At 44.6% G+C, this 288,358-nt stretch overlaps 1 protein-coding gene and 1 long non-coding RNA gene across 5 annotated transcripts; one reads left to right on the top strand and one right to left on the bottom strand.

Moving 5' to 3' along the window:
* The first annotated feature begins 71,540 nt into the window (after nt 1-71,540).
* LOC130297035 (vasoactive intestinal polypeptide receptor 1-like) lies at nt 71,541-244,575 on the top strand. Of its 4 annotated transcripts, none has more exons than XM_056549209.1 (13): nt 71,541-71,702; nt 115,201-115,315; nt 118,490-118,597; nt 136,938-137,047; nt 162,292-162,389; nt 180,559-180,691; nt 183,410-183,563; nt 191,105-191,165; nt 196,526-196,592; nt 206,691-206,782; nt 230,226-230,355; nt 239,233-239,274; nt 244,241-244,575. In XM_056549209.1, the coding sequence occupies exons 1-13, from the start codon at nt 71,700-71,702 to the stop codon at nt 244,331-244,333; spliced, it is 1,206 nt and encodes a 401-aa protein (XP_056405184.1). In that variant the 5' UTR covers nt 71,541-71,699; the 3' UTR covers nt 244,334-244,575. The 4 variants fall into 4 exon arrangements, with proteins under 4 accessions (XP_056405184.1, XP_056405185.1, XP_056405181.1 ...); XM_056549210.1 differs by lacking the exon at nt 71,541-71,702 and adding an exon at nt 80,023-80,215; XM_056549206.1 differs by lacking the exon at nt 71,541-71,702 and adding an exon at nt 93,496-93,969.
* On the bottom strand, nt 74,343-118,591 carry LOC130297036 (uncharacterized). Its single transcript, XR_008849372.1, has 3 exons — nt 118,060-118,591; nt 115,188-115,255; nt 74,343-74,504 (listed from the first exon to the last, which is right to left on the bottom strand). It is a non-coding gene; the product is annotated as an uncharacterized LOC130297036 (long non-coding RNA).
* Nucleotides 244,576-288,358: the final 43,783 nt, after the last annotated feature.

Raw genomic sequence — 288,358 nt, 5'->3', positions numbered from 1 at the left:
CCCTATCAAGTCGTACAAACTTAGTAAATTCCGGCACCACCCTGCTCCATACCATCCCCCTCTGACCCAACCACCTTATCACCGCCACCTCCCTAGAAAACCCCAGTCGCCTACCGTTCAGGCGAACGGAAGCCCGCACTGCCCCCCAATGTACATAAGAATGGCCCATTATCCTGGTTAAGCAGGGACGATCTGAAAAACAAAAGAAAGAAAAACACATAACAGATTAAAAAGAAAAACCAACACCCCCATACCCAATTACACTCTCAATCCAACCTAATATATGACCTAAAACGAACCGACTCCCACAGCCCAATATGGCGAATTAAATCATCCCCCAAACTCCAACGAGCCGCCTCCGTGGCCGCACCAATCCTAAAAGAATGCCCACTAAAACACTCACTGTCCACACCCCCGCCTCTAAACACCTCCCAAACACCTCCACAAACTGAAATCTGGACAAAAAGGACCCATCCAAATGCCTCAGCAACGGGCCGTTCCATGGCACATATCGTACCCTGTAACAACGGAGACAGCAAACTGGGCACACCGCACTGCCCGTCACCTCAAACAAAACCACAGGCTTCCCCCTCCCAAACTGATCCGTCTTTGAGATCCACAAGCAAAAATCAACCCTATCAGAATACAACTGAACGTCGTCATCTAACAATCCCCCCGCCCTGCGCGTGGAAGGACTAAGCAATTCCCCTAAACGCAAGGCCCCAAAAAAGGCTAAGGAAAAAGCTAATCTAAAAAGTAGCACCTCCCCCTCCGAGGAACATAGGCCACCCAACTGGGAACTCAACAGATGCAATGTGGCGAAAGATACCGGCCTACACCTATCATGCGTCCTCCAACCTTTCCTGTAACCCCGTATGGCCTGTAAAACTAAAATAGACTTTGTAACATCAACTAATTCCCTAAGCTTAGACCCGAAAGCAATGCCAGCCACCAACTTAATAACCTTAGGCCCTGACCATCCCTCCTCCCTACAATGCCCCAATAACAACAACAGTTGAACGTCTACCCCAACTTCACCCCAGTCCCCACCAACTCCATCCCTCAATAAACGCTTCCACTGCTTCCATTGCTGCCAGGGTGCTGTGAGCCTAGCAGCCGAAGATCCGGATCCCCGGCGATCTTCCACTCCGGCCTGGTCGTCTCTGCGATGGGCGACTCGGCCTCGTCCCTCAAGCCGGCCGGCACTGAGACCCGCAGCAGCGAGTAACGGGGCCTCGGGAACCAAGAAAGGGCCTCCGGGCATCTCATCCTGCGTCCGTCCGGTAGGAAGCGACACTTCCGTTCGCGCACCGTCGACGTCACGCCCACTTCCGGCGCTCCTGGACGGCGCGCCACTGACGTCATTATCGCCTCCCGGGCCAGCCGACTGCCACCTGCTCACCTCCGACAGCACTCCTGGGCCAGCCGACTGCTGCCCGATCCCAAAACAAGCACCATTCCCAGTCAGTCCACGAGGGCCAGCCGACCGCTGCCCGCTCCATCCACACCGCCGCGCTCCACTCCGCTGCTCCGAGCACCATCATGCGACTCGTGAGATACCGCACCCGGTCCGGATCCACCGCCAAACCACCGCATTCAGGGGAGACGACCCCTCCCCCGGATGCAGGCCACGCCCATCAACCGGATTCCTCCCAGGCCTGGATGAATGGGAGGCAGCAGACCTCGCTGCAACAGCACCCGGAAGGTCCCTGGAGGGGCTCCGTACTCAGCGCCTGGCCCGGGGGGTCTCTTCAGGACTATGGCACGCGGGAGCCCTTCTCCTCCCCGACCGGCGAACAGCGGGGGCTGCCACAGCAGTAGCAGCCCCCGACCCCCCTGCCTCAGAGCCAGACAACAGACTCTGAAGCTGGTCCTGTAGCCACCCTGGACCTCTATCTGCCGCCTCCCTCCTCAACTGGGCCATCAACAGTTCCACAGTCTCCATAACAGGCAAGGTAAGTCATGACAGGCAACAAAATGGGTGATGTGAGCAGCTTTCTACTTCTGTCCCTCAGTCACACTGAATCTTCCCACCCCCTACTTCTTCTATATATCCCTCCCCCCCCTTTTCCCCTTAGATCTAACCCCCTTCTCCACCAATCCTCTAACCCCTCCATCCCCTACTCCTCCCCCTGTCCTTTCCTTGACCCCCCATTTTACCCCATGTATCCTTTTCCCTCCACTTAACCCTTCCACTCCCTGGCAAACCCTCCCCCTAGCTGCGCCCAAGTCCGGCCTAACTATCCAGCATGAGCTGTGTATAGGCTTATTGAACAAGAACTATTCTCATAGATTATAGCTAATGGAACCTGCTCGGCAGATCTAATACAGCCCTTAAATACTGTACCCCAGGTAAGCCTGCCCAAAGTTGATTGTGTACAGACCCGGCAATACCAGTACTTGTTATAGCTAAGACTTTGGGTCCAAGGTATCATAACGGGCCACAGTAACTAATGGAGACAGTTGTACTGTTGTACAGCCTTTAATGGTAACATCTTATGTTCCATTTTACAGAGTCCATGACTTGGATAAAACCAAAACCAGCACTATACATGTGTGATGTCAAGAAGAGTCTGTTCTTTTTTTTTATTGGTTGGATTGTGATACCACTTGATGCAAGCAGTGAAGATATCACGTATATATATATATATATATATATATATATATATATATATATATATATAAGTTTAAATATATATAAAGTTTTGCTTTATATATGCTCAAATTCCCAGAAAAATGTTTGTCAAACAGGTATTTTGTGCATTTCTTACATTAATACTCATGTTTATTTTAAAACATAGAATCAGACACCTACGGCAATAACTTTTGTCAATTAAAGGGGTACTCCGCCCCTAGACATCTTATCCCCTATCCAAAGGATAGGGGATAAGAGGTCTGATCGTGGGCGTCCTGTGGCTGGGGATCCCCGCAATGTCGGCTGTGGCACCCCAGACATCCAGTGCACGAAGTAAAGATGACTGGCGATGCAGGGCGAAGGCTCGTGACGTCATTGCCACGCCCGCTTGAGACATGCCCCTTCAATGCAAGTCTATGGGAGGGGGCCGTAACAGCCGTCATGCCCCCTCCCATAGATTTACAGTGAGAGTGGCCGTGATGTCAAGAGCGGGCATGGCCATGACGTCACAAGCCTTCGGTGCTGCACCTGACACAGTGGCGGGACCCCCGCGATCAGTCGTCTTATCCGAATAGGGGATAAGATATCTCGGGGTGGAGTACCCCTTTAACAACAAATGTTAAAATTTGACACATCTAATCATGTTAACATCTGCCATTGAGGAGAGTCAGGAGCCCCCGATATAGATTAAGTTGGGGGTCATATCTGTCGAAATTGTTGGGTTTGGCACCTTTTGTTTACTGTATATACACTGCTCAAAAAAATAAAAGGAACACTAAGATAACACTTCCTAGATCTGAATGATGAACTAATTATATGAAATACTTTCGTCTTTACATAGTTGAATGCGCGGACAACAAAATCACACAAAAATTATCAATGGAAATCAAATTTATCAACCCATGGAGGTCTGGATATGGAGTCACACTCAAAATCACAGTGGAAAACCCCACTACAGGCTGATCCAACTTTATGTAATGTCCTTAAAACAAGTCACAATGAGGCTCAGTAGTGTGTGTGGCCTCCACGTGCCCGTATGACCTCCTTACAATGCCTGGGCATGCTCCTGATGAGGTGGCGGATGGTCTCCTGAGGGATGTCCTCCCAGACCTGGACTAAATAATCCACCAACTCCTGGACAGTGTGTGGTGCAACGTGGTGTTGGTGGATGGAACAAGACATGATGTCCCAGATGTGCTCAATCGGATTCAGGTCTGGGAAACGGGCGGGCCAGTCCATAGCATCAATACCTTCCTCTCGCAGGAACTGCTGACACACTCCAGCCACATGAGGTTTAGCATTGTCTTGCATTAGGAGGAACCCAGGGCCAACCGCACCAGCATACGGTCTCACAAGGGGTCTGAGGATCACATCTCGGTAGCTAATGGCAGTCAGGCTACCTTTGGCAAGCACATGGAGGGCTGTACGGCCCCCAAAAGAAATGCCACCCCACACCATTACTGACCCACCGCCAAAGCGGTCATGCTGGAGGATGTTGCAGGCAGCAGAATGTTCTCCACGGCGTCTCCAGACTCTGTCACGTCTGTCACATGTGCTCAGTGTGAACCTGCTTTCATCTGTGAAGAGCACAGGGCACCATTGGCGAATTTGCCAGTCTTAGTGTTCTCTGGCAAATGGCAAACATCATTGACGGTGTTGGGCTGTAAGCACAACCCCTACCTGTGGATGTCGGGCCCTCATGGAGTCTGTTTCTCACCGTAGGAGTGGACACATGCACATTTGTGGCCAGCTGGAGGTCATTTTGCATGGCTATGGCTTTGGTCCTCCTTGCACAAAGGCGGAGGTAGCGGTCCTACTGCTGAGTTGTTGCCCTCCTACGGCCTCCTCCACGTCTCCTGGTGTACTGGCCTGTCTCCTGGTAGCACCTCCATGCTCTGGACACTATGCTGACAGACGCAGCAAACCTTCTTGTCACAGCTTGCATTGATGTTCCATCCTAGATGAGCTGCACTACCTGAGCCACTTGTGTTGGTTGTAAACGCCGTCTCATGCTACCACTAGAGTGAAAGCACAGCCAGCATTCGAAAGTGATCAAAACATCAGCCAGGAAGCCAAGGAACTGAGAAGTGGTCTGTGGTCACCACCTGAAGAACCACTCCTTTATTGGTGGTGTCTTGCTAATTGCCTATAATTTCCACCTGTTGTCTGTTCCATTTGCACAACAGCATGTGAAATTGATTGTCAATCAGTGTTGCTTCCTGAGTGGACAGTGTGATTTCACAGAAGTGTCATTGACTTGGAGTTACATTGTGTTATATTAAAGGGGTATTCCAGGCAAAAACTTTTTTTTATATATATATCAACTGGCTGCGGAAAGTTAAACAGATTTGTAAATGACTTCTATTAAAAAATCTTAATCCTTCCAATAGTTATTAGCTTCTGAAGTTTTCTGTCTAACTGCTCAATGATAATGTCACGTCCCGGGAGCTGTGCATGATGGGAGAATATCCCCATAGGAACTGCACAGCTCCCGGGACGTGAGTCATCAGAGAGCAGTTAGACAGAAAACAGCAACTCAACTTCAGACGCTAATAACTATTGGTAGGATTAAGATTTTTTAATAGAAGTAATTTACAAATCTGTTTAACTTTCCGCAGCCAGTTGATATATAAAAAAAAGTTTTGGCCTGGAATACCCCGTTAAGTGTTCCCTTTATTTTTTTGAGCAGTGTAGTTACCCTAAAGGGGCTATCCTAAAATAACTAGGTGATTAACTAGGTGACTAGCTTCTGGCACCTTTCTTATCCTAAGAAAGGAGGACAATGTTCCCCAAATTAAGTAGGGGGATGCAGAATAGAAAAAAACAGAGCTGATTTATTCCGAAAACAGCGCCACTTTGGTCTTCTGGTCATGTGTGGCATTGCAGCTCAGTTCCATTGAAGTGAATGGAGCCAAGTTGTAGCACTATAGGCAACCTAAGGACAGATGTAGTGCTGTTTTTCGAAGAAATTAGCTATGTTTTTCTATTTCTTGTTAACCCCTTTAATGAGTACCATGTCTGGCCTATTCATTCTCTATGAAGTTTCCAAGCATTGCTGAGTTAATGGCTGCTCCATTCATTTGTAGGACTGTTTGTCCTCAGTTCTCTGGATCGGTGGGAGCCCTGTTGGTCGGAGCCCCAATGTTAAGATATTTAGTTTTTGATTTCCGAATAACCCCTCCGGTACTGGACAACTTATCCCTTATCCACAGAATAGGGCATAAGTGTCTGATCGCGATGGTTGACACAACTACGTCTGGTGCTTATTTCGTGAATGAGGCGAGCCAGGATGTCCAGCAGGAGATTGAGAGGTGTCCCAGTGAATGGACCCCCCTGTGATCAGACACTTATCCCCTATCCTCTGGAAAGCTGAATAGTTGTTCAGTACCAGAGTCCGCTTTAAAGTAGATTGAACCCTCAAGATCTGGGACGTGCACGGGTTGACTAGAAAGGGGGCTTGAGTCCCTGGCCTTTTTTATGTTACGGATACAACAGGGGTAGAACTCCAAGGTGTGGACGGGATAAAAGGGCGCTCGACAACCAGGTAGCTAGACCAAACGTTTATTCACCCATAATGCAACGCGTTTCACAGCACAGCTGCTTCATCAGGCATCTTTGATGCCTGATGAAGCAGCTGTGCTGTGAAACGCGTTGCATTATGGGTGAATAAACGTTTGGTCTAGCTACCTGGTTGTCGAGCGCCCTTTTATCCCGTCCACACCTTGGAGTTCTACCCCTGTTGTATCTGTATTTAGCGAGACGTGGAGTGGCTGCGGACACCTTATCTTCTTTGATTTCTACACCTTCATCCATTGTTGCACTTGGTGGAGTGTAACCCATTTTGGTAAGCGTGACATCCACCTGAGCTACTTTTGCGCAACAACGGTATCACACTACGGAGCGCCGTCTGCCTTTTGTTTCAGTAACGGGAAGTGCCCTTTTTTTTTTTCAGTTCAGCCCCTGCCCCCCAAAATGTCTGTGCACATCCCTACTCAAGATCACGAGGCAGCCAATGAATATAGAGTATTGCCAATAAATATAGAGTATCGCCAATAAATATAGAGTATTGCCAATGACTGACTAAATTTACAGGTTTCCCCAGATTATGTTTGGATAAAATCTTTTTAAACTTCGTTCAGAAGTCAAAAATATTTAATATATGTAAGATTTTGATTACGTGCCCCCCAAAAAATGGAATACATGAATATTCGGTAACATTTTCTGGATTAAAAATAAACACAAATTTATTTATGAAGCACTCATACCCCTTACTGTGAGAACGCCTGATGCCAGATGACACTTTAAATTACAGCGCATATTTTCACCACAGGTTCACTTTTCTGCTTTTGTTTCAATACATGTTTAGTATTGTAGGACACATTAAAGAGGCCTCGATGACGTCTACCTCTGCCGATTGTACGAATGCTAAAAAAAAAACTTCCTGGCATTGCGAGAAGGACCGTGCACCCTTTATTACCATCGTTGTATGCACACTGCAACAACAGGAACTACGAAAAAAAAGTGGATATGATAATATTAACCATCAATTCCATTGATAGTCAAGACTTTATTCTACTATCAAGATGGCAGCACACAGCCGCAATACAGGTGCAATTCAACCTCAGCACCCGGGCCACATTTGTAGCAGTAAATGTGGTCACCAAACTGTGTCTGTATTACCTTTTCATGATGAAATAAAGTTGGAACTGGATAAGTACTGTTTGTCTTCTTTAAAGGGGTACTCCGCAACCTAAACATCTTAGCCCCTATCCAAAGGATAGGGGATAAGATGTCTGACTTTTTCTTACGAACGCTTGGTTTTTGGCCGTGGTCGTGACGTCATGCCATGCTAGTCATGCCTCCTCTCCTAGACATGAATGGAGGGGGCGTGAAGTGACATCACAACCCCTGCCGCGGGAACCCAGCATAGTAAACAGATTGTTTAGAACACCGGATGTTGCACGGAGATCATGGGGGGTCCCAGCGGCAGACCCTCTGCGATCAGACATCTTTTCCCCTATCCTTTGGATAGAGGATAAGATGTCTAGGGGCAAAGTACCCCTTTAAAGGAAAACTGTCAGCTTTCTCCCCCTGCACTAACCAGCGGTACTGGCTGGTAGTGCGGGGGATGCTGATCAGTTTCATGCTTACCGTGCCCGGATCCGCTGCACCGTTCTGCCGTAATCTTCTATATTCGGTATATGCTAGTGAGTTGCTAACTGGCACTGGCCGGGCTAACTGCCACTCTGACGTCATTGCCGCTGGCCGGAGTGCCGCCCAGCTCATCAATATTCCTCCCCTCCCTCTTCTCCCCGCTCTGTAATGAAGAGAGAGGGGAGGAATATTGATGAGCTGGACGGCGCCACGACCAGCGACACTGACGTCAGAGTGCCAGTTAGCCCGGCCGGTGCCAGTTAGCAACTCATTAGCATATACCGAAAATAGAAGATTACGGCAGAAAGGCGCGGCGGATCTGGGCACGGTAAGCATGAAACTGATCAGCGTCCCCTGCACTACCAGCCAGTACCGCTGGTTAGTGCGGGGGGGGGAGAAATCTGACAGTTTTCCTTTAACTTCAACTATAGTAGGGCTAGATGGATATTCTGACCCTAGAGATTAACTTAAAGAGTACCTGTCACCAAATAAACTGTTCTAAACTAACTAAGGCTATGTTCCCTAACTACTTCTAAGACCCCTCCCACCCTTAAAAGCTTTAAAAAGCTCTGTATCTTACCATTATTATGCAATTTCCCAGCAAGAGAAAGTGTGCGTATCATGTGAGGGCGGAAGTTGTCCCCCAGCAGGCCTTAGTGATGTCATGCCTGCTGGGGACAACTTCCGCCCTCACATGATTGCAGAGCTGTGATGAATAGAAGACCTCAGGCTCTGTGCATGTTTCAGTCTGTGTTGCTATCAGAGAGGCTCTCCTGCAGGTTTCCGTCTGTGCAGCTTTCTGTGAGAATCTGTGGAGCTTTCACTATTTGTGCAGCTGTCAAACTCAGTGCACAGAAACACTTCCTGAGGCCGGGAGGAGACCAAACTCACTGTATTAAATGGGCACTGTCACCAACTTTTTTTTTTGATATGTTGTAGTACATATGTACTACAACATATCTCTAATATAGTTTCATTATTTTTTTTTATTATTATAAGGGTGTAATTTACATTTGAAAACCGGCCACTAGGGGTCTCCCTCCTAGTGGCCGGCTGCAGCCTGGCATGACGTCATGCCTGAAAAAGGACTGATTTTGGCCTGGCAATCAGTCCTTTTTCATTTAGGTTGCTCTCGCTCCCTGCCTGTCAATCAGACAGGTGGGAGCGAGCGCTTTAGCTCCCCGGCCACTCCTCCCGCACATCGCCGCCACCTCGTCGCCGCAGCTGTCCCTGCACGCCTGCTGCCGGTAAGTATAACGGAGGGAACGGGGTATGTGGGCAGGGGGTTTGTGATGGAGGGAATGGGGTATGCGGGCGGGGGGAGGGAAGGGGGTTTGTGATGGAGGGAACGGGGTATGGCGGGGAGGGGGTTTGACGGAGGGAAGGGGCTAGCGCCGTAGCGCCACATGGCACTAACTTATAGTTTATCTACACAGGGTGCCTCCAGTTGTTTCACTACTACAACTCCCAGCATGCCCTGACAGCCAATAGATGTCAGGGCAAGCTGGGAGTTGTAGTGGTGAAACAGCTGTAGGCACCCTGCGTAGATAAACTAAGGGCGGAAGTCCCCCCCCCAGCAGGCATCAGTGACGTGGTGCCTGCTGGGGAAGTCTGCCTGGTAGTGAGCACGCTACCAGGCAGACAAAAAGTTATTTTTAATATAGTAAAAATTAAAATTCAACAATCATCTCTTATCATAAATATGTAATAGGAGAGGGCCCTATCACTGGGCTCTCCATTTATGGGGATACTAGGGGGTTCAGTAAACCACTTTAGAAAATCCAGGATGGCTGCCAGCAGCTGACAAAGGGAATTGTTGAGAAAGAGATGAAGTTAAAGTTGCACGCTTTACAATAAAGTGTATGGGAGTTACAGAAACAGCCAAGGCTCATGCCTTAGACCCCTGGGGGACATGCTATGTACAGTAGTGTTGAGCGGCATAGGCCATATTCGAATTCGCGAATATTCGCGAATATATGGACGAATATTCGTCATATTCGCATATTCGTAATAGTCTCGTTTTATTTTCGCATATGCGAATATTCGCACATGCGAAAATTAACATATGCGAAATTTTGTATTTACAAAATTAACATATGCGAAGATTCGCACACCAGTCTCACACAGTAGTATTAGAGCCTTCTTACACCACATAAGCTGGAAGCAGAGAGGGATGATCACTGTGATGTGTACTGTGAAAAAAAAAAAAAAAAAAAACGAATATTCGTAATTACGAATATATAGCGCTATATTCGCGAATATTCGCGAATTCGCGAATAGGCGATATTCGCAAATAAAATTCGAATTGCAAATATTCGCGAGCAACACTAATGTACAGTACAGTAAGACTATGAAGTGAGCAGGAGCTTAAATTTCCCCCCACAAAAATATATATATTTTTTGTTTTACTTGTAAAATGAAAGATGTCATTGCAAAAGTACAATTGTTCGCACAACAAACAAGCTGCCATATGGCTCTGTAGATGGGGGGGGGGGGGGGGGGGAGTTATATCTCCTAAAAGGCGAGAACGAGAAAAGGAAAATGCAAAAATAAATGACCAAAGCCAGCTGTCTTTTTAAGGGGTTAACATACTCAGTACACATTTCCCAGTAAAGTGAATGGGGGAGATTTATGAAAACCTGTGCAGAGGGAAAGCTGCCCAGTTGTCCATAGCAACCAATCAGATCGCTTCTGTCATTTTTAACAAGGCCTCTGCAAAATGAAAGAAGCGATCTGATTGGTTGCTATGGGCAACTGGCAACTTTTCCTCTTCACAGGTTTTTATAAATCTCCCCAATAACATTAAATAATAACCTCATTTGGATTTATTTAAAAAAACAAACTAAAGTGTGTTGCTTGTGTAAAATTACAAAACCAATCATACTCACTTCGCCTGGTCCTGTACTTTCCCTGTTCTGCTGATAATTTTCCATGATAAAACAAAAGAATCTGGAGGGATCGGGTGTGGGGAGTTTGAGTTTTTTTTTGTTAGTTTACACAAGCAGCACACACACTTAAATTCTTCCAAATCCAATTTATATAAAAAAAATTAAGTCATCTCTTGTCGGAACACCTTCGAAGACGTCATTTCTACTAAAATAAAAGGAAATGTGTCATCAGTGTCACCTGCACTATCCTGTCGGTACAGACAGGTAGTGCAAGTGACACTGATGACAACTATACTTACCAGGCCCTGTTCCGTGCTCCTGTTCTCCTGCTATCTTCCTCTGTATCTTCCGTTCTGGGGCCGACTTGGTGCGTGGGTGGAGCTTCCTGATGTCACCGCTGCTGCTTCTCTAATGGGTCCTATTTCTAGCAAACAGCAGAGGTGAACTGAGGAAACTCTGCCCATGCTCCAAAATGTCCCTGGAATGGAAGATTTAGAGGAAGATAATGGGAGAACTGGAGCACGGAACAAGATCAGGTAAGTATGGTTGTCATCAGTGTCACCTGCACTACCTTCTTTTTCATCCTCTTCTTTCTCTATGCTGCTCAGTATTGTTACACAATGCACCCATGCCTTTGTCTGCAGTTCTTTCTCGGGATAACAACTTCATAACTTACTATGCAAACTGCTCCATCCATAGTTTCTAGTCATTCCTATGTGAGACAGGACCAGTTTACTTTAAATTCATTTCTATTGTTCGGCCTAGAACACAAAACAAAAAACTACTCCAAAGACTGAGAGTTGTACTTTTATTTATCATGCCCATCTAACCAATGGGCACCATTGAAGCATGCCTAGAAAAAGTTTTTTGCACTATCATTGTAAACATTAGCATATAGCCTACATATTAATAGATGCAAATGTGCAGAAGAACAAGGTTCGTGGCACGACATAATCAAGTGTGGTGGACCAGGACGGGAGGTGTTACCCCGTACCCTTGCTGTCCTGTCAGGCAGCCTCCCTACAGTCTCCCCTGGGCCCTCTTGCATTTGTCCCCCCATGTAAATATGTTTCTAATGTAGTATACCATGTGATGTGTTCAGGAAGCGTTGTCACTTTAAGACTGTTTACCATGTGACTTGTCATGTGATTGTTACCCAGGAGGTACAAGTGACCAGGTGATCCCAGGGGTGACCTATGGGCTCCCTGCTCGTTTCCTCCATATAAGCCCTGGATGGAGCTAGCTTTCCTTCCTTACAAGTCTTTGCTGAGGTAAATTCGAGTCCTAGAGAGTCCAGAGTCATAGGAGTCCAGTCTGAAGCCACAAGCTACAAATAACCACAGTCTCAGTATTGTCAGTCATCAGTCAAGTCAGTCACAGTCACCATTTGTCAAGTCAACGTGGCCTGCATTAAATTGACCCCATCTACTACCAGTCCTAGCAAGCCCTTAAGGTCTCTGAGTCACTGGTCACCTCCTTGGGCCCTGGCTGAACTGTATAGACTTTACCATCTGTCTGCCCTCAGTAAAGCTACCGTTATCCGTAACTTGGCGTTGGAGTCATTATTGCCCCCCGTGCCTAGCCCAGGATCTAGCGGTATACCTTCGGGTGGTATCGAGGATAAACCTCGCCCTGGCGTCACGAATACAAGGGGTTAATGCCATCTGCCCCTAGGGTAATTCCATCTGCCCTTTGCATCACACCCTCTACCACACAACGTTTCAGCACTTCAATGAATCTTTAGTGAAAAGATTATAAATCTCTTACATACAGCAACAACATTACAGAACTTCTACCACCTCAATTCGCATAATATTAAAAATACTTTATGCCTAAATTTAGTTTGAGAAAAATGGGAATAATAACACAGGGTGAGAAAGGGAATGGCACGGGGTCAATGGGACCCGTAGTCATTATAAGTAATGACATATAAATACACAATTCATGTTTATAAATATCTATAAAAGGTGCTTTAAAAGGTTTAACCATAAGATGTTAAAATTGTAATTGTACTACAGAATCTCTACAATGCCTTTTATCATTTAACTTTTAACACTATACAGTGACCCTCCGACCTACGATGGCCCCGACATATGATAAAATCGACATACGATGCTTTTATATGTCGGGGCCATCGCATTAACTGCTATCTGACAGCGCAAAATGCTTAAGCTGCTGTCGGATAGCAGTGTAATGTGCCCCAGCAGGTTCACTTACCTATCCCCGCTGCTCCGGGTCCACTTCGCGATCCTCCGGTGTCTTGCGCATCTTCTCCAGGGTCCGGGCCTCGCTTTCCGGCGTCGTTATTACGTCACTACACACGCCGCACCGGCGCAGCAGCGTAATAACGTCACCAGAAAGCGAGGCCCGGACCCTGCAGAAGATGCGCAAGACACTGGAGGATCGCGAAGAAGACACCGGAGCAGCGGGACAGCATCGGGAGCCCCTGGAACAGCAGCGGGAGCGGTGAGGACCTGGTCCGGAGCGATGGGGACAGGTAAGTACAGATGCCTATACTTTACATTGCACGGATCCCTCAACATACGATGGATTCGACAAACGATGGGTCGTTTGGAACGAATTACCATCGTATGTTGAGGGACCACTGTAGTTATTTATGTACCTTTAGTCTAAGGTCTATGTACCGTATATACTCGAGTATAAGCCGAGTTTTTCAGCACGATTTTTCGTGCTGAAAACGCCCCCCTCGGCTCATACTCGAGTGAACAAAAAAATGTTTCTGGCTTTAGGTGTGAGGGGATGGTCCCGGCCGTCCATCTCCACCTGTCAATCCCTTCTCAGTGGTCTTCAACCTGCGAACCTCCAGATGTTGCAAAACTACCACTCCCAACATGCCCGGACAGCCATCGGCTGTCCGGGCATGCTGGGAGTGGTAGTTTTGAAACATCTGGAGGTCCGCAGGTTGAAGACCACTGTGGCCTTCGTTATCATCCAGACCCCCTTTTGTTTTCTACTCACCTCCCCTCGGTGGGAAGGAAGGGTGAGCTGGTTCGGGCCATCTATGCTGCAGGGACCGTCCGGTGGGGAGGGTTAATCGTTCCGGGCTGTCCATCTTCAACAGGAGGCCCTCTTCTCCGGCCGGCCCTGGACTAGTGACGTTGCCTTGACGACGACGTGCAGTCGGGGCCGACCCGGAGCGGAGAAGAGGGCCTCCCGGGGAAGATGGACAGCCCGGAACGACTAACCCTCCCCACCGGATGGTCCCTGCAGCATAGGAGGTCGAATATGAACGGCCTGGACCAGCTCACCCTTCCTTCCCACCGAGGGGAGGTGAGTAGAAAACAAAAGGGGCGTCTGGATGATGACGAAGGCCGCAGTGGTCTTCAACCTACTGACCTCCAGATGTTTCAAAACTACAACTCCCAGCTTGCCCGGACAGCCGATGGCTGACAGGCAGTGATGATGAGGGGGGGGGGGGGATGATGACGAGGGGGATGATGACGGTGGTGATGATGACGGGGGTGATGATGATGGGGGCAACAATGATGGGGGTGATGACGGGGGTCTGGATGATGACAGGGGGGGATGATTACATGGGGGGGGGGGGTGATGTATTTCCCACCCTAGGCTTATATTCAAGTCAATAACTTTTCCTGGGTTTCTGGGGTGAAATTAGGGGCCTCGGCTTATATTGGGGACGGCTTATACTCGAGTATATACGGTACCTTTAGGTGACGCAAGTAAAACTGAGTTGAATGATGGAAATGTGAACATGGTAATATTGAAAACTGACGTGTTATTCAGATTAAAGAGTTATTTCAGCATTATACTTTTTTTTCATATTATGCAGTGAATGCAGTAAAAAAAAAAAAAGAGTCATAGTTACCTACCTTGATCTCACACAGCTCCTGTTCTACCGACTTCCAGTCCCCTGCTGGTCATTGTTTGTTGCTACTTATGAGTTCAGCTGCCTGAGCAGGACCTGCCTGTGCAGACGGGACTACTTTGCGGACAGGGTTTGGTGGGCATATTCTGCCGATCGGCGGAATCAAAAGTCGATGAAATGGGAATTTTGGGGGGATTCCAGTGTAGGTAAGTATGACTCATTTTTGATTTTTACTGCTGTGTTCTATATAAAATGTTATGATGCTTGAATACCCCATTAGGGTCTATTCACACGTACAGTATCCTACGCAGGATGCGCAGGATTTGAAGCCGCAGATTTTATGTAAACTAAATGACTGACCACAGCTTCAAATCCTGTGCATAAAACATACACAAGATACGGTTCATGTGAATTAAACCTTAAAGTTAACTTTAACCCCTTAAGGATTAGTGATGAGCGGCAGAGGCCATATTCGAATTCGCAATATTTCACGAATATATGGAAGAATATTCGTACTATGTTCGCAATATTCGCATATTCGCTATGTTCGTTCACTTTTTTTTTTCCATGTGAAAATTTGCATGAAATTCGTATAGTGCACATGTGTGATTATATCTTTCACCTAAAAGAAAGGAGGGATCAGTGTCTTCTGACTGGAAGTGCTAATATTTGCATATTTGCATATATTTGCAAAAAAAATCAACATAAAAAAATTTATATTCGTCATTACGAATATATATCACTATATTCTAAATATTCGCAAAATCGTGAAGTGGCGATATTCATTAAAAAAATTAGCATTTTGAATATTTGCACTCAACACTATTAAAGGGGTACTCCGGTGAAAACCTTTTTTCTTTTAAATCAACTGGTGCCAGAAAGTTAAACAGATTTGTAAATTACTTCTATAAAAAAAAGTCTTAATCCTTCCTGTACTTATTAGCTGCTGAATACTACAGAGGAAATTCGTTTCTTTTTGGAATTCTCTCTGATGACATCACGAGCACAGTGCTCCTTGCTGACGTCATAATAATAATAATAATAATAACTCTTTATTTATTGTTGTTCTTAGTGGGATTTGAACCCAAGTCCCCAGCACTGCAAGGCAGCAGTACTAACCACTGAGCCGCCATGCTGTCCTTAGCATACATCTGTTATGCACGGTTGCTAAAATGGACAGAGATGTCAGCAGAGAGCACTGTGCTCGTGATGTCATCAGTGTTCCAAAAAGAAAGGAATTTCCACTGTAGCATTCAGCAGCTAATAAGTACTGGAAAAATTAAGATTTTTTAATAGAAGTAAGTTACAAATATGTTTAACTTTCTGGCACCAGTTGATTTAAAAGAAAAAAGGTTTTCACCAGAGTACCCCTTTAAGGACTCATAGCACTTTCAGTTTTCCATCTACAGGCCTTTATTAGGGCTTGTTTTATGCGCTACCAAAAAATAACCAAAAAATTATTATTATTATTTGTGGTACAAATTTAAAAATTTCCTCTTCTGGCCCCTATAACTTTTTTATTTTTCCCTATACGGGAATGTATAGGGAAAATGTATAATGTAACTTTTTTTGCACCATGATCTGTAGTTTTTATCGGCACCATTTTTGTTTTGATGGGACTTTTTGATTGCTTTTTATACATTTTTTAGGGTTTACAAAGTGCCTTTTTACTTTTTTTTGGATAGGAGATTAGATGTATAAAGCCGGAGTACCCCTTTAAGAAAAATCCCTGTAGAACATACATGCAAGGAAGAGGATTACCTCTGTAGATAGGCAACATCAGTGTCAGGGTTATTGAGCTGGAATGCTCCATTACGACAATGATCTAAACAACCCTCCGGGCTTCCTTTCATCTTCAGCAGTTTGAGGCCATATGTTATTTTCTCTTATTACTCATAGGACTTCATATGGTGTTATATAAGAAATGCCATTAGGCACCCCCTGCCTGCTAGACAAGAGGCTGTATATAAAACAAGATTTATATTATGTGCATAGATTCTGGTAAATAATGATCAGCTCGAACCGACAGCAAGTGCATATGGATCAATCATATAGAGAATAACTGAATAAAATATCATGTTGGCATTCTTCTGTTAATACATAGATGAGAAAGGATAGATTAAACCTGGCTTTTATTATTGTAAATTATTGTTGAAGAGCAGTTAACCCCTTGAGGGCCCAGAAAATTTTTATTTTCGTTTTTTTATATTTTTTCCTCCACCACTTCCAAGGGCCATGATGACTCTTTTATTTTCTTTTTCATTTACAGGGCCATATGAGGATTTTCTTTGCAATGACACCTTTCATTTTACCAGTTAATGTTCTGTAAAATAAAATATTTGTGGCGTGAAATTAAAGACCCCCCCCCCCCCTATTTTATTTTTTTATTTTTTTCATTAAAGGGTACCTCTCATCAAAAAAACTTTTGATATATTATAGATTAATGTTTGCAGAATAACTTTACAATTGCATGTTATTAAAAATATGCTTCTTTCTTTACTTTGAAGAAATGACCACTAGGGGTCTCCCTACCAGTCCTGGCAGCAAGCATTTCAGACTCATGCTGGAGTCCTAAACACTACGAGCTGCCAGTCTGCTTTGTTCACAAAGGAGAACACTCAGAGCTGCCAGCCTGCTTTGTTCACAGCCTGTTTGGCTGTGAACAAAGCAGGCTGGCAGCTCTGAGTGTTTAGGACTCCAGCATGAGTCAGAAATGCTTGCTGACAGGACTGATCGGGAAAAATACAATAGAAAGAAGCATATTTTTCATTAACATGCTATTGGAAAGTTATTTAATTATTCATTAATCTAAAATATATCAAAAAAGTTTATTTGATGAGAGGTACCTTTTAAATGTTTTTTTTTATTTATTTATTTATTTTTTTATCGTATGCCATTTACCAAGTAAGATCAGTAAAGTTATATTTTTTAAGTTTGGACACAGCAATACCAAATGTGTTGGGTGATTAGAATTTTTGTTAGGCTGCATTCACACCACGATTTTGCAATACAGTTCCCGTATCAGGTTTTTGATGAAAAACGGATTCCTCAAAACCGGACTAAACAAATCAAAACATGTGTACAAATAACTTTTCATTCCATTATGAATAAAGTTTCAATTGTTTGATTGAAATTCCAAGAAAAAAAACTTTGCAAAGTCAAAAACCGTATGGTGCAAACCACATGGAACCGTATGCACATACAGTTCTGTACGGCTCCTATTGACTCCCATGTTAAAAAAAAAAACGTATCCGGTTTTTCACCTGGACCAAAAACCGTGGTAGGCTATTGTTCTGGGTACAGGGAAAAAAACAGACAAAACCTGTACGCAAAAGACGCGAAATGGATGCAACCGGATGCATTGTTTGGCATACGGTTTTCAATGAGAGTCAATGCATATGGTTTTCAATACGGTTCACATTGAAAATGTATACGGGAACTGTATTGCAAAAACATGGTGTGAATGCGCTCTTAGAGGTAGGACTTTTTTTTATATTTTTGAAACCTTTTTTTTTCAAAATTTTTCTTACACAAGGATCTTTCATAAGCAATCGTTAGATTGCTTATACTGATCAGTTGCATTGATCAGTTGAATCAGTGCTTTTCCAGTAAAGACTATCAGAGTCTGACAGTACTCTGTAATCTACCATGGCAGGTATGGTAACTGATTGGCACCCAACAAATGCATTGCGGGGGTGCCAATCATACACCCAACACCCATGGCACATGTTATTTAGACTTTTAAATGCCACAATTAAGATTCAGATCCATGTTTTTTTCAGCATTATACATCTTTTAATTATATTATAGAGTCTTAAGATTTTCGTGTGCCCTTCTGCTTAGGTATGCAGGTAGGGGTTTAGCTATAGAGATTGCAGAGCTAGTAGTTGACTCTGGGCCTTGGTGCCTGAGGGGACCCTGTCTGAAACATGGAAAGACACATGGTAGGTGGGGGCCTATAAAAGGATAGGGGATATGTGTCTGATCTTAGGTCCAATATCTGTGACCACCCACGATGTCTCGAACAGGACCCCGTCTCTCACCTCTGGATACTGCTTCTCCTTGCTGAGTGCTCTACAACAATGGCCCCACCTTCCAAGACGGCTTCTACGTGCCGAACAGTGATGGCCTGCTCAACCGGTTGAACCCAGGATAGGGGATAAGTTTAAAGGGGTACTCCGGCCCCAAGACATCTTATCCCCTATCCAAAGGATAGGGGATAAGATGTCTGATCGTGGGGGGATCCGCCGCTGGGGACCCCCTCAATCTAGCATGCAGCACCCACCTGTAAGCACTGCAGGAAGCGCTGGAGGCTCTGTGTTATGCCTCCCGTCCATGGGAACGGAGTATCGTGAGGTCACGACTCTGCCCCCATTTGATGTCACGCCCCACCCCCTCAATGCAAGTCTATGGGAGGGGACGGGACAGCCGTCACTCCCCCTTCCATAGACTTGCATTGAGGGGGCGTAACATCACGACTACGCCCCATGTGACATCACGCCCCGCCCCCTCAATGCAAGTCTATGGGAGGGGGCGTGACGGCCGTCACGCCCCCTCCCATAGACTTGCATTGAGGGGGTGGGGCGTGATTTCACGACTTCACCCCCGTGTGAGGTCACGCATCACCTCCTCAATGCAAGTCTATGGGAGGGGAGGTGACGGCTGTCATGTCCCCTCCCATAGACTTGCATTGAGGGGGCGGGAGGCATAACATTGAGACCCTCCAGCGCTTCCTGCAGTGCTTACAGGCGGGTGCTGCATGCTAGATTGCGGGGGTCCCCAGCGGTGGAATCCCCGCGATCAGACATCTTATCCCCTATCCTTAGGATAAGATGTCTTGGGGCCAGAGTACCCCTTTAAAATCCCCTAAAAAAGCTCTCAGTTACATTTCTGCACAAGGGCACATATTCATTCACCTCTCTTGTTGTAGAAAACAATACAGTGAAGGTCCCTCGGCATTAGTTTGGGATTGTGCGCAGAGGATCTGAAGCGTGTCTGCAATCTCAACAGTAGAAAAATGATCAGACAGCTGCTCGGCACAAATGTGTTTGCCACAATTTTCTTTTTGGCAGCAATAAAAAATATCAAAGACTTTATGTGTTGGTTTGTGATTGTATTTTTTATGCTGTGAAACCGAAGCGTGCAATCTCTGCAACACAGCTTTCTTCTTAAATTAATGATGACCCTCTACGGAATAAATCTTTACTACAATAATATGAGGCATATACTACTTGAATATATTTACAAAGTTATGTGTCTTATTGGATGTGATTGTATATTGCTAGGACGTGCCATCACTTCTATATAGGGTGGTTTCCTTTATAATCTGACACCATTGGTACTATAGGTCCCTATAAACATTAGACTTGTATTGGTTGACTCCGGCATCTGATGCGTATGGTGGCCTCCTTACTCTCCCACACAATGACATAGTTTTAGGGGTTGCAGTGGTCACAGTTGTGACCAGTCCCCTAATCCAGGGAGCTCACAGGACCCCTTGCCACCAAACTGTAGTGCGTCTGTGGTGTCCCAAATCTATTTTTCAGTGTCTCGAAATATTTTTGGCATGCACTGCGCCTCACATATAGTGTGGAGGTTTAACATTTTCCTACCCAATTTCTGTTCTCACTGTAAGAGCTTTGATAATATGTCACATGTCCAAACCCTTCAGCCAATTAGGGCTAAGGTCCATCCACGTCCACCCCAATCCCCATGGATAGGGGGAGGATCCAAACAGCACATGTTCAGTCTAGCTCTGGCCTTTGGTTTTGGAGCATGTGTACCTGCAGCTCTCTCTCCTTTAGAGGGAGTTTGTCTCTAGCTTTAAAGGGGTATGTGGTGTCCCAGTACCGCATTCTATACGGTACCTATTTATTTATGGGTCCCCATAGCCAGAGTCCCTAGGAAGTAGGGATCCCTGTCATTTAGTCTACTCCTAGTCGCCTCTATTCTAGTGTATAAATCACTAATTTATTCAAAGGTTAATATAAATAAGATAACATATGTAAATAAATGGTTAATTACTTGTTTCCATAGCGTTGCAGGACCTGCGGGTCATGTGACTAGGTGAACTCTATGGTATTTAGCTTAAGGACCTTTGGAGGCCCTGTGACGTAAGCAATCCCATTACACCATGTAATGGTGAATGACAGGTGTTCGGACCAATCAGATTCGCCACGCCACCTGCCCATATAAGGGAGCGGCGGCCATCTTCTCGCTCTCTTTTTCCTGGGCAAGCAAGACCTGCGCAGCAAATTATCGCAGTGAGTTAGGCCCGAGCCTTGCGGCAACGGCTGAACAATTATAACTATAGAGTGTATCAATTCCCAGACACTCTGCAGCATCACCGGACCTAATAACTCCCCTAAATCCGGACGGATCTGCAAATCTCTTCCTAAACTCAGAAACTGTATGATTAGCTCAAGGTCCGCAACAACTGTCAGGCCGGAACATTGATTCAGCATACCAGCCCTCAGCCTGGTGTCACAAACTCTAGGGTTAACATTAACCCCTTATATACCTATACATACCACCACTACCATACACCCCCCCCCAAGGGCTACCACAGGTACTCCGGTGGAAACTTTTTCTTTTTAAATCAACTGGTGCCAGAAATTTAAACAGATTTGTTAATTACTTCTATTAAAAAATCTTAATCCTTCCAGCACTTATTAGCTTCTGCTGTATACTACAGAGGAAATTCTTTTCTTTTTGAAATTCAGTGCGGGCCTTTCAAGTGTGTGAGTGGTTTGAAAAAAAAAACACTCACCAAGTGTAAGTGCTTTTCTTTATGTAACAAAGTAAATAGTGCAAATTTTTTGAAGAATTCCGGGACCGCTCCCAAAAAAGTTTTTTCTATGTACTTTTCAATATAGGCAAAATTCCACACCCGGATAGGAACCGCATTGCATGGTGAAGGTGTGGATCCAGTGGTGTGTAGCAGTTAAAGAATCTTCACGTGTTATTTAACCCCTTAAGGACCGAGGGTTTTTCCGTTTTTGCATTTTCGTTTTTTCCTCTCTGCCTTTAAAAAATTATAACTCTTTCAATTTTGCACCTAAAAATCCATATGATGGCTTATTGTTTGCGCCACCAATTCTACTTTGTAATGACGTCAGTCATTTTGCCCAAAAATCTACGGCGAAACGGAAAAAAAAATCATTGTGAGACAAAATTGAAAAAAACCCCGCTGTTTTGTAATTTTGGGGGGCTTCCGTTTCTACGTAGTACATTTTTCGGTAAAAATGACACCTTATCTTTATTCTGTAGGTCCATACGATTAAAATGATCCCCTACTTATATAGGTTTGATTTTGTCGTACTTCTGGAAAAAATCTACATGCACGAAAATGTATACGTTTAAAATTGTCATCTTCTGACCCCTATAACTTTTTTTATTTTTGCGCATATGGGGCGGTATGAGGGCTCACTTTTTGCGCCGTGATCTGAAGTTTTTAGCGGTACCATTTTTGCATTGATAGGACTTATTGATCGCTTTTTATTCATTTTTCATGACATAAAAAATGACCAAAAACGCACTATTTTGGACTTTGGAATTTTTTTGCGCGTACGCCATTGACCGTGGGGTTTAATTAACAATATATTTTTATAATTCGGACATTTACGCACGCGGTGATACCATATATGTTTATTTTTATTTACACTGTTTTTTTTTTAATGGGAAAAAATAGGGAAGGGGTTAAATGATCTTTATTCACTTTTTTTTTACTTTTTTTTTTTTTTTTTGCAGTGTTATAGCTCCCATAGGGACCTACAACACTGCACACACTGATCTTTTACATTCATCACTGGTTTCTCATAGGAAACCAGTGATCGATGATTCTGCCGCTTGACTGCTCATGCCTGGATCTCAGGCACTGAGCAGTCATTCGGCTATAGGACAGCGAGGAGGAAGGTAGAGACCCTCCTGCTGTCCTGTAAGCTGTTCCGGATGCCACGATTTCACCACGGCTATCCCGAACAGCCCACTGAGCTAACCAGCATACTTTCACTTTAGACGCGGCGTTCAACTTTGAACGCCGCGTCTAAAGGGTTAATAGCGCGCGGCACCGCGATCAATGCCGCACGCTATTAGCCACGGGTCCCGGCCGTTGTTAGAGGCCGGGCCCGACCCGCTATGACGCCGTGGCCCCGCGTTATAGATCGGGAGCGGATACATGACGTTCCAATACGTCATGTGTCCTTAAGGGGTTAAAGGGGTTATCCAGGAAAAAAACTTTTTTTTTATATATATCAACTGGCTCCAGAAAGTTAAACAGATTTGTAAATTGCTTCTATTTAAAAATCTTAATCCTTTCAGTACTTGAGCTGCTGAAGTTGAGTTGTTCTTTTCTGTCTAAGTGCTCTCTGATGACACATGTCTCGGGAACTGCCCAGTTTAGAAGTAAATCCCCATAGCAAACCTCTTCTACTCTGTGCAGTTCCCGAGACAAACAGAGATGTCCACAGAGAGCACTGTTGCCAGACAGAAAACAACAACTCAACTTCAGCAGCTGATAATTACTGAAAGGATTAAGATTGTTTAATAGAAGTAATTTACAAATCTGTTTCACTTTCTGGAGCCAGTTGATATAAAAAAAAAGTTTTTTTTCCTGGAATACCCCTTTAAGTAATTGGATGTTCTAAGCTTGCACAACATAGGACTATAAGAAAGAATGGAATCCTTTAGAGTCTGCCTGGGTACAGGGGCTTGTTTTCGAGAATTCCTGAACTGTGAGGGGTTCTGAATGTATTATACCTAGTGTATAAACCTTAAGTTTAAATTGTATTGAATGTATCATTAAGATTACTCCGGAAGGTATAGAACACAGTGAGGAGAAAGAATTACAGCTAATTAGAAATATGGAATATTATATGTGATAAGATATAGATGTGGAATACCTTAAATATTGTTTACAACATAACAAAATTCCTAAAGGTCTAAAATTAAAACAGAAACCCAGCTTTGCCAATGATGAGCTTTTTGTCAGCAACTGGAAAAAAAAAAAAAGTTGTCCAATGGCCATGATTAAGCGCATGTGAGCGAGAAACGGCCAGTCGGCCATTTTTTGTATCCGAAACCTGAGGAATAAAGTACCAAGTAACTGGAATCCAGTGCCTCCTCTATTTTTTCTTCAACGTGGATTTTTTATGAAATGGTATTCAGTGACTTAAGAAAGTTGGATTTAGAAAATGAAAAGTCCCTTATGACAAATAAATGGGGAGGGGAAAATAATAACAAAATGTTGGAAAGAGAGAAGAAAATATATAAAAATATTGAAAGATAATCATTATATAGTGATAAAAAAGACAGATAAGGGGGGGGGGGGGGGGGTGGATAGTCTTAATGGATAAAATGTATTACCTAGAAGAATCCTTGCAAATGATTGAAGACAAAACCTACTAAAAAAAATTATCTGTTGATCCTTTGCCATTGTTTAAAAAAGAATTGGAAATATTAATTCAAGAAGGATCTGAAAAGGGAGTACTAAATAAAAATGAAAAAGAATATCTACTAATTTAAAACCCAGCCACCCCCTATTTTTATTTTCTCCTTAAGCTACAAAAAATAAAAAAAACCTTACTTCCCCCAGGAAGGCCAATTATGGCAGGTGTAGACTCACTGACAAGCCGACTGGGAGAATATGTAGATAGCATTTTACAAAATGATGTCATCGCTCTACCGTCATACCTGAGAGATTCAGGACAAATATTGGGACTCTTACAAGATTGTGACTGGAATGAAAATTTGTGGATGTGGTATCCCTATATTCAAACATTCCACAGGAACAAGGAATGGGAGCCATTAGAGATATCGTATATAAAGATATTTTAATGCCAGACCATGAAAAGGATTTTATTGTAAAAAGTTTGAGCTTCATTTTAAGTCATAATTATTTTATACTCGAGGACCAGTTTTATATTCAACATCAAGGGACTGCGATGGGCACGAAATGCACACCAGTTTTTGCAAATCTTTATATGGGTATGGTAGAAAAAATGTGTATAGTGGATAGTCGCTATTATAAACAGGTAAAATTTTAAGCCGAGTACTCGAGTATAAGCCGACCCGAATATAAGCCGAGGCCCCTAATTTTACCCCCAAAAACCCAGGAAAAGTTATTGACTCGACTATAAGCCTATGGTGGGAAATACATCATCCCCCATGTCATCATCCCCCCTGTCATCATCCAGACCCCCTTCATCATCCCACCCCTTCATCATCACCGCCTGTCAAGGCATGCTGGGTGTTGTAGTTTTAAAACCTCTGGAGGTTCGCAAGTTGAAGACCACTGCGGCCTTCGTCATCATCCAGCTCCCCCTTTTTGTTTTGTACTCAGCTCCCCTCGGCGGGAAGTTAAGGTGAGCTGGTCCGGGCCATCTATGCTGCAGGGACTGTCCGGTGGGGAGGATTAGTCGTTGCGGGCTGTCCATTTTCACCAGGGGGGACCTCTTCTCCACGCTCGGTCCCGGACTAGTGCGCATCAACGTCCCTGTGCGTCGTCGTCAAGGCAACGTCACTAGGAGAGATGAGCTAACTTACAGTAAATTCGATTCGTCACGAACTTCTCGGCTCGGCAGTTGATGACTTATCCTGCATATATTAGTTCAGATTTCAGGTGCTCCCGTGGGCTGGAAAAGGTGGATATAGTCCTAGGAGGCTCTTTCCTAGGACTGTATCCACCTTTTCCAGCCCACCGGAGCACCTGAAAGCGGAACAAATTTATGCAGGATAAGTCATCAACTGCCGAGCCGAGAAGTTTGTGACGAATCAAATTTACTGTAAGTTCGCTCATCTCTAGTCACTAGCCCGGGGCAGGCCTGGAGCGCGGAGAAGAGGGCCTCCCAGGGAAAATGGACAGCCCGGAACGCCTAATCCTCCCCACAGGACAGTCCCTGCAGCATAGATGACCCGGATCAGCTCACCCTAACTTCCCGCCGAGGGGAGGTGAGTACAAAACAAAAGGGGGGGGGGAGCTGGATGATGACGAAGGCCGCAGTAGTCTGAAACCTGCGGACCTCCAGAGGTTTCAAAACTACAAGACCCAGCATGCCCGGACAGCCGATGGTTGTCCGGGCATGCTGGGAGTTGTAGTTTTGCAACATCTGGAGGTCCGCAGGTTGAAGACCACTGATGAAGGGATTGACAGGCGGAGAGTTCACTCGAGTATAAGCCGAGGGGGGCGTTTTCAGCACGAAAAATCGTGCTGAAAAACTCGGCTTATACTCGAGTATATATGGTAGATGACTTGATTTTAATCTGGGAAGGTAGTAAAAATTGTTTTTACTAATTTTTTTATGAGCTTAATCATAACCAATGGGGTCTTAAATTTACGGAACATTAGAAAAAAAAATGATTTTTCTGGATTTGGAAGAGAACAAAATTAACACTCAAACGCTCTTTAAATCAATTGATGCAAATGGATATCTGCACTTTAAGAGTTGTCACGAAAAAAAACTGGAAGGATAATATTCCTTTCGGACATTTAAATACAATAAAAAGAAATTGCTCTGAAAATAAATGTTATGAAGACCAGGCAATGATAATAGAAAAAAGATTCCTAGAAAAAGGTTATCCACCTCCAGTGGTAGAAGGCGCCAAGAAAAAAGGAAATCTTATTGTGAGGAATGAACAAATAAAAAAAAGCAAGTCAAAATTATAAGAAAAAAGATAAAAATAATAAAAATAGGATTATTGTACAGCATTTGTCTCCAGTTATTCAGAAGATGCAAAAAAAAGTAGAACATATTTTCAAAAACAAATTGGGGTATATTGACACAGGACCCGTTTTTAAATGAAGCTTTAGGAGCTAATAGTTTTAACCCGATAACGACCACCGACGAGTATAGACGTCCAGGTTGGCGGGCGTTCCCGCACCTGGACGTCTATACTCGTCCATTCTTCTCGTGGGTGCTGCCCAGTGCACCCACGAGATCGCGGCAGGGACTCGGCTGTATCACACAGCCGGGACCCTGCTGCACTGCCAGGACCGAAGTAAACTTCGGTCCCGGCAGTTTTAACCCTTACAGCTGCGGTCGGAAGTGACCGCGGGCTGTAAGTGTTATGACAGAGGGAGGGAGCTCCCTCTGTCACTCCTGCAGCACCCCGCATCGCGATCGCGGGGTGCTGTGTGTGGCCGCAGCTGGCCGGGACCTGCCGCACTGCCGGGAGTGAAGTTCACTTCACTCCCGGCATTTTAACCCTTACAGCCGCGGTCAGAAGTGACCGCGCGCTGTAAGGAGTTCTGACAGAGGGAGGGGGCTCCCTCTGTCTCCTCTGCAGCACCCCGCAGCGCGATCGCGGGGTGCTGCTGCATACCTGGGCAGCCGGGGGTCCTACAAAGACCCCCAGGTCTGCCCTGGGTATTGCCTGAAAGGACGTGCCAGAGGCATGTCCTAATATGCTGCCTGCTAGTGAAAACTGGCAGGCAGCATATAACTGCAATGCTTTGGAATACTAAGTATTCCAAAGCATTAAAAAGTGTAAAAATAAATAAATAAATAAATAAAATAAAAGTGTAAAAAAAAAATATATATATATATATATATATATATATATATATTAAAAATACATTTATTAAATTAATCTAATTTAAAAAAATGCATAATGTGTAGGATCGCATTGGCGGACATCCCCAGCATGTAATATGCTGCGGATGTCCACCATGTGATCCTACACATTATGCAGCAGTCACGGTAATGAGCTCCCTGCTGCGGCTGGGTAGCTTTGTGTGTCCACTCATAGCGGCGGATTTCCCGCCAGCAGTCATGAGCGGAGACACTGAGCTACCCAGCCGCAGCGGTGATATATTCGCCATGAGCGGGTGCTTATTCCCACAACATGGCGGATATATCCATCAGGAGAGTTAACTGTCACAGACAGACGCGTTATACTGCCAGCCGACCAAGGACCAATCAGAGTGGTCCCTGGTCCAGCCAATAACTAGTAGAGGGGTGCGGTATATAAATGGGGTCACTTGTAGGGGTGCGGTATATAAATGGGGTCACTTGTGGGGGTGGGGGTACTGTTCTGCCCTGAAAGCCAAATGGCGCTCCTCTCCTTCTGAGTCCTTCCACGCGGCCAAGGAACCATATATGGCCAAAGCGGGGGTATTTCCGAACATGGGACAAGCAGATAAATAAAATATAGGGTGCATTTCTTTCAATATCAGAAGTGATGTACAAAAAATATGCCCCCCAAATGATGCATTTGTGAAAAATTGCAAATTTCGAATTTTTAACACTGACTTTGTAATAATTCCTGCCAAAAAACTATGGTGTTAAAATACTCACTGTACCCCCTAGCGAATACCTTGAGGGGTCTAGTTTTTAAAATGGGGTCATTTGGGGGGGTGTTCCTATGTTCTACTACCTTTTAATTTCTGCAAACCTTGCATAGCACACAAAAAAAGATGTACTTTTCAAATTTTCAAAATTTTCAAAATTTCAAGTTAAATTATTAGGCTTCTAACGAATTTAAAATGTTAATTAAAAACAAAAAAATGATGTCAAAATAAAGTAGACATCTGAAAGTATAAGTTTCATAAACTATTTGGTCAGTATGTATAAATATATGCAACCTATTAGTGTTAAAATAGCAAAAAATCTTAATTTTTTGTAAAAATTTCATGATTTTTTGCATTGTAAAATAAAACTACAAATGATATCGGCTTACTTTTACTATGTACATGAAGGACAACTTGTGACAAAAAAACAATGTCAGAATTATCGTGATTTGCAAAACGTTACCAGAGTTATTCTCTAATAAAGACAGACATCCCCGATTTGAAAAAAACAGGCCTGGTCTTTCAGGGGCGTACAGGTTTATTTGTATTGGTCCTTAAGGGGTTAAACCAAATTTTATTTACAGGCGAGCAAGAACAGTAGCCCAAGAAATAGCACCTTCATACCCTAAATTAAGTAGAACGAAGAAAGAACTAATAAAACAAAAAGGTTCATTTAAATGTAATGAAAAAAGATGTGGTACCCAGTGGCGTTGCGACTGGGGTGCGGGGGGTGCGGCCCACACCGGGTGACACCATCCGGATGGGGTGACACCAGGTACGCCGCCGGTCCTCAGTTGCGCTGCCTGCCTCCGTACTAGCAGCACCCCCCCCGGCCCCCACTTGCGCTGTCTCTGTAATAGCATCAAATCCTCCCCCCCCCTGATCCTCACTTGTTGCGCCTCCGTACTAGCACCCCCCCCCCCGTCACCTGCACAGTGAACCGGCCTGCGCCCCCACATCTTCTGTTGCGCCGGTCCGAAGTCCCTCCGCAGGGCCGGCGCAGGAGGACGTGACGTCACTCCCAGAGCGCCCAGAGAGAAGGAGCGCTGCGCTGGATGGGTGAGTAAGTGAGTGTGTGTCTGTCTCACTCTCTCTGTTTGTGTGTCTCGGTTTGTATGTGACTGTGTGTGTGTGTCTGTGAGTGTGTGTCTCTATGTGTGTGTTTGTGTGTGTGTCTGTTGCTATCTCTGTCTGTGTGTGGCTCTCTGTCTTTGTGTGACTTTGTGTGTGTGACTGTGTGCATGTGTCTCTCTGTGAGTGTGTGTCTCTCTGACTGTGTGTGTCTCTCTCTATCTGTGTGTGTCTCTGTGTTGTGTGTGTGTGGTTTTTTTTTGTGTGGGGGGAGGGGGGGGGTTTGTTTGAACCAGCGATCTAATGTGGGGAGACTTTGACCTATTGTGGGGAACCTGCGGCCTAATGGGGGGAAACTACTACCAAATGTGGGGAATCTATGCTACCTAATGTGGGGAAACTGCTACCTAATGTGCGAAGGCTGCTACATAATGTGGGAAAACTGCTACCTAATGTGCGGAATCTGTGCTACCTAATGTGGGGAAACTGCTACCTAATGTGTGGAATCTATGCTACCTAATGTGTGGAATCTGTGCTACCTAATGTGGGGAATCTGTGCTACCTAATGTGGGGAAATTACTACCAAATGTGGGGAATCTATGCTACCTAATGTGGGGAAACTGCTACCAACCTAATGTGGGGGAACTGCTACCTACCTAATGTGGGGAACTGCTACCTACCTAATGTGGGGGAACTGCTACCTACCTTAAGTGGGGGAACTGCTGCCTACCTAATGTTCCCCCCTGGCAGTAGCACCCTCATCATCCACCAGCAAATCCCCCCAGCAGCAGCACCTCCATCAGCAGATCCTGATGGTGGATGATGGGTGGTGCTCCTGCCAGGAGGATGATCCTGCTGATGGATGATGGGGGTGATACTGCCAGGGGGGATGGCCAGTAGCACCCTCATCATCCTCCAGCAACACCTCCCCAGTACTAGCACCCCCATCATCCACTAGCAACACCACCAGATTTATATTCAGAGGGTACAGTGTGTGGCAGATTTATATTCAGAGGGTACAGTATGTGGCAGATTTATATTCAGAGGGTACAGTGTGTGGCGGTATATTCAGAGGGTACCGTATGTGGCAGATTTATATTCAGAGGGTACAGTATGTGTTGGTATTATATTCAGAATGTACAGTGTGTGGTAGTATTATATTCAGTGGGTACAGTGTGTGGCGGTATTATATTCAGAGGGTACAGTATGTGGCGGTATTATATTCAGGGGTACAGTATGTGGCAGATTTATATTCAGAGTGTACAGTATGTGTTGGTATTATATTCAGAATGTACAGTGTGTGGTAGTATTATATTCAGTGGGTATGGTGTATGGAAGGTTTATAATCAAAGAGTATAGTGTATAGTAGTATTATATTTAGAGTATACAGTGTCTGTCAGGTTTATAATAATAATTGTTTTCATATAGAGGATGAGAATGCGCTGACATAGTGAGGAGACGTCTGGGCGTCACATTCTACAGACAGAAGTTTTAGCTGGAACAAGTCCTTGTGGTATGTACCATCTGAATTAGATAAGGAAAGACTATAGAGAAGACGTCCCCTGTAGTCACTGATATCATTGTGTATTCTCCTCACTATAGAGAAGACGTCACCTGTAGTTACATATATCATTGTACATTCTCCTCACTATAGAGAAGACATCCCCTGTAGTCACTGATATCATTGTGTATTCTCCTCACTATAGAGAGGACGTCACCTGTAATCACTGATATCATTGTGTATTCTCCTCACTGTAGAGAAGACGTCACCTGTAGTCACTGATATCATTGTGTATTCTCCTCTCTGTGTCCTATCAGACCTGTAGTCACTTGTCAGTTCTACAGTTATGATGAGTGAAACTACAACTCCCAGAATAACCTTACCACTGCATAAAGGGGTACTCTACTGGAAAAAAAAAATTTAATCAACTGGTGCTACAAAGTTAAACAGATTTATAAATTACTTCTACTTAAAAATCGTAATCCTTCCAGTACTTATTAGCTGCTGTATAAGTGATTCACAGGAAGTTCTTTTCTTTTTTAATTTATTTTCTGTCTGACCACAGTGCTCTGTGCCGACACCTCTGTCCATGTCAGGAACTGTCCATAGTAGAAGCAAATCCCCATAGCAAACCAATCCTGCTCTGGACAGTTCCTAACATGGACAGACAGAGCACTGTGGACAGACTGGAAAGAACTACACAACTTCCTGTGGAGAATACAACAGCTTATTGTTACGCCGAGCGCTCCGGGTCCCCGCTCCTCCCCGGAGCGCTCGCTTCTCTCTCGCTACCGCAGCGCTCCGGGCAGCTCCACTGACCCGGTGCGCTGCGATACCGTCTCCAGCCGGGATGCGATTCGCGATGCGGGTAGCGCCCGCTCGCGATGCGCATCCCGGCTCCCGTACCTGACTCGCTCTCCGTCTGTCCTGTCCCGGCGCGCGCGGCCCCGCTCCCTAGGGCGCGCGCGCGCCGGGTCTCTGCGATTTAAAGGGCCACTGCGCCGCTGATTGGCGCAGTGGTTCCAATTAGTGTGTTCACCTGTGCACTCCCTATTTATACCTCACTTCCCCTTCACTCCCTCGCCGGATCTTGTTGCCATTGTGCCAGTGAAAGCGTTTCCTTGTGTGTTCCTAGCCTGTGTTCCAGACCTCCTGCCGTTGCCCCCGACTACAATCCTTGCTGCCTGCCCTGACCTTCTGCTACGTCCGACCTTGCTTCTGTCTACTCCCTTGTACCGCGCCTATCTTCAGCAGTCAGAGAGGTTGAGCCGTTGCTAGTGGATACGACCTGGTCACTACCGCCGCAGCAAGACCATCCCGCTTTGCGGCGGGCTCTGGTGAAAACCAGTAGTGACTTAGAACCGATCCACTAGCACGGTCCACGCCAATCCCTCTCTGGCACAGAGGATCCACTACCTGCCAGCCGGCATCGTGACAGTAGATCCGGCCATGGATCCCGCTGAAATTCCTCTGCCAGTTGTCGCCGACCTCACCACGGTGGTCGCCCAGCAGTCACAACAGATAGCGCAACAAGGCCAACAGCTGTCTCAACTGACCGTGATGCTACAGCAGCTACTACCACAGCTTCAGCAATCATCTCCTCCGCCAGCTCCTGCACCTCCTCCGCAGCGAGTGGCCGCTTCTGGTCTACGACTATCCTTGCCGGATAAATTTGATGGGGACTCTAAATTCTGCCGTGGCTTTCTTTCCCAATGTTCCCTGCACTTGGAGATGATGTCGGACCAGTTCCCTACTGAAAGGTCTAAGGTGGCTTTCGTAGTCAGCCTTCTGTCTGGAAAAGCTCTGTCATGGGCCACACCGCTCTGGGACCGCAATGACCCCGTCACTGCCTCTGTACACTCCTTTTTCTCGGAAATTCGAAGTGTCTTTGAGGAACCTGCCCGAGCCTCTTCTGCTGAGACTGCCCTGTTGAACCTGGTCCAGGGTAATTCTTCCGTTGGCGAGTACGCCGTACTATTCCGTACTCTTGCTTCAGAATTATCCTGGAATAATGAGGCCCTCTGCGCGACCTTTAAAAAAGGCCTATCCAGCAACATTAAAGATGTTCTGGCCGCACGAGAAATCCCTGCTAACCTACATGAACTCATCCATCTTGCCACTCGCATTGACATGCGTTTTTCCGAAAGGCGTCAGGAGCTCCGCCAGGATATGGACTTTGTTCGCACAAGGCGTTTTTTCTCCCCGGCTCCTCTCTCCTCTGGTCCCCTGCAATCCGTTCCTGTGCCTCCCGCCGTGGAGGCTATGCAGGTCGACCGGTCTCGCCTGACACCTCAAGAGAGGACACGACGCCGCATGGAGAATCTCTGCTTGTACTGTGCCAGTACCGAACACTTCCTGAAGGATTGTCCTATCCGTCCTCCCCGCCTGGAAAGACGTACGCTGATTCCGCACAAAGGTGAGACAGTCCTTGATGTCTACTCTGCTTCTCCACGTCTTACTGTGCCTGTGCGGATATCTGCCTCTGCCTTCTCCTTCTCTACTATGGCCTTCTTGGATTCCGGATCTGCAGGAAATTTTATTTTGGCCTCTCTCGTCAACAGGTTCAACATCCCAGTGACCAGTCTCGCAAGACCCCTCTACATCAATTGTGTAAACAATGAAAGATTGGACTGTACCATACGTTACCGCACGGAGCCCCTTCTAATGTGCATCGGACCTCATCACGAGAGGATTGAATTTTTGGTCCTCCCCAATTGCACTTCCGAAATCCTCCTTGGACTACCCTGGCTTCAACTCCATTCCCCAACCCTGGATTGGTCCTCTGGGGAGATCAAGAGTTGGGGGCCCTCTTGTTTCAAGGACTGCCTAAAACCGGTTCCCAGTACCCCTTGCCGTGACTCTGTGGTTCCCCCTGTAACCGGTCTTCCTAAGGCCTATATGGACTTTGCGGATGTTTTTTGCAAAAAACAAGCTGAGACTCTACCTCCTCACAGGCCTTATGATTGTCCTATTGACCTCCTCCCGGGCACTACTCCACCCCGGGGCAGAATCTATCCTCTGTCCGCCCCAGAGACTCTTGCTATGTCGGAGTACATCCAGGAAAATTTAAAAAAAGGCTTTATCCGTAAATCCTCCTCTCCTGCCGGAGCCGGATTTTTCTTTGTGTCCAAAAAAGATGGCTCTCTACGTCCTTGCATTGACTACCGCGGTCTTAATAAAATCACGGTAAAGAACCGCTACCCCCTACCTCTTATCTCTGAACTCTTTGATCGCCTCCAAGGTGCCCACATCTTTACCAAACTGGACTTAAGAGGTGCTTATAATCTCATCCGCATCAGAGAGGGGGATGAATGGAAAACGGCATTTAACACTAGAGATGGACACTTTGAGTATCTGGTCATGCCCTTTGGCCTATGCAACGCCCCTGCCGTCTTCCAAGACTTTGTTAATGAAATTTTTCGTGATCTCTTATACTCCTGTGTTGTTGTATATCTGGACGATATCCTGATTTTTTCTGCCAATCTAGAAGAACACCGCCAGCATGTCCGTATGGTTCTTCAGAGACTTCGTGACAATCAACTTTATGCCAAGATAGAGAAATGTCTGTTTGAATGCCAATCTCTTCCTTTCCTAGGATACTTGGTCTCTGGCCAGGGACTACAAATGGATCCAGACAAACTCTCTGCCGTCTTAGATTGGCCACGCCCCTCCGGACTCCGTGCTATCCAACGTTTTTTGGGGTTCGCCAATTATTACAGGCAATTTATTCCACATTTTTCTACCGTTGTGGCCCCTATCGTGGCTTTAACCAAAAAAAAATGCCAATCCCAAGTCTTGGCCTCCTCAAGCGGAAGACGCCTTCAAACGGCTCAAGTCTGCCTTTTCTTCGGCTCCCGTGCTCTCCAGACCTGACCCATCTAAACCCTTCCTATTGGAGGTTGATGCCTCCTCTGTAGGAGCTGGAGCGGTCCTTCTACAAAAAAATTCTTCCGGGCATGCTGTTACTTGTGGTTTTTTTTCTAGGACCTTCTCTCCGGCGGAGAGGAACTACTCCATCGGGGATCGAGAGCTTCTAGCCATTAAATTAGCACTTGAGGAATGGAGGCATCTGCTGGAGGGATCAAGATTTCCAGTTATTATTTACACCGATCACAAGAATCTCTCCTATCTCCAGTCTGCCCAACGACTGAATCCTCGCCAGGCCAGGTGGTCTCTGTTCTTTGCCCGATTTAATTTTGAAATTCACTTTCGGCCTGCCGATAAGAACATTAGGGCCGATGCTCTCTCTCGTTCCTCGGATGCCTCGGAAGTTGAACTCTCTCCGCAACACATCATTCCTCCTGACTGCCTGATTTCCACTTCTCCAGCCTCCATCAGGCAAACTCCTCCAGGAAAGACCTTCGTCTCTCCACGCCAACGCCTCGGAATCCTCAAATGGGGTCACTCCTCCCATCTCGCAGGTCATGCAGGCATCAAGAAATCTGTGCAACTCATCTCTCGCTTCTATTGGTGGCTGACTCTGGAGACGGATGTCGTGGACTTTGTGCGAGCCTGCACTGTCTGTGCCCGGGATAAGACTCCTCGCCAGAAGCCCGCTGGTTTTCTTCATCCTCTGCCTGTCCCCGAACAGCCTTGGTCTCTGATTGGTATGGATTTTATTACAGACCTACCCCCATCCCGTGGCAACACTGTTGTTTGGGTGGTCGTTGATCGATTCTCCAAGATGGCACATTTCATCCCTCTTCCTGGTCTTCCTTCAGCGCCTCAGTTGGCTAAACAATTTTTTGTACACATTTTTCGTCTTCACGGGTTGCCCACACAGATAGTCTCGGATAGAGGCGTCCAATTCGTGTCAAAATTCTGGAGGGCTCTCTGTAAACAACTCAAGATTAAATTAAACTTTTCTTCTGCATATCATCCTCAATCCAATGGACAAGTAGAAAGAATTAACCAGGTCTTGGGTGATTATTTACGACATTTTGTTTCCTCCCGCCAGGATGATTGGGCAGATCTTCTACCATGGGCCGATTTCTCGTATAACTTTAGAGTCTCTGAATCTTCCTCCAAATCCCCATTTTTCGTGGTGTACGGCCGTCACCCTCTTCCCCCCCTCCCTACTCCCTTGCCCTCTGGTTTGCCCGCTGTAGATGAAGTGACTCGTGATCTTTCCACCATATGGAAAGAGACCCAAGATTCTCTTTTACAGGCTTCATCTCGCATGAAAAAGTTTGCCGATAAGAAAATAAGAGCTCCCCCCATTTTTGCTCCAGGAGACAAGGTATGGCTCTCCGCTAAATATGTCCGCTTTCGTGTCCCCAGTTACAAACTGGGTCCACGCTATCTTGGTCCTTTCAAAGTCTTGTGCCAAATTAATCCTGTCTCTTACAAACTTCTTCTTCCTCCTTCTCTCCGTATTCCTAATGCCTTTCATGTCTCTCTTCTTAAACCACTCATCATCAACCGTTTCTCTCCCAAATTAGTTTCTCCCACTCCTGTCTCCGGTTCTTCTGACGTCTTCTCAGTGAAAGAGATACTGGCCTCCAAGACGGTCAGAGGAAAAAGGTTCTTTTTGGTGGATTGGGAGGGCTGTGGACCTGAAGAGAGATCCTGGGAACCTGAGGACAACATCCTAGACAAAAGTCTGCTCCTCAGGTTCTCAGGCTCTAAGAAGAGGGGGAGACCCAAGGGGGGGGGGGGTACTGTTACGCCGAGCGCTCCGGGTCCCCGCTCCTCCCCGGAGCGCTCGCTTCTCTCTCGCTAACGCAGCGCTCCGGGCAGCTCCACTGACCCGGTGCGCTGCGATACCGTCTCCAGCCGGGATGCGATTCGCGATGCGGGTAGCGCCCGCTCGCGATGCGCATCCCGGCTCCCGTACCTGACTCGCTCTCCGTCTGTCCTGTCCCGGCGCGCGCGGCCCCGCTCCCTAGGGCGCGCGCGCGCCGGGTCTCTGCGATTTAAAGGGCCACTGCGCCGCTGATTGGCGCAGTGGTTCCAATTAGTGTGTTCACCTGTGCACTCCCTATTTATACCTCACTTCCCCTTCACTCCCTCGCCGGATCTTGTTGCCATTGTGCCAGTGAAAGCGTTTCCTTGTGTGTTCCTAGCCTGTGTTCCAGACCTCCTGCCGTTGCCCCCGACTACGATCCTTGCTGCCTGCCCTGACCTTCTGCTACGTCCGACCTTGCTTCTGTCTACTCCCTTGTACCGCGCCTATCTTCAGCAGTCAGAGAGGTTGAGCCGTTGCTAGTGGATACGACCTGGTCACTACCGCCGCAGCAAGACCATCCCGCTTTGCGGCGGGCTCTGGTGAAAACCAGTAGTGACTTAGAACCGATCCACTAGCACGGTCCACGCCAATCCCTCTCTGGCACAGAGGATCCACTACCTGCCAGCCGGCATCGTGACACTTATAAGTACTGTAAGGATTAAGATTTTAAATAGAAGTAATTTAAAAATCTGTTTAACTTTCTGGCACCATTTGATATAAAAGAAAATGTTTTCCAGTGGAGCACCCCTTTAAGTAATTCTGGGAGCTGTATATTTAAATGGTGAAAAATTCTTTAACACTTTCCTATTCTGTGGCAGCTGGTATATCTGATTATTATACTGGAATTTCTCACAATGCGCTACACCAGTGGTGTCTGTCACAACAGGCTAAAAACTTACTGGGGGGAGGGGGGAGGTATGGGGGTGACACCATTTTCTACCGCACCGGGTGGCACCAACCCTAGCAACGCCACTGGTGGTACCTGTTCACACATAGAGGACGGGAAACAGAGCATAACGTGTGCGTCAACAGGTGAAATAATTTCGATTAAATCAAAATTAAATTGTGCTAGTAATTATGTAATTTATGTGCTGGAATGTCCATGCGGGACCCAGTATGTGGGCCGGACATCCCAAACTCTCCGAGAAATAATAAATTTGTTCCCGGGTGAAAATGGGGTCAAGGAGTTATATAAGAGGAGTATTTTGTTAGGAATATGTATCCCTGAGGAAGGTGAACCATCCCCGCAACGCGTTAGATCTAGCTGTATCGGTACATTTTAAAGGGGTACTCCGGTGAAAACCTTTTTTCTTTTAAATCAACTGGTGGCAGAAAGTTAAACATATTTGTAAATTACTTCTATTAAAAAATCTTAGTCCTTCCAGTACTTATTAGCAGCTGAATGCTACAGAGGAAATTCCTTTCTTTTGGAACACTGATGACATCACGAGCACAGTGCTCTCTGCTGACATCTCTGTCCATTTTAGCAACCATGCATAGCAGATGTATGCAAAGGGCAGCATGGTGGCTCAGTGGTTAGCACCGCTACCTTGCAGTGCTGGGGACTTGGGGTCAAATCCCACTAAGGACAACAATAAATAAAGTGTTATCATTATTATAATAACGTCAGCAGAGAGAACTGTGCTCGTGATGTCATCAGAGAGCATTCCAAAAAGAAAATAATTTCCTCTGTAGTATTCAGCAGCTAATAAGTACAGGAAGGATTAAGATTTTTTAATAGAAGTAATTTACAAATATGTTTAACTTTCTGCCACCAGTTGATTTAAAAGAAAAAAAGGTTTTCACCGAAGTACCCCTTTAATGTATGTTTTAACAGAATAAATTGTTACCTTGAACAAAAGAATCTGTGGACTGCGGTATTTCCTTGGAAAGACTTCGGTTGATCCCAAAGAGAGAAGTTCATGTGTGTGAAGCACCGGGCTTGGCGTGTCCATGGTGTTTGTTTAAAGGCTTGCTGGATTGAGGGGGGTTTAAGGACGGAGAAACCCCTCTCGCTGAAGCAAGTGGGAATTTATATCACTGCATGCACTGGTTGCACTTTATCATGGATCCTGTCCGCTCTCCAATTTTAGTTTTTTTCTATTTCCCCTATCCTAAGAATATCCCTAAGGGGATACATTTCAGATCGCGGGGGATCCGACCGCTGGGGCTTCCCGCGATCTCCTGTACGGGGCCCCGACAGCCCGTGGGAAGGGGGCGTGTTGACCACCGCACAAAGCGGCGGCTGACACGCCCCCCTTAATACATCTTTATGGCAGAGCCAGAGAGTGACCTTCGGCAATCTCTGGCTCGGCCATAGCAGTGTATTTTGGAGGTGTGTCAGCTGCCGCTTCGTGTGATGGTTGACACTGACTATCTGGCAAGCGAGTCGGGGCCCCGTACAGGAGATACCGACGGGGGTCCTGGGGCTACCCCTTTAAAGGAGAACTCCGGAATATAAAAATTGTTCCCCATATTGCCGGCAGTAAAAAAAATAAAGATGTACATACCTTCCTCCGCTCCCCCGGGGCCTCCGGTAACCGGCTTCGGTCTCCGCTGCGATCCACTTCCTGGTTGCCGGTGGTCGGGGAATCATACTGCGCTCAGCCAATCACCGGCCGCAGCGAAGTCCTGACTCGGCCGGTGATAGGCTGAGCGACAGTGTGAGAACGCTTCAGGACACAAAATTCTTCACTACACCGGCACCTGCTGCCGGGGCCGAAAACATCACACTGCCACTCAGCCTATCGCCGGCAGAGTCAGGACTTTGCTGCGGCTGGTGATTGGCTGAGCGCAGTAAGACTCTTCGACCACCGGCAACCAGGAAGAGGATCACGGCGGAGAATGGAGCCGGTTACCGGAGGCACTGGGGGAGCAGAGGAAGGTATGTACATCTTTATTTTTTTTTTACTGCTGGCAGTATGGGGGACAATTTTTATATTCTGCAGTTCTCCTTTAAGTCTTTTGGGACTTTTGGGAATTTAACACTATCCGCTAAGGGAGATTTTACTTTAATAGTAGTAAAATGAAATAAAAAATATAAAAATCAGAACAAAGATAACGTGTCATGTAAACTGTAAAGTGCACTGCCTAGAAATTAAAACCCCTAAAAGTTACAAATTTGCATTTTTTATGTCACTACAAAATACAATTGGTCCCACATAAAACAAGCCCCCATATGGGTATGAAGGTGGAAAATTGAATGACTTATGGTTCTTAAAAGGGGAGTCAGTTTCAATATAGATTTATGGTTATTTATGAGGAGATAAGGTTTTCAATTGAGTATTTGATAGCTCAGGGTATAGCTTTTTGTCTGAAAAATTCTATTAGACTGAATATAATTCATTCCTACAGCAATTCTACAGTAGATCTCCACCATATGCTGTAACCTAATTGCGTATTCTGTAGGTGTGTAACACTGTTTGCTACCGTTATACAACATGCTTTTTGGATTCGATTTCTTGAGTGTTAATTTCCTCGGCTCATGCTGTACACACAGAATGACATTCTTCGCACTTTCCCTATTATTATCTTCATCTTTAAAGCCATAAAAACAGAGCAATAAACAATGTGCAGAAGTGATGGCGTAATCTGTAAGATGTCGGAAAACGGCCCTTATTGTATATGCAGGTCGTAGGCAGATCTTTAGGTTTCTCATTGTACAGCCTTTATAATGAAGATTTATGCTATGAAATCAATGTTCTGCTGTTTTATTTTTTCCACATAAAGAGGAGAACAAATCATTTATCATTATAGGGGATTGACTGCCCACTTCAGAGCCGAAGAGCGTAAGTGATGGGATTCTTCTGTAATAGAGCGGGCCGTAGTAATGAGAGCAATTCATGGCAGGAGTCTCATTCACAACATTCACAATCAATGTAGAAAAGGCAAAATTTAAAGCGCAGCTGCCATGAAATCTGGGAGCAATAACCTGCAGCCTTTGTACTGTGTGCAGGTGGTGGGTATAGCAATGTTTTTACCTAATATTTGGCGGCTTTTTTGATCAAAGCCACTGACGGTCGGATAGGCGTGGCGCGAGGTACGCGATGCCCCGCCGCCACGCCCACCCCCTGTATGTCAGCGCTGGGACCGCTGTGTGATTGACACATAGGTCCCAGCGCATGCGCCCTTCAGCTAATCTAATGTGATAGCCTGGGGGAGTTGGGTGTAGGGAGTGTAGCTGTGTGGTTACTAAAGGGTACTTTTTAACCCTTGCTATTTGTGATGCCAGGGTGAGGGCTCCTCTGTAATGCTTGTCCTTCCAAGAGCAATAGGGAGGTATTAAATAATTGAATGTCCACAACCGGAGAGTTTTGCAGAAACTTGTCGGAACTTTACTGAAGATTTTATGCAAGCTTTACAACCGGAACAGTCTCTATATATGCAAAGTCTCTTAGAGATTGACAGTGGTCGCAGACTGATATGCGCTGTTCTGCTGGATTTAGGGGATTTAGTTGAGGTCCAGCAGTCACGCTAACTTTAGCGGGGATTGAGATGTTAACTCACGGTTAGGTTTTATGCTGAAGCCGGCAGGCTTCTGGCCTAGCTTGTCATTGAAAGTTGCGCAGATCCGTCCGGGTAGTCTGGGATCCATGAGAGCAGCAACCCAAGAGAGCGATAATTGGCTATAGCTCCCTTATATGGGCAGGGGCTGGACTAAAGCTGATTGGTCCAATACTTCTGTCAATCATCTTTACACAGAGTTATAGGTAAACATGTGACCCAAGGACCTCCAAAGGTCCTCCAACATACCATAGAGGAATTAACACAGTCACATGACCGAAGGTCCTGCGACGCCAACAAGGCAAGTACACCAATATACCTTATATTAGATATTTACATTATTAAATAAACACTTATAAACATTATAGAATTAGAATAGAAGGAGGTGACTAGGGGCTGTCCCATCTGGGGGACCCTACCTGAATGTAGGAACTCTGACTTTGGGGACCACTACACAAGGTAAGGTGTGCAATATGGTACCGGGACACCACACTAACGTGCGGGCCGCTGCGTGTCATCCAGCTAGCACTGAGCAGGCGCACTGAGGAGGAAGACGGCAACGGGAGCGAGTGGGAGCTGGGGGAACGAGCGCATGCTGGATTACACGCAGCGGCGCGCATGTTAGATTAGCTGAAGGGAGCACGCGCTGGGACCTGTGGGTCAAGCACACAACGGTCCCAGCACTGACATACAGGAGGTGGGCGTGGCGGCGGGTACCTCGCACGACACCTATCTGACTGTCAGTGGCTTTGATCAAAAGCATTTTTTGGGGTCATGAAAGCCGCCAAATATTTGCTATGCTATACCCACCACCTGCACACAGTACAAAGGCTGCAGGTTATTGCACCCAGATTTCATGACAGTTGCGCCTTAAAGGACAGATCTAGTCACCATTTAGATGAACATCAATGATACCATACAATACATTTTTCTAGCAATGTCACAAAAACATGTTTTGCTTAAAGGGGTACTCCGTCCCTAGACATCTTATCCCAGTCATCGCTCGTGACGTCATGACCATGTCTCCTCAATGCAAGTCTATGGGAGGGGGTGTGACGGCCCCCTCCTATAGACTTTTAAATGGTATTTTTCAGCAGATTTTTGCTATGCAGGCTTCATCTATAATTTGCACTTCTCACATAGCTGGTGGGCGGAGCTCACTCCTCCCCATCTCCATAGAATTCTATTGTTTGTGTGGTGGCCGGGTACAGGAGTTATACCCCTGTACAATTGCTGCCCTGTCAGGCAGCCTCCCTGCAGTGTCCCCTCCCTGCAGGGGGCCGAGAGCGGGGTTCGGGATAGCGCCATGGCCATAAAGATTTTGTTTTCAACACAGGGTGTTTCCAGTTGTTTCACCACTACAACTCCCAGCATGCCCTGACAGCCAATAGATGTCAGGGCAAGCTTGGAGTTGTAGTGGGGAAACAGCTGGAGGCACCCTGTATAGATGAGCTAGGGGCGGGAGTCAGCCCCCCCAGCAGGCATCAGTGATGTCGCGACCGGTTGGGGAAGTCTGCCTGGTAAGTGAGCACACTACCAGGTAGATAAAAAAGCATTTCTCAGATAGTAAAAAAAATGTAAAGGCAGGGAGGGGGTTAGGGATAGATGGGCAATAGGCAGGGACAGAAAAAAAATAGGATGGTGGGAGCTACTCTTTAAGAAATGATCACCAGTCATGTGTGTAACCCAGTGAGGTATCAGTGACCATGTGACATAAGGGTGACCTATGTGACCCCACCTAGTCTCCCCCATATAAGCCCTGGGTGGAGCTAGCTCCCTCTCTTATGCTCTTGATTTCCAGTTAAAGGGGGTACTCCGGTAGTTAAGATTTTTGGCTATATTGCATCTTCTTTTAATGTTCATGTTTTTTGCAATTGACATGTATTATATGTTTGTGTAGCATGTGTCTTTTTTTTCTTACCTGTTTGTGGGCCAGGAAGTTGTGTAGTTCTGTGTTGGATCTCTGACTGTTGTCCACAGGTTAGGATTAGGCTGTGGACAACATGTCATGGCTTTTTTTTTTCTCTGTTCTTTCAGAACTGCACGAGAGAGATAAACCACGCCCCCTCATCTCCCCCTCCTGGAGGTCTGCATGAGAGAAAGAAGCCAGAGCAGGGGAGAGAAGACATACACAGATCCTCGTCTCCCCTCCCCCTGCTCTGTCTTCTGAGGACGCAGGTCTGCACTGAAAGAAGACAGTGAAGATAAGAGTGTTATCTGAAGGGGAGGATAACAAGGTGCACGGCCGGGGATGTATAGACTGCAGGGAAATAAATCTCTGACTGGGGATGATTTCTATGTGTGAAGGAGGGGGGGGGGGGGGGGGGACTCCTGAATGACACATGCTGGGAGTTGTACTCTCTGTTATGTGTGTGTGTGTGTGTATGCTAGTGTTTTTACAAACCAGTGTGCCTACCAGCTGTTGCAAAACTACAACTCCCAGCATGCCTGGACAGACTTTGGGCATGCTGGGAGTTGTAGTTTTGCAACAGTTGGAGGCACACTGGTTGGGAAACACATCATGTTGCACCAGTGTTTTCAAACCAGTGTGCCTCCAGCTGTTGTAAAACTAAAACTCCCAGCATTCCCTGACAGTCTTTGGGCATGCTGGGAGTTGTAGCTTTGCAACTGCTGGAGGCACACTGGTTGGGAAACACTGGCCTAGCCTATTCAGTATATTACAAACAAGGTGCATTGTTTCGCAACCAGGGTGTCTTCAGCTGTATCAAAACTACAACTCCCAGCATGCCCTGTCAGCTTTTGGCTGTCCGGGCATGCTAGTAGTAGTAGTTTTGCAACACCTGGAGGCACCCTGGTTGGGAAACACTGGTGTATGCCCTACAGAGGTGTGGTGAACTACAACCCCCAGGAGACTACAGAGGCAGCATGCTGATATTATACCACAGACTGAAGACTCCTGAATGACACATGCTGGGAGTTGTAGTCCCTTTTGTGTGTGTATGCCAGTGTATCCCAACCAAGGCTGATTATATTAATGTGCTGTGTATAAGGGGGCCGACCCGGGAAAATAGTAGGGTGGGTAAAGGGCGGAACAAAAAAAAAGGAGCCTCCCCAAACCAGCTAGGCATGTGGCATGCTGGGATTTGTAGTTTTCAGCACAGCAAGAAACAGGAATTAGAAGCAAAGATAGGAAAACAAAGTGGGGGATAAAAAGACAACAAAGAACAGAAATAGAGTCGGCTAAACAACAAGAATAGAAATGAAAGAAAACTAATAGGGTAAGTCAAAAACGGAAAAACACGCTGACCACCGGAGTACCCCTTTAAGTCTTTGCTGAGGTCCAGTGCAGTTAAGTCCTAGAGTGTGTCTGGAGTCCATAGGAGGCCTCAAGTCCGTCCTGCAGCCACAAGCCGTCAAGTAAGCTACAGTCACAGCTTAGTCAGTCTCAAGTCAAGTCAGTCACAGTCATCTATTGTCAAGTTAGAGCGGCCTGCACTAAAATTGTCCAAATCTACTGCAAGTCCCAGTGTGGTACACCTTGGGGGGGTGTATGGTAGTTGGGGTGTTGTGGTAGATGAGGGGTTAATGTTAACCCTATAGTTCGTGACGCCAGGCTGAGGGCTAGTATGCTGAGATGATTCTCCGGCCTATCGCCGCCATTCCCAGTAACGATAGGTGCATGTATAAATGACTGAAGGTCCACAAGGTACTTGAACTTGAACAAACTTTACTGAAAGGCTTGTGGTACATCCAATGCACAATAACAGTCTCAGGAATACAGTCTCTATATAGTGCAATGACTGACAGTTGTTGCGGACCTTGACTTTAGATATAGTCTCTGAATCAGGGATTATTTGTGCAGATCCATCTGGATTTAGGGGATAGATAAGGTCCGGTGATCTTGCAGAGTGCGTGGGGAATTGATACACTCATAAATTAGAAGGCATCAGCCGTCGCCGCAAGGCTCAGGCCTAGACTCACGGATCACAGCAGCGCAGATGCTTCTTGCTTGATTGCGCAGGAACAAGAGAGTGAGAACATGGTCACCGCTCCCTTATATGGGCAGGGGCGGGGCTGTTTTTACTGGTCCAATAAACTGTCACTCACTGTTACAATGAGTGATGGGAGATAAACATCATAGGAACCTCCAAAGGTCCTGAAGCACAATACCATAGAGTTGACCTGATCACATGACCCGCAGGTCCTGCCACGCCATGGACAGGTAATTAACTAGCTATTTACATTTATACAATCCTACACATACAAATCCTAAATGGCTACAGGAAAACTACTATAGGGATGAGAGGTGACTAGGGATGAATAAGACAATAGGGACCACGACGTCCTAGGGACTCTGGCTAAGGGGACCTATATACACAGGTACCGGATAGGATACGGTACCGGGACACCACACCAGCAAGCCCTTAACCCCTTAAGGACTCAGGGTTTTTCCGTTTTTGCACTTTCGTTTTTTCCTCCTTACCTTTTAAAAATCATAACCCTTTCAATTTTCCACCTAAAAATCCATATTATGGCTTATTTTTTGCGTCGCCAATTCTACTTTGCAGTGACATTAGTCATTTTACCGAAAAATGCACGGCGAAACGGAAAAAAAAATCATTGTGCGACAAAATCGAAAAAAAAACGCCATTTTGTAACTTTTGGGGGCTTCCGTTTCTACGGAGTGCATATTTCGGTAAAAATTACACCTTATCATTATTCTGTAGGTCCATACGATTAAAATGATCCCCTACTTATATAGGTTTGATTTTGTCGTTCTTCTGGAAAAAATCATAACTACATGCAGGAAAATGTATACGTTTAAAAATGTCATCTTCTGACCCCTATAACTTTTTTATTTTTCCACGTACGGGGCGGTATGAGGACTCATTTTTTGCGCCGTGATCTGAAGTTTTTATTGGTATGATTTTTGTTTTGATCTGACATTTTGATCACTTTTTTTTCATTTTTTAATGTTATAAAAAGTTACCAAAATACGCTTTTTTGGACTTTGGAATTTTTTTGCGCGTACGCCATTGACCGTACGGCTTAATTAATGATATATTTTTATAGTTCGGACATTTACGCACGCGGCGATACCACATATGTTTATTTTTATTTTTTTTTACACAGTTTTATTTTTTTTATGGGAAAAGGGGGGTGATTCAAACTTTTATTAGGGAAGGGGTTAAATGACCTTTATTAACACTTTTTTTAAACTTTTTTTTTGCAGTGTTATAGGTCCCATAGGTACCTATAACACTGCACACACTGATCTCTCATCCTGATCACAGGCGTGTATTAACACGCCTGTGATCAGCATTATCGGCGCTTGACTGCTCCTGCCTGGATCTCAGGCACGGAGCAGTCATTTGTCGATCGGACACCGAGGAGGCAGGTAAGAGCCCTCCTGGTGTCCGATCAGCTGTTTGGGACGCCACGATTTCACCGCGGCGGTCCCGAACAGCCCGACTGAGCAGCCGGGATACTTTCAGTTTCACTTTAGAAGCGGCGGTCAGCTTTGACCGCCGCTTCTAAAGGGTTAATACCGCACATCGCCGCGATCGGCGATGTGTGGTATTAGCCGCGGGTCCCGGCCGTTGATTAGCGCCGGGACCCACGCGATATGATGCGGGATCGCGGCGCGATCCCGCTTCATATCGCGGGAGCCGGCGCAGGACGTAAATATACGTCCTGCGTCGTTAAGGGGTTAAGGTCTCTGAATTCACTGGTCACCTCTGTGGTAGTAGGGTGTGATGAGGGCAGTTGTTGTTGACCTAGGGACAGATGGCATTAACCCCTTGTATTCGTGACGCCAGGGCGTGGTTCAGCCTAAAACCACCCAAAAGTATACCGCTGGATCCTGGGCAAGGCATGAGGACAATAAAGACTCCGACGCCAAGTTACGGATAACGGTAGCTTTACTGAGGGTAGACAGATGGTAAAGTCTATACAGTTCAGCCAGTGCCCAAGGAGGTGACCAGTGACTCAGAGACCTTAAGGGCTTGCTGGGACTTGTAGTAGGACTGGACAATTGGATGCAGACCAAGCTGACTTGACAGATTACAGGGACTGACTTGACTTGACTCATAAAGCTGTGACTTTATCTTACTTGACTTGATGGTGGCTGCAGGAATGGACTTTGAGGTCTCCAACACTCTGGACACACACACTAGACAAGACTGCACTGGACCTCAGCAGAAGAGAGAGAAGCTCCACCCAGGGCTTATATGGGGGAGACCAGCAGGGAGCCCATAGGTCTTGGGATCTTCAGGTCACTGGTACCTCCTGGGTAACAATCACATGACATATCACATGGTATATCTCTTAAAGCAACATTACATTTTATAACACTACATGGTAAAACATATATACAATGGGAAACAAGTGCAGGGGCCTTGGTGACACTGAAGGAGGCTGCCTGACAGGACAGCAGGAGCACGCGGTAACACCTCCCGTACTGGGCCACCACATACCTTTGTCCGTAACTTGGTGTCAGGAGTCCTTATGGCCCTGTGCCTAGCCCAGGATCCAGCAGTATACCTTCAGGTGGTATTGAGGATAAACCACGCCCTGGCGTCCCGAATACAAGGGGTTAATGCCATCTGCCTCTAGGGTAATTCCTTCTGCCCTGCATCACACCCTCTACCACACTTGTTTTGCAGACACAGGACAAAGCTGAGATGATTTTCAGAACGGAAATAGGAAAAGGGGAGAGGAAAAAAGTTTGATAACAGGAGAAAAAAAGCATTTTTGTCCACTAAGATATATTACCAACTTTCTTATATTTGCTTGGACTATTGATTAGAGATGAGCGAACTTACAGTAAATTCGATTCGTCACGAACTTCTCGGCTCGGCAGTTGATGACTTTTCCTGCATAAATTAGTTCAGCTTTCAGGTGCTCCCGTGGGCCGGAAAAGGTGGATACAGTCCTATGAGACTCTTTCCTAGGAATGTATCCACCTTTTCCAGCCCACCGGAGCCCCGGAAAGCTGAACTAATTTACGCAGGAAAAGTCATCAACTGCCGAGCCGAGAAGTTCGTGACGAACCAAATTTACTGTAAGTTCGCTCATCTCTACTATTGATCTATGCAAAGGTTGCTCAAATAATAGTGGCCACTTAGTGGCCCTTGCAGCATTATCAGCTCCTCCGGCCTATTTTCAGCAGGAAAACAGAAAGCAGCCAAAGCGGGGAAGCTATTCAATTTCCCTAACTCTCATTGACTTTAATACACTCGTTAATTGACTCGTTACACAAAGGGCATAGCATTTGTATAGGGGATAAGATGTCTAGGGGCAGAGTACCCCTGAAAAAGGGGTTTTTCGGTGGAAAACTTTTTTTTTCCATCTGGTGCCAGAAAGTTAAACAGATTTGTAAATTACTATTAAAAAAAAATCTTACTCCTTCCAGTACTTATTAGCTGCTCGATACTACAGAGGAAATTTTTTTCTTTTTGGAACACAGAGCTCTCTGCTGACATCATGACCACAGTGCTCTCTGCTGACATCTCTGTCCATTTTAGGAACTGTCCAGAGCAGCATATGTTTTCTATGGGGATTTTCTCCTACTCTGTACAGTTCTTGAAATGGACAGAGATGTCAGCAGAGAGCACTGGGCTCGGGATGTCAGCAGAGAGCTCTGTGTTCCAAAAAGAAAATAATTTACTCTTTAGTATTCAGCAGCTAATAAGTACTGGAAGGATTAAGATTTTTTTTTTATAGAAGTCATTTACAAATCTGTTTAACTTTCTGGCACCAGTTGATTCAAAAAAAAATATTTTTCCCCTTTAAAGGGGTACTCCGCCCCTACACATCTTATCCCCTATTGAAAGGATAGGGGATAAGATGTCAGATCGCAGGGGTCGCGCCGCTGGGGACCCCCGGCATCTGTTGTGGCTTCCGGAAATGCTGGAGGCTTCGGGCTCCCGACCACGGTGACGGGAGATTGTGACGTCACTAATCCACCCCCGTGTGACGTCGCATCCCGCCCCTCAATGCAAGTCTATAGATTTGCATTGAGGGGGTTGGGCGTGACGTCACATGGGGGCGGAGTCATGACATCATGATCTCCCGTCACGTGGTCGGGAGGCGTTAGGATGAGAGCCTCCAGCGCTGCCGGAAGCCGCAACAGGTGGGTGTTGCAGCCTAGATCCTGGGGGTCCCCAGTGGTGGGACCCCCGCGATCTGACATCTTATCCCCTATCCTTTTGATAGGGGATAAGATGTCTAGGGGCGGAGTTCCCCTTTAAGCACAGACACAGATATATGAAACTCTACTAGTATGGAGTTTTAATGCCATGCTTGGGGTTTTATTGGGATGGAACAATAATAGGGCACCATTGCAGTTGGATGGGACCAATTATATTTGTATGGGACCATAAGATATGTGCGGCCCTACTAGTATGGAGCCTTGATAGTCCAGCTATTGAGATGTTGAGCTATTGAGATGTATGGTCATTATATGGCACCTATATAGATGTACGTTCATTATATGGCACCTATATAGATGTATGGTCATTATATGGCACCCATATAGATGTACGGTCATTATATGGCACCTATACAGATGTACGGTCATTATATGGCACCTATATAGATGTATGGTCATTGTATGGCACCTATATAGATGTACGGTTATTATATGGCACCTATATAGATGTATGGTCATTGTATGGCACCTATATAGATGTACGGTCATTATATGGCACCTATATATATGTACGGTCATTATATGGCACCTATATAGATGTACGGTCATTGTATGGCACCTATATAGATGTACGGTATTCTATGGCACCTATATAGATGTACAGTCATTATATGGCACCTATATAGATGTACGGTCATTATATGGCACCTATATAGATGTACGGTTATTATATGGCACCTATATAGATGTACGGTCATTATATGGCACCTATATGGATGTACGGTTATTATATGGCACCTATATAGATGTACGGTCATTATATGGCACCTATATAGATGTATGGTCATTATATGGCACCTATATAGATGTACGGTCATTATATGGCACCTATATAGATGTACGGCCATTATATGGCACCTATATAGATGTACGGTCATTATATGGCACCTATATAGATGTACGGTCATTATATGGCACCTATATGGATGTACGGTCATTATATGGCACCTATATAGATGTACGGTCATTATATGGCACCTATATAGATGTACGGTCATTATATGGCACCTATATAGATGTACGGTCATTATATGGCACCTATATAGATGTACGGTCATTATATGGCACCCATATAGATGTACGGTCATTATATGGCACCTATATAGATGTATGGTCATTATATGGCACCTATATAGATGTACGGTCATTATATGGCACCTATATAGATGTATGGTCATTATATGGCACCTATATAGATGTATGGTCATTATATGGCACCTATATAGATGTATGGTCATTATATGGCACCTATATAGATGTATGGTCATTATATGGCACCTATATAGATGTATGGTCATTATATGGCACCTATATAGATGTACGGTCATTATATGGCACCTATATAGATGTACGGTCATTATATGGCACCTATATAGATGTACGGTCATTATATGGCACCTATATAGATGTACGGCCATTATATGGCACCTATATAGATGTACGGTCATTATATGGCACCTATATAGATGTACGGTCATTATATGGCACCTATATGGATGTACGGTCATTATATGGCACCTATATAGATGTACGGTCATTATATGGCACCTATATAGATGTACGGTCATTATATGGCACCTATATAGATGTACGGTCATTATATGGCACCTATATAGATGTACGGTCATTATATGGCACCCATATAGATGTACGGTCATTATATGGCACCTATATAGATGTATGGTCATTATATGGCACCTATATAGATGTACGGTCATTATATGGCACCTATATAGATGTATGGTCATTATATGGCACCTATATAGATGTATGGTCATTATATGGCACCTATATAGATGTATGGTCATTATATGGCACCTATATAGATGTACGGTCATTATATGGCACCTATATAGATGTACGGTCATTATATGGCACCTATATAGATGTACGGTCATTATATGGCACCTATATAGATGTACGGTCATTATATGGCACCTATATAGATGTACGGCCATTATATGGCACCTATATAGATGTACGGCCATTATATGGCACCTATATGGATGTACGGTCATTATATGGCACCTATATAGATGTACGGTCATTATATGGCACCTATATAGATGTACGGCCATTATATGGCACCTATATAGATGTACGGTCATTATATGGCACCTATATAGATGTACGGTCATTATATGGCACCTATATAGATGTACGGCCATTATATGGCACCTATATAGATGTACGGTCATTATATGGCACCTATATAGATGTACGGTCATTATATGGCACCTATATAGATGTACGGTCATTATATGGCACCTATATAGATGTACGGCCATTATATGGCACCTATATAGATGTACGGTCATTATATGGCACCTATATAGATGTACGGTCATTATATGGCACCTATATAGATGTACGGCCATTATATGGCACCTATATAGATGTACGGTCATTATATGGCACCTATATAGATGTACGGTCATTATATGGCACCTATATAGATGTACGGCCATTATATGGCACCTATATAGATTACGGTCATTATATGGCACCTATATAGATGTACGGTCATTATATGGCACCTATATAGATGTACGGTCATTATATGGCACCTATATAGATGTACGGCCATTATATGGCACCTATATAGATGTACGGTCATTATATGGCACCTATATAGATGTACGGTCATTATATGGCACCTATATGGATGTACGGTCATTATATGGCACCTATATAGATGTACGGTCATTATATGGCACCTATATAGATGTACGGTCATTATATGGCACCTATATAGATGTACGGCCATTATATGGCACCTATATAGATGTACGGTCATTATATGGCACCTATATAGATGTACGGTCATTATATGGCACCTATATAGATGTACGGCCATTATATGGCACCTATGTAGATGTACGGCAATTATATGGCACCTATATAGATGTACGGTCATTATATGGCACCTATATAGATGTACGGCCATTATATGGCACCTATATAGATGTACGGTCATTATATGGCACCTATATGGATGTACGGTCATTATATGGCACCTATATAGATGTACGGTCATTATATGGCACCTATATAGATGTACGGCCATTATATGGCACCTATATAGATGTACGGTCATTATATGGCACCTATATAGATGTACGGTCATTATATGGCACCTATATAGATGTACGGTCATTATATGGCACCTATATAGATGTACGGCCATTATATGGCACCTATATAGATGTACGGTCATTATATGGCACCTATATAGATGTACGGTCATTATATGGCACCTATATAGATGTACGGCCATTATATGGCACCTATATAGATGTACGGTCATTATATGGCACCTATATAGATGTACGGTCATTATATGGCACCTATATAGATGTACGGCCATTATATGGCACCTATATAGATGTACGGTCATTATATGGCACCTATATGGATGTACGGTCATTATATGGCACCTATATAGATGTATGGTCATTATATGGCACCTATATAGATGTACGGTCATTATATGGCACCTATATAGATGTACGGTCATTATATGGCACCTATATAGATGTATGGTCATTATATGGCACCTATATAGATGTACGGTCATTATATGGCACCTATATAGATGTACGGTCATTATATGGCACCTATATAGATGTACGGTCATTATATGGCACCTATATAGATGTACGGCCATTATATGGCACCTATATAGATGTACGGTCATTATATGGCACCTATATGGATGTATGGTCATTATATGGCACCTATATAGATGTATGGTCATTATATGGCACCTATATAGATGTACGGTCATTATATGGCACCTATATAGATGTACGGCCATTATATGGCACCTATATAGATGTACGGTCATTATATGGCACCTATATAGATGTACGGTCATTATATGGCACCTATATAGATGTACGGTCATTATATGGCACCTATATAGATGTACGGTCATTATATGGCACCTATATGGATGTACGGTCATTATATGGCACCTATATAGATGTACGGTCATTATATGGCACCTATATAGATGTGAGGATTAGAATACTCTACAGCAATGGTCTTCAACCTGCGGACCTCCAGATGTTGCAAAACTACAATTCCCAGCATGCCCGGACAGCCGTTGGCTGTCCGGGCATGCTGGGAGTTGTAGTTTTGCAACATCTGGAGGTCCGCAGGTTGAAGACCACTGCTCTACAAAGTAACCATTGAGCAGCAGGGTTGAGGACATTACGCAGCCTGAGGACTAAATATCTACTGTGTTATTAGTTGCAGATTGCATTACATGTCATTCTTTGTTTTATTTCCAAACACATGGTGCCTGCTCTGTGATATGATTTCTTCCTATAAGTTATGAATTTTCCTGTGTCAAATGTTCCTTTTTTCATCATAAAGCGCCAAATCTACACACGCAGCACAGCTGGTTCCTATTACCCAGCAGGTACATTGCATTTTCTTGTTATCCTGCTGGAACCCCTTTTTATAAGGGAGTTAATATTCGTATGCTCGATGGATGCAATGTTCTGGTGTATTTGTATGGTATACACACATCTTAAAGGGGTACTCCGGTGGAAAACAATATTTTTTAAATCAACTGGTGCCAGAAAGTTAAACAGATTTGTAAATTATGTAAACCCGCCTCGGCCGGTGATAGGCTGAGTCATGTAAGGAGCCTGGGCCCTGCCTTCTCCCTGCTGCCCAGACTCCTTACATGACAGTGCCTATCACCGGCCGAGGCGGGACATTGCTGCTCCCAGCAATACGCTGAGCGCAGTATGATTCACCGTCCCCAGGAAGCAGGAAGAAGACTGGCACTGGAGGACCGGGACACTGATATCGGTGCAACGGTGGGAACGTAGGAAGGTGAGTTAAAGTTTGTTTTTTAAGTTTTTGCAGCCCGGGCACAGAGGTAATGAAAAACATTTCCTTTAAAGTGTAGCTCCCACCATCCTTTTTTTAAATTTTTTTTTCCCCCTATCCCTGCCTATTACACATCTATCCCTAACCCCCTCCCTGCTTTTATTTTTTATTTTTTTACTATGTTTAAAATTACTTTTTGTCTGCCTGGTAGTGTGCTCACTACCAGGCAGACTTCCCCAGAAGGCACCACATCACTGATGCCTGCTGGGGAAGGCGACTTTCGCCCTTAGTTCATCTATATAGGGTGCCTCCAGTTGTTTCACCACTACAACTCCTAGCTTGCCCTGACATCTATTGGCTGTCAGGGCAAGCTGGGAGTTGTAGTGTTGAAACAGCTGGAGGCACCCTGTGCAGAAAACAATTAGTTAGGGCCATGGGCGCGGCGCTACCCCGTTCCCTCAGTCTGTTTCCCGAGTGCCCCCCCGTGTTAAAATGCCGAACCCCGCTCTCCCCCAAACCCCACTCTCCCACAACCCCCGCTCTCCCCTAAAACAGATCCATACATACTGCCAGACAGTCCAGCGCGCAGAGACAGTAGCAGCGGCGGCATCATGTGCAGGAGGAGTGGCTGGCCGGCCAGGGAGCCAATGCACTCGCTCCCTGCCTGTCTGATTGACAGCATCAGTCCAAATTCAGGCGTGATGTCACGCCAGCCTGCAGCCGGCCACTAGGAGGGAAACCCCCTAGTGGCCGGTTTTCAAACGTTAATTAAAGCATTTTAATAAAATAAAAAAAAATAATGAAAATGTATTAGAGATATGTTCATGACAGTGCCCATTTAAGATATTTTTTCCTTAAAGGGGTACTCCACTGGAAAACATTTTCTTTTAAATCAACTTGTGCCAGAAAGCTTAACAGATTTGTAAATTACTTCTATTAAAAAATCAGGAACTGTCCGGAGCAAGATAGGTTTGCTATGGGGATTTTCTCCCTCACTGGACAGTTCCTAAAATGGACAGAGGTGTCAGCAGAGAGCAGTGTGGTCAGACAGAAAGGAAATTCAAAAAGGAAAGAACTTCCTGTGGAGCATACAGCAGCTGATAAGTACTGGAAGGATTAAGATTTTTAACCCATTAAAGATCATGGACGTATATACATGTGCCGTTAAGCAGGTATGGCGCGGGCTCCTGACTCGAGCCCGCACCATACCGGCGGCCTCCAGCTGATTCCTGTTGCTGGGGTCGGCGTTAATAGCCGACATGCGGCGATTGCCGCGGATGGCTATTAACCCATTAGATCGCAGCTGTCAAAGCTGACAGCGGCGTATAAAGGTTACTTTGTATTCCCTAAATTATTTTATAAAAACCGATCAAAAAGTCAGATTAAAACAAAAATGGTACCGATGAAAACTTCAGATCATGGTGCAAAAAATTTGCCCTCACACATTCCCGTATACGGAAAAATAAAAAAGTTATAGGGGTCAGAAGAGGACAATTTTAAACCTACTAATTTTCATGCATAAAGTTATACATTTTTAACAGAAGTAAAACAAAATCAAACTACCCCAAAATGCACTGTGTAGAAACGGAAGCCCCCAAAATGTACAAAATGCTGTTTTTATTTAATTTTAGCCCCACAAATATTTTTTTTCTGGTTTCACCGTAGATTTTGTGGTGAAATTATTGATGTCATTACAAAGTAAAATGTGTGGTGCAAAAAAACAAGTCCTCATATGGGTCTGTAGGTGGAAAATTTAAAGCGTTATGATTTTTTGAAGGTGAGGAGGAGGAAAAACGAAAGTGCAAAAACAAAAAAACCTGTGGTCCTTAAACAGCAAGTTAAATAGATTTGTAAATCCCTTCTATTAAAAAATCTTAATCCTTCCAGTACTTTTTAGGGGCTGTATACTAAAGAGAAATCCAAAAAAGAAATGCATTTCCTGTGATGTCCTGACCACAGTGCTCTCTGCTGACCTCTGCTGTCCATTTTAGGAACTGAAGAAAATTCCCATAGCAAACGTATGCTTCTCTGGACAGTTCCTGAAATGGACAGCAGAGGTCAGCAGAGAGCACTGTGGTCATGACATCATAGGAAATGCATTTCTTTTTGGATTTCTCTTTAGTATACAGCCCCTAAAAAGTACTGGAAGGATTAAGATGTTTTAATAAAAGTGATTTACAAATCTGTTTAACTTTCTGGCAACAGTTGATTTAAAAAAATAAAGTTTTCCAATGTAGTACCCCTTTAAAGGGGTACTCCGGCCCTGACACATCTCATCCCCTATCCAAAGGATAGGGGATAAGATGTCTCACCACCCACGTCACCCACGGTTTGAGCTGCACACTGCGGTGCCAGCTCACAAACAGCCGGTGGTGACCACGGGCCGGAGTATTGTGGCCGTCACTGGGGCGGAGTATTGTGGCAGAGTCGTTACATCATGATACATCATGATGGTCGCCACCCGGCTGTTTGTGAGCTGGCACCGCGGTGTGCAGCTCAAACAGGTGGGTGGCGAATACAAGATTGCGGGCGTCCCAGCGGCGGGACCCCCGCGGTGAGACATCTTATCCCCTATCCTTTGGATAGGGGATGAGATGTCTCAGGGCCGGAGTAACCCTTTAAGAGGTTAAATAGAAGTAATTTACAAATCTGTTTAACTTTCTAGCACCAGTTGATTTTAAAAAAAAAATTCCAGCAGAGTACCCCTTTAAATAAGACTAAAATGGCATTATAAACCAAACATAACATCCATAGTAGCTGGTAAATTAAAAGGAATAGGTTTAGAATACCGAACATTGACTACACATGAGCATTTACATGTAAAGTAGATCTAATCATGGACGAATGAAAAAAATACTGTCTTAAATTATAAATAAAGATGAAATATTTTACATTATATTGTCTTGGGAATGAGAAATTTGTATCATAAATATACATGATTTTCCGTTGCAATGAAAATGTATTTAACCCCGGGCAAAACGGTGACAATAAATCTTAGCAGCTAGAGTTGCGCAATTTTGCTTTGTACCCTGAAGGCTCGACATAGGATGCAAAACATGTGTAAGCTAATGCAGCGTTTACTCCTAATGAAATGCATCTTAAATGTTTTCTTCCAGAAGCAGCTTCTCACTGTCACTATGTGCTGCTGCCAGGGACGCTGTATATGGCCAGGTAAGGCTGAGAGTACAGAAAGCAGGAGTGCTGACATGCTGGGAGTTGTTGTACCTGCTTTAAAGGGGTACTCCGGCGCTTTGATATCTTATCCCCTATCCAAAGGATAGGGGATGAGATGCCTGATCGCGGGGGTCCCGCCGCTGGGGACCCCCGTGATCTTGCACGCCGCATCCCATTAAAATCAGTCCCCGGAGCATGTTTGCTCCGGGTCTGATTACTGGCGATCACGGGGGCCGGAGTATTGTGATGTCATGGCCCCGCCCCATGTGAAATCACGCTCCACACCCTCAGTGCAAACCTATGGGAGGGGGCGAGACAGCTGTCATGCCCCCTCCTATAGGCTTGCATTGAGGGGGTGGAGCGTGACATCACACAGGGGCGGAGCTGTGGCGTCACAATACTCCGGCCCCCGTGATCGACAGTAATCAGACCCGGTGCAAACATGCTCTGGGGACTGATTATAACGGGGTGCGGCATGCAAGATCACGGGGGTCCCCAGCGGCGGAACCCCCACGATCAGGCATCTTATCCCCTATCCTTTGGATAGGGGATAAGATGTCTAAGCGCCGGAGTACCCCTTTAATAGATAGATCACAGCGGGCGTCACTCCTGACACCCCTTGTGATGGGCGTCACTCCTGACACCTGCTGCGATCCTCCTGTCTAATCTATAGAAGCCGGTGGCACGGCCGCACTTCTCCGCTCCCCTGCCTGGCACTGCACTCTGTGATGCGAAGTTCACTTCACATCACAGATTCATATATGCCGCTGAGAGTTGTGATTGGCCAGAATTATTCGGCCAATCACAGCTCTGAGCAGCAAATATGAATCTGTAATGTGAAGAAAACTTCACATCATAGAAGAATGCAGTGCTGGGCAGGGGAGCGGAGAAGTGCGGCCGTGCTGCTGGTTTCTATAGATTATATCTGGAGTGAAGTCTGTTCGACGCTGGGAGTACTAGTAGTACCTAGAAATGAATAAAAGAAAGTGAATAAAGTAAAAAAAACACACACACTTTATTAACCCTTTAAGGACCCAGCCATTTTACACCTTAGGACCCGGCCATTTTTTGCACATCTGACCACTGTCACTTTAAACATTAATAACTCTGGAATGCTTTTAGTTATCATTCTGATTCCGAGATTGTTTTTTCGTGACATATTCTACTTTAACCCCTTAAGGACCGGAGGTTTTTCCGTTTTTGCATTTTCGTTTTTTGCTCCTTGCCTTTAAAAAATCATAACTCTTTCAAATTTACACCTAAAAATCCATATGATGGCTTATTTTTTGCGCCACCAATTCTACTTTGTAATGACGTCAGTCATTTTGCCCAAAAATCTATGGTGAAGCGGGAAAAAAAATCATTGTGCGACAAAATTGAAAAAAAAACGCTGTTTTGTAACTTTTGGGGGCTTCCGTTTCTACGTAGTACATTTTTCGGTAAAAATGACACCTGATATGTATTCTGTAGGTCCATACAATTAAAATGATACCCTACTTATGTAGGTTTGATTTTGTCGGACTTTTGGAAAAAATCATAACTACATGCAGGAAAATTAATACGTTTAAAATTGTCATCTTCTGACCCCTATAACTTTTTTATTTTTCAGTGTATGGGGCGGTATGAGGGCTCATTTTTTGCGCCGTGATCTGAAGTTTTTAACGGTACCATTTTTGCATTGATAGGACTTATTGATCACTTTTTATTCATTTTTAAATGATATAAAAAGTGACCAAAAATGCACTATTTTGGACTTTGGAATTTTTTTGCGCGCACGCCATTGACCGAGCGGTTTAATTAATGATATATTTTTATAATTCGGACATTTCCGCACGCGGTGATACCACATATGTTTATTTTTATTTTTATTTACACTGTGTTTTTTTTTTTATTGGAAAAGGGGGGTGATTCAAACTTTTAATAGGGGAGGAGTTAAATGATCTTTATTCACTTTTTTTTTTCACTTTTTTTTGCAGTGTTATAGGTCCCATAGGGACCTATAACACTGCACACACTGATCTTCTATGTTGATCAATGGTTTCTCATAAGAAACCAGTGATCAACGTTTCTGCCGGATGACTGCTCATGCCTGGATCTCAGGCACTGAGCAGTCATTCGGCGATCGGACAGCGAGGAGGCAGGAAGGGGCCCTCCCGCTGTCCTGTCAGCTGTTCGGGATGCCGCGATTAGCCGCGGCTATCCCGAACAGCCCGACTGAGCTAGCCGGGAACTTTCACTTTCACTTTTAGCCGCGCGGCTCAGCTTTGAGCGCGCGGCTAAAGGGTTAATAGCGCGCGGCGCCGCGATCGGCGCTGCGCGCTATTAGAGGCGGGTCCCGGCTTCACTATGACGCCGGGCCCGCCATGATATCACGTTATATCAGAAGAGAAGGACCAATGACGTACCGGTACGTCCTTGGTCCTTAAGGGGTTAACATAGCGGTAAAATTTTGTGGTATCTTGCATCCTTTCTTGGTGAAAAATCCCCAAATTTGATGAAAAATTTGAAAATTTAGCATTTTTCTAACTTTGAAGCTCTCTGCTTGTAAGGAAAATGGATATTCCAAATAATTTTTTTTTATTCACATATACAATATATCTACTTTATGTTTGCATCATAAAATTGACATGTTTTTACTTTTGGAAGACACCAGAGGGCTTCAAAGTTCAGCAGCAATTTTCCAATTTTTCTCAAAATTTCCAAACTCACATTTTTTCAGGGACCAGTTCAGGTTTGAAGTGGATTTGAAGGGTCTTCATATTAGAAATACCCCACAAGTGACCCCATTATAAAAACTGCACACCCAAAGTATTCAAAATGACATTCAGTCAGTGTTTTAACCCTTTAGGTGTTTCACAGGAATAGCAGCAAAGTGAAGGAGAAAATTCACAATCTCCATTTTTTACATTTGCATGTTCTTGTAGACCCAATTTTTGAATTTTTACAAGGGGTGAAAGGAGAAAATTTACACTTATATTTGTAGCCCAATTTCTCTCGAGTAAGCACATACCTCATATGTCTATGTAAAGTGTTCGGCGGGCGCAGTAGAGGGCTTAAAACCGAAGGAGCGACAAAGGGATTTTGGAGAGTACGTTTTTTTTAAATGTTTTTTGGGGGGCATGTTGCATTTAGGAAGCCCCTATGGTGCCAGAACAGCAAAAAAAAAACACATGGCATACCATTTTGGAAACTAGACCCCTTCAGGCACGTAACAAGGAATAAAGTGAGCCTTAATACCCCACAGGTGTTTCACGACTTTTGCATATGTAAAAAAATAAAAATAAAATGTCACTAAAATGTGTTTCCCCCCAAATTTCACATTTTTGCAAGGGTTAGTAGCAGAAAATACCCCCAAAAAATTGTAACCCCATCTCTTCTGAGTATGGCAGTACCCCATAAGTGGAGCTGAAGTGTACTGTGGGCGAACTACAATGCTCAGAAGAGAAGGAGTCACATTTGGCTTTTTGAGAGCAAATTTTGCTCGGGGGCATGTCGCATTTAGGAAGCCCCTATGGTGCCAGGACAGCAAAAAAAAAAACACATGGCATACCATTTTGGAAACTAGACCCCTTGAGGAACGTAACAAGAAATAAAGTGAGCCTTAATACCCCACAGGGGTTTCACGACTTTTGCATACGTAAAAAAAAATAATAATAAAAAAAAACACTAAAAGGTGTGTTTCCCCCCCAAATTTCAAATTTTTGCAAGGGTTAATAGCAGTAAATACCCTCAAAATGTGTAACCCCATCTCCTCTGAGTATGGAGGTACCCCATAAGTTTACCTGAAGTGCACTACGGGCGAACTACAATGCTCAGAATAGAAGGAGTCATATTTGGCTTTTTGAGAGCAAATTTTGCTCGGGGGGCATGTCGCATTTAGGAAGTCCCTATGGTGCCAGAACAGCAAAATAACCCCCACACGGCATACCATTTTGGAAACTACACCCCTTGAGGAACGTAAAAAGGCGTAAAGTGAGCATTTACCCTCCCCCACTGGTGTCTGTCAGATCTTTGGAACAGTGGGCTGTACAAAATTTTTAATTTGCACAGCCCACTGTTCCAAAGATCTGACAGACACCAGTGGGGGAGGGTAAATGCTCACTTTACGCCTTTTTACGTTCCTCAAGGGGTGTAGTTTCCGAAATGGGGTCACATGTGTTTTTTTTTTTTTTTTGCGTTTGTCAAAACCGCTGTAACAATCAGCCACCCCTGTGCAAATCACCTCAAATGTACATGGTGCACTCTCCCTTCTGGGCCTTGTTGTGCGCCCCCAGAGCACTTTGCGCCCACATATGGGGTATCTCCGTAGTCGGGAGAAATTGCATTACAAATTTTAGGGGTCTTTTTTCCCCTTTACCTCTTGTCAAAATGAAAAGTATGGGGCAACACCAGCAAGTTAGTGTAAAAAAATTATTTTTTTACACTAACATGCTGGTGTAGACCCCAACTTCACCTTTTCATAAGGGGTGAAAGGAGACCCCCATAATTTGTTAGGCAATTTCTCCCGAGTACGGCGATACCCCATATGTGACCCTGAACTGTTGCCTTGAAATACGACAGGGCTCCAAAGTGAGAGCGCCATGTGCATTTGAGGCCTGAATTAGGGATTTGCATAGGGGTGGACATAGGGGTATTCTACGCCAGTGATTCCCAAACAGGGTGCCACCAGCTGTTGCAAAACTCCCAGCATGCTTGGACAGTTAACGGCTGTCCGGCAATACTGGGAGTTGTTGTTTTGCAACAGCTGGAGGCTCCATTTTGGAAAGAGTGGCGTACCAGACGTTTTTTCATTTTTATTGGGGAGGGGGGCTGTGTAGGGGTATGTGTATATGTAGTGTTTTTTACTTTTTATTTTATTTTGTGTTAGTGTAGTGTAGTGTTTTTAGGTTACAATCACACGGGCCGGGGATTACAGCGAGTTTCCCGCTGCGAGTTTGAGCTGCCACGCAAAATTTGCTGCATTGCAAACTTGCAGCCTGATACTCACTGTAAGCCCCTGCCCATGTGAATGTACCCTGTACATTCACAGGTGGGGGACCTCCAGCTGTTGCAAAACTACAACTCCCAGAATGCACAGTCTATCAGTGCATGCTGGTAGTTATAGTTTTGCAACAGCTGGAGGCACACAGGTTGGGAAACACTGAGTTAGGAAACAGACAATGTTTCCCAACCAGTGTGCCTCCAGCTGTTGCAAAACCACAACTCCCAAACATTCTCAGGCATGCTGTGAGTAGTAGTTCGGCAACATCTTTAGAGCCAGATGTTGCCGAACTACAACTCCCAGCATGCTTGGAGTTGTAGTTTTGCAACATCTGGAGGACTACAGTTTGCAGACCACTAATACAGTGGTTCCTAATCTGTGCCCTTCCAGATGTTGCAAAACTACAACTCCCAGTATGACAAAACTGTCCAGGCATGCTGGGAGTTGTAGTTCTGCAACATCTGAGGGGCCAGATGTTACAGAACTACAACTCCCAGCATGCCTGGACAGTAAGGGCATGCTGAGGATGTGTAGTTTTGCAACATCTGGAAGGGCACAGTGGTTCCAAAACTGTGGACCTCCAGATGTTGCAAAACTGCAACTCCCAGCATACCCAGACGCCAAGGGCTGTCTGGGCATGCTGGGAGTTGAAGTATACAGGGTCCCATTACAGCAATGCATGTCGCTTTACAGCGACGTGCATTGCTCTAAAGGGCCCGACCGCGGCTGAAGATCAACTCACCTGTCGCCGCCGCCGTCTTCATCGCAGGGATCCGGGTCTTCAGGGACGAGGTAAGTACCGGGGCCGGTCCCCAGCACTCCCCCGTCCCCCGCCGCGTCCTCCGGTCTTCCTCACGTCCTCTCCGGACTTCAAGGGGCCGGGCAGGGTGGGGGGAAGTAACCGCCCCCCCCCTGCGATTGGTCGGTTAACTAACAGACGGATCGCAGGGAATAGGAGGAGGTGGCAGGCTTGCCACCTCGCTCCTAGTCTTCAGCATGGTCCTGGCTGTCTGTGACAGCCGGGATCATGCAAAATTACCGGGCGATCGGGTCCCAGAGACCCGATCAGCCCGGTATCGCCGCAGATCGCAAGGGCGATTTCCCTTGCGATTTGCGGCGATCGCCGACATGGGGGGCCTACATGGCCCCCCTCGGCGTTTGCGCTGGATGCCTGCTAAAGGATTTCAGCAGGCATCCGGTTCCGATCCCTGCCCGGCGAGCGGCAGGGACCGGAAAACGCCAGGACGTACGGGGATGTCCTGGGTCCTTAAAGCCCAGGGTGCGGGGATGTCCCCGTACGTCCTGGGTCCTTAAGAGGTTAAACATATAATTAAAGGGGTACTCCCGTGGAAAACTTTTCTTTTTAAATCAACTGGTGCCAGAAAGTTAAACAGATTTGTAAATCACTTCTATTAAAAAATCTTAATCCTTCCAGTACTTTTTATGGGCTGTATACTAAAGAGAAATCCAAAAAAGAAATGCATTTCCTCTGATGTCATGACCACAGTGCTCTCTGCTGACCTCTGCTGTCCATTTTAGGAACTGTCCAGAGCAGCATATGTTTGCTATGGAGATTTTCTCCTGCACTGGACAGTTCCTGAAATGGATAGCAGAGGTCAGCAGAGAGCACTGTGGTCATGACATCAGAGGAAATGCATTTCTTTTTGGATTTCTCTTTAGTATACAGCCCCTAAAAATTACTGGAAGGATTAAGATTTTTTTAATAGAAGTGATTTACAAATCTGTTTAACTTTCTGGAGCCAGTTGATTAAAAAAAAAAAAAAGTTTTCCACAGGAGTACCCCTTTAAAATAACTTATTAATAAAAAGTTTCACAAAATTAATATTAAAAAAATATATATAAATATATTATTTTTACAATTACATGGCCCCTTAATACATTTTTTATATTGTTGGCTAAATTTTTAGGTCCCTGTCTGCTCACATAAATTGGTCCCTGTTTGAAAAAATCTAAATTTCATTAGCTACAAATTTTTCCATCTCTACTGTATCTTTTTTTATTTATTTTTTTTAATGGTCACCTACAAAATGTAATTAGAAAAAGCTAACTCCAACCCTTTTCTGGATTGCTAAAGTCCCAAAAAGAATTTAAAAAGGTCCGAAAAAACGCCAAAGTTGAAGCCCACATGGGTGAGCCCGTGCATGTAACAGAGCCCTGTTTGTCCTCAGTGTACAGAGCCCTGCTTGTCCTCAGTGTACAGAGCCCTGCTTGTCCATCCTCACTTCCTGTATTTGGACTCCTCATAGAGACACACAGGCGTTAGCTGCCGGGACAAAAATATACACATTTTTTTTTAACCAATGTATATTACAAATATACATATAATGGTATTATCTACATTATATAAAAGGTTTTTGTTGACGACAGGTACACTTTAAGACTTGGGCGTCCTGATGCAGTTACCTGTGTGGCAACATCATCAGGAAACCACATCAGAAGTCTTAACTCCTTGTGGACCTGAGGAAGGCGCCAGTTAGCACCAAAACGTGTTGTCCAGTAACTGTTTGTGAATAAATTGTCCTGTACACCTGTGGCATTTTGATTATACTTGTATAAACAGTAGCACTCTATCAATATCCCATTTTTTCTTCTTTCGTTTGCCTCCATTCTATATTCCGTACCCCCAGGGACACGGATAGCTGTCGTTGAGCAGCAGACTGTACTAACTTCCTTTACCCCAAGCCCACCATAGTGTTATACCTGTCCTATTGCACAACCAAAAAAGGTTAGTATGACACCACCTCAAAATACTACACTAGGGAGTGTCCCTTTTTTTTAGCTTTTCTAAATTTTCAGAGTTCATATGGGTATTGTGTGAGAAATGGAGGGGAAAGCTGTAGTATCAGGCAAAAATCGATTGTGTCTCTCTAAACAGGGAAGGGGAGTCCTGGAGGTCAGAGCCCTACCAAATAATCCCTCCAGAGGATAGAGGTGATTGTTTGCTCGGTATCTTCATCTCATGGTCACAGTAGAAAGAAGTTACAAAGAGTACCACCTCCTCAAACATCACATTGATGGGAAAGAGCATTGTGCAATGCTTTATTTCTCCTGTGGTGGCGCTGTGGGGAAATTAAAAAGAAATGTGTCATCAGAAAATGACCTAATGTTTAAAGCAAGTTTTTTGGTTAAACATATTTTGAAAGGATTCTTGGTGATGTTTTTATTTTATTTTACTATATATATTATGCAATGTGGAAGAAACACAGCACTAAGGCACACAGATCCCAGTCTGAAGATTTATTGCAGGTGAAAATGAATGAAAAGGCAACAATTGTTTCGCTACTCCACCATTTGTATTTTGATCTAATTGCTACTCAGCATAATTTCAAAAACTAACAGGTTGTTAGTAGACATTTTGATCAAAAAGTACAAAGCCCACTCGCCAAGTCAAGGCCACCTAGTCAGAGTGGGTCCCTAACCTGACACTGGTTTAGTGCTGAGGGGCGACCACTGCCAATGACCCAGAGGCGAGGCAGCCCCACTGCTGCCCGACCAAGCAGGAGACCGAATATGGGTTTCCTCCAACCATTCTCCCTCTGGTAGGGAGCACAAGGTAGGTTTCACACCGGTGGGTGTTCTGTGACGGCCATTGTTGCTGTGATGCTTTGTCTGTGGAGTGATGTGGCCCAGAGCCGGGGGCTTGGTCGGGCAGCAGTGGGGCTGCATGGCCACTGGGTCGTTCCCCCTGTGGCCTTGGTGTCACAGAGGCAGTGGTAAACGCCCTGTGCTATGCCAGTGTTAGGTAAGGGACCCACTCTGACTAGGCGGCCTTGACGTGGTGTGTGGGCTTGTACTTTTTGATCAAAATGTATAATAACAACCTGTTAGTTATTGAAATTATGCTTAGAAACAAGTAGATCAAAATACAAATGGTGGATGTGCGGCTGTGTTTCTGTTTATCTATTTTTGTTTTACATAAGGGGTTCATTTCTGTTCACATAGTACCTTGCAAAAATCCAGAGCATCAGTAACCTCTTATCGCTTGGATGCCATCTATAGTAGTGTACGGCTTAAATAATTATCATCCCAGCTCAGTGCAAACCTGTTCAGTGCTCTTTTACCAGCACAATTGTAATGTCCCACAACGAGTAAAACTTTGGGTAGCACATAAACACAACAATTGCCATATATATATATATATATATATATATATATATATATATATATATATCTCATATATTTTTCCAGTTAAGCTGACCCTACAAGGCAACAAAAAGGTTAATGCACAACACACTCACTGCACTTTACACAGGAAGAAAAGTGTTAGTTCCCCTTTAGGGGCCAAAGCACATGTGAGTCAGGGTCTGCAAAAGCCCTGGTCCTGCAGTAAAGAATGCATAGAGAACAAGCAGTTGAGTTGAAAGAGAGAGAGATCTAGCTGTTTGTCTAGGTAGCCTACTCCATGCTGACATGGTGTCCACTACAGTCAAGGGAGCATTCAGGAGAAGTTTTCATTGGCCTGATTGCATACAAAGGAAACCGGACGTCGTTTGTCTTAAGGTCCTGGACCGGTTGAGCAGACCGATTACAAGTCAGGGGATACCCACCTGGATGCAGCAGCAGGAATACATCTCAGCAGGGCCAAATTAAAGGGGTTATCCAGGAATATAAAAACAGAGCTAATTTATTCCAAAAACAGCTCCACGTCTGTCCCCAGGTTGTGTGTGGTATTACAACTTAACTTTATTCACTTCAATGAAACTGAGCTGCAGAACCACACCCAACCTGGAGACAGACATGGAGCATTTTCTGAAAGAAATTATCTCTGGCTTCTATTCCTGGATAACCCCTTTCAGTTGGTGTGAGATCCTGTACTGGAGTCTTTAACCCCTTAAGGACCAGGCCATTTTATACCTTAAGGACCGGAGCGTTTTTTGCAATTCTGACCACTGTCACTTTAAACATTAATAACTCTGGAATGCTTTTAGTTATCATTCTGATTCCGAGATTGTTTTTTCGTGACATATTCTACTTTAACTTAGTGGTAAAATTTTATGGTAACTTGCATCCTTTCTTGGTGAAAAATCCCAAAATTTGATGAAAAAAATGAAAATTTTGCATTTTTCTAACTTTGAAGCTCTCTGCTTGTAAGGAAAATGGATATTCAAAATATATTTTTTTTGGGTTCACATATACAATATGTCTACTTTATGTTTGCATCATAAAATGTATGAGTTTTTACTTTTGGAAGACACCAGAGGGCTTAAAAGTTCAGCAGCAATTTTGAAATTTTTCACAAAATTTTCAAACTCACTATTTTTCAGGGACCAGTTCAGTTTTGAAGTGGATTTGAAGGGTCTTCATATTAGAAATACCCCATAAAAGACCCCATTATAAAAACTACACCCCCTAAAGTATTAACAAAAAACATTCAGTAAGTGTATTAACCCTTTAGGTGTTTCACAGGAATAGTAGCAAAGTGAAGGAGAAAATTCAAAATCTTCATTTTTTACACTCGCATGTTCTTGTAGACCCAATTTTTGAATTTTTGCAAGGGCTAAAAAGGAGAAAATTTTTACTTGTATTTGAAACCCAATTTCTCTCGAGTAAGCACATACCTCATATGTCTATGTTAATTGTTCGGCGGGCGCAGTAGAGGGCTCAGAAGGGAAGGAGCGACAAATGGTTTTTGGGGGGCATGCCGCATTTAGGAAGCCCCTATGGTGCCAGGACAGCAAAAAAAAAACACATGGCATACCATTTTGGAAACTAGACCCCTTGGGGAACGTAACAAGGGGTAAAGTGAACCTTAATACCCTACAGGTGATTCACGACTTTTGCATATGTAAAAAAAATATATATTTTTTTTACCTAAAATGCTTGGTTTCCCAAAAATGTAACATTTTTAAAAAGGTTAATAGCAGAAAATACCCCCCAAAATTTGAAGCCCAATTTCTCCCGATACAGAAAACACCTCGCATGGGGGTGAAAAATGCTCTGCTGGTGCACTACAGGTCTCAGAAGAGAAGGAGTCACATTTGGCTTTTTGAAAGCAAATTTTGCTCTGGGGGCATGCCGCATTTAGGAAGCCCCTATGGTGCCAGAACAGCAAAAAAAAAACCCACATGGCATACCATTTTGGAAACTAGACCCCTCGGGGAACGTAACAAGGGGGTAACGTGAACCTTAATGCCCTACAGGTGTTTCAAGACTTTTGCATATGTAAAAAAAAAAAATTTTTTTAACCTAAAATGCTTGTTTTCCCAAAATGTTTACATTTTTAAAAAAGGTAATAGCGGAAAATACCCCCCAAAATTTGAAGCCCAATTTCTCCCGATTCAGAAAACACCCCATATGGGGGTGAAAAGTGCTCTGCTGGCGCACTACAGGTCTCAGAATAGAAGGAGTAACATTTGGCTTTTTGAAAGCAAATTTTGCTCTGGGGGCATGCCGCATTTAGGAAGCCCCTATGGTGCCAGAACAGCAAAAAAAAAACACATGGCATACCATTTTGGAAACTAGACCCCTTGGGGAACGTAACAAGGGGTAATGTGAACCTTAATACCCTACAGGTGTTTCACGACTTTTGCATATGTAAATGCAATTTGAGGCCTAAATTAGGGACTTGCATAGGGGTGGACATAGGGGTATTCTACGCCAGTGATTCCCAAACAGGGTGCCTCCAGCTGTTGTAAAACTTCCAGCATGCCTGGACAGTCAACGGCTATCTGGCAATACTGGGAGTAGTTGTTTTGCAACAGCTGGAGGCTCCGTTTTGGAAACAGTGGCGTACCAGACGTTTTTCATTTTTATTGGGTAGGGGGGTTGTATAGGGGTATGTGTATATGTAGTGTTTTTTACTTTTTATTTTATTGTGTGTTAGTGTAGTGTAGTGTAGTGTTTTTTACTTTTTATTTTATTTTGTGTTAGTGTAGTGTAGTGTTTTTAGGGTACAGTCGCATGGGCGGGGGTTCACAGTAGTTTCTCGCTGGCAGTTTGAGCTACAGCAGAAAATTTGACGCAGCTCAAACTTGCAGCCGGATACTTACTGTAATCCTCCGCCCATGTGAGTGTACCCTGTACGTTTACATTGGGGGGGGGGAGTCCAGCTGTTGCAAAACTACAACTCCCAGCATGTACGGTCTATCAGTGCATGCTGGGAGTTGTAGTTTTGCAACAGCTGGAGGCACACTGGTTGTGAAACACCGAGTTTGGTAACAAACTCAGTGTTTTGCAACCAGTGTGCCTTCAGCTGTTGCAAAAGCTACAACCCCCAGCATGTACGGGCAGCGGAAGGGCATACTGGGTGTTGTAGTTATGCAACAGCTGGAGGCATACTACTTTGGCTGGGGATGCTGGGGATTGTAGTTATGCAACAGCTGGAGACACACTGGTTTGCTACTTAACTCAGTGTGCCTTCAGCTGTTGCAAAACTACAACTCTCAGCAGTCACCGACAGCCAACGGGCATGCTGGGAGTTGTAGTTATGCAACCACCAGATGCACCACTACAACTCCCAGCATGCACTTTAGCTGATTGTGCAAGCTGGGAGTTGTAGTTACACAACAGCTGAAGGTACACTTTTCCATAGAAAGAATGTGCCTCCAGCTGTTGCAAAACTACAAGTCTGGTCTGCCTCCTGCTGTTGCATAACTACAGCTCCCAGCATGCCCTTTTTGCATGCTGGGAGCTGTTGCTAAGCAACAGCAGGAGGCTGTCACTCACCTCCAACGATCCTCGCCGCACAGGTCAATCCCTCGTCGTCTCCGCCGCCGCCGCCGCTGCTCCTGGGGCCCCGATCCCAACAGGGGCGCCGAGGATCGGGGTCCCCAGCACCCGGGGTGCACGTCCCGCACCCGCTCACGTCCTCCGGAAGAGGGGCGGAGCGGGTTGCGGGAGTGACACCCGCAGCAGGCGCCCTGATTGGTCGGCCGGTAATCCGGCCGACGAATCAGGGCAATTGTGAGGTGGCACCAGTGCCACCTCACCCCTGCTGGCTCTGGCTGTTCGGGGCCGTCTCTGACGATTTCAGCAGGCATCGGGGACCGGCTCCGCTTCAGATGGTTGCGGGGGGCCGGTAAAACACATGACGTTCTCATACGTCATGTGTCCTTAAGGACTCGGAAATGGAGACGTATGAGAATGTCATGAGTCCTTAAGGGGTTAAAAGTTACCTCAGCTACACGCCTAAGAAGATCCTGCCTCAGTGAGTACAATATTGGGTTGCACTAGAGAGTTCCCAAAAGTCATAGTCACGTTTCCAGAGTCAAGAAACAAGTTAGGCTATCACCCTAGGTACCTATCAGGAGTCCAGGGAAAGACTGTACCACTGCGTCCAGAACTCCTAAACCAAGAAAGTCAATTCTTACGTTTATTCTGTCACTGAATTCAACGGGATTCTGCTGCGCTGTTGTGGTATCCCGGTACAGGACCCGGTCCTGTCCCTTTGTCTAAAGTCCCCTCAGCCAGAGTCCCTCCATGTCAATAGGGCTCTCCTGTAGGGCTAACCCCTAGTTGCCTCATATAAATGGTATTTAATGTATATATATATATATATATTTTTTATTTTTTTTATATGTTATATAGGAATACCTCTGTATAGGACCTTAGAGGTCACGTGCCTTTAATTAAATTGTACTATGGTTTAAGGACCTTTAGGTCATGTGATACCCAGAGTCCACTAGGTCAGGACTGGCAGGTTCTGCTGACCAATGAGCTTTGTCCCACCCCCTCATATATAAGGGGCTGAAGCCACTAAATTTGCTCTCTTGGCTCTTCCTTCTGGACATTAAAGAAGCACATCTCAGCACAAATCTCAAATCAAGCGCTAGGCCTCAAGCCTAAAGTCCAGCAGCCACAAAACCGTGAGTTACCAAAGCTCAAACTACTGAATTCTGTGTGACTACTAGAAACTCAAATCTCCTAAAAATAGTAGCACAGTGGCTAGCACCAAAGCTCATTGATCCGGAGTCCCAGCAAACCTGCGAGGAACCTGAACCACGGTTCTCTCTTGCAAAGACTGTTATGTTCCATTCTGTTGCATAAAATATACAGTAAAGTTACTTCAAGTTTACTTCATAAAATCTGCTGTGGACATTCCGTTATTTCTCCCTGCCGCTTGTGGGACGGTTGGCGGTAGGACTATAACATTGAGGAAACCTCACCCTGGCGTCACAACATTTAAGACCCATCCTTGTGGTTCTTGCCCCCCCTGCATACACATGATCACGGGGAAATATATCCAGATAGGGGGCGTTGCACATTTTGTCAAAGACCTCATTACCTGTAGGACGCCATACGTAGTATATGCTTTGGTTTGCCCGTGTGGCAGGTTCTATGTGGGGAAGACCATTAGGCAGCTCCAGGTTCAGTTTCGAAAGCATGTCCGCTCTGTCCGAACCGGATCTGATGCTCCCAGGCTCATCTCCCACATGAACGAGGCACACGCGGGCAATTGCAGTAATCTCCAATTCTGTGGGTTGGAGAGAGTACCCCCACTCAAATTTGGAGGTGATCGAGCACATAAACTGCTACAACGTGAGGCACTCTGGATCGCTAAACTAGATGCCCTTAATAATTTGGGACTTAATGACCGCAATGAATATAGCGCTTTTTTATGAGCACTTCATTTGTTACCATATTTATGACTGAGATAGTTTTTAACTGTTTAGTTTTAGTATTGGATTTTTTCACTTACCTGCACTTGTTGTTATAATCATGTGTTATTCTGAAGGTCACATGATAGTCACGTGACCTCAATTGCATTCCAGGTTTCCTAGCAACCCACCGCGTCAGCCTTAAATATTGGGTGATGACGCGCTAGGACGTAGTTCTGGCGTGAGGATGTGCGCGCAGGCGCACGAAACACTGTGTTCCGGTCACCCCTCCTCCTCTGTATCTTCCCTGCCTGTCTACACCGATATGCCGCTCTAAGATAATAAAGACTTCCCTGCATGGTGAGTGCCGTCTTCTCGTCTCTGTTTCACGTGCACCTGTCTTTATGGACTGAGCACCACCGCAATGAGTTTTATATAAGCTGTGAGTGTGTGACGAACGTACTCCCGTACATCAAAGTTTACAGTTAAAGTGCCGCAGTGCCGGAAGCACCCCTTCTGGATTCCAGACCCTATACTATCATCACAACACCCCAGTCACCTTTACTCTTCCTCCTGCTCACCACACTGTGCACTCAGCGGAATTTCCATGCCAGATGTTTCCAGCATGGAAATTCCGTTTTCAGTGTCCGCAGAAAGAATGAACCTGTTCATTCTTTCTGCAGACACCACACGGAATGCATAGCCATCTATGAGACATCTAATTCCTGTGCGGTCATAGCACCGGCATATATTGCCGGCACCCGTAGACTCCGGAATGTCAACACGGAGATTTTCCATGCCTTACCGCTTTGTACCATCTAAAGTTTCCCTTTGTCTGGTTATCACCTACCAACACCAAGGACATCCCAATTACCATCACCATCACAGAGTACACTGGGGCGCACCCCGAGGATCCTGCCATATGTGGTGGCCCAGTACAGGAGTTGCACCCCTGTTCCCTTCCTGTCCTGTGTGGCGGACTCTATCTCAGTGTCCTCTGAGTCCAACCTTATTGTGTATATCTCAAATGGTTAATAAGTGCCTTATGTTATGTATGAGTTTGTCTTTATAATGTTCATATGCCTCAAAATGTTGTTACCAAGTCATGTAACCAGGGAAGGTGTCAGTGACCAGGTGACTTGTAAGGTGACCTATGGGAGTCCTCCAAATTTCTCCCTTATAAACCCAGGGAGGAGCTAGCTAGCTCTCTTGAGTTCCAGTCTTTGCTTAGTACAGAAAAGTCAAGACCCGAGAGTGTCTGGTGTCCTGAAGAGACCCAAGGCCTAACCATGCAGCCACGTTTCCATCACCAAGTGCCCAACAGGTGAACAACAGAGCCTGGTAAGCTACGCAAGGGGTGAAGTCTAGTCAGTCCTAGTCAATCCTAGTCAATCCTAGTCAAGTCAGTCAAGCCAGTCAAGTCTGTCTAAATTCAGCGTGGGTCTGCATTCTGTCCAAGTCCACTACAAGTCCCAGTGAGCCCGCAAGTTTCTAAAGTCACCGGTCACCTCCTTGGGCCTAACTGAGCTGTAAAGACTATTCCATCTGTCTGCCTCAGTAAAGCTGCGGTTGTTCTGTAACTTTGCATCAGAGTCATTATTTGCCCCATGCCTAGCCCAGGATCCAGCGGCCATACCTCGGGTGGTGCAGAGGTTAACCACGCCCTGGCGTCACAAATACAAGGAGTTAATGCCATCTGCCCCTAAGGTAATTAGATCTGCCCTCATCACTCCCTCACCACATTACCATCAAGTGCAGCCCTCCATTGACAAGGTTTGTGAGTGTGTTGGGGGTTTACGTGGGACTGCAACACCACTCGTAGCACTGTTGATAACCATAACAGCAGTACCACATTTCCCAGCCAGCCTAGAGCCATAACATCATTCCCTAGCTCGCCACACTATGTCAAAGCATAGCAGAGAAGAGTATGTAATGCATTGTGCTGTGATTGGCTAGAGGAGAAAAGGAAGAAGTAACTATGCATGTACTACTGGCAAAAGGTCCAGTACTGGTCCCACTCCCTGAAATGGAGAAAATGATAAATAACTGTGCACCATGGAGAGGACGTCATAAGTCACCATCCGTCCCGGGATCTTGACTGCGGCACCCCAGACATCCGGTGCACGGAGCGAACTTCTCTCTGTACCGGATGACTGGCGATGTGGGGTGGAGGCTCGTGACGTCGCGGCTGCACCCACTCGTGATGTCACGGCCACACACCCTCAATGCAAGTCTATGGGAGGAGGCGTGACGGCCGTCACGCCCCCTCCCATAGACTTGCATTGAGGGGACATGGCCATGACATCACGAGCGGGCACGGCTGTGATGTCACGAGCCTCCGGCGCTGCAGCCTGTGCTCTAAACAAACACTGTGGGGCAGCAGGATGATCGCGGTGGTCCCCAGCGGTGGGACCCTGAGATCAGACACTTTATCCCCTATCTTTTGCATAGGGGATAAGATGTCTAGGGGTGGAGTACCTCTTTAAAGGGTTTATCCGCTCACCAGCATCCGGAACTCCGGTATGTTCCGAACGACGCTGGGTGCGGGTTTCCGTGTTCACGCCCCGCCCCATGATGTCACCATCAATGAAAGTCTATGGGAAGGGTGTGACGTCGCGTTGGGGCAGGCGTGAACATGGAAGCCCGCAACCAGCGTTCGGAGCATTGAGTTCCGGACGCTTGGGAGCGGAGTAACCCTTAAAGCCTTTGAATTTTCCAGTCAGTAAATGCTGGTGGTTCAAATCAACCATTGGATGACTGACCCCAATGTGTTTAAAAAAATAAATGATTGTTTAATGGGGGAGACATGGGCTGATGCAAGCGATGGAAATTTCCGTACAGTGCTGCAGAGTATGTTGCTGCTATCTAAGCATTAGGAAATATAATAACGAAGTAACGTCTAGTCTATGCCATAAAGTTGTCGCGGCACGCAGCGTTCACATCCTACCTCCAACACGCAGCTTTACAGTAATGAAGCGATTCACTCAGTTAAATTCTTTGGCACAGACTGTAATGTTTTAATATATATGTATTCAATTCCTGGTGTTGTAAGTCTCCTGCGTAATTCAGTCTTCGGTGTCTTCGGTGAATTGATAGTGTTCCTTTGGTCGTTGTGCATGCACGGCATTATCCTCGGTATCTGTCGCTTGTTACATTTTGTCCCTGGGGAGGACGAAGCGTTGGAGATTATTTAAATGAAAGCTTTAACCTGAAATAGATCCAGTGCCTTTATCAGGTGCGCCGGCTGCAGCTTCTTAATAAGCACTGAATGAGACGTTAGCTCAAACCTCATTAGAGACTGTCAAATGCGAATGACAGATGGAGACTTCACCGGCTTCAAAAAGTTTTGCTGTTTTAAAAAGGTTGTTAAAGGGGTACTCCGCTGCTCAGCGCTTGGAACAAACTGTTCCGATCGCTGGAGCCGGGAGCTTGTGACATCATAGCCCTGCCCCCTCGTGATGTCACGCCCCGCTCCCTCAATTCAAGTCTATGGGAGGGGGCGTAACGGCAGTCACTCCCCCTCCCATAGACTTGCATTGAGGGAGCGGGGCTTGACATCACGAGGGGGCGGGACTATGACATCACAAGCTCCCAGCTCCAGCTTTTGGAACAGTTTGTTCCAAATGCTGAGCAGCGGAGTACCCCTTTAAGAACAAAGCTGGCCCAAAGAATGCTTTGTATAATTGAACGTCTCCCCCCCCCCCCCCCATCAATCAAAACAACAACTCCCTATCATTGAAGTGTTTAGTTAAAGGAGTACTTCCCTGGAAAACATTTTTTTTTTTTTTTTTTATCAACTGGTGCCAGAAAGTTGAACAGATTTGTAAATTACTTCAATTTAAAAATGTTAATCCTTCCAGTACTTATCAGCTGCTGTATACTCCAGAGGAAGTTGAATTGTTTTATGTCTGAACACAGTGCTCTCTGCTGACACCTCTGTCCATGTCAGGAACTGTCCAGAGCAGGAGAGGTTTGCTATGGGGATTTGCTCCTACTCTGGACAGTTCCTGACATGCACAGAGGTGTCAGCAGAGAGCACTGCGGTCAGACAGAAAGGAACTTCCTCTGGTTACATACAGCAGCTGATAAGTAGCAGAAGGATTAAGATTTTTCAATCAAAGTCATTTACAAATCTGTTAAACTTTCTGGCACCAGTTGATTAAAAAAAAAAAAAAAATTCCCAGTGGAGTACCCCTTTAAGGGTACATACACATCTCTGATTGTGAATACAGCGTTAGAATTTCAAAACCACCTCTTGCCGTATTGCTGCTGGATCTGTGCCGTACCCCATTGATTTCAATGAATGGATGAAGTACCCCGCTGTAGCAGCATTTTGTTAGGTTGAATAGATTTGGACATACAGCAGCCATTTTTTGGCAGGAGAATATAAAAACTGGCTGCTGCTGTATCCCTGCCGATCCCGCACTCTACCCATTCATTTCAGTGAGCCCATTTTTGGACTGTATCAGTTTTTGTTGCCGGACCCATAGACTGTGATTGACAAACCGTATGAAAAAGTCTATCCAGTTTTGTACAGTTTGGCACGATTCAGTCCAGTTGTGTGTCCAAACCATATATTCATCATATACGTTTTTTTTTTTTTTTTACATTTTCTTTAGTATTGTAGTCAATGAGAATCATATACAACTGCCTGTGTATGCAGTTTCAAATGTTTTTTTTTTTCTCATACAATTTTAATATTCCTAAACTGTATGCACAAATCGTGGTGTGAATGCACCCTTGATGGTAAATTTGTCCAACTAAAAAAAGTAGCACCAACTGGCATACTGTCTGCCCCAGCACTCACCGCCAGCATGTCTCTGCTGCTCCCTACTACCAGGCCCAGGATCCTTCCTCCTGTCCCGTTTCTGTGGTTTCAGTTTCTGGACTGGCCCATAGGGGGCATGCACATGCTCTTTCAGCAATTTAAAAGGCTAACGTGCACACTCTTATTCTCCAGCTATTTAAGGCTGCCTTATCTGACCCTGTGCTTGTTCTCCTGACATTGCCTCTGCTAGATCCTTGTGTACTACGCTGACTCTCCTGCACTTGACCCAGACCACTTTCTCAGAATCTGCCTGGACATGACTCCATTACTTTATGCACTAAGCCAACATAGGCAGGTTTGGCAAAACCTGGTTTTGTGAGTAGGGGGCATATTTTGATATCTGCTTAGGGTCCCCTCTCCTCTATGTACATTTTTGGGAGCAATATGTAGCAATATAAGCCTTGCAATCCTTTCCAGACCCTTCTCCCACAATTACTTAGTTTGGTGGTGTGGCCAGCTCTAGGAAGAGTTCTGGCTTTTCCCAAACTTCCTCTGTGTATTGTCACTGTGCTCTTGGGAACTTTACGTGCATCAGAAATGTTATTGCACCCTTCTCCAGATCTGTGCCTCCACACAATCATGTCTTTGAGCTCTACAGGCAGCTCCTTCCCCCCCATGACTTAGTTAGCTTAGCTGTGAGACCATTTATAGACAGGGCTGTGTCACCTGAATGGTGACTCCAATCAAGGTGTAGATACATCTCAGAGATGATCAAGAGAAATTGGCACCCCCGGAGCTATTTGAAAGAAAAATTTTTACTAAATCACACTGAGGCCTCATACTTGATCTGTGCGCACCGAGTCCATTTGGAGTCCCTTTGATTCCATATGACACTATTACAGGGATATTTTCCTTAGTTTTTCAGACAATTCCTTCATATAAAATTTAAGGCATATGAAGGTTCAGTAGGGCACCCAGATTGCTGTGGACACTACATTATGGCACATTAAGTCTTAGAATATTTGGATTGAAAAAAGTTACCTTTTGCACTAAGCATCAAGGCTTAAAGGGGAACTCCACCTCTAGACATCTTATTCCCTATCTAAAGGATAGGGGATAAGATGTCTGATCGTGGGGGTCCTGTCGCTGAGGACCCCCGCGATCTCGGCTGCAACACTCCAGACATCCGATGCAGGGAGCAAACTTCTCTCCATGCTGGATGACTGACGATGCAGGGCGGAGGCTCGGGACATCGCGGTCACGCCCCGCTCGTGACATCACGGCCATGCCCCCTCAATGCAAGTCTATGGGAGGGGGTGTGAGGAATTCTTGAAATGGGTTTTCCTTTGAATAAACCTTTTTTTAATTGTCTAAAACTTTTACGTATCTTGATAAATAAAGCAATTTCACTACCTTTTATGCTTTCCTTCTGCTCCTGCAAATTGACTGCTTTGTTGTCTTTATTGCTTTTGAATTTTCATCCTGTAATGGACCTCCTGTTTCTACTGTACACTCTAGCTGGGATTTCAGCCAGCTCACTTCCTCCCACGACACCACCTTGACTATAACCCCACACTACTATACCTACACAGCAGGAGGGCGATATATTTGGCTAAAAGCCCAGCTAGAGTGTGCCACAGAAACAAGACGTTTATTGCAGGATCTTCACTTAATAAGTGAGGCAATGAAGACAAAAAAAGACAGTTTGTATGAAGAGCAGAAAGGAGCCTGTTCTGCTTCAATGGGTGGAGCAACCACAGGGAATTTGCAACAGCACTCTGGTTAGAAAGCACTGGACTTTTCCATGGAATTCTGCTCATTTGGGGTTCAATGGGTGGGGTGGCTGATGTGTGGGAGGGAGAAAAGTGGAATTATGGGATTTGTATTAAAAGAGAACTCCAACAAGAAATACCCAGTTCACAAAAAGAGAGCCATTCTAGCCATTTAACCCCAAGACAAGCAGGATCCTTCCTAAGCATGTCCTTACAGGTAAGTGCTAAAATCACATTATGGTGGATAACCCCTTTAAATTTGCCAAAAAGGACTCCTTACCCCAGAGAAAACTGCTCTAAATTCTTGACCACTAGATGTCTCCCTTCTCTGCAATCTGGCGTTTGCGGCTGTGGAATTCTGTCTCTAGTAACAACTAGATCAGGACAGAATACAGGAAGTGGGGGCGGAGCTTAGCATGTGTTCTGTGCAGTAGACAGGGAGAGAGTCTGAGAAAGCCTGGGCTGTGTACCTGCAATCTGTAGGCCAGCCTGCCTATTGAAGATGATTCATACTGTTCTTGAATAAAGTTTTATTGCTTTTTATATTCCCCCCCCTCCCCCACCTTTCTCTTTATTTTCTTGTCTATTTCAAAATATTAGGTTCTGGGATGGCTATTGTCCCTTTGCCTTCATATGATTACTATAAGGTGCCCAGTGATGTTTATTGGTTATGTGACATCTGCGTCTTTTTATTAAACATGACTCCGTGTCGGGAAGGAGATGTGATTGTTATTTTATTCCTCTTTATCCATCCCTTATTGTACCGGTTTTCTTCCTTTGCAAAGTCTCCGGCATTAACAAGCAAATGTCAGACCTTAAAGCAGCACTGACATCTTGTTCCATAGTGGATTTACCGCATAGAATTACATGTCAGCTAGAATGGCCATTATATCAGGAAAAGAGAAGTTCTACATTTGGAGGTAGTTTAAAGGGGTACTCAGCCCCTAGACATCTTATCCCCTATCTGTCAGGGATGGCCCGAGGGGAGGCTTTCAAATATGATTGACTGTGCTGTTATATACTGCTAAGTGTCGACATAAGAAAATATACACCAGACAGAATGTTGGTATAAACTCTCTCTCAGCATACTCGCAGCTGCCCCAAAAGAGTTCTGTTTAATCCAGGAAGTAGATTTAGTTTTTACATTTGACAAAGAAGGAGGTTTAGTTATGACATCAGAATCATGTTACATTTTGATTGGTTGTTTGACTATTGTGTCCGTATATATTAGCATATCTAGTGTCCATTAATTTCTTGGCAGAAGTTCCTCTACAGGGAAATTCCAGAGTTCTCTGTCCACCAGATATTTTGTCTTTCTACTCCTGCATGGAGTCATCCCAAGGCCTCCATCGTAGTCACGAGCAGATAGCAAGCTGATGTACATGGGTTAAGGGGTAGGTAACAGATATATTTTTTCAGCAGCAATGGCATATTAATATTAGTATATTGATCAGTCATCAGAAACATAAGGGTCATCCCTATCATATCTAAAGGATAGAAGATAAGATGTCTGACTGCGGGGGTCCCGCTGCTGCGGTCCCCCGCGATCGCGGCTACAGCACCCCAGACATCCGGTGCACGGAGCACACTTCGCTCAGTGCTGGATGACTGGCGGGGCGAAGGCTTGTGACGCCACAGCTACGCTCTGCTCGTGAAGTTAAGGCCATGCCCCTCAATGCAAGTCTATGGGAGGGGGCGTGATGGCCGTCACGCCCCCTCCCATAGACTTGCACTGTGGGGGTGTGGCCGTGATGTCACGAGCCTCCGCCACTGGACCCAACGCTTTAAATAAACGCCAGGTGCAGCAGGGAGGGACCCAATGGTGGGACCCCCGCAATCAGACATCTTATGCCCTATCCTTTGGATAGGGGATAAGATGTCTAGGGGCGGAGTATCCCTTTAAATATAATTTAAAAAAAAGTATTTCTTCACTCTGCCGTCATTCGAGAATTCTAATATCTAGTAATGGAAACAAGCATAATATTCATAGGTCCCAGAAGATTAGAAGCAGAACACTATGCAGAGATGATGTTCCCACAATGCTTTATGGCATTCCCACAGCTTTTACACTGGCACTGCTCAACAGAAATCCTAGCCTGCCCCTGAGTGGGCACAGATAAGATGCAGATACAATTGAAGATGTTTGTGGCTCTGCAAGTTACAAGAAAAATCGTCTTGAATCCCTGTCCTGTTGCATGGCATCTTCTTTGTGATGCAGTGGGTGTGATGATGTCATAGCGCCACCTGCATGTCCTGCAGGAGCCTTGTCTGAAGAGACTGAGGTTTCACTGTGTGGCAGTGGCCAGGTGGTGGTGGCATCGGAGGGTTGGTAGGTGAGTATTGTCTTACATACTGTATGTATTGAATGTATGTATTGTATTGAACATTGACCTATACTATATAGTCCAACAAGCTGGGAGTTGTATTTTTTGCAACAGCTGGAGGCACCCTTGGTTGGGAAACACTGTCCTATACCAGTGGTCTTCAACCTGCGGACCTCCAGATGATGCAAAACTACAACTCCCAGCATTCCCGGACAGCCAACGGCTGTCCAGGCATGCTGGGAGTTGTAGTTTTGCAACATCTGGAGGTCCACAGGTTGAAGCCCAATGACCTATACTATATACTACTATGCAGTACAACATGCTGGGAGTTGTAGTTTTTGCAACAGCTGAAGGCACCCCTGGTTGGGAAACATTGACCTATACCAGTGGTCTTCAACCTGCGGACCTCCAGATGATGCAAAACTACAACTCCCAGCATTCCCGGACAGCCAACGGCTGTCCAGGCATGCTGGGAGTTGTAGTTTTGCAACATCTGGAGGTCCGCAGGTTGAAGACCACTGACCTATACTATATACTACCATATAGTACAACATGCTGGGAGTTGTAGTTTTTGCAACAGCTGGAGGCACCCCTGGTTGTGAAACATTGACCTATACCAGTGGTCTTCAACCTGCGGACCTCCAGATGATGCAAAACTACAACTCCCAGCATTCCCGGACAGCCAACGGCTGTCCAGGCATGCTAGGAGTTGTATTTTTGCAACATCTGGAGGTCCGCAGGTTGAAGACCACTGACCTATAATTTATACTACTATATAGTCCAACATGCTGGGAGTTGTAGTTTTGCATCAGCTGGAGGCACCCTGGTTGGGAAACACTGACCTATACTATATACTACTATATAGTCCAACTTGCTGGGAGTTGTAGTTTTGCAACAGCAGGAGGCACCCCTGGTTGGAAAAATACTGACCTATACTATATACTACTATATAGTCCAACATGCTGGGAGTTGTAGTTTTGCAACAGCTGAAGGCACCCCTGGTTGGGAAACACTGACCTATACTATATACTACTATATAGTCCAACATGCTGGGAATTGTAGTTTTGCAACAGCTGGAGGCACCCCTTGTTGGGAAACACTGACCTATACTATATACTATATATAGTCCAACATGCTGGGAGTTGTAGTTTTCATTTGGGGCAGCTGTTGAGCCACAGGCTGTATCAGGGCATGCTGGGAGTTGTAGTGAGTAACTAACTGCAACGCCCAAATTTAATAAAGAGATCAAAAAGTCCCATCAAAACAAAAATGGTCCTGTTAAAAACTGAAGATCGGGGCACAAAAAATGGCCCTCATGGCCGTATAAGGAGAAATAAAAAAGGTATAGGGGTCAGAATAGGACAAAATTTCCCCCACATATGTGTATCCTGGGATGTCACGCATATATAATTAATTATGCAAATTAGCATGGCCGGAATTTTTTTGCAAGAAAGGTGGTAACCCTAATATAATGTGAGTTACTGTGATCAGTGTGAGAGTTACAAGCCTCAGCCACAAACCTCCTTTCTTACTATTTTTCCATGTACAGAGCGATACCAAACAACATATCAAAACAGTCTCCGAAATGGAACACACAGCACCATAAATCCCAAGGGGCTAAACACAACACCCGCCCCTTCTGATCAATATAAAAAGTAATAAATAGCACGAGTCCCCCTGATAATAATGTTTGTAATGTTTATGTAGATGAGGTGTAAAATGATACCTTGGGCAATATAAAATTCATGAGCTGTTTTATGAAATGTCTGGAAATAACAAATAATTGCCATAGAGATTTCCGATGTTTCACTAAGTTTTAATTATACATTTTAATATTCTTTATGTGTTTTGTAAGGCGAGACGCAAAATGGTCTAAGACACGTAACGAATGAAGTGGAAACATGTATGGCCTTTTCTTGGTACAAATTGAGCCAGGATTCTGGTGCATTTAGCATAGAAAATCTTCCTCTATATCGTTGCAGGGGCTTTAAAGGGTTACTCCGGTGGAAAACCTTTTTTTTTTTTTAAATCAACTGGTGCCAGAAAGTTTTGAAAAGATTTGTAAATGACTTCTATTAAACAATCTTAATCATTCCAGTACTTATTAGCTGCTGAATACCACAGAGGAAATTCTTTCCTTTTTGGAACACAGAGCTCTCTGCTGACATCACGAGCACAGTGCTCTCTGCTGACATCTCTGTCCATTTTAGGAACTGTCCAGAGCAGCATATGTTTTCTATGGGGATTTTCTCCTACTCTGGACAGTTCTTAAAATGGACAGAGATGTCAGCAGAGAGCACTGTGCTCATGATGTCAACAGAAAGCTCTGTGTTCCAAAAAGAAAAGAATTTCCTCTGTAGTATTCAGCAGCTAATAAGTACTGGAAGGATTAATATTTTTTAAATAGAAGTAATTTACAAATCTGTTTAACATTCTGGCACCAGTTGATTAAAAATAGATAAAAAAAAAAGTTTTCCACCGGAGTACCCCTTTAAAGCTCTATATAGGAAAAACTAAAAAAATTTACTTAGATATATGAAAACGAAATAAAACTAATGATAAACTAAGATATCAGGTAGTGCAGAATGTTGGACATGGTGCCATAACGTGTTTAACACCTTTAAATGGGCACTCTCGTTAAAACAAATTTTTGCATTATTGTAAATAAAACATATTTCTAAAATACTTTGGTTAAAAAAAATAATTATGTTTTCTATGTTTTATTTGTGCTTAACCCCTTAAGGACCGAGCCCTTTTTCACCTTAAGGACCGGAGCGTTTTTTGCAATTCTGACCACTGTCACTTTAAACATTTATAACTCTGGAATGCTTTTAGTTATCATTCTGATTCCGAGATTGTTTTTTCGTGACATATTCTACTGTAACTTAGTGGTAAAATTTTATGGTAACTTGCATCCTTTCTTGGTGAAAAATCCCCAAATTTGATGAAAAAAATGAAAATTTAGCATTTTTCTAACTTTGAAGCTCTCTGCTTCTAAGGAAAATGGATATTTAAAATATTTTTTTTTTTTGGGTTCACATATACAATATGTCTACTTTATGTTTGCATCATAAAATTTTAGAGTTTTTACTTTTGGAAGACACCAGAGGGCTTCAAAATTCAGCAGCAATTTTGAAATTTTTCACAAAATTTTTAAACTCGCTATTTTTCATGGACCAGTTCAGGTTTGAAGTGGATTTAAAGGGTCTTCATATTAGAAATACCCCATAAAAGACCCCATTATAAAAACTACACCCCCCAAAGTATTCAAAATGACATTCAGTAAGTGTTTTAACCCTTTAGGTGTTTCACAGGAATAGCAGCAAAGTGAAGGAGAAAATTCAAAATCTTCATTTTTTACACTCGCATGTTCTTGTAGACCCAATTTTTGAATTTTTGCAAGGGGTAAAAAGGAGAAAATTTTTACTTTTATTTGTAACCCAATTTCTCTCGAGTAAGGACATACCTCATATGTCTATGTTAATTGTTCGGCGGGCGCAGTAGAGGGCTCAGAAGGGAAGGAGCGACAAATGGTTTTTGGGGGGCATGTCACCTTTAGGAAGCCCCTATGGTGCCAGGACAGCAAAAAAACACACATGGCATACTATTTTGGAAACTAGACCCCTCAGGGAACGTAAAAAGGGGTAAAGTGAACCTTAATACCCCACAGGTGTTTCACGACTTTTGCATATGTAAAAAAAATATTTATTTTTTTTACCTAAAATGCTTGGTTTCCCAAAAATTTTAATTTTTAAAAAGTGTAATAGAAGAAAATACCCCCTAAAATTTGAAACCCAATTTCTCCAGATTCAGAAAACACCCCATATGGGGGTGAAAATTGCTCTGCTGGCGCACTACAGGTCTCAGAAAAGAAAGAGTCACATTTGGCTTTTTGAAAGCAAATTTTGCTCTGGGGGCATGCCGCATTTAGGAAGCCCCTATGGTGCCAGGACAGCAAAAAAACACACATGGCATACCATTTTGGAAACTAGACCCCTCTGGGAACGTAACAAGGGGTAAAGTGAACCTTTATACCCCACAGGTGTTTCACGACTTTTGCATATGTAAAAAAAATAATTTTTTTTTTACCTAAAATGCTTGGTTTCCCAAAAAATTTACATTTTTAAAAAGTGTAATAGCAGAAAATACCCCCCAAAATTTGAAACCCAATTTCTCCCGATTCAGAAAACACCCCATATGGGGGTGAAAAGTGCTCTGCTGGCGCACTACAGGTCTCAGAAGAGAAGGAGTCACATTTGGCTTTTTGAAAGCAAATTTTGCTCTGGGGGCATGCCGCATTTAGGAAGCCCCTATGGTGCCAGAACCGCAAAAAAAAAAACACATGGCATACCATTTTGGAAACTAGACCCCTTGGGGAACGTAACAAGGGGTTAAGTGAACCTTTATACTCCACAGGTGTTTCATGACTTTTGTATATGTAAAAAAATGTTAATTTTTTTTACCTAAAATGCTTGTTTTCCCAAAAATTCTACATTTTTAAAAAAGGTAATAGCAGAAAATACCCCCCAAAATTTGAAGCCCAATTTCTCCCGAGTACGGCGATACCCCATATGTGGCCCTAAACTGTTGCCTTGCAATACGACAGGGCTCCAAAGTGAGAGCGCCATGCGCATTTGAGGCCTAAATTAGGGATTGCATAGGGGTGGACATAGGGGAATTCTACGCCAGTGATTCCCAAACAGGGGGCCTCCAGCTGTTGTAAAACTCCCAGCATGCCTAGACAGTCAGTGGCTATCTGGCAATACTGGGAGTAGTTGTTTTGCAACAGCTGGAGGCTCCGTTCTGGAAACAGTGGCGTACCAGACGTTTGTCATTTTTATTGGGGAGGGGGGCTGTGTAGGGGTATGTGTATATGTAGTGTTTTTTACTTTTTATTTTATTTTGTGTTAGTGTAGTGTTTTTAGGGTACAGTCGCACGGGCGGGGGTTCACAGTAGTTTCTCGCTGGCAGTTTGAGCTGCAGCAGAAAATTTGCCGCAGCTCAAACTTGCAGCCGGATACTTACTGTAATCCTCCGCCCATGTGAGTGTACCCTGTACGTTCACATTGGGGGGGGGGGGGAACATCCAGCTGTTGCAAAACTACAACTCCCAGCATGGACGGTCTATCAGTGCATGCTGGGAGTTGTAGTTTTGCAACCGCTGGAGGCTCCGTTTTGGAAACAGTGACGTACCAGACGTTTTTCATTTTTATTGGGGAGGGGAGGGGGGCTGTGTAGGGGTATGTGTATATGTAGTGTTTTTTACTTTTTATTTTATTTTGTGTTAGTGTAGTGTAGTGTTTTAAGGGTACAGTCACACGGGCGGGGGGTTCACAGTAGTTTCTCGCTGGCAGTTTGAGCAGCGGCAGAAAATTTGCCGCACCTCAAACTTGCAGCCGGATACTTACTGTAATCCTCCGCCCATGTGAGTGTACCCTCTACATTCACATTGGGGGGGGGGGGAAACATCCAGCTGTTGCAAAACTACAACTCCCAGCATGTACGGTCTATCAGTGCATGCTGGGAGTTGTAGTTTTGCAACAGCTGGAGACACACAGGTTGTGAAACACCGAGTTTGGGTCTTGTAGTTATGCAACAGCCGGAGGCATACTACATTGGCTGGGGATGCTAGGGATTGTAGTTATGCAACAGCTGAAGACACACTGGTTTACTACTTAACTCAGTGTGCCTTCAGCTGTTGCAAAACTACAACTCTCAGCAGTTACCGACAGCCAACGGGCATGCTGGGAGTTGTAATTATGCAACCACCAGATGCACCACTACAACTCCCAGCATGCACTTTAGCTGATTGTGCAAGCTGGGAGTTGTAGTTACACAACAGCTGAAGGTACACTTTTCCATAGAAAGAATGTGCCTCCAGCTGTTGCAAAACTACAAGTCCCAGCATGCCCATAAGGGCATGCTGGGAGTTGTGGTGATCTGCCTCCTGCTGTTGCATAACTACAGCTCCCAGCATGCCCTTGTTGCATGCTGGGAGCTGTTGCTAAGCAACAGCAGGAGGCTGTCACTCACCTCCAACGATCCACACTGCAGGACTGTCCCTCGCCGCCGCCGTCGCTCCTGGGGCCCCAATCCCAACAGGGACGCTGGGGATCGGGGTCCCCACCACCGGGGGTCGTCTTCCCGCACCTGCTCACGTCCTCCGGAAGAGGGGCGGAGCGGGTTGCGGGAGTGACACCCGCAGCAGGCTCCCTGATTGGTCGGCCGGTAATCCGGCCGACGAATCAGGGCGATCGTGAGGTGGCACCAGTGCCACCTCACTCCTGCAGGCTCTGGCTGTTCGAGGCTGTCTCTGACGGCCCCGATCAGCCAGTAATTCCGGGTCACCGGGTCACTGGAGACCCGATTGACCTGGAATCGCCGCAGATCGCTGGACTGAATTGTCCAGCGATCTGCGGCAATCGCCGACAAGGGGGGACATAATGACCCCCCTGGGCGATATGCCGGGATGCCTGCTGAACGATTTCAGCAGGCATCCGGCCCCGGCTCCCCTCCGGCTAGCGGTGGGGGCCGGAAATGCTCAGGGCGTATGGATACGCCCTATGTCCTTAAGGGGTTAAAAAAGCTCAAGAGCACATTTTCACCCATCTTCTACACAGACTTAGGACCGAAGCCCAAACACAGGAAGTGCAACCTGGAGTGCTGAGGGGGGGGGGGGGGGGGGTCCAGCCAACAGCATATGGCAGTTAAGTGTGAGAGGAGCTATGATTGGATGAGGCTGGACACACCAGGCTGCACTTCCTGTGTTTGGACCTCGGTCCTAAGTCTGTGTATGAGATGGGGGGAAATGTGCTCTTGAGCTTTTATTAAGCCCAAATAAAACATAGAAAACTTCATTTTTTTAAACAAACTATATTAGAAATATTTTTTATTTACCTTAAGGAGTGCAATAGCAAAAATTAGTTTTAATGAGAGCGACCCTTTAAATGTAAAAAAAATTTTTTTTTTAACTTATTATGGTCGTTGCTTTGATTCTAAGTGTCTACAGAATTTTTTTCAGAGGGGAGCATCATGTTAAAGATGATCATGAAGGGGAGGGGCATAGTCAGTTTCACATAACATGCAGGCATGCAAAGGGTTGAGAAACCTGGTGCATAAGCTTAAAGGAAGAAGCAAGATGATTTAAAGGGGTACTTTGCCCCTAGACATCTTATCCTCCTATCCAAAAGATAGGGGATAAGAGGTCTGATCGTGGGGTCCTGCCGCTGGGGACCCCCGTGATCTCCCTGCTGCACTCAGCAGCATCAAGTGCAGTGCCGGAAGCTCGTGACATCACGGTCACGTTCCGCTTGTGATGTCACGGCCACGCCCCCTCAATGCACGTCTATGGGAGGGGGCGTGACATCCGTCACGCCCCCTCCCATAGACTTGCATTGAGGGGCATGGTCGTGACGTCACAAGCGGGCGTGACCGTGATGTCACGAGCCTCCGTCCGCATTGAAGTCCTCCACTACTTTGTGGAAGATAGGGAGTATGGAAGGCCTGAGTCACTCCTAGGTCAGACATTATGTTTTTCATAACTTCTCCTGTGAAATGAGACCCTCTGTCTGACTCAATTACTTCTGGGACCCCGTACCTACAGATGAAGGGCATGTTGGGAGTTGTAGTTAGGCAACATCTGAAACACCAGATGTTACCGAACATCTGCAAAGCTAGCTGCACCCATGGTTTATATGGGGGTATCTCTGGGGGTCAGCTGGTCACTGGTACCTCCTGGGTAACAATCACATGGTACATTTTAATAAAGGCATAACACATCTTTTAATATACAACATATATACAAATGGGGAAACAACTACAGGGGGCCCTGGGGACACTGAGGGACACTGCCTGACAGGGCAGGAAAGGTATGGGGCAACACCATCCCGTACTGGGCCACCACACCTGGACTGTCTGGGCATGCTGAGAGTTGTAGTTTTTGCAACATCTGGAAGGGCACAGTTTGGTGGTCTCCAAACTGTGGCCCTCCAGATGCTGCCATATTACAACTCCCAGCATGTCCAAACAGCCAAAGGCTGTCTGAGCATGCTGGGAGTTGTAGTTTGGCAACTCCATGAAGGCAGCAGTGAAGATCACTTACCACTGATCTTCACTGCTGCGTCCACCTCTGCCTCCGCCGCCTCTTTTCTGCCGCCGTTCCCACTGCGATTGCTGGTCCCAGTGTCCCCGCACATTCTGGCCCCCGCCATCATCCTCCCCCCACTCTGCCCGGAATTTGAGGGGCGGGCAGAGTGTGGATTTCAACTTTAACCCCCCCGCCCCCCAACTGCCATTGGTCGGTCAGTCCTGACTGAGCAATGGCAGGGGATAGGAGGAGATGGCACCCCTGCCACTTCACTCTATCCTTTAGGATGATCGTGATTCGCCAGTCAGAATTTAACGGCGAATCACAGCGATCGCCAACAAGGTGGGTCTCAGGACCCCCCAGGGGTTTGCATGGGGTGACTGCTAAATGATTTCAGCAGGCATCCTGGTTCAGTCCCCGCCTGGCGAGTGTCGGGGACTCGGAATTCCCACGGGCGTACAGGGTCCTTTTTGGGTCCTTAAGTACCAAGATGTCAGGGCATACCTGTACGCTCTTGGTCCTTAAGGGGTTAAACTCCTTCACTGTATTTGCAGCGACCACTTCTGCAGGAAGGCTATTCCATGCATCCACTACTCTCTCAGTAAAATAATACTTCCTGATATTACTGCAGAAACCTTTGCCCCTCTAATTTAAATCTATGTCCTCTTGTGGTAGTTTTTCTTCTATATAAATCTCCTCTCCTCCTTTATCGTGTTGATTCCCTTTATGTATATAAAGTCTCTATCATATCCCTCTGTCTCTTCTTTCTTCTATACGTGTTAAGGTCCTTTAACCTTTCCTGGTAGGTTTTATCCTGCAATCCATGTACTAGTTTAGTATCTTCTCTGGCCTCTCTAGAGTATCTATATCCTTCTGGATGCAGGAAAAAGAAGTATCGTCCAGCGCTTGACTCAGGGAACAGGTACTTTATTAGGATATCATGACTAAGGCTCAGTGACTTGAGCCGAAACGCGTCACATGTCTTCGTGTACCTGTTTGTTCTCCATGATATCCTAATAAAGTACCTGTTCCCTGAGTCAAGCGCTGGACGATCCTTCTTTTTACTGCATACTGTTCAGGCGGAGTCCACATCTGGTCCGTGAGCCTGCATTTGAGGGTGAGCTGTTATGAACTCTGCTCTATATATCCTTCTGGAGATACGGCATCCAGTACTGCGCACAATACTCCAAGTGAGGTCTCACCAGTGTTCTGTACAGCGGCATGAGCACTTCTCTCTTTCTACTGCTTATACCTCTCGCTATACACCCATGAGCACTTCTTTCTTCTGCTTATACCTCTACCTATACATCCAAGCATTCTGCTAGTGTTTCCTGCTGCTCTATTACATTGTCTTCCTACCTTTTAAGTCTTCTGAAATAATTACTCCTAAATCCCTCTCCTCAGATACTGAGGTCAGGACTGTGTCAAATATTCTATATTCTGCCCGAGGGTTTTTACGCCCCAGGTGCATTATCTTGCACTTATCCACATTAAATTTCAGTTGTCAGAGTTCTGATCATTCTTCTAGTTTTCCTAAACCCTTTACCATTTGGCAGATCCCTCCAGGAACATCAACCCTGTTTGTGTCATCAGCAAAAAGACATACCGTATATACTCGAGTATAAGCCGACCTGAATGAAATGTCCCAGTACAGGACATGGTCCTGCACTACACTTAGGCCCTGTCAGGTTGAGTCCCTTAGTGACCTGGGGGCTCTCCAGCAGGGTCTCCCCTGCTGTTACTATAGTGTAATTTATTGTCATTGGATTATAGCCAGTATATTAATCTCTAGTTAGTATAAAGGACCTTTGGTGGGCTCCAGTAAATGTCTAAAGGACCTGTGAGAGGTCATATGTTATGTTATCACATGATGTTACCCAAAGGGCACCAGTTTAACACATGACCCGTAGCTTGACCAATTGGCTTTGGCTCAGCCAACCCCATATATATGAGGGGTCAGCCATTACAATTCTCTTTTCTTCCATCACTTTACTGAGACCAGTAAACACCAAAGATCTCAGTGCTAGTGTCCAGTACCTGGAAGGCCTCAAATCTACAGTCATTCCAGTAAGTCAAGTCTATGTCTGCTGTCACTACTACCTATAGTCAAGACTAAAGTCAAGATTCTAAAGTCTATTACAAGTATAATTGGTCCCAGCAAGCTGCGAGGTTCTTCTGGGTTCCTGGCCACCTCTCTGGGAATCTGGCCTAACTGTGAAGATAATAACATCTGTCTTAACTCAGTAAAGCCTCCGTTAAACCATAACTTGGAATAGCGGAGATACCGTTCATGTTGTTATGGTACCCAAAAAACACTTTGGCGTCATGAACATTAGGGGTTAATAACACCTTGCCCCTGGGGTTAATATCATCTTGCCCAATCCACCTACACTGCTACACCCCTTGGTCCCGCCATCACCGTGGGTCACCACACGAATATAAGCCAAGGAACCTAATTTTACCACAAAAAAATTGAAAAAAACTTATTGACTCAAGTATAAGCCTAGGGTGGGAAATGCAGCAGCTACTGGTAAATTTCACAAATACACAGCCCCCATATATACACAGCCCCCATATACACACATATACAGCCCCCATATGCACACATACACAGCCCCCATATACACACATATACAGACCCCATATACACACATACACAGACCCCATATACACACATACACAGCCCCCATATACACACATACACAGCCCCCATATACAAACATATACAGCCCCCATATACACACATATACAGCCCCAATATACACACATATACAGCCCCCATATACACACATATACAGCCCCAATATACACACATATACAGCCCCCATATGCACGCATATACAGCCCCCATATACACACATATACAACTCCCATATGCACACATATACAGCCCCCATATACAGTCCCTATATATACACATACACAACCCTCATATATACACAGCCCCCATATATTCACAGCCCCCATATGCACACATATACAGCCCCCATATGCACACATATACAGCCCCATATACAGCCCCTATATATGCACATACACAGCCCCCATATATACACAGTCCCCATATACACACATATACAGCCCTCATATACACACATATACAGCCCCCATGTACACACATATACAGCCCTCATATACACACATACACAGCCCCCATGTACACACATATATAGCCCTCATATACACACATATACAGCCCTCATATACACACATATACAGCCCTCATATACACACATACACAGCCCCAATGTACACACATATACAGCTCCCATATACGCACATATACAGCCCTCACATACACACATATACAGCCCTCATATATACACAGCCCCCATGTATACATAGCCCCCATACACACATATACAGCCCTCATATACACACATATACAGTCCTCATATATACACAGCCCCCATGTATACATAGCCCCCATATACACACATATACAGCCCTCATATACACACATATACAGCCCCCATATGCACACATATACAGCCCCCATAAGGAAATACCATTAAAGCATAACTTCCTATGTAACTAAAAAAAGATATACCAACAACAACCCTCGGGCCTCAGTCCGGGGCAAAAAAAACCCCTCTTAATAAGTTCCCTCCCCTAAAACATCACTTTTATTATGTATGTTGTAACACACTGTGATATATATTAAAAGAAATGCTGCTGGTTTTGACCTATATTATGTAACTGGGAGAGCTCTCCCTAGTGTTATGAGCCGGCAGTGCTCATTTCTAAGGGCCAATAAACCAGCTTGTTAAAATCTCAAACACTATACCTTCTGTTGTTGTTGATTCATCGTGGGCCCCAAACCCTAAATCCCCAGGGGTATTTAGCAAAAAAATATATACTGCATGGGCTGCCATAAAATAAAACAAGGAAGGGGACTCACCTGTCTCCGCTCCCCCGGTGTTCCATAAATGGCTCCGTTCCTCTGCCGCCATCTTCTCCCTGCTTCTGTCATAGCTCAGTGCATCGCGCTGCCTATCTGCATCAAAGGCGGGACATATATCTTTTATTCACTCGAGTATAAGCAGAGGGGGACGTTTTCAGCAAGAAAAAATGTGCTGAAAAACTTGGCTTATACTTGAGTATATAAGGTACCTTACCATCGAGACCTTTTGCAATATCACTATTGAAGATATTAAACAAAATTGGTCCCAGTACAGATCCCTGAGGTCCCCACTGGTAACAAGACCTTGCTCTGAATATTCTCCATTGACTACAATCCTCTGTTGTCTCTCATTCAGCCACTGCCTAATCCACTCAACAATTTGGGTGTCCAAGCTCAATGACTGCAGTTTATTGATAAGTCTTCTATGTGGGACAGTTTCAGAAACCTTACTAAAATCTAGATATGCGATGTCTACTGGCCCTCCGCCATCTATTATTTTAGTCACCCAATCAAAAAAATCAATAAGATTTGTTTGACATGATCTCCCTGAAGTAAACCCATGTTGTTTTTCATCTTGCAATCCATGGGATTTTAGATGTTCCACAATCCTATCCTTTAGTAGGGTGTCCATTAATTTCCCCACTATTGATGTCATACTTACTGGCCTATAGTTACTTGATTCCTCACCATTACCTTTCTTGTGAATGGGCACGACATTTGCTAATTTCCAATCTTCCGGGACGACTCCTGTTACCAGTGATTGGTTAAATAAATCTAACAGTTTTGCTAGTTCACTGCTAAGCTCTTTTAATAATTTTGGGTGTTTCCCATGAGGCACCTGATAGTTTTGCAACAGCTCATGGCGCTCTGGTTAGGAAACACTGGTAGAGAATATGGTGCAACATTCCGCTAGTTTGAGGATTGGTCGAATAAATTGCCCGTATTTTTAATATAATACTGACAGGGTGGCCAAAATGTCGGCTGTGCCGGTAAAATACCAGCCAGGTGGCAACACTAGTCTCCACTGTAGATACCACATTGTAGTCATGAACTGGAAACTATGCACATGTCATTTTCCAATCTACATAGTTCCCTTAGTTCCTTACCCTGTCATTCATAGTCTGACCAGCAGCACTCACCAAATGTATCCACATGTAGGTCAAGTAAATGAAAGCATTGGATTACATTGTGTAACCTGACATGGTTATTAGGATGCAGCCTCCACTCCACGAGGTGCACAGGGTGATATCACTGTGAATTCTCACATCCTCTTAGCTCTTCAGGTCCTAGAAGCATTGTGCGGAGATAAGAAGCCAGATGGGGACTGAGATGCCGGGACCAGAGAACTGAGAGATGTATTAGAGAAGGATTAGGAAAGGAGGGGAAAACACTGCATCCAGGGAGGAGGAGATAACACTACCTGGGCTCACCAGAAGACAGCTCCAGCATTCCAAGGAAGGACCAGGCACAGGAGAGATGCACCTGGAGAAGTACCTGAAACCTTCGTGAACTGGGTTTACACTCTAACAAGCAAGAATGACATGATCTTTACATCCTACTTTATGTAGAACGTTCCGTCTTCACTTTGAGCTTTTATATCGAGAGCTATATTTACTAGAGTTAAACGTCAGCTCTGCTACTCTAAGGACTTAAAGAAACATTGACTGTAGAGGATCGTTCTGTCCTGACATGTCTCATTCTCTACCATCAATCTCCTTCAGAGGAATCCATGGAAATATCTATTATCTTCTTCTACTGCTCTTCCCTGGGGTGGTAAGTGTGTGATACATTTGTGTCTTTTCATGCATCAGTGTATTCTATGAGTGGGTGTTCTGCATCTTTTAAGCCTTTCATACACAAATTGGATACTTCGTGAATAGATGGGGAAGGGGGCTTCAATGAATTCTGGAGATTAGTCTACTATCGGTTAAACCATGACGCAGAGGTAATGGAAATAACACATTCTTGACTCCTTGATGTGACGAATAACTTACTAAAAGTGCCTAAAAGTGGAACACCAGTATGTGTATAAAATATTTGTTACAGTGTGCCTGCCTTTAACCTATCAGATGCCATGATCAAAACTGATCATGGCATCTGAAGTATAAGGAGGCTTTATAGGAGATATCCAGTGGTGAAAAACGTATCCCCTATCCTAAGGATAGGGGATAAGTTTCAGATCGCGGGGGGTCCCAACTGCTGGGGACCCCCGCGATCTCCTGTATGGTACGACAGCCTGCGGGTAGGGGGCGTGTTGACCATTGCACTAAGCGGCAGCCAACACGCCCCCTCAATACAACTCTATGGCAGAGCCAGAGCGCTGCCTTTGGCAATCTCTGGCTCTGCCATAGAGTTGTATTGAGGGGGCGTGTTGGCTGCCGCTTCATGCGGTGGTCAACACGCGCTATCTGGCCAGCGAGCCTGGCCCCCGTACAGAAAGATCGCGGGGGGCCCCAGTGGTCAGACCCCCCCGCGGTCTGAAACTTATCCCCTATCCTTAGGATAGGGGATACGTTTTTCTCCACTGGACTACCCCCTTAAGAGACAAATCGGACCAACTGCATCGTGATTGCGGGGGTCCGATGAGTCAAGGTGGCAGCCAGAGCTCCGCATACCTGCTTCAGAGCTGGCTCATGTGACATTCTACTGCTTTGTGGCAGACCATACAAGCAGATTGACGATATCACTGATCAGTGCTATGACAATGCACAGCATTAAACAGTATTAGCAGTCATAAAATATATATGCAAAAAATGGTCCCTCATACAGCCTCGTATATAAAAAAAAATTAGATAGTTATAGGGTTCAGAATAGGAAAATTTTAAACATAATTATTTTGTTAAAAAAGTTTGACTTTGTTTTAAAAAGTAGTACAGTAATAGTAAAGCGTGTAACATGGGTAAGGTTTTAACCCTATTGACCCACAGAATAAAGAAAACCTGTCAGTTTAACTGTAAAGTGCACTGTGCAAAAACAAAACCCACCAGAATTTGCGAAGTTGCAGTTTTCTTTTCAATTTCCTGCCACAAATAATATATATTTTTTTTATTGTGCCGTACGTTATGGTAAAATGAATCCTGTCGTTACAAAGTACAATTGGTTGTGCAAAAAACAAGCCCCCATATGGGTCTGTGGATGGAAATATAAAAGAGTTACGACTCTTAAAAGATGAGGAGGAAAGAATAAAAAAACAAAAATTAAAATTGGCTGTGCACTCAAGGCCAAAATGGGGGCGGGGTCTGACATCATGAGGGGCCAGGGCTATGACATCACGAGCTCCCGGCGCTGGCTCCAGCGTGCGGAACAGTTTGTTCCAAACGCTGAGCAGTGGAGTACCCATTTAAGGGGTCAAACAATATATATGTATATATATATATATATATATATATATATATATAATATATATATATATATATATATATATATATATATATCTTTACTGATTTATAGAACATTTGGAGGGCACTGCTTATTATTTCTTATTGTGGATGTATTGCTGGATGTTGGAGCGTTAGATGCGGTGTCAGTGGCCGCAGCTGCTATAATTTAATTTCCCTGCCGGGGTGAAACAGAGTACTAGTATTGTTTCATATAGACAAAGGAGAAATTTCACTTGCACTCACCAGTTTAGTGGTAGTCAGTGGTCCGGATTATCCGTTGTGCTGGGAGACGAATGGATGAGGGTGTTCAGAGGCTAACAGCCGTTTTCGCGCACAGCTGTGCGCGAAAACGGCTGTTAGGCTCTGAGCACCCTCATCCATTCGTCTCCCAGCACAACGGATAATCCGGACCACTGACTTCCACTAAACTGGTGAGTGCAAGGGAAATTTCTCCTTTATATATATATATATATATATATATATATATATATATATATATGTGTGTGTTATTTTTCAATTGACATAGCTGTGTGAAGGCTCGTTCTTTGTGGGGCAAACTTTTATTTATTTTCTTTTGTATCATTTTGGGGGATAAGAAAAAACCTCTTTGACCACTTTATATTGTTTTTTAGGAAGACCGGATAAACAAAAAGGCAGTTCTGGCATTGTGTTTTGCTTTCTATCTAGAACGCTGTCTTTTTAATGTATGTTTAGTATGTTTGTAGATATGTAGATAAATTAAAGGGGTACTCTGGTGAAAAACTTTTTTTGTTTTGTTTTTTAAATCAACTGGTGCCAGAAAGTTAAACAGATTTGTAAATGGTTTTAAATGTCTTTTTAATTTTTGTATTACACGTGATCACAGAAACACCCGCCCACTGGTGGAGCCTCTCAGGTATTTACCTGAGTGGATCCCTGTGGATGGGACAGTCTGAGGAAGTGCAGTAAGCACGATACGGCTGTGACCTGTTAGCCGGACTCCCTGGCGTCCCTGTCTCCCCCGCACTTGTAACTTCCCTGCCTTGCATGGAATAAAAAGTTTTGCCTGTCACCTTGGACTTGGTGAGTGCTGCTCTATTCACATATTCTCCTCAAGAGATTTGTAAATTACTTCTATTAAATTCCTGTACTAATTAGCTGCTGAATACTACAGCGGAAATTCTTTCTTTTTTGAAACACAGAGCTCTCTGCTGACATCATGAGCACAGTGCTCTCTGCTGACATCTCTGTCCATTTTAGGAACTGTCCAGAACATCATATGTTTGCTATGGGGATTTCCTTTTATTCTGGACAGTTCCTAAAATGGACAGAGATGTCAGCAGAGAGCACTGTGCTCATGATGCCAGCAGACAGCTCTGTAACATAGTAACATAGTTCATAAGGTTGAAAAAAGACCAGAGTCCATCAAGTTCAACCTATATCCCTAATAAGTCCCTACTGAGTTGAGTTGATCCAGAGGAAGGCAAAAAATCCTCATACTAGAGGTATAAATTCCTTCCCGACTCCAAATATGGCAGTCAGAATAAATCCCTTGATCAACCTTCTGTCCCTATTAATCTAGTATACATAGGGACAGATAAATCTAGTATACATAGGGACAGATAAATCTAGTATACATAGGGACAGATAAATCTAGTATACATAGGGACAGATAAATCTAGTATACATAGGGACAGATAAATCTAGTATACATAGGGACAGATAAATCTAGTATACATAGGGACTGTTTCAAAAGGGAAAATAATTTCCACTGTAGTATTCAGCAGCTAATAAGTACAGGAAGGATTAAGATTATTTAATAGAAGTAATTTACAAATCTGTTTAACTTTCTGGCACCAGTTGATTAAAAAAAAAAAGTTTTCCACTGGAGTACCCCTTTAAGGGACACATTACAAAATATACCTCATGTAAACATAATATTCTCCTAATAAAAATCCATTATTAGTGCTCGATAATTTTTTTTTCCAGGGGATCTTCAATTAATGCAAATAAAGTGCATTTCGATATCATGCAACTAAAGCATAATAGAGCTTATTACATGATCACAATGCAATACGAAATGAGTTCCTAGTAAGAATGTATCTCCGTTATGTCTCCGGCACTACATTTAGTCCTTCAGGAGCCAGTGTACAGAGCCCATAGATCCAATATGCATTTCTATTAAACCTGAAAGCGATCAGGGATATTCATAGAAATGTAATCTAAATAATTGATAGTCATTGATGAAAGGAGGTGTTGACAAATACCTAAAAAAAGTATTCCATTTATTTGTTCAGCCTGCGGTGATATGCCTGTATTTGCCATCCTCCACAATAACTCCAGCAACTGCATTAAAGGGGTACTCTGGAGGAAATAATACTTTTCCAAATCAACAGGTTCCAGAAAGTTAAACAGATTTCTAAATGACTTCTATAAAAAAAAATGTAATCCTTCAGCTGCTCTATGCTCCAGAGGAAGTTGTGTAGTTCTTTCCAGTCTGACCACAGTGCTCTCTGCTGACACCTCTGTCCATGTCAGAAACTGTCCAGAGTAGTAGAAAATCCCCATTGCAAACCTATCCTGCTCTGGACAATTCCTGACACGGACAGAGGAGTCAGCAGAGAGCACTGTGGTCAGGCTGGAAAGAACTAAACAACTTCCTCTGTAGTATACAGCAGCTGATAAGTACTGGAAGGATTAAGATTTTTTAATAGAAGAAATGTACAAATCTGTATAACTTTCTGGCACCAGTTGATTTAAAAATGTTTTTTTCCTCTGGAGTACCCCTTTAATGCAGTTGCCAGAATCATTGTGGGGGATGACAAATACAACCACATCACTGCAGGCTGAACAAATATATAAAATACATAAAAAAAATAAAAGCTTTTGTCAACGCCGTCTTTCATATCCCTTTTTTTTTTTACTCTTCCAAATGACCGTCATTGCTTTAGATTACATTTCTATGAATATTCTAAAGAATATTGGATCTCTTGGCTCCGTACACTCGCTCCTGAAGGACTAAATGTTGTGCCGGAGGCGCTACAAACATTTATTTTCTGGCTGCCTTATACATTGTCAGTGGAAAAATAAAAAAGTCATGGGTCTTAGAATGTAAGGAGAAAGAAAGCAAAAATGGGTAAATTAATCATTGTCCAGTCAGATGATGAATAAGCGTTTTCTTGTTTGTTGGTTGATCGTTGGCCCGTTTATAGAAATAATAAAGGGGTTGTCTGCCAAAAGAAACAACCTGTGTTTGGTGTCAGAAAAGTATAATAAAATAATATATATATATATATATATATATATATATTATATAATACTGTATATAATAAATAATATATATATATATATATATATATATATATATATTATAATAAAACAACTTAGTAATGTAATGTTATTAGTCATAGTGCACAGATCTCTCCATATCAGCAGGGAATGCAGTCTGCTTCCATCCCTGCTCCCTCCTCCCCTCCTGTCTGCTGAAGACCAGACCATTGATGTGAAGAGCGGAAGCTCATATTACTGAATATTCGATCTTAAAGGGGTACTCCGATCCCTAGACACCTTATCTCCTATCCAGGAGATAAGATGTCTGATTGTGGGGATCCCGCCGCTGGGGACCCCTGTGATCTCTCCTGCAGCACCCCCTTTCATGAGCTGCACAGAGCGAAGATGGCTCCGTGGCTGATGGCGGGCGATACAGGGGCCGGGGTATCTTGATGTCATGGCTCCGCCCCCTTGTGACCGTCACTTGCATTGAGGGGGCAGGGCGTGATGGGTGTCACTTCCCCTCCCATAGGCTTGCAGGGGCGGAGTACTCCTTTAAGGCAGCATTTTGTTCCAAACGCTGGGAGAGTGCGGCAGGGTCGTGACATCATGGCGGCGCCCCCTTATGCTATCACACCACACTCCCTCAATGCAAGTCTATGGGAGGGGGGCATGGCAACCACCATGCCCCCTCCCATAGACTTGCATTGACAAGGCGTGGCGTGATGTCACGGAAATGGCCATGATGTCACGACCCGCCACCCTTACCCAGCATTCTAATTGAATGCCGGGTGCTGCACAGAGATTGGGGGGGGGGGGGGGGGGGTCCCAGCAGTGGGAACCAATGATCAGACATCTTATCCCCTGTCCTTTGGATCGGGGATAACATGTCTAGGGATGGAGTACCCCAATCTAATGAGTAGTAGTAAATCTCTTCACATCAATGGTCTGGCCCTCAGCAGACAAGAAGGAAGGGGAAAGCAGGGACAGAAGCTCTGCACTCAGAGGTCACAGCTACAAGCCAGACAGCTCAGCTGATACGGAGAGATCTGTGCAGTATAGCGAATAACATCAGCGCTGTGGAATCTGTTGGCGCTATACAAATAATAATATTTATTATATTAGTAAGTTGCTTTATTATACTTTTTGGACAACTCCTTTAATGCTTATTCAGCTGATGATCGGCCCATGTAAAAGGTTCTTTAAAGGGGTACTCCCGTGGGAAACTTTTTTTTTTTTAAATTAACTGGTGCCAGAAAGTTAAACCGATTTGGAAATTACTTCTATTAAAAAAATCTTAATCTTTCCAGTACTTATTAGCTGCTGAATACTTCAGAGGAAATGGTTTTCTTTTTTGGAACACAGAGCTCTCTTCTGACATCATGACCACAGTGCTCTCTGCTGACATCTCTGTACATTTTGAGAACTGTCCAGAGGAGAAGAAAATCCCCATAGCAAACAAATGCTGCTCTGGACAGTTCCTAAAATGGACATAAATATCAGCAGAGAGCACTGTGGTCATGATGTCAGCAGAGAGCACTGTGTTCCAAAAAGAAAATAATTTCCTATGTAGTATTCCGCAGCTAATAAGTACCAGAAGGATTAAGATTTCTTAATAGAAGTAATTTACAAATCTGTTTAACTTTCTGCCACCTTTTGATTTAAAAAATAAAATAAAATAATAATTCCACGGGAGTACTACTTTAAAAAACTGGGAGTAGACAACGTTTTCATATTAGAGCTCCCTGTAATGTAAATCTAGGATTAGTTTGCAAAGCATTTATTCAGGTATGGATAATTATTATAATTTTTTTTTATAAATGACCCATACCTGTTACTTTTAGGATGACTTTACGCACAGATTCAGAATTATCAAGCTATGTTAGGTAGAATTTACACTATGGAAAATCAAGGTGGAATCCAAGTTAAAGGGGTACTCCGTCCCTAAACATCTTATCCCCTATCCAAAAGATGTCTGATCGTGGGGGTCCTAGCACTGGGGAACCCGTGATCTCTGTGCTGCACCCTGCATGCGTTAGTTTGAGCATCGGTGCAGCGCCGGAGGCTCGTGACGTCACGGCAATGCCCCCTCAATGCAAGTCTATGGGAGGAGGCCTGACTGCCCCTCCCATAGACTTGCATTGAAGGGGCAAGGCCGTGACGTCACAAGCAAGGCATAACCATAAGGTCACAAGCCTCCACCCCACATCGCCAGTCATCCAGCACGAATCGAAGTTCACTCCGGGCACCGGATGTCTGGGGTGCCGCAGCCGAGATTTCGGGGGTCCCCAGCAGCGGGTCCCCCACGATCAGACATCTTATCCCCTATACTTTGGAAAGGGTATAAGATGTCTAGGGGCAGAGTACCCCTTTAAATTCCTCAAGGATTCCATCTTGAATCAGGTGCCTAGTGACACCCAATGGGTTTTTTCTGCTATTCTGTGTCCATGGCTGAATTTCCGTGAAGCAGATTCAAATTCCGCCTGAAGAACAAATGTATTTGTACTTCTGGTGAAATTAACAAATAAAATCCGATTAAGTCCATCGCATCGGACTTTGAATTTCTGAGCAAAATTCTGCAAGATTCTGTTTGTTGCCCATAGTAACTGATCAGAGCTCAGCTTTAATTTCTCATAGAGCTCTGGTAAAATGAAAGCTGAGCTCTGATTGGTTGCTATGGGCAACAAAGAGAATCGTGCTATAAGCGCAATATGTCTCCCCCTACAGCATTTTTTTGGAAAGCTGACACTGCTGTTTTTGAGCCAAAGCTGGTATTGAGACTGTTGAGACCCAATTACCTCCTACCAGACTATAACTACCCCTCCCCCCCATACTAGAATAAATAATTAATAATTAAATAAATAACTAACTGACAAGACATCATTTTACCTTTTATTGTGTAGGTGAGGATCGGCCACAGCTTTATTTATAAAATTAACCATATAAATAACAATTTAAATATTAATAACAAGGCACTCATTGGCTTCTTGCCAACCCGAGAGGTGCTGCCACATCGTCCTGTGTGGAGGTCTACCCCGGGTTGACCCCGCTTTCTCTGTCTACTTACCGCCAAGCTGTGACTTACAAACAATCATACATACAAAAAAGGGGGAGGGAGGGCAAAAACTCCGGGTTCTGGGCAGATTGAGGGGGAAGGGAAAGCACCACACACTATAAATACCCAGGGGAGGGGCCCTAAAAACCCGGGAAACAATTAGCACCCTGATAGGCACACTCCTTCCCCCCCACCCTTGGGACATACCACTACTGTTACAGGGCAGATTTCAGGTGGGGGAGGGGGATGAACCATTTTCCTGCATTACTTAACCCCTTAACTGCTCTCCAGTCAGGGGGCAAGCCAGTTAAGCACAGCTTGCCCGACCAGACTGTTGAGACCCAATTACCTCCTACCAGACTATAACTACCCCTCCTCTCCATACTAGAATAAATAATAAATAATTAAATAAATCACTGACAAGACATCATTTTAACTTTTTTGTGTGGGTGAGGATCGGCTACAGCTTTACTTATAAAATTAATCATATAAAGAACTATTTAAATATAAACAACAAGGCACCGATTGGCTTTTTGCCAAACCGAGAGGTGCTGCCACACCGTATGCAGGTCTACCCGGGGTTGACCCCGCTTTCTCCGTCTTCTTACCGCCACTGAGAAGACCAGTTAGCCCTACACTTGGCTCCGACCCCCACCCAGGAGATGCAGGCCATGCTCAATGCCGTCCTGCAACCCGGCCAAAAGATATCGAGCCCTATATCAGTAAAGTGCAGACCATCCGACCTGAGCAATGTGCGGTTGTCCCCTTCTAACTGAACATGCCTGACCACCGCACATTCACTGTCCGGCGTGCCCTCTCCACTGCCGCGGCCCATGCCATACCGCTCGGGGTATGATCTCTAACCACAGCAAGAGGAGCTCCGAGAAAAACTTCGGGAACCTAACACAATCCGCTCCCATCATCGTTAGGAACAGAGATCATTGCCACCGACATGCAATGCAAGCAACACCGGACCCTGGGACAACCGACTGACGTTCACCACCTCAGCCAATACCTGAGGCCACCACAGCCCCCAGACTCCATGCCAACATATCTCCACTTCTCAAAAACTGAGGTTCCTGCCACCAGGAAGCATCTCCGCTCTAACAGGCTGAGCACAGGGGTAGAGCTGGAAGAAAGAGAGTTAATCGCATTGACTACACCCAAATTGTCCGACCAAAAACACACACGGCAGTTACTCAAATCACACCGCCAAATCTCCACCTCCACCACAATAGGGAACATTTCCAACAACACCAAATTACAACATAAACCCGAGGACTTCCAAGACTCTGGACACTCCTCAGGACACCACCAGAAACCAAACACAGCACCAAAACCAACCGAACTAGCCACATCCGTGAAAAGAGCGGGACTGAAAACAGGTCCGCCCGTTGTACGACTCCTAAAAACCCCAGCAAGGCGAAATGTTAGCCTTCAGTGCTCTGGTGACACAGATGCGTTTGCTCGGATGCCGGACACCTTTGGTGGCCAAAGATAACCTGCGGGAAAAAACCCTGCCCATAGGCATGCTAAATTCAAGAAACCAAGCAAAGACTGGAACTGAACCAAGGTCACCTTGGGAGCCCCGAGGAAACTAAACAACAAGGAACGCAATCTCTCCTCCTTGTCAGCAGGAAGGCGGAAGACCATCTCCAGCGTTTCAATCTCAATGCCAAGAAACGACAACACAGAACAAGGGCCCACCATCTTGTCCTCAGACAAAGGAACTCCAAAATGTCCCATGAAAAAACGGCACAAACCAGAGACAGCAGGGCCAGCAAAGAGAAAATCATCTAAATAATTTGCGTAAGTGTGTGCCTGGCTCTTAGCCGAGATTCTTTGCCAAGAACTCTATAATGTACTTGGACTGTAGAGCGGTACAATGGACACTTGTGTACTATTATTAATATAGTAATACATTTTTGCTTGCTATGTTGCCCATGCAGATACTTATGTCAATATAATCTAATTGTCATGGTACAGTGTAATAAATGTAAATAACTTGTTTGTACAGAAAAGTCAAGGTGTACAGTGTTTTTGTGTCTGGCAATTTTTATGGGAGGTATCCTGACCCAGTCAGGAGGGGCGTCACTACTACCTCCCTGCCAGGACAAAAGTATAGGGATTAGTTTCCAACATAAAAGTTATGTACCACACATAGGTAACTAACACCATATTAAATAGTTTACATATGTGTATATCTACATCATGGCTGTAGCATTTATTATAGTTCAGTCCACTAAGTCAATAAATGTAAATGTCTATGGTAAAAATGTCTAATATTATCTTATGTCCACGTGCTCAGGATACTTTACTGGCCAGAAGGTATTCCTGTTAACACACTGCACACGTACAGTAAAAAACAAATGTCTTGTGATGTCTAGTGATATACATAGAGTTCTGGGGAGAAGTGTGTTCACCGAGGGACCCCAGTAGCCAAGGCATTGGGTAAAAAGTCTCCAGCAGCCCAATCCATCAGAATAGTATCTAATGTTATGTATAATGTCTTAGTCATATCCTTCAGTAGTCATACAGTTAATAAGTCTTTTTATAGTTCAGAGCGTGTATGAACATTTTATAATACATGGACTCTTTGTCTTCATCTGCATTAGATCTGGATATGGACATTGTTTGAAATACCCCAGGAACTGTCTGTGGCCCTTGTGGTCATTACAGTCCTCCGCCCTCCATGACTGGGCATCGAGGACAACTTCATTAAAATGGGGGAGTTTGTGGTGGCCCAGTACGGGATGGTGTTTACCCTGTTTATTTCTCCTTCCCTGTCAGGCAGGGTCTCTCCATGTCCCCAGGGCCCCCTTTATGTATTATCCCCTGTGTATATAAGTTGTGATATTAATAATGTACTGTTTCTTAAATTGTTAAACCATGTGATTGTTACCTTGGAGGCACTAGTGACCAGGTGACCTCCCAAGTGACCTATGGGCTCCCTGCACATCATCTCAGTGTGTGTGTCCGGAGCATTGGAGGCCTCAAGCCTAAAGTCTGCAGCCACCTGTCAGTTGCAAGTAAGCCAAAGTCATCGAATTTTCAGTCATCAAGTCAGTCAAGTCAAGTCTACTGTTTAGTCACCGTGGCCTGCAACAAAGTCTGTCTAACTGCTGCAAGTCCCAGCAAGCCTGTGAGGTCCCCCTGTGTCACTGGTCCCCTCCTTGGGATATTGTATCATCTGTCTACCCTCAGTAAAGCTACCGTTTGTCCGTAACTTGGCGTCGGTGTCTACATTGCCCCCATGCCTAGCCCAGGACCAGCTATATTACCTTCGGGTGGATAAGGCTAATCCACGCCCTAGAGTCACAACACAAAGGGGTTAATAACATCTTCCCCTTGGGTTATAACATCTACCCTGCACCTCATACCCCGACGCCACATACGTATGTGGTACGCACTTATGAGGGGAGGACAATGCGCTCCAGTACTCTTAAAACAGTATTTGTCTACAACACCAGCAGGTGTGCACTTTTGCCTGGCCTTTCACAGTATCCAGGCCCTTAAGACTTTAAGAGGAACAAAATGGTACACCACTTAGATGTAAGTATGTGGTATGCACTTATGAGGGGAGGACAATGCGCTCCAGTAGGCTTAACCCCTTAAGGACATAGGGCGTATCCATATGCCCCCGTTTCCAAGTCCTTAAGGACCGAGGGCGTATGGATACGCCCTGAGCATTTCCGTCCCCCACCGCTAGCCGGAGGGGAGCCGGAGCCGGATGCCTGCTGAAATCGTTCAGCAGGCATCCCGACATATCGCCCAGGGGGGTCATAATGTCCCCCCATGTCGGCGATTGCCGCAGATCGCTGGACAATTCAGTCCAGCGATCTGCGGCGGATTCCGGGTCAATCGGGTCTCCAGTGACCCGATGACCCGGAATTACTGGCTGATCGGGGCCGTCAGAGACGGCCCCGAACAGCCATTGCCAGCAGGGGTGAGGTGGCACTGGTGCCACCTCACGATCGCCCTGTTTCGTCGGCCGGATTACCGGCCGACCAATCAGGGCGCCTGCTGCGGGTGTCTCTCCCGCAACCCGCTCCGCCCCTCTTCCGGAGGACGTGAGCGGGTGTGGGAAGACGACCCCCGGTGCTGGGGACCCCGATCCCCGGCGTCCCTGTTGGGATCGGGGCCCCAGGAGCAGCGGCGGCGGCGGAGACGACGAGGGACTGACCTGTGCGGCTGGATCGTTGGAGGTGAGTGACAGCCTCCTGCTGTTGCTTAGCAACAGCTCCCAGCATGCAACAAGGGCATGCTGGGAGCTGTAGTTATGCAACAGCAGGAGGCAGACCACCACAACTCCCAGCATGCCCTTATGGGCATGCAGGGACTTGTAGTTTTGCAACAGCTGAAGGCACATTCTTTCTATGTAAAAGTGTACCTTCAGCTGTTGTGTAACTACAACTCCCAGCTTGCACAATCAGCTAAAGTGCATGCTGGGAGTTGCAGTGGTGCTTCTGGTGGTTGCATAACTACAACTCCCAGCATGCCCGTTGGCTGTCGGTGACTGCTGAGAGTTGTAGTTTTGCAACAGCTGAAGGCACACTGAGTTAAGTAGTAAACCAGTGTGTCTCCAGCTGTTGCATAACTACAGTCCCCAGCATCCCCAGCCAATGTAGTATGCCTCCGGCTGTTGCATAACTACAAAACCCAGCATGCCCTTCCGCTGTCCGTACATGCTGGGGGTTGTAGCTTTTGCAACAGCTGAAGGCACACTGGTTGCAAAACACTGAGTTTGTTACCAAACTCGGTGTTTCACAACCTGTGTGTCTCCAGCTGTTGCAAAACTACAACTCCCAGCATGCACTGATAGACCGTACATGCTTGGAGTTGTAGTTTTGCAACAGCTGGATGTTTCTCCCCCCCCCCCCCAATGTGAACGTACAGGGTACACTCACATGGGCGGAGGATTACAGTAAGTATCCGGCTGCAAGTTTGAGCTGCGGCAAATTTTCTGTCGCAGCTCAAACTGCCAGCGAGAAACTACTGTGAACCCCCCGCCCGTGCGACTGTACCCTAAAAACACTACACTAACACACAATAAAATAAAAAGTAAAAAACACTACATATACACATACCCCTACACAGCCCCCCTCCCCTCCCCAATAAAAATGAAAAACGTCTGCTACGTCACTGTTTCCAAAACGGAGCCTCCAGCGGTTGCAAAACTACAACTCCCAGCATGCACTGATAGACTGTACATGCTGGGAGTTGTAGTTTTGCAACAGCTGGATGTTCCCCCCCCAATGTGAACGTACAGGGTACACTCACATGGGCGGAGGATTACAGTAAGTATCCGGCTGCAAGTTTGAGCTGCGTCAAATTTTCTGCCACAGCTCAAACTGCCAGCGAGAAACTACTGTGAACCCCCGCCCGTGTGACTGTACCCTAAAAACACTACACTACACTACCACAAAATAAAATAAAAAGTAAAAAACACTACATATACACATACCCCTACACAGCCCCCCTCCCCTCCCCAATAAAAATGAAAAACGTCTGGTATGCCACTGTTTCCAGAACGGAGCCTCCAGCTGTTGCAAAACAACTACTCCCAGTATTTCCAGATAGCCTCTGACTGTCCAGGCATGCTGGGAGTTTTACAACAGCTGGAGGCCCCCTGTTTGGGAATCACTGGCGTAGAATACCCCTATGTCCACCCCTATGCAAGTCCCTAATTTAGGCCTCAAATGCGCATGGCACTCTCACTTTGGAGCCCTGTCTTATTTCAAGGCAACAGTTTAGGGCCACATATGGGGTATCGCCGTACTCGGGAGGAATTGGGCTTCAAATTTTGTGGGGTATTTTCTGCTATTACCCTTTTTAAAAATGTAAAATTTTTGGGAAAACAAGCATTTTAGGTTAAAAAAAATATTTTTTTTTTACATATACAAAAGTCATGAAACACCTGTGGGGTATAAAGGTTCACTTAACCCCTTGTTACGTTCCCCGAGGGGTCTAGTTTCCAAAATGGTATGCCATGTGGTTTTTTTTTTGCTGTCCTGGCACCATAGGGGCTTCCTAAATGCGGCATGCCCCCAGAGCAAAATTTGCTTTCAAAAAGCCAAACGTGACTCCTTCTCTTCTGAGACCTGTAGTGCGCCAGCAGAGCACTTTTCACCCCCATATGGGGTGTTTTCTGAATCGGGAGAAATTGGGCTTCACATTTTGGGGGGTGTTTTCTGCTATTACCCTTTTTAAAAATGTAAAAATTTTGGGAAACCAAGCATTTTAGGTAAAAAAAAATAAAAAATGTTCACATATGCAAAAGTCGTGAAACACCTGTAGGGTATTAAGGTTCACATTACCCCTTGTTACGTTCCCCGAGGGGTCTAGTTTCCAAAATGGTATGCCATGTGTTTTTTTTTTGCTGTTCTGGCACCATAGGGGCTTCCTAAATGCGGCATGCCCCCAGAGCAAAATTTGCTTTCAAAAAGCCAAATGTGACTCCTTCTCTTCTGAGACCTGTAGTGCGCCAGCAGAGCACTTTTCACCCCCATATGGGGTGTTTTCTGAATCGGGAGAAATTGGGCTTCAAATTTTGGGGGGTATTTTCTGCTATTACCCTTTTTAAAAATGCTAAAATTTTGGGAATCCAAGCATATTAGGTAAAAAATAAAAAAATTTTTTTACATATGCAAAAGTCGTGAAACACCTGTAGGGTATTAAGGTTCACATTACCCCTTGTTATGTTCCCCGAGGGGTCTAGTTTCCAAAATGGTATGCCATGTGTTTTTTTTTTGCTGTTCTGGCACCATAGGGGCTTCCTAAATGCGGCATGCCCCCAGAGCAAAATTTGCTTTCAAAAAGCCAAATGTGACTCCTTCTCTTCTGAGACCTGTAGTGCGCCAGCAGAGCAATTTTCACCCCCATATGGGGTGTTTTCTGAATCGGGAGAAATTGGGTTTCAAATTTTGGGGGGTATTTTCTGCTATTACACTTTTTAAAAATGTAAAATTTTTGGGAAACCAAGCATTTTAGGTTAAAAAAAAATTATTTTTTTTACATATGCAAAAGTCGTGAAACACCTGTGGGGTATTAAGGTTCACTTTACCCCTTTTTACGTTCCCTGAGGAGTCTAGTTTCCAAAATGGTATGCCATGTGTGTTTTTTTGCTGTTCTGGCACCATAGGGGCTTCCTAAAGGTGACATGCCCCCCAAAAACCATTTGACGCTCCTTCCCTTCTGAGCCCTCTACTGCGCCCGCCGAACAATTAACATAGACATATGAGGTATGTGCTTACTCGAGAGAAATTGGGTTTCAAATACAAGTAAAAATTTTCTCCTTTTTACCCCTTGCAAAAATGCAAAAATTGGGTCTACAAGAACATGCGAGTGTAAAAAATGAAGATTTTGAATTTTCTCCTTCACTTTGCTGCTATTCCTGTGAAACACCTAAAGGGTTAATACACTTACTGAATGTCATTTTGAATACTTTGGGGGGTGTAGTTTTTATAATGGGGTCTTTTATGGGGCATTTCTAATATGAAGGCCCTTCAAATCCACTTCAAACGTGAACTGGTCCATGAAAAATAGCGAGTTTGAAAATTTTGTAAAAAATTTCAAAATTGCTGCTAAACTTTGAAGCCCTCTGGTGTCTTCCAAAAGTAAAAACTCATAAATTTTATGATGCAAACATAAAGTAGACATATTGTATATGTGAACCCAAAAAAAATATATTTTGAATATCCATTTTCCTTACAAGCAGAGAGCTTCAAAGTTAGAAAAATGCAAAATTTTCATTTTTTTCATCAAATTTGGTGATTTTTCACCAAGAAAGGATGCAAGTTACCATAAAATTTTACCACTAAGTTAAAGTAGAATATGTCATGAAAAAACAATCTCGGAATCAGAATGATAACTAAAAGCATTCCAGAGTTATTAATGTTTAAAATGACAGTGGTCAGAATTGCAAAAAACGCTCCGGTCCTTAAGGTGAAAAAGGGCTCGGTCCTTAAGGGGTTAAAACAGTATTTGTCTACAACACCACTACACCTGGCTGGCTACTATTAGCTTTTCAGTTGTTGTACACACCAGTGCTGCAGCACACAGTTGCTGTGTACTACACCCAAAATTGCACTCTTTCTCTCTCAATCTCACTCCCTTCCCTATCAGTGCTTCTAGGCTGGATTTGAGCTTGAGGTGACTGGCCGCAAGATGTCTACCGATTATTTAGGGTTGTGACATCACAGGGGTGACTGGCTGCTGATAGGCTGCATGCTTCATGTGATTCAGGGTCTTCCTGCCGACCCTTGTTCCTGCCTTCCCAGGATTCCTTGCCCCATGTCCTCACATGTGGATCAGCCATTTTAGATACCCTGGAGCTTAATGAAGCGATTTGCAATCGAATCGTGGCAATATTTGAATTTGTTGCTAATCAAATTTTTCCTGAAATTCGTAACAAATTCGGATTTGTCAGATTCGATTCGCTCATCCCTAATGATGGCATCACACAGTTCCTCTATATAGACATGATGACATCACACAGTTCCTCCATATGGATATGATGACATCACACAGTTCCTCCATATAGACATGATGACATCACACAGTTCCTCCATATGGACATGATGACATCACACAGTTCCTCCATAGAGACATGATGACATCACACTGTTCCTCCATATGGACATGATGACATCACACAGTTCCTCTATATAGACATGTTGACATCACACAGTTCCTCTATATAGACATGATGACGAAAAATACAATATCGGCACTCACCGGTTCGGCTTGAAAGTCTTTGTTTATTCAAACATACTCACATAAGGAATACAGAGGAAGAGGGTAGTGGGGGGACAGTGAATGGCGACCGAGCTCCTGTTTCGCATGCTTTGGCGTGCTTTGTCCGGCCGTATGGCCCGCAGGTTGGAGACCACTGGTTTAGAGTGCCCGGTTCAGTGCCGGAGGCTTGTAACATTATGGCCACGCCCTGCTCTTGACGTCGCGGCCACATCCCCTCAATGCAAGTCTATGGGAGGGGGTGTTACTCTTTTCATATTATGATGAGATGAGGATCCCGAACAGAAGATATATATGTGAAAATTTTAAAGGAAATGTATCTGAGTTTTGTAAAATGCAGAATCCCTTTAAATGGGCACTGTCAAATTCAAAAGCTTTTTATATGTTCATCATGGCAAAACATTCATATTTCTCATATACTTCATATAAAAAATGTTATCTCGTTTCTATAGAAATCATAGCTTATAAAAATGACCACTAGGGGTCCCCATATCATCCAGAACATAATCCTGGTTGGCTGCAGCATTATCTTTGTCCCAGCTGAAGCGCAAGCTGGAACAAAGTCCACTTAGTGAGGGTGGGAATAGCACTTCTGTGCTCACTCCTGTCCTATCTATCAGACTCCTGTCTGAAAACAGAGAGAAGGGGGTTACAGAGCAGCCTGCAGTTATCGGATGAAGAGACCCAGCACAGCACAGCAGACTCAGGGAGGAAGTGAATGCACGGTGAGTAAGGGTGGGCTTGCCTCAGACACGCCTCTTCCAGATATCAGAATGAGTGAGCAGCAGAACAGAGGGATTTGCGAACCAAATACAGAAGCCAAACACATAAAAAGACCTGCATGACCTAGTGAGCAACATATAGAAGCATTTTTTTCTATGCCATAACAAGTACGCTTATAGTTCATTAGGCACTGAATGTGTTAAAGGGGTACTCCCATGGAAAACATTTTTTTTTTTTTTTAAATCAACTGGTGCCAGAAAGTTAAACAGATTTGTAAATAACTTCTATTAAAAAATCTTAATCCTTCCAGTACTTTTTAGGGGCTGTATACTAAAGAGAAATCCAAAAAAAGAAATGCATTTCCTCTGATGTCATGACCACAGTGCTCTCTGCTGACCTCTGCTGTCCATTTTAGGAACTGTCCAGAGCAGCATATGTTTGCTACGGGGATTTTCACCTGCTCTGGACAGTTCCTAAAATGGACAGCAGAGGTCAGCAGAGAGCACTGTGGTCATGACATCAGAGGAAATGCATTTCTTTTTTTGGATTTCTCTTTAGTATACAGCCCCTAAAAAGTACTGGAAGGATTAAGATTTTTTAATAGAAGTGATTTACAAATCTGTTTAACTTTCTGGCACCAGTTGATTTAAAACGGGAGTACCCCTTTAAAGACACAACTTCTTGGATTAAAGAAAAAAAACCCTGGCTTTAAATGTTCACAGTTTTTGACAGCTTCCATCATGTTCACATTAGATTAAAAGAAGCGCAATTTTGGGGGAAAAAAATGTGGGCAGGATAATTCATGGAACAAGTTGTTACAGCCTGAGCTATAATTTCTGGCATTGTGCTTATTACAGTATTGTCAGCCCCTGTAATTAGTTCATCACAATTCTCTTTCTTTATTAAGTGACTCCGCAATGGTCTAAATATACTCTCTTTGGCATTCCACCTACACGATACAACCAGGCAAGATGTTATCTCCCCTCAAATTACTAGAGTTCAGACTTAAATAGGTACAACATGTCACTACAACCCTGAGCCTGACAAGCAAGGCGAGAGCTCATGTATGTACAACCGGGGTATATAGATAGGTAAATCAAACACAGCTTTATGGATATTTGAAGGGATGTTCCATTTTTAACTGGCAAAGTATAGAGCTGTTGTAGGGTTTAAAGGGGTACTCCGGCGCTTAGACATCTTATCCCCTATCCAAAGGATAGGGGATAAGATGCCTGATCGCGGAGGTCCCGCCACTGGGGACCCCCGTGATCTTGCACTCCGCACCCCGTTTATAATCAGTTCGCTCCGGGTCTGATTACCGGCGACCACAGGGCCGGCGGCGTGTGATGTCACGCCTCCGCCCCCGTGTGACGTCACGCTCCGCCCCTCAATGCAAGCCTATGGGAGGGGGCGTGACAGCTCCGGCCCCGTGATCGACAGTAATCAGACCCGGAGCGAACACGCTTAGGGGACTGATTATAAACGGGGTGTGGCGTGCAAGATCACGGGGGTCCCCAGCGGCGGGACCTCTGCGATCAGGCATCTTATCCCCTATCCTTTGGATAGGGGATAAGATGTCTAAGCACCGGAGTACCCCTTTAAAGGGATACTCCGCCCCTAGACATCTTATCCCCTATAAAATGCCTGATCGCGGGGGTCCCCCCCGCAATCTCGGCTGCGACACCCCAGACATCTGATGTAAGGAGAGAACTTCGCTCCGTGACGGATGACTGGCAATGCTGGGCGGAGGCTCATGACACCACAGCCATGCCCGCTTGTGACATCACTGTCACGCCCCCTCAATGCAAATCTATGAGAGGGGGCCTGACTGCCGTCACGCCCCCTCCCATAGACTTGCATTGAGGGAGCGTGGCCGTGACATTAGGAGCGGGACGGGGCCGTGACGTCATGAGCCTCCAGCACTGCACCTGACGCTTTAAACGAATGCCGGGTGCAGCAGGGAGATTGCAGGGGTCCCCAGCTGCGGGACCCTCGCTATCAGACATTTTATCCCCTATCCTTTGGATAGGGGATAAGATGTCTAGGGGGGAGGTACTCCTTTAAACAGCTCATCATCAGGGGTGAAGGGATTGGGCATGTATGGCACCTGGTCATAAACAGGTTAAAGGGGTAAGTTGTCTCCACTGGATAGGAGATAACTGGCTGATTGGTGGGGGTATGACTGCCGAGGATATCCACAACGCTGAGAACATAATGAATGGAGCAGTACAGTGCATGGTGAACTTAAAGGGGTTGTCCTGTGAAAAATAACACAGATTAGGGGATAAGTGTCTGACCCCATGGGTTCAGAGAGAGCTAGTGCTGCAGCCACTATGTCATCTATTAATTACTATGGGAGCACTGGAAGTGCCCATGTGCTGTACTCTGGTTTCTTTGTCGCTCCTATAGAAATTCTAGGAGTGCATGTTGTCTGCAGCATGAACTCTTTCTATGAACTGGGCACCACCTTAGAGATTGTGGGGGGTCCCAGCAGTTGGACTCCTACATGATCAAACACCTATCTCCTATCCTGTGTTTTTTTTTTTTTTCACTGGACAACCACTTTAACAATGTTTGGAAGCCTTATAAAGAATGGAGTGCTGGCCGTACACCTGGCCAAGCTTAAAGGGGTACTCCACTGGAAAACATTTTTTTTTTTATCAACTGGTGCCAGAAAGTTAAACAGATCTGTAAATTACTTCTATTTAAAAATCTCAATCCTTCCAGTACTTATAAGCTATTGTATGCTCCACAGGAAGTTCTTTTCTTTTTGAATTTCCTTTCTGTCTGACCCCAGTGCTCTCTGCTGACACCTCTGTCCATTTTAGGAACTGTCCAAAGTAGCACCTAATCCCCATAGCAAACCTATCCTGCTCTGGACAGTTCCTAAAATGGACAGAGGTGTCAGCAGAAAGCACCGTGGTCAGACAGAAAGGAAATTCAAAAAGAAAAGAACTTCCTGTGGATCATACAGAAGCTTATAAATACTGGTAGGATTGAGATTTTTATATAGAAATAATTTACAGATCTGTTTAACTTTCTGGAACCGGTTCATAAAAAAATGTTTTCCAGTGGAGTACCCCTTTAAGCAGTGAGTGTTAGCCGTGATGCATAGAGCACATCTGTTTACTTCTGAATGGCTCAACACCTTCACCTGACACCCAACACCGGGCCCAATGAATGTAGGAAGCTCCTAGCCTGGAAAATGTGAACTGAGCAGAGAGGCACTTGCCTCGCTGCTCAGTTAAGAAAACCGACAGGAGTCCCTGCTCCTGTAGGCAATTTGGCCAAAGCAAATTCCCCCCTAAAAGTACATTTGGACACATATGTTTTTGTGAAATTCTGTTTATGGCAAATGGAATGAGTCATCAACTCTCTTGTTTTATAGCAACCCATCGCAACCAATCACAGCTCAGATTTAAGGGAATGTGTCATCAATGTCACCCGCACTAACCTGTTTGTACTGGATTATAGTGCGGGTGACACCGATGAAAATCATACCGGTCTTCCATTTGTGGCTCTCCGCGGGATTACTGAAGAATGGAGCCACAGAAAGGAGCTCGGTAAGTATGATTTTCGTCAGTGCCACCCGCCCTATAACCCGATACCGACAGGTTAGCGTGGGTGATACTGATGACAGATTCCCTTACATTTTACCAGAGCTTATTAACATATTAATGCTGAGCTGTGATTGGTTGCTATGTGAAAAACCAGAAATTTTTTGTCCGGTTTCTACAACCAACCATGTCCTGGTTCTGATGGGAAGAAGAGATCAGTAAAGGTAAGTACTAGAGAACGTATGGAATCAATACTACCATTGCCCCTTCTACCTGTCTCCATTAGGTCATCTCTACGCATCCGGAATGTGAACTGGTCCTTCAGGTTCTAGAGCAGGAGGCTGAATGTTATAAGAGAATGCGATCGGAGAATCACACAGTACACAGAACCACCAATGAAGGTAACCATCTTAAAAATTCCTGTAACTCTAATATAATTTATAATACATTATATAATTTCCTTCTTAAAGGGGTACTCCAGTAGAAAACTTTTTTTTTTTATCAACTGGTGCCAGAAAGTTAAACAGATTTGTAAATTACTTCGATAAAAAAATCTTAATCCTTCCAGTACTTATTAGCTGCTGAATACTACAGAGGAAATTCTTTTCTTTTTGTAACACAGAGCTCTCTGCTGACATCATGACCACAGTGCTCTCTGCTGACATCTCTGGCCATTTTAGGAACTGTCCAGAGTAGGAGAAAATCCCCATAGAAAACATATGCTGCTCTGGACAGTTCCTAAAATGGACAGATATGTCAGCAGAGAGCACTGTGGTCATGATGTCAGCAGAGAGCTCTGTGTTCCAAAAGAAAATAATTTCCTCTGTAGTATTCAGCAGCCATTAAGTACTGGAAGGATTAAGATTTGTTAATAGAGGTAATTTACAAATCTGTTTAACCTTCTGGCACCAGTTGATTTAAAAAAAAAAAAAAAAAGTTTTCCACCGGAGTACCCCTTTAAAGGAATTGCCCAACTAATTCTTAAAAAATCTTGAACTGTGAGATTGTATCTAACCAAGATCCTAGTTAGAAGAGTATGGACTCTACCAATGTTTTTTATACCAATTATATACAACACAGAAATTCTTGACAATTGATGAGAAGATATCAATTGTATCTGTGTCATTGGTAGTTTTTGTGACCTTTTAAAGGGGTACTCCACCAAAAAACCTCTTATCCCCTATCCAAAGGATAGGGGATATGATGTCTGATCTCTGGCGTGGCACCCTGGTCATCCGTGCACGGAGCGAACTCCGCTCCATGCCAGATGACTGGCGACTACAGCCACCATGCCCCCTCCATTCATGTCTATGGGAGGAGGCGTGACGGCTACGTAGTAGCCGTCACGCCCCCTCCCATAGACATGAATGGAGGGGGCGTGGCATGATGTCACGAACACGGAAGCTCCAAGCTTCCGTGTGCCATATGCCGCTGCTACCGACCTGGAGAATGCAGGGGTCCCCAGCGGCGGGCCTCCCGCGATCAGACATCTTATCCCCTATCCTTCGGATAGAGGATAAGATGTATTTCGTCAGAGTACCCCTTTAATGTCATTTACCCAACAATGACCGCCTGAATGTCTTAAAGGGGTCCTCCGGTAGAAACCTTTTTTTTTTTTTTTTTTTTTTTTAAATCAACTGGTGCCAGAAAGTAAAACAGATTTGTAAATTACTTTTATAAAAAAAAATCTCAATCCTTCCAGTACTTATTAGCTGCGGAATACTACAGAGGAAATGGTTTTCTTTTTGGAACACAGAGCTCTCTGCTGACATCACGAGCACAGTGCTCTGTGCTGACATCTCTGTCCATTTTAGGAACTGTCCAGAGCAGCATATGTTTGCTATGGGGATTTTCCCCTACTCTGGACAGTTCTTAAAATGGACAGAGATGTCAGCAGAGAGCACTGTGCTCGTGATGTCAGCAGAGAGCACTGTGTTCCAAAAAGAAAACCATTTATTCTGTAGTATTCCGCAGCTAATAAGTACTGGAAGGATCGAGATTTTTTAATAGAAGTAATTTACAAATCTGTTTAACTTTCTGGCACCAGTTGATTTAAAAAAATAAAAATAAAAAAAAACGTTTTCCACGGGAGTGCCCCTTTAAAGGATCCTGTCATCACATGTGACCTGAATGATTTCAAATTGCTTAAAATAAAAATTCTGAGGCATCTTTTGTCATAACTCTACACTATGCTGTTCCTCTGTTATTCCTCCTTAAAAAATAAAAAGACATTAGGGTGTTCCTATCCTCCATGTCTCCTGGGTGTGTCCCTGCAGAGCCTTTATGGGAGTATTTCATTGTGTTTAGAGACACACTTCAAGGCCCAACATCACAAAAAGCCCTCTCCAAATAGTAACACCCAGTTATCAATGTATTAATGTTATCTTAGGAGAAATATCAGAGGAACATCACAAGCTCAGTTTGTTTCATGAAATAGTTCCATTGTACCTTATTTAAAGGGGTACTCCAGTGGAAAACATTATTTAATTTTTTTTCCAAATCAACTGGTGCCAAACAGGTAAACATTTGTAAATTACTTCTACTTAAAAATCTTAATCCTTCCAGTACTTATCAGCTGCTGTATACTACAGAGGAAGTTGTATGTTTCTTTTCTGTCTGACCACAGTGCTCTCTGCTGATACCTCTGTCCTTGCAGGAGCAAAAATCCCCATAGCAAACCTCTCCTGCACTGGACAGTTCGTGACACGGACAGAGGTGTCAGCAGAGAGCACTGTGGTCAGACTGGAAAGAACTACACAACTTCCTCTGGAGTATACAGCAGCTGATAAGTAATTTACAAATCTGTTTATCTTTCTGGCACCAGTTGATTAAATTTTTTTTTTCCCACTGGAGTAACCCTTTAATGGTCAATGTTGGTTTGCGGAGACAATATTAACCATATAGGGGGAGATTTATCAAAACCGGTCCAGAGTAAAAGTTGCCCATAGCAGCCAATCACGTCGCTTCTTTCATTTTTAACAAGGCCTCTGCAAAATGAAAGAAGCGATCTGATTGGTTGCTATGGGCAACTGGGCAACTTTTCCTCTGGACGGGTTTTGATAAATCTCCCCCATGGGGTTTACTTACTAAGTTTTCCTGATTATAAAAAATCTCATTTTTTAATAGTATGCTATGTTCTGTATACCAAGCCATTTTCTAGAGAGAACAAAGTCCTGACTCTGGCTATAGAGATCTCCCGACCCTCTCCAGAAAAGAAGAAAGAGATAAAGGGGGAGATTTATCAAAAGCTGTGCCCATAGCAACCAATCAGATCGCTTCTTTCATTTTTAACAAGGCCTCTGCAAAATGAAAGAAGCGAGCTGATTGGTTGCTATGGGAAACTGGGCAACTTTTCCCCTGCACAGGTTTTGATGAATCTCCCCCAAAGTATATATTCCAAGAACAGCACCTCACCTATCCACAGTTTATATGTTGCACATCTGCCCCATTTATACCATCATCTACCATCAACTGCAATACCAGACAGAACCTATGGACTGGGGTGGCGCTATTTCTGGAAAAACAAAATTCTAATCCTAACGGGCTTATGAAATAAATCATCTTTTCTGTCATAGGATGCCTGACTGAGTGGGATGGTGTCAATTGTTGGAATGCAGCTTCTTTAGGAGAGACCGTGACTGTCTACTGTCCAGAAAGTCTTCAGATATTTCTTAAGACAAAAGGTAGGAGACACGTGTAACTAGTTCCAATGGTTATTTTTCTCTTGTCCAAGATGGATCATCAATAGCTTCTAATACGTGTGCATGTGTATTCAATTGGGAGAAAGTCACTGCCAGACTCCTCTTGTGGGTGTGTGGTGTCCCAGTACCGTATTACATACAGTACCTTGGTATGGGTCCCCAAAGTCAGAGTTCCTAGGAACCGTGGCGCCCTTAGATCTAGTCCTCCCCTAGTCACCCCTTAGATAACTAATATATTGCACAATTAAATGTAAATAAATGTATATAGAAAGTGCACTTACCTTGCGCTAGCGTCGCAGGACCTGCGGGTCACGTGATGAGGCTTTAGTCTCTATGGTTAATGCAAAGGACCTTTGGAGGTTCATAGGCCATGTGATACCCACAATGCTTTGTGAGGCTGATTGACAGATGGCGTGGACCAATCCTAGAACGGCCAGCCCCTGCCCATATAAGGGAGCTGCAGCCATTACTCTCTCTCTTGGGTTGCTGTCACTGAATGAGGTAGGACCTCCGCAACTTTCAACGACAATTACTAGGCCAAAGCCTTGCGGCCTCGGCTGAATAGCACAGTGAGTTATTCTAAATTCTCCGCAATTATTTGCAAGGACCCTGGACCTAAATATATCCCTAAATCCAGCGGATCTGCGCATACTAAATCCCTACAAGTTAAAGAACTTACTAAAAGTCCCAACCAACAGTCAATCTCAGCCAAGCTGTTCATAGACTCATTACAAAGACTGTTCTTATGTTTACATGCTACAGAAAATCTTCAGTAAAGTTTATGCAAGTTTTCAGCGAAGCTCCGGTTGTGGACAATACTTTATTCTGCAAGCACCTATCGTCCTTGGGAAGGGTGGCGATAGGCCAAGACACACAGCATTTAACCCTCACCCTGGCGTCACGACTGACAAGGGTTAATAACACCCTTTATAACCTGCACAGCAACATCCCGACCACCATTCACACCCTCAAGGCGACCACCACAGGTGCTTATCTTTCCGAGAGAAAAAAAAAAAAAGATTGTATAGTTAAAATCTCCAAAATGTTTTTTTTTGTTTTTTTTTTTACATGCCTGCCCTTGGTAGAGAGTACTAGGAATGAGAGAAACAGGCGCTCCATAGAGTATTAACGTAAAAACCTGTGGTGAAATAATTATACAAATTACTTGCTCACCCTGGGTGGTTGTGCAACTTCATACACAACAATGATGTAAGCGTAGTAGGTCGACTGCTGCCCTCCGGTAGATATTGCAGTGTAGGGTAAGGCTTCAAAGGAACACGGCTCAATCGGCGCTGAACGACCACAACAGGTGAACGGTTAAAAGGAGTTTATTTGACCAGAATGCAACGCGTTTCGCTGCGCATGCGCAGCGAAAAGCGTGGCATTCTGGTCAAATAAACTCCTTTTAACCGTTCACCTGTTGTGGTCGTTCAGCGCCGATTGAGCCGTGTTCCTTTGTTTATTTGACTGCATGCGCAGCGAAACGCGTTGCATTCTGGTCAAATAAACTCCTTTTAACCGTTCACCTGTTGTGGTCGTTCAGCGCCGATTGAGCCGTGTTCCTTTGTTTATTTGACTGCATGTGCAGCGAAACGCGTTGCATTCTGGTCAAATAAACTCCTTTTAACCGCTCACCTGTTGTGGTCGTTCAGCGCCGATTGAGCCGTGTTCCTTTGTTTATTTGACTGCATGCGCAGCGAAACGCGCTGCATTCTGGTCAAATAAACTCCTTTTAACCGTTCACCTGTTGTGGTCGTTCAGCGCCGATTGAGCCATGTTCCTTTGTTTATTTGACTGCATGTGCAGCGAAACGCGTTGCATTCTGGTCAAATAAACTCCTTTTAACCGTTCACCTGTTGTGGTCGTTCAGCGCCGATTGAGCCGTGTTCCTTTGTTTATTTGACTGCATGTGCAGCGAAACGCGTTGCATTCTGGTCAAATAAACTCCTTTTAACCGTTCACCTGTTGTGGTCGTTCAGCGCCGATTGAGCCGTGTTCCTTTGTTTATTTGACTGCATGCGCAGCGAAACGCGTTGCATTCTGGTCAAATAAACTCCTTTTAACCATTCACCTGTTGTGGTCGTTCAGCGCCGATTGAGCCGTGTTCCTTTGTTTATTTGACTGCATGCGCAGCGAAACGCGTTGCATTCTGGTCAAATAAACTCCTTTTAACCGTTCACCTGTTGTGGTCGTTCAGCGCCGATTGAGCCAGGTTCCTTTGAAGCCTTATCCAACACTTGGTAGAGAGTAGGGAGACCAACATGCACAGGAACTGGTTGGACGGTCTTTCCAAAATCAGTGGTATTACACAGCCTGACTCTGCCCACTACTAGCGCCAATCTCCTAGATCTGTGTTCGTTTACTAAGCCTAGGGTAGGACTACACAATGAATGGCTGAATCGATCATGTAGCTCTTAACTCTTTATTATTTGTAAGCACATTACACAGGGTAACAATATAGAAGACAGGACTGCACTCACCATACAACGGAGCTTTATTGAGCTGTTCCAGGCATGTCAAGCAGGTACGGTGGTGGAGGCGGGGGACGTGAACGGGACAGACTGTTTCACGCTCTCACAGCGCTTCTTCCAGCCGGTATACCGGCTGGAAGAAGAGCTGTGAGAGCGTGAAACAGTCTGTCCCGGTCACGTCCCCCGCCTCCACCACCGTACCTGCTTGACATGCCTGGAATAGCTCAATAAAGCTCTGTTGTATGGTGAGTGCAGTCATGTCTTCTTTATTGTTACTGCATACGATTCTTGTCAGAATTTGCACCACCGTTGTCAACTTTACTTCTGGGATCACCGACCCACTCCACTACCGCACTTGTCCAGATAGTTGAGGGCCTTAGTCTTGTAAGTGCCGGACCACTCTATTCTCTCCATTGTACAGGGTGGCCCATTTCTATGGATACACCTTAATAAAATGGGAATGGTTGGTGATATTAACTTCCTGTTTGTGGCACATTAGTATATGTGAGGGGGGAAACTTTTCAAGATGGGTGGGGACCATGGCGGCCATTTTGAAGTCGGCCATTTTGAATCCAACTTTTGTTTTTTCAATAGGAAGAGGGTCATGTGACACATCAAACTTATTGGGAATTTCACAAGAAAAACAATGATGTGCTTGGTTTTAACGTAACTTTATTCTTTCATGAGTTATTTCCAAGTTTCTGACCACTAATAAAATATGTTCAATGTGCTGCCCATTGTGTTGGATTGTCAATGCAATCCTCTTCTCCCACTCTTCACACACTGATAGCAACACCGCAGGAGAAATGCTAGCACAGGCTTCCAGTATCCGTATACACTGCTATATACTACTATATACACTGCAGGAGAAATGCTAGCACAGGCTTCCAGTATTCGTAGTTTCAGGTGCTGCACATCTCGTATCTTCACAGCATGGACAATTGCCTTCAGATGACCCTAAAGATAAAAGTCTAAGGGTGTCAGATAGGGAGACCTTGGGGGCCATTCAACTGGCCCACGACGACCAATCCACTTTCCAGGAAACTGTTCATCTAGGAATGCTCGGACCTGACACCCATAATGTGGTGGTCACCATCTTGCTGGAAAAACTCAGGGAACATGTCAGCTTCAGTGCATAAAGAAAGAAACACATCGTCATGTAGCAATTTTGCATATCCAGTGGCCTACATGATGATGTGTTTCCCTCTTTATGCACTGAAGCTGGCACGTTCCCTGAGTTTTTCCAGCAAGATGGTAACCACCACATTGGCCCTCATTTACTATTTTAAACCAGACCTCTTTTGTCGGGTTTTTTTGGCGCATCTTTGCCTGCGACATGTCGCAGACATCGTGCGTCAGTCTGCGACACGATGTGCCTTTTTTTCCCGACAGACCCGTAGTGGATTCTCCCAAACCCGAAAAAGGGGCGTAACTCGACATTTCTGAGCTTTCCCACGTATTTATAAAGGTTTCCAACCCGAATTTGTTGAATTGTTGTGGATTTTTTCCCCACAGCTCAGAGGAGTTGGAAACCAAAACCAACAAAACCCACGTGCGACAAACAGGATGCGACATAATAATAAATACCAGGGGGAAAAAGCAAGATAGACTTACAACCCGATTTTCTAAGTAAATGAGGGCCATTATGGGTGTCACGTCCGAGCATTCCTAGATGAACAGTTTCCTGGAAAGTGGATTGGTCGTCGTGGGCCAGTTGAATGGCCCCCAAGGTCTCCCGATCTGACCCCCTTAGACTTTTATCTTTGGGGTCATCTGAAGACAATTGTCTATGCTGTGAAGATACGAGATGTGCAGCACCTGAAACTACGGATACTGGAAGCCTGTGCTAGCATTTCTCCTGCGGTGTATATAGTAGTATATAGCAGTGTATATGGATACTGGAAGCCTGTGCTAGCATTTCTCCTGCGGTGTATATAGTAGTATATAGCAGTGTATACGGTTACTGGAAGCCTGTGCTAGCATTTCTCCTGCGGTGTATATAGTAGTATATACCAGTGTATACGGATACTGGAAGCCTGTGCTAGCATTTCTCCTGCGGTGTTGCTATCAGTGTGTGAAGAGTGGGAGAAGAGGGTTGCATTGACAATCCAACAAGGGCTCTAGGTCTTCGCCAGGCAATTATAGACCGGTAAGTCTAACGTGCATTGTGGGTAAATTGTTTGAAGGACTTATAAGGGATTACATACAGGAATACATAGGGGATAAGTATTATAAGTGATAGCCAGCATGGGTTTACTAAGGATAGAAGTTGTCAAACCAATCTAATTTGCTTTTATGAAGAGGTGAGTAGAAGCCTTGACAGAGGAATGGCTGTGGATATAGTGTTTCTGGATTTTGCCAAAGCGTTTGATACTGTCCCTCACAGACGTCTGACAGGTAAGTTAAGGTCTTTGGGTTTGGAAACTTTAGTTTGTAACTGGATTGAACACTGGCTCATGGATCGTACCCAGAGAGTGGTGGTCAATGATTCGTACTCTGATTGGTCCCCGGTTATTAGTGGTGTACCCCAAGGTTCAGTACTGGGCCCGCTGTTGTTTAATTTATTTATCAATGATACAGAGGATGGTATTAACAGCTCTGTTTCTATCTTTGCAGATGACACCAAGCTTTGTAGCACAGCACAGTACAGTCTATAGAGGATGTGTATAGGTTACAAGATGGCTTGGATAGACTAAGTGTCTGGGCATCCACTTGGCAAATGAGGTTCAATGTGGATAAATGTAAAGTTATGCATCTGGGTACTAATAACCTGCATGCGTCGTATGTCTTAGGGGGGATTAAACTGGCAGAGTCACTGGTAGAGAAGGATCTGGGTGACTTGTAGATCACAGACTACAGAATAGCATGCAATGTCAGGCTGCTGCTTCCAAAGCCGGCAGGATATTGTCATGTATCAAAAGAGGCATGGACTCAAGGGACAGGGACATAATACTCCCCCTTTATAAAGCATTGGTACGGCCTCACCTGGAATATGCTGTTCAGTTTTGGTCGCCTGTTCATAAGAGGGACACTGCGGAGTTGGAAAGGGTGCAGAGACGCGCGACTAAACTAATATGGGGCATGGAACATCTTAGCTATGAGGAGCGATTAAAGGAGTTACAATTGTTTAGTCTTGAGAAGAGACGTTTAAGGGGGGATATGATAAACGTATATAAGTATATTAATGGCCCATACTAAAAATATGGAGAAAAACTGTTCCAGGTTAAACCCCCCCAAAGGACGAGGGGGCACTCCCTCCGTCTGGAGAAGAAAAGGTTTAGTCTAAAGGGGCGACACGCCTTCTTTACCGTGAGGACTGTGAATTTATGGAACGGTCTACCTCAGGAACTGGTCACAGCAGGAACAATTAACAGCTTTAAAACAGGGTTAGATACATTCCTGGAGCAAAATAACATTAATGCTTATGCAGAATTATAAAACTACATCTCTTTCCCTTATCCCCTTACACCCTTCCCTTCAATTCCCTGGTTGGACTTGATGGACGTATGTCTTTTTTCAACCATACTAACTATGTAACTATGTAACACAATGGGCAGCACATTGAACACATTTTATAAGTGGTCAGAAACTTGTAAATAACTCATGAAAGAATAAAGTTATGTTAAAACCAAGCACATCATTGTTTTTCTTGTGAAATTCCCAATAAGTTTGATGTGTCACATGACCCTCTTCCTATTGAAAAAACAAAAGTTGGATTCAATATGTCCGAATTCAAAATGGCCGCCATGGTCACCACCCATCTTGAAAAGTTTCACCCCTCACATATACTAATGTGTCACAAACAGGAAGTTAATATCACCAACCATTCCCATTTTATTAAGGTGTATCCATATAAATGGCGCACCCTGTACATTACACAGGGTGATGTGCGGCCGTCAAACAGCAATTTTTAAATGTTAAAATCATGTGATCAGCTGACGAACAATCATTTACTGTGTGGTCGAATATCAATATGTGTAATTGGGCTTTAGCCTATTGACCATTTTTAGTAATTATTTCTAGAGTCCTCTGAGAAGTATTACAAACGCAAAGAAGTTTGGGTCCCATCTTTGCTTTCACCTTAAAGAAACAAAATCACTCACATTAAAGGGAACCTGTCATCAAATTTTAACATATATGATGCATTATGTATAGTTATGTATAGTAAAATCATCTTCCTCACCATCCCTGGAAGGTGTTTCTGCCCGCAGGGATAGTGAGGATAAGATGTTAGAAAGAGTCCCCTGCCGGCCATGTAAGTAGTCCCTTGGGCGGGAAGCTATACTCACCTAGTCCTGTCTTCTCCAGCTGTATTCACGCCCACTCAGCATGATTTAATGCCCACGTCACCTCTCTGCTCCCTAAGCAGACGGAGCAGAGGGATTACGCGGGCCGGTGTCCAGGCTGTCAATCATGCTGAGTGGGCGTAATTACAACCGGAGAAGACGGGACTAGGTGAGTATAGCTCTCCGTCCAGGGGACACATTCTAACATCATATCTTCACCATCCCTGTGGGCAGGAACGTCTCCTGAGGATGGGGAGGAAGAATATTTTACTATACATATGGAATATATTTATTAGTGGTAAAATCTCATGACAGGTTCCTTTTCATCACATCTCTCTACTAAATGAAAGCACTTTATATGAAGTACATTTTTACTTGTCACTATGATCCCCATTGCAACAGTCTATAGGGTCATTGAAAGACAAATGATAAAGCAATGTGTACAAGCCTCATAATATTTCGTACCCTCGAATCACCCACTCAGACCCCAGAGAATGGAGGTTGACATGTAATAAAGAAATAAAAAGAAGCCAGAGCGTCTAATAGGGTTACACTGTATGGAGCCGCAATAGAGCTGGTATAGTTTAAAAAGGTACTCATCTTTTGGGTAATGTGAAGATACAGCACCTATATTTGCCTTATTGACCTTATTGACCCAAGTGTTCAATCTGCCTCAGTTTAAAAAAAAAATGTCAGACATCAATCACAAGTTAGCGTGTGCAAGCACTGTATATACCATGACAGACAACATCCCGGAAGCTCTGCTAGTACAGTAAAATCTCCCTTAATGGACACCTCCCAAAAAGGGAATTTTTAATTCCCCCGCAGAGTCCCATAAGACATAATGTATTTGCACCCTCCAAATAGGGGACACTCCCAATAGCAGACATGGACACACCTTATAGGGGACAAAACACTCCCAATAGGGGACAAAACACTCCCAATAGGAGACAACAAGACTTATGTTAAAACAGTGGTCTCCTGCTTCTGTACGTCCACCGGACACATCCCTAAGCCCCCCCCCCCCCCGATCCCCTCTGTGCCACTTTATTTCCCCTGTGCCAAATCCTTTCCCCTTGATCTCCCCCTGTGCTATTTCATTCCCCCTTTATTACCTTTGTGCAAATTCATCACCCCCAATTTACCACCCCCTGTGCCATTTCATCCCACCTGTGGCATTTCATCCCCCTTTATCCCCCTGTGCCACTGTACTCCCCCTGTGCCAAATGATCCCCCTCTGGCACAGATAGGATCAAGGGAAAATCATGTGGCACAGGGGTAAGGGGGGGGGGGGGGGTGGGATGATTTGCCACAAGGCACAGGGGGAATAAAGTGGCACAGGGTATAAAGGAGGTATGAAGTAGTACAGGGGGCTGATAAGGGGGGATTTAATGGCACTGGGAGATTCTACTGTAATATTGCTATTTATCGTGTTTTTTAGATAATTTTAGTGTTCGGTCATTTAGAAAGATTTTTGAGCTTTTTTCCCAGGGGACATCTCTCAATAGCAGACACATTTTGTTCCCCGTGAGTGTCTGCTATTGGGAGATTCTACTGTACCCAAACACCATAGTACACTCCAACTGTCCAAGGATTTTTATTGCCTTAAACAATGGGTTTCAAAAAATGTTCTCCCCTTCCCCAGGTTACAGACAAAAGATGTGGGGCCTAGTGCACTGCTTCCTCTTATAGGCAGATACAAACTAAAAAAATAAAATAAATGGGTACCACCAAATGGGTGCCAAGCATTGGCATCTATTTTTTCAGTTTGTATCTGTGTATAGGAGGAAGCAGTGAATTGGGAACCATAACCTCTTTCTGTAACCTGAGAAAGGGGATAACATTTCCCGAAACCTGTTGTTTTAAGACAATAAAAAGGCTTGGGGTATCTAAACCTTGGACGGTTGGAGTGAACTTGTGTGCAGGTACCAGCACTGCTTCTGGGATGTTGTTTGTCGTGGTATATACAGAAGTTGGATTTTGAAATTAATATAATAAAGGGGTACTCTGCCCCTAGACATCTTATCCCTATCCAGTGGTGGGACCCCTGTGATCTCTGTGCGGCACCCGGTGTTCGGTTAGAGTGTTGGGTGCAGTGCCGGAGGCTCGTGACGTCACGACCACGCCCCCTCAATGTAAGTTTATGGGAGGGGGTGTGACAGCCATCACTCCCCCTACCATAGACTTGCATTGAGGGGGCATGACCGTGACGTTACGAGCCTATGTCCTGCATCGCCTTAAGGACGCAGGTCTTTTTTGCAAATCTGACCACTGTCACTTTAAGCATTAATAACTCTGGGATGCTTTTACCTTTCATTCTGATTCCGAGATTGTTTTTTTTCGTGACATATTCTACTTTATGTTAGTGGTAAAATTTCGTCGATACTTGCATCATTTCTTGGTGAAAAATTCCAAAATTTTATGAAAAATGTGAATTTTTTTTTACTTTGAAACTCTCTGCTTATAAGGAAAATGGGTATCCCAAGTACATTATATATTGATTCACATATACAATATGTCTACTTTATGTTTTCATCATAAAATTGACATGTTTTTACTTTTGGAAGACATCAGAGGGCTTCAAAGTTCAGCAGCAATTTTCCAATTATTCACAAAATTTTCAAAATCAGAATTTTTCAGGGACCAGTTCAGTTTTGAAGTGGATTTGAAGGGCCTTCATATTAGAAATACCCCACAAATGACCCCATTATAAAATCTGCACCCCTCAAAATATTCAAAATGATATTCAGTAAGTATGCTAACCCTTTAGGTGTTTCACAGGAATAGCAGCAAAGTGAAGGAGAAAATTCAAAATCTTCATTTTTTACACTTGCATGTTCTTGTAGACCCAGTTTTTGAATTTTTACAAAGGGTAAAAGGAGAAAAATGTTCCTAAAATTTGTAACCCAATTTCTCTCGAGTAAGGAAATACCTCATATGTATATGCGAAGTGTTCGGCGGGTGCACTAGAGGGCTCAGAAGGGAAGGAGCGACAATAGGATTTTGGAGAGTGTTTTTCTGAAATGATTTTTGGGGGGCATGTCACATTTAAGAAGCCCCTATGTGCCAGAACAGCAAGTAAACCCCCACATGGCATACTATTTTGGAAACTACACCCCTCAAGGAACGTAACAAGGGGTCCAGTGAGCCTTAACATCCCACAGGTGTTTGACGACTTTTAGTTAAATTTGAATGTGTAAATACATTTTTTTTTTCACTAAAATGCTGTTTTTTCCCCAAATTTTAGATTTCTACAAGGGGTAATAGGAGAAAATGCCCCCCCCCCCCCAAATTTTTAACCCCATTTCTTCTGAGTATGGAAATACCCCATGTGTGGACGTCAAGTGCTCTGCGGGCGCACTACAATGCTCAGAAGGGAAGGAGTGCCATTGAGCTTATGGAGAGAGAATTTGGTTGAAATAGAAGTCAGGGGCCATGTGCGTTTACAAAGCCCCCCGTGGAGCCAGAACAGTGGACCCCCCCACATGTGACCCCATTTTGGAAACTACAACCCTCACAGAATTTAATAAGGGGTGAAGAGAGCATTTAAACTCCATTGGTGTTTGACAGATCCTTGGAACAGTGGGCTGTGCAACTGAAAAATAAAATTTTTCATTTTCACGGACCACTGTTCCAAAAATCTGTCAAACACCTGTGGGGCGTAAATGCTCACGGCGTCCCTTATTACATTACGTGAGGGTGTAGTTTCCAAAATTGGGTCACATGTGGGGTCCATTGTTCTGGCACTATGGGGGCTTTGTAAACACATGTGGCCTTCAATTCCGACAAAATTTCTCTTTAAAATCCCAATGGCATTCCTTCCCTTCTGAGCATTGTAGTTCGCCCGCAGAGCACTTTACATCCACATATGGGGCATTTTCTTACTCAGAAGAAATGGGGTTACAAATTTTGGGGGGCTATTTTCCTATTTTCCCTTCTGAAAATGAAAAATTTAGGGTAACACCAGCATTTTAGTGAAAAAAAATGTTTTTCTTCATTTTCCCATCCAACTTTAATGAAAATTCGTCAAACACCTGTGGAGTGTTCAGGATCACTATTTTTTTGTGTTTATGTCAGAACCGCTGTAAAATCAGCCACCCCTGTGCAAATCACCAATTTAGACCTCAAATGTACATAGTGCGCTCTCACTACTGAGCCTTGTTGTGCGTCCACAGATCATTTTACGCCCACATCTGGGGTATTTCTGTACTCAGGAGAAATTGTGTTACAAATTTTGGGGGTCTTTTTTTCCTTTTACCTCTTGTGAAAATAAAAAGTATGGGGCAACACCAGCATGTTAGTAGTGTTGAGCAGCATAGGCCATATTCGAATTTGTGAATATTCGCAAATATATGGACGAATATTCGTCATATACTCGCTAAATTCGCATATTCGTAATATTCTCGTTTTATTTTCGCATATGTGAACATTTGCATATGTGAAAACTAGCATATACAAAAATTTGCATAAGCAAATATTCGCATATGCAAAAATTTTCATAAGCAAATTTTCGCCTATGCGAAAATTCACATGCCATTCTCACACAGTAGTATTAGAGCCTTCTTTACACCACACGAGCTGGAAGCAGAGAGGGATGATCACTGTGATGTGTACTGTGAAAAAAAAAAAAAAAAAAAATGAATATTTGGAATTACGAATATATAGTGCTATATTCGCGAATTCGAGGGATTGCATAGGGGTGGACATAGGGGTATTCTACGCCAGTGATTCCCAAACAGGGTGCCTCCAGCTGTTGCTAAACTCCCAGCTTGCCTGGACAGTCAGTGGCTATCCAGAAATGCTGGGAATTGTTGTTTTGCAACAGCTGGAGGATCTGTTTTGGAAACACTGCCGTACCATACGTTTTTTTTTTTTTATTGGGGGGGGGGGGGGGGCAATGTATGAGGGTGTATATGTAGTGTTTTACCCTTTATTATGTGGTAGTGTAGTGTAGTGTAGTGTTTTTAGGGTACATTCGCACTGACGGGTTTACAGTGAGTTTCCCGCTAGGAGTTTGCGCTGCGGCAGTTTGCCGCAGCTCAAACTTGAAGCAGGAAACTTACTGTAAACCCTCCCGTGTGAATGTACCCTGTACATTCACTTGGGGGGGCAAACCTCCAGCTGTTGCAAAACTACAACTCCCAGCATGTACTGACAGACCGTGCATGCTGGGAGTTGTACTTTTGCAACAGCTGGAGGCACACTGATTGGAAAACCTTCAGTTAGGTTCTGTTACCCAATTCAGTATTTTCCAACCAGTGTGCCTCCATCTGTTGCAAAACTACAACTCCCAGCATGTACTGATCGCCGAAGGGCATGCTGGGAGATGTAGTTATGCAACAACTGGAGGTACGCAACTACAACTCCCAGCGTGCCGAGACAGCTGTTTGAGCATGCTGGGATTTGCAGTTTTGCAACATCTGGAGGGCTACAGTTTACAGACCAATGCACAGTGATTTCCAAACTGTGCTCCTCCAGATGTTGCAAAACTACAAATCCCAGCATGCCCAGACAGCAATTGTCTGTCTGGGCATGCTGGGAGTTGTAGTTTTGCAACAGCTGGAGGCACACAAATACAACTCCCAGCATGCCCAGACAGCCATTTGCAGCCGGGCATGCTGGGAGTTGTAGTTTTGCAACATCTGGAGGATCACAGTTTGGCGACCACTACACAGTGCTCTCCAAACAGTGGTCCTCCAGATGTTGCAAAACTACAAATCCCAGCATGCCCAGACTGTCTGGACATGCTGGGAGTTGTAGTTTTCCATCGTCTTGAGGGCCACCGTCGACCACTCACCGGCCAGTCAGATCCCTCCGCAGCCTGCCGGATCCCCTCTCATCCGGAGCCGCCACCGGGTAAGCAACTGCTTTCCCTTCTCTCTCACCCCGCTGTGCCCCTCTCTCCCCGGACTTCCACACTTGGGCGGAGGTCCAGCAGCGGTGACGGCAGTTGCGTGGCGATGGCGGGGGCACTTACCGCAATTGCCGCTGCCGGACCTCCGGATCGCCGCGCACCCGTCACACCCCCCCCCCCTCCCCGCCCCTGCACACCCGATCGCTGATCGGGTTAATCAAACGGGATCCCGGGGTGTCGGGCGGGAGTGGTCTCCCGCGGACACCCCGGGACTTTAGCTAATTAGACCGGTCAGCGCAGAGGGAGCGCGCACTTAATGAACGCTGCCTTTATATGGCGGGATGCGCTAAGTTATCGCGTTATCCGCCGTTTAAATGCATCGTTCTGCGCGAAGGGGTGAAGCCGAACTTCTCACCTGCCGGAAACAAGTAGTCAAGTCCAGCTTATAGTCAAGTCAAGTCCACTGAAAATTGAATGCACACCATTAGAAAATCTCAATATAATTACTTTATTTACACATACAAAGCCAATAGGTCAAGTTACAATTTTAAAACCATTTAAAAAGGCTCTCTTATGAACCACAACACAGCCTCAGAGCAGGATCATGACCTTGCAGACCTTGAGTTAGACATACAGTCTCTGAATTTAGGAAGAGATTTGCAGATCCTTCCGGATTTAGGGGAGTTATTAGGTCCGGTGATGCTGCAGAGTGTTTGGGGATTGATACACTCTATAGTTATAATTGTTCAGCCGTTGCCGCAAGGCTCAGGCCTAACTCACTGCAATTACTGCTGTACAGGTCTTGCTTGCTTGACAGCCCACGAGGTAAGAGAGAGAAACATGGCTGCCGCTCCCTTATATGGGCAGGGGGCGTGGCGAATCTGATTGGTCCGAACGTCTGCCATTCACCATTACATGGTGTAATGGGATCGCTTACGTCACAGGGCCTCCAAAGGTCCTTAAGCTAAATACCATAGAGTTCACCTCGTCACATGACCCGCAGGTCCTGCAACCCCAATGGAAATAAATAATTAACCATTTATTTACACATGTTATTCTATTTATATTAACCTACGAATAAATTAGAGATCTATACAGTAGAATAGAGGCGACTAGGGGTAGACTGGCTGACAGGGATCCCTAAGTCCTAGGGACTCTGGCTATGGGGACCCATAAATAAACAAGTACCGTATAGAATGCGGTACTGAGACACCACAATTATATATTACACTGATTTGCACCCATCTTAATTTACACACATGTATATTATAGAGAGCCCCCCTTATTGTTGCAGTTTTCAATTTCAAATCAAGTCAAGTCTAATTGGTCCCAGCAAGGTCTTCTGGGTTCCTGGCCACTTCTCTGGGAATCTGGCCTAGCTGTAAAGATAATTCCATCTATCTAAACTCAGTAAAGCCTCCGTTAAACCATAACTGGTCGTGGACTCTCCTTTCACTACTAGCCATTGGAATAGCGGAGATACCGTTCGTGTTGGTCCTGGCACAAAAAACCACTCTGGCGTCACGAACACTAGGGGTTATTAACATCTTGCCCCCGGGGTTAATACCATCTGATCCCACCACCTACACCACTACGCCCGTGGTCCCGCCATACACCGGTGGTCCACCACAACTTCATACCAGTTTTAGATTTGAAGACTTTATATAAAGCTACTTAGGTTATCATAATGATACTTTATGACAGCGGGTGGTCAGCACCTTAAAATATGACTCATGTAAAGCACAAGGCTCCTCTTCTTTACATCCACTATATACGAAGCAGGTACTTTGAAGTATACAGTCATTCTACCCAGTGTCATACTGTTTCAGAGAAAAGGTCACAGCTCTAGGATTATTAAAGCAAGCTGAGAAATGCATTGATCTTCCAAGTTATCTAAGAACACCATCGCTGCTGAAGCGGAGGGGGGATTGAAGCGCAGAGCGCAAATTCAATAACGTTTTACGACTATGCAAATCTTGTGTATTAGACATCTGAACTTTTGTTTCATCTGGAATATTAACTTTTGAGGGAAAGTATCATTTCTGTGCTGAAGAACCCAGGGGTACGTATTACTTATTACTTTATTTAAATCAACTGGCGCCAGAAAGTTAAAGAGGTACTCAGCGTTTGGGACAAACACTTCCGAACGCTTGAGCCGGCAACAAGAGCTCTTGACGTCATAGCCCTGCCCCCTCATGATGTCACGCCCCGCCCCCTCAATGCAAGTCCATGGGAGGGGGCGTGACGTCTGTCACGCCCCCTCCCATAGACTTGCATTGAGGGGGCGGGGCGTGACATCATGTGGGGGCCGGGCTATGACGTCACGAGCTCCCGGCGCTGCTCCAGCGTTTGGAACATTTTGTTCCAAGCGCTGAGCAGCGGAGTGCCCCTTTAAACAGATTTGTAAATTACTTCCATTAAAAAAAAATCTTAACCCTTCCAGTACTTTTCAGCTGCTGTATGCGCCAGAGGAAGTTCTTTTCTTTTCAGAATTATTTTCTGTCTGACCACAGTGCTCTCTGCTGACACCTCCTGTCCATGTCAGGCACTGTCCAGAGCAGGAGAGGTTTGCTATGGGAATTTGCTTCTACTCTGGACAGTTCCTGACATGGACAGCGGTGTCAGCAGAGAGCAATGTGGTCAGACAGAAAATAAATTGGAGCAAACAGCAGCTGATAAGTACTGGAAGGGTTAAGATTTTTAAATAGAAGTAATTTAAACATCTGTTTAACCCCTTAAGGACTCAGCGTTTTTCCGTTTTTGCATTTTCACTTTTTTCCTCATCACCTTCTAAAAATCATAACGCTTTAAATTTTGCACACAAAATTCCATATAATGGCTTATTTTTTGCGCCACCAATTCTACTTTGCAGTGACATTAGTCATTTTACCCAAAAAATCCACGACGAAACAGAAAAAAAATTAATTGTGCAACAAAATTGAAGAAAAAAATGTCATTTTGTAAATTTTGGGGGCTTCTGTTTCTACGCACTACATTTTTCGGTAAAAATGACACGTAATCTGTATTCTGTGGGTCCATACGGTTAAAATGATCCCCTACTTATATAGGTTTGATTTTGTCGAACTTCTGAAAAAAATCATAACTACATGCAGGAAAATTTATACGGTAAAAATTCTCCTCTTCTGACCCCTATAACTTTTGTATTTTTCTGCGTACGGGCATGAGGGCTCATTTTTTGCACCGTGTTCTGAAGTTTTTATAGGTACCATTTTTGTATTGATCAGACTTTTTGATCGCTTTTTATAAATTTTTTCATGATATAAAAAGTGACCAAAATACGCTATTGTGGACTTTGGAATTTTTATGCGCGTACGCCATTGACCTTTCGGTTTAATTAACGATATATTTTTATAGTTCGGATATTTCCGCATGCGCGATACCACATATGTTTATTTTTATTTACACAGTTTGTTTGTTTTTATGGGAAAAGGGGGGTGATTCAAACTTTTATTAGGGAAGGGGTTAAATGACCTTTATTAACTTTTTTAATTCACTTTTTTTTTGCCCCCATAGGGGGCAATAACACTGCACACACTGATCTTTTACCCTGATCCCTGCAAAGCCATAGCTTTGCATGGATCAGTGTAATAGGGGCTCGATTGCTCAAGCTGATCGGACGCGACGGAGCAAGGTAAGGGGGCCTCCGCTCGCGTCCTAGCTGATCGGGACATCGCGATTTTATCGCGATAGTCCCGATCAGCCCGGCTGAGCTGCTGGGAAGCTTTTACTTTTGTTTTAGACGCGGGGACCAACTTTGATCGCCGCGTCTGAAGGGTTAATAGCGCGCTGCACAACGATCTGGGCTGCACGCTATTAGCCCAGGGTCCCGGCTATCATAAGCCTCTGAGACCGATCCGGTATGACGCGGGGTCACAACGTAACCCTGTTTTAAATTCTGGGACCGGGCGCAGGGCGTACAGGTACGCCCTGTGCCCTTAAGAGGTTAACTTCCTGGCACCAGTTTAAAGGAATAGTCCATTGGTGACTCAGTGGTGAACAACTTATCCCCTATCCTAAGGATAGGGGATAAGTTGCAGATTGCGGGGGGTCCGACCGCTGGGGCCCCCCGCGATCTCCTGTACGGAGCCCCGACAGCCCGCGGGAAGTGGGCGTGTCGACCTCCGCATGAAGCGGCGGCCGACACGCCCCCTCAATACAACTCTATGGCAGAGCCGAAGGGCTGCCTTCGGCAATCTCCGGCTCTGCAATAGAGATGTATTGAGGGGGCGTGTCAGCCGCCGCTTCGTGCGGAGGTCGACACCCGCTATCTGGCCAGAGAGCCTGGCCCCCGTACAGAGAGATTGCAGGGGGCCCCAGCGGTCGGACCCCCCCGCGATCTCAAACTTATCCTCTATCCTTAGGATAGGGGATACGTTTTTCACCACTGGACTACCCCTTTAACTATTCACACCAAGGGAATTGCATAAGGGGGTGCAAACTTGCAGTGGCACTTGGGTCCAGGTCTCTGTGGGGGACAACAAGCCCTTTTACCACATAGGAACCCACAAGTATTGTAAATGACACATAATGTTTGGGGGGGATGTTACAGATTTAGGGCCCAAATAGTTCCAGGTTATGTCTCTGATTAACACAATACTAATCCTAAAGCGGCTCATAAGACGCTGCTAATACCCAATATATGAGGTAAAAAAAAAGAGATCATGGGAGAAGACACTTAGTGGACTCTAAGGGGAGAGTCATCAAAACCCGTCCTGAGGAAAAGTTGCTGAGTTGCCCATAGCAACCAATCAGATCACTGCTTTCATTTTTCAGAGGCTTTTTCAAAAATGAAAGAAGCGATCTGATTGGTTGCTATGGGCAACTGGGCAACTTTTCCTCAGGACAGGTTTTGATACATCTCCCCCTAAGTCAATCATCTATTACCGATCTGTAGCTTGATTCCTAAAATAAATAAAATGGCCCAGATTTACTAAAACGGTCTGATCTGTAGGAAAGGTAAACATTAGACTAGACCATATAAGACTGCACAAGAGTTATTACATTGCCTCAGGCCATTTCATAGTCTAGTCTAAGTTTGAACAACTGTTAGATGGCTTAAAGGGGTACTCCGGTGCTCCAGCGTTCTGAACATTTTGTTCAGAACGCTTGGAGCCAGAGGACGTGATCGTGAGGTCACGTCCACGTCCTCTTGTGACGTCACGCCACGCCCCCTCCATTCATGTCTATGGTCATGGCCACGTCCCCTCGTGACGTCACGCCTCACCACCTCCATTCATGTCTATGGGAGGGGGCGTGTCGGACGACACGGCCCCTTCCATAGACATGAATGGAGGTGGTGAGGCGTGACGTCACGAGGGAACGTGGCCATGACGTCATGATGACGTCATGATCACTGCCTCAGTAACCCGGCATATGTTTAGAATGCCGGGGGCTGCGGGAGATTGCAGGGGACCCCAGCAACCGAAGGTATCAAAGAAATCAGATCATGTGACCAGACCCCCAAACAATCTTTATTAGCCCAGACCCCCAAACACAGCACAACCCCCCTCCCTGCCCCCCCCAACCCAAAAAGAAAGAAAGAAAAAACACAAAAAATTCCAAACATGAAATTGATAAATTCTAAGGATTTTGGATAACTTTTGGAATTTGTGAAAGACAATTTAGTTTCTTACTAGAACATTTTTGTAAAAGAAAAGGTTTATGTTACAAAGCCTATTTTCTTTCTGCAGTCGCCATCACTAGGAATTGCACTGAAATTGGTTGGACTGCTCCATCCCCTCCATACCTGAAGGCATGCTTCTTTAACACCAGCAGCGAGACAGATGAAAAGGTAAGAAAGGTGCAAAACATTGTTATTACAAAGGGCAGAAATTGTTGATATCAATTTCCTGTCTATCTATCTCATATCTATCTATCTATCTATCTATCTATCTCATATCTATCTATCTCATATCTATCTATCTCATATCTATCTATCTCATATCTATCTATCTCATATCTATCTATCTATCTATTTATCTCATATCTATCTATCTATTTATCTCATATCTATCTATCTCATATATATCTATCTATTTATCTCATATCTATCTATCTCATATCTATCTATCTCATATCTATGTATCTCATTTCTATCTATCTATCTCATATCCATCTATCTATCTCAAATCTATCTATCTCATATGTATCTCATATCTATCTATCTATCTCATATCTCTCTCATATCTATCTATCTATCTATCTCATATCTATCTATCTATCTATCTCATATCTATCTATCTATCTCATATCTATTAATCTATCTATCTATCTATCTATCTATCTATCTATCTATCTATCTATGGAATGGATAAAGGCAGCACACCACGATGGTATAATCCAAAAAATCGTGAATTTATTCCATGATGTAAAAAACAACGTTTCGGCGATCTCTCACCGCCATTTTCAAGTGCATACAAGTGATTCAGAGGGGTTTAAATACACGCTTCCCCAATTAATGACATCATCACACATTAGCATAATCAGTGACATCACAATCAAAACAAAATATAAACAAAGTATAAAAACCGTGATATACAGTCATATATAGTATAATAACTATACATAGTATTCCTAGTGCTCTAAACATGCATTTGGCACGTTATTATATGTGTCGATCTTTCAACACACTTCTATGGATCGACATAAAAAAGTGTAGCATAAGTGTCAACAGTGACAGTGTACAGGTGTATAAGGTTAAAAACAGTAATCGTCATGGTGCCAACCACGCCACTGACCTCGTGTGCGCCGCCATTGTCCGCAACCCCGGAGTCCCAGCTAACATTGCCGGATGTAGACTTCCGGGTAAGGAGAATATTAACCAATAACAGTGTGGCGTCATGGTTGCTAGGCTCCAACAGGAGGAGTCCAGCTAAAGTGTATTGTGATATAGAGCCAATCAATGGCACTCTATTGCGCATGTACGTAAGTTATTTGAAGCTGCGGGCGCCATTTTAGAAAAGGTAAATATAGAAGTGCCGATGCTGGCAAACTAATATATGGCCGGTTCAGTTGTTCTCACTTATACAGTGAACATAGGACCTAGGTTACACTAGGTAACTCCCAGTAAACCCCTACATACATACAATTATCACTTGCAATAATACAGTCACGGGGCCGGAACACAGCAGTCTCCCCATTAATTAGTGTACCTGGCTGTGTATCAAAGGATACAATTAAGTACCCCCTGTACCACAGTACTCCTGATCCACTGGGAGTGAATCCCTCCCCCTATGGTCCATAGAGTCTCTTACCAGGACACTATTGTTATATGGGAGACAGTGTCCCCAGGCTCCCTATCATCCACATGCCACTCATTGGGGTATCTGTAGAGTGATGTAAGGGAGTACCTCTAATGTAAATGATGTTAAGATGAAAATAGAATTTTTATGAATTTATATGAAACCATGGCACCACACTATACTGACATCAACATCTCCAATCAAAAAAAGGAATAAACAATTATATACTACAGAAAAAAAATTATTTATAAAAATACATATTTAGAAGACTGCGGACCCAGGCGCAATATTTGGCTATTCAGTGATCTTGTGGCACCATGACCAAATCTTGAAAATCTAAAAAAAGAGAAAAGAAAGAATTAATAATAAATATTCGTATACGTTATCACTTGTACATATTTATAGCAACCTGGACACCGTCAACATCAAGTGGCTATGCCCCATGGTGCAGCAATCCCTCATCAAACCATTTTTGGGGGAACCACAAATTCGACATTTAAACCATTTGGTTTGAGTGAGTTTAATTCAAAGATCCATCGCAATTCTCTTTTTTGTAGGATGGTGACCCTATCCCCACCTCTCTTGAGTGGCGGGATGTGGTCTATCACCATACATTTTAGATCACGTTCAGAGTGGCCTGCATCCAAAAAGTGCTTGGATACCGGAAGGTCAATCCTTTTTTTTCTAATTGTATACCGGTGCTGATTGAGTCTAGTTTTAAATTCACACTTTGTCTCCCCTATGTATATAAGGTTGCAGGGGCACCACAAAATGTAAATTACAAATTCACTATCACATGTTAAGTAATGTTTAATAGGGAATGTCTTTCCCGTTATGGGGTGTACAAACTTCTCCCCTTTCTGAATATATTTGCAATTTATGCATCTCCGACAGGGAAAGCATCCCTTGGATTGCACAGTAAGAAATTTCTGCGGACCTAATCCTGATTTCGCTACATCAGCTTTTACCAGGCGGTCCCTTAAATTTCTAGCCCTCCGATAAGACATCAATGGAACGTTTTGTAGCTCAGGTATATTAGGCTAACCCCCGCTTATAAGATGCCAGTGTTTTTTTATTTTTTGGGCAATCATCCCCGAGACCTCGTTATACGTAGAGATGAACGGGATCCGGGATGTCTGATCTTTTTTCCTCCTAGGCTGTCTCAAGCCCCGTCTCTCCTCCTGTAATTTCTGTTTTTGTTGTTCTACTATCTCTATAGGGTAACCTCTAGAGATAAATTGAGATGTCATTTTATCCAAGGCCTTGTCTAACTTTTCCTCAGTGTCTACAATCCTATTTGCACGTAAAAATTGACTATAGGGTAATGATTTAATCATTGCCCTAGGATGACATGAGTCAAATTTCAACAAGGTATTGCAGTCAGTAGGTTTGCAAAATAGGTCTGTTGATAACCTATCGTTCTCCACTATAACTTCCGTATCCAAAAATTGTATTTTGTGTCTAGAATGAGATAGAGTAAATTGTAAATTACTATCTATACTATTCAAATACGATTGAAAATCCATAAGGTCACTTTCTGTACCCTTCCAAATCAAAAAAATATCATCTATGTAGCGCCACCACCCCAGGATCTTCCTGGAGTGGTGGGCTACATAAATGTGTGTCTCCTCAAAATCCGCCATCACTATGTTGGCATACGTGGGCGCCATGTTGCTGCCCATGGCAGTCCCACGCAGCTGCACATAGTATTTCTCATCAAAAAGGAAATAATTATTCTGTAGTACAAACATAAGCATACACAAAAACGTAGAACATTAAGGGGGATCTACGCGGTGCCCCTAGTATCAATTGTTCCATCCAGCATAAATGATATGAAATATAGGACTAACAGTGTCCAGGATGTGCTCTATAAAACTTAACTTTTAATGTCAAATTAAAGATATTAACAAGTGTCTAGTATTATGAAAAAGTATGATTATCTCGGTCTAATAAGAGACATTAACAAGGTGTGTCCGGGACTCTGCAGGGCCCAGCCAGTCCCGAATCACCTCTCACTAGAGGGTGCAGTTTAATTGCACACCTATAGAGTATAGTAATCAAATAACCCAACGCGTTTCTGCTCGCCAGTATATAGCGGGCGTCCTCAGGGGGTATAGACAAAAGAATAAATCAATGACCGAGAGGATATGATATGTAAATTCCGTCATCCATATCCAACAACTGTTAAGAGAAAGGTACATCTCTATATATGCAAAATAAAGGAGTCAATTAAATATGCAATGACATCCATAGCATAAAATATAGTGACCCAGGAGCCTGGAAAAAATTTTTTACTCTATCCCTAATAAAACCTGCAAAAATTAATGTATGCAAGGTGTTTATTCCTGTGGGGAAGAAAAAAGCTGTCCCTAGGGTCACTTATGCACACAGAGATATAGTGCAGTCGGCATAAACCGGGTCCACCTATAAGAGAAAGAAAGACCATTTTGAGGGAACGGACCTGAAAAGAAAGCCCCACACTATACACTGATAGTGTATCGTAACTCACGGTTAGCCGAACTGTGAACTCTATGCAGGCGCAGTCCCGCTGTCAACGGGAGCCGGAGTTGTCCGGCCGCTCTCTCCTCGTGTGGGGAGCGAAGGCGTCTGACGTCATATCCGTCGGCTAATCTGCTTATATGCAGTGCGGCGCGCACCGCCCCTGTGACGCCAGAAATGGGGGCGTGCGATCGCATGTAAACAAAGACATGCCGCGCTGTCAATGTCAAGTAGCAGATGCCGATGTCTGTAGACGTATTAATTAAACAGTAAAAGAACAGGTAAGGAATGGAGGAGTTCAATTATTCTAGATACAGGCTAAAGATGGCGAGAAACCGAGGCATAGCTGACTGTCACTCATATGTACTGTCATTGTCGCAATTGACAGGAGAGGTCAATATGCAAATAAACCTGGTGTAGGGACAATGCTATCAAAGATGCATTGTTCTGATCCAAGATTGGTGTATCTATGGTCATCCCACAATCGGGGTATTAGAATCAATTGTAATTGTACATAAAGATCAAAACCCCTTACTGGGGCTATAATTAGTGAATATATATACAGAAGATGAATTAGAGGCAAGAATCCAGACCACCCCACGGTAAGTGGTAATACTACTGCTGGTTTGTCACGCAAAACGTGGGGATCTATATTGACAAGGTTCTTCGGCAATTCGTATTCAGCTTACCCTCACACTTGAGGGATACGATGGATTTGCTGAAACGCATTGAGGGGATCACTGTCAACAATAATACTCTGATGGCTAGCGTAGATGTCGAGGCCTTATACTCGTCGATCCGCCACACAGTGGGCCTACATGCGGTTGAATACTATCTCAGTACACGGGGATCCCAGTTCCAAGAGCATAACCAGCTAATACTTCAGTTGTTACATTTTACTCTTACAAGAAATTACTTTCTGTTTCAAGGTCGCTTCTTCCACCAGCTCAGGGGCACCGCGATGGGGAGCCCCTGTGCCCCCAGCTACGCGAACCTCACCCTGGGCTGGTGGGAGGCGACCACTTTGTTTTGCGATGAGCGGGAACACTTTAGTGACCTAGCCATAATTTGGCTGAGGTATATTGATGACGTGTTTGTTCTGTGGAACGGGACTAGAGATGATTTTTCCCGATTAATACAATCTCTTAACCAAAACAGTCTGGGACTGCTCTTTACTCACGAGATTCAGGATAAAGAATTGGCATTCCTGGACATCAAGATATTCATTGATAGTGACCATACCTTGCAGAGTACAATTTTTCGCAAAAAGACATCTACTAACAGCCTCTTGAGGTGGGAGAGCTGCCACCCGGGCCCCCTTAAAAGGGGGATCCCCAAGGGGCAGTTCTTCCGCCTCAGGAGGAACTGTTCAAGAACCCAGGACTTTCAGGTGGAGGCCCAAGATATGATCACAAGATTCAGAGATAGAGGCTATCCACAATACATTATTAAACAGGCATACAGAGAGGCAGCATCCAGACCACGCACGGAACTACTTACTCCAAAAACAAGAGAATCCAATCACTCGCATCAAGCGAGAATAATTGGAACTTTTGATAAAATGGCTGCTCCAATACGGGAGATTATCTCCCGCCATTGGGAAATTCTAAGAATGGACACTGATCTCCTTGACTTGGTAGGCACTAACCCTCAGATAACTTATAGACGAGGTAAAAGCTTGGGAGACCTTTTGGTACATAGCCATCTTTCCACTAATGACACTCAGGTACATACTTGGCTTAACAGTTCTAAACCTCCACAGGGGTGTTTCCAATGCGGACATTGTCGGGCATGCCAATATGTCTTGAAAAGTACCACAGTCCCACAGTCTTCGATCAAAATCAAACAATTTATGAATTGCTCTTCTACAGGTGTCATCTATGTAGCTGTGTGTACCTGCCCGCTCCTCTACGTAGGCAAGACCATTCGCCCTTTCAAAAAAAGAATTTTGGAACATGTGGGCGATATACGCAATGCACGAGACACCCCGGTGGCAACACATATTATAGAAGTACATAGAGGAGACCTGAGCCAGATTAAATTTACAGCAATCGAAAAAGTAACTCCCTCTGTACGTGGAGGCAACCTGGACAGGTTGATCCTACAAAAAGAATGTAGGTGGATTTACCACCTAGATTCGTTATCTCCCAGAGGTCTAAATGAGCAGCTCCATTTTGCATGTTTTTTATAGTTTACACTTTCTCCCCACGGGTGTATTCCAGGTAGCTAGGGACGACCGTAGCTGGTCGGACAGGAGATAACTATCACCCGAACCCCATTATCCAAAGGGCCTAACAGTTTTAGTCCAGGAGGTTCCTGTGCGGGACCGCCCTTTTTAGGGCGGCCACCCCGCCTAGGTTTAGGGACTGATTACAGGGCCTACTAGGGCGAGTTCAGGATCCCTAGGGCCCCGCTATCCCCACTCCCTCCCTATAGACAGTTAGGATCGCCCCTCCCACCCCCTCCATAGCCAATCTACTTTACCCTCACCCCCCTTTTTTTGAGGGTTACTTTACAACCAGCAGTAGTATTACCACTTACCGTGGGGTGGTCTGGATTCTTGCCTCTAATTCATCTTCTGTATATATATTCACTAATTATAGCCCCAGTAAGGGGTTTTGATCTTTATGTACAATTACAATTGATTCTAATACCCCGATTGTGGGATGACCATAGATACACCAATCTTGGATCAGAACAATGCATCTTTGATAGCATTGTCCCTACACCAGGTTTATTTGCATATTGACCTCTCCTGTCAATTGCGACAATGACAGCTACATATGAGTGACAGTCAGCTATGCCTCGGTTTCTCGCCATCTTTAGCCTGTATCTAGAATAATTGAACTCCTCCATTCCTTACCTGTTCTTTTACTGTTTAATTAATACGTCTACAGACATCGGCATCTGCTACTTGACATTGACAGCGCGGCATGTCTTTGTTTACATGCGATCGCACGCCCCCATTTCTGGCGTCACAGGGGCGGTGCGCGCCGCACTGCATATAAGCAGATTAGCCGACGGATATGACGTCAGACGCCTTCGCTCCCCACACGAGGAGAGAGCGGCCGGACAACTCCAGCTCCCGTTGACAGCGGGACTGCGCCTGCATAGAGTTCACAGTTCGGCTAACCGTGAGTTACGATACACTATCAGTGTATAGTGTGGGGCTTTCTTTTCAGGTCCGTTCCCTCAAAATGGTCTTTCTTTCTCTTATAGGTGGACCCGGTTTATGCCGACTGCACTATATCTCTGTGTGCATAAGTGACCCTAGGGACAGCTTTTTTCTTCCCCACAGGAATAAACACCTTGCATACATTAATTTTTGCAGGTTTTATTAGGGATAGAGTAAAAAAATTTTTCCAGGCTCCTGGGTCACTATATTTTATGCTATGGATGTCATTGCATATTTAATTGACTCCTTTATTTTGCATATATAGAGATGTACCTTTCTCTTAACAGTTGTTGGATATGGATGACGGAATTTACATATCATATCCTCTCGGTCATTGATTTATTCTTTTGTCTATACCCCCTGAGGACGCCCGCTATATACTGGCGAGCAGAAACGCGTTGGGTTATTTGATTACTATACTCTATAGGTGTGCAACTAAACTGCACCCTCTAGTGAGAGGTGATTCGGGACTGGCTGGGCCCTGCAGAGTCCCGGACACACCTTGTTAATGTCTCTTATTAGACCGAGATAATCATACTTTTTCATAATACTAGACACTTGTTAATATCTTTAATTTGACATTAAAAGTTAAGTTTTATAGAGCACATCCTGGACACTGTTAGTCCTATATTTCGTACAAACATAAGCAGTGTTATGACAAAAGATACTTGCTGGGGATCAAAATTGGCATTCACCAGACATTTTCTGACCGCCTCTACACCCCGTTCATGCTGAATTGAAGTGTAGAGGCTAACAATATCAAAGCTGGCTATAATTACATCAGGTGGAAGGACTACAGAGGAAATTTTAGATAGAAAATCACTTGTATCTCTAAGATATGACTTAGTATTAATTGCAAATGTTCTTAACACTTTGTCCAGAAAGATGGATACATTGCTGGACAAAGAACCCTTGCCAGACACAATAGGCCTGCCAGGTGGATTCTGCAGGCACTTATGTATCTTTGGCAGAAGGTATAAAAGAGGCGTAATTGGATGCTGTACAAGTAAAAATTCACTTAATTTTCTATCAATCAAACCCTGTTCGTATGCGTTATTAATAATCACTTGTAGAGACCTTTCCATTTCCTTCCTAGGATCTCTAGGTAACATCTTGTATACATTCTGGTCATTCAATTGTCTATAAGCCTCTCTCAAATATGTGCTCCTGTCCATGACCACAACCCCACCACCCTTATCGGCTGGCTTGACGATGAGGTTGTGGTCATGGACAAGTTCTTGAATGGCAGTGAGTTCCCCATGGGTAAGATTAGGATGTTTAAGTTGTGTTTGTATTTGTCTAATTTGAGTAAGATCCCTTCTGACACAATCAGCAAATGTGGTTAATGCATGTGATTCCACCATTGGTTGGAAGTCACTGGACATCTGTAATTGTAATTTTTTAAACTCAAAACCAATATTGCTGGGTGTGTCGGTTATCACTGATTCCTGTACAACCTGTTGGGAAAACCAAATTTTCAGCTTAATTTTTCGCAAAAACTGTACCAAATCCAACTCTAGTTGGAACCAATCATTGAATTGATTAGGACAAAAATTAAGGCCCTTGGATAATAATAATAATTGATCATTCGATAAAGAACAGGAGGAAATATTTACCACAGTCCGTGCATCTACAGAGTTCATTTCTTCTTCTGTATAGTTGGTGTTTGGCCTTGGTACCTTGTATTCCTCTGTGGTCTGTCTTTTGCGCTGGCGGGAGTGTTTCCGGCCTCCCCTTCTCCGTCTCTCGGGGAGGCATGTGCCCCTAAAAAAGATGATGATGTAGCTTGTTCCTTGATTTTATGTCCACTCTTCTTTGGAAAATCAGACGTTTCATTTCCATTAATCTCTATGTTGCCTTTTTTAGATGCTCGTCTCCCAGCGGCTGTGATGCTATCCCACATATATACTCTGCCTCCACTGTAGTCTTGACTGTCCCGGAACCACTTTCTACGTTTCGTCTCCTCTATTAGGGTTCAACAGGCTTGCACCCATTTCACTATTCTGGATGTGCTGCTTTTTATGAATTTTCTATCTATCTATCTATCTATCTCATATCTATCTATCTCATTTCTATCCATCTATCTCATATCCATCTATCTCTTATCTATCTTAAATCTATCTATCTCATATCTATCTATCTATCTCACATCTATCTATCTCATATCTATCTATCTATCTCATATCTATCTATCTATCTCATATCTATCTATCTATCTCATATCTATCTCATATCTATCTATCTATCTATCTATCTATCTATCTATCTATCTATCTAACACAAACAAAGATAAGTTAGCCAGACCTTTTGTTGATAGCAAACTATTATATGTACCTGGCCTACAGGTGCAGGCTGCTAGGTTAGAAATACATTATCCAGCAACAGAAGAATACAGCAGCACACTGTTAGCACAAAGATATAGGAAAAATATCAACATGTAGATAAAACATGGAGAGCTATACAGCTATAGTGTAATAAATGCAAATATAAAACTATGAAATAGTGAGGCACTTAGCTCGCAAATTTGGCGCCAAATAGCTTTGCATTTATTACACCATAGCTGTATAGCTCTCCATGTTTTATCTACATGTTCATGTTTTTCCTATATCTTTGTGCTAACAGTGTGCTGCTGTATTCTTCTGTTGCTGTATATCTATCTATCTCATATCTATCTATCTCATATCTATCTATCTATCTCATATCTATCTATCTATCTATATATCTCATATCTATCTATCTATCTATCTATCTCATATCTATCTATCTATCTATCTCATATCTATCTATCTATCTATCTATCTATATATCTCATATCTATCTATCTATCTATCTATCTCATATCTATCTATCTATCTATCTATATATCTCATATCTATCTATCTATCTATCTATCTATCTCATATCTATCTATCTATCTATCTATCTATCTCATATCTATCTATCTATCTCATATCTATCTATCTATCTATCTATCTATCTCATATCTATCTATCTATCTATCTATCTCATATCTATCTATCTATCTATCTATCTCATATCTATCTATCTATCTATCTATCTCATATCTATCTATCTATCTATCTATCTATCTATCTATCTCATATCTATCTCATATCTATCTATCTATCTATCTATCTATCTCATATCTATCTCTATCTATCTATCTATCTATCTATTTTATATCTATCTATTCATCTGTACCTATATTATTTCCACTTGACATATTGGAGCATTTATATGTGAAAGTCTTAAATGTACACAAACATACTGGCCCTGAGTTACTATTGTAAACCCGACATGTTTGTTAAATTCCGGCGTATTGCGCTGGAAATTCTGTCTGCGCAGGAATCTGCGCTAGAATCTGCGCAGATTCCCACAGATCAGAACATGTGTAAAAAAAAAAATATGTAGGGAAAAGTGCAAAATATTGGGAAACCTTTGTGAATACCGGGGAAAAAATTATAGGGAAATAAAACCCACAAAGAAAACTACACAACACTCTTAGTAAATCAGGGCCTATATATTTTATCTTAAAGGGGACCTGTGACCAACCTCCAAAAAATTAGACTGCATTATTATTATGAAAAGCTTAGAGTTCCCTTATCACACACTTTTTTAAAGTCCCTTAATATGCCGTTCTGTTCCTGAGATATGCAGGTGTGGTAGGCCTCAGGGGTAGGGTAGTACAGTCAGGGTATTGCTTTAGTATATCAGGGGTTAATGTTAACCCTATAGTTCGTGACGCCAGGCTGAGGGCTAGTATGCTGAGATAATTCTCCGGCCTATCGCCGCCCTTCCCAGTAACGACAGGTGAATGCGAATAATGACTGAAACGGTTTGTGGTACATCCAATAAACAGTAACAGTCTCATTTAACAGTCTCGATATAGTTCAGTGACTGATAGTTGTTGCGGACCTTGAATTGTATCAGAAGTCTCTGAATTTAGGGTTAATTGTGCAGATCCGTCCCGATTTAGGGGATAGATAAGATCCGGTGACTTATGGATTGATTACACTTACGTTTTGGAAGAGATCAGCCGTCGCCGCAAGGCTCGGGCCTAAACTCACTGATGACAGCAGCGCAGATCCTTCCCTGTCAACAGCCAGGAACCAAGAGAGCGATTAATGGCCGCCGCACCCTTATATGGGCAGGGGCGGGGCCGTTTTGATTGGTCCGAATATCTGTCACTCACCTCACAAAGGATGATGGGTGAAATACGTCACAGGGACCTCCAAAGGTCCTCAAGCAAAATACCATAGAGTTTATATGATCACGTGACCCGCAGGTCCTGCTACGCTCCGTACAGGTAATTAACTATTTATATACATTTGTACAGTTGGACTTTTATAAATAATGAATATGTGGTGAGGTTAATGACTATATGGATGAGAGGTGACAAGGGGTGGACTATACAAAAGGACCCCCGACGTCCTAGGGACTCTGGCTATGGGGACCTATAAACAGGTACCATATAGGATGCGGTACCGGGACACCACACAGGTTTTCTAGTTTGTCGGAAAAATTAGAGAATTAGTCAGAGGGACGTGGTGTATTAGGAATGCGCGCCCCTCAATGTAAACACACACCCTCTGACTGTATAATCCCGCCCATCACCTGATATTGACTACATTATTAAAATTTCTTTATGTTTCATGTAAAATAAAAATTTTGCCCACAGGTCCTCTGTAAATCTTTAAATTCATGGCAGGCAGATAAGCTCCATTCATCTGAGATGAGTTTCTATAACAGGAAGCACATGATTTTCTGCAACTGTTATTCAGATGAATAGGGCAGTGGCAGAAACTTCTGCAACAAAACCTGCAGCTTTAAAATAATAATAATAATAATAATAATAATAATAATAATAATAATAATAATAATAATAATAATTATTAATCATCATTTGAAGAAATTTTTTTTTTATTTTCATACGAAATATGAATGTGTTATTATAATATTTATACATTTTTAGGTTCCATTTTATTTTATACCTATTTATTTATTTCTTTTTATTTACTTTTAAGATGAACAGCAGAAAGGGTATCTGATATATATGCAATATATACAGGGGCGAATCTAGCCTCTTTGCTGTCCAAGGCAAGCTATAAAAAGGTGTATATATAGATAGATATGAAATAGACAGATAGATAGAAAGATATAAGATAGATAGATATGAGATAGATAGATAGATAGATAGATAGATAGATACAGTGGGGGATCAAAAGTTTGGGCACCCCAGGTAAAAATTTGTATTGATGTACATAAAGAAGCCAAGGAAAGATGGAAAAATCTCCAAAATGCATCAAATTACAGATTAGACATTCTTATAATATGTCAACAAAAGTTAGATTTTATTTCCATCATTTACACTTTCAAAATAACAGAAAACAAAAAAATGGTGTCTGCAAAAGTTTGGGCAACCTGCAGAGTTAATATCTTGTACTGCCCCCTTTGGCAAGTATCACAGCTTGTAAACGCTTTTTGTAGCCAGCCAAGAGTCTTTCAATTCTTGTTTGAGATATCTTTGCCCATTCTTCCATACAAAAGTCTTCCAGTTCTTTGAGATTTCTGGGCTGTCTGTCACGCACTGCTCTTTTAAGGTCTATCCATAGATTTTTAATAATGTTGAGGTCAGGAGATTGTGAAGGCCATGGCAAAACCTTCAGTTTACGCCTCTTGATGTAATCTCCCGTGGATTTCGAGGTGTGTTTAGGATCATTATCCATTTGTGGAAGCCATCCTCTCTTTAACTTCAGCTTGTTCACAGATGGCATCAAGTTAGCATCCAAAATTTGCTGAAATGTTATTGAATCAATTTTTCCTTCCACTCGTGAGATGTTCCCTGTGCCATTGGCTGCAATACACCCCCAAAGCATCATTGATCCACCCCCATGCTTAACAGTTGTAAAGAGGTTCTTTTCATTAAATTATGTTCCACTTCTTCTCCAAACGTACCTTTTCTCATTCCAGCCAAAAAGTTCAATTTTAACCTCATCGGTCCACAGAACTTGTTTCCAAAATGCACCAGGCTTGTCTAAATGTTCATTTGTAAAGTTCAAATGCTGATTTTTGTGGTGAGGACGTAGAAGAAGTTTTCTTCTGATGACTCTTCCATGAAGACCATATTTGTACAAGTATCTCTTTATAGTGGAATAGTATACCACAACTCCAGTGTCTGCCAGATCTTTCTGGAGGGATTGTGCAGTCAAACGTGGGTTTTGAATTGTTTTTCTCTCAATCCTGCAAGCTGTTCTGTCTGATATTTTTCTTGGTCTTCCAGATCTTGCTTTAACTTCCACTGTTCCTGATGACTGCCATTTCTTAATTACATTCCCAACAGAGGATATTGACATCTGAAAATGTTTTGCTATCTTCTTATAGCCTTCTCCAGCTTTGTGAGCGTCAACTATTTTCAGTTTCAGATTTCTAGACAACTGCTTAGAAGAACCCATGGTGCTGATTGTTGGGGCAAGGTCAGATGAGCCTGGGCATTTAAAACCTTTGAGATTGACATCACCTGGTCTTCCCAGATGATGATTGAGAACAATCCATGACACTGGCAGGTCTCAGCTTTGCAAAGGGGGCAGTGCATGCTATAAATTCTGCAGGGTGCCCAAACTTTTGCAGACACCATTTTTTTGTTTTCTGTTATTTTGAAAGTGTAAATGATGGAAATAAAATATTACTTTTGTTGACATATTATAAGAATGTCTAATCTGTAATTTGATGCCTTTTGGAGATTTTTCCATCTTTCCTTGGCTTCTTTATGCACATTAATTCAAATTTTTACCTGGGGTGCCCAAACTTTTGATCCCCACTGTAGATATGAGACAGATAGATAGATATGAGATAGATATGAGATGGACAGATAGATATGAGATAGATAGATATGAGATAGATAGATATGAGATAGATAGATAGTAATCCAAAGAGAAACAGCACTCCCTTGAGCTCAATATCTGTGGGTGCACGCAGAACCAGACCTTGGTCAGAAGTCCCAATTCACAGAAAGTTCATATAAATCCGCAGCACACAGGTCCAATATGGTGAAAAAGAAAAAACTTTATTCCATCATGTGTATGACATTAACATGTATGACATGTATGACATTCACATGATGGAATAAAGTTTTTTCTTTTTCACCATATTGGACCTGTGCGCTGCGGATTTATATGAACTTTCTTAGATAGATAGATAGATATGAGATAGATAGATATGAGATAGATAGATATAAGATATATAGATATGAGATAGATAGAGATAAGATAGATAGATATGAGATGGACAGATGGATATGAGATAGATAGATAGAGATAAGATAGATAGATAGATATGAGATGGACAGATGGATATGAGATAGATAGATATAAAATAGATAGATAGATATAAGATAGATAGATGGATAGATATACACACACCCAATTTAAAACCACAGTGATTGTGAACGAACAACAAAAGGCTATGTACATTTTGGTCCCATGCTGTCAAAAAGGTTGCCAGCATATCCAACCTGGTGTTTGGCCTCATGTAGACTTTCGTGCAGTGGATCCTTTCCCCCTCCTTCTCTCAAACCTGACAGCTAAGGGGAAACTTTAACACATTGAAGAAGGCTGGAGGAGGCACAGCATGTAATGTAGGTAATGTTGTGCATCATTCATTCTTTTCCTCTGACACTGTATTCCCTGGTGATAGTTCTAATGCTAGGTGGCACCACCTGAGGCAAATCGCTCAACTCGCCTCATGGCAGAAACAAATACATATTGAGCACATACAAACAGAGTAGGAAAAATAATAGTTTTTTTAAATGTTCGAAAAAAGGCAATTATATATTATAAAAGAACTGGTTTAACAAATTATTTGAGGGGAAATAGGTTACTAGTGTTAAGCTGGCCATACACCACCAGCTGAAAGAAGGAAGTAACAGCGCTCCATGGTGTGATAAAAGAGGACAATATAAACGTATAAAAGCTGTATAAGCTGCTCACCTGATGTAGTTGTGTAACCACATACACAACAATGGTGAGCATATGATATAAGAGTGTCCGCAGCCTTAAACAATAGTAGAAAGGAGTAGCTTCAAAGGAGACACCGGCTCAACGTGGCGCTGGACACAGGCAGCAAGAACAGGAAGAACAGGTAAAAGCAAGGATGTTTAATTTTCCCAGAATGCAACCCGTTTCACTGCATAAACAGCTTCATCAGCTTGCGTAAGCTGCTTATGCAGTGAAACGCGTTGCATTCTGGGAAAATTAAACATCCTTGCTTTTACCTGTTCTTCCTGTTCTTGCTGCCTGTGTCCAGCGCCACGTTGAGCCGGTGTCTCCTTTGAAGCTACTCCTTTATACACAACCAGCTGACTGTCTGAGGCTGAGTTCACAAACAGTATTTTGGTTAGAGCTGGGCGGTACAACCAAAAATGTGTATTACGATATTTTTGTAAGTTATGGCGGTTCCACAGTATTTAATGGTATTTTCCACCCCCTCCCCAAATCATGTGACCCGTGGGCGCTGCTTCGGCCCCCCGCCCCCCCCCCCCCCGGTTTATCAGCCCAGCGCTGTCCCCCACATCGGGGAACTAATCATATGTCACCCGCGAGCACTGCTTCTCTCCCCCCCAAATAATTATCATCCGCTGCGCTGTACTGTACTATCCTGTGCACGGGCTGCAAAAATAAACAAAATAAACTTTAACTCCCCTTTTGACGTTCTCCGTTACCGGCCTCACGGTCCCTCCGCTGCGGTCCTGGGGATGGGAACGTCACAGAGCCGTCAGCCTATCACCGGCTGCAGCGATGTCCCACCTCGGCCGGTGATAGGCTGAGCGCACTGTCATGTACGAAGCCGGCTCCTTACATAACAGTGGGCTCAGCCTATCATCGGCCAAGGTGGAACATCACTGCAGCCGGTGATAGGCTGACAGCTCTGTGACAGTACAGCGCAGCGGCTGATAATCATTTGTGGTGGGGGGAGAGAAGCATCGCTCGCTGGTGACATATGATGTGGCGACAGCCGCTGCGGCTGACAATTCATTCATTCGAGGGGGGGGGGGGGGTTTAGGGGCTCAACCGGTATTGCGGTATAGGAAAAATTCATATTGTGCAGGAAAAGATTTCGGTATTCGGTATGAATCGGTATACCACCCAGCACTAATTTTGGTCAGAGTTTTTGCCCAGAACTAAAAGTTAAAGGGGTACTCCAGTGGATTTTTTAATCAACTGGTGCCAGAAAGTTAATCAGATTTGTAAATTACTTCTATTAAAAAATCTTAATCCTTTCAGTACTTATCAGCTGCTGTATACTACAGAGGAAGTTGTGTAGTTCTTTCCAGTCTGACCACAGTGCTCTCTGCTGACACCTCTGTCCATGTCAGGAACTGTCTAAAGCAGGAGAGGCTCGCAATGGCGATTTTCTCCTACTCTGTACAGTTCCTGACAGGGACAGAGGAGTCAGCAGAGAGAACGGGGGTCAGACTGGAAATAACTACACAACTTCCTCTAGAAAACACATGTATTTGTATTATTAACCCCTTAAAGGGGTACTTCGGTGGAAAATATAATTTTTTTTTTTTCATATCAACCGGTTCCAAAAAGTTAAAAAGATTTGTAAATTACTTCTATTTAAAAATCTTAATCCTTCCAGTACTTATCAACTGCTGTATACTCCAGAGGAAGTTATGTAGTTCTTTCCAGTGTGACCACAGAGTCTGACACCTCTGTTCCTGTCAGGAACTGTCCAGAGCAGGAGTAAATCCCCAAAGCAAACCTCTCCTGCTCTGGACAGTTCCTGATATGGACAAAGGTGTCAGCAGAGAGCACTGTGGTCAGTCAGAAAATAATTCCCTGCTGGTCCTCTTTCCTGGCCTTCAATAAATGGTCAGAGATTGAGAAGATGTGGATCTACCCTCTACATCCAAGTTTCTTGGTTTGGTCTAGGGACCGTTTTATAACCTCTAAAAAGCTATTGGGACCGATGAAGCTGACAAAAAATATATGGGACCAAGCTATACTTTCCTTCCCGTTGAAATCCAATAGAACCCTCTTGACGCCTATTATATTTAATCCCCAAATACCAAGTAGTTGCGACAAGGTTGTAATTACCCCTTGGATACAAATTGTAATTACCCCTTGCATATGCGAAAATTAGCATATACTAATTTTGTATATGCTAATATTCACATATGTTAATTTTCGCATACGCGAATGTTCGCATATGCGAAAATTAAACGAGAATATAACGACTATGCGAATATTCGCGAATATATGACGAATATTCGTCCATATATTCGCGAATATTCGCGAATTCGAATATGGCCTATGCCGCTCAACACTAGTATCTTACCCCTGATAAGCTGCAGAACCTGTTTACACATTTGTCTTCTGCCTGTTGGAGATGTGAGAGGGAACCTGGTACCCTACAACACATATTTTGGGACTGCCATAATCTGAGACACTTCTGGCTAGAAGTACAATCTTTAATTAGAAAAGTCACGGAAATTCATCTTTCCCTAGATCCAAAAATATACCTCCTGAACCTTATGCCACCAGGTATACCGAAACATCTGTCGAGACTCATGTTGCACATATTAACTGCCTCTAAATGTCTAATAGCCAAAAACTGGAGACAAACCAACCTTCCACTCTTCCAAGCCATTTTGGAAAAGATCAGACATGTGAAAAGAATGGAACATATATCAGCTCTTTCGGATAATAAATTGGAGGCCTTTACGAGGATATGGCAGCGTTGGGAGGACTATGAGGACTCCCTGACCTCCATTACAGGAGCCTAATCTCTCCCTCTGTATTTCTTCACTGACCACCATGATTCCCTTCTCTTTCTTCTCTTTTATGTATTTCGTTCTGCCTAGTTTTTTTTCCTCCACCTTTTCATACCTTATTTTTCTTTACCCCACTTATTTCTTTTTATGTTTTTTTTTTTTACATATACTTTAGAAATTCTATGCGTCTCATGTAGATCTAGTTGAGATTCCATATGTAATGTCGGTTTCAATGTTACTACATTATAACTCTCTGTTAGATGTGAGGCCTTATCGGGCTTTTAGCCTAAGATGTTAACTACACAACCTTATGTGCCTGAACCTGATGGTTTGCTAACGAGACTGCTCTTGACTTGTTATTGTCTTTTCTATTTTTATATTGTTTGTATCTTAAATAACCTGATGAAAACAATAAATAAAACAGTTATATAAAAAAAAAGAAAAGAACAACTCAACTTCCTCTGGAGTATACAGCAGCTGATAAGTACTGGAAGGATTAAGATTTTTAAATAGAAGTCATTTAGAAATCTGTTTGACTTTCTGGCACCAGTTGATAAAAAAAATTAAAAAAATTGCTTTCCATTGGAGTACCCCTTTAAGCTATCACAAAAAAAGTATAAAAAATATAATAGAAAGATTTGCATCCTTTTCTGTGTTTGAACTACCGTATATACTCGAGTATAAGCCGACCCGAGTATAAGCCATAAGCCGAGACCCCTAATTTCAACCCAAAATCCCAGGAAAAGTTATTGACTCGAGTATAAGCCTAGGGTGGGAAATACCTCATCCCCCCCTGTCATCATCCAGACCCGTCATTAACATCCTCATCATCATCCCCTTGTCATCATCCCACACATCCCCCCTTCATCACCCCCTTGTCATCATCCCACACATCCCCCCCTTCATCATCCCCTTATCATCCCACACATCCCCCCTTCATCATCCCCTTATCATCCCGCACATCCCCCCTTCATCATCCCCTTATCATCCCACACATCCCCCCTTCATCATCCCCTTATCATCCCACACATCCCCCCTTCATCATCCCCTTGTAATCATCCCACACCCCCCCCCCCCTTCATCATCCCCACCCCCCTTCATCATCCCCACACCCCCCCTTCATCATCCTCTTCTCATCATTCGCCCTCAGTGGTCTTCAACCTGCGGACCTCCAGAGGTTTCAAAACTACAACTCCCAGCAAGCCCGGGCAGCCATCGGCTGTCCGGGCTTGCTGGGAGTTGTAGTTTTGAAACCTCCGGAGGTCCGCAGGTTGAAGACCACTGCGGCCTTCAACATCATCCAGCCCCCTCTCACCCCCTTTAGTTCTGAGTACTCACCTCCGCTCGGCGCTGGTCCGGTCCTGCAGGACTGTCCAGAGAGGAGGTGGTCCGGTGAGGAGGTGGTCCGGTGAGGAGGTGGTCCGGGCTGCTATCTTCACCGGGGGCGCCTCTTCTCCGCGCTTCCGGCCCGGAATAGAGGCGTTGCCTTGACAATGACGTAGAAGTACGTTGGCAATGAACGCACCTCTGCGTCGTTGTCACGGCAACGTGACTATTCTGAGGCCGGGCCCGAAGCGCTTAGAAGAGGCCTCCCCGGTGAAGATAGCAGCCCGGAACCAGTATCCCACCGGACGACCTCCTCACCGGACAGTCCTGCAGGACCGGACCAGCGCCGAGCGGAGGTGAGTATTCAGAACTAAAGGGGGTGAGAGGGGGCTGGATGATGTTGAAGGCCGCAGTGGTCTTCAACCTGCGGACCTCCGGAGGTTTCAAAACTACAACTCCCAGCAAGCCCGGACAGCCGATGGCTGCCCGGGCTTGCTGGGAGATGTAGTTTTGAAACCTCTGGAAGTCCGCAGGTTGAAGACCACTGCGGGTGGGGGAGTTCACTCGAGTATAAGCCGAGGGGGGTGTTTTCAGCACGAAAAATCGTGCTGAAAAACTCGGCTTATACTCGAGTATATACGGTAATTACTGACCCAAATATTTTGTGTAAACCCAACCAAATGATGTACGGTGGTCTTCCCCAATGGCAGATGTTGGAAGGATTGGGCATGCTGTATTTCAACTAGCACAATTTTATTGTTTTCAGGAAGATAAGATGTCCCCGAGGTGTCTTACTGCGGCTTTTTCCTCTTGTCCCTCTTGAGGGCACATGCACACTTAGCCAAGCCGAGTGTGCATGTATATGAAGGCATCAGGAGAGAAAGCTATCTCCTGTGCATGGCCAGCTGTAGTGTCAGCATCTGGTTTTAAAAACTACTATTGAAAATAGGTAATGATTTAATATTACTGTAGATCATTTTATATTTACATTTATTTGAAGTTTGTGTTGTTTTTTTGTTATTATTGTAGCAGAAAGCCTAAGGGGTTTATTCTCTATTTTTGAAACCTGACCAAACCATTGCAGGGACACCTTTCTGTTTATCCATCCTCACATGCGTCTCTATAATGTGCACACTGCGCGCTGCATGTGTCAGATGTTACGGATGGTTCCTTAGTAACCGACCATTATGTAATTGTATTTATACTGCACTTTTATCCTGTATCTCCACTTGTGGAGTGTATAGTGGTATTGCATGTAATGGATCTGAGTAATGCGCTCTGGAGGGGGTCGGGAAATCATTGCCTGGATAGCTGAGACAGCATCAAGTCATTAAAGGCGGCTTCCCCCCCCCCCCATACTTTATTTTATTATACCTTTTATATCTCCATTACAATGATTATAACATACACAACCAAGTAACCATAAATATCTTCATACATTATTGATAAAAAAAAATAAAATAAATAAAAAAAAACCCTGAGGCTAAGTTTCCACTTGGTTTTTTTTCTGGCACTTTTTGGAATACTGCCACCACAGTTTGTGAGCCAAAGCCAGAAGTGTATTCAAAAGGAATGGGACATATAAAGGAAGAATTTACTGTATTTTTCGCCGTATAAGACGCACTTTTTCTTCCCCAAAACTGGGGGTGAAAAGTTGGTGCGTCTTATACGGCGAATACACCCCTATCGCGGCGGTCCCTGCGGCCATCAACGGCCGGGAACCGCGGCTAATACAGGACATCACCGATCGCGGTGATGCCCTGTATTAACCCTTCAGATGCGGCGATCAAAGTTGACCGCGGCGTCTGAAGGGAAAGTGACACTAACCCGGCTGTTCGGCGATTTCACCGCAGCGGTCCCGAACAGCCCTACTGAATAGCCGGGTTAGTGCTTACAGGACACCGGGAGGGACCTTACCTGCCTCCTCTGTGTCTTCTCCGTTCAGGGATCCCCTGTATGACCGGCGCTCTCCTTCCTCGTCATCACGTCGGCGCGTACGTGCGTCGGCGTGCGTAACAACGTGATGGCGGCGACGGAGAGCGAGGATACCCGGCCGGCAGCAGAGACGTTCCGGAGCGACGGGGACACGGCGACAGCGATGGAGCGACATCCAGGGCAGCGGTGACGGGTCCGGAGCGGCGGGGACACGTGAGTATTACCTCCTATGCAGTGGTCTTCAATCTGCGGACCTCCAGATGTTGCAAAACTACAACTCCCAGCATGCCCGGACAGCCGTTGGCTGTCCGGGCATGCTGGGAGTTGTAGTTTTGCAACATCTGGAGGTCCGCAGGTTGAAGACCACTATTGGGTTCAAAATCTTTATTTTTTTTCGATTTTGCCCCTAAAAATTGGGTGCGTCTTACACGCCGGTGCGTCCTATAGGACGAAAAATACGGTACACTTCTCCTCCATTATGGATCCACTTCCCACTTTGGCTCAAAAACTGCAGTGGCAGCTATACAAAAACTGCCAGAGAAAAAAACAAGTGGAAACTTAGCCTTACAGTTCCCAATTTTTAGGTCCAGTGTCCTGTCAGACCCATATATCCCGTATTCATACATACTTTTTTATTTGTTGTATACCCCCATTTCTCTTTCTCTTTTCAGAAAAAAACAAAAAACCACAACCCCTCCCCGCCTCAACTTCAGTCATCATCCAATTTCCAATTTGGGCCCTATCCCTCCATTCATCATTGCCGCCTCCTTTCGTTTTCACGGCTTTCTCCTTTCTTTTCTTCCCAGCTGCTTATTATTTTCAAAAATCCATATCATCAATAAAATTAAATTTTATTACCTTTCGTTTAGCTTATTCCTCTTGCCAGCAAGAGACGGCGCCCCTCCGTGCCCTTCCGTGCCCCCATCCTTCCTGACTCTCTCTTGATCCACTGATGATATGTTTATTAGTGATGAGCGGCATCGGCCATATTCAAATTCGCCATATTTCGAGAATATATAGACGAATATTCATCCTATAGTCGCAAATTTGGCGCATTCGTTATATTCGCAAATTCACATATTAGAATATTCGCATATTAGAATATTCGGATATTCACATAGTCAAGGAAGAAAACAGTGAGGGGGTGGGCAACTTTACTATTGGTTGCTAGGGATGTTGTTGACAGAAGTGATTGAATATTCGCATATTAGAATATTCGCATATGCAAATTTTCGCACGCACGTAAAATTTCCGTTCTGACACAGTAACTAGTATTGGAGCCTTGTTTAGACCACAAGCTGGAAGAAGGGAGGGATGAGATCACTGTGATGTGTACTGTGAAAATAAAAATGCGAATATTCGTAATTGCGAATATATAGCGCTATATTCGCAATATTCACGAATTCGCAAATATGCGATATTTGTGATAAATATTCGCATTGCGAATATTCGCGCCCAACACTAATGTTTATCACACATCTTCAGGATCAACAAGCTCGGGGAGAAACTACTACTTACTCCACCTTTCTTATTATGCAGCTTTCTCCTTTTTACGAGGTAGACAAGTTTTCATTCATCCCCTCATCTATTAAAGGATATAATAGATACAATCCAATGAGGAAAAAGCAGGTAGAGCAGCACTCACAATAGAGATGAGCGAATTTACAGTAAATTTGATTCGTCACGAACTTCTCGGCTCTGCAGTTGATGGCTTTTCCTGCATAAATTAGTTCAGCTTTCAGGTGCTCCGGTGGTCTGGAAAAGGTGGATACAATCCTAGGAGACTCTTTCCTAGGACTGTATCCACCTTTTCCAGCCCACCGGAGCACCGGAAAGCTGAACTAATTTATGCAGGAAAAGTCAGCAACCGCCGAGCCGAGAAGTTTGTGACGAATCGAATTTACTGTAAGTTCGCTCATCTCTAACTCACAAGTATAGAGTAAAGAGGGTGCAGGCTGTGGTCAGGTCCTGGTCCTCGGACCCCAGATAAATGCAGCACACAGGTAGACGCAGCAGCACTCCGGAGTAGTGAAAATAGTGACTTTTATTTATCACCAAAATACAGCAACGTTTCAACCACCTCTCGTGGCCGTCATCAAGCTTGATGACGGCCACGAGAGGTGGTTGAAACGTCGCTGTATTTTGGTGATAAATAAAAGTCACTATTTTCACTACTCCGGAGTGCTGCTGCGTCTACCTTTTTGCTACATTCCAATGAGGAGGGGGGTGGGGTGTATATATATATATATATATATATATATATATATATATACACAAATTTATAATAAATACATAAATAAATAAAATAAAAAAATTTCCTTCTCTTTTCCTCTCATTCCAACTTCCCCTCCCACAATATCTACCTTTCTATTATTAGGGTCTCTTTTGGTCTGACAGAGCACCTCCCCTTACAAAACAATATTTGCCTCTACCCTTCCCCCCCCCAAAAAAAAAAAACCCCACCCACTAGCAGGAGGGAAGAAATAAAAAATAAACCGAATTTATCTACTTTTGAATTCGGTTTATTTTGGTTGTTTCCATTGTGATGAATAAGAACACACTATGTGCAAGGTGCAGTAATAAAGATACGCCAGAAATGTAGCTGAAGGGACAACACGCTCATGTCTCATAAGGAGGTCACATTATCTTGATTACATCCAAAATACTGTAAACTTCCCTGCAGAGACACTATTGTATGTTGCATTTAAAACTATACATTTACGTGGGTGTCTACATAAACCAGTGGGGCACAGAGAGGTGTAGCATCACAATATGAATATGCAGATTTCTTACCCATGACTGTACAATATGGTGCTCATTCTAACTCAGGGGAGAACTGACAGGACGGGCACTGCCTGAGGGCCTGGGCCTGAGAGGGGGCCTGCCGCTGCCAGTACATTTTTTTTTTTTCCTTCTTTCTACTGGCTGGGCCACCTTTCCCAATGCGCATGTGTCATCATGGCAAAGCCCTCTCAATGCAAGTCTATAGGAGGTGGCATGATGGGTACTCCACTGCCCCAGCGTTCGGAACATTTTGTTCCGAACGCTGGGTGCGGGCTGCGGGGGTCATGACGTCCCTTCAATGCAAGTCTATGGGAGGGGGAGTGACGGCCGTCACGCCCCCTCCCATAGACTTGCATTGTGGGGGTGTGGCCTAGACGTCACAAGTTGGGCGTGACCGTGATGTTTCAAGGCTCTGCCCTGCAACGCCAGTCATCCGGCACGGAGCAAAGTTTGCTCCATGCACCGAATGTTTGGGGTGCCGCAGCCGAGATCACAGGGGTCCCCAGCAATCAGACATCTTATCCCCTATCATTTGGATAGGGGATAAGATGTCTAGGGGCGGAGTACCCCTTTAAAGGGGTACTCCACTGCCAAAGCGTTCGGAACATTTTGTTACGAACGCTGGGTGTGGGCTGCGGGGGTCATGACGTCATGCCACACCCCCTCAATGCAAGTCTATGGGAGTGGGCATGGCAGCCGCCTCCCATAGACTTGCATTGAGAGGGCGTGGTGTGACATAACGAGGGGTATGGTGGTGACTTCACGACCCCCGCACCCAGAATTCGGAACAAGATGTTCCGAATGCTGGGGCAGTGGGGTACCGCTTTAAGGCAAATAGTGCCCACATAGCACCAATCTGTGCCATAGAAAGCTAAATATGATATACACAGTTCTTAGCAGTATTCAGAAGCATCCCTACTTGACTAATTAGAGCCTTATAGTGCCAGAGAGTGCCCAAAAAAGTGCCGTGCTTTCCCCATTTCTCCATCAAGTAGGGAATAGATACAGCAAAGAAAATGTCTGCAGAATTTCCATGCACTACGATACCCGTTTTGCTATGACTACTTCTATACAAATATTTAATCAATTTTTTTGTTTAAGATGTAATAAAGGTAAAGCTTTCTTTCGCCATACATAGACATGATATAGTTGCAGCATTAATGTTTAGCCTCCTAGTGACATCAGTTGCCTGCACATCTTCTGGCAGTATATGTGAAGGCTTCATGTGGTTCTGCCTCGCGGTGGGACAGCCTGATTGTTAAATGATGCTGTAGTCTTCAAACCAATATAAATGTGATTTTCTGTTCCAGAAGGACCATTTCTACACAGTGAAGATCTTATACACATGTGGATATGCTGCCTCTTTACTAGCATTAGTGAGCGCCATCAGCATCTTCTCCCTTTTTAGGTGGGTATAACTGAAAAAAAGATTTTTCAATCATCCTTAAAAAAAGTGACCTACATAGAGAAAGTATAAGAAAATATGTAGTGTCCCAGTACACACCATTACTACCTTCATCGGCTGTACATTGTATAGTGGTGCAGAGCCTACATTGTATGCCTCCTGTCCAGCCAGGAAGGTGTTAAGCAGTGGTGCTATGCATTGATACTTAACTCTTTTGACAACAAACAGAAACCAGTAATCTACAGTAGTCCCTTAATTTACAATGGCCTTAGGTTACAATGTTTTCAACATACATTGGTCTTTTCTGGACCATTATAACTTGAAATCATACACAACATACATCCAGGTCTGGACGAATAGTCCAGATCTGCGAAACGTGTCAATGGCTGGAAGAACTGACCAATCAAAATGGTCATTCAATGGTAAAACCCCTGTATTACTGAAGCGTATTGTTACGCCGAGCGCTCCGGGTTCCCGCTCCTCCCCGGAGCGCTCGCTTCTCCCCCTCCGCTGCAGCGCTCCGGTCACGTCCTCTGACCCGGGGCGCTGCGATCCTGCTGCCAGCCGGGATGCGATTCGCGATGCGGGTAGCGCCCGCTCGCGATGCGCACCCCGGCTCCCCTACCTGACTCGCTCCCCGTCTGTTCTGTCCCGGCGCGCGCGGCCCCGCTCCCTAGGGCGCGCGCGCGCCGGGTCTCTGCGATTTAAAGGGCCACTGCGCCGCTGATTGGCGCAGTGGTTCCAATTAGGATTATCACCTGTGCACTTCCCTATATTACCTCACTTCCCTTGCACTCCCTTGCCGGATCTTGTTGCCTTAGTGCCAGTGAAAGCGTTCCTTGTGTGTTCCTTGCCAGTGTTTCCAGACCTTCTGCCGTTGCCCCTGACTACGATCCTTGCTGCCTGCCCCGACCTTCTGCTACGTCCGACCTTGCTTCTGCCTACTCCCTTGTACCGCGCCTATCTTCAGCAGCCAGAGAGGTGAGCCGTTGCTAGTGGATACGACCTGGTCACTACCGCCGCAGCAAGACCATCCCGCTTTGCGGCGGGCTCTGGTGAAAACCAGTAGTGGCTTAGAACCGGTCCACTAGCACGGTCCACGCCATCCCTCTCTGGCACAGAGGGTCCACTACCTGCCAGCCGGCATCGTGACAGTAGATCCGGCCATGGATCCCGCTGAAGTTCCTCTGCCAGTTGTCGCTGACCTCACCACGGTGGTCGCCCAGCAGTCACAACAGATTGCGCAACAAGGCCAACAGCTGTCTCAACTGACCGTTATGCTACAACAGTTGCTACCACAGCTTCAGCAGTCATCTCCTCCGCCAGCTCCTGCACCTCCTCCGCAGCGAGTGGCCGCTCCTGGGATACGTTTATCCTTGCCGGATAAATTTGATGGGGACTCTAAGTTTTGCCGTGGCTTTCTTTCCCAATGTTCCCTGCATCTGGAGATGATGTCGGACCTGTTTCCCACTGAAAGGTCTAAGGTGGCTTTCGTAGTCAGTCTTCTGTCCGGAAAAGCCCTGTCATGGGCCACACCGCTCTGGGACCGCAATGACCCCGTCACTGCCTCTGTACACTCCTTCTTCTCGGAAATCCGAAGTGTCTTTGAGGAACCTGCCCGAGCCTCTTCTGCTGAGACTGCCCTGTTGAACCTGGTCCAGGGTAATTCTTCCGTTGGCGAGTATGCCGTACAATTCCGTACACTTGCTTCAGAACTGTCCTGGAATAATGAGGCCCTCTGCGCGACCTTCAAAAAAGGCCTATCCAGCAACATTAAAGATGTTCTGGCCGCACGAGAAATTCCTGCTAATCTACATGAACTTATTCACCTAGCCACTCGCATTGACATGCGTTTTTCTGAAAGGCGTCAGGAACTCCGCCAAGATATGGTCTCTGTTCGCACGAGGCGTTTCGTCTCCTCGGCTCCTCTCTCCTCTGGTCCCCTGCAATCTGTTCCTGTGCCTCCCGCCGTGGAGGCTATGCAGGTCGACCGGTCTCGCCTGACACCTCAAGAGAGGACACGACGCCGTATGGAGAACCTCTGCCTGTACTGTGCTAGTACCGAACACTTCCTGAGGGATTGTCCTATCCGTCCTCCTCGCCTGGAAAGACGTACGCTGACTCCGCACAAAGGTGAGACAGTCCTTGATGTCTACTCTGCTTCTCCACGTCTTACTGTGCCTGTGCGGATGTCTGCCTCTGCCTTCTCCTTCTCTACAGTGGCCTTCTTGGACTCTGGATCTGCAGGAAATTTTATTTTGGCCTCTCTCGTCAACAGGTTCAACATCCCAGTGACCAGTCTCGCCAGACCCCTCTACATCAATTGTGTAAATAATGAAAGATTGGACTGTACCATACGTTTCCGTACGGAGCCCCTTCTTATGAGCATCGGATCTCATCATGAGAGGATTGAACTTTTGGTCCTCCCCAATTGCACCTCGGAGATTCTCCTTGGACTACCCTGGCTTCAACTTCATTCCCCAACCCTGGATTGGTCCACTGGGGAGATCAAGAGTTGGGGGTCCTCTTGTTCCAAGAACTGTCTAAAACCGGTTCCCAGTAACCCTTGCCGTAACTCTGTGGTTCCTCCAGTAACCGGTCTCCCTAAGGCCTATATGGACTTCGCGGATGTTTTCTGCAAAAAGCAAGCTGAGACTCTACCTCCTCACAGGCCTTATGATTGCCCTATCGACCTCCTCCCGGGTACTACTCCACCCCGGGGCAGAATTTATCCTCTCTCTGCCCCAGAGACTCTTGCCATGTCCGAATACGTCCAGGAGAATCTAAAAAAGGGCTTTATCCGTAAATCTTCCTCTCCTGCCGGAGCCGGATTTTTCTTCGTGTCCAAAAAAGATGGCTCCCTACGTCCTTGCATTGACTACCGCGGTCTTAATAAAATCACGGTTAAGAACCGCTACCCCTTACCCCTCATCTCTGAACTCTTTGATCGCCTCCAAGGTGCCCACATCTTCACTAAATTGGACTTAAGAGGCGCCTATAACCTCATCCGCATCAGAGAGGGGGACGAGTGGAAAACGGCATTTAACACCAGAGATGGACACTTTGAATATCTGGTCATGCCCTTTGGACTGTGCAATGCCCCTGCCGTCTTCCAAGACTTTGTCAATGAAATTTTTCGTGATCTGTTATACTCCTGTGTTGTGGTTTATCTGGACGATATCCTAATTTTTTCTGCCAATCTAGAAGAACACCGCCAGCATGTCCGTATGGTTCTTCAGAGACTTCGTGACAACCAACTCTATGCCAAAATTGAGAAATGTCTGTTCGAATGCCAATCTCTTCCTTTTCTAGGATATTTGGTCTCTGGCCAGGGACTACAGATGGATCCTGACAAACTCTCTGCCGTCTTAAATTGGCCACGCCCCTCCGGACTCCGTGCTATCCAACGCTTTTTGGGGTTCGCCAATTATTACAGGCAATTTATTCCACATTTTTCTACCATTGTGGCTCCTATCGTGGCTTTAACCAAAAAAAATGCTGATCCCAAGTCCTGGCCTCCTCAAGCAGAAGACTCCTTTAAACGACTCAAGTCTGCCTTTTCTTCGGCTCCCGTGCTCTCCAGACCTGACCCTTCCAAACCCTTCCTATTGGAGGTTGATGCCTCCTCAGTAGGAGCTGGAGCTGTTCTTCTACAAAAAAATTCTTCCGGGCATGCTGTCACTTGTGGTTTTTTCTCTAGGACCTTCTCTCCAGCGGAGAGGAACTACTCCATCGGGGATCGAGAGCTTCTAGCCATTAAATTAGCACTTGAGGAATGGAGGCATCTGCTGGAGGGATCAAGATTTCCTGTTATCATCTACACCGACCACAAGAACCTCTCCTACCTCCAGTCGGCCCAACGGCTGAATCCTCGCCAGGCCCGGTGGTCTCTGTTCTTTGCCCGATTTAATTTTGAGATTCACTTTCGTCCTGCCGATAAGAACATTAGGGCCGATGCTCTCTCTCGTTCCTCGGATGCCTCAGAAGTTGATCTCCCTCCGCAACACATCATTCCACCTGACTGCCTGATCTCCACTTCTCCTGCCTCCATCAGGCAGACTCCTCCAGGAAAGACCTTTGTTTCTCCACGCCAACGCCTCGGAATCCTCAAATGGGGTCACTCCTCCCATCTCGCAGGTCATGCGGGCGTCAAGAAATCTGTGCAACTCATCTCCCGCTTCTATTGGTGGCCGACTCTGGAGACGGATGTTGGGGACTTTGTGCGAGCCTGCACTATCTGTGCCCGGGATAAGACTCCCCGCCAGAAGCCCGCTGGTCTTCTTCATCCTCTGCCTGTCCCCGAACAGCCTTGGTCTCTGATTGGTATGGATTTTATTACTGATTTACCCCCTTCCCGTGGCAACACCGTTATTTGGGTGGTCGTTGATCGATTCTCCAAAATGGCACATTTCATCCCTCTTCCTGGTCTTCCTTCTGCGCCTCAGTTGGCTAAACAATTTTTTGTACACATTTTTCGTCTTCACGGGTTGCCTACGCAGATTGTCTCGGATAGAGGGGTCCAATTCGTGTCTAAATTCTGGAGAGCTCTCTGTAAACAACTCAAGATTAAATTAAATTTTTCCTCTGCATATCATCCCCAGTCCAATGGACAAGTAGAAAGAATTAACCAGATCCTGGGTGATTATTTGCGACATTTTGTTTCCTCCCGCCAGGATGACTGGGCAGATCTCCTTCCATGGGCCGAATTCTCGTATAACTTCAGGGTCTCTGAATCTTCCTCCAAATCCCCATTTTTCGTGGTGTACGGCCGTCACCCTCTTCCCCCCCTCCCTACCCCCTTGCCCTCTGGTCTGCCCGCTGTGGATGAAATTTCTCGTGACCTTTCCATTATATGGAGAGAGACCCAAAATTCTCTCTTACAGGCTTCTTCACGCATGAAGAGATTCGCGGATAAGAAAAGAAGAGCTCCCCCCGTTTTTTCCCCTGGAGACAAGGTATGGCTCTCCGCTAAATATGTCCGCTTCCGTGTCCCTAGCTACAAGTTGGGACCACGCTATCTTGGTCCTTTCAAAATTTTGTGTCAAATTAATCCTGTCTCTTATAAACTTCTTCTTCCTCCTTCTCTTCGTATCCCTAATGCCTTTCACGTCTCTCTTCTCAAACCACTCATCCTCAACCGTTTTTCTCCCAAATCTGTTCCTCCCACTCCTGTTTCCGGCTCCTCGGACGTCTTCTCGGTCAAGGAGATTTTGGCTGCCAAAAAGGTCAGAGGAAAAAATTTTTTTTTAGTAGACTGGGAGGGTTGTGGTCCTGAAGAGAGATCCTGGGAACCTGAGGACAACATCCTTGACAAAAGTCTGCTCCTCAGGTTCTCAGGCTCCAAGAAGAGGGGGAGACCCAAGGGGGGGGGTACTGTTACGCCGAGCGCTCCGGGTTCCCGCTCCTCCCCGGAGCGCTCGCTTCTCCCCCTCCGCTGCAGCGCTCCGGTCACGTCCTCTGACCCGGGGCGCTGCGATCCTGCTGCCAGCCGGGATGCGATTCGCGATGCGGGTAGCGCCCGCTCGCGATGCGCACCCCGGCTCCCCTACCTGACTCGCTCCCCGTCTGTTCTGTCCCGGCGCGCGCGGCCCCGCTCCCTAGGGCGCGCGCGCGCCGGGTCTCTGCGATTTAAAGGGCCACTGCGCCGCTGATTGGCGCAGTGGTTCCAATTAGGATTATCACCTGTGCACTTCCCTATATTACCTCACTTCCCTTGCACTCCCTTGCCGGATCTTGTTGCCTTAGTGCCAGTGAAAGCGTTCCTTGTGTGTTCCTTGCCAGTGTTTCCAGACCTTCTGCCGTTGCCCCTGACTACGATCCTTGCTGCCTGCCCCGACCTTCTGCTACGTCCGACCTTGCTTCTGCCTACTCCCTTGTACCGCGCCTATCTTCAGCAGCCAGAGAGGTGAGCCGTTGCTAGTGGATACGACCTGGTCACTACCGCCGCAGCAAGACCATCCCGCTTTGCGGCGGGCTCTGGTGAAAACCAGTAGTGGCTTAGAACCGGTCCACTAGCACGGTCCACGCCATCCCTCTCTGGCACAGAGGGTCCACTACCTGCCAGCCGGCATCGTGACACGTATGCACTGACTGGCTGTCTGATAGCGCCTTCCTAGAGTACAGGGTGGTATTACATGTTCTGTACTATTCTTTACCTGAGCCAGGGTTAGCTGCTTCTTTGGACACCAGGTGGGGGCGGCTCCATTACTTTTTTAGGACACTGTATGTACTGTACAGGATCCTGAAGAAGCTCCTGTCCTCTACACAGACAGTGATTACAGCTCCCAGCAGATCTTTATTACTTTTATATGTAAGGATTTGCTTTATCTGTATTAGTTATCTACTTATTTATTTATTTTTGTTAACCCTTCCTTTTGCTATTTTTGGATGACATTTCGGGGCTCCAGAGCGTTATAGTCTCGACATACAAATGGTTTCATCATACAATGGTCGTCCTGGAACCAATTAATGTTGTAACTTGAGGGACCACTACTGTCCCACCATCACTGGGCTGAGTGCTAAGGATAAGCCTACTTCTTCTGTCTAGTTACAGCCATGTAGTTACACCTATGAGGATAAGCTAAGTTGGATGATGCTGAAGGGATACCCATGGGGCTATCTATCCCTATGTCAGGGTGCTGTTTGTGGTAAAATACCATTTTTTCTCACCAGGCAATGGGCAGATTTCATTGCCCCCTGGTGATTGCATTGGTTGTGCTATGTGAGTTGGTTCCCCAGTAGAGAAGGGTCAAGTGTTCCATTAGACTTTGTAAATAGAAACTCCTCATTGGGTCAATAAAACAGTTCTCCAATCTGTATTGTTATACAGTGACCCCCCGACTTACGATGGCCCCGACATACGATAATTTCAACATACGATGGCCTCTCAGAGGCAGCATCAACATACGATGCTTTTGTATGTCGGGGCCATCGCATAAACGGCTATCCGGCAGCGCAGACTGCTTCAGCTGCCACTGGATAGCCGTTTACGGTGCCCCGTGTGCTCCGCTGATGATCACTTACCTGCCCTCGGGGCTCCGGCGCGTCCTGCATCGTCAGCGCTCTCCATCGACGCCATCACGTCACTGCGCACGCCGTCCCGTCATCCAATAGGAGCGGCATGCGTAGCGACGTGATGGCGGCGACGGAGAGCGCGGATGCCGGGGAAGCAGAGGCCTTGCCGGACCGTCGGGGACACCTCAGGGACGCAGCGACAGCGATGAACAGCGACATCTCGGGCAACAGTGACGGTCCGGAGCGGTGGGGACAGGTGAGCACAACTTCCTCTAACAGTGGTCTTCAACCTGCGGACCTCCAGATGTTGCAAAACTACAACTCCCAGCATGCCCGGACAGCCGTTGGCTGTCCGGGCATGCTGGGTGTTGTAGTTTTGCAACATCTGGAGGTCGGCAGGTTGTAGACCACTGTCCTATACTTTACATTGCACGGATCCCTCAACATGCGATGGTTTCAACAAACGATGGTCCGTTTGGAACGGATTACCATCGTATGTTGAGGGACCACTGTATACAGTACAATGTTTATGCTGGGAAGACCGGTGACCACATTCAGTGGTGCAGAAGAAAAATTCCTCAGCACGGTAAAATGAAAATATTATCTTCTGCGGTTATGTATCACATAGAAATCCCATCTACTTAATTGAAAACCCACAAACTGTTAAACTGAGACCGGCTCTCTACAGAGTAAGGCAGATAGCCGAGTGCAGATGGAGTTATTGACAGTGACAGCATCCAATTATAGGAAAACTCCATGGAACATCACGTTAAATAAGAGGCCTAATACTCTGAGGTCACCATGTAAGACCTCAATGTATTTGTGAAAACCAATATGGTATCCTATACTGAACTGCAAGCCTTGGGTTAGGGAATTTGAGAATATTTTTATTTTTTGGGTGCCATGTAAGGTGAAGGGGCAGTAGTGACTACAGTAAATTATGTCATATGTAGCTATCAGGAAGCACATATCTCATCCAGGGAAAGCTGGGTAAAATTTGAGGTATAGTTGAATCCCTAGCAGATCATAGCTGCTGATGACTTAGGTAAAGTCTGTTCCGGGCCTAGATTTATATGGAATGATAGACAGTTTGGTAGTGGTGCCTTTCATTCCCTTTAGCTCAGTTTTCAATGTGGCCCAAATCAGCACAGGTGCTGAAGACAGCTGGTTACTGGGTTATAAAACAAGGTGTTGTCTGCAGGCTCAGGCTGTGAAGAACATTTATCTCTTATAGAAGTTGGAGTCCTGATGTTCGCAGTCTCAAAAGGGGGACATTTTGTGGTGTGAAGTAAGGCTTCTTTCACACTGCCGTCAGGAAGTGTGACGCCCATCGGGGGAGCCGGGAAGAATGGCGGGAGAAAAAATATTGCTTGTGCCATCTTTTTCTCCCGTTATTCCCGTCAAGACAGTCCCTATAATAGTAAATAGGAGCCGTCAAAAGCCTAACGCATTTGATGACTGCTTTGTTGGATGGCTGGTAGTAAGCCACCTATATAGATAGGGAATATTATTATACAATTGGATGGGCAGGAATGTATTTTGTGCCTGAGTATGAAGGCTGTATTGTATTTGGATTTAGTTCTCAGTCTCGAAAAGGGGAAATTTTGGGATGTTTAAGTAACGCATTTGATGACTGTTTTGTTGGATGGCTGGTAGTAAGCCACCTGTATACAGTGGTCCCTCAACATACGATGGTAATCCGTTCCAAACGGACCATCGTTTGTTGAAACCATTGCATGTTGAGGGATCCGTGCAACGTAAAGTATAGGACAGTGGTCTACAACCTGCGGACATCCAGATGTTGCAAAACTACAACACCCAGCATGCCCATAGCAACCAATCAGATCACTTCTTTCATTTTTAAAGAGGCTTGGGAAAAATAAAAGAAGCGATCTGATTGGTTGCTATGGGCAACTCAGCAACTTTTCCTCTGGACAGGTTTTGATAAATCTCCCCCATAGTGATTTAGTGTCGAGCAGCATAAGCCATATTCGAATTCGCGATATTTCGCAAATATATGGATGAATATTCGTCATATATTCGCTAAATTTGCATATTCGTGTTTTTTTTCCCGCATATATGAAAACTTATAAACTTTATAGCAAATATACTAGTGTAACTTGATAGAAGCAGCAGAAGGGAGGGATCTATATTTGCGAATATTCGCATATGCCAATATTTTCCCGGCGGTCTCACACAGTAGTATTAGAGCCTTCCTTAGACCACACAATCTGGAAGCAGAAAGGGATGATCACTGTGATGTGTACTGTGAAAAAAAAAAGTGAATATTCGTAATTTCGAATATATAGTGCTATATTCGCAAATATTCGGGATTTTCGCGAATATGCGATATTCGCAAATAAAATTCGAATTGAGAATATTCGTGAGCAACACCAGTGATTTACAGATCCCAGCAGATCTTTCTTACTTTTATATGGAAGGATTTGCTTTATCTATATTAGTTATCTACTTATTTTTCTTTAATCCTAACTTTTTTCTTATTTTTGGATGACATTTTGGTGGCTTCAGAACCAATTACCAGGTTTCCATAGAGTTATGGTTTCAACATACAATGGTCGTCCTGGAGCCAATTAATATTGTAACTTGAGGGACCATTGTATACAACTGCATCTACTTATCACCACTGAATTTTCAGTTTTTTAGGTTCTTCTTCTCATTTATAATCCAGGCCAAGTCTTACTGCCCTTGTAATTATGAGACATTTCAATCAGGAGTCAATCAGCCCAAATACATTGTTATGTCCCACTAGGCTCCCGGCATCAGTAGAATCCGACTGATCTCGTGTTATGAAGACAAACAGGGTCGTCTGACGAAAACTATTTCCAAGGAACCTCTTTTCCATAAGAAGCTTCTTAATAAGTGGAGAAATGGAAGGCCTGATAAGAAAATAAGTATTCATGACTGATTTGCTCATCTCAAGAGCCGCTCCTTCCGGAGAATATCTGTATTTTAATGTCATGGCTTCCCACCGGTATATAGAATTAGACGCCTGATTGACACTTACTCCCGGTTTCTAACCTTGCCTTCCTTTGGCGAAATCTTCAAGAAATCACAAGTGTATTGTGTAATGAACCGTGGGATAGAGGTGTATGACCTGGTACACAATAAGAACGCCATGTTCCCCCCTCCGGAAATGTATAATGAACCCTGGCAGCTCTTTAAATGCAAATAGAGTTGAAGTCTTAATTCTTTCCTAGACAGACAGATAGGAAAAGTTAGTGATGATAAAGCGGTTAAGCCTCGCTGGAGGGAAGAGTGAGTCCAAACTGCTTATTTATTGATGAACATTTCTGCTCCATTCAATGCTTCTGGATCAGGAGTGACTGACAACCGTATAATTAGGCTGGGTCCATAGGCAGTGCTATTGGTCTGGGAACTAGGGGTTGTGCCTAATCCTCCCAAAGGTTTTACCATTAAAGGGGTATTCCAGGAAAAAACTTTTTTTTTATATCAACTGGCTCCAGAAAGTTAAACAGATTTGTAAATTACTTATATTAAAAAATCTTTATCCTTTCTATAATTATCAGCTGCTGAAGTTGAGTTGTTGTTTTCTGTCTGGCAACAGTGCTCTCTGCTGACATCTCTGCTTGTCTCAGGAAATGCACAGAGTAGAAGAGGTTTGCTATGGGGATTTGCTTGTCAGGATCCGGACTGGTATGCAGTGAGGACACTGGAGGTGGATCCTCTGTGTTAGTGGGGTGATGGCGTGGGCCATACCAGGGGAACGGAATCTAAGGGGTTACTGGTTTTCACCAGAGCCCGCCGCAAAGTGGGATGGACTTGCAGCGGCAGGTAACCCCCAGGTCGTTCCACCCGATAGCGACTCAACCCCAACTGACAGCTGAGACAGGCGCGGTACACAGGGACAAGGCAAGAGCAAGGTCGCACGTACCAGAAGGTCAGGGCAGGCAGCAAGAGTCGTAGTCAGGGGCAACAGCAGAAGGTCTGGGTACAAAAGCTTGGGAACACACTAAACGCTTTCTCAGGGCACTAAGGCAACAAGATCCGGCAAGGACAGGAAGGGGAAGCGGTTTATATTCACATGGAGCAGGTGGAAGCTAATCAGGATGATTGGACCAGGCACCAATTAGCGGTGCGCTGGCCCTTTAAATCTGAGAGCCCAGGCGCTCGCGCGCCCTAGAGAGCGGGGCCGCGCGCACCGGGACCCAGCAGGAGATCGGGACAGGTGAGTGGGACGGGGTGCGATCCGCGAGTGGGCACGTCCCGCTAGGCGGATCGCATCCCCGCCGGGCACAACAGAGCAGCGTCTCCGGTCAGCGCTGCCGACCGGAGCGCTGCAGGGCAGAAGACGCCACGAGCGCTCTTGAGGAGGAGGAGAAGCCGGAGCGCTCGGAGTAACAGTACCCCCCCTTAGGTCTCCCCCTCTTTTTGTAGCCCAGGAACCTATGAATGAGCTCCTTGTCGAGGATATTGTCCTCGGGCTCCCAAGTCCTCTCTTCGGGGCCACAATTCTCCCAGTCAACGAGAATTTTTTTTTTACCTCTGACAAGCTTGGAGGCGAGGATTTCTTTTACCATGAAGACATCAGAGGAGCGAGAGACAGGAGCAGGAACGGTGACCTTGGGGGAAAAGCGGTTAAGAACGAGAGGTTTGAGAAGGGAAACATGAAAGGAGTTAGGAATATGAAGAGAAGGAGGAAGATGAAGCTTGTAGGAGACAGAGTGAATTTGACTTTTGACTTTAAATAGTCCAAGGTAACGTGGACCCAACTTGTAGCTAGGAACACGAAACCGGATATATTTGGCAGAGAGCCACACTTTGTCCCCAGGAGCGAAGACAGGAGGAGTTCTTCTCTTCTTATCTGCATGTCTCTTCATGCGAGAAGAGGCCAGTAGGAGCGATTTGAGTCTCCTTCCAGATAACAGAGAAGTCCTGGGTTACTTCATCTATGGCAGGAACTCCAGAAGAAGTGGGAATGGGGAGGGGGGGGGGGCAGAAGGTGACGGCCGTACACCACAAAGAATGGGGATTTGGCGGAGGATTCAGAATTTTTGAAATTGTACGAGAATTCAGCCCAGGGCAAAAGGTCGACCCAATCATCTTGGCGGGGGGAGACAAAATGTCGCAAGTAGTCACCAAGAATCTGGTTTACTCTCTCTACTTCTCCATTGGATTGGGGGTTATAGGAGGACGAGAAATTTAATTTGATCTTTAATTGGTTACAGAGAGCTCTCCAAAATTTCGACACAAATTGAACGCCTCTATCCGAGACGATATGCGTGGGAAGCCCGTGTAGGCGAAAAATGTGCAGAAAAAATTGCTTCGCCAACTGTGGCGCAGAAGGAAGGCCTGGAAGCGGAATGAAGTGAGCCATTTTAGAAAAATGATCAACGACCACCCAGATGACGGTATTGCCATGGGATACGAGAAGATCAGTAATGAAATCCATGGCAATTTGGGACCATGGTTGCTCAGGGACGGGCAAAGGAAGGAGGAGCCCAGCAGGCTTCTGGCAAGGGGTTTTATCCCGGGCACAAATAGTAAAGGCCCGAACGAAATCAGTAACGTCACCCTCTAGTGTAGGCCACCAATACAGACGGGAAACAAGCTGAATGGACTTTTTAATGCCAGCATGACCAGCCAGGTGAGAGGAATGCCCCCATTCGAGGATCTTGAGGCGAAGGCGTGGAGGAACAAAAGTCTTTCCAGGGGGGGGGTTTGCCCCAGTGAGGTTGGAGCAGAGGAGACCAGGCACTCAGGCGCTACGATATGCTGCAGAGGGGCTTCAGATTCGAAGGCATCCGAGGAACAAGAAAGGGCGTCCGCTCTGACATTCTTGTCAGCGGGACGGAAGTGTATCTCGAAGTTAAAGCGGGCAAAAAACAACGACCATCTAGCCTGGCGAAGATTCAGACGCTGAGCGGACTGGAGGTAAGAGAGATTCTTGTGGTCGAAAAAAACACAAGTAATGTAACGTCCGGTATCGTTTTTTTGAAGAAGTATGGCTCCGGCTCCGACTGAGGAAGCGTCAACTTCCAGGAAGAATGGTTTCAACGGATCAGGTCTGGACAGCACTGGTGCAGAGGCGAAGGCAGTTTTGAGACGATTGAAGGCCTCATCCGCTTGTGGAGGCCACGACTTAGGATTAGCATTCTTCCTGGTCAGAGCCACAATAGGAGCCACTATGGTGGAGAAGTGGGGAATAAACTGTCGGTAATCGTTGGCAAATCCCAGGAAGCGTTGGATAGCGCGGAGTCCAGAAGGGCGTGGCCAATCCAAAACCGCTGACAGTTTATCTGGATCCATTTGAAGCCCTTGGCCAGAGACTAGGAAACCTAGGAAAGGAAGACTGTTGCATTCAAAGAGACATTTTTCAAATTTAGCGTACAGGTGGTTTTCACAAAGTCTTTGGAGCACTTGACGGACATGACGACAGTGTTCCTCTAAGTTAGAGGAAAAAATCAAGATGTCATCCAAGTAAACCACAACACAGGTATACAATAAGTCCCGAAAGATCTCATTAACGAAGTCCTGAAAGACTGCAGGGGCGTTGCAGAGCCCAAAGGGCATAACTAAATATTCCAAATGTCCATCTCTGGTATTGAAAGCGGTGTTCCACTCATCACCTTTCCGGATGCGAATAAGATTATATGCGCCCCTTAAGTCCAATTTAGTGAAGATATTTGCTCCGCGAAGACGGTCAAAGAGTTCAGAGATCAAAGGCAGGGGATAGCGGTTTTTGATGGTAATTTTATTTAAACCGCGGTAGTCAATACATGGCCGTAAGGATCCATCCTTTTTAGAAACAAAGAAGAACACCGCTCCAGCAGGGGATGAGGACTTCCGAATAAAACCTCTCTTTAAGTTCTCCTGGATATACTCAGACATGGCTTGAGTCTCTGGGGCTGACAGAGGGTAAATCCTGCCACGGGGCGGAGTGGTACCAGGAAGGAGGTCAATGGGACAATCATAAGGCCTATGAGGTGGTAAGATCTCTGCTTGCTTTTTGCAGAAAACATCTGAAAAGTCCTGGTAAGCCTTGGGAAGACCCACTAGAGGTGGAGCCTCAGGGGTTTGACAAGTGGGAGCAGATGTGAGGCATCGTTTGTGGCAACTTTTGATCTCCCCGGCGGTCCAGTCGAGGGTAGGAGCATGACGTTGGAGCCACGGTAGGCCGAGAAGAACTTCAGAGGTGCATAGGCAGAACGAAAAATAACATTTTTTCAGTGTGCAGTCTAATGCTCATGGGCAGGGGGTCTGTGCGGTAGCGCACAGTGCAGTCCAATTTTTCTCCGTTAACAGAAGAAATAAAGAGCGGTTTGACGAGACGGGTTACTGGGATGCTGAACCTATTAACGAAAGAGGCCAAAATAAAGTTTCCTGCAGAACCAGAGTCCAAGAAGGCCACTGCTGAGAAGGAAGAGTTGGCGGAAGGAGAAATCCGCACAGGCACAGTCAGACGTGGAGAGGCAGAATTCACACCAAGAGTCGTTTCACCCTTGTGAAGTAGGTGTGTGCGTTTCTCCTGACGCGGAGGGTGGATAGGACAGTCTTTTACGAAGTGTTCGGTACTAGCACAGTACAGGCACAAATTCTCATTACGGCGGCGAGTCCTCTCTTGTAGGGTCAGGCGGGACTGATCCACTTGCATAGCCTCCTTGGCGGAAGGCACAGGAACAGTTTGCAAAGGACGTTGGAAGAGAGGAGCCGGGGAGAGAAATCGCCTGGTGCGAACATGATCCTTTTCCTGTCGAAGCTCCTGGCGTCTTTCCGAGAAACGCATGTCGATACGAGTGGCCAAATGGATAAATTCAGACAGATTTGCAGGAATTTCTCGTGCGGCCAGGACATCTTTGATGTTACTGGATAAGCCTTTCTTGAAGGTCGCGCAGAGGGCCTCATTATTCCAGGATAGCTCAGAGGCGAGGGTGCGGAACTGGATGGCGTATTCACCCACTGAAGAACTCCCTTGGACGAGGTTCAGCAAAGCAGTCTCGGCTGACGAGGCCCGGGCTGGCTCCTCAAAAACACTACGTACTTCTGAGAAGAAGGACTGGGTAGTAGCGGTGGCGGGATCGTTGCGGTCCCAGAGCGGTGCGGCCCATGACAAGGCCTTTCCAAACAGGAGACTGACCACGAAAGCCACCTTAGACCGTTCAGTAGGAAATTGGTCCGACATCATCTCCAGGTGTAGGGAACACTGGGACAGGAATCCACAGCACTGTCTAGAGTCCCCATCAAACTTGTCCGGTAGAGACAGGCGGAAGCTGGGAGCAGCCACTCGCTACAGAGGAGATGCAGGAGATGGCGGAGGAGATCCTCTGTGTCAGTGGGGTGATGGCGTGGGCCGTACCCGGGGAACGGAATCTAAGGGGTTACTGGTTTTCACCAGAGCCCGCCGCAAAGCGGGATGGACTTGCAGCGGCAGGTAACCCCCGGGTCGTTCCACCCGATAGCGACTCAACCCCAACTGACAGCTGAGACAGGCGCGGTACACAGGGACAAGGCAAGAGCAAGGTCGGACGTAGCAGAAGGTCAGGGCAGGCAGCAAGAGTCATAGTCAGGGGCAACAGCAGAAGGTCTGGGTACACAGGCTTGGGAACACACTAAACGCTTTCTCAGGGCACTAAGGCAACAAGATCCGGCAAGGACAGGAAGGGGAAGCGGGTTTATATTCACATGGAGCAGGTGGAAGCTAATTAGGATGATTGGACCAGGCACCAATTAGCGGTGCGCTGGCCCTTTAAATCTGAGAGCCCCGGCGCGCGTGCCCTAGAGAGCGGGGCCGCGCACACCGGGACCCAGCAGGAGATCGGGACAGGTGGGTGGAACGGGGTGCGATCCGCGAGCGGGCACGTCCCGCTAGGCGGATGGCATCCCCGCCGGGCACAACAGAGCAGAGTCTCCGGTCAGCGCTGCCAACCGGAGCGCTGCAGGGCAGAAGACGCCGCGAGCGCTCCGGAGGAGGAGGAGGAGCCGGAGCGCTCGGCGTAACATTGCTTCTAAACTGGGCGGTTCCAGAGACACGTGTCATCAGAGAGCATTTAAACAGAAAATAACAACTCAACTTCAGCAGCTCATAAGTACTGAAAGGATTAAGATTTTTTAATAGAAGTAATTTACAAATCTGTTTAACTTTCTGGAGCCAGTTGATATATATAAAAAAGTTTTTTTCCTGGATAACCCCTTTAAGTTTGGTCAATATAAAGTGTTTATTTTCAGAAGTGAGGAGAATGTAATACTCTTGTGTTTTTTCAAGGTCCCTGATGTCTATGGGTAATATATGTCTTACTATAGCAGTGGTCTTCAACCTGCGGACCTTCAGATGTTGCAAAACTACAACTCCCAGCATGCTGGGAGTTGTAGATTTGCAACATCTGGAGGTCCGCAGGTTGGAGACCACTGTATTATAGGGTCCAAAGAATCAATGTTGATAAGATCAGTCAAAACATTTTAAAGGTTTTATTTTTTATTTAGTTTTATGTGTCTATGAAATCATCATTAAAGGGGTACTCAAGTGGAAAACCTTTTTTTTTTTTAAATCAACTGGTGCCAGAAAGTTAAACAGCTTTGTAAATTACTTCTATTTTAAAAAAAAAATAATCCTTCCAGTACTTATCAGCTGCTGTATACTGCAGAGGAAATTCTTTTCTTTTTGAATTTCTTTTCTGTCTGACCACAGTGCTCTCTGCTGACACCTCTACCCATTGTCCATGTCAAGAACTGTCCAGAGCAGGAGAAAATCCCCATAGCAAACCTATCCAGCTCTGGACAGTTCGTGACATGTACAGAGGTGTCAGCAGAGAGCACTGTGGTCAGACAGTGCGGGGGTGGGGCGTGATATCATGATGGGGCGGGGTTATGACATCACAAGCTACCGGCGCCGGCTCCAGCATTTGGAACAGTTTGTTCCAAACACTGAGCAGCGGAGTACCCCTTTAACAATAGCAGATGATCACTGGACCTGTGCCGACCCACTAACCATCAGGCTGGTTTCAATATATAAAAAGTCACTTTTAAGTGCCAGTAAGGCTGGGTTCATACCATGGAATTCTGCTCAGAAACATGCAGGTGAATGGGCTTTCGGTTAACCCATTCACAAAGTAGAATTTACTGGGCGGAATTTCTGTCAAAAAATTCAGATCAAAAAATTTTCACCAGAGCATCGAACCTGCTCGATGCCATCTATGGGGACTCAGAATCTCAGAATTTTCCGGCCGCAGATTCTGTAGTGTGAACCTGGCCTTAAAGGGGTAGTCCGCCCCTAGACATCTTATCCCCTATCCAAAGGGGCTGCGGCACCCCAGACAACCGGTGCAGAAAGCAAACTTCTCTCCATGCCGGATGACTGGCGATGTGGGGCGGAGGTTTGTGACATCGCGGTCTCGCCCCGCTTCTGATGTCATGGCCATGCCCCCTCTAAAAAAAATGCCTGGTGCAGCAGGGAGATCATGGGGGACCCCAGTGGTGGGACCCGCGCAATCAGACATCTTATCCCCTATCCTTTGGATAGGGGATAAGATGTCTAGGGGCGGAATACCCCTTTAAGGAACAGGAGATGTGATCCCATTCCTAGTCCTTTTATATACTTCTCCGTTGTTACTTCACCATGTATTCTCGTTATCAAGTACTTTTTGAATTGCTTTAAACTTTCTGTAACCCAAACTTGAATCCAGTTCTATTATTCTTGAGGCTTGACACCTGAACAATAGATCCATGTATCTTCTTGGCATCAATATCATTTCAAACTTTTACTTATGATACTTTACTTATTGCTATGCTGTCTGTATTGTCTATTAATTGGAAGCGTGAATATCACCGGAGACAGAAAAATCCATCTTTCAATGTCATTTTATAAGGTTTATATATCTCTGAGATGTAAAACGTAAGACATAGATGAATGAGCACAATAAGAGATCGCCATATGATGTCTATCTAGAATGTGAATGAGAACTGTTAATGAGCTGAATCGTTAATAACCAGAGGGAATACTTAGAAAGGGAGGGGAAAAAAACATTAGAAGTATAAGTATTCAGGAATATTGAACAAAGTAAAGATATTATGGCTTAATTTTTGGAAAGAAAATGATGGATGGATAGATAGCAAGAGAGGATAGAAGAAAGGAAGGACTGGTGGATAATGCTAATATACTTGATTTTGGTCATCTCCTCCACAGGAAACTTCACTGCCCCAGAAATTATATCCATATGAACCTTTTTGTATCTTTCATCATACGTGGAGCTTCCGTGTTCATTAAAGACGCCATTCTTTTTGCAGATGAGGATATTGATCATTGCACGATGTCTACGGTAAAAATATGAATGAGTTATGGTTCAAACTGTCTACATACAGATAAACAGCATCTTGATGGTCTACATCCATGGTCTATTTTAGAATGGAATTCGTGGATATCTTTGGTTAAAGCGGTACTCTACTGCCAGACATCTTACCCCTTATCCAAACGATAGGGAATAAGTTGTCTGATCCCAGGGGTCCCACTGTTGGGCCACCGCGATCTCCAGCAGCACCCGGCATTCTAAACGAATGCCAGGTTCCTGTGGCAGTGGTCGTGACATCATGGCCACACCCCCTCGTGATGTCATGCCACGTCCCCTCCATTCATGTTCTGAACTAAATGTTCTGAACGCTGGAGCACCGGAGTACCCCTTTAAATAAAACACCTCATGAGTTGTAAAGTAAAGCACTTTAAGCCGGGATCCTCAAATGAGTTAAAGAGCAGATTTGCTTCAAAAATTCAAATACTATAAGGTCACCTGGGTGACCCAAAAAGTGTCCCTCACTCTGGGGGACCTGGAAAGTCTGAACAATACAAGGATATCTAATCGATTTTAATCATAGGGGTGTCATTCTTAATTTCTTCTGAAGTGTTACTGCAAGGACATTTGACACTTGCTTCTAGGTTCCTTATGTTGAAGGAGCACAGTACCTTATGACTAGCTTATATTTGATAGAACTTTCAAAGAAAAAGGCATTTCCCAAAGTGAACAACACCTTTAAATTGGCATGATGGTCTGACATAGTGTTCCCATCCTGACTATGGAGGGAAGTTTGCATCCATATGATGTCACTATGACACCAGTGGACTTTGGAAGAATTGCTGGTGTCAAGGTTAAAGGAGATATCATTGGGAATAAGTTCTAGATCTCAGGGGGTCTGACCACTGGGACCCCCTGCATCTCCTATACAGGACCCCAACTCTCCCCAGGAGCTGCATGTCGCGACCCCTGCACGAAGCAGTCGACAACATGCCCCCTCTACATAGCCAAAGATAACTTCATGGCTCTCCCATAGAGCTTTATGGAGGGGTGTGTTGGCCACCGCTTCGGGTGGGGGTTGTGATGCGCTGCTTCCATCGAGAGCTGGGGCCCCATACAGGAGATCAAAGGGGGGTTCTATCGGTCAGACCCCATGTGATATAAAACTTATCCCCTATCCTTTGGTCCTTTGGATAGGGGATAAGTTTTTCCCCATTATACTTCTTTGGAGCAGACACACTGCCGACTCTGCTCTCAAAACATCAATCAAAGATATTCTGGCACAGACCTAGGATAATAAAATTCTTCATATCTTTAAAGGAGTTTTCCACCATGGACACTTGTCTGGTAGTGGGGTTCAGCACCTGACTATCATTGTTACTCTCATAGACAATTAATGCAATGGTGGTTGAGCATGCACATTGCTGTTCCTGAAATGGCGGGGGTCTCAGGAACCACTATGCTGACAGTTTTTGCCACCATGGACACTCATCCCCTATTAACAAATTAGGAAATAAATGTCTATTACTATAGTGACTTGGATTCCCTGTAAACTCAAGAATGGGAGACCTGTAGATAGACCAACGGTTAAGTATGTACACTGCTGCTCCATTCAGACAGTAGCTTTGGGAATCCCATTCTTGAGATTGTGAGGGATCCTAGAAACCAGACCTCCGTGACCAGACACTTACTGCACTACCCACACTGTCCTGTGAATACGGCATAAGTCTCCATGGTGGCAAAACCCCTTTAAAACAAAAGAAGGAGCATAAATGACCCCTATACATGTTCCTCCCAGTAGATCTAATGAAATTTTTGTAGCACTAAAGCAGTGTTTCCCAACCCAGTCCTCAAGGCACACCAACAGTCCAGGATTTTAATATTTCCCTGTTCTATTCCAATGGAGTAACTGAAAAAACCCGGAATGTTGGTGTGCCTTGAGGACTGGGTTGGGAAACACTGCACTAAAGCATTCAAAAATACCGAGAATAGTAAGAATTAGGAGTAAATGTAATGGCCATTACAAATATCAAAAGCAAAAAAGACCCAAATGTGGTGGAAACTGTGTTTTAAAGGAGTTTTCCCAGAAGTCCATTCTATGACTTCTTTCCCAAAACAGCGCCACATCCATTTACAAATTTTGGCTGGTATTGCAGCTCAGCTCCACTAAAGAAAAGTGGACGGGTGTAGTGTTGATTTTACAAGAAAGTAGGCACGTTCTTATTGAAGAATTCCTTAAAGGGGTACTGCAACCAGAATGAATTATCCCCCAGTTACCTCCTAAACGAGACCCCCGTTAGAGATAGATGACGCGCTCCTGACTGAGCGGGATGGGCTCCCATTCAGGAGATCGCGGGGGACCCCAGTGGTTGGACCCCTCGTGATCAGCTACTTATCCCCTATCCTCTGGTTAGGGGATAAGCTCATTCTGGCTGCGGTACCCCTTTAAACTGTGTAAATATCACAACTTTCTACTTTTTTAGTTAAAGATTTTATTTTATCATTTTCAAATTACAAAAAGAGATAACATTTCTCTCATCCAACTTCTACGTTAAACATACAAAAAGACAAAATATTTTTTGTCCTACCCACCCCCTTGTCCTACAAACATTACCAGATGTAGGGGCACGGAATCAGGAGGCCAGAAAACAACCATATAACTTCCCCCACCCCATATGTCTCCCCTTTCTATAGTCTACTATATAAACGTTCTACTTGCGCAGTACAATAACATTCTCCCTCTCATTCCAGGTGAGCTGTAAGGCGGCTGTTGTTTTTTTCCAGTATTCCATCCTTGCAAATTTCTCCTGGCTCCTGGTGGAGGGAATGTATCTACACACCCTACTTACCCTCACGTTTACCTCACAGAAGCGCTATTTTTGGTGGTACATCGTCATTGGCTGGGGTGAGTGCTCCTTTCTGCATGGGGTTAGATTTATGAAAGTGCCTTAATGGCGTTTGCTCGGGACCTCCCCCTCCCTGTTATCTCTAGAGCTTTCCAGAAAGGAAGAAGAATAGTTAAAGGGGTACTCCGGTGGAATTTATTATTTTTTTAAATCAACTGGTGCCAGAAAGTTAACCAGATTTGTAACTGACTTCTATTAAAAAAAATCTTAATCCTTCCAGTACTTATCAGCTGCTGAATACTACAGAAGTAATTATTTTCTTTTTGGAACACAGAGCTCTCTGCTGACATCACCAGCACAGTGCTCTCTGCTGGCATCTCTGTTCATTTTAAGAACTGTCCAGTATAGGAGAAAATCCCCATAGCAAACATATGCTGCTCTGGACAGTTCCTAAAATGGACAGAGGTGTCAGCAGAGAGCACTGTGCTCGTGATGTCAGCAGAGAGCTTTGTGTTCCAAAAAGAAAGGAATTTCCTCTGTAGGATTCAGCAGCTAATAAGTACTGGAAGGAGTGAGATTTGTTAATAGAAGTAATTTACAAATCTGTTTAACTTCCCGGCACCAGTTGATTTAAAAAAAAAAAAAAAAAAGTTTTCCACCGGAGTACCCCTTTAATATGCAGCAAATATCTTTCACACTTTTAGGCCCAACCCCCTCCCCACATATATTATAGAGAGGCCATTAATTAGGATGTTCACCATGTTATAGTACATTTTCATAGCAGTGGCCGTGTACATACATGATTACTCTTAGCTTCCTTTAATGTGATATGCTGAGTATATTTTTTATTTTTTTAATCTAATGTGTTCAGCCTTGGAGGAAACATAAAAAGGCCAATACTTACCTTCCTTCAGCAAACATCCAAAGAGATAGACACCGGCTCTCCTAGCAGTGCGCAGATGGCTGCAAAGGACAACCTCAGTAGTACCTCGACAGTCCCATGTAAATATATTTAGTAGTACTCAACACTATATACAATTCATCCACATTTGTCGCATGAGCAATATAGAGAAAAGACGAGTGGGAACTTTGGGCTACGGTCCGTGTCACGCTAAACTGCGCTTCATCAGGCCCTGGGCCTGATGAAGCACAGTTTAGCGTGACATGGACTGTAGCATGAAGTTCCCCTCGAAGCACCCATCCGCCCCTCTGTAACCGTCTCCCCGTCTTAAGAATAAAGCTGCACCTGCAAGAAATATTACAGTATGTGCTTTTCTCTTTATTGCTCATACTTACCTTCCTTGTTCCCGCCACCACTTTACTCCCAAAGCCATTCCCGTTGTCCAGGAATTGCTGCATTTGGGGTCAGCACGTGCACTGCCTGCTCAGCCAGTCAATGGCAACAGCATTGTCTCACCTCAGTCGCTGAGACCCGACTCCAAACACAGCAAACTCTGGGAGAACAGCATCAACTGTGGGAGCGAGGAAGGTAAGTATTGGCTTTTTTGTTTTTACATTTAGGCTAAGCACATTGGATGAAAAATAAATAAAAATCAGGATACTACTTTAACAGAAACAGATGATGGGTTTCTGAATCTTGGCCCCAAAGTGATCAGCTGATCAAAAATGGTGTTGTTTTGATTAAAAGGGATTTTGCACATCAATGTATTATGACCTTCCAGTTGGATAAGCAGACAAACTACTTGATTGATAATTTTATCTATTGTATCACTGAAGGTCCAGCTTTCACCACTGTTGTCGGGACCCTCACTGTTATGTTGTCATGTTAGACATTATGGAGTCCAACCACTATGTAGCATTTTACTCTATAGTATTAGCCTCTTTTCCTCTACACCTAATATGTTCACACTGAAGAATTGGGGCGGAAATCAAGCAGAAATTTTCTGCCTCAAAATATTGTTACTTTCCCACAAGAACTCACAGAGATTTCGCGCGGAATTTCGCGCGGAATTGGAGTGGAATTGGTGCGGAATTCCACACGCGGAAATGAAAATTTCAAGCGGAGGAGGAGAAGAGTATAATATATATATTATCCTTTTTTTTTTCATGCGGAAATTCCGCGCCATTTCCGAGTGGAAATGCTTCTGACTGAAAAAAAAAATTAACATTGATCTCTATGGGAGTAATATGCTGATTCCGCCTGAAAGAAAGAACATGTTCTTTCTTCAAGCGGAACAGACTTCCTCGTCAGAATTCTGCTTGAGGAAATTCCTCAGTGTGAACTGAGGGGCAGAAATTCTGCGCAGCTCTATGGGGATTTCACTGCTGAATGAATTGGAGAGGAAAAAGCAAGCAGAATTACTCGCGGAATTTCCTCTCCAATTCCTCAGTGTGAACATACCCTAAAACTTTACCAACTTGGCTTGCCCACGTAGGGTTTTAGAGATGTGGTTACAGTTGTTAAACCCTTCCTTCCTATGTAACCAACCAGTTAATTACTAGCGATGAGCGGCAGAGGCCATATTCCAATTCGCGATATTTCGTGAATATATGGACGAATATTCGTCCTATGTGCGCGAAATTCGCATATTCGCTATGTTCGTTCTCTTTTTTTTATATGCGAAAATTCGTATTGAAATTCACATAGTGCGCATGCGCGATTATATCTTTCACCTAAAAGAAGGGAGGGATCAGTGTCCAGTCTGGAAGTGCCTATATTTGCATAAATATTTGCATAAATTAGAATAAAAATGTGCATTAAAAAAACGAATATCCGTCATTACGAATATATATCACTATATTCTAAATATTTGCAAAATCGCGAAGTGCCGATATTAAAGGGGTTATCCAGGAAAAAACTTTTTTTTATATATCAACTGGCTCCAGAAAGTTAAACAGATTTGTATATTACTTCTATTAAAAAATCTTAATCCTTTCAGTACTTATGAGCTTCTGAAGTTAAGGTTGTTCTTTTCTGTCTAAGTGCTCTCTGATGACACCTGTCTCGGGAAACGCCCAGTTTAGATGCAAATCCCCATAGCAAACCTCTTCTAAACTGGGCGTTTCCTGAGACACGTGTCATCAGAGAGCACTTAGACAGAAAAGAACAACCTTAACTTCAGAAGCTCATAAGTACTGAAAGGATTAAGATTTTTTAATAGAAATAATTTACAAATCTGTTTAACTTTCTGGAGCCAGTTGATATACATAAAAAAGTTTTTTCCTGGAATACCCCTTTAACGGTAAAAATTAGCATTTTGAATATTCGCACTCAACACTGATGACATCATCCCTATCTTCCTATGTAACCAACCAGTTAATTACTAGCGATGAGCGGTAGGGCCATATTCGAATTCACGATATTTCGTGAATATATGGACGAATATTCGCATATTCGCTATGTTCTTTCTCTTTTTTTTTCATGCGAAAATTTGTAATGCAATTCTCATAGTGCGCATGCGCAATTATATCTGTCACCTTAAAGAAGGGAGGGATCAGTGTCCTCTGACTGGAAGTACCGATATTCGCGAACATTTGCAAAAAAAATAAAAATACGCCAAAAAAACAAATATTTGTCTTTACGAATATACTGTATATCACTATATTCAAATATTCACGAATATCGCGAAGTGACGATATTCGCGGTAAAAATTAGCATTTCGAATTTTTGCGCTCAAACACTATTTATGACTATCAGACGGTACATCAGCTGTAACATGCGATATGGTTTGTATTTAATTTTCTGCATGATTTGTAAGCGCAACACGTGGGTTTTACAACAAATGCTTTAAAAGTTCGGATTAGAAAGCACCTGTCAGATATAGTGAACTTTAACTCCCGAACAGTTTTTTGCTGTCTCTAGACGCCGTGCAGACTGTCAATCCTGAGATACTGCAAATAAGTGTTATAGAGAGAATCTGTGCACCTCCTGGGTTCTTAAAGGGGTATTCCGGCTTTATAAATCTTATCTTATAAGGGATGAGATGGAAACTCCTAAACAGAGAAAGATTCTGGGTTCTTAAAGGGGTATTCCGGCTTTATACATCTTATCTTATAGGGGATGAGATGGAAACTCCTAAACAGAGAAAGATTCTGGGTTCTTAAAGGGGTATTCCGGCTTTATACATCTTATCTTATAGGGGTTGAGATGTATGATCGCAGGGGCACGGACGTCACGGCCATGCCCCCTTCATTCATTCATGTAAATGACTTCAATTAAAAAATCTTTACCCTTCCAGTACTTTTTAGCAGCTGTATGCTACGAAGGAAATTCTTTTCCTTTTTAATTTCTTTTTTGTCTTGTCCACAGTGCTCTCTGCTGACACCTGATGCCCGTATCAGGAACTATCCAGAGCAGGAGAAAATCCCCATAGCAAACCTATGCTGCTCTGGACAGTTCCTGACACAGACAGAGGTGTCAGCAGAGAGCACTGTGGACAAGACAAAAAAGAAATTCAAAAATAAAATTATTCCCTCTGTAGCATACAGCTGCTAAAAAGTACTGGGCGGGTAAAGATTAATTTATAGAAGTAATTTACAAATGTGTTTAAAGGGGTACTCCGGTGTTACTTCTATTAAAAAAATCTTAATCCTTCCTGTACTTATTAGCTGCTGAATACTACAGCGGAAATTCTTTTCTTTTTGAAACACAGAGCTCTCTGCTGACATCTCTGTCCATTTTAGGAACCGTCCAGAACAGCATATGTTTGCTATGGGGATTTCATTTTACTCTGGACAGTTCCTAAAATGGACAGAGATGTCAGCAGAGAGCACTGTGCTCATGATGTCAGCAGAGAGCTCTGTGTTCGTGATGTCAGCAGAGAGCTCTGTGCTTCAAATGGAAAAGAATTTCCACTGTAGTATTCAGCAGCTAATAAGTACAGGAAGAATTAAGATTTTTTAATAGAAGTAATTTACAAATCAGTTTAACTTTCTGGCACCAGTTTATTAAAAAAAAAAAAAAAGTTTTTCACCGGAGTACCCCTTTAACTTTCTGGCATCAGTTTATTTTAAAAAAAAGTTTTCCACTGGAGTACCCCTTTAAGATGTATAAAGTGGGAATACCCCTTTAAATTAGCAACCGGAGTTCCTTATGGATGAAATGTCAGACATGACATCATTACACATTATTGTCTGTGTACATTTTATACACAGGTCCTGTCTCTGCATTTTCTCTGTGTTCTAGGCTCCGTTATAGCCTCTGTATTGCTATTATTGTTTGTATTATAATATATTGTTTTCATAATGAATGAAAGGGATACTTAAAGGGATACTCCGGTGCTTACACATCTTATCCCCTATCCAAAAGATAGGGGATACGATGCCTGATCGCGGGAGTCCCGCAGCTGGGGACCCCCGGGATCATGCACGCGGCACCCCGTTTGTAATCAGTCCCCGGAGCGTGTTTGCTCCGGGTTTGATTACGGTTGACCGCAGGGCCGGCGGCGTGTGACGTCACGCCTCTGCTCCCGTGTGACGTCACGCTCCACCCCTCAATGCAAGCCTACGGGAGGGGGCGGAGCGTCATGCCACATGGGGCGTGACGTCACACCCCGCCGGCCCTGCGGTCGACCGTAATCAGACCTGGAGCGAATACGCTCCGGGGACTGATTACAAACGGGGTGCCGCGTACATGATCACGGGCGTCCTCAGCGGCGGGACTCCCGCGATCAGGCATCTTATCCCCTATCCTTTGGATAGGGGATAAGATGTGTAAGCACCGGAGTATCCCTTTAATATATACCTTGTTTAATTCAGCTGCTTTATATGTAAAAGCTGTTCTGCTTAAGTGGAGGGTTATTGTGACAACTACTGTATAAAGGGTTGAAGGGGTTATCCAGAAAGTTAAACAGATTTGTAAATAATTTCTATTACAAAATCCTAATCCTTTCAGTACTTATGAGCTGCTGAAGTTGAGTGGTTCTTTTCTGTCTAAGTGCTCTCTGATGACACCTGTCTCGGGAACTGTCCAGAGTAGAAGCAAATCCCCATAGCAAACCTCTTCTACTCTGTGCAGTTCCCGAGACAAGCAGAGATGTCAGCAGAGAGCACTGTTGCCAGACAGAAAACAACAACTCAACTTCAGTAGCTGATAATTATTGGAAGGATTAAGATTTTTTTTTTATAGAAGTAATTTACAAATCTGTTTAATTTTCTGGAGCCAGTTGATATAAAAAAAAAAAAAAGGGGTACTCTGGGGAAATAAACATATCCCATATTCACACTATAGGGGATAAGTGTCTGATCTTGGGGATGTTTGATCGGCTCTCACTGACGAACTTATTATTTAGCTGCTTTTTCCCTAAGCACTTTGCCCCAAACCCCCCCCCCCCATCTTTGGAGGCGCATTCATGTAACGGCAAACTCAGCCCATGGTGATTGGCTGAGTGGGCTGTCACTCGTTACTCCTACTCATGTCCAAAGGGGCTGGATCGCTATGGGACTGGTGAGTAGAGTTATATATATACATACATATATATATATATAGGAATATGCAACTCATTACATCACCTTTTCAGGCAATATTCCCTGGTATCAGCTTAGCTCCAGTTACGGAATATAAAAAGCTAATCGGGATTAATGCCAAGCCAGAACTCTCTCTCCAGAAGGAAAGAGCACCCATCTGCAGACAGCTGTTTCAGGGTACTTGCCCCTCGTCAGTACAGAGCAGGGTGATCTGGCTTGGCTGAGATGAGGGGCCTTAGACCAACTAAATGGGATGAGTATTTAACTCAGGGAGAGCTCGCCACTCCTCCCAGTACAGGCGTCAGATGCCTGCGGAGTGCTTAGTGGCCCTTGAAAGCTCCGTCACACCAGGAGTGGTGAACTCTCCCTGAGTTAAATACTCATCCCGTTTATATATATATATATATATATATATATATATATATATATATATATATATATATATGTATAGTATAGAGCAGTGGTCTTCAACCTGCGGACCTCTTGATGTTGCAAAACTACAACTCCGCAGGTTGAAGACCACTGGTATAGAGTGTTATATATTTTATATATATATATATATATATATATATATATATATATATATATATATATATTATATATATATACATATATATATAAAAACAGAAGGAGAGCAGCACATCCCCAATATAAGGTGCACGGGTGCTGTCAGCATAGGGCCCAGGTTCAGGGATCCATAGAATAGTAGCAAATAGGCAGCAGCAACTCCATAAAGTGCAAAAAAAGTGGATTTTATTCACACAACGTGAGGCGACGTTTCGGTTTGCTCACCAAACCATTTTCAAGCGGGCTTGAAAATGGTTTGCTGAGCAAACCGAAACGTCGCCTCACGTTGTGTGAATAAAATCCACTTTTTTTGCACTTTATGGAGTTGCTGCTGCCTATTTGCTACTATATATATATATATATATATATATATATATATATATTCAGAGTTCTTTGTATTACTAAGGGTACCTACAGTAACTAGTCCCATTTTTGCCTTCTGTGTTGTGTTTTGTTTATATTTTATGCAATAAAGAGATTTCAGATGGTTTTATCTGCATATGACTGTGCTGGACTTCCTTCCTTCCTGCATTTTCCTATATGGATTGGTTCAGTAGTGATCTTCCAACAGTCCATATAACGAGGGTCTCCTTTTGCATTTCTTCAGGTCTCCCAGCACTTACCATTGCAGTGTGGATAAAGACAAGGATCAGCTTTGATAACACTGGGTGAGTATTTCCCCCCCCCGAAGTCCATTCGATCACAAAACACCCCCAGCTGCCGAGGGCAAAATAGGCCAATATAAATTGGCAGGTTTCATTTTCTTGGTATGAATTTCACGTATACCAGTTAAAGATTAGTGTTGGGCGCGAATATTCGCAATTTAAAATTTTTATCGCAAATTCGCAAATATTGCGAATATATTCGCTATACATTCGAAATTGCGAATATTTGCTTTTTTTCCCGCATATGCGCATATTCCTTCTTTTCACTTGTGGCCAATTAGAATGATGCAAATACACTTGTCAGAGGTTATCAACAACATCCCCAGCAACCAATAGTAAAGTTGCCCACCCCCTCACTGTTTTCTTCCGCACATGCGAATATAACGAATACGCGAAAATTCGCGAATATAGGACGAATATTCGTCTATATATTTGCGAAATATCGAGAATTAGAATATGGGCAATGCCGCTCATCACTATTAAAGAGGTACTCCAGCTATAAAACTGTATGCCCAATCCACAAGATAGGGGAAAAGTTTCTGATTATGGGCGTCCAACCCATGGAACCCCTCCAATTGCAAGAACTGGAGCTTGAGTCTGGCCCTTGTTCTTGCAGGCATGGTATTTGTTTAACCCTTAACCCCTTAACGACCAAGGACGTATATTTACGTCTTTGGCCAGCTCCCACGATATAACGCGGGGTCACACGGTGACCCCGTGTCATATTGGGTCGGTCCCGGCATGTGTCTGATACCAAGACCCGGGGCTAATAGCGCGGCAGCGATTGCGGTGCTGCACGCTATTAACCCTTTAGACGCGGTGTTCAAAGTTGAACGCCGCGTCTAAGCCGAAAGTGAAAGCTGCACAGCTGATCGGGACCACCGCAGTGAAAATGCGGTGTCCCGATCAGCTGGGACGCAGGCGGAGGTCCTCTTACCTGCCTCCGGCGTGTCCCCTTGGCGATTGATTACTCCAAGCCTGAGATTCAGGCTTGAGCAATCGACTGCAGATAACACTGATAACTGCAAAGCTATGGCTTTGCAGTGAACAGTGTATAAGATCAGTGTGTGCAGTGTTATAGGTCCCTATGGGAGCTATAACACTGCAAAAAAAAGTGTTAAAAAAAAGTTAATAAATGTGATTTAACCCTTTCCTTAATAAAAGCTCAAATCACCTCCCTTTTCCCATAAAAAAAACACCATGTAAATAAAAATAAATATAAACATATGTGGTATCGCCGCGTGCGTAAATGTCCGAACAATAAAAATATATCATTAATTAAACCACATGGTCAATGGCGTACGCGCAAAAGAATTCCAAAATCCAAAATAACGTATTTTTGGTTGCTTTTTATATCATGAAAAAATGAATAAAAAGCGATCAAAAAGTCCGATCAATACAAAAATTATACCACTAAAATCTTTAGATCACGGCGCAAAAAATGAGCCCTCATACCGGCCCATATGTGGAAAAATAAAAAAGTTATAGGGGCCAGAAGATGACAATTTTAAACGTATACATTTTCCTGCATGTAGTTATGATTTATTCCAGAAGTACGACAAAATCAAACCTATATAAGTAGGGTATCATTTTAACCGTATGGACCTACAGAATAAAGATCAGGTGTCATTTTTACCGAAAAATTTACTACGTAGAAACGGAAGCCCCCAAAAGTTACAACATGGCGTTTTTTTTCAATTTCGTTGCACAATGATTTTTTTTCCCATTTTGCCGTAGATTTCTGGGAAAAATGACTGATGTCATTGTAAAGTAGAATTGGTGGCAAAAAATAAGCCATAATATGCATTTTTAGGTGCAAAATTGAAAGGGTTGTGATTTTTAAAAGGTGAGGAGGAAAAAACGAAAGTGCAAAAACGGAAAAACCTGTGGTCCTTAAGGGGTTACTCTCAGCGTTTGGAACAAACTGTTCCGAATGCTGGAGCCGGGAACTTGTGACACCATAGCCCCGCCCCCTCATTACGTCATGTCCCGCCCCTTCAATGCAAGTCTATGGGAGGGGGCGTGGTGACTACCACGCCCCCTCCCATAGACTTGCATTGAGGGGGTGGGGTGTGATGTCATGAGGGTAGCGGGCTATGACATCACGAGCTCCCGGCGCCGGCTCCAGTGTTCGGAACAGTTTGTTCCAAATGCTGAGAAGCAGAGTACCCCTTTAAGGATCCCTAAGGACTATTCCTTAAAGGGGTATTCCGGGCAAAAACATTTTATCACCTATCCAAAGGATAGGGGATAAGATGTCTGATCGCGGGGGGTCCCACCAGCAGGCCCCCCGCCACGCCCCTCCCATAGACATGAATGGAGGGGGCGTGGTGTGACGTCACTTCCCCCAGTCCCGGAAACCCGGATGTTTCCAAAACTGGAGATTCAGCACCTGCATAAAATGCGGGTTTTGCAGGGAGATCACGGGGGGTCTCAGCAGCGGGCCTCCCGCGATCATACATCTTATCCCCTATCCTTTGGATAGGGTGATAAAATGTTTTTGCCCGGAATACCCCTTTAAACCCTTGTCGGCACAGGTTTTTAACAGGTAATAGCAAAAGATATGGCACGTACCAGAGCCAGGCCCCTTTTTTTCAGGGGCTGCCTTTGTGATGTAATGAAATGTTTCATTACCACTTGCATTGGACGTAGATCATTATTAATACTCCCCATGGTTCATATAAAGCTGCTGTTAGCGCAAAGTCCATTAGAAGCATTACTCTATGGATTAGCTCTAAGGCTAATTGAAGTTCCCTATGGTTTTGTAGATTGTTCTTGGCTTCAAAGGAATGCGCTCCTGACACAGATCCTAACGTTTAAATGAAAAAGTTTTAAAGTTGGTATTTTTCTTAGAATATATGTTCTTACCTCTCAACTTTACGAAGGGACATCAAGAAAATTTGGAAAAGTCACATATTAAAAAAAATTGTACTTTTAGCCCTGCCTTTTTATCTGGACACGCAACCATCCTATTGCATTTAAATCAAAAATAGGTCATATATCTTCCAACATCAAAGCAACTTCTATATAGATTGCATGGGTCATTCGGGGGTGGAGCCCTGGGGCTTGGTGTGGGGTGACCCGCTTCTCAGGTCATTACTTACCGGGTCATGCTGTCAAGCTATTCAACCTTCCCTTGCCCCCTGGGGGTTGGGCTAGTTGCCCTGCCTCACATTCTGTTCAGTACCCCAGGGTTTCCTATGTAGTTGTGATTGATCGTACGAGCTGTTTTTGCTTGCTTAGATTTATGTTTTGTTTGGAAAATCCTAATAAAAAAATGTGGCAAAAAAACAAAAAACAACAACTTCCTAAGGTAATACAATCCCAAGATACTGTAAAGTAATACAGAAACCAGACGAGACCTCCTAAAGTGATGCAAACCTGAGACCATACACCCTAAACATCCTAATTTAATACAGACCTGCAAACATAACATGCCACAGATCAGACACACCCCAAAACAAAACAAGACCCCAGACCAAACCTTTAAACTAATTCAGACACAACCCCCTAAAGTAATGCAGACCCCAGATCTCGTGAAGTAATTCTTGAAGTAATTCTGACCACCGACCCCCTAAAGTAATAGAAACCTCTGATCTTCTAAAGTGAAGCCCCTAGACCAGTCCCAATATAGTCCAGACAGCTTAAATTTAATGGGGTACTCCGGCGCTTAGACATCTTATCCCCTATCCAAAGGATAGGGGATAAGATGCCTGATCACGGGGGTCCCGCCACTGGGGACCCCCGTGATCTTGCACGCCGCACACCGTGTTTGCTCCGGGTCTGATTACTCTCGATCAAGGGGCTGGAGCATTATGACGTCACGGCTTCGCCCTGTGTGAAGTCACGCTCCACCCCCTCAATGCAAGCCTATGGGAGGGGGCGTGACAGCTGTCACGCCCCCTCCCATAGACTTGCATTGAGGGGGCAGGGTGTGACATCACACGGGGGCAGAGTTGTGACGTCCCAATCTTCCGTTCCCGTGGAACCTCCAGCGCTGCCGGAAGTAGATACAGGTGGGTGCTGCATGCTATATTGCGGGGGTCCCCAGCGGTGGGACCCCTGCGATCAGACATCTTATAAGATGTCTAGGGGTGGAGTACCCCTTTAAATCCAAGACCAGACCCCATAAAATACTACATATCCAAGAACAGACTTCCTAAAGTAACATAAACCTCAGATTATACTCAGATGTAGATGCTCACCTCTCCTGCTGAGCATCTGCATCTGAGTATAATCAACGTTACGACCCCTGCAATCTCTGTGCAGCACCCAGCATTCGGTTAGAACACTGGGTGCCGGCGGCGGGGGTCATAACGTCATGTCACACCACAGCCCCTCAATGCAAGTCTGTGGGTGGGGGCGTGGCGGTCACCACGTCCCCTCCCATAGACTTGCATTGAGGGGTGTGGTGTGATGTCATGGGGGCGTGGTCGTGGCATCACGACCCCCGCAGCCCATTCTAAGCATTCGGAACCAAATGTTCCGAACAATGGGGCAGCGGAGTACCCCTTTAATATCAGAATGTCTTCGGTGGCACCCAAGAGTAGAAAGGGCTGTAAGAAAAAAAAAAAATTTCAGAGGGTACAAGGAACCTAGTTTGTACAGATCCCAGTAGAGGACAGCAGGACAATCTTTCACAGAAATTTAAAGGGGTACTCCGGTGGAAAACATTTTTTTTTTTTTAAATCAACTGGTGTCAGAAAGAGGAATTTCTTTTCTTTTTGAATTTCTTTTTTGTCTTGTCGACAGTGCTCTCTGCTGGCACCTCTGTCCATGTCAGAAACTGTCCAGAGCAGCATAAGTTTGCAATGGGGATTTTCTCCTGCTCTGGACTAGTTCCTGATACGGGCATCAGGTGACAGCAGAGAGCACTGTGGACAAGACAAAAAAGAAATTCAAAAAGAAAAGAATTTCCTCTGTAGCATACAGCTGCTAAAAAGTACTGGAAGGGTAAAGATTTTTTAATAGATGTAATTTACAAATCTGTTTAACTTTCTGGCAACTGTTGATTTAAAAAAAAAATGTTTTCCTCTGGAGTACCCTTTAAGCATTACCGTGATTTAAAAGACATTTTAAAAAAAATTAGATTGGAGGGGGTCTTAGTGCTGAGACCCCCACTAGTTAGGAAACAGTGTGGGGCGGTAAGCTTCTCCTCCCAGCTTGCCGCTCAATCTGACTGATTGCAGGAGATGGGCTCCAAAGACTTACAGTGGAATCCGGCCCCCGCGATGATTGCTTGGCAAGCTGAGGAGTAAATCTCCCGGCCACAGGCTTCTCCTGGCCATATAAAGTTGAATTATGTTTAATCAATCATCCTTTGGCATATATATAATATTTCTGTATATTTATGGTTGATATAGGTGCTGGGATGACTATGAAAACATTTACTGGTGGATAATCAAGACTCCAATTCTAGTTGCGATATTTGTGAGTACAAACTGGTAATATTAGTTTTTGTGCATTGTTTTGTTTATTATGGTCTGCTAATATGTTATACATACTGTAGTTCCCTAATATTCCCTTATATTCGCCTATCACAGTCACTGATCAGGGAAGCTTCGAGTCTTATCATTGCAGACTACAAGGTGGAGTAAATGCTTTTTAATCTAGATTCTGGTTTTTTTCTTTCACTGCCGGATTTTGTTTGGTATTATACATCAGTATTTAGTAGAAAGGAGAGAAAACTGTAAGAAAAAAATTCATATTTTTAGTGTTTTTTCTTTTTTAATCCACCGCTGGGTTTGGCTTCCAAATACCGATGCAAATACTAGCCTAAATACTATTGTTTAAACGTGTTTAAAAGCTGCATAAACAACTTAGCATGACATAATAACACAGATTATCTGGTGTCAGTGACACCTGTCAAAAGGTGGGATGTGTTAGGAGCAAATTAATAGTCAGTTCTTAAAAGGGTATTCCAGCTTTATACATCTTATCCTCTATCCAAAGGACAGGGGATAAGATGTATGATTGCAGGGTCCCGCCGCTGGGGACCCCCGCGATCTCAGTCCAGCCCCCGGTATTCTGTGCCGGGCGATACCTCTGAGATAAGGACGTGACATCACGGGGACGCCCCCTAGTGATGTCACATCAAGCCCCCTCCATTCATGTCTATGGGAGGGGGCGTGGCGGCTGTTACGCTCCCTCCCATAGACATGAATAGAGGGAGCGTGGTGTGACGTCACTACGATCATACACCTTATCCCCTATCCTTTTGATGTATAAAGCCGGAATACCCCTTTAAATAATATGGTGAGAGCAGAAAAAAAATCCAGAGTGTAAGGCTGTGTTCACACTTCAGAATGCCTGCTTGGAGTAATTCCAGGTGGATGTTCCATGCACAGCAGGTGCCGACTAAATCAGTCGGCGCTGGGACTGCTCGGAAATGTGTAGTCTCCATAGATGCATTTCCAAACTGATTCTGCTGAAATAGAGCACTGGCTCTCCCCATGAAAGGAGCGGCCACCGCTCCGTCCTGTCACGATTCGGCTAGCTGGTTGTGGATCCTCTGTGTCAGCGAGGGATTGGCGTGGACCGTGTCGGTGGACCGGTTCTAAGATGCTACTGGTATTCACCAGAGCCCGCCGCAAAGCGGGATGGTCTTGCTGCGGCGGTAGCAACCAGGTCGTATCCACTGGCAACGGCTCAACCTCGCTGACTGCTGAGAAGGCGTGGGACAGAAGGACTAGGCAGAGGCAAGGTCAGAAGTAGCAGAAGGTCGGGGCAGGCGGCAAGGTTCGTAGTCAATATGGATAGCAGGAGATCTGGAAACACAGGCTTTGGACAACACTAAACGCTTTCACTGGCACAAGGCAACAAGATCCGGCCAGGGAGTGCAGGGGAAGTGAGGTATTCTAGCCAGGGAGCAGGTGGAAGCTAATTAGGCTAATTGGGCCAGATGCGAATCGCATACCCGCCAGCAATGTCAGTGCAGCGCTCCCGGTCAGCGGGTCTGACCAGGGCGCTGCAGAGAGAGGAACGCCGCGAGCGCTCCGGGGAGGAGCAGGGACCCGGAGCGCTCGGCGTAACAGTACCCCCCCCTTAGGTCTCCCCCTTTTTTTGTCCGGCAACTGCTTCACATGGGACGAGGACACTGGGAGTGATTGTAGGGTTTCCTCAAAGGCAGGCAGTACAGCAGGAGTGGGAATGGGGAGGGAGGGCAGAGGGTGAAGCTTGGCACGGGGCAGGGTGTCACCAGGACGGGGGCCATGAGGAGGCACGGCACAGTCCTGATAGGCCTTGGGGAGACCAGGTGTAGGAGGAGGCACTGAGGCTTGCCTGACGGGTCTGGGAGGAGACGTGAGGCATCTCTTGCGGCAAGCAGAACCCCAATTCTTGATCTCCCCGGTGGTCCAGTCAAGGGTGGGAGAATGATGCTGGAGCCATGGAAGACCGAGGAGGACTTCAGAGGTGCAATTGGGAAGGACGAACAATTCAATCTTTTCGTGATGGGGTCCAATGCACATTAAGAGGGGTTTTGTGCTGTAACGCACGGTGCAATCCAATTTAACTCCGTTGACCGAGGAAATGTAGAGCGGCTTGACGAGACGGGTCACCGGGATGCAGAACTTATTCACCAAAGAGTCCAGAATAAAATTTCCAGAGGCACCAGAGTCCAAGCAGGCCATGGCTGAGAGGGAGGAGTTGGCAGAAGGAGAAATCCGCACGGGCACCGTGAGACGTGGAGAAGCAGACTTCGTACCAAGAGACGCCACACCCACGTGAGTTGGGTGCGTGCGTGCGTTTCCTAGACGTGGAGTACGAATAGGGCAATCCACTAAGAAATGTTCGGTATTGGCACAGTACAGACAAAGAGATTTTCTTCCCTACGGCGAGTCCACTCTTCCTGGGTCAGGCGAGACTGATCCACTTGCATGGCCTCCTCGGCGGGAGGCACAGGCGTAGATTGCAAAGGATACTGTGGGAGAGGTGCCCAGAGATCTAGGTCTTTTTCCTGGCGGAGCTCCTGGTGTCTCTCAGAAAAACGCATGTCAATGCGGGTGGCCAAATGGATAAGTTCTTGCAGGTTGGCAGGAATCTCTCGTGCGGCCAGCACATCCTTGATGTTACTGGATAGGCCTTTTTTAAAGGTCGCGCAGAGAGCCTCGTTATTCCAAGATAATTCGGAAGCGAGAGTACGAAATTGGATGGCTTACTCGCCTACTAAAGAATTACCTTGGACCAGGTTCAGCAGGGCAGTCTCGGCAGAAGAAGCTCGGGCTGGTTCCTCGAAGACACTACGGACTTCAGCGAAGAAGGACTGGACTGTGGCAGGATCATTGCGGTCCCAGAGCGGTGTGGCCCAAGACAAGGCCTTTTCAGATAGAAGACTCACTACGAACGCCACCTTAGACCATTCTGAAGGAAATTGGTTCGACAACATCTCCATATGCAGGGAACATTGAGACAAGAAGCCACGGCAGAGTCTCGAGTCCCCATCAAATTTGTCCGGCAAGGACAAGTGGAGGCTAGGAGCGGCCACTCGCTGCAGAGGAGGTGCAGGAGCTGGCGGAGGAGATGGTTGCTGCTGTAGCAGTGGCAGAAGTTGCTGTAACGTGGCGGTCAGCTGCGACAGCTGCTGTCCTTGTTGGGCAATTTGCTGCGATTGCTGGGCGACCACCGTGGGTAGGTCAGCAAGACTTGGCAGCGGCACCTCAGCGGGATCCATGGCTGGATCTACTGTCACGATTCGGCTAGCTGGTTGTGGATCCTCTGTGTCAGCGAGGGATTGGCGTGAACCGTGCCGGTGGACCGGTTCTAAGATGCTACTGGTATTCACCAGAGCCCGCCGCAAAGCGGGATGGTCTTGCTGCGGCAGTAGCAACCAGGTCTTATCCACTGGCAACCTCGCTGACTGCTGAGAAGGCGTGGGACAGAAGGACTAGGCAGAGACAAGGTCAGACGTAGCAGAAGGTCGGGGCAGGCGGCAAGGTTCGTAGTCAATATGGATAGCAGGAGATCTGGAAACACAGGCTTTGGACAACACTAAACGCTTTCACTGGCACAAGGCAACAAGATCCGGCAAGGGAGTGCAGGGGAAGTGAGGTATTATAGCCAGGGAGCAGGTGGAAGCTAATTAGGCTAATTGGGCCAGGCACCAATCATTGGTGCACTGGCCCTTTAAATTTTAGAGAGCTGGCGCGCGCGCCCTAAGGAGCGGAGCCGCGCGCGCCAGGACATGACAGCCGGGGGCCGGGACAGGTAAGTGACTTGGGATGCGATTCGCGAGCGGGCGCGTCTCGCTATGCGAATCGCATCCCCCCCGGCAATGTCAGTGCAGCGCTCCCGGTCAGCGGGTCTGACCGGGGCGCTGCAGAGAGAGGAACGCCGCAAGCGCTCCGGGGAGGAGCAAGGACCCGGAGCGCTCGGCGTAACACGTCCATGGAGCTGTGTTGACCACCACACGAAGCGGCAGCCAACACGACCCTTCCATGCATCTCTATGTAAGAGCTGGAAAAGCAGACTCATGTATCTAAGGATCTCTCATAGAAATGCATGGTATGGGCTTGTCGACACCGCTTTGTACAGTGGTCGACACAACTATGTGCACGGCACGGTGGCCGCTCAATGCATGAGGAGAGCCGGAGCACCGTGCAGGAGATTGTGGGACGTCCCACTGGTCGGACCCCCGCGATCAGACACTCATCCTCTATGCTGTGGTTTATGGATTAGTTGTTAAAGGGTACCTCTCATCAAGTAAACTTTTGATATATTTTAGATTAATGAATGTTGAATAACTTCCATTCATGTCTATGGGAGGGGGCGTGGCGGCTGTTACGCTCCCTCCCATAGACATGAATAGAGGGAGCGTGGTGTGACGTCACTACGATCATACACCTTATCCCCTATCCTTTTGATGTATAAAGCCGGAATACCCCTTTAAATAATATGGTGAGAGCAGAAAAAAAATCCAGAGTGTAAGGCTGTGTTCACACTTCAGAATGCCTGCTTGGAGTAATTCCAGGTGGATGTTCCATGCACAGCAGGTGCCGACTAAATCAGTCGGCGCTGGGACTGCTCGGAAATGTGTAGTCTCCATAGATGCATTTCCAAACTGATTCTGCTGAAATAGAGCACTGGCTCTCCCCATGAAAGGAGCGGCCACCGCTCCGTCCTGTCACGATTCGGCTAGCTGGTTGTGGATCCTCTGTGTCAGCGAGGGATTGGCGTGGACCGTGTCGGTGGACCGGTTCTAAGATGCTACTGGTATTCACCAGAGCCCGCCGCAAAGCGGGATGGTCTTGCTGCGGCGGTAGCAACCAGGTCGTATCCACTGGCAACGGCTCAACCTCGCTGACTGCTGAGAAGGCGTGGGACAGAAGGACTAGGCAGAGGCAAGGTCAGACGTAGCAGAAGGTCGGGGCAGGCGGCAAGGTTCGTAGTCAATATGGATAGCAGGAGATCTGGAAACACAGGCTTTGGACAACACTAAACGCTTTCACTGGCACAAGGCAACAAGATCCGGCCAGGGAGTGCAGGGGAAGTGAGGTATTCTAGCCAGGGAGCAGGTGGAAGCTAATTAGGCTAATTGGGCCAGATGCGAATCGCATACCCGCCAGCAATGTCAGTGCAGCGCTCCCGGTCAGCGGGTCTGACCAGGGCGTTGCAGAGAGAGGAACGCCGCGAGCGCTCCGGGGAGGAGCAGGGACCCGGAGCGCTCGGCGTAACAGTACCCCCCCCTTAGGTCTCCCCCTTTTTTTGTCCGGCAACTGCTTCACATGGGACGAGGACACTGGGAGTGATTGTAGGGTTTCCTCAAAGGCAGGCAGTACAGCAGGAGTGGGAATGGGGAGGGAGGGCAGAGGGTGAAGCTTGGCACGGGGCAGGGTGTCACCAGGACGGGGGCCATGAGGAGGCACGGCACAGTCCTGATAGGCCTTGGGGAGACCAGGTGTAGGAGGAGGCACTGAGGCTTGCCTGACGGGTCTGGGAGGAGACGTGAGGCATCTCTTGCGGCAAGCAGAACCCCAATTCTTGATCTCCCCGGTGGTCCAGTCAAGGGTGGGAGAATGATGCTGGAGCCATGGAAGACCGAGGAGGACTTCAGAGGTGCAATTGGGAAGGACGAACAATTCAATCTTTTCGTGATGGGGTCCAATGCACATTAAGAGGGGTTTTGTGCGGTAACGCACGGTGCAATCCAATTTAACTCCGTTGACCGAGGAAATGTAGAGCGGCTTGACGAGACGGGTCACCGGGATGCAGAACTTATTCACCAAAGAGTCCAGAATAAAATTTCCAGAGGCACCAGAGTCCAAGCAGGCCATGGCTGAGAGGGAGGAGTTGGCAGAAGGAGAAATCCGCACGGGCACCGTGAGACGTGGAGAAGCAGACTTCGTACCAAGAGACGCCACACCCACGTGAGCTGGGTGCGTGCGTGCGTTTCCTAGACGTGGAGTACGAATAGGGCAATCCACTAAGAAATGTTCGGTATTGGCACAGTACAGACAAAGAGATTTTCTTCCCTACGGCGAGTCCACTCTTCCTGGGTCAGGCGAGACTGATCCACTTGCATGGCCTCCTCGGCGGGAGGCACAGGCGTAGATTGCAAAGGATACTGTGGGAGAGGTGCCCAGAGATCTAGGTCTTTTTCCTGGCGGAGCTCCTGGTGTCTCTCAGAAAAACGCATGTCAATGCGGGTGGCCAAATGGATAAGTTCTTGCAGGTTGGCAGGAATCTCTCGTGCGGCCAGCACATCCTTGATGTTACTGGATAGGCCTTTTTTAAAGGTCGCGCAGAGAGCCTCGTTATTCCAAGATAATTCGGAAGCGAGAGCACGAAATTGGATGGCTTACTCGCCTACTAAAGAATTACCTTGGACCAGGTTCAGCAGGGCAGTCTCGGCAGAAGAAGCTCGGGCTGGTTCCTCGAAGACACTACGGACTTCAGCGAAGAAGGACTGGACTGTGGCAGGATCATTGCGGTCCCAGAGCGGTGTGGCCCAAGACAAGGCCTTTTCAGATAGAAGACTCACTACGAACGCCACCTTAGACCATTCTGAAGGAAATTGGTTCGACAACATCTCCATATGCAGGGAACATTGAGACAAGAAGCCACGGCAGAGTCTCGAGTCCCCATCAAATTTGTCCGGCAAGGACAAGTGGAGGCTAGGAGCGGCAACTCGCTGCGGAGGAGGTGCAGGAGCTGGCGGAGGAGATGGTTGCTGCTGTAGCAGTGGCAGAAGTTGCTGTAACGTGGCGGTCAGCTGCGACAGCTGCTGTCCTTGTTGGGCAATTTGCTGCGATTGCTGGGCGACCACCGTGGGTAGGTCAGCAAGACTTGGCAGCGGCACCTCAGCGGGATCCATGGCTGGATCTACTGTCACGATTCGGCTAGCTGGTTGTGGATCCTCTGTGTCAGCGAGGGATTGGCGTGGACCGTGCCGGTGGACCGGTTCTAAGATGCTACTGGTATTCACCAGAGCCCGCCGCAAAGCGGGATGGTCTTGCTGCGGCAGTAGCAACCAGGTCTTATCCACTGGCAACCTCGCTGACTGCTGAGAAGGCGTGGGACAGAAGGACTAGGCAGAGACAAGGTCAGACGTAGCAGAAGGTCGGGGCAGGCGGCAAGGTTCGTAGTCAATATGGATAGCAGGAGATCTGGAAACACAGGCTTTGGACAACACTAAACGCTTTCACTGGCACAAGGCAACAAGATCCGGCAAGGGAGTGCAGGGGAAGTGAGGTATTATAGCCAGGGAGCAGGTGGAAGCTAATTAGGCTAATTGGGCCAGGCACCAATCATTGGTGCACTGGCCCTTTAAATTTTAGAGAGCTGGCGCGCGCGCCCTAAGGAGCGGAGCCGCGCGCGCCAGGACATGACAGCCGGGGGCCGGGACAGGTAAGTGACTTGGGATGCGATTCGCGAGCGGGCGCGTCTCGCTATGCGAATCGCATCCCCGCCGGCAATGTCAGTGCAGCGCTCCCGGTCAGCGGGTCTGACCGGGGCGCTGCAGAGAGAGGAACGCCGCAAGCGCTCCGGGGAGGAGCAAGGACCCGGAGCGCTCGGCGTAACACGTCCATGGAGCTGTGTTGACCACCACATGAAGCGGCAGCCAACACGACCCTTCCATGCATCTCTATGTAAGAGCTGGAAAAGCAGACTCATGTATCTAAGGATCTCTCATAGAAATGCATGGTATGGGCTTGTCGACACCGCTTTGTACAGTGGTCGACACAACTATGTGCACGGCACGGTGGCCGCTCAATGCATGAGGAGAGCCGGAGCACCGTGCAGGAGATTGTGGGACGTCCCACTGGTCGGACCCCCGCGATCAGACACTCATCCTCTATACTGTGGTTTATGGATTAGTTGTTAAAGGGTACCTCTCATCAAGTAAACTTTTGATATATTTTAGATTAATGAATGTTGAATAACTTTCCAATAGCATGTTAATGAAAAATATGCTTCTTTCTATTGTATTTTTCCCGATCAGTCATGTCAGCAAGCATTTCTGACTCATGCTGGAGTCCTAAACACTCAGAGCTGCCAGCCTGCTTTGTTCACAGCCAAACAGACTGTGAACAAAGCAGGCTGGCAGCTCTGAGTGTTCTCCTTTGTGAACAAAGCAGACTGGCAGCTCGTAGTGTTTAGGACTCCAGCATGAGTCTGAAATGCTTGCTGCCAGGACTGGTAGGGAGACCCCTAGTGGTCATTTCTTCAAAGTGGAAAATTAAATAGAAAGAAGCATATTTTTTAATAACATGCAATTGTAAAGTTATTCTGCATACATTAATCTATAATATATCAAAAGTTTTTTTGATGAGAGGTACCCTTTAAGTACCCAAGTTCCCCTTTAAATTCCATAATGTGAATGTAGCCTAAGGATGACAATGCCAAATTGTGTTGTCTAGATGACTTGGTCTTAACATCTCCAGAGTGCAGACTTCATACAGATATCATGTCAACTCAAGACAGTAGATACATGTGAAAGTTTTTCACTAACATATCATGAAAAGACATGCCTCTCTGTTTTCGCAATGCTATCCATGGATCTTTGTGATACACACAACAATAAAATCTTTGCAGCTCCAGTGTAAAATTTCAGTTTATCATATCATTTAACAAGATCTGCCATGACGCGTTTTGAGCAGTTTGCGTGTCCTTCATGCTGCATCCGTGTTTAAATTCATAATAGAATCAATATAGGCTCCAGTGAGCTGGGTAGAATTTCAGACCTCCCCTTGGAGTCCTGTGTTGCATGCTGTCCAAAACGCGTCTGTAGAGGATGACATTTTTTTAAATCAAATAATAAGAAAGTACACTGAAGCTGCACATTTTTTATTTAAACCGAAAAGCATGTTGACTTACCAGGAGTCACCCTATATGTAGAATATATATATATAAAATATTTGTCTAGTTGATTTAGGGAGGGGACACATACAATAAAAAAATGCAATTTTTTTTAATTAGATTAATCCAATAGTTTGCAGCCTGTATACTTACCCTCCTTGGTCTTGCTACCTGCTGACACAAGCCGACCACACATGCAAATTGCCATCATTTGGAGGACATTTTTTTACCTCCATTCTAGCAATTGGTGGGGTACCCAATGGTTTGGCCTTCACTGATCACCTAGGTATCCACTATGCTGTGAATAAGGGATGACCTAAGATGTTAGGATAACCCATTTAAAGGGGTACTCCGCCCCTAGACATCTTATCCCCTATCCTTTGGGTAAGATGTATGATCGCGGGGGTCCCGCTGCTCTGTGCCGGATGACTAGCGATGTGGGGTGGAGGCTCGTGACGTCACGGTCACACCCCGCTCATGATGTCACGGCCACGCCCCTCAATGCAAGTCTATTGGAGGGGGCATGACCCCTCCCATAGACTAGCATTGAGGGGGCGTCATGGTCACGAGCCTCCAGCGCACCACCCGACGCTCTAAACGAATGCTGGGTGCAGCAGGGAGATCGCGGGGGGTCCCGCCGCTTTGGATAGGGGATAAAATGTCTAGGGGCGGAGTACCCCTTTAAAATGAGTGAGCCTGCAATATCACACACAGCCTGTGCACAAGTGGGGCACTGTTTCAGAAAGAAAGCGGTCATGTTTTTCTAATCCTGGACAACTCTTTCAATTACTGCTGAATTCCAAAGAGGAAAAGCTAGCTACTTCAATTCAAGAAAAATAAATAAATAATGAAATGTAGACATATAGATAATATATTAGGGTGATAATGGCTTATTTCTAGTATCACATTATATTTTACAGTCAGTGGTCATAGATTTTATAGAATGTGTATGTACATAGTAAGGGAAAGGCTTCATACATGGGGAGATACCTGAAACCTGTCCAGAGGAAAAGTTGCCCAGTTGCCCATAGCAACCAATCAGATCACTACTTTCATTTTCGAAAAGGCCTGTGAAAAATGAAAGAAGCGATCTGATTGGTTGCTATGGGCAACTCAGCAACTTTTCCTCTGGACAGGTTTTGATAAATCTCCCCCAATGTCCTGTAGGAAAGGGGGGGGGGGGGGAACATTTGTATAATAATATATTATTTTGTGTGTTCTTTTATCTTTTAGCTGAACTTCATCATATTCCTAAATGTGATCAGAATTCTTCTGCAGAAAATACGATGTCCAGATATCAGTAAGAACTACAAGCAGCAGTACATGTGAGTAATACCGGGACATTAAATGTATCTAGTTTTTACTTCTGAACTTTTTTTTTTATTCGGAACATGTTTCATTCTCTAATCTAATAGGATTTAAAGGGGTGCTCCGCTTCTCAGCGTTTGGAACAAACTGTTCCGAACGCTGCAACTGGCGCCGGGAGCTCGTGACGTCATAGCCCCGCCCTCTTATGATGTCTGTAAGGACTCCTTTTGCATTTTAGTTTTTTCCTCTTTCCCTCCGAAAAATCATAACACTATCAATTTTGCACCTACAGACCCATGTAATGGGCTTGCTTTTTGCGTCATAAATTGTACTTTGTAATGACATCACTTATTTTATAATATAACCTGCGGCGAAACTTTGATTGCGGCGTCTAAAGGGTTAATGCCGGGCATCGGCCCGATCGGCCATGCCCGGCATTAGACGTGGGTACTGGCTGCCAGTAGCAACCAGGACCCATAGGGTTTAAGCCGTTTTCAGCCGGTGAGAATGGTTTAATCCCATTATACTGGACCAGGGAGTACAGGTACGCCCTGAGTCCTTAAGGATCGGGGATGCAGGGCATATGCATACGCCTTGCGTCCCCAAGAGGTTAAAGCGTACCTGTCAGACCCCACACACACACAAAAAAAACTGTTATATGTAATTCAGTACTCCATCCTGATTCCTGATCAGGTACATATATAATTTTTATGTCTCTGTTTTGCAACAGCTGGAGGCATGTGTTTCGTAAAACTCTGTGTTACAGCAGTGTTGCTGCAGGCTGTGTTCCTCTTGCAGCCTTGTCAATCAGCCATCTCATGTCCATGACCCTTGGACACACTCATGCTGCTGTGGGACTCATCAGTGTCCCAGGAGGTATGGGGACCCCTAGTGGTGGGATTTTCAAAGGCAGTTTTCTTTAATAAAATTAAATGTTTTTAAAGAAGTATATTAGAAAAAATATTGCTTTGCCAAGATGTACAACATATAAAAACTTTTATATCTGACGGTGCCCATTTAAGTAGTCAAGTTTTCAAAAACTTGACCATGCTTTAAAAGAGATGCTTACGATACATAAGCAGTACAGGCTAAGACGTATATAGAGCTGTTAGTACAACTGGATATCAGTATGTCACAAATAGGCAGAGATATGAGGAGGGGTGGTAGAATTCAGGAAGTGACGGAAAAAGCAGGCGGATCACACGGCATATGTTCCTGGCACATACTATTTATACTGGCCCACTAGGTAATGACACTTTCTATGCAATGTTAGCAGAGAGGATACTAGTGCAGAATAATAGGTTTACATTGCTTATGATAGTCCAGAGCAGTTGTGGTGCATTCCCTGAAAAATACTGTGTGGAGTTACTCTGATAGCCACAGGATGGCAGTATAGGATAGCAAAAAAAAAAAAAAAAAAAAAAGACACTGAAGAGGCTTGATCATAGAAGCAGTTCTATCAACTCATCACTAGGGGGCAACAGTACAGTAGAGAGAATGGATGCTGTGCAGTTCAAATAAAAAGGAAGGGCTGTTTATGGGGAGCAGAAAGCCCAGAGCAGAGGCAAACTGACAATACTCAGGGCCCCCGGACCAAAAAAAGGCAAGGGCCCCCTGCGAGTCTCCGCCACTGGTCACACTTCTGCCACGCCCCTATTCCACCAAAATTCTACACACAAAATAAGCTAAAAGTTATATATATGTAAGAAACACTTTAACATAGGTAAAATAATTTCCATTATAATAATACCGGTATACAAGGAAGAAATATATACCACCACACAATAACTGGATAATACCACCATACTGTCCTAAATAAAACCACTATACACATACCAGTATACTATACAGGATCTGTATACTATATACTGTAAGTGATTATATACAGTGCCCATATAGCAGTAGATACCATCTGTACAGAGGTCTGTATACAATATGTGATTATATACAGGACCATATGGTGGTAGATATCAGCTGTACACAGTATCTGTATACCAAATGATTAGTGATACCTTTAGGGACTCACAATCGCGTGTCTTTTCTGATTGGCGTCATCCTCTTTCCTTTTCTTCTCCGTCCAGATCAGACCGCCATGTTGATCTCTTAACATCTGCAGGACAAACATGTTAGACTCTGCATTGTCCCAGTGCCCTCCCCTCCACTACACAATCTTCCCATCTATAAGCCCACAAACTGTAATAATGCCCTCCTTGGTGTCCTGCACATTAAAAGAGCAAGTAGGTAGGTAGGTAGGTAACTAGGTAGCCAGATATGTGGGTAGGTGTCCCTGACTGCCTGCCATAATTCCTCTACCATGATTTCTTTATCTAGGAGAGAGTATGTATTCTGGCTAATCCCTGGGAGGGCACAGTCATTTAGATATTCCTCAATCTCCTTTTCTTCTGGAACTCCCTCAGACCTGTAGAGAGTCGAAAAATATTGAGCTAGCACTTCCTGGATTTGATCTAAATCAGTGACTACCTCTTTTTCTTTTGTTCTTATTGCTAAAATCTCACATTTTTCCCGATGAGCTTTAATCAAATTTGCCGCCAGCTTTCCAGGGTTCGGAAGGAAGTGGTTAAGTCGGAAGAAATTTATTCAGATAACCAGTGGCGTTGCTAGGGTTGGTGTCACCCGGTGCGGTAGAAAATGGTGTCACCCCCATACCTACCTACCCCCCCCCCCTCCCTCAGTAAGTTTTTAGCCTGTTGTGACAGACACCACTGTTTTAGCGCATTGTGAGAAATTCCAGTATAATAATCAGATATACCAGTTGCCACAGAATGGGAAAGTGTTAAAGAAGTTTTCACCATTGAAATATACAGCTCCCAGAATTACTTAAAGGTGTACTCCACTGGAAAACATTTACTTTTATATCAACTGGTGCCAGAAAGTTAAACAGATTTTTAAATTACTTCTATTTAAAATCTTAATACTTACAGTACTTTTAAGCTGGTGTATGCTCCACAGGAAGTTGTGTAGTTCTTTCCAGTCTGACCACAGTGCTATTTGCTGACACCTCTGTCCATGTCAGGAACTGTCCAGAGCAGGATAGGTTTGCTATGGGGATTTGCTCCTACTATGGACAGTTCTTTACATGGACAGAGGTGTCAGCACAGAGCACTGTGGTCAGACAGAAAATAAATTAAAAAGGAAAATAACTTCCTGTGAATCGCTTATACAGCAGCTAATAAGTACTGGAAGGATTAAGATTTTTAAATAGAAGTAATTAACAAATCTGTTTAACTTTGTAGCACCAGCTGATTAAAAAAATGTTTTCCAGTAGAGTACCCCTTTGAGCAGTGGTGAGGTTATGCTGGGAGTTGTAGTTTCACTGACCTAACTGTAGAACTGACAAGTGACTACAGCTCTGATAGGACATAGAGAGGAGAATGTACAATGATATCAGTGACTATAGGTGACGTCTTCTCTATAGTGAGGAGGATACAGAATGATATCAGTGACTACAGGTGACGTCTTCTCTATAGTGAGGAGAATACACAATGATATCTGACTACAGGGGACGTCTTCTCTATAGTGAGGAGTATACACAATGACATCAGCGACTACAGGTGACGTCTTCTCTATAGTGAGGAGAATACACAATGATATCAGTGACTACAGGTGACGTCTTCTCTATAGTGAGGAGGATACAGAATGATATCAGTGACTACAGGTGACGTCTTCTCTATAGTGAGGAGAATACACAATGATATCTGACTACAGGGGACGTCTTCTCTATAGTGAGGAGTATACACAATGACATCAGCGACTACAGGTGACGTCTTCTCTATAGTGAGGAGAATACACAATGATATCAGTGACTACAGGTGACGTCTTCTCTATAGTGAGGAGAATGTACAATGATATCAGTGACTACAGGTGACGTCTTCTCTATAGTCTTCCCTTATCTAATTCAGATGGTACATACCGCCAGGACTTGTTCCAGCTAAAACTTCTCTCTGCAGAATGTGACGCCCAGACGTCTCCTCACTATGTCAGCGCATTCTCATCCTCTATATGAAAACAATTATTATAAACCTGCCAGACACTGTATCCTCTAAATATAATACTACTATGCACTATACTCTTTGATTATAAACCTTCCATACACCATACCCACTGAATATAATACTACCACACACTGTACATTCTGAATATAATACCAACACATACTGTACCCTCTGAATATAAATCTGCCACATACTGTACCCCTGAATATAATACCGCCACACACTGTACCCACTGAATATAATACTACCACATACTGTACCCTCTGAATATAATACTACCACAAACTGCGCCCTCTGAATATAAATCTGCCACATACTGTACCCTCTGAATATAAATCTGCCACATACTGTACCCTCTGAATATAAATCTGCCACATACTGTACCCTCTGAATATAAATCTGCCACATACTGTACCCCTGAATATAAATCTGCCACATACTGTACCCCTGAATATAAATCTGCCACATACTGTACCCGTGAATATAAATCTGCCACATACTGTACCCCTGAATATAATACCGCCACATACTGTACCCTCTAAATATAATACTACCACCCACTGCGCCCTCTGAATATAATACTTAGAGATGAGCAAACTACAGTAAATTCAACTCATCACAAACTTCTCTGCTCGACAGTTGATAACTTTTCCTGCATAAATTAGTTCAGCTTTCAGGTGCTCCCGTGGGCTGGAAAAGGTGGATACAGTCCTAGGAGACTCTTTCTTTTGTACTACCACAAACTGCGCCCTCTGAATATAATACTACCACAAACTGCGCCCTCTGAATATAATACTACCACCCACTGCGCCCTCTGAATATAATACTACCAGAAACTGCGCCCTCTGAATATAACGTTGCCATACAGTGCACCCTCTGAATATAATACCACAACCGCAGTAACACCCCTCAACATCCGTTAGCTGATGCTATTATGACGGGAGGGGGGTATTGGTGGTGTTGCTAGTGGATGATGGGGGTGCTACTACTCGGGGGGTGTTGCTGGAGGATGATGAGGGTGCTACTAGCCATCCCCCCTGGCAGTATCATCCCCATCATCCTCCCGGCAGGATCATCCTCCTGGCAGGAGCACCGCCATCATCCACCATCAGGATCTGCTGATGGAGGTGCTGCTGGGGGGGGGGGGGGGGGGGGTGTTGCTGGTGGATGATGAGGGTGCTACTGCCAGGGGGGGGAGCATTAGGTAGGCAGCAGTTCCCCCACATTAGGTAGGTCGCAGTTTCCCCACATTAGGTAGCATCTATTCCCCACATTAGGCAGCATAGATTCCCCACATTTGGTACCAGTTCCCCCACATTAGGTAGGTACCAGTTACCCCACATTAGGTAGCAATTTCCCCACATTAGGTAGCACAGATTCCCCACATTAGGTAGCACAGATTCCCCACATTAGGTAGCATAGACTCCCCACATAAGGTAGCATAGACTCCCCACATAAGGTAGCATAGACTCCCCACATAAGGTAGCATAGACTCCCCACACTTGGTAGTAGTTTCCCCACATTAGGTAGCATAGACTCCGCACATTTGGTAGTAGTTTCCCCACATTAGGCCGCAGGTTCCCTTGCAGGTTCCCCACAATGGGTCAAAGTCTCCCCACAATAGATTGCTGGTTATACCACCACAACCCCCCCCCCCCCCCACACACACACACAAAAAAAAAACCACATGCAACACAGAGAGAGAGACACACACACAAACACACACAGTCAGAGAGACACACACTCACAGACACACACACAGTCACACACACACACACAGAGTCACAGAGTCTCATACACACACACAGTCACATACACAAACATAGATAGAGACAGACACACACACTCACCCATCCAGCGCAGCGCTCCTTTTCACCGGGCGCCGTGCGAGTGACGTAACTGACGTCCTCCTGCGCGGCCATGAGGTGTGACGTCAGGCCGGCTGGGAGCGGAGGCCGGGCACAATGCTGGTGAAGGTGAGGGGGGGTGTGATGATGGACGGGCGCACAGTGCCAGGAGAAAGAGGGGGGTTGCTGACGGACGGGCGCACCGCACACACAACGCGGGGGAGGGGGGGCTTGCTGACGGATGGGAGGCCGGTCGGGCACAGATGGGGGGGGGGGTGTCTGTGTAGCTGGGGGGGGGGGGCTACGGAGCGTCTTGGTGTCACCCCATTAGGTTGGTGTCACCCGGTGCGGGCCGCACCCCCCGCACCCGGGTCGCAACGCCACTGCAGATAACCAGAATTTAGACAACTATAAAAATCGAAAAAATGCACAAAAGAAATTAGCTGAGTGGATGGTTAATAAATCACAACAAAACATTTTTTTCCCTCCCATTTTTTATTTGACCAAGAAAAAATATTTTTGTGATTTATTAACCATACACTCAGCTAATTTCCTTTGTGCTTTTTTTTAGATTGTTATAGTTGTCCAAAATCTGGTTATCTGAAAAATGTTCTTCCGACTTAACCACTTCCTGGATTGAGCTAAACAATATACCTCTGAATACTGTTTTAATGTGTCCCATGCGATTTTATATGTTAGATGTTTCTCTATTAAAGGGGTTCTCCACCATAAGGTGATTTTAGTACGTGCCTGGCAGACAGTAATGGACATGCTTAGGAAGGATCTGCGCTTGTCTTGGGCTAAATGGCTATGCTGTGAGATTACTATAACACTGTGGCTAGCTTTCTGTGAACTGGTATTTCCTGTTTTCAGTTTTCTTGTTTGCCTACAAATCCCATGATACCATTTTCCTCCTTCCCACATATCAGCTACCCCACCCATTGAAACATAAATGAGCTGCAGACCTGTGGTCTTCAATCAGGGTGCCTACAGCTGTTGCATTAGTTGCAGATTGATCCCTCCACCCATTGAAGCAGACAGGCTCTCTGTCATCAGCTGACTAGTGATGTCAGGTCTCGACCACATTGCAAGCTGGGAAAAATCTGAGACAACAGTCATTTTGTATGCTGTTAAAAATAAATATTGGGATGAAAATCACAGAAGAATTGTGAGAAAACCGTCACACACAGGTACAGACACTATATTATGAACTACACTAACTTTACAGCCCCTGTAGCATAGTCAAATAAAAAAAATTCCTGGAATCCCCTTTAATTTCCCAGAATTCAGTTAGCAATTTTCTTATTTCATCTTTATTATTTAACCAATTTAACCAATAAAGATTTAACCTGAATATCCTCTGCTGACTACTTATTGCTTTCCCTACTTTAAGGACAAAGGTCAAGGGAGTGTGGTCAGAGACTGATTTTAACCCATATTTAATCGAACTAACAAATTTTAAACTGCAATCATTACATAATAATAAGTCTATTCGCTAGGCCATATTATGTGTAGTTGAAAAAAAGGAAAAATTTTTTTTTTCCAGATTAATAAGTCTCCAGGGATCATTCCATCCCATCTCTCTAACCAGTTTGGAAAGAGGGGAGTTCCCCTTTGAACCCCCATAACCCCCGTAAAATCCCGCTAAGATAAATTCAAGTGTGTCAATATTCATATGTAAAAACACATATTGTGCCCTTTTGTCTATTTTTTCCCTTTAATTGTTACTGGAATATTTTTATGAATATAAATAGACATCCCCGCAGAATAGCTTGAAAAGGTAGAGGGGAATTCCAATTGTGACCATTTTCTTGCCACTCTGCAAAATATTAATATTTCTGCACAAATTCAAAGACTGCAATTCTTTTACTCACCTCCCCCATTCCTCGTCATAATCTTTTACGTTATTCATATCTCCAACTATCCATAATGCCGCATGTGTTTTACTTTCACTATAACTCGCAAGGTCCCTCAAAACATCCATTCTAAAAGGTGGGGGAATATAAACAAATGCCAGGATAATAGCCCTGTTTTCCCACATTCCATAAAGGAATTTATATCGACCATACTTATTCACCCTTGCATTTTTTGTTTTGAATGGTACCTTCCTATGAATATATACTGATACTCCCGCGGAATACGAAGAAAGTCTGGAGTGGTATTCTTCTTTAGCCCACCTCCTTTGTAATATCTTCTCATCTCTTGACCTATGGGTCTCGACTAGACAAATGATCGCAGGAAGGCACCTCCGAATATAATCAAAGATTGCACACTTTTTTATTTTATCAGACATACCTCGCACATTCCAAACTAACAACTTAAAAGAAGACATATTAACCTAGGTCAGAGAAAAAAAAAAAAACCTCTCTCCTTTCCTTCGCCCCACCCCCCCCGGTCCGCTTTCATAGAGGAGGGGGTCTGCTGAAGCCCAATTATTCGATTTAGTCCATAGATCCAGACATCTCCTATATATGGGAGAAAGAGAGGAAGGGATAAATCTTCTGGAGACATCAGTTTAGCAGTAAGATAGGCCGTAGATGTATCTGCATGGCCATAGTTATGTTACCCATCAATCCTTAAAGTCCATATAGATTTCATTGTGGGCATTACCCAGTCTTCATGGCTAGAAAAAATGCCTAGAAGAAAGAGGGAGGACTCCAATCATACTCCCCGCAGTAGATTCCATTCCCCACAACCCATGTTGTCCATTAGGGCTTGACCTAGGTAGGACAAGATTGAGGCACCGCTACCACTATAGTTGGAAGTATTATGGCTCCCTTCACATGCTTGACCACAAAATCCCCACAGGAGGGATCAGTTAAAAAGGTGCATATCTGCCTCCTACAGGCATTATCAGAACTCAATGGCTGCACGACAACTACCAAACACCAAAGGGAGGAAAGAGAGGACTTGATCATATACATTGCCACGACTTTAACTCACCAAGTCACTGGAAGGAGTCACCAGGCAAGGTATCTGGCATCCAATGTTGTCTATTCCACATGGGACCAATACTGGGAGCTGCTGCTGTTCATAATATTGCAGAGTTGTTAATGGCTGATTTAACCTATTAGGGGAGATCCATAAGTAAATTTCATAACAGTCTCTCCCAACATTAGGCTCCTCTATCCAGGGAGGCTACCAACTTAAATGTCCTGCCACCCCAGAAGGGAGAGAATGACCCACCTTACTCCTGGCTTAGAAGGTCACGGCGGCCAAACCAGTTGTCAATGTGGCACCAGGCCTTAAAAGAGAGGATCTGGCCCAGCCTAGAGGGGTCCCAGCAAGGAGCAGCAGAACCCCACTTGTACGCCTCTCCACGCCAGCGGCGCCACACCGTACTGTGAGGCCAGGGCTACCATATATGGGCTTCCGGAACAGGCCCGGCACTCCTCGTCTGTATTGGCTGCACAGTCCACACCTCCCTCTCTCTCACCTTCTCTCCGTCGCTTCCTCCCATACCACATGGGGGGAGGGTACGCATCAGCCATGCCGCCCCCGTCTCCAATCGGGCAGCAGCCCACCATCGCTTCCCACGGAGAGCGTCGTGTGAGTCAGCAGTCGCCTCCACCTCTCTCCTCCCTCCTCCTACAGCCCATCTCAGGGAACAGCTCTCCCAGCTCTCGCGAGCTGTCCAGGTAGGCGTGCAGTCATAGCGGGCATTCCTCCATCGGCATCTCGGCATCCATTTCGCCTCCACGTCCCGGGGCTCAGGGGCCGGGGGCGGAGCCCCGGAGCGCGCGGCCCTAGCTCATGCCGCCGTCACTTCCTCCCCCTCGTCATAATCTTAACGGACATATTGACCTACGAAAAAGAAAACACTACCGATGGCAGTTCCCACCCTCCCACTCTGTATGGTCTGCATTGGCATACCGACCTCTAACTTTGTCATGCACAAACTCGCTCTCCCAACCTCCAACCCCCCCCCCCCCCCCCCCCGCCCCTTATCGTCCCATGTGACCCTTTTTTTTTTTACAACAGAATTACTTATAAGCCTTCTTGCTCGAGCCACTGCTGCTCTTCAACATAATCTTAAAAAAAAAAAAATACACATTTCCTTTGTAAATTACTCGTAATCTCGCTGGGAATAATAAATAAAAGGCTATTTCAGCCTCAGACGTTGTTTCACAGCTTTAAAAGATGCCCGTTTAAGTCTAGTAACTTTTTAAAAGTCTGGATAAAAAAAAAGACCTTACTGCCTTGATATTCAATACAGCCCACTTCCCTTGCTTTGTGAAGTATGTTATCTCAGTCGAATTAGGAAATTACTTTAGTCAACACAGACCTAGGAGTAGCGCCAGGAGAGTTTTTTTTTTTTTTGCTAGCACCCTGTGTGCTCATTCTAAACTGAAAAAGGAAAACAGCTGTCGAGGACCCGCTATTTCCTGAAAACAATTTTCACAGAATGTCCTTAAATTAGAAGAGCCCGTATTTTCAGGTAGCCCAACAATTCTTATATTATTCCTACGGGATCGGTCTTCCATATCGGTTACTTTAACTTGTAACTCTTCAACCTCCCTCCTCAAATTCTGTTGTTCTTGTTTGAAATATCCAACCTCCTTTTCCACCTTCAGCAATGATTTCTCCATGTCCTTTGTTCTTTCTCGTATTTTGTTAATTTCATCTCTAATAATCATCACCTCTGAAGATAGACAGCTTATTTGTAAACTAAGCTCTCCCAGTGAGTAATTACAGGCCCTGACTTCTCTAAGAATAGCGTCCATTGTAAAAAAAAATTGCAGCATTGGCTCCTCCTCCTCATTATCATTTAGATCCTGTAATACCGAGAAGCGGGATCCACTATTGTCTCCTTCCTTTGTATTGGGTGAGGCTTTATTATTACTTCTGGTCTTGACCCAGGCTAGCGAGGTCCGCATCTTTTTCTCAATTTTTCCCATGCCTCCTGTAATTTCTTGGGGACCCTGAATGTCTGGACTTTGGGGGCCATTATAATTTACTTAGATCACACTTATAGGACCTTGTCCTGTAATGTCCTGTAAATTTCAGATATCTTATTCAAGTTTGTATGCATTCTAGGTCTGTAATGGTTGAAGAAGTGGACCACTGTACCACTGGAGAAAGCCGCACGAAGGAACAGAGTCTAGGGAGCTGCTGGTTTTCACCAGAGCTCGCCACAAAGCGGGAAGGACTTGCTGCGGCAGGTGAACTCCGAGGTCACTACCCCTGGTACAACTAACCCACAGTGGCGGGGGAGGTGAGGTGTGATACAATTAATAAGGAATTTCAGAGACAGGCACTGGCAGGAAGGTCAGGGCTGGCAGCAAGGTACGTGGTCAGGAAATGTAGAAAAACTGCACTGGTACACGGTATAGACAGCACACTGCAAGGTCTGGTTTCTCAAGATCCGGCAGGGGTCAAGAGGAAGTACAGACATTTTATAGGGTCAGTGCCCGGCAAGGACCAATTACCAATGCGCTGGCCCTTTAAATTTCAGAGAGCTAGTGGGAGCGTGCCCTAGGAAACAGATATGTGCATGCTGGCAGTCAGAGAAAGCAGAGGAGCGAGGAGTGTGGTGAGGTAAGTACCTGCCGGCTAACTGAATGCGACCACAGCCAGACATGCTGGCCGTGGCGTTGTCCGTCCCTGAAGCTGTACAGGGAGACGGGCTGTGCATGACCGGCTGCGGCGCGACTCATGACAATGTCTTTTTATTCACCCATCTTTATAAGCATGTGAGGATTAGTGTTGCTCACGAATATTCGCAATTCGAATATTATTCGCGAATATCGCATATTCGCGAATTCGCGAATTTCGCGAATATAGCGCTATATATTCGTAATTACGAATATTCGTTTTTTTTTTTTTTTTTTTTTTTCACAGTACACATCACAGTGATCACCCCTCTCTGCTTCCAGCTTGTGTGGTGTAAAGAAGGCTCTAATACTACTGTGTGAGACTGGCACGCGAAAATTCGCATATGCGAAAATTAGCATATGCGAAAATTAGCACATGCGAATTTTCACATATGCGAATTTTCGCGTATGTTAATTTTGTATATGCTAATATGCACATATGATAGTTTTCGCATGCGCGAATGTTCGCATATGCGAAAATAAAACGGGAATATAACGAATATGCGAATATTCGTGAATATATGACGAATATTCGTCCATATATTCGCGAATATTCGCGAATTCGAATATGGCCTATGCCGCTCAACACTAGTGAGGATATCTGTACCTTAGGAATTCTCTTACCACGCCTAGGATTCAGAAAGGCTGGAGGAATCCACGACTGGTATACTTGTATGGAACCGAAGGGTTAAATTGCACTGAGAGCTTTTGTTTTGTGTTGTTGCCGTGTTACGCTTAGCTGTCTGGCTGGTCAGCTGACCTGTTGATGAGACCACCTGTGGGGTTGCCTATTTAACCTGGCAGTTTACTCTCATTCAGAGCCTGTGAAAGAGTCCAAACTCCAGTAGTTAGCGATTTATCCCTATTTATTCTTGTTAACCTGGCATCTTTGACTTTTGGTTTTCTTCTCGACTACTCTCTATTAGCGATTTTGTACTTTTACATCTCCTGGCTTTTGACGCGGACCGTGGACATTGTCTCATTGTATGAGTGTATTAGTTTTGTTAGTCTGTCTGTTCCCTACTGGTCCCTGACCTGCGTCTCAATGATTGTATTTTACCATTTTGACATTTTACATCCCTCACTTGTCTAGGGAGGGACTGTCACTGTGGTTACGGACCTGTCATCTAGGGCAGGTGCGTAAGTAGGCAGGGACAGGGGAGTGGGCGATAACAGCGTGCACTCCTTTCCTGCCCATACGTGACATACTGCTTTGAGTCGCCTGTAGTAACGTTTTCAACCAAATCAATATCACCACCGCATTTGCCTGTATGAGAAATCACATCCATTTATATTCTCATATCCCCCTTCATATTCCTCCTGTTTGCCTTGAACCTGTTGGAATGTACTGTCACTCACTTTAGAACCTTGAACCTCTTATCTCCTAGGTGGCTGAGCAAAGCAAGTGGCGTCTGTTTCCTGCAGTCTACAGTCTACGGTCCTGGGGTTATACCCTCCATGGGTGCAGCAGCATGTCCCTACATAATAATAGCCCAAATTACTCTGGGCCACAATTAGTAATGAAGGGTCCATCTGCAGTCACTTCATATATCAACATACCATAACTTTGTGGAGGTCCCCCCACACCAGGGGGTGTCTCCCCTAATTCCATCCCCGCCGCCCTCCCACCCTGACCATGGGCAAGGCCACAGCAAGGGGGGAGGGGGGGGGCAGTGCAAGGGGACTCCGGGGTGGGAAGGGAGAAATTCGGCATTCTGCAGACAATATATACATATTCCGGGCGGAAAAGTTTCCAAGAAAAAACAATTTTTCAGCTCATGCCGATATGCAGCAGGTCCATTCAGTTCTGAGGAGACTTTCTTTGCGTCTAACGTCTCATGCTGACGAGCTCTGGCGAGGTCACCTGACCAGCACATGACCCGGGCTACCATACATATGGGACCGGACTGTACCAAGTTGCCAGCCATGTGTATGGGCCAATAAAAATCCACATCCAGCAGGAACAGATATTTACTGATCTTCATTGGTGATTATTCCAGGTCCACAATGACATATCTGATTAAGCTAAAAAGAGAGACACTAGAAAAACTTTGTAGAATTTGTTGCTGTGACCAACAGATTTCAAAGAAAACCAGGAATAATACTGTCATGTTGGACAGTGATAAGTGCAACCCTGAGCTCACGCACAGCCACTTTCCCTGCCTACCTGAATATCCGCCCTAAATGTCGGATCCTCAACTGGACGGTGGTTTCTGTTCTCAGTAAGTGCAGGGGCATCACAAGGTCCAAAAATAATAAACATCACGATACAGCACTTAAAGGGGTAGTTTAGCATTTTTCCTCTTATTCCCTGTATAAAGGATAGGGTACGGCACTCCGACTCTCCATACATCTCTGTAGGAGAGCTGGAGATGCATGAGCACATAGCTCGTGCAGGAGATTGCGTGGGGGTCACATTAGTTTGATTCTCCGCAATCAGACACTTATTACCTATCCTTTGGTTAGATAACCAGTAGATGGCCCTGTAGATAGAACATGGCACTTCCGCAGGAAGAAAGTTTAGTTTTTTTCTGGTATGCTCAATTTTTTCTATGCCAGTTTTTTTTTTTTTTTTTTGCTATATAGCATCCCATAGAACAATAGCAAATCTACCTTTTCAGAGGTACAGTTTCCCCCGATCCTGGTTAATGTTAAAACATGTTTTGTGTCGGAGTCTCCCGCTAGTCTCCAAGGAAACTGTTCCTAACACGAGACCCAGCTGTAGGCTTTAAAGGGTTCTCCGATGCCCTGCCGTCCGGAGCTCCGCTCGCAGCGTCCGGAAGTGTATTACTCCGAACGCTGTGTGCGGGCTTCCGCGTTCGAGGCCGCCCCTTGTGACATCACGCCCGCCCCCTCGTGACGCCACGCCTGCCCCCCTCAACGAAAGTTTATGGGAAGGGGGTGTGACAGCGGTCGCGCCCCCTTCCCATAGACTTTAGTTGAGGGGGTGGGCATGATGTCACAAGGGGGCGGCCTCGAAAATGGAAGCCCGCACCCAGAGTTCGGAGTAATAAACTTCCGGATGCTGCGAGCGGAGCTCCGGAAGGCAGGGCAGCGGAGAACCCCTTTAATGGCTATTAAATAATGGCTACTCTAGGTAGGGTTTTGTTTGAGACCAGCGGGAGGCTCCCACATTTTTCTAAAATAGGAGATTTTCTATAAATCCATACACCACTCACCCGATTCTCCGAGAAAGGATCTGTGTGCTCTGAGCTCGACTGATAAAGCCTGGTCCAGCCAGGCTCTATCAATCACAAAACCGGGACCAGCGTAGGAGGAGAGGTAAGCCAGCTCAGGCTACCACAGAAGTGGATTGCTCCACCCACGATCGCGCTGTTTGAAGGTCCCTTTAGACTCCATTGTCAGCTTTGACAGTGGCGATCACTGCATTTCAGGTATTAACGGTGGCCCTCAGCTACAGGAATCAGATGCTTGGTATTTTGTGGGCTCGAGTCAGGAGCCCGTGCCATACACTGTTTGCCGTCTTAGAATGAGCCGTCTTGTCCTTACACGGCAACCAGTTGAACTTCTGAAACGTGCAAATTTTTAATTTCTTAGAAGTTTTCTGCTGTGGGATTTTGTGAAAATCTTGTCTCCCCCTCAACCACTCCCCCCACTCCCCTTTAATTATTTTTCCTTCTGAAAAAATTCCCTTTTCTTATTTCTCTATATAACAACCCTTTCAAAAATGTCTTTGGGGTATCCCACAACCCCCGAGGCAAAGCTATCTCCCAAAATTCTTTGAGTTGGTCCTTAATCGTCTCCTTCCCATCGATCAGATTTAACCAGTGAGAATCCAAACTGGGATGTACAATTGAAATCTCCACATAGGAACAAAGACTGATGTTCTTTCCCCTGCAAAAACCACAACAAAATACTAAGTGGTTGTAAGGAAAATGGGGGACGAATATAGAAGAAAACCAACAGAACTTCAATACCCCTAACTACTGCGTGGAGAAAAACATATTTTCCTTTTGACTTAATTTTGATTGAAATGCTTTTATGAATAAAAATAGAAACACCCGATGAGTAGACTAAAACAAAAAGAATACATTTCCAATTGTGTCCACTGTCTACGTAATTTACTACGTTTCTTTAGTTGTATGTATTTCTACCAGAAAGATAGTAGCAGGAAGATATTTCTGAATACAATCAAAAATGGCTACTCTCTTGTTTCTCTCCCCCATTCACCTCACATTCCACACCATAAGCTTATGATTTATAGACATCACTTAATAATAATAAGTAAGAAACAGTGCAAAACATTATAATGTACTGTAGCATAGGAGTACAGGGAAGAGCCCACCTAACTAGATACAAGTGTTCCAGAGCCAAAAATAGAGAGGTATATGCCGTGACAGTCGAGGATCAAGCAGCAAACTGTGACATCTGTGGGGTGCACACAATCTAAATATAGGATAAATAACTAACACATAGTCTTTTCACGTGTTTCATGCTCAAATGGTATTCCCAAATTCCCATAGTCGTTTCCCGAGACTATGCACGCTTCTTCCGGCCTCCATATAAGAAGCGCACATAGTTGCATGAAACGACCGGTGTAGCCTCTGAGCGCTTCAGCACATCCCGGTATGTTATCCCGTGTTCCCGGACCTTCGGTGCCTAGACACAGTCCCAGCAGTGAGTGCATGCTATCGTCCTTATGTTGTGAAAAACCTTATAAATTAACAGACAAAATCACAATGAATATTAAATCACCTGAGCAACACGGCCCTTCCCAGGCACATGAAGCAGTAGGCCTCATTTACTAAGCCAAACCCGACAGTTTTTATCAGATTTTGTTGACTAAATTTAGGCACACGTCTGTGCGACACTTTTTGCTACATGTTTGGACAAAAATAGTCTACATTCTCACAAAGCACTCGGAGAGTTTGAGAAAACTCTACAGAGGGGTGTGGTTCATAAAAAATGGGTGTAACCCAACATTTTTCACAATTCAGATAGCCTCAATAGGGGTGTAGAACACTTTGCCTTGCCGTAACATGCATAGGGAGTGGGCTGTGTTAGTGAAATAATACTGTTCTTCAGTATGACATGCAGATTACATGCATTGCTATTAAAATCACTGATGCATAGCGGCATAATGACAGAGTCTGGAGGTGGCATCAGTATGAGGAGACCATATGGTGGCAGAAGGACACAGCGTAGAGGTGGCGGCAGCATGAGGTGAACATATGGTGGCAGAATGAGACAGCCTGAAGGTGGCATCAACATGAGGAGAACATATGGTGACAGTATGAGACAGCCTGGTGGTGGCATCATCATGAGGAGAACATATGGTGGCAGAATGAGAAAGCCTGGAGGTGGCATCATTATGATGAGAACATATGGTGGCAGAATGAGACAGCCTGGAGGTGGCATCATTATGATGAGAACATATGGTGGCAGAATGAGACAGCCTGGAGCTGGCAACAGCATGAGGAGAACATATGGTGGCAGAATGAGACAGCCTGGAGCTGGCATCAGTATGAGGAGAATGGCTATTTCTGGGCTACAGAGAGCCTCAATAGGGGTGTAGAACACTTTGCCTTGCTGAAACACGCATAGGGAGTGTGCTGAGTTAGTGAAATAATACTGTTATTCAGTATGACATGTAGATTACAGGCATCGCTATTAGAATCACTGTTGCAGAGCAGCACAATGACAGAGCCTGGAGGTGGCATCGGTATGAAGAGACCATATGGTGGCAGAATGACACAGCCTGAAGGTGGCATCAACATGAGGTGAACATATGGTGACAGTATGAGACTGCCTGGAGCTAGCATCAGAATGATGAGAACATATGGTGGCAGAATGAGAAAGACTGGAGGTGGCATCAGCATGAGGAGAACATTTGGTGGCAGTATGAGACAGCCTGGAGCTGGCATCAGCATGAAGAGAACATATGTTGGCAGAATGAGACAGCCTGGAGGTGGCATCAACAGCATCAGGAGTCCTGAAAGTGATCCGGTGACAGAGTGGGGCAGTGGCTGACAATACCAGTACCCGGTGACGAAGGTGGGTGAAAAAAGGAGAACTTGGCATCAGATGTGGGGCATCAGGCGGGTTGCAGGATTAGAATAGTAGAGGCAGGTAGGCAGAAGAAAAGTTTTTTTTTGTAAAATTGTTAGTGTGCACAGCACAAGTAAGTATTGAGGATATGCATTACGTTAAACTTAGCTTTTAATAATATTCTTAGGATAAAATATATGGACCCAATTTTTTTTTTATTATTTAACAAAAGGAAAGGTGTGCAAAAAACACCATGTGCCACCTGCACCACCAAGTATTGATGTGATGCAAAGACCTCTAAAAGGTGGAAGGGAACAAAGTATGGTCCATTGTAACCGGGGGGAGTAAAAACTTCCCTTGTAAGGCCCTACTCTCGCATTATTAATTCCTTTGTTGGCAAGTGTTACTCGCCCTAAAATGTTAGGGCAAACACCATTACATGTATATTACATTATGAGGTAGGTACTGACTACATAAAGTGCATACAGAGACATATTTGTATTGCACAATTACCCAAGTGTGATAACAAGATTGTAAACATGCATAACAGAAACCACCAAGTGATAGAGTATACCCACAAGTGTATCGGGATGCCCTCACTCCAACGTCCATTTTGGCTATGTTGCCTTCTCCCGGAAGAAGGCGCCATAGCCGAAACGGACGTTGCAGTCAGGGCATCCATATACACTTGTGGGTATTCTCTATCACTTGGTGGTTTCTGTTATGCATGTTTTCAATCTTATCACCCTTGGGTAATTGTGCAATACATAGCCACTTTTTTTTACTATAACTTATGTTTTCAAATATGTCTCTGTATTCACTTTATGTAGTCAGTACCTACTTCATAATGTGACATACATGTAATGGTGTTTGCCCTAATATTTTTTGGTGCTGTAATATATATTGTATATGTGTATGTGTTTTTTAGGTCTAAGTTTAGACTGGTTTACAATAAAATAAACAATTTCTATATATATGTCTACAAGTGACTCCATGTCTTTTTGCTTTTTTTTTGTTAACCTTTTTAAGCCGAGTAACACTTTCCTCGAAAGACAGGTGGGGGTAAAAACTTCTCCTGTTAGGCCCTACTCTCATTGTAATAATTCCCTTCTTGGCAAGTGTTACTTGCCCTAAAAAGGGTGGCCCCACACAGGAAACTCTCCCTATTTCCACCTAAAAACCCTGTGAAATGGCAGTGTTTGTAGGTGGAAATAGGGAAAGGTTCCTGTGTGGGGCCACCCTTATTAGGGTAACACTTGCCAAGAAGGGAATTAATAGTGCAAGAGTAGGGCATTACAGGGAAAGTTTTTACCCCCACCGGTTACAATGGACCAAACGTTGTTCCCTTCCACCTTTTAGAGGTCTTTGCTTCACTTCAATACTTGGTGGTGTAGGTGGCACATGGTGTTTTTTGCACATCTTTCTTTTTCTTAGATATAAAACAAATTGGGGTCCATATATTTTATCCTAAGAAAAGTTAAGTTTTAGCTAATGCATATCCTCAATACTTCCTCGTGGTCTGATGCGGAGAAATTTCTGTAACTGGGGAGCAGCACTTTAAATATGTTTTGAACTATCCATATTTGTGAAGTTTTGGTGTGGCACCATGGTCAATCTACTCTGATGCATCAGGCATTGGTGGGTGGAAATCCTTGCTGATCTAAGCCTGATTCATCTTCACAAAGGTCAGTCTCTCCAAATTTTTCATGGACAGAAGAGTTCTCCTTGGGGTTACTATGGCCCCCGCCGCACTAAACACCCGCTCTCTGGGCACACTACTGGCCGGGCAGGACAGCTTTTCCAGGGCAAACTCTGCTAGTTGCGGCAACAAATCAAGTTTGGCTGCCCAGAAGTCCAGCGAATCTTCAAAATGTATTGGCATGGTCATGTCAAGGTATGCCACCACCTGCTGGTTCAGGTCCTGCTCCAGGTCTACCTGCTTCTGATGAGTTGCTTCACTATGAAGAAAGATGAAGAAAGCTACTCATCAGCGACTGTAGACTTAGGCTGCTGCTGATGGAGCTGGTACTGCTCCTGCTACCCCTCCACTCCCCAGCAGCCATGGCAGTGGAAGGTGAGTGCAGAGGGCCTCCCGAGTCAGACCTGCGAGAGGATGGATGATGGCGCAGATAGGCATCGGCCAACTGACTACGTAGGATGTCTCTATAGTAGGTCTGTTTGGCTGCCCAGAATTTCAGCGTATCTTCAAGGGGTGTTGGCAGGGTCATGTCAAGGTATGCCACCACCTGCTGGTTCAGGTCCTGCTCCAGTTCTACCTGCTACTGATGAGTTGCTTCACTATGAAGAAAGATGAAGAAAGCTACTCATCAGCGACTGTAGACTTAGGCTGCTGCTGATGGAGCTGGTACTGCTTCTGCCACCCCTCCCCTCTCCAGCAGCCATTGCCGGGGAAGGTGAGCGCAGAGTGACCTGCGAGAGGATGGACGATGGTGCAGATAGGCTTGACTGACTACATAGGATGTCTCTGTAGTAGGTCTGTTTGTCCTCCCTCTCAGTGGGTGTAAAAAAAGTCATCCATTTTGTGCCGGTAGTGGGGGTTCAATAAGGGGGACAGCCAGAAGTCATCCCGCTGCGGAATGGTGACAATTCGGCGGTCACTATGCAAGCAAGTGAGCATGCATGTCTCCTCCACTTCTTGGCTGGGCAGTAGCTGCTGACTGTCCTCTAGGTCGTTCTCACTAAAAAGTGGTGGGAGGGAATAGCATAGGACAGAGGCAATGGGAGGACAGGGACTTGCCAACTGAGGGTTGTGTCTGAGGAACCCACCGACTGTTGACTGGGGTTGTCAGATGTCACTTGTGATGAAGTGGATGACCGAGTTATTCAATCGATGACAGCAGATGGGTTGCTGGTCGAGACACGACTGCTAGCTAATACCGGGAGCTCAGGCCTTTCGCTGCGACTCCTGCTGCCACTCTCCCCTAGTCTGTTGTGATCTCTGTCTGATGAATTTAGGCCTCTGCCATTCCTCTGTGCACATCCTGACACTTCTCTGCCTGACTTACTTATACACCAGCTGAGTGCATATATGTTATACTTATGAGAGGAGAACAATACCCTTAAAACTGTATTAGACTACAGAAACAAGTGTGTAGTTTTGGCTGGCCTTTCACAGTAACTAGACCCAAATTCGCTGTAGGTGTATGTACAGTTTAAACTTATGAGAGGAGGACTATGTGCTCCACTACAAACTGTATAAGGCTACAGAAACAAGGGTGTAGCTTTGGCTGGCCTTTCACAGTAACTAGGCCCAAATTCGCTTTTTCAGGACAAAAAAAATGTACACAACGTAGGTGTACCTACAGTTTACACTTATGAGAGTTGGACAACACAATCCACTTAAAACTGTATAAGGCTACAGAAACAAGGGTGTAGCTTTGGCTAGCCTTTCACAGTAACTAGGCCCAAATTAGTTTTTCGGGGAAAAAAACGTACACCACGTAGGTGTACCTACAGTTACACTTATGAGAGCTGGATAATATGCTCAGCTTAAAACTCTACAAGGCGACAGAAACAAGAGTATAGCTTTGGCTGGCCTTTCACAGTAACTAGGCCACAATTTTTTTTTCATGAAAAAAAAAATGTACACCACCTATGTATGCACAGGCTACCCTTATGAGGGGACAATAAGATTTGCTATGCAACCTGTATTAGGCACTGTAATCAGGTGACTATGGCTTTTCGTGCTCACCCTACCTGTCCCCTGTTAGCTTTACAGTTGTTGTACAACCAACTAGAGCAGTACAGAATCGCTGTGTAGTAGAGCACAATCTGCTCTATCTCTCCCTGCAGTGAACCACTCTCTCTGAAAGAAAATGCTGAAGTGACTGGCCGCAAGATGGCTGCTTATTATATAGGGCTGTGACATCATAGGGGTGGCTGGCTACTGATAGACTGCATGCTTTTGATTCAGGGTCATCCGGCCTACTCGACTTGCAGCATTCCCAGAGTTCCTTGCCCCATGTCCTCACATGTGGATCCACCATTTTAGATGCCCTGGAGCCTGGACCGCACTAAATCAAGTTTAATTAAGCGTTTTGTGCAATTGAATCTCGGTGATATTCGGATTAATTGCGAAGCAGATTTTTCCTGAAATTCGTAACGAATTCGGATTCATCAGATTCGATTCGTACTTTCTAACTTTATCTTGGATTTATTTAATATTAATTGCACAAGTTTATTTGTAGCATTGCTAACATAATCTATTTTCAGCCTTTTATTCCATCTCGTCTGTAGAATATTGCCGCTATGGCTGGCAGCCTGAGTGTCAAAATGTATGTTCAAATGTTATTCCCAAATTGTGTAAGAAAAAAAGTGTGTTATTTCGCCATAATTCACAGAGCAGATTTTACACCCAACTCAATTTCTCAGGAATTTGGCAAATGCTTTGGAAAGGTCATGCTTTTGCATTGCTGGTTGTTGGGGTGGTATCTCTTGCCTCAGATTCCACAGGCCTGAAGAGCCTGTGAAATAAACTGTTGTTTATTCCCAAATTTTTTTGTACCTTCCGGTGTGGACAAAAAAAAAACCCTTATGTACCAAAAAAAAAAGGACATCTTAGTAAATAACACACAAAAAAAGGAGGACTAACAAAAAACAGACAGACCAAAACCCTACACTCTTAGTAAATCAGGGCCACTGTTTACCTGACAGGACCCACTCCAGTACTGGGACACCACATTAGAATAATATTTTTATATGTATTAGGGCTGGGCGGTATACCGGTTCATACCGAATATCGAAATTTTTGTGTTGCACTATATGAATTTTTTCCCCCCACCGCAATACTGGTTGGGCCCCTCTCCCTCGGGAATGAATTATCAACCCAGCGCTGCGCTGTCCCCACATCGGGGAACTAATCATATGTGACCCGCGAGCGCTGTTTTGCCCGCCCCCCCCAATTAATTATCAGCCCAGCGCTGCGCTGTCCCCATCGGGGTAAATACTCCCATATCACCCGCAAGCGCTGCCCTCCTCGTCCTCCTGTTTGTTGCGGGCCGCTGGCGCTGACACTCTATACTGTACGCTGTATCCCTATGCCCAGGCGGCAAAAGATAAACAAAATAAACTTTAACTCACCTTCCCTGTCAATCCGGACCAGCTCCCTGGGGACGGGAACGTCGGACAGCCATCAGCCTATCACTGGCCGCAGCGATGTTCCACCTCGGCCGGTGGTAGATTGAGCCCACTGTCATGTAAGAAGCCAGCTGGCTTCTTACATGACAGTAGGCTCAGCCTATCACCGGCCGAGGCGGAACATCGCTGCGGCCGGTTATAGGCTGACAGCTCTCCGACGTTCCCGTCCCCAGGAAGAGCGTGAGGCCTACGTAGGAACGTGCGTTAAAGTTTATTTTGTTTATCTTTTGCAGCCCGGGCATAGGGATACAGTGTACAGTATAGAGTGTCAGCGCTAGCGGCCCTCAACAAACAGGAGGACGAAGAGGGCAGCGCTTGCGGGTGATATGTGAGTATTTACCCCGATGGGAACAGCACAGCGCTGGACTGATAATTAACTTGGGGGGGGGGGGGATACCGTTGTATACCGTGGAGCCGCCATAAGTTACAAAAATACCGTGATACACATATTTGATCATACCGCCCAGCCCTAATATGTCTATAAATTTAATACCCAGTGTCAATTACTGGCATGTATGTGCTTTTTACCCATAAGCGTTATATATTTTCCCCAGTGTGGTCCCTCAGACTCTGCAAATGTGCCGGCACAATGGTCTTCTTCTCCCGTATGTGCACTGTGTTTACATTCCCGGCAAGAGATTGCACATCTGCTAATAGAACAGGATTCCTATGCTGCGTCTGGGTCAGGTTATCTCAAAAATCATGTGACCCACTGGGAGTAGTAGCAGGATATGCTGTTTAGGTCTGTGCCAATGTCCACTTTAATCCCATATTTATGATCATGATGAAGAAGTTGACTAACACAACAATTTTTGTCTTTTCTGTTGTTCTCTTTCGTAGGAGACTAGCTAAATCAACCCTACTCCTGATCCCTCTGTTTGGAATTCATTATGTCATTTTCGCCTTGTTTCCTGAGCACATTGGTGTCTGGGCCAGATTATATTTTGAACTTGTTCTTGGATCAAATCAGGTGATTTGTTTTTTTTTTTTACTATTATTTTTGTGATTGTCGTGACATAATGTAGCAATGTGATTTCAGTCATTAATCAAACACTTATTATCTTTGGCTTTGCTAAATATTCTTGACATTCCATGTCCTTAATGAGCTTGTTATTGTTCCCAATACAGATTATTACATTTATAATTTAGGTGCAGTATTTTTTTTACATTTTAAAAACTCATTGGGGGAGATTTATCAAGGGATTTAAAGCTCTTTTCTTTTGCTTACATTTGGTGCACAACTTTTTTTTTTGCGACTTTTGTCAGTATGCTAGTATCAGCTGTTCAAACAGCCCCACCAAAGGCAATTTCAGTTTTCACTTTGCAGTGGTCAGAAATTTATCAAGTGCGAATGAGGCACAAAAAGTCTTTAAACCCCACCAAAACACTGCAAATATAAGCCATCCTGGACTTGGCTTACAAAACTGCTTTTGCAGAGCAGGATTTCATATTTCCTGCCAACAGCTGTGATTGGTTGGGCACCGACCGGCCAATTATGGCTTGTGGCGGGGAATATGAATTTACAGTGCTACTTCACAGCTGCCAGGGACTCCCGCAGCCGGGGAATGTACAGCAGCCGTCACTCAACACTGTGGTACTACTTCTCACATAATGGAACAGTCTGAGGAACGGCAGGGACAGCTCCTGCGCATCCCCTGGCTGTAAGAGTCTTCGGGTGGCTGTGGTGAGTCTGCAGGAGCGCTAGTACTACTGCTCACATCATTGAACAGAGTCTGTTTCATGATGTGAGTAGTAGTAGGACGTCTCGCACCGGGTCTCACTCTTGAGTTGTGTGGTCAACAACTTTTGACGTGTCTGATTGACATGTCAAAAGTTATGTAAAGCAATGAGCCTCCAGCTGTTGCTAAAGAACAACTCCCATCATTCTCAGACAGCCAAAGGGTAGAGCACCCAAAATGTAAAAAACTATTTTTTGTGTGCGTTTTTTTCTTCTCATTTCAGATTCGTGTATGCAGAGGACTACCTTGGATTGCGAGGATGACCAGGGTTTATATATATATATATTAATAAAATGGGTAACAAGGTTGTTGGAGAGTGTTTTTGTTTAATACATTTTTTTTTAAACATGTCATGTTTTTTTTAATGTACTTTACAGGCTTAGTAGTGGAAGTCCATTACTAAGCCGGGGCTTAGGATTAGCTGCAAAAACAGCTAGCACTATTCCCAAATTATTACCCCAGTACCCACCGCCGCAGGGGTGCCATGAAGAGCCGGTACCACCAGGCCCAGATGGTCAAAAATGGCCATTTAGACCTAGGCGGTAACAGGCTTATGTTTTTTAGGCTGGTGAGGTCCAATAACAATGGTAATGTCAGGCTGTTGCTGTTTGGTTAGTATCTGGCTAAGCATAAAAATATGGGAAACCACACGCTCCCGTGGGCTGGAAAAGGTGGATACAGTCCTAGGAGACTCTTTCCTAGGAATGTATCCACCTTTTCCAGCCCACCGGAGCACCTGAAGGCTGAACTAATTTATGCAGGATAAGTCATCAACTGCCGAGCCGAGAAGTTCTCTCATCTCTAATTATTATTATTATTATTTATTTATACAAAAAAAATGTGTGTGGTTCCCCGTATTTTCATTCTCAGTCAGATACCAACCAAACAGCAAAAGCCTGACGTTACGAGGTTGGACAAAGACCATTGTTATTGGCCCTCCCCAGCCTAAATAATGCCGGACTGTTACTGCCTAGGCTCAGGAGCACCATTTTTGATGCTACGGACCTGTAGGTACTGGTTCTTTCCGGTGTGCCTGTGGTTGTGGGGTATTCGGGTAATGGACTCCGTCTATAATACGAATTGCACTACTGAGCCTGTTAAGTAGATTAAAAAAGCACAAACAACACATTTTAAAAACTTTTATTCCAAAAAACACTCTCACAGCCATCGTTAACAATTTTATTAATATATATATATATATATATATAAAAAAAAAAATGCTGATCATCGACGTAGCCCACCAAATCCAAAGTAGTTTTCTGCATACACGGATCTGAAATGAGAAGGAAAAAAAAGTCACATATTTTTTTCACAACTTCGACTTGGAGAGGAAAAGGTGGTGTAACAAAGTGTTGTTCTAAAGTCATTTATTGGTCTTTGTTTATGTGAGCCAAATTTATCAACCCCCTGTAATAGTATGATAAATATGTCACACAAGCAAAACCAAAGCAAAAAAAAAAAAAACTTCAAAATTCCCTTTTCGAAGACACCAGTCATAAATGTCCCTCATTATGCCTAAAAGATTATTCTTCTGACCACTTGTTGTCTGGAGCCATGGACAAAAGTCAATAATGTATAAGGGTGCACTATTTCTATGTCTGCATCTGTTGACTTGCACAAAATATTTAGGTATTCTGGATGGGGTTATAAGCGCATTTACTGATTACTGAAACTGATAAAACACTGCACAAGCAATAAATACAGTGCATTAAAGATTTCCATAGAATAAAAACATAAAGGAATTTCCTAGTATTAAAGGGGTACTCCGGTGAAAAACTTTTTTTTTTAAATCAACTGGTGCCATAAAGTTAAGCAGATTTGTAAATTACTTCTATTAAAAAATCTTAATCCTTCCGGTACTTATTAGCTGCTGAATACTACAGCGGAAATTCTTTTTTTTTTTTTTTTAAACACAGAGCTCTCTGTCAGCAGAGAGCACTGTGCTCGGGATGTCAGCAGAGAGCTCTGTTTTTCAAACGGAAAAGAATTTCCTCTGTTGTAATCAGCAGCTAATAAGTACAGAAAGAATAAAGATTTTTTAATAGAAGTAATTTACAAATCTGTTTAGCTTTCTGGCACCAGTTGATTTAAAAAAAAAAAAAAAAAAAAAAAAAAAACGTTTTTCACCGGAGTACCCTTTAACATTACTAAAATGGTGTCAAAGCCATGTACATAGACCCAATATTTATAATGCAGCTTTCCTAAACGGAGTGGGGCTGTTCCTTCTTGCACTATTACCTTAACCCCTTCAGGACGGAGCCCATTTTGGCCTTAAGGACCGGAGCGTTTTTTGCACATCTGACCACTGTCACTTTAAACATTAATAACTCTGGAATGCTTTTAGTTATCATTCTGATTCCGAGATTGTTTTTTCGTGACATATTCTACTTTAACATAGTGGTAAATTTTTGTGGATACTTGCATCCTTTCTTGGTGAAAAATCCGTAAATTTGATGAAAAATGTGAAAATTTTGCATTTTTTTAACTTTGAAGCTCTCTGCTTGTAAGGAAAATGGATATTACGAATACATTTTTTTTTGGTTCACATATACAATATGTCTACTTTATGTTTGCATCATAAAATTTATGAGTTTTTACTTTTGGAAGACACCAGAGGGCTTCAACGGTCAGCAGCAATTTTCCGATTTTTCACAAAATTTTCATACTCAGTATTTTTCAGGGACCAGTTCAGGTTTGAAGTGGATTTGAAGGGTCTTCATATTAGAAATACCCCATAAATGACCCCATTATAAAAACTACACCCCCCAAAGTATTCAAAATGACATTCAGTCAGCGTTTTAACCCTTTAGGTGTTTCACACGAATAGCAGCAAAGTGAAGGAGAAAATTCACAATCTTCATTTTTTACACTTACATGTTCTTGTAGACCCAATTTTTGAATTTTTACAAGGGGTAAAAGGACAAAATTTTTACTTGTATTTGTAGCCCAATTTCTATTGAGTAAGCACATACCTCATATGTCTATGTAAAGTGTTCGGCGGGCGCAGTAGAGGGCTCAGAAGGGAAGGAGCGACAAGGGGATTTTGGAGAGTACGTTTTTCTGAAATGGTTTTTGGGGGGCATGTTACCTTTAGGAAGCCCTTATGGTGCCAGAACAGCAAAAAAAACACATGGCATACCATTTTGGAAACTAGACCCCTCAGGGAATGTAACATGGGATAAAGTGAACCTTAATACCCCACAGGTGTTTCACGACTTTTGCAAATGTAAAAAAAAAAAAAAAAATTTTTTACCTAAAATGCTTGTTTTCCCCAAATTTTTTTATTTTTAAAAAGGGTAATAGCAGAAAATACACCTAAAAATTTGAAGCCCAATTTCTCCCGATTCAGAAAACACCCCATATGGGGGTGAAAAGTGCTCTGCTGGCGCACTACAGGTCTCGGAAGAGAAGGAGTCACATTTGGCTTTTTGAAAGCAAATTTTGCTCTGGGGGCATGCCGCATTTAGGAAGCCTCTATGGTGCCAGGACAGCAAAAAAAAAAAAAACACATGGCATACCATTTTGGAAACTAGACCCCTCGGGGAACGTAACAAGGGGTTAAGTGAACCTTTATATCCCACAGGTGTTTCACGACTTTTGCATATGTAAAAAAAAAAACTTTTTTTACCTAAAATGCTTGTTTTCCCAAAAATTTTACATTTTTAAAAAGGGTAAAAGCAGAATATACCCCCCAAAATTTGTAACACAATTTCTCCCGAGTACGGCGATACCCCATATGTGACCCTAAACTGTTGCCTTGAAATACGACAGGGCTCCAAAGTGAGAGCGCCATGCGCATTTGAGGCCTAAATTAGGGACTTGCATAGGGGTGGACATAGGGGTATTCTACGCCAGTGATTCCCAAACAGGGTGCCTCCAGCTGTTGCAAAACTCCCAGCATGCCTGGACAGTCAACGGCTGTCCGACAATACTGGGAGTTGTTTTGCAACAGCTGGAGGCTCCGTTCTGGAAACAGTGGCGTACCAGACGTTTTTCATTTTTATTGGGGAGGGGGGCTGTATAGGGGTATGTGTATACGTAGTGTTTTTTACTTTTTATTTTATTTTTTGTGTTAGTGTAGTGTTTTTAGGGTACAGTCGCACGGGCGGGGGTTCACAGTAGTTTCTCGCTGGCAATTTGAGCTGCAGCAGAAAGTTTGCGGCAGCTCAAATTTGCAGCCAGATACTTACTGTAATCCTCCGCCCATGTGAGTGTACCCTGTACGTTCACATTGGGGGGGACATCCAGCTGTTGCATAACTACAACTCCCAGCATACCCGTTGGCTGTCGGTGACTGCTGAGAGTTGCAGTTTTGCAACAACTGTAGGCACACTGGTTATGTATCACTGAGTTTGTGACCTAACTCAGTGTTTCACAACCAGTGTGCCTCCAGCTGTTGCAAAACTACAACTCCCAGCATGTACGGTGCATGGTGTACGATGACTGCTGAGAGTTGTAGTTTGCAACAGCTGGAGGCACACCGGTCGTGAAACACTGAGTTAGGTAAAAAAAAACTCTGAGTTTCACAACCAGTGTGCCTTCAGCTGTTGCAAAACTACAACTCTCAGCAGTCACCGACAGCCAACGGGCATGCTGGGAGTTGTAGTTATGCAACCAGCAGATGCACCACTACAACTCCCAGCATGCACTTTAGCTGTTTGTGCAAGCTGTGAGTTGTAGTTATACAACAGCTGAAGGTACACTTTTCCATAGAAAGAATGTGCCTCCAGCTGTTGCAAAACCATAAGTCCCAGCATGCCCATAAGGGAATGCTGGGAGTTGTGGTGGTCTGCCTCCTGCTGTTGCATAACTACAGCTCCCAGCATGCCCTTTTTGCATGCTGGGAGCTGTTGCTAAGCAACAGCAGGAGGCTGTCACTCACCTCCAACGATCCAGACGCTGCAGGTCAGTCCCGCCGCCGCCGCTGTTCCTGGGGCCCCGATCCCAACATTAACGCCGGGGATCGGGGTCCCCAGCAACCGGGGTGCACGTCCCGCACCCGCTCACGTCCTCCAGAAGAGGGGCGGAGCGGGTGCGGGAGTGACACCCGCAGCAGGCGCCCTGATTGGTCGGCTGGTAATCCGGCCGACGAATCAGGGCGATCGTGAGGTGGCACCAGTGCCACCTCACCCCTGCAGGCTCTGGCTTTTCGGGGCCGTCAGAGACGGCCCCGAACAGCCAGTAATTCCGGGTTATCGGGTCACTGGAGACCCGATTGACCCGGAATCGCCGCAGATCGCTGGACTGAATTGTCCAGCGATCTGCGGCGATCGCCGACATGGGGGGGCATAATGACCACCCTGGGCGATATGCCGGGATGCCTGCTGAACGATTTCAGCAGGCATCCGGCTCCGGTCCCCAACCGGCTAGCGGTGGGGGCCGGAATTCCCACGGGCGTATGGATACGCCCTCGGTCCTTAAGGACTCGGGATGCAGGGCGTATCCATACGCCCTATGTCCTGAAGAGGTTAAAGGGGTAATCTGCCCCATGACATCTTATCCCCGATCGAAAGGATAGGGGATAAGATGTCTGAGCGCTGGGGTCCCGCATCCCGTCATGATGTCACAGACACTCCCCCTCAATGCAAGACTATGAGAGGGGGCGTGGCATGAGGTGCGTGGCCGTGACATCACCATCCCCGCCACCCACTACAAGTGTTCGGAACAAAATGTTCCAAACAGGAGTTACCCTTCTTCACTTGGCCCCTTGTACAAGCCCATAAATCCACTATGTATTTTTTTTTCCCAGTACACATCCTAGTTACGTTTTCAAGAATCACATGGATGACACATCATTTATTATTTGCATATTAAATGAAAACAATGAATAACATATCAATTTACTCAATTAAATATTTAGTTGGGAGACTGACAAGTGTATTGTTATCAAAGATAAATGCCGATTGTACAATGCAGCAAGTGATGCCAGGAAAAACAGATTAAGTAAATAGGTTATATATTTCTGGCATGTCCCGGTACAGAACGTGGTTCTGTACAGCTCCTAAAGTCTCCTCAGGTAGAGTCCCTCAAGTCCACAGGGCTCTCCTGCAGGATCCCGCTAGGTCATTATTATGGTTTCTATTGTACATTAATTCTGTATGTTTATTTCAGGTATTGTACAGTGAATATAAACTATGTGCAAAGGCTATTAGAATGTTTAAACTGTATAGGACATTCCGAAGGTCATGTGATCTGTCATGTGATATGTGATCACCTTATACCCAGAGTTCCAGAGGTACAGGTAACCACAGGCAACCAATGGGCTTTAGTCCAGCCCCTGATATATAAAGGGCTGTAGCCTCCACTCTGGGTCTCTTTAGTTCCCGGACAGTAAAGCACCAGTCCTGTACAAGTTCAGTCCAGCTAGGCCAAAGCCTACAAGTCTGCAGCCACATCTAATCTGTAAGTCTTCTATGTCTACAAGTAAAGTCTCTACTGTCCCTACCAAAGTGATAACAGTAGTACAGTGGCCTCCATAATCATTATCCACTACAAGTCCAAGCCTGAGAGGTTCCCTGTGTCCCGGTCACCTCTGTGGAAGTCGGCTATCTGTAAGAAATGTTATACTGCCTTCTTTAGTAAAGTTCCAGTCGCATCAAAACCTGCTTTGGACTCCTATTAACTATATGATGTTTCTTGGTTGGTTTTCGGCGGTACCCTACATCATACAACCACATCCTGGCGTCACAAACACTAGGGGTTAACAACATCTTGCCCCAGGGGTTAATACCATCTGGCCCCACCACCTACACCCCGTGGTCCTACCATACAATGTGGGTCACCACATTTCTATTCCAATACGCCATCCTTATTAAAAAAAGAAAGATGAGGGGACGCTAATGTCTATGACACAGGGAGAGACGGGGGGACACTTATGATTGTGACACAGGGATAGATGAGGGGACGCTAATGACTGACACAGGGAGATATGGGGACACTAATGATTGTGACACAAGGATAGATGAGGGGATGCTAATGACTGTGACACAGGAATAGAGGAGGGGACACTAATGACTGTGAGACAGGGAGAGACGGGGGGGGACACTAATGATTAGTGTTCCGTCATCTATTCCTGTGTCACAATCATTAGTGTCCCCCCCGTCTCTCCCTGTCTCACAGTCATCAGTGTCCCCTCATCTCTCCTTGTGTCAGTCATTAGTGTCCCCTCCTCTATTCCTTTGTCACAGCCATTAGCATCCCCTCATCTATCCTTGTGTCACAATCATTAGTGTCCCCATATCTCCCCGTGTCAGTCATTAGTGTCCCCTCATCTCTCCCCGTGTCAGTCATTAGCGTCCCCTCATCTATCCTTGTGTCACAGTCATTAGTGTCCCCATATCTCCCCGTGTCAGTCATTAGTGTCCCCATATCTCCCCGTGTCAGTCATTAGTGTCCCCATATCTCCCCGTGTCAGTCATTAGTGTCCCCTCATCTTTCCCTGTGTCAGTCATTAGCGTTCCATCATCCTGTGTAAGAGGGTGAAGAGACCTATACAAGGAGGAGATCACAGACGCACCCTTTTGAATAGGGAATCATTCTGGATTTTTCAGCCAAATGGTTTAAATCTATGTCAGGATCTTATCCTTACATATTGAATCCTGGAGATAGATCCAAAAATGTTTTTTTATCTGGTTTGATTTTTGCAATTTTTTTTTATATGAAGAACGAGCTCATTTTGCAATAGTAGTTTCCAAGGTCCAGTTGTGGTCTACTGTTCCCCCTTATTGTTCTGCCACGAATGGAAGTCAGACCGTATTGTAATAGCTTGTAATCCAGTTTTGGAATGTGGAAGTAATTCTGTTTTACCATGTGTTTAAGAATCCATTCCGCATTTTGCTTTTTCCCTGAAAGAAAATCACATGACCAATGTGTGTGTTATAAAATGTTTGAAATTTTAATGTTTCTTATGCCAGGATTAAGGGTTAACGCCCGAAACGCGTAGGCTGTTGTCCTGTCCTGTATCCTGCAAAAACATTCTTTTTTTCCACTGGAGTAAAAGTTTAAAGGAGTTATCCAGGGTTATAAAAACAGTCTGGAGATCACTGAACCCATGAACATGCGTCGATTTGTTCTCTATAAATAACTATGTTATTCTATTTTTCCCCTAGGGCTTCATTGTGGCTTTATTATACTGCTTCCTCAACGGGGAGGTGAGTGCAGGAAACTGCTTCATATATATAATACATTGTAATCGTTCAATGACATCTATGGCACATTTTGATGTTAAAACATCATCTAATTATTTGTAGCAATCAGATCATTCAGAAACAGAACCGGTAATGCTGCATTAGTAACAGGCTGATAGATCTAGATTTGGGAAATATTAAAGGGGTATTTCGGCTTTATACATCTTATCCCCTATCCAAACGATAAGATATATGATCACAGGGGTCCCGCTGCTGCGCACCCCCGCGATCTCTGTGCCGGGCGCTGCCTCTGAAACGGGGACGTGATATCACGGCCACGCCCTCTAGTGACATCACACCACGATCCTTCCATCCATGTCAATGGGAGGGGGCATGACGGCCTTCACGCCCCCTCCCATAGACGTGAATGGAGGGGGCGTGGTGTGACGTCACTAGAGGGTGTGGCCATGATGTGACATCCCCTCCCATAGACATGAATGGAGGGGGTGTGGTGTGATGTCACTAGAGGGTGTGGTTGTGACGTCACGTTCCCATCTCGGAGGCCGCGCCCGGCACAGAATGCCGGGGGATGCACCGAGGTCGCGATCATATATCTTAAGAAAAGTTAGAATCACCCCCCATTTCCCATCTTTTAAATAAAATAATTAAAAATTAACAAACATATGTGGTACCGCCGCGTGCGTAAATGTCCGAATTATCAAAATAAAAGGTTAGATAAACCGCACGGTCGATGGCGTACACAAAAAAAAAGTCCAAAATTGTGCATTTTTTGGTTACTTCATATACGAAATTTTTTTTTATAGCCACCAAAAAGTCACATTCGATAAAAAACTACGGACCGCGGCACAAAAAAATGAGTCCTCACATAGCCCCGTACGCGGAAAAATGAAAAAAAATTCATAGGGGGTCAGAAGATGACAATATTAAACATACTAATTTTGGTGCATGTAGTTATAATTTTTTTAAAGTAGTAAAATAAAACCTACATAAATTTGGGTATCCTTGAAACCTTATGGACCTACAGAATACAGATAAGGTGTAATTTTTACCGAAAAGTCCACTGCGTAGAAACAGAAGCTCCCAAAATTTACAAAATGGCTTTTTTTTAATTTCACCCCACAAATAAGTTTTTTTTTGCCGCAGATTATGTTTTAAAATAAGTGATGTCATTACAAAGTTGGTGACGAAAAAAAAAAAATAAAACAAGCCCTTTTATGAGTCTGTAGGTGCAAAATTGAAAGTGTTATGATTTTTAAACAAGAAAGTGATCAAAAAAGTAACTTATGCAAACAGGTAACAAACCAAGGAGTCAGCTCACCATGTGTAGTAATCAGTCATCTTGTCCTGGAGGATCTTTCTTGGGAAGCACGGAGAGAGAGTGTGGGCCGGGTCCCAGACAGGTAACAGCAAAAAACAATGGATAATCCAGCTTCCTAAAATTCTTTAATCAATCCTTTAAAAGTCAAACAAAAAAGTGCAGGATAAAAGCCAAATGAAACACCAACGCCTTTCAGTTTACATGAAAACCTTATTCATAGCGATATTTGCTGTATATCACTATGAATAAGGTTTTCATGTAAACCGAAACACGTCGGCGTTTCATTTGGCTTTCATCCTGCACTTTTCTGTTTGTTTTTTAATGGATTGATTAAAAAATTTTAGTTTTTTTTACTGATAAAAACTACAGATCATTGCACAAAAAATTAGCTCAGTATACAAAAAAAATATGTCAACGTTACAGGGGTGAGAATAGAGCGATTTTAAACATACTAGTTGATTTTTTTTTTTTTTTTTTTTAAAGCAGTACAGTAGCAGAAAAGCTTGTAAATATTGGAATAGTTTTAATCATATTGACCCACAGAATAAAGAGAACATGTCATTTTTACCATAAGGTGCACTGCATGAAAGTTAATGCCATGCCCCCTCCTATGGACATGAATAGTGTTGAGCGGCATAGGCCATATTCGAATTCGCGAACATTCGCGAATATATGGACGAATATTCGTCATACATTGGCGAATATTCGCATATTCGTAATATTCTCGTTTTATTTTCGCAAATGCGAAATATTCGCGCATGCAAAAATTTACATATGCGAAAATTAGCATTTGCGAAAATTCGTATATGCGAATATTTGCATATTCAAATGTTCGCATATGCGAAAATTCGCACGCCAGTCTCACACAGTAGTATTAGAGCCTTCTTTACACCACACAAGCTGGAAGCAGAGAGGGATGATCACTGTGATGTGTACTGTGAAAAAAAACCCGAATATTCGTAATTACGAATATATAGCGCTATATTCGCGAAATTCGCGAATATGCGATATTCGCGAATAATATTCGAATTGCGAATATTCGCGAGCAACACTAGACATGAATAGAGGGGGTGTGGCGTGACATCATGGCCGCCCAAACCCAGCGTTCTGAAAATAACTTTCAGAAGGCCGCATGCTGCACTTTTATTAGTGGATAAGATGTTAGGGGCGAAGTACCCTTTTTAGGCTAGGATTCCACTGAGGTTTTTGCACTGCGTTTTTTTAGGCTTAAAGGGGTACTCCGCTGGAGCCAGTAAGTTAAACAGTTTTGTAAATTACATCTATTTAAAAGTCTTAATCCTTCTAGTACTTATCAGCTGCTGTATGTTCCACAGGAAGTTCTTTTCTTTTTTAATTTCTTTTCTGTCTGACCACAGTGCTCTCTGCTGACACCTCTGTCCGTGTCAGGAACTGTCCAAAGTACAAGCAAATCCCCATAGCAAACCTCTCCTGCTCTGGACAGTTCCTAAAATGGACAGAGATGTCAGCAGAGAGCACTGTGGTCAGACAGAAAGGAAGTTCAAAAAGAAAAGAACTTCATGTGGAGCATACAGAAGCTTATAAGTACTAGAAAGATTAAGAATTTTTAATATCTGTAATTTACAAATCTGTTTAACTTTGTCAAAAAAAATTTCCAGTGGAGTTTTGGCATTTTTTTCTGGCGTTTTTACCTTTGTGTGGAATTTGCCTTGCTTGTCTCCTTTGGCGTTTTTTTCCAAATGTGTTGGGTACCCAAAAAAATAAAAAATAAAAAAAAAGGATGCAGTAGGGATGGAAAAAAATGTTTTTAACAGAATTTTTTATTTTTTTAACAAAATTTTAATAAATGTTTAATAAAGTGTGTTTCACTTTTTTTCTCTCTATTTTTTACATTTTTATGTAGTTCTACTACTCCCAGCATGGAACACACTTTTCCATGATGGGAGTAGTAGTTCCTGTACTAATGGACAGATCGCCCCCGGGTGTTACTCCTGACACTCGATGCGATCATCCATAATATAGTAGAGATGCGGAGCAGCTCTATACATCGCTCGCATCTCTGCTCTGTACTCCGGGCCGACCAGTGATGTGAATAGAAAACCACATCACTCATTCATATTTTCTGCCCAGAGTGGTGATTGGCCGGATGGTGGTAGCCAATCACTGATCTCAATGGGAAATATGAATGGTGAGTGGCCGGACGGAGTATAGTGCAGAGATGCGGAGAGCAGGAGAAAGCCGCTCCACATCTCTGCAATACATAGGATGATCGCAGCGGGTGTCAGGATTGATACCCACTGTGATCTGGGCTTAACTGCGGGTACTACTACTCCCATCATGTGTTCCATGCTGTGAGTAGTAGTACTACCTAAAAAATATTTTTTGAAAAGTGTAAAAAAAACACACACAGACACACACACACACTACATTTTTATTATTGTTGGCTACACTTTTATTGCCCTGCCCGCTCATAAATTGATCCCTGTTTAAAAAATAAAAATTTTGTTATAAAAAAGATAAATTTTGTTAAATACAATTTTCCATCACTACTGTATCTCTTTTATTTATTTATTTAATGGTACCCTACGAAATTAATAATAAAGGTATCGCCATCACTTTTTTGCATCGCTAAAGTCCAAAAAAGAATAAAAACTGTTGGCAAAAACGCCAAAGTTACATAGTTACATAGTTAGTATGGTTGAAAATAGACATACGTCCATCTAGTCCAACCAGGGAATTGAAGTTAAAACCAACATGGCGTTTTTCTTGGAGTTTTTGCTCTCCTATAGACTTCTATGGGAGGAAACCACCGCGATTTCTGTGCAAAAAATGCCAAACTAGGTTTTTAGGGCATTTTGGAAAACCAGCCTCTGAGCCCAAAATTGCTGAAAAATGGCAAAAGGATAAAAAAACAAACAAAAAAAAAAAAAACCGCCAAACTGAAATATGCCAAGTGGACCTGGCATTTTGCAGTTTACTATTGACTTGCAGCTAACATCTGGATGCGGAGTTTACGCTGAAAAACTCAGGGCGGCAAAATGGGCGTTTTTTTACTGCATTTTTGCTAGAAAATACTCCATGGAATTCCAGCCTTAAAGGATAGGGGATAAGATGCCTGATCGTGGGAGTCCTGCCGCTGGGGACCCCCGTGATCTTGCACGTGGCACCCCGTTTGTAATCAGTCCCCGGAGCGTGTTCGCTCCGGGACTGATTACTGGCGACCACAGGGCGGGCGGCGTGTTACGTCATGCCCCCGCCCCTGTGTGATGTCAGTCTCTGCTCCTCAATGCAAGCCTACGGGAGGGGGCGTGACAGCTATCACGCCCCCTCCCGTAGGCTTGCATTGAGAGGCGGAACGTGACGTCACACGGGGGCGGGGGCATGACGTCACACGTTAAGGAGTAAAAATGGGAGGAGGAAAAAACTATAAAAAAAAAATTGCTGCATCCTAAAAGAGAAAACATTTATTTCATTTAACTTTTAGTCCCCCATGTGACTTGTACAAGTAATCACAGGGTTGGAGTTATGTAATTCTGGCCACCATCGTAGACTGATCCAGTGTAGGGTCCATAGGGTAGAACCACCACTATATTGGCAAGTGCATAGGTGTTTACGTGATATATGGCTATATCTGTAATAAATTCTGTTCTGATCTTTTTTTATTTCTTTCAGGTACAGACTGAGTTCCAGCGACACTGGGGCAAGTGGCAGACTTCACTGGAAAGCAATGTGTTTAATCTGGTTACACAAGACTTTACGGCATAAACATCTCTTATTTGGTCCATGTAAAATGGAATCTAGATGCTAATATTACGGTTGGGGGTCCCGATCCTGAATAGGTTTGAAAATCAAGCATTTACAGAAAATAAAAATCAGAAAGCATTCTACATACCCACCAGTCACACGCTATGCCATGTACATAAAACATTTTATATGTAAATTATTATACAAAACAAGTATATGTGGTTAAGTTTTAGAGATTGTAATAAAGTCACCAACCATTTGGATTAAGCATTGTTATTGTGCGGTCTGGTGTGCGTAGTGGATAGCACTGTTGTCTTGCAGCATTGAGGTATTAGATCAATGTCCAGTATCTGTACAGAGTTTGTACCGTATTTTTCGCCGTATAAGATGCACTTTTTCTTCCTTAAAACTGGAGGGAAAAAGTCGGTGCCTCTTATACGGTGAATACATCCCTATGGCGGCGGTCCCTGCGGCCATCAACGGCCGGGACCCGCGGCTAATACAGGACATCGCCGATCGCAGTGATGCCCTGTATTAACCCTTCAGACGCCGCGATCAAAGCTGACCGCCGCGTCTGAAGGGAAAGTGACACTAATCCGGCTGTTCAGTCGGGCTGTTCGGGACCGCCGCGATTTCACCGCGGCGGTCCCGAACAGCCTGACTGAATAGCCGGGTTAGTGCTTACAGGACACCAGGAGGGATCTTACCTGCCTCCTCTGTGTCTTCTCCGTTCAGGGATCCCCTGTATGGCCGGCGCTCTCCTTCCTCGTCATCACGTCGACGCGTACGTGCGTCGGCGTGCGTAACGACGTGATGGCGGCGACGGAGAGATGTTCCGGAGCGACGGGGACACGGCGACAGCGATGGAGCGACATCCAGGGCAGCGGTGACGGGTCCGGAGCGGCGGGGACACGTGAGTATTACCTCCTATGCAGTGGTCTTCAATCTGCGGACCTCCAGATGTTGCAAAACTACAACTCCCAGCATGCCCGGACAGCCAACGGATTGAAGACCACTATTGGGTTCAAAATCTTTATTTTTTTTAGATTTTGCACCTATAAATTGGGTGCGTCTTATACGCCGGTGCGTCCTATAGGGCGAAAAATACGGTATATTTTCCCCATGTTTGTATTGGATTCCTCCAGAAACTACATCCATTTCCTATACTGCAAAAGGAGACCCATAGATCAATTGGATTTCCAATTAATTATCCCTTGTAAGTATGTATGAGCCAGATATCAGGCAGGCATTAACATAATAACCAGTATACAGCACTGCAGATTATACTGGAGCTATAAGCAAAAAGATAATAAGTTTATTTAAAGGGGGTACTCTGCCCCTAGACATCTCATCCCTTATCCCCCTCGTTACATCACGACCTCGGCCGCTCAAACCCAGCGTTCTGAAAATAACTTTCAAAATGCCAAGTGCTGCACAGAGATGGCAAGGGTCCCAGCAGCGGGACTCCTGCTATAAGACATCTGATCCCCTATTCTTTAGATAGGGGATAAGATGTCTAGGGTTGGAGTACCCCTTTAAAGGAGAACTCTCGGATAGCAAAATTTATCTCCTATCATAAGGATAGGGGATAAGTGTCAGGTCAGCCACTTTGACCCCCTGCGATCTCCTGTACGGAGCCCGGGCTCTCCTCCTGAATGAGGCGTTACGCCCCATTCAAGAGGAGATCCCGGGCGCCATACAGGAGAATGCGGGAGATCCCAGTGGTCAGACTCTCAGGGATCTGACACTTGAGGCCTGAGGGATAAGAACTGGAGAGGAGGACAGTCACCACACCATGCCACAAGGAGCCCTTGAGGGGTGACCCGTGCAACCCATATCAGTAAAGTAAAAGGCCAGAGGGTCAGCCCGAAAGACGAACTGCAATGTACGGGACAAAACCATCCAGATACACCTGAAGGGGGAAAAGGTTCAAGGCAAGCTTAGGCGGCCTAAAGAGCCCCTGAGAGCCTCCATGCGACGTCACTTGTATCGAAAAGGGAGCGCACTATGTTGGCTATCTCCTGCGCATTAAAGACTTCCATTTATGGAAGAACCTCCTAGTACCAGTTAGTTTATGCTGCTCCCCATCGATCCTGTCCACCCCCAAGAAGACCATTTTCTACATAATATATAACCAATCACACAAATCATGAAACAAAATATTTGAATAATTCCATGACCTTTTAGATTTAAAGGGGTACTTCGCCCTATACATCTTATCCCCTTACCCCCGCAAGGTTTGGATTCACAATGAGCGGCCAAGAGTTAATGGTGGCTAAAATCATCAGGCTATGTAGCAGCACCTAAGGGATAACAGCTGCTGCGGGCATATCATTGCTCTCTAGAGCGGTCAGGGCTTAATGGCAGCTGCAGTCATTAGGCTATGTTGCAGCAGCTAAGGGACAACAGCTGCTGTGGGCATATTTTCTTCTTCTGAGTGGCCAAGGGGTAATGGCGGCTGCAGTCATTAGGCTATGTTGCAGCAGCTAAGGGATAAAAGCTGTTGCGGGCATATCATTTCTATCCTGAGCGGCCAGGGGTTAATGGCGGCTGCAGTCATTAGGCTATGTTGCAGCAGCTAAGGGACAACAGCTGCTGTGGGCATATTTTCTTCTTCTGAGTGGCCAAGGGGTAATGGCGGCTGCAGTCATTAGGCTATGTTGCAGCAGCTAAGGGATAACAGCTGTTGCGGGCATATAATTTCTATCCTGAGCGGCCAGGGGTTAATGGCGGCTGCAGTCATTAGGCTATGTTGCAGCAGCTAAGGGACAACAGCTGCTGTGGGCATATTTTCTTCTTCTGAGTGGCCAAGGGGTAATGTCGGCTGCAGTCATTAGGCTATGTTGCAGCAGCTAAGGGATAACAGCTGTTGTGGGCATATCATTTCTATCCTGAGCGGCCAGGGGTTAATGGTGGCTGCAATCAGACTAAGTTGCAGCAGCTAAGGGACAACAGCTGCTGCAGGCTTATTTTTATGAACCGTTATGCCTTTCCAATGACCATAAATAAGTGTTGTAACTGCTGCGGTAAGCTTTGGGGGTCAGAAAGACAATGTGGCAGAGACTCTGCTGGATTCAAGGATACGGAGAATTGCAAGAACTTGGTGTAGCCTCTGTGGGGTAGGGAAGAATGGTGCAGAAGGTGGAAGGCACCCTGTGGGGGAAGGGCCTCTGTGGAAGGACAGGGGGGACAAAGTGACAGGAAAGCAGTCTTCCTGCCTGGGACTGCTGCTTAGCCTGTCCTTAGTGACATCTTAGCAGGAACTGCTGTCCTCACTACACTGGCAAACATCCGGACATCCACCACGGCTGCTCCCCCTCCACACAGAGATACACATTGCATCACTATGGAGGTCAAGGAGAGACTAATTTTAGGGTTAGATAGTTATTAAAGCTACTGACAAATGGTGCAACAATGATAACAACCCCCCCCCCCCTCATTTTCACTGCAACAAGCCATGCTTGGGTAGCCACTACATGAATATCCAGTTGGGGCAGATATCCGGTAATGCTGAGGCAGGTGCAGAGGTTGGTAGTATTACGCTCCTGCGTATGTTTGAGGAGGCAGCGCCAAATGTTCAAGCCAATAAGAAAAAGATTTAATAAATTCAGATTTTCATTCATAATATGGATTTATATTCGTAGAAAACGTGTTCTCAGCTTCTCTATTTAGTGTAATTAAACTGCAATACCATACAACCTTTTAAAAAAAATCGTAACCCTTAAAATTGTGTGACAAAATTGAAGAAAAAACACCATTTTGGGGGCTTCCGTTTCTACACGGTACATTTTTCAGTAAAAATGACACCTTATCTTTATTCTGTAGGTCCATACGATTATAATGATCCCCTACTTATATAGGTTTGATTTTGTCGCACTTCTGGAAAAAATCATAACTACATGCAGGAAAACTTGCCATCTTCAGACCCCTATAAAATTGTCATCTTCTGACCCCTATAACTTTTTTATTTTACCGCGTAAGGGGCGGTATGAGGGTTAATCTTTTGTGCCGTGATCTGTGGTTTTTAGCCATACCATTTTTGTATTGATTAGGCTTTTTGATTGTTTTTTATTTATTTTTTCATGATATAAAAAAGTGACCAAAAATACGCTATTTTGGACTTTGCAATTTTTTTGCGCCTACGCCATTGACCGTGCAGTTTAATTAACTATATATTTTTATAATTCGGACATTTCTGCATACGGCGATACCACATGTTTATTTACACAGTTTTTTTTTTTTAAATGGGAAAAGGGGGGTGATTCAAACTTTTATTAGGGAAGGGGTTAAATGATCTTTATTCACTTTTTTTTCTCACTTTTTTTTTGCAATGTTGTAGCCCCCATAGGGACCTATAACACTGCACACACTGATCTTTTACATTGATCAATGGTTTCTCATAGGAAACCATTAATCAATGATTCTGCCGCTTGACTGCTCATGCCTGTCATTCGGCAATCGGACACCAGGAGGCAGGTAAGGGGACCCTCCTGCTGTACTACAGCTGTTCGGGATGCCGCAATTTCAACGCTGCGATCCCGAACAGCCGCCTGAGCTAACCGGCAATGTTTTACTTTCACTTTAGACGCGGCGTTCGACTTTGAACACTTCTAAAACACTTCTAAAGGGTTAATAGCATGCGGAACCATGATCGGTGCCGCACACTATTAGCCACGGGTCCCTAATGGCTATTAGCCACGGGCCGGGTCCAACATGCTGTGGCCCTCCGTTATAGAACGGGAGTGGACTTAGGGCGTACAGGTACGCCCTCAGTCCTTAAGGAGTTAATCCCATATAACTCCCTTTAAATTAAAATTCCAGGCAAAAATGATTTACTGTTATGCATATGCAATAGCTGACGGCGTGGAGCTAGAGAGAACGCCAGAGTAAGGATCCCTCAGCATCCTGGAAGACTAACATACGTTCTGCTAGTATATTGGGAAAGATAAATAAGTTTATATCAGTATTTATATAATTAGATTATTCTGTTTAGACCATTGAAATGAATGGAGCCATCTGCTGTATGCCATAGTATTATATCCCCCCCCCCCCATGTACCCCAATGTACAGTACACGTATGAACTAAAAACCTATATACAGCATTTAGCTGGAGGAAAAATACAGTATACACAAGGCACATATATACCCCACCCTCAGTGACACATTAGGTACACACATACCTTTCCCCCCTCAGTCATACACTAGGAACACATATACCCCACCCTCCTCATAGTGATACACTAGGTCACGGCTCAACAAATCCCAGATGCCAATTTGCCATGGTGACAAAAAAAATGTCATGCTGATGTCAAATGTTTTTCAACATGAACAGTGGTGGCGGTATAGAGAGGTTAGAGATACCCAGCAGCTGATGTACTTTCTCTGAATTAAAGGGGTACTCCAGTGAAAACCTTTTTTCTTTTAAATCAACTGGTGGCAGAAAGTTAAACAGATTTGTATATTACTTCTATTAAAAAATCTTAATCCTTTCTGTACTTATTAGCTGCTGAATACTACAGAGGAAATTATTTTCTTTTTGGAATGCTCTCTGATGACATCACAAGCACAGTTCTCTCTGCTGATGTTATTATAATAAAAATAAAGCTTTATTTATTGTTGTCCTTAGTGGGATTTGAACCCAAGTCCCCAGCACTGCAAGGCAGCAGTGCTAACCACCAAGCCACCATGCTGCCCTTAGCATACATCTGCTATGCATGGTTGCTAAAATGGACAGAGATGTCAGCAGAGAGCACTGTGCTCGTGATGTCATCAGTGTTCCAAAAAGAAAGGAATTTCCTCTGTAGCATTCAGCAGCTAATAAGTACTGGAAGGATTAAGATTTTTTAATAGAAGTAATTTACAAATATGTTTAACTTTCTGACACCAGTTGATTTAAAAGAAAAAAGGTTTTCACCGGAGTACCCCAAAGAGCCACCTGTGCAGAGAGTGACACTGCCCCTAGAGGTGGCCAGCGGTAGCTCCTCTGGCCTCCTTTTACCCTGTACGTGAAAGCACAAGGCAGCAGTGTGGCCGGAGAGGTAGTGGAGTGTGTCTCCTGACCCTTAGTCACTGTATGCCCTCCCAATCTGCATGGAGATCTGGGGGAGGGAAGCAGTCATTAAGAGGAGAGAAAGGAATTCAGGAGGTGCCAGGAGGAGACTGTCCTAACTGCCTCCGACATTCAAGTGTGTGCTGGTGGTTCTCCCATGTGGGGGATGAGAGAGGAAACATTCTGTTTATTGAGTCCTGGATATGGTTAATGTCTAGTTACAAGGCTGTGGAGTTCGAGAGGAAAAATATAAGACTGCTAATAAAAGGCATGTTACCGTATTTTTCACCATATAAGACACTCCGGCATAAAAGACGCACGCAATTTTAAAGGCTGAAAATCTAGAAAAAAAAAGATTCTGAACCTTCAACCTGCGGACCTCCAGATGTTGCAAAACTACAACTCCCAACATGCCCGGACAGCCGTCCCCATAGGAACTACACAGCTCCCGGGACGTGAGTCATCAGAGAACAGTTAGACAGAAAACAACAACTCAACTTCAGAAGCTAATAACTATTGCAAGGATTAAGATTTTTTAATAGAAGTAATTTACAAATCTGTTTAACTTTCCGGAGCCAGTTGATATATAAAAAAAAAAGTTTTGGCCTGGAATACCCCTTTAACCCCTTAAGGACCAAGGACGTACCGGTACGTCCTTGGTCCTGCTCTTCTGATATAACGCGGGGTTACACAGTAACCCCGCGTCATATCATGGCGGGCCCGGCGTCATAGTGAAGCCGGGACCCGCCTCTAATAGCGCACAGCGCCGATCGCGGCGCCGCGCGCTATTAACCCTTTAGCCGCGCGCTCAGAGCTGAGCCGCGCGGCTAAAAGTGAAAGTGAAAGTTCCCGACTAGCTCAGTCGAGCTGTTCGGGATAGCCGCGGCTAATCGCGGCATCCCGAACAGCTGACAGGACAGCGGGAGGGCCCCTTCCTGCCTCCTCGCTGTCCGATCGCCAAATGACTGCTCAGTGCCTGAGATCCAGGCCTGAGCAGTCATGCGGCAGAATCGTTGATCACTGGTTTCTTATGAGAAACCAGTGATCAGCATAGGAGATCAGTGTGTGCAGTGTTATAGGTCCCTATGGGATAACAATGATCAGTATAAGAGATCAGTGTGTGCAGTGTTATAGGTCCCTATGGGACCTATAACACTGCAAAAAAAAAGTGAAAAAAAAAGTGAATAAAGATCATTTAACTCCTCCCCTATTAAAAGTTTGAATCACCCCCCTTTTCCAATAAAAAAAAAAACACAGTGTAAATAAAAATAAACATATGTGGTATCACCGCGTGTGTAAATGTCCGAATTATAAAAATATATCATTAATTAAACCGCTCGGTCAATGGCGTGCGCGCAAAAAAATTCCAAAGTCCAAAATAGTGCATTTTTGGTCACTTTTTATATCATTTAAAAATGAATAAAAAGTGATCAATAAGTCCTATCAATGCAAAAATGGTACCGTTAAAAACTTCAGATCACGAAAAATGTACTACGTAGAAACGGAAGCCCCCAAAAGTTACAAAACAGCGTTTTTTTTTTTTCAATTTTGTCGCACAATGATTTTTTTTCCCGCTTCACCATAGATTTTTGGGCAAAATGACTGACGTCATTACAAAGTAGAATTGGTGGCGCAAAAAATAAGCCATCATATGGATTTTTAGGTGTAAATTTGAAAGAGTTATGATTTTTTAAAGGCAAGGAGCAAAAAACGAAAATGCAAAAACGGAAAAACCTCCGGTCCTTAAGGGGTTAAGCAGTCCCAATGAGTTCAGGCCCATGTGCCAAACATGACAGGCACACATACAGCCAGCACGAGAGGAAGGAGCGCCAAGGATGCAAATTGCCAGCAGGGGGAGCTCTCGAGTGCTCTGTATGGTTAGTTGTAGTTGCTGCATAGTTTCACTTTCTTCATGGGTCAGGGGCCTGGCTATCCTCATGTGTATTGCAGACCAGTGCCAGCAATCTATGGGGAAGGAGAGCTGAGAGAGGAGGTGTGTGCGACTAGAGGTCTTATGTGCTATTTAGTAACATAGTAGCAGTTTGTAAGGTTGGAAAAAAATAAAAAAGAGTTCAACTTTAACCCCTTAAGGACCAAGCCCATTTTCACCTTAAAGGGGTACTCCGGTGAAAACCTTTTTTTCTTTTAAATCAACTGGTGGCAGAAAGTTAAACATATTTGTAAATTACTTCTATTAAAAAATCTTAATCCTTCCTGTACTTATTAGCTGCTGAATACTACAGAGGAAATTCTTTTCTTTTAGGAATGCTCTCTGATGACATCACAAACAAAGTTCTCTCTGCTGACGTTATTATAATAATAATAACAACACTTTATTTATTTATTTATTGTTGTCCTTAGTGGGATTTGAACCCAAGTCCCCACTGAGCCACCATGCTGCCCTTAGCATACATCTGCTATGCTTGGTTACAAAAATGGACAGAGATGTCAGCAGAGAGCACTGTGCTCATGATGTCATCAGTGTTCCAAAAAGAAAGGAATTTCCTCTGTAGCATTCAGCAGCTAATAAGTACTGGAAGGATTAAGATTTTTTAATAGAAGTAATTTACAAATCTGTTTAACTTTCTGCCACCAGTTGATTTAAAATAAAAAAGGTTTTCACCGGAGTACCCCTTTAACCCCTTAAAGGCACAGGACGTGTATTTACGTCCTGCGCCAGCTCCGGCGATATGAAGCGGGATCGCGCCACGATCCCGCATCATATCGCGTCAATCCCGGCGCTCATCAACGGCCGGGACCCGCGGCTAATACCACACATCGCCGATCGCGGCGATGTGCGGTATTAACCCTTTAGAAGCGGCGGTCAAAGCTGACCGCCGCTTCTAAAGTGAAAGTGAAAGTGACCCGGCTGCTCAGTCGGGCTGTTCGGGACCGCCGCGGTAAAATCGCGGCGTCCCGAACAGCTGACAGGACACCGGGAGGGCCCTTACCTGCCTCCTTGGTGTCCGATCGGCGAATGACTGCTCCGTGCCTGAGATCCAGGCAGGAGCAGTCAAGCGCCGATAACACTGATCACAGGCGTGTTAATACACGCCTGTGATCTGTGTAAAAGATCAGTGTGTGCAGTGTTATAGTTCCCTATGGGATAACAATGATCAGTGTGTGCAGTGTTATAGGTCCCTATGGGACCTATAACACTGCAAAAAAAAATGTAAAAAAAAGTGTTAATAAAGGTCATTTAACCCCTTCCCTAATTAAAGTTTAAATCACCCCCCTTTTCCCATAAAAAAATAAAACAGTGTAAAAAAAAAAAAACATATGTGGTATCGCCGCGTGTGTAAATGTCCGAACTATAAAAATATATCATTAATTAAACCGCACGGTCAATGGCGTACGCGCAAAAAAATTCCAAAGTTAAAAAAGCGCATTTTTAGTCACTTTTTATACCATTAAAAAATGAATAAAAAGTGATCAAAAAGTCCGATCAAAACAAAAATCATACCGATAAAAACTTCAGATCACGGCGCAAAATATGAGTCCTCATACCGCCCTGTACGTGGAAAAATAAAAAAGTTATAGGCGTCAGAAGATGACATTTTTAAACATATAAATTTTCCTGCATGTAGTTATGATTTTTTCCAGAAGTGCCACAAAATCCAACCTATATAAGTAGGGGATCATTTTAACCGTATGGACCTACAGAATAATGATAAGGTGTCATTTTTACCGAAATATGCACTGTGTAGAAACGGAAACCCCCAAAAGTTACAAAATGGCGTTTTTTCTTCGATTTTGTCGCACAATGATTTTTTTTTCCGTTTTGCCGTGCATTTTTGGGTAAAATGACTAATGTCACTGCAAAGTAGAATTGGCGACGCAAAAAATAAGCCATAATATGGATTTTTAGGTGGAAAATTGAAAGGGTTATGATTTTTAAAAGGTAAGGAGGAAAAAACGAAAGTGCAAAAATGGAAAAACCCTGAGTCCTTAACCCTTTAAGGACCAAGGACATACCGGTACGTCCTTGGTCCTGCTCTCCCGATATAACGCGGGGTTACTGTGTAACCCCGCGTCATATCACGGCGGGCCCGGCATCATAGTGAAGCCGGGACCCGCCTCTAATAGCGCGCAGTGCCGATCGCGGCGCCGCACGCTAATAATCCTTTAGCCGCGCGCTCAGAGCTGAGCCGCGCGGCTAAAAGTGAAAGTGAAAGTTGCCGGCTAGCTCAGTCGGGCTGTTCGGGATAGCCGCGGCTAATCGTGGCATCCCGAACAGCTGACAGGACAGCGGGAATAAAGATCATTTAACTCTTCCCCTATTAAAAGTTTGAATCACCCCCCTTTTCCAATAAAAAAAAAAAAAACACAGTGTAAATAAAAATAAAAATAAACATATGTGGTATCACCGCGTGCGGAAATGTCTGAATTATAAAAATATATAATTAATTAAACCGCTCGGTCAATGGCGTGCGCGCAAAAAAATTCCAAAGTCCAAAATAGTGCATTTTTGGTCACTTTTTATATCATTTAAACTACAAAACTACAACTCCTGGCTTGGGCATGTTGGGAGTTGTAGTTTTGCAACATCTGGAGGTCCGCAGGTTGAAGGTCCAGAATCTTTTTTTTTCTAGATTTTCAGCCTTTAAAATTGGGTGCGTCTCATATGCCGGAGTGTCTTATATGGCGAAAAGATTTTTCCTCTCGCGCTCCACAGCCTTGTAACTAGACCTTAACAATATCCAGGACTCAATAAAACAGAATGTTTCCTCTCTCATCCCCCACATGGGTGAACCACCTGGCACCTCCTGAATTCCTTTCTCTCCTCTTAAAGGGGTACTCCGGTGAAAACCTTTTTTCTTTTAAATCAACTGGTGGCAGAAAGTTAAACATATTTGTAAATTACTTCGATTAAAAAATCTTAATCCTTCCAGTACTTATTAGCTGCTGAATGCTACAGAGGAAATTCCTTTCTTTTTGGAACACTGATGACATCACGAGCACAGTGCTCTCTGCTGACATCTCTGTCCATTTTAGAAACCATGCATAGCAGATGTATGCTAAGGGCAGCATGGTGGCTCAGTGGTTAGCACTGCTGCCTTGCAGTGCTGGGGACTTGGGTTCAAATCCCACTAAGGACAACAACAAATAAATATATAAAGCGTTATTATTTTTATAATAATGTCAGCAAAGAGAACTGTGTTTGTGATGTCATCAGAGAAAAGTACCCCTTTAAAAGTACCCCTGGGATGCTTTTACTTTTCATTCTGATTCAGAGATAGTTTTTTCGTGACATATTCTACTTTATGTTAGTGGTAAATTTCTGTCGATACTTGCTTCACCAAGATACTTTTCTTGGTGAAAAATGTTATGACATTTTTGTTATGAAAAACATAATTTTTCTGAAAAACTATTTTTATGAAATTTTTCATGAAAAACATTTTATGATTTTTTTTTTTAATTTTGTATTTTTCTAACTTTGAAGCTCTCTGCTTGTATGTAAAATAGACATTCCAAATAAATTATATATTGATTCACATATACAATATGTCTACTTTATGTTTGCATCATAAAATTTACGTGTTTTTACTTTTGGAAGACATCAGAGGGCTTCAAAGTTCAGCATCAATTTTCCAATTTTTCACAAAATTTTCTAAATCTGAATTTTTCAGAGACCAGTTCAGATTTGAAGTTGATTTGAAGGGCTTTCTTATTAGAAATACCCCATAAATGACCCCATTATAAAAACTGCACCCCTCAAAGTATTCAAAAGGACATTCAGTAAGTGTGTTAACCCTTTAGGTGTTTCACAGGAATAGCAGCAATTTGAAGGAGAAAATTTAAAATCTTCATTTTTTACACTCGCCTGTTCTTGTAGACCCGTTTTTTAAATTTTTACAAGGGGTAATAGGAGAAAAAGCCCCCCGAAATTTGTAACCCAATTTCTCTCGAGTAAGGAAATACCTCATATGTGGGTGTGAAGTGTTTGGCGGGCGCAGTAGAGGGCTCAGAAGGGAAGGAGCGACAATGGGATTTTGGATAGTAAATTTTGCTGAAATGGTTCTTGGGGGGCATGTCCCATTTAGGAAGCCCCTATGGTGCCGGAATAGCAGAAAAACCTACATGGCATACCATTTTGGTAACTACACCCCTCAAGGCACATAACGAGGGGTCCAATGAGCCTTAATACCCCCAAAGGTGTTTGACAACTTTATGTTAAAGTCGGATGTGTAAATGAAAAAAAAAAACTTATCACTAAAGTGCAGTTTTTCCCCCCAAATTTACAATTTTTACAAAGGGTAATGGGAGAAAATGCCCCCCAAAATTTGTAACCCCATCTCTTCTGAGCATTTGAGGACTAAACTAGGGATTGCATAGAGGTGGACATAGGGGTAATTCTAAGCCAGTGATTCCCAAACAACGTGCCTCCAGCTGTTGCTAAACTCCCAGCATGCCTGGACAGTCAATGGCAGTCCGGAAATGCTGGGAGTTGTTGTTTTGCAAAAGCTGGAGGCTCTGTTTTGGAAACACTGCCGTACAATAAATTTTTCATTTTTATTGGGGGGGGGGGGGGGGCAGTGTAAGGGGGTGTATATGTAGTGTTTTACCCTTTATTATGTGTTAGTGTAGTGTAGTGTTTTTAGGGTACATTTCCACTGGCGGGTTACGGTGAGTTTCCCGCTAGGAGTTTGCGCTGCGGCAAAAAATTTGCCACAGCTCAAACTTGAAGCAGGAAACTCACTGTAAACCCGCCCGTGTGAATGTTCCCTGTACATTCACATGGGGGGGGGGGGGGGGGGCAAACCTCAAGCTGTTTCAAAACTACAACTCCCAGCATGTACTGACAGACAGTGCTTTCTGGGAGTTGTTCTTTTGCAAAAGCTGGAGGCAGACTGGTTGGAAAACTTTCAGTTAGGTTCTATTGCCTAACTCAGTATTTTCCAACCAGTGTGCCTCCAGCTGTTGCAAAACTACAAGTCCCAGCATGTACTGATAGCCGAAGGGCATGCTGGGAGATGTAGTTATGCAACAGCTGGAGGTACACAACTACACCACCCAGCACGCCGAGTGTTACGCCGAGCGCTCCGGGTCCCCGCTCCTCCCCGGAGCGCTCGCGTTTACCTGCTCGCAGCGCCCCGGTCGGACCCGCTGACCGGGAGCGCTGCGATAGTGTCCCTAGCAGGGATGCGATCCGCGATGCGGGACGCGCCCGCTCGCGGTTCGCATCCCAGCCTCCTTACCAGACCCGTTCTCCATCGGTTAAGTCCTGGCGCGCGCGGCCCCGCTCTCTAGGGCACGCGCGTGCTGGCTCTCTGCGATTTAAAGGGCCAGTGCGCCGCTGATTGGCGCCTGGCCCAAATTAGTGAATCCACCTGTGCACTGCTCATATAACCTCACTTCCCATTCCCAGCATTGCCGGATCTTGTTGCCTTGTGCCAGTGAAAGCGTTCCTTGTATGTCCAAAGCCTGTGTTCCAGACCTCCTGCCGTTGCCCCTGACTACGATCTTGCTGCCTGCCCTGACCTTCTGCTACGTCCGACCTTGCTCTTGCCTAATCCCTTGTACCGCGCTTATCTCAGCAGTCAGTCGGGGTTGAGTCGCTATCGGGTGGAACGACCTGGGGGTTACCTGCCGCAGCAAGTCCATCCCGCTTTGCGGCGGTCTCTGGTGAATACCAGTAACCCCTTAGACTCCGTTCCCCTGGTACGGCCCATGTCATCACCCCACTGACACAGAGGATCCACCACCAGTATCCTCACAGTACCCGGATCCTGACATCGAGACAGCTGTTTGCAGTTTCGGCATGCTGGAATTTGCAGTTTTGCAACATTTGGAGGGCTACAGTTAAGAGACCACTGCACAGTGTTCTCCAAACTGTAGCCCTCCAGCTGTTGCAAAACTGCAAATCCCAGCATGCCCACACAGCAAACAGCTGTCTGGGCATGCTGGGAGTTGTAGTTTTGCAACATCTGGAGGGCTACTGTTTAGAGACCACTGTATAGTGGTCTCAAACTGAAGCCCTCCAGATGTTGCTAGGCAACTCCTCGGCTTCCGTAGAATCCAGGGAGCCGCATCGCCATCCTCTGCTGCCGCCGATCGCCGCCCACTGCCGATGGGTAAGTGGACTTTGGCGACTGTCCCTGTCGGTTTCCCCATTCTTCCCTGCCTATTGTGGTTGGGCAGAACGGGGAAACCAAAAGTTAACCCCCCCACCCCGATATGCTATTGGTCGTCGCTGCTGGATGACCAATAGCAGGCATAGGAGGGGTGGCACCCCTGCCACCTCCCTCCTATACCTTCAGGGGGATCATGGGTGTCTTGGACCCCGTATGACCCGGAATCGCTGCAAATTGCCGGTGTGAATTCACCGGCGATTGCCGACATGGGGGGGTCTAACGACCTGGGCATTTGCACTGGGTGCCTGCTGATAGATAGACAGGTACATGTATGCCCTTGGTCCTTAAGTACCAGGGGCGTACCTGTACGCCCTTTGTCCCCAAGAGGTTAAACACTACTGTGTTGATCCAGAGGAAGGCTGATTGAGTCCCCTATCAGACTGGAATGGTTTAAATGAAGTCCAGGAGAAACGTGAACTCGCGTCATAGCGGGTCTGTCATGGCGGCTAATGAAAGCTGGGATCCTTGGCTAATTGCGTGCGCACAGATTGTTGTGAAGCACACTATTAACCCTTTAGATGAATTTAGAATATTTGACACAGTCCTGACCCCAGTATCTGAGGAAACGGATTAAGAAGTAATTTTCTTAGAAGACTTAAAGGTAGGAAGACAATGTAATAGAGCAGCAGGAAACGCTAGCAGAATGCTTGTATGTATAGGGAGAGGTATAAGCAGTAGAAAGAGAGAAGTGCTCATGGTGTATAGGGAGAGGTATAAGCAGTAGAAAGAGAGAAGTACTCATGGATGTATAGGAAGAGGTATAAGAGGTAGAAAGAGAGAAGTGCTCATGCTGCTGTACAGAACACTGGTGAGACCTCACTTGGAGTATTGTCCACAGTACTCTAGACCATATCTCCAGAAGGATATAGATACTCTAGAGAGTTCAGAGAAGATGCTAAACTAGTACATGGATTGCAGGATAAAACTTACCAGGAACCTCCAAGGTTAAAGGACCTGAACATGTATAGCTTGGAAGAAAGAAGAGACAGAGGGGATATGATAGAGACTTTTAAATACATAAAGGGAATCAACACGGTAAAGGAGGAGAGGAGATTTAAAAGAAGAAAAACTACCACAAGAGGACATAGCTTTAAATAAGAGGGGAAAAGGTTTATGCAGTAATATCAGTAAGTATTACTTTACTGAGAGAGTAGTGGATGCATGGAATAGCCTTCCTGCAGAAGTGGTCGCTGCAAATACAGTGAAGGAGTTTAAACATGCAGGGGATAAGCATAAGGCTATCCTTCATATAAGATAGGGATAGGTATAAGGCTATCCTTCATATAAGATAGGGATAGGTATAAGGCTATCCTTCATATAAGAAAGGGCCAGGGACTATTCATAGTATTCAGATTATTGGGCAGACTAGATGGGCCAAATGGTTCTTATCTGCCAACACATTCTATGTTTCTAGAATAGATTGACCATGGTGCCACACCAACACTTCACAAATATGGATAGTGCTAAACATATTTAACCCCTTAAGGACCGAGCCATTTTACACCTTAAGGACCGGAGCGTTTTTTGCAATTCTGACCACTGTCACTTTAAACATTAATAACTCTGGAATGCTTTTAGTTATCATTCTGATTCCGAGATTGTTTTTTCGTGACATATTCTACTTTAACTTAGTGGTAAAATTTTATGGTAACTTGCATCCTTTCTTGGTGAAAAATCCCAAAATTTGATGAAAAAAATGAAAATTTTGCATTTTTCTAACTTTGAACTCTCTGCTTGTAAGGAAAATGGATATTCAAAATATATTTTTTTGGGGTTCACATATACAATATGTCTACTTTATGTTTGCATCATAAAATTTTTTACTTTTGGAAGACATCAGAGGGCTTCAAAGTTCAGCAGCAATTTTCCGATTTTTCACAAAATTTTCAAACTCGCTATTTTTCAGGGACCAGTTCAGGTTTGAAGTGGATTTGAAGGGTCTTCATATAAGAAATACCCCATAAAAGACCCCATTATAAAAACTACACCCCCAAAAGTATTCAAAATGACATTCAGTAAGTGTATTAACCCTTTAGGTGTTTCACAGGAATAGCAGCAAAGTGAAGGAGAAAATTCAAAATCTTCATTTTTTACACTCGCATGTTCTTGTAGACCCAACTTTTGAATTTTTGCAAGGGGTAAAAAGGAGAAAATTTTTACTTGTATTTGAAACCCAATTTCTCTCGAGTAAGCACATACCTCATATGTCTATGTTAATTGTTCGGCGGGCGCAGTAGAGGGCTCAGAAGCGAAGGAGCGTCAAATGGTTTTTGGGGGGCATGCCGCATTTAGGAAGCCCCTATGGTGCCAGGACAGCAAAAAAAAAAAACACATGGCATACCATTTTGGAAACTAGACCCCTCAGGGAACGTAACAAGGGGTAAAGTGAACCTTAATACCCTACAGGTGATTCACGACTTTTGCATATGTAAAAAAAATATATATATTTTTTACCTAAAATGCTTGCTTTTCCAAAACTTTTACATTTTTAAAAAGGGTAATAGCAGAAAATACCCCCCAAAATTTGAAGCCCAATCTCTCCCGATACAGAAAACACCTCACATGGGGGTGAAAAGTGCTCTGCTGGCGCACTACAGGTCTCAGAAGAGAAGGAGTAACATTTGGCTTTTTTGAAGGAAATTTTGCTCTGGGGGCATGCCGCATTTAGGAAGCCCCTATGGTGCCAGAACAGCAAAAAAAAAACACATGGCATACCATTTTGGAAACTAGACCCCTCGGGGAACGTAACAAGGGGTAATGTGAACCTTAATGCCCTACAGGTGTTTCACGACTTTTGCATATGTAAAAAAATATATTTTTTTTTTACCTAAAATGCTTGTTTTCCCAAAAATTTTACATTTTTAAAAAGGGTAATAGCAGAAAATACCCCCCAAAATTTGTTAGGCAATTTCTCCCGAGTACGGCGATACCCCATATGTGGCCCTAAACTGTTGCCTTGAAATATGACAGGGCTCCAAAGTGAGAGCGCCATGCGCATTTGAGGCCTAAATTAGGGACTTGCATAGGGGTGGACATAGGGGTATTTTTACGCCAGTGATTCCCAAACAGGGTGCCTCCAGCTGTTGTAAAACTCCCAGCATGCCTAGACAGTCAACGGCTATCTGGCAATAATGGGAGTAGTTGTTTTGCAACAGCTGGAGGCTCCGTTTTGAAAACAGTGGCGTACCAGACGTTTTTCATTTTTATTGGGGAGGGGGGCTGTGTAGGGGTATGTGTATACGTAGTGTTTTTTACTTTTTATTTTATTTTGTGTTAGTGTAGTGTAGTGTTTTTAGGGTACAGTCGCATGGGCGGGGGTTCACAGTAGTTTCTCGCTGGCAGTTTGAGCTGCGGCAGAAATTTTGCCGCACCTCAAACTTGCAGCCGGATACTTACTGTAATCCTCCGCCGATGTGAGTGTACCCTGTACATTCACATTGGGGGGGGGGACATCCAGCTGTTGCAAAACTACAACTCCCAGCATGTACGGTCTATCAGTGCATGCTGGGAGTTGTAGTTTTGCAACCGCTGGAGGAACACTGGTTGTGAAACACCGAGTTTGGTAACAAACTCAGTGTTTTGCAACCAGTGTGCCTTCAGCTGTTGCAAAAGCTACAACCCCCAGCATGTACGGACAGCGGAAGGGCATGCTGGGTCTTGTAGTTATGCAACAGCTGGAGGCATACTACTTTGGCTGGGGATGCTGGGGATTGTAGTTATGCAACAGCTGGAGACACACTGGTTTGCTACTTAACTCAGTGTGCCTTCAGCTGTTGCAAAACTACAACTCTCAGCAGTCACCGACAGCCAACGGGCATGCTGGGAGTTGTAGTTATGCAACCACCAGATGCACCACTACAACTCCCAGCATGCACTTTAGCTGATTGTGCAAGCTGGGAGTTGTAGTTACACAACAGCTGAAGGTACACTTTTCCATAGAAAGAATGTGCCTCCAGCTGTTGCAAAACTACAAGTCCCAGCATGCCCATAAGGGAATGCTGGGAGTTGTGGTGGTCTGCCTCCTGCTGTTGCATAACTACAGCTCCCAGCATGCCCTTTTTGCATGCTGGGAGCTGTTGCTAAGCAACAGCAGGAGGCTGTCACTCATCTCCAACGATCCAGCCGCACAGGTCAGTCCCCCGTCGTCTCCGCCACCGCCGCTGCTCCTGGGGCCCCGATCCCAACAGGGGCGCCGGGGATCGGGGTCCCCAGCACCCGGGGTGCACGTCCCGCACCCGCTCACGTCCTCCGGAAGAGGGGCGGAGCGGGTTGCGGGAGTGACACCCGCAGCAGGCGCCCTGATTGGTCGGCCGGTAATCCGGCCGACGAATCAGGGCGATCGTGAGGTGGCACCAGTGCCACCTCACCCCTGCTGGCTATGGCTGTTCGGGGCCGTCTCTGACGGCCCCGATCAGCCAATAATTCCGGGTCACCGGGTCACTGGAGACCCGATTGACCCGGAATCGCCGCAGATCGCTGGACTGAATTGTCCAGTGATCTGCGGCCATCGCCGACATGGGGGGTCATCATGACCCCCCTGGGCGATATGCCCCGATGCCTGCTGAAGGATTTCAGCAGGCATCGGGCACCGGCTCCGCTCCAGATGGTTGCGGGGGGCCGGTAAAACACATGACGTTCTCATACGTCATGTGTCCTTAAGGACTCGGAAATGGAGACGTATGAGAACGTCATGTGTCCTTAAGGGGTTAAGGCACTGCTCCCCAGTTACAGACATTCCTCCGCATCAGACCACAAGTAAGTATTGAGGATATGCATTAGCTTAAACTTAACTTTTCTTAGGATAAAATATATGGACCCCAAATTTTTTTTATTAATCAAACAAAAGGAAAGTTGTGCAAAAAACACCATGTGCCACCTACACCACCAAGTATTGATGTGATGCAAAGACCTCTAAAAGGTGGAACGGAACAACATATGGTCCATTGTAACCGGTGGGGGTAAAACTTCCCCTGTAGGGACCTACTCTTGCCCTATTAATTCCCTTCTTGGAAAGTGTTATTCACCCTAAAAAGGGCGGCCCCACACAGGAATCTCTCCCTATTTGCCCCTACAAACACTTCACAGGGTTTTTAGGTGGAAATAGCGAGTTTCCTCTGTGGGGCCACCCTTTTTAGGGCGAGTAACACTATATGGTGTCCTCATGCTGCCGCAAACTCCAGGCTCTGTCATTCAGCCACTATATGGTCTCCTCATGCTGCAGCCACCTCCACGCTCTGTCATTCAAGAACTATATGGTCTCCTCATGCTGCCACCATCTCCACGCTTTGTAATTCAGCCACTATATGGTCTCCTCATGCTTCCGCCACCTCCAGACTGTGTCATTCAGCCACTATATGTTCTTGTCACGATGCCGGCTGGCAGGTAGTGGATCCTCTGTGCCAGAGAGGGATTGGCGTGGACCGTGCTAGTGGATCGGTTCTAAGTCACTACAGGTTTTCACCAGAGCCCGCCGCAAAGCGGGATGGTCTTGCTGCGGCGGTAGTGACCAGGTCGTATCCACTAGCAACGGCTCAACCTCTCTGGCTGCTGAAGATAGGCGCGGTACAAGGGAGTAGACAGAAGCAAGGTCGGACGTAGCAGAAGGTCGGGGCAGGCAGCAAGGATCGTAGTCAGGGGCAACGGCAGGAGGTCTGGAACACAGGCTAGGAACACACAAGGAAACGCTTTCACTGGCACGATGGCAACAAGATCCGGCAAGGAAGTGCAGGGGAAGTGAGGTGATATAGGGAAGTGCACAGGTGATAACACTAATTGGAACCACTGCGCCAATCAGCGGCGCAGTGGCCCTTTAAATCGCAAAGACCCGGCGCGCGCGCGCCCTAGGGAGCGGGGCCGCGCGCGCCGGGACAGGACTGACGGAGAGCGAGTCAGGTACGGGAGCCGGGGTGCGCATCGCGAGCGGGCGCTACCCGCATCGCGAATCGCATCCCGGCTGAAGGCGGTATCGCAGCGCCCCGGGTCAGTGGATCTGACCGGAGCGCTGCAGTGAGGAGAGTGTAGCGAGCGCTTCGGGGAGGAGCGGGGACCCGGAGCGCTCGGCGTAACAGTACCCCCCCCCCTTGGGTCTCCCCCTCTTCTTAGAGCCTGAGAACCTGAGGAGCAGACTTTTGTCTAGGATATTGTCCTCAGGTTCCCAGGATCTCTCTTCTGGACCACAACCCTCCCAATCCACTAAAAAAAAAGTTTTCCCTCTGACCTTTTTGGATGCTAAAATCTCTTTGACGGAGAAGATGTCCGAGGAGCCGGAAACAGGAGTGGGAGGAACAGATTTGGGAGAGAAACGGTTAATGATAAGTGGTTTAAGGAGAGAAACGTGAAAGGCATTAGGAATACGAAGAGAAGGAGGAAGAAGAAGTTTGTAAGAGACAGGATTAATCTGGCACAAAATTTTGAAAGGACCAAGATAGCGTGGTCCCAACTTATAGCTAGGGACACGGAAGCGGACATATTTAGCGGAGAGCCATACCTTGTCTCCAGGGGAAAAAATGGGAGGAGCTCTTCTTTTCTTATCCGCGAATTTCTTCATGCGTGAAGAAGCCTGTAAGAGAGAATTTTGGGTCTCTCTCCATATGATGGAAAGATCACGAGAAATTTCATCCACAGCGGGCAGACCAGAGGGCAAGGGGGTAGGGAGGGGGGGAAGAGGGTGACGGCCGTACACCACGAAAAATGGGGATTTGGAGGAGGATTCAGAGACTCTGAAGTTATACGAGAATTCGGCCCATGGTAGAAGATCAGCCCAGTCATCCTGGCGGGAGGAAACAAAATGTCGTAAATAATCACCCAAGACTTGGTTAATTCTTTCTACTTGTCCATTGGATTGAGGATGATATGCAGAAGAAAAATTTAATTTAATCTTGAGTTGTTTACAGAGAGCCCTCCAGAATTTAGACACGAATTGGACGCCTCTATCCGAGACGATCTGCGTAGGCAACCCGTGAAGACGAAAAATGTGTACAAAAAATTGTTTAGCCAACTGAGGCGCTGAAGGAAGACCAGGAAGAGGGATGAAATGTGCCATTTTGGAGAATCGATCAACGACCACCCAAATAACAGTGTTGCCACGGGATAGGGGTAAGTCAGTAATAAAATCCATACCAATCAGAGACCAAGGCTGTTCGGGGACAGGCAGAGGATGAAGAAAACCAGCGGGCTTCTGGCGAGGAGTCTTATCCCGGGCACAGATAGTGCAGGCTCGCACAAAGTCCACCACATCTGTCTCTAGAGTCGGCCACCAATAGAAGCGAGAGATGAGTTGCACAGATTTCTTGATGCCCGCATGACCTGCGAGATGGGAGGAGTGACCCCATTTGAGGATTCCGAGGCGTTGGCGTGGAGAAACAAAGGTCTTTCCTGGAGGAGTTTGCCTGATGGAGGCTGGAGAAGTGGAAATCAGGCAGTCAGGAGGAATGATGTGTTGAGGAGAGAGTTCAACTTCAGAAGCATCTGAGGAACGAGAGAGAGCATCGGCCCTAATGTTCTTATCGGCAGGCCGAAAGTGAATTTCAAAATTAAATCGGGCAAAAAACAGAGACCACCTGGCCTGGCGAGGATTCAGCCGTTGGGCAGACTGGAGGTAGGAGAGGTTTTTGTGATCGGTGTAAATAATAACTGGAAATCTTGATCCCTCCAGCAGATGCCTCCATTCCTCAAGTGCTAATTTAATGGCTAGAAGCTCTCGATCCCCGATGGAGTAGTTCCTCTCCGCCGGAGAGAAGGTCCTAGAAAAAAAACCACAAGTAACAGCATGCCCGGAAGAATTTTTTTGTAGAAGGACAGCTCCAGCTCCCACTGAGGAGGCATCAACCTCCAATAGGAAGGGTTTAGATGGGTCAGGTCTGGAGAGCACGGGAGCCGAAGAAAAGGCAGACTTGAGCCGTTTAAAGGCGTCTTCCGCTTGAGGAGGCCAAGACTTGGGATCGGCATTTTTTTTGGTTAAAGCCACGATAGGAGCCACAAGGGTAGAAAAATGTGGAATAAATTGCCTGTAATAATTGGCGAACCCCAAAAAACGTTGGATGGCACGGAGTCCGGAGGGGCGTGGCCAATCTAAGACGGCAGAGAGTTTGTCTGGATCCATTTGTAGTCCCTGGCCAGAGACCAAGTATCCTAGGAAAGGAAGAGATTGGCATTCAAACAGACATTTCTCTATTTTGGCATAGAGTTGATTGTCACGAAGTCTCTGAAGAACCATACGGACATGCTGGCGGTGTTCTTCTAGATTGGCAGAAAAAATCAGGATATCGTCCAGATATACAACAACACAGGAGTATAGGAGATCACGAAAAATTTCATTAACAAAGTCTTGGAAGACGGCAGGGGCGTTGCACAGGCCAAAGGGCATGACCAGATACTCAAAGTGTCCATCTCTGGTGTTAAATGCCGTTTTCCATTCATCCCCCTCTCTGATGCGGATGAGATTATAAGCACCCCTTAAGTCCAGTTTGGTAAAAATGTGGGCACCTTGGAGGCGATCAAAGAGTTCAGAGATGAGGGGTAGGGGGTAGCGGTTCTTTACCGTGATTTTATTAAGACCGCGGTAGTCAATGCAAGGACGTAGAGAGCCATCTTTTTTGGACACAAAGAAAAATCCGGCTCCGGCAGGAGAGGAGGATTTACGGATAAAGCCCTTTTTTAAATTTTCCTGGACGTATTCAGACATGGCAAGAGTCTCTGGGACGGACAGAGGATAGATTCTGCCCCGGGGTGGAGTAGTGCCCGGGAGGAGGTCGATAGGACAATCATAAGGCCTGTGAGGAGGTAGAGTCTCAGCTTGTTTTTTGCAAAAAACATCCGCAAAGTCCATATAGGCCTTAGGGAGACCGGTTACAGGAGGAACCACAGAGTCACGGCAAGGGTTATTGGGAAGCGGTTTTAGGCAGTCCTTGGAACAAGAGGGCCCCCAACTCTTGATCTCCCCAGAGGACCAATCCAGGGTTGGGGAATGAAGTTGAAGCCAGGGAAGTCCAAGGAGAATTTCAGAAGTGCAATTGGGGAGGACCAAAAGTTCAATCCTCTCGTGATGAGATCCGATGCACATTAGAAGGGGTTCCGTGCGGAAACGTATGGTACAGTCCAATCTTTCATTGTTTACACAATTGATGTAGAGGGGTCTGGCGAGACTGGTCACCGGGATGTTGAACCTGTTGACGAGAGAGGCCAAAATAAAATTTCCTGCAGATCCGGAGTCCAAGAAGGCCACAGTAGAGAAGGAGAAGGCAGAGGCAGATATCCGCACAGGCACAGTAAGACGTGGAGAAGCAGAGTAGACATCAAGGACTGTCTCACCTTTGTGCGGAGTCAGCGTACGTCTTTCCAGGCGGGGAGGACGGATAGGACAATCCTTCAGGAAGTGTTCGGTACTAGCACAGTACAGGCAGAGATTCTCCATGCGGCGTCGTGTCCTCTCTTGAGGTGTCAGGCGAGACCGGTCGACCTGCATAGCCTCCACGGCGGGAGGCACAGGAACAGATTGCAGGGGACCAGAGGAGAGAGGAGCCGGGGAGAAGAAACGCCTCGTGCGAACAGAGTCCATATCCTGGCGGAGCTCCTGACGCCTTTCGGAAAAACGCATGTCAATGCGAGTGGCTAGGTGAATGAGTTCATGTAGATTAGCAGGGATTTCTCGTGCGGCCAGAACATCTTTAATGTTGCTGGATAGGCCTTTTTTAAAGGTCGCGCAGAGTGCCTCATTATTCCAGGATAATTCTGAAGCAAGAGTACGGAATTGTACGGCATACTCGCCAACGGAAGAATTACCCTGGACCAGGTTCAACAGGGCAGTCTCAGCAGAAGAGGCTCGGGCAGGTTCCTCAAAGACACTTCGAATTTCCGAGAAGAAGGAGTGTACAGAGGCAGTGACGGGGTCATTGCGGTCCCAGAGCGGTGTGGCCCAAGACAGGGCTTTTCCATACAGAAGGCTGACTACGAAAGCCACCTTAGACCTTTCAGTGGGAAACTGGTCCGACATCATCTCCAAGTGCAATGAACATTGGGAAAGAAAGCCACGGCAAAACTTAGAGTCCCCATCAAATTTATCCGGCAAGGATAATCGTAGTCCAGAAGCGGCCACTCGCTGCGGAGGAGGTGCAGGAGCTGGCGGAGGAGATGATTGCTGAAGCTGTGGTAGTAACTGCTGTAGCATAACGGTCAGTTGAGACAGCTGTTGGCCTTGTTGCGCTATCTGTTGTGACTGCTGGGCGACCACCGTGGTGAGGTCAGCGACAACTGGCAGAGGAACTTCAGCGGGATCCATGGCCGGATCTACTGTCACGATGCCGGCTGGCAGGTAGTGGATCCTCTGTGCCAGAGAGGGATTGGCGTGGACCGTGCTAGTGGATCGGTTCTAAGTCACTACAGGTTTTCACCAGAGCCCGCCGCAAAGCGGGATGGTCTTGCTGCGGCGGTAGTGACCAGGTCGTATCCACTAGCAACGGCTCAACCTCTCTGGCTGCTGAAGATAGGCGCGGTACAAGGGAGTAGACAGAAGCAAGGTCGGACGTAGCAGAAGGTCGGGGCAGGCAGCAAGGATCGTAGTCAGGGGCAACGGCAGGAGGTCTGGAACACAGGCTAGGAACACACAAGGAAACGCTTTCACTGGCACGATGGCAACAAGATCCGGCAAGGAAGTGCAGGGGAAGTGAGGTGATATAGGGAAGTGCACAGGTGATAACACTAATTGGAACCACTGCGCCAATCAGCGGCGCAGTGGCCCTTTAAATCGCAAAGACCCGGCGCGCGCGCGCCCTAGGGAGCGGGGCCGCGCGCGCCGGGACAGGACTGACGGAGAGCGAGTCAGGTACGGGAGCCGGGGTGCGCATCGCGAGCGGGCGCTACCCGCATCGCGAATCGCATCCCGGCTGAAGGCGGTATCGCAGCGCCCCGGGTCAGTGGATCTGACCGGAGCGCTGCAGTGAGGAGAGTGTAGCGAGCGCTTCGGGGAGGAGCGGGGACCCGGAGCGCTCGGCGTAACAGTTCTCCTCATGCTGCTGCCAACTCCAGGCTGTGTCATTCAGCCACTATATGGTCTCCTCATGCTGCCAACACCTCCACGCTGTGTCATTCAGCCACTATATGGTCTCCTCATACTGATGCCACCTCCAGGCTCTGTCATTGTGCCGCTCTGTTCTTTTTTCAAAAATTTGTTCATCTCTAATTATATATACCGTATACCTGTGTAAATAACTATACCCAGTCATATTAAAGGAAAAATATAAGAGTCTAACACACTAATAATAGGCTCCTATTACAATAGGGCCCCAAAGGTCCAGCAGAATATAGTTGCCTTTGGTGATGATTTAAAGGGGCATTCTGGTGACCACAAAAATGTCATATAATGCTGGTGATGTAGAAAAAAAGGTAAAAAAGCAATACTTACCCCCAGTTTTCCACAGCTCCCGCTGCAGCTCCTTCTGGTCACTTGCTGCTCATCTCTTCTTCCTCCTACCAAGACGAGAGATCAGAGCAGGACCGGCCTGGTCAGCCAATCACTGGTCAAGATGGGAAACTGCTTTGGCCAGTGACTGGCAACAAAAAAATATTTTGAGATGCCACAGAGACATGTCAAGAGATGTGATCTGTTTGCGTACCCCAACCATATCACCAATACTTATCTTACTGAAATTTAACAAATTGTAGCCAGAAAACACAAAGGTACAGCCCCTCAAATGACAGCAGAGATGGCTGCAAGTTTTAAAGGGGTACTCCACTGACCAGCGTTCAGAACTTAATGTTCTGAACGCTGTTTTTTTTGTGATGCGGGGCCGGCCACGCCCCTTGTGACATCGCGGCCACGCCCCCTCAATGCAAGTCTATGGGAGGGGGCGTGACGCCCCCTCCCATAGACTTGCATTGAGGGGGCGGGACCGTGATTTCAGGAGGGTCGTGGTCGACCCCTGCAGCGCGAAAACAGCGTTCGGAACTTTTAGTTCTGAACACTGGCCAGTGGAGTACCCCTTTAAGGGGTACTTCAATGTCAGGTTAAAAACATAAAAATGCTTAAGTTGCATATAGCATTTCTAATCTGTTCGTCCCAGTTCCAAAACTAGCAAAACACAATAAGGTTGGGGGGCTCAGCTAAAAAGTCAGGGTGCTATTGGGCGCATAGCATAGCATGTATTAAAGAAGAAAGCGAAAAAGCACCATGACAATGTACGCCCAAATTATACAAAATAGTAGGAAGTTTATTGGGCAATATCACTCAGACAAAAGGACATCACATCTACAACACTTAAAGGGGTACTCTGGTGCCAGAAAGTTAAACAGATTTGTAAATTACTTCTATTTAAAAAATCTTAATCCTTCCAGTACTTATAAGCTGCTGAATACTATAGAGGAAATTATTTTCTTTTTTGGAACACAGAGCTCTCTGCTGACATCACGAGCACAGTGCTCTCTGTTGATATCTCTGTCCATTTTAGGAACTGTCCAGAGCAGCATATGTTTGTTATGGGGATTTTCTCCTACTCTGGACAGTTCTTAAAATGGACAGAGATGTCAGCAGAGAGCACTGTGGTCATGATGTCAGCAGAGAGAACTGTGGTCATGATGTCAGCAGAGAGCACTGTGTTCGAAAAAGAAAATAATTTCCTCTGTAGTATTCGGCAGTTAATAAGTACTGGGAGGATTAAGATTTTTTTAATAGAAGTAATATACAAATCTGTTTAACTTTCTGACACCAGCTGATTTAAAAAAAAAATATATATATATAAGGTTTCCACCAGTGTACCCCTTTGAAAAAAAGTTCAGTACATGATAATAGGTGCAAATGGCTACACCTCCCATAAATAATGATCCTGAAAAATGACTACCGCATATACTCGAGTATAAGCCGACCCAAATATAAGCCGAGGCCCCTAATTTTACCCCAAAAACCCAGGAAAAGTAATTGACTCGACTATAAGCCTAGGTAAATACATCAGCCCCCCATGTCATCATCTAGACCCCCGTCATCATCACCGCCTGTCAATCCCTTCTTAGTGGTCTTCAACCTGCGTACCTCCAGATGTTGCAAAACTACAACTCCCAGCATGCCGGGACAGCCATCGGCTGGGAGTTGCAGTTTCGAAACCTCTGGAAGTCCTCAGGTTGAAGACCACTGCGGCCTTTGTCATCACCCCCCGCCTTCATCATCACCGCCTGTCAATCCCTTCATCAGTGGTCTTCAACCTGCGGACCTCCAGAGGTTGCAAAACTACAACTCCCAGCATGCCTGGGTGTTGTAGTTTTGAAACCTCTGGAGGTCCGCAGATTGAAGACCACTGCGGCCTTCGTCATCATCCAGACCCCCCCCCCCTTTTGTTTTCTACTCCCCTCCCCTCGGTGGGAAGGAAGGGTGAGCTGGTCCGGGCCATCTATGCTGCAGGGACCGTCCGGTGGGGAGGATTGGTCGTTGCAGGCTGTAGTTTTGTAACATCTGGAGGTCCGCAGGTTGAAGACCACTGATGAAGGGATTGACAGGCGGAGAGTTCATTCAAGTATAAGCCGAGGGGGGCGTTTTCAGCACGAAAAATCGTGCTGAAAAACTCGGCTTATACTTGAGTATATGCGGTATATTACGTCCTGTGTGAAAGATAATACAGTATAAGAAAGATACCAGATACTGATCAAGAGTCAGGGCAGCAATACAACTTTCTCAGGGGTCTGTCAGCTGTCAACTTCCTCATAAGTGCTCTCATGTTGTAATTAAATCTTAACCCTTCCAGTACTTATCACCTGCTGTATACTACAGATAACAGTACGCAGAAAAGGGGGGGGGGCTCAACCTATAAATTAGTTAATGCAGAGGTGCTACTAACAGCAAAAGAAGCAAAGAAAAATGATATTGCTTTATAAAGTGCACACCCAAAGGAAATATCAGTATACAAATGTTTATCTTTATTATGAATAAAAAAAACACAATTACAGAAATTGTAAGACAACACAAGAGCAGCTAAAAACAATTAAAGGGGTACTCCCTTGGAAAACTTTTTTTTTCTTTTCTTTTTTTAATAACTGGTGCAAGAAAGTTAAACAGATTTGTAAATCACTTCTATAAAAAACATTTTAATCCTTCCAGTATTTTTTAGGCGCTGTATACTAAAGAGAAATCCAAAAAAGAAATGCATTTCCTCTGATGTCATGACCACAGTGCTCTCTGCTGACCTCTGCTGTCCATATTAGGAACTGTTCAGAGCAGCATATGTTTGCTATGGGAATTTTCTCCAGTTCCTAAAATGGACAGCAGAGGTCAGCAGAGAGCACTGTGGTCAGGACATCAGAGGAAATGCATTTCTTTTTGGGATTTCTCTTTAGTATACATCCCCTAAAAAGTACTGGAAGGATTAAGATTTTTTATTATTTTTTAAATAGAAGTAATTTACAAATCCGTTTAAAGGAGAACTCCAGACCATAAAAATGTACATACCTTCCACCGCTCCCCCGGGGCCTCTGGTAACCGGCTCCGGTCTCCGCCGCAATCCACTTCCTGGTTGCCGGTGGTCGGATGAATCAGCCAATCACCAGCCGCAGCGCAGTCCTACTCGGCCGGCGATAGGCTGAGCGCAGTGTGAAAACGCTTCAGGGCACAAAATCCTTCACTACCATGGGGCTGAAAACGTCACACTGCCGCTCAGCCTATCGCCGGCCGAGTAGGACTGCGCTGCGGCTGGTGATTGGCTGATTCATCCGACCACCAGCAACCAGGAAGTGGATTGTGGCCGAGACCGGAGCCGGTTACCTGAGTCCCCAGGGGAGCGGAGGAAGGTATGTACATCTTTATTTTTTTACTGCCGGCAGTATGGACGACAATTTTCATGGTCTGGAGTTCTCCTTTAACTTTCTGACACCAGTTGATTTAAAAAAAAAAAAAAAGTTTTCCACGGGAGTACCCCTTTTAAAAGCTCAAACACAGCAAAGCACAACATGGGAGAGGGGCCATGAATGTATATAATAGCTGCTAATCCAAAGTGCACAGTGCATGTAACAAAATAATTCACAATAAATATAAGTAATACCTACAGTGCGCAAAGGAGAAAAAATGAGCATAAAGCAAATAAAAAGTAGCAAACCACAAAACAGAGGAGCAGCTGGATAACAGTACAGGACAGGATGACCAAGGGCCCACGCGTTCCGTCACTCCATGGTGACTTCCTCAGGGGTGTTGTTCCATACTGCCCTTCATCTCACTATATATACCCTAAACAATAAAGAGTAATACTAGCAGGTGGAGCGTCTGTCTAGCATCCCACATGGCGCATAAGCGCTCGCTATGTCCTGGCGTTCCGCCCGCAATGGTCAGTTCTGCCTTATTAGTTTCTAGATCGCGCATGCGCCAACCACGCTATTGCGCTGTCTAACGTAATGCGTATATGCGCTAACACACGTGACTCGGTAGCGAGTCACGTGAGTCAGTCATGTGATCACGTGAATGATTCCTCTGCTGGAAGCGTAACGAAGAGAGAGCGCGCATGCACTGAACAGGAGCCGATGTAAATTAGGGACGGCAGTATAAGCATACATAATAGGCAAGCCTGGTATACAAACATAGGGATCTATAATGCATTTCATACAATGTGCAGACTTAATGTATAGATATAGGACAGTGCTAACTACCTATGACATTTCACAACTAATAATGCCTAATCACACTGCATATTGGCGTATATGAAGCCTCACAAATTACACTATTGTACTATTGGGGATTCAGCATAATACAAATAATGGCCAATATACAATATGAGATATAATACAAATAATGGCCAATATACAATATGAGATATAATATAAATAATGGCCAATGTACAATATGAGATATAATACAAATAATGGCCAATATACAATATGAGATATAATATAAATAATGGCCAATATACAATATGAGATATAATATAAATAATGGCCAATATACAATATGAGATATAATATAAATAATGGCCAATATACAATATGAGATATAATATAAATAATGGCCAATATACAATATGAGATATAATACAAATAATGGCCAATATACAATATGAGATATAATACAAATAATGGCCAATATACAATATGAGATATAATATAAATAATGGCCAATATACAATATGAGATATAATATAAATAATGGCCAATATACAATATGAGATATAATACAAATAATGGCCAATATACAATATGAGATATAATATAAATAATGGCCAATATACAATATGAGATATAATACAAATAATGGCCAATATACAATATGAGATATAATATAAATAATGGCCAATATACAATATGAGATATAATACAAATAATGGCCAATATACAATATGAGATATAATATAAATAATGGCCAATATACAATATGAGATATAATACAAATAATGGCCAATATACAATATGAGATATAATACAAATAATGGCCAATATACAATATGAGATATAATATAAATAATGGTCAATATACAATATGAGATATAATATAAATAATGGCCAATATACAATATGAGATATAATATAAATAATGGCCAATATACAATATGAGATATAATATAAATAATGGCCAATATACAATATGAGATATAATATAAATAATGGCCAATATACAATATGAGATATAATATAAATAATGGCCAATATACAATATGAGATATAATATAAATAATGGCCAATATACAATATGAGATATAATATAAATAATGGCCAATATACAATATGAGATATAATATAAATAATGGCCAATATACAATATGAGATATAATATAAATAATGGCCAATATACAATATGAGATATAATATAAATAATGGCCAATGTATAGTGTAAACTAATAGTAGTGAAACAATAAGTAGTGAATGATAGATCTCAAGTCTCCCATCGTTATTTCATCACCCATTATGATAAATTCATTGACCACATACTACTACTCATTTTTCTATTTTGTGGTGTATAGTTCTTTCCAGTCTGACCACAGTGCTCTCTGCTGACACCTTTGTCCATGTCAGGAACTGTCCATAGCAGGAGAGGTTTTCTATGAGGATTTGCTTCTACTCTGGACAGTTCCTGACATGGACAGAGGTGTCAGCAGAGAGCACTGTGGTCAGACTGGAAAGAACTACACAACTTCCTCTGTAGTATACAGCAGCTGATAAGTACTGGTCAAGATTTGGAAATAGAAGTAATTTACAAATCTGTTTACCGTATTCTTCGGTAGTTGGTGCGTCTTATACGGCAAATACACATTAAAACCCTGTCATATCGGGTCGGTCCCAGCAGCCATCAACGGCCGGGACCCGCGGCTAATACAGGATATCACCGATCGCGGTGATGCTCTGTATTAAACCTGCAGACGCGGCGATCAAAGCTGACCGCTGCGTCTGGGGCGAAAGTGAAACTAACCCAGCTGCTCAGTCGGGCTGTTCGGGACCGCCGCGGTGAAATCGCGGCGTCCCGAACAGCTTACAGGACACCGGGAGGGACCTTACCTGCCTCCTCGGTGTCTGCTCCGTGGCGGGATCCCCTGCATGGCCGGCGCTCTCCTTTGTCGTCATCATGTCGTCGCGCACACTGTCCCGTCATCCAATAGGAGTGGCGTGCGTAGCGGCGTGATGGCGGCGACGGAGAGCGAGGATACCGGGCAGCAGAGACGTTCCGAAGCGACGGGGACACCCCAGGGACGCGGCGACAGCGATGGAGGGCGACATCCAGGGCAGCGGTAACGGGTCCGGAGCGGCGGGGACACGTGAGTATTACCTCCTATGCAGTGGTCTTCAACCTGCGGACCTCCAGATGTTGCAAAACTACAACTCCCAGCATGCCCGGACAGCCAATGGCTGTCCGGGTATGCTGGGAGTTGTAGTTTTGCAACATCTGGAGGTTCGCAGGTTGAAGATCACTGTCCTATACTTTACACTGTATTTGGTTCAGAGTCTTTTTTTTCTAGATTTTCCTCCTTTAAAATTGGGTGCGTCTTATATGGCGAAAAATACGGTAACTTTCTAGCACCTGTTGATTTGAAATAATTAGTTTTCCACTTGTTTCCACTTGAGTTCCCCTTTACCCCCTTAAGGACCAAGCGTTTTTCTGTTTTTTGCACTTTCGTTTTTTCCTCCTTACCTTTTAAAATCATAACCCTTTAAATTTTGCACCTAAAAATCCATACGATGGCTTATTTTTTGCACCACCAATTCTACTTTGTAATGACGTCAGTCATTTTACCCAAAAATCTACATCTACGGCGAAACGGAAAAAAAAATCATTGTGCGACAAAATTGAAGAAAAAAACGCAATTTTTTTTTATTTTGGGGGCTTCCGTTTCTACGCAGTACATTTTTCGGTATAAATGACACCTTTTCTTTATTCTGTAGGGCCATACGATTAAAATTATCCCCTACTTATATGGGTTTGATTTTATACGTTTAAAATGGTCCTTTTCTGACCCCTATAACTTTTTTCTTTTTCCACGTACGGGGCGATACAAGGGCTCATATTTCACCGCGGTGGTCCCGAACAGCTCCGCTCAGCTAGCCGGTATTGATTTCTCAACTATGATTGCGGCGTGTAAAGGGTTAAAGGGGTACTCTGCCCCTAGACATCTTATCCCCTATCCAAAAGATGGGGGATAAGATGTCAGATCGCCGGGGTCCCGTTGCTGGACTTGCATTAAGGGGGCGGGCCGTGACGTCACGAAGGAGCGGAGCCGTGACATAACAATGCTCCGGCCCCTGTCATTACGCACGGAGCAAGTTTGCTCTGTGCAGTAATGATAGCGGGGTGCCGCAGCCGAGATCCCGGGGGTACCCAGCAGCGGGACCCGGCGATCTGACATCATATGCCCTATCCTTTGGATAGGGGATAAGATGTCTAGGGGCGGAGTACCCCTTTAATACCGGACATCAGCCCGATCGGCAACGTTCTGATAGCAATCGGGACCCCACAGATACGAAGCTCGCTCAGATTCTGAGCGTGCTTCACAGATCGGGAGCCGCCCACGGTCGTAAATATACATCCGTGGTCGTTAATGGGTTAAAGGGGTTATCCAGGAAAAAACTTTTTTATATATATCAACTGGCTCCAGAAAGTTAAACAGATTTGTAAATTCCTTCTATTAAAAAATCTTAATCCTTTCAGTACTTATGAGCTTCTGAAGTTAAGGTTGTTCTTTTCTGTCTAAGTGCTTTCTGATGACACGCGTCTCGGGAACCGCCGAGTTTAGAAGAGGTTTGCTATAGGGATTTGCTTCTAAACTGGGCGGTTCCCGAGACAGGTGTCATCGGAGTGCACTTAGACAGAAAAGAACAACCTTAACTTCAGAAGCTCATAAGTACTGAAAGGATTAAAATTTTTTAATAGAAGTAATTTACAAATCTGTTTAACTTTCTGGAGCCAGTTGATATATATATATATATATATATATATATATATATATATATATAAAAAGTTTTTTCCTGTTTAACCCCTTTGTCTGAAGATGTTTTGCCAGTCTTTGCATGCCGAGAGGTGATCAAGGAAACAGTAGATGTGGTGGGGTGATTGCACAATGTTTACCAGAGATGGAAGCACAATAGAAGTGTTAAAAACACAAGAAAATTCAAAGTGGGGTTAGGTAGGTAGATAGCTAGACAGGTAAGTGTGTAGATAGGTTGGTAGGTAGCCCCCCCCCCCCAATAGTTAATTTTTTTTTGCACCAATGAAAAAAAATTAAAATCTGCAACTCCCCTCTCCCTGATCCCACTCCAAGCAGATTGGGGCCTCTTCCTGCAGTGACTCAATGCAGTGACATTAGTAAAATACCAGGACATAAATGTTCTCAGCTGCTCCCATCTGTGGCTTCCAACAGTAAGTGATGTGCTAGGGATCTAGTGGATCTCTGTCCCACTATAGTTTTTACCTGCATCTTGAACCCCCAAAATCGGATAAAAAACATCTCTCAGCCAGGAATGTAGGACATGTGCTGTAGGTTCCTAGGGCATGCAGGAGACTTGCTGGGGCAGTGTCTGATACCTGGCTCTGTTTCTCAAGGATAGAGTTCTGACTAAAACATTCCTGTGTATAAAATGTATGCCTGAAGGGTATACGCTGTATTTATACCATTTACGATAAATGCTTAATAATATTAATTCAACTGGTGCCAGAAAGATAAACCGGTTTGTAAATTACTTCCATTTTAAAATCCCATGTCTTCCAGTACTTTTCAGCTGCTGTTTACTACAGAGAAAGTTATTTTCAGTTTGACCACAGTGCTCTCTGCTGCCACCTCTGTCCATGTCAGGAACTGTGTGGAGCAGGAGCAAATCTCCATAGCAAACATCTCCTGCTCTGGACAGTTCCTGACATGGACAGAGGTGTCAGCAGAGAGCACTGTAGTCAGACTGGAAAGAACTATTCAGCGTCCGCTGGAGCATACAGCAGCTGATAAGTACTGGAAGTATTGAGATTTTTAAAAAGAAGTAATTTACAAATCAGCAGCTGATAAGTACTGAAAGTATTGAGATTTTTTTTTTAAATAAGTAATTTACAAATCTGTATAACTTTCTGGCTCCAGTTGATTTGAAATTTTTTTTTTTTCTCCAGAGTACCCCTTTAAGAATGACCTCATATGAATGGAGGCTGGTATTCACGCCAAGGCCAAGCAAACCTGAGCTGATATCTGGCCTACTGGGCTATGGGGTACAACATATTTCATGCTTGATAAGCCAAGAGTAGAGTAAGTAAGTAGCCATCAATAGGTCCCTATACAACTGGAGTGTAGTTTATACTATCAAAATGTAGAACAGCAGTTAAAGGGGTACTCCGGTAGAAAACTTTTTTTTTTTTTTTTATCAACTGGTGCCAGAAAGTTAAACAGATTTGTAAATGACTTCTATTAAAAAATCTTAATCCTTCCAGTACTTATTAGCTGCTGAATACTACAGAGGAAATTATTTTCTTTTTGGAACACAGTGCTCTCTGCTGACATCATGACCACAGTGCTCTCTGCTGACATCTCTGTCCATTTTAGGAACTGTCCAGAGCAGCATATGTTTTCTATGGGGATTTTTTTCCTACTTTGGACAGTTCCTAAAATGGACAGAGATGTCAGCAGAGAGCACTGTGCTCGTGATGTCAGCAGAGAGCTCTGTGTTCCAAAAAGAAAAGAATTTCCTCTGTAGTATTCAGCAGCTAATAAGTACTGGAAGGATTAAGATTTTTTTTTCATTAATTTACAAATCTGTTTAACTTTCTGGCACCAGTTGATAAAAAAAAAAAAAAAAAAGTTTTCCACCGGAGTACCCCTTTAACACTTTATTTATCAGAGTTGGGTTTTTGCAAAAAATCTTTCCCATTCTGGTTATTTAGCTGAAAGTACGTGTGCAGTATATGTTGTAATTGCTAAATAATAATGCAGATTATGCATGTGATGAAATGAAAGAAGGGTGTAACCGCTAGCCTGGTAAAATAAATGAGGAAGGTGTTCTTGTGGTAGTGTAATGCAATGTGCAGTGTAATGTGCAGTGTAATGTGTAGTGTAATGTGTAGTGTAATGTGCAGTGTAATGTGCAGTGTAATGTGTAGTGTAATGTGCAGTGTAATGTGCAGTGTAATGTGCAGTGTAATGTGTAGTGTAATGTGCAGTGTAATGTGCAGTGTAATGTGTAATGTGCAGTGTAATGTATAGTGTAATATGCAGTGTAATGTGCAGTGTAATGTGCAGTGTAATGTGCAGTGTAATGTGTAGTGTAATGTGCAGTGTAATGTGCTGTGTAATGTGCTGTGTAATGTGTAGTGTAAAGTGCAGTGTAATGTGCAATATAATGTGCTGTGTAACGTGCAGTGTAATGTGTAGTGTAATGTGTACTGTAATGTGCAGTGTAATGTGTAGTGTAATGTGTAGTGTAATGTGTAGTGTAATGTGCAGTGTAATGTGTAGTGTAATGTGTAGTGTATTGTGCAGTGTAATGTGCAGTGTAATGTGCCTTATAATGTGCTGTGTAATGTGTAGTGTAATGTGCAATGTAATGTGTAGTGTAATGTGTAGTGTAATGTGTAGTGTAATGTGCTGTGTAATGTGCTGTGTAACGTGCAGTGTAATGTGCAGTGTAATGTGCAGTGTAATGTGTAGTGTAATGTGCAGTGTAATGTGCTGTGTAATGTGCAGTGTAATGTGTAGTGTAATGTGCAGTGTAATGTGCAGTGTAATGTGCAGTGTAATGTGTAGTGTAATGTGTAGTGTAATGTGCAGTGTAATGTGCAGTGTAATGTGCCTTATAATGTGCTGTGTAATGTGTAGTGTAATGTGCAATGTAATGTGTAGTGTAATGTGTAGTGTAATGTGCTGTGTAACGTGCAGTGTAATGTGCAGTGTAATGTGTAGTGTAATGTGCAGTGTAATGTGCTGTGTAATGTGCAGTGTAATGTGTAGTGTAATGTGCAGTGTAATGTGCAGTGTAATGTGCAGTATAATGTGCTGTGTAACGTGCAGTGTAATGTGTAGTGTAATGTGCAGTGTAATGTGTAGTGTAATGTGCAGCGTAATGTGCAGTGTAATGTGTAGTGTAGTGTAATGTGCAGTGTAATGTGTAATGCAATGTGCAGTGTAATGTGTAGTGTAATGTGCAGTGTAATGTGCAGTGTAATGTGTAGTGTAATGTGTAGTGAAATGTGCAGTGTAATGTGCTGTGTAACGTGCAGTGTAATGTGCAGTGTAATGTGTAGTGTAATGTGCAGTGTAATGTGCAGTGTAATGTGTAGTGTAATGTGCAGTGTAATGTGTAGTGTAATGTGCTGTGTAACGTGCAGTGTAATGTGCAGTGTAATGTGTAGTGTAATGTGCAGTGTAATGTGCAGTGTAATGTGTAGTGTAATGTGTAGTGTAATGTGCAGTGCAATGTGTAGTGTAATGTGCAGTGTAATGTGTAGTGTAATGTGCAGTGTAATGTGTAGTGTAATGTGTAGTGTTATGTGTAGTGTAATGTGCAGTGTAATGTGCAGTGTAATGTGTAGTGTAATGTGCAGTGTAATGTGCTGTGTAATGTGCAGTGTAATGTGTAGTGTAATGTGTAGTGTAATGTGCAGTGTAATGTGTAGTGTAATGTGCAGTGTATTGTGCCTTATAATATGCTGTGTAATGTGTAGTGTAATGTGCAGTGTAATGTGTAGTGTAATGTGCAGTGTAATGTGCTGTGTAACGTGCAGTGTAATGTGCAGTGTAATGTGTAGTGTAATGTGCAGTGTAATGTGCATTGTAATGTGTAGTGTAATGTGCAGTGTAATGTGCAGTGTAATGTGCAGTATAATGTGATGTGTAACGTGCAGTGTAATGTGCTGTGTAATGTGCAGTGTAATGTGTAGTGTAATGTGTAGTGTAATGTGTAGTGTAATGTACAGTGTAATGTGCAGTGTAATGTGTAGTGTAATGTGTAGTGTAATGTGCAGTGTAATGTGCAGAGTAATGTGTAGTGTAATGTGTAGTGTAATGTGTAGTGTAATGTGCAGTGTAATGTGCAGCGTAATGTGCAGTGTAATGTGTAGTGTAATGTGCAGTGTAATGTGTAATGCAATGTGCAGTGTAATGTGTAGTGTAATGTGCAGTGTAATGTGTAGTGTAATGTGTAGTGAAATGTGCAGTGTAATGTGCTGTGTAACGTGCAGTGTAATGTGCAGTGTAATGTGTAGTGTAATGTGCAGTGTAATGTGTAGTGTAATGTGCAGTGTAATGTGCCTTATAATGTGCTGTGTAATGTGCTGTGTAATGTGTAGTGTAATGTGTAGTGTAATGTGCAGTGTAATGTGCTTGCAATGTGCAGTGTAATGTGCAGTATAATGTGCTGTGTAACGTGCAGTGTAATGTGTAGTGTAATGTGCAGTGTAATGTGCCTTATAATGTGCTGTGTAATGTGCTGTGTAATGTGTAGTGTAATGTGTAGTGTAATGTGCAGTGTAATGTGCTTGCAATGTGCAGTGTAATGTGCAGTATAATGTGCTGTGTAACGTGCAGTGTAATGTGTAGTGTAATGTGCAGTGTAATGTGCCTTATAATGTGCTGTGTAATGTGCTGTGTAATGTGCTGTGTAATGTGTAGTGTAATGTGCAGTGTAATGTGCAGTGTAATGTGCCTTATAATGTGCTGTGTAATGTGTAGTGTAATGTGTAGTGTAATGTGTAGTGTAATGTGCAGTGTAATGTGCTGTGTAATGTGTAGTGTAATGTGCAGTGTAATGTGCTGTGTAATGTGCAGTGTAATGTGTAGTGTAATGTGCAGTGTAATGTGCAGTGTAATGTGCAGTATAATGTGCTGTGTAATGTGCAGTGTAATGTGTAGTGTAATGTGTAGTGTAATGTGCAGTGCAATGTGTAGTGTAATGTGCAGTGTAATGTGTAGTGTAATGTGCAGTGTAATGTGTAGTGTAATGTGTAGTGTTATGTGTAGTGTAATGTGCAGTGTAATGTGTAGTGTAATGTGCAGTGTAATGTGCTGTGTAATGTGCAGTGTAATGTGTAGTGTAATGTGTAGTGTAATGTGCAGTGTAATGTGTAGTGTAATGTGTAGTGTAATGTGTAGTGTAATGTGCAGTGTATTGTGCCTTATAATATGCTGTGTAATGTGTAGTGTAATGTGCAGTGTAATGTGTAGTGTAATGTGCAGTGTAATGTGCTGTGTAACGTGCAGTGTAATGTGCAGTGTAATGTGTAGTGTAATGTGCAGTGTAATGTGCAGTGTAATGTGTAGTGTAATGTGCAGTGTAATGTGCAGTGTAATGTGCAGTATAATGTGATGTGTAACGTGCAGTGTAATGTGCTGTGTAATGTGCAGTGTAATGTGTAGTGTAATGTGTAGTGTAATGTGTAGTGTAATGTACAGTGTAATGTGCAGTGTAATGTGTAGTGTAATGTGTAGTGTAATGTGCAGTGTAATGTGCCTTATAATGTGCTGTGTAATGTGCTGTGTAATGTGTAGTGTAATGTGTAGTGTAATGTGCAGTGTAATGTGCTTGCAATGTGCAGTGTAATGTGCAGTATAATGTGCTGTGTAACGTGCAGTGTAATGTGTAGTGTAATGTGCAGTGTAATGTGCCTTATAATGTGCTGTGTAATGTGCTGTGTAATGTGTAGTGTAATGTGTAGTGTAATGTGCAGTGTAATGTGCTTGCAATGTGCAGTGTAATGTGCAGTATAATGTGCTGTGTAACGTGCAGTGTAATGTGTAGTGTAATGTGCAGTGTAATGTGCCTTATAATGTGCTGTGTAATGTGCTGTGTAATGTGCTGTGTAATGTGTAGTGTAATGTGCAGTGTAATGTGCAGTGTAATGTGCCTTATAATGTGCTGTGTAATGTGTAGTGTAATGTGTAGTGTAATGTGTAGTGTAATGTGCAGTGTAATGTGCTGTGTAATGTGTAGTGTAATGTGCAGTGTAATGTGCTGTGTAATGTGCAGTGTAATGTGTAGTGTAATGTGCAGTGTAATGTGCAGTGTAATGTGCAGTATAATGTGCTGTGTAATGTGCAGTGTAATGTGTAGTGTAATGTGTAGTGTAATGTGCAGTGCAATGTGTAGTGTAATGTGCAGTGTAATGTGTAGTGTAATGTGCAGTGTAATGTGTAGTGTAATGTGTAGTGTTATGTGTAGTGTAATGTGCAGTGTAATGTGTAGTGTAATGTGCAGTGTAATGTGCTGTGTAATGTGCAGTGTAATGTGTAGTGTAATGTGTAGTGTAATGTGCAGTGTAATGTGTAGTGTAATGTGTAGTGTAATGTGTAGTGTAATGTGCAGTGTATTGTGCCTTATAATATGCTGTGTAATGTGTAGTGTAATGTGCAGTGTAATGTGTAGTGTAATGTGCAGTGTAATGTGCTGTGTAACGTGCAGTGTAATGTGCAGTGTAATGTGTAGTGTAATGTGCAGTGTAATGTGCAGTGTAATGTGTAGTGTAATGTGCAGTGTAATGTGCAGTGTAATGTGCAGTATAATGTGATGTGTAACGTGCAGTGTAATGTGCTGTGTAATGTGCAGTGTAATGTGTAGTGTAATGTGTAGTGTAATGTGTAGTGTAATGTACAGTGTAATGTGCAGTGTAATGTGTAGTGTAATGTGTAGTGTAATGTGCAGTGTAATGTGCAGAGTAATGTGTAGTGTAATGTGTAGTGTAATGTGTAGTGTAATGTGCAGTGTAATGTGCAGCGTAATGTGCAGTGTAATGTGTAGTGTAATGTGCAGTGTAATGTGTAATGCAATGTGCAGTGTAATGTGTAGTGTAATGTGCAGTGTAATGTGTAGTGTAATGTGTAGTGAAATGTGCAGTGTAATGTGCTGTGTAACGTGCAGTGTAATGTGCAGTGTAATGTGTAGTGTAATGTGCAGTGTAATGTGCAGTGTAATGTGTAGTGTAATGTGCAGTGTAATGTGTAGTGTAATGTGTAGTGTAATGTGCTGTGTAATGTGTAGTGTAATGTGCAGTGTAATGTGCCTTATAATGTGCTGTGTAATGTGTAGTGTAATGTGCAGTGTAATGTGCCTTATAATGTGCTGTGTAATGTGCAGTGTAATGTGCAGTGTAATGTGCAGTGTAATGTGCAGTGTAATGTGCAGTATAATGTGCTGTGTAACGTGCAGTGTAACGTGCAGTGTAATGTGTAGTGTAATGTGTATTGTAATGTGTAGTGTAATGTGCAGTGTAATGTGTAGTGTAATGTGTATTGTAATGTGTAGTGTAATGTGCTGTGTAATGTGTAGTGTAATGTGCAGTGTAATGTGCAGTATAATGTGCTGTGTAACGTGCAGTGTAATGTGTAGTGTAATGTGTAGTGTAATGTGCAGTGTAATGTGCCTTATAATGTGCTGTGTAATGTGCTGTGTAATGTGTAGTGTAATGTGTAGTGTAATGTGCAGTGTAATGTGCTTGCAATGTGCAGTGTAATGTGCAGTATAATGTGCTGTGTAACGTGCAGTGTAATGTGTAGTGTAATGTGCAGTGTAATGTGCCTTATAATGTGCTGTGTAATGTGCTGTGTAATGTGTAGTGTAATGTGCAGTGTAATGTGCAGTGTAATGTGCCTTATAATGTGCTGTGTAATGTGTAGTGTAATGTGTAGTGTAATGTGTAGTGTAATGTGCAGTGTAATGTGCTGTGTAATGTGTAGTGTAATGTGCAGTGTAATGTGCTGTGTAATGTGCAGTGTAATGTGTAGTGTAATGTGCAGTGTAATGTGCAGTGTAATGTGCAGTATAATGTGCTGTGTAACGTGCAGTGTAATGTGCAGTGTAATGTGTAGTGTAATGTGCAGTGTAATGTGCAGTGTAATGTGTAGTGTAATGTGCAGTGTAATGTGTAGTGTAATGTGTAGTGTAATGTGCTGTGTAATGTGCAGTGTAATGTGCAGTGTAATGTGCCTTATAATGTGCTGTGTAATGTGCTGTGTAATGTGCAGTGTAATGTGTAGTGTAATGTGCAGTGTAATGTGCAGTGTAATGTGCAGTGTAATGTGCAGTATAATGTGCTGTGTAACGTGCAGTGTAACGTGCAGTGTAATGTGTAGTGTAATGTGTATTGTAATGTGTAGTGTAATGTGCAGTGTAATGTGCTGTGTAATGTGTAGTGTAATGTCCAGTGTAATGTGCAGTGTAATGTGCTGTGTAATGTGTAGTGTAATGTGCTGTGTAACGTGCAGTGTAATGTGTAGTGTAATGTGTAGTGTAATGTGCAGTGTAATGTGCCTTATAATGTGCTGTGTAATGTGTAGTGTAATGTGTAGTGTAATGTGCAGTGTAATGTGCTGTGCAATGTGCAGTGTAATGTGCAGTGTAATGTGCAGTATAATGTGCTGTGTAACGTGCAGTGTAATGTGTAGTGTAATGTGCAGTGTAATGTGCCTTATAATGTGCTGTGTAATGTGCTGTGTAATGTGTAGTGTAATGTGCAGTGTAATGTGCAGTGTAATGTGCCTTATAATGTGCTGTGTAATGTGTAGTGTAATGTGTAGTGTAATGTGTAGTGTAATGTGCAGTGTAATGTGCTGTGTAATGTGTAGTGTAATGTGCAGTGTAATGTGCTGTGTAATGTGCAGTGTAATGTGTAGTGTAATGTGCAGTGTAATGTGCAGTGTAATGTGCAGTATAATGTGCTGTGTAACGTGCAGTGTAATGTGTAGTGTAATGTGCAGTGTAATGTGCAGTGTAATGTGCAGTGTAATGTGTAGTGTAATGTGCAGTGTAATGTGCAGTGTAATGTGCAGTATAATGTGCTGTGTAACGTGCAGTGTAATGTGTAGTGTAATGTGCAGTGTAATGTGTAGTGTAATGTGCAGTGTAATGTGCTGTGTAATGTGCTGTGTAATGTGTAGTGTAATGTGTAGTGCAATGTGCAGTGTAATGTGCTGTGTAATGTGCAGTGTAATGTGTAGTGTAATGTGTAGTGTAATGTGCATTATAATGTGCTGTGTAATGTGCTGTGTAATGTGTAGTTTAATGTGTAGTGTAATGTTCAGTGTAATGTGCTGTGTAACGTGTAGTGTAATGTGCAGTGTAATGTGCAGTGTAATGTGCCTTATAATGTGCTGTGTAATGTGTAGTGTAATGTGCAATGTAATGTGCTGTGTAATGTGTAGTGTAATGTGCAGTGTAATGTGCTGTGTAATGTGTAGTGTAATGTGCAGTGTAATGTGCAGAGTAATGTGTAGTGTTATGTGTAGTGTAATGTGCAGTGTAATGTGCTGTGTAATGTGTAGTGTAATGTGCAGTGTAATGTGCTGTGTAATGTGTAGTGTAATGTGCAGTGTAATGTGCTGTGTAATGTGTAGTGTAATGTGCAGTGTAATGTGCAGAGTAATGTGTAGTGTAATGTGTAGTGTAATGTGTAGTGTAATGTGCAGTGTAATGTGCAGTGTAATGTGCCTTATAATGTGCAGTGTAATGTGCAGTGTAATGTGCATTATAATGTGCTGTGTAATGTGCTGTGTAATGTGTAGTTTAATGTGTAGTGTAATGTACAGTGTAATGTGCTGTGTAATGTGCAGTGTAATGTGTAGTGTAATGTGCAGTGTAATGGGCAGTGTTGGGTAATGGTGACTGATGATATAGTAGAGCCCTGTCAGTCAATATGCCTGATGAAGCGGTCTTCACCGCGAAACGCGTTGCATTGTACGCAAAATAAATGTACTGCTCTTCACAAGTTCTTGGCACCTGTTTAATCCTGTGCTTCACCTTGGAGGAATTTTGGAGTCTGTCAGTCATAGTGGATTTGCTATTGGCAACAATATCCCAATGTTTTTACCCCAACTACAGCTGACACTCACCATGAGTGTCCGGGATCAGAGATAACTCAGATCAAGGTTGTAAAATCCCCTAGATGCAGCTAAATATAGCACCACAGAATCTACATGGCTAGACACTGGGGATGGCCCTCTTAAAGGGGTACTCTGGTGGAAAAAAAAAATTATTTTATTTTTAAATCAACTGTTGCCAGAAAGTTAAACAGATTTGTAAATGACGTCTATTAAAACAATCTTAATCCTTCCAGTACTTATTAACTGCTGAATACTGCAGAGGAAATTATTTTCTTTTTGGAACACAGTGCTCTCTGCTGACATCTCTGTCCATTTTAGGTGTCACGATGCCGGCTGGCAGGTAGTGGATCCTCTGTGTCAGAGAGGGATTGGCGAGGACCGCGCTAGTGGACCGGTTCTAAGTCACTACTGGTTTTCACCAGAGCCCGCCGCAAAGCGGGATGGACTTGCTGCGGCGGTAGTGACCAGGTCGTATCCACTAGCAACGGCTCACCTCTCTGACTGCTGATGACAGGCGCGGTACAAGGGAGTAGGCAGAAGCAAGGTCGGACGTAGCAGAAGGTCGGGGGCAGGCGGCAAGGATCGTAGTCAGGGGCAACGGCAGGAGGTCAGGAACACGGACTAGGAACAGACAAGGGAA

The sequence above is a fragment of the Hyla sarda genome, chromosome 12 (assembly GCF_029499605.1).
Source record: "Hyla sarda isolate aHylSar1 chromosome 12, aHylSar1.hap1, whole genome shotgun sequence".
Taxonomy (NCBI): domain Eukaryota; kingdom Metazoa; phylum Chordata; class Amphibia; order Anura; family Hylidae; genus Hyla; species Hyla sarda.
Note: the sequence above shows the minus strand (reverse complement) of the source record. Positions and strands in the feature narration are given on the sequence as shown.

Coding starts and splice junctions, on each gene's coding strand:
- LOC130297035 (XM_056549206.1), top strand. CDS start 93,886: ATGTCTCATTCTCTACCATCAATCTCCTTCAGAGGAATCCATGGAAAT. Junction 180,692..183,409: donor ATCATTGCACGATGTCTACG/GTAAAAATATGA, acceptor CTCTCATTCCAG/GTGAGCTGTAAGGCGGCTGT. Junction 196,593..206,690: donor CAATTCTAGTTGCGATATTT/GTGAGTACAAAC, acceptor TTTATCTTTTAG/CTGAACTTCATCATATTCCT.